At 44.5% G+C, this 235,177-nt stretch overlaps 1 protein-coding gene and 1 long non-coding RNA gene across 4 annotated transcripts; one reads left to right on the forward strand and one right to left on the reverse strand.

Annotated features, from left to right (window-relative positions):
• Window positions 1-16,605: 16,605 nt before the first annotated feature.
• LOC112868411 (uncharacterized) lies at window positions 16,606-160,381 on the reverse strand. Its single transcript, XR_015242546.1, has 10 exons — window positions 159,617-160,381; window positions 158,597-158,752; window positions 141,281-141,433; window positions 49,159-49,339; window positions 48,878-48,989; window positions 43,515-43,603; window positions 41,605-41,859; window positions 26,179-26,256; window positions 25,316-25,410; window positions 16,606-19,250 (listed from the first exon to the last, which is right to left on the reverse strand). It is a non-coding gene; the product is annotated as an uncharacterized LOC112868411 (long non-coding RNA).
• An 11,225-nt stretch (window positions 160,382-171,606) lies between these two features.
• SLC14A2 (solute carrier family 14 member 2) lies at window positions 171,607-225,727 on the forward strand. Of its 3 annotated transcripts, XM_025931042.2 has the most exons (19): window positions 171,607-171,782; window positions 177,445-177,625; window positions 178,606-178,795; window positions 183,189-183,317; window positions 186,949-187,141; window positions 191,081-191,228; window positions 192,290-192,424; window positions 194,128-194,177; window positions 194,670-194,844; window positions 210,716-210,838; window positions 212,496-212,578; window positions 213,295-213,454; window positions 214,183-214,372; window positions 214,726-214,854; window positions 215,938-216,130; window positions 219,134-219,281; window positions 220,138-220,272; window positions 221,376-221,425; window positions 224,648-225,727. In XM_025931042.2, exons 1-19 carry the CDS (start codon window positions 171,630-171,632, stop codon window positions 224,846-224,848), a joined length of 2,766 nt encoding a protein of 921 aa, XP_025786827.2. In that variant the 5' UTR covers window positions 171,607-171,629; the 3' UTR covers window positions 224,849-225,727. The 3 variants fall into 3 exon arrangements, with proteins under 3 accessions (XP_025786827.2, XP_086538995.1, XP_086538996.1); XM_086682869.1 differs by lacking the exons at window positions 171,607-171,782; window positions 177,445-177,625; window positions 178,606-178,795; ... (4 more) ...; window positions 194,128-194,177; window positions 194,670-194,844 and adding an exon at window positions 203,713-204,460; XM_086682870.1 differs by lacking the exons at window positions 171,607-171,782; window positions 177,445-177,625; window positions 178,606-178,795; ... (5 more) ...; window positions 194,670-194,844; window positions 210,716-210,838 and adding an exon at window positions 203,713-204,460.
• Window positions 225,728-235,177: the final 9,450 nt, after the last annotated feature.

The raw sequence follows: 235,177 nt of genomic DNA on the forward strand, positions 1-235,177 counted from the left end.
TATTAGCTAAGAGACTGCAGACAGGATCCTTAACCTACTCAAGCTTCAGTTTCCCCATGTGTTCAGTACCCCCTCACATGCTGATATATATGCGAGAGTTAATTGAAATAATGCTTGTAAAGAGCAGAATGTGATGCCTTTAACAGAAAGCATGCACTAGATATTGTTTTATAATTAATAAAATTGTATTGTCAATGCAGTTAGCCAAACAGAACTATTTGCTTTTCCTTGAATGTAATCTCAGCTTGCCTATGTCCATGCTTTGCCTCTCCTATGCTTTTATATTTCTAGGCCTTCTTCTTATGATGAATATAAAAGCCTCAGTCATTTCTAAAAGTCATCTCAAATGCATATAACTTGCTCTGATTTCTCCAAACAGGAAATGCCCTCTCAGAGTTCTCCCTGCTATTCTCATGGCCCTTACCTTATCTGTCACACTTCTGTGAGGTAGAAGGATGTGGAAGTCTGACAATGTGCAATGTCATCAATTGACATGAGATCAATAAATGCTTGTGGAGTTGCATTATCCTAGTTTCCTGATTCCTGTATTTGGGTTTGGGAAGGAATTTACCTTGATCTGATTCAAATCATGATGATGTGAGAATCATTTAAAGTCACAGGACATTCAAACCCTGGGGAATGATGAGACCCAGGCTGTGGAATGGGCATGAAAGTCCAGAGTGGGCACTGAGTATGACTGTGGTACAACAGAAAAGAAAATGTGGCTTTTCCTCCTCTGAGATGAGGTGGATGGAGGGGAAAGTGTCATTATGGCCAACTTCTCCCTGCCTTTGGTTCACCCCATGCTCATAATACTTATTCTTCAGCACCAGATGGTCCTCTCCACCTCACATAACCTCATCACCATCTCTGAGGGACCTTCCTAGGTATTGGGGACCACTCCTTCACCCCCTTATTTCTTCCATCTCTGAATCACAGGTGATCCCGTAGTCTGAACCTCCCCCCTTAACTTTGTAGATTGCTTCATATTATTCTCTCTCTAAAGCAGGAGCCCTCAGGGACCAACATAATATCTATGCTTACTTTACTTTCCAAACAAGGGTGGTTCCTTAAGAAGTATTTGCTCTAAGACTGATGGACTGAGAGCCCCTCTTACAAATGGAGGTTGTGCTCAATGATAGGGAAAGACTTTTCAATCCGACAAGACTCTGAGATGTCAACTGTTAACAAATAAAAGAAAAAGGTGTAAGACCTATTTTCTATTTCATGGACTAAAAGTCTGAGAGGTTAACTCAATTTAATCAGGATATTGTTTTTGTTGCTTGTACAAGTTTCCATAAGTTTAATCCATTAAACTGTTTTGTACATGTAGCAGCAATAATGGAAATCTGGGGTTTCTTGGACAGAACCAAGAGCAAGGAAAACCCATGAGCTAGGGCAGTCCTTGGAATCACTACATTGTTAGTGGGTTTACTAACTGACAGCCTGGAGGCAATCTATTTTATTAAGAGATTGAAAAATAGTTTAAAAAACCAGCATGTGAAGATTTCAATCAGAAATAGATGGGCACTTTTTAAACTGCAATTGGTTTCTAAAGAATGGGCAAGATAAGAATTGATAGAGGTGAATAGCTATCAAAACGTGGGGTGAAAAAAAAAGAAGCAAATTGCCACCTACTTGAAGTGAATAGCTCTTGTAATGTAATGGGTTTTAAACTTTAAAATTGTTTTGTACTGTGACATACGTAACAGTGGAAGTCTGGATTGAGAGTGTTTATTGGTTTTTTCCAATGGAAGATTGCCTGTTTGGTATTTGAATAATAATCTCCATATAAATATATGGTAATGTAATTATGCTAACTAGTATTTTCTATAATTCAAGACTCTGTTTATAATAATATATCATATTTTGCAGTCAGGTAAGAATCCATTTGTCCCCTCCACCTGGGCCCAGAGACAGGAAGAGGAACTTTAATATACAGTTCTCTGCAATCTGCTCCTCTCTGGAGTTAGCATTTCCTCGAAGGTGATACAATAAATCTCACCAGAAATACGTTCATTTACCACATGCTGCCAAGTGGAGATGAAGCTGATTCTTCAAAATTTTGCAGATAAACTTGCTTTGACCAAACTCACAGATGGAAACCTGCAAGTGTGAGGATATTAGCCAAACTCAAAGACAAAGGAAGTGAGAGAGTATTTTAAATTAATTTGGAGAAAACAAATAGAATGGGTCAATTACATTTGTTACCACACAGTATATTATTGAGAAATTTATACATAAAAAGTGAGTACAGCATCAGCTAGTGTTAGGATATCACCCACATGAGAAAACACAAATTGTGAAGTTGTGGATGGGTCTGGACCTGGTAGAGTCCTCTTTTAAGTTGGTGTCGTACTAAGACAGTTTTCACAAAGCTAGTCCATTATTCTTACTTTCATACTAAAAATATTAGTGCTGATGGAACACCAGGGACCTAACAGTGTAAGACTTTGCCTTTGATTGGGAAAGCTAACCCTGAGAATACTGATTAATGGAGCAATAGGGTAGTATCTAGTGGCCTGTCCCAGTGTTCTGTATCAACATTGTTCAGATTGACAGCCTTAATAACAAGGATGAGGATACAGAAAACTACAGTTTTAGTAAAAGTGGTAAATACATTGAAAGGTATGCTGCAATCTAAACTGGTCTTTATGGCTCATACAGTGGGCCACATTTAACCTATTAAAATGTAGAAGGCTAAGTATAAGTTTCTGTATGTAGGTTTCTCAAAAGCTCACAACCAAGGAAGCACATCATGGGGAACGTGGCTAAACAGCAGCATATGACATGCCAAAAAAAGCTTAAAAAGTTTTGAGGCTCTATTAATAGTAATACCATGCCCGGAGAGAGGGAGGTGATTGCCCTTCACTGCACATAACACCCTTGGAGTTTTATGTTAAATTTGAGGGTTACCACCCTTTAATAAAGAAGTTGATACATTGGGGTAAAATGCCTAGAATGACGAATGAGAAATGCTTGAAAGAAATAAGGCTGTTTATGTTTTAAAAAGTAGTCTGTTTTTAAGTATGTTCAGAGCAGTCTGATAAATGAAGAAATGGACTTACTCTGGGTAACTCCAGAGAGCAGATGAATTTCCTGTAACAGTGCAGATCTATAGACCACTCCTCTTTCCTCTGATAACTCCCAAGCTCTGTGTTTTTTGTTTTCATTCTTCAGCTTTATTAAGGTACAAGTGACAGATAAAAATTAACCCCCAAGTCCTCTGTATCTTTTCACATGGGTACTCAACAACATTGTTAATAGAGGAAATAGGGAGAAGCAGCAATCTGTGCCCCTCCTACAGAGAGAAGAGCAGGGAAGGAGGGATGTGGGGAAAATCAGGTAAGGAGTACAGGCCAATCCTCAGAGGAACAGAAACAAAACCCTTCCAGTCTTCATCCCCTTTCTGTGCACACTCTTTTGTCCTCTCCCCCCCACCCCTGTCAGAGCATCCCCTTCTACAATTTTTGTGTTTGCATATGGGAACCTTGAAAGTAATGACCAGGAGAAGTATGTTGATTCAAACCTCCTGCAGCATTCTGGTTACCTTTCTATTTTTGTTCAACCACAGTGACAAGTGATTTGAGGTGATGATAAATCCATGCATTTAAAGCCTTGATTGCCTGAATAAATAGGTTGGATAGCTTCAGTAATTGGATAATTAAAGCAAAATGGAGATGCCAGTGGGGCCAGAAGCTGAGAAAGTCAGAATGGCTAGAGATTTCATTTTGGAAAAGTCAAAACCCAAAACTGTTGCAGTAGAGCAGGTAAAACCAAAAGGCACGCATTCCCAACAAACAAAGAAACAAACCCAAAAAACAGGTTGCAAGGAAAGGGGGAGGGTGCTTGATTAAAATGAACTGAGATGCAAATAAAAAGGAAAGGCACACTTGAACTTCTCTGCATATTTTCTTCTAAAGCATACTGTCCTCTGCTCAGGATTTCAGCCAGATTGGGCCAAGGAATAGACAACAGAGGGTGGAGTGCTGTTCTGAATTAGTGCTTTCCATTCCAGACCTGCCCTCCCTCCTCTCCCCCCTCCCCCCCACACAGTCTGCTTTGCTCTGTCTTTTCATCTTCTTTCCATTTCCCTCCCATTTTTCTTGCCCTCTAAGCAAGGTCCTTGAGAGCTGTGGTTAGACTCTAAAATCTGGTAAAAAGCGACCAGAGAGTGCACCTTACTGAGACACAGCTAATACTGGCAGACCCTAAGGGGACATAAAAGAGATCAGGGCTATGGGGCTGGCACTTCCTTGTTTCTAGATGGTGGAACACACATTGAGGAGATATAGTTATTCATCCAGAACCCTACTGTCAGACAAGGTAGTTGTCTTCTGCTGATACCAGATGTGCTCCCACCAAAGAGCCAGCCATGCCCACCATCACGGTACACTGCAAGGGTCCCCACCTCATTTAAGCACCCCCATCAGAGAGCTGACCCATCTGCTCCAGCCCCCAGCCATCTCCATCTCACATGGCCCCTGTCTCTCTTTTTCCCACGCACAACTTACATTGGAGATTATTAAGTGTTCACTATGCAGAAATGTTCACCATCACCCCAGCAGCAGTATGGGAGTTGTACTTGTGTGTTGAACACTCACTATGGCACATCAACAGTGGGTTAACCCTCAAAATCACCTGTTGTTTCCACCATTTTATTGATGAGGAGATTGAGACTTGAAAAGGATAATTAACTTCTTAGTAGATAGTTCCTGCCAGAAGGAAAATCCACACTCATACTGAGAACAAAACCCATACTCTTATTGTATGTGATTCCCTGCTGCCTTCTGAGGGCCTGGTAAGCTTGAGTTATAAATACTCTTACACTCCTGACTTCCTGTTGTCCTTCTGTCTTCAGTCATACATTCAGCAAAACATTTATTGGGCACTTACTATATACTGTGCCAGGCACTGAAGCTGTAGAAATGAGCAGCAACATGGTGCCCTCAAGGATATGGAAAGACAAAAATAAAGACTCCTATTAAGTACAAAATGTGGTAAGTTCTTTGTTTATGGTAGGTGCTCAGTGCAGGTTGGTTAAATAAAATCGCTTGAATTAAACCTTCAAAATCATTCCTGTGATAGTAAGCAGCAAATCAGCATTTCTCTGCATGACTGGCTCAAGCAGGTCAAGGAGAACATATGCTAATGGGGGAAGGGGTCCCTTCTATTACTATTGAAACCACAACCCTGCCTGAAAAACACAAAGAAATATTTTTGACCCTACAGCCGAGAGGATTCACCTCCTGTTATCTGTATGTACACAAACTAGTTTGACAGAGGTCAGGTACAACTTTAAAGAAAGGCTCCATGTGTGTGCACACATGTATGTTCATGCATGTGTGTTTACAAAAGAAAGAGAGATTTTTATATAAGACTCTGATTAAGATGATATATATAATAGCCAAAGCAACTGTTTAAAGGAAACCCGTTCTGCTGAAGGCTAAACAATACCATTTCCACTCAAGCAAGCAATGAATAGCATCCCTCAGATTAGAAACCAAGAGTAAAAATGTAGTAATGATCTAAGAAGAAAGTTAAATTAAAGGTTCATGTCTGTACTATGCTACAGAAATAGACAAGAAGACCAGTTTGTAGTGCCTAGAGGTAATCCAGTGCCAACAAAGTTACCTGGCTAAGAACCCAGCACAGAGCTATGAGGGACACACACGGAGTTCATTATTGGCCATACTAGGCACTGGGCATTTTCTGTGCAGTATCTCCTTTAATTTTCCCAATGACCCTATGTAACCCCAATGTTATCTGAGACCTCTAGCATCTCAAGATCAGGGAAAGACATTGCAGAGTTGGCATTGAAATAGCAAAGGTATATGATTTGCTTTTCAGATTCCCACGTGTGGTTAACTTGGGTTAGAATAAGGGATTTGATGTTTAGCAGTATTCAGTAAAGAAACTACCGATTCTCATGCTGTCTGTATTTTCTGGGATATTCTCTTTTGGTTTTCCCTTTAAAAAAAAATGTCGGGGCGCCTGGGTGGCGCAGTCGGTTAAGCGTCCGACTTCAGCCAGGGCACGATCTCGCGGTCCGTGAGTTCGAGCCCCGCGTCAGGCTCTGGGCTGATGGCTCAGAGCCTGGAGCCTGTTTCCGATTCTGTGTCTCCCTCTCTCTCTGCCCTTCCCCCGTTCATGCTCTGTCTCTCTCTGTCCCAAAAATAAATAAACGTTGAAAAAAAAAAATTTAAAAAAAAAAAAAAATGTCAATGAGCAGCTATTCCTGGGGCATCTACAATGGGCTTTGCACACTGTGGTAGGTGCCGGGATCTGGGGATGAAAACAGCCAATCTAGTTCTTGCTCCTATGATGCTTAGAGGCTAGTGAGGAAGAGATGCCAAAGAAATCATTACATGTAATTAGCCACATCATTGTAGACTGGTCTCTGCTGTGCTAAGGAAAAACACAGAAGAGTTGTGTCTACACTTGGTGCAGAATTTTCAAGAAGATGGCACCATGTCTACACTAGCAAGTGTTGGGGGTGGGAGAGGCACAGGAGTCACAGTGTGGGGGAACTCAAAGAAAAGAGACCACACCACTCTCCAGGGAGAGAAGTGGTGCCAGCTCACACTTCCTACCTGGACAGTCTCCCCCAGGCTCTGCCCTATATGGAGCAGTCCTTGGAGACTCTGTGCTCTGTTTTCATAAGCAAGACCCTTGCCTTACAAGGGAGCAATTCACCTTTGGAAAGCTAGTTTCAGTGCCCAGTGACTGGTGTAACTGAATGTTTCCCTTCTCAATGAATCGCTTTGGCATTATTTAAGCCCAGTCATAATATTGTGGTTCACAGGAAGCTAAAAAGTGACCTTTGTAAGTTGATCAAATCATAAAACTAATGAAAATGGATGGCCAGGGCTTCCAAAGGGGCATGAATATAGGCCTTCTCCAGGCAGCTCAGACTGAGCTCCTCTCCATGCAAACACAGCTTTCAAGAATTTTTTTTCCAAGTCTTTCTTTTCTTTCTGTCAGCCATTAATTCATGACAGCCTGGACTAAATCCAGAAGTATTGCTCTATAGCTTTTGCTCTCACATACATGCTCTGAATCCTACGTGATTGCCTCCTAATGCTCCATCCACCCCAGCCCTGGCCAGGTCCACCTATGGGCACTCACTCCAGGACCATAACAGCAATTGGGTAGCCTGGGATTTCAGCATAAACTCTGGACCTGGTTTTCTTTTCCCTCCTCATGAGAAGAACTTCTCCAGCTTATTAGAAGTTAAAAGAGTTCTCTGGGCACCAGAATACTCATATCAGCAACTAAGGGGGAGGTGAACCTAGTAAGCCTAGTAAATGGGAGGTTAACCTACAAGAGGACAGGGTCTGAAGACTACAACCTTAAAAGTACTTTCCTATCTGATGGACAGAATTCTAAGAGTAAATTATCTGAGTGGCTGGCACTACTTCTTACTAGCTGTGTGACATTTGGCAAGTTATCCTCTGTACTTTGTCATCTGTAAATGAGGAGAGTAATAGAAGCTACCTCAAAGATAAAGTCTTTGAGTTGACCCAGGACACAGAGACATTGTGCAATAAAGGAAAACCATTGCTATTGTTACTTTGAGTCATAGATAAGAATCTTCCATAAGCTCAGAATGATGGACACTTTGAGTTCTTAGGTCTCAATCTGGTGTTGCCCTGGGACTTAGGTGTTGATTCCTACTCTGTCAAGGGAAATAAAGAGCTTCCTGTCTGAGGAGTAGCAAGGCTGCCTTGTTGGGGCTGCACAGTTTTGATCTAGTATTGACCTACTTTCTTGTTTCTGGTCTCCTGTTTTGCCTGGCCTCAAGGCTGCACTCTTGGTTTGTAACTGCCTGACCTGCTTCTGCCTGCTCCCAGACTGTCCCTTCTGATGGACAACCATGCCCCCTCTCCCTCCACTTTGGCAGATTGTCTGCATCCTTGTCACACCAACGTCCTAGGCCAATGGATTGGAAAACTAACAGTGTCCCCTTTAAAAAATATAGTTTTACATAATTTCTCAGCTTGGGAAATGCTGAGAAGTCCTTCCTTGCAGAAATTCCAAGGATAAGTCTCCCAGTACCCTCCTGCTGAGGGGCACTAGATTCAAATGATTTGGAAATGGAATCCAATCCAAGCTGGTGGCCATTTCTCTATCCTGGGGCTCTCCTTTTCTCCACCCAGTCAAAACCCTGAGAAAGGAATGCCATAGCTGCTAAGGCAAGGCCACCATGGTTCTTGGCTTCAGGAAAGATGGTGGGAAAAGCCATCTGAGGGTGGGCCCACTAGAGTTTAGTGCTGGATGGATGGTAAGATGAGGAGGCCCTGGAGGAAGCTGGTCTGTTTGGCTTTGGTAAAAGAGCCCAGTTCAACTTTCAGGTGTGTGTGTGTGTGTGTGTGTGTGTGTGTGTGTGTGTGTGTGTTTGAAGGCTGAATGGATGAATACCAGGGAGCAAGAGGGCCGTTTGACCACAGAGATCAGGAAATCAGGAATAAGGGAGCATTTAATTTTAAACTTGACCCTTCTCTCCACTCCTGGTGAATTTTGGTATTTACCACCTCAGAAACAGTATGAAAGTGTACACTGTATTTGAGGGCCTCAGATGTATTCCCAGGGCTAAACAAAAATTAAAATAAGATCAAATAAAATGAGAAGACTGGGGTGAGAAAATTTATTTTTCTTTTTATTTCTTTAATGTTTATTTTTGAGAGAGAAAGAGAGTGCACGCACCAGTGGGGAAGGGGCAGAGGGAAAGGGGGACAGAGGATCCCAAGCCAGCTCTGTGCTGACAGCAGTGAACCCGATGTGGAGCTCGAACACAAATGGCGAGATTATGACCTGAACTGAAGTCAGACACTCAACCGACTGAGCCACCCAGGCACCCCAGAAAATTTATTTTTCTAATGCTAGCCCAAGGCAATTGATTTGGGGTTCTGCTGTTGCTGGAAGGGGAAAAATGTGGGAGGAAATAGAAGATGTACCTCAGAGTTGGTGATGGGGTGTGGACTGGGAGACCCAGCTGCCCTGTGCCAGGCTGAGAAAGAAGATATATCACGTCCTGCTTGAAATACAGAGAAAATTGACCTTTTCTATTCCTTACCAGAACAGATTCCCACATAAAAGCAACAAAGCATGCAGTACTAAGTTTAAATTCTGGCTCTGCTCCTTACCAGCTGTGTGATCTAAGGCAAGTTATTTAACCTCTCTGAGCCTCTGCTTCCTTGTCTGCAAAATAAAGAAAATAGTGCATAGAGGCTTTATATTCATTTGTTAGGGCCACCATAACAAAGTTCCACAGACTGGGTGGCTTCAAGAGATACTTATTATCTCACAGTTCAGGAGTCCAGAAGTCTGAGATCAAAGGGTCAGCAGGATTGGTTCCTTCTGAGGCTGTGAAGAGCACTCTGTTCCATGCCTCTCTCCTTGTTCCTGGTCATGTGCTGGTGATCTGTGGCAGTCTTTTGATGTAGAAGCATCACCCAAATCTCTCTCTTCATCTTCACATCACATTCCATCCGTGTGTCTGTTTCTGTGGCCAAATTTCCCCTTTTTTTATAAGGATAACAGTCATATTGGACTAGAAGTCCACTCCATTTCAGTTTGAATTCATCTTAACAAATTGCATCTGCAGTAACTTTACTTCCAAATAAGTCACATGCTGAGGTATTACAGGTTAGACTTTAGCATATTGAATTGGGTGGAGGTGGAGGAGATACAGTTCAACTCCTAACACGATTGTTGTAAGAATTAAAAAGTATGACATATATGTATAAGGTTCTTAACAGAATCTCCATTACAAAATAAGCATTCGATAAAGGAAGCAATTTCATTGATACTTATTTATTTTTTTGCTAAACATTGATTTACAAAAGATTTATTTTTAGCTAGGCCAGATGACAGAGAAAAAAATCACCTCCCATATACATCAATCACATCATCTAAGTTACCCAGGATGTGTGTGTGCCTGGGAGGTGGGGAGGTGCTAGGCTATAGGAAGTTTTAGGCTACGTCCATACAATGTCAGTATATGAGCCAGTCGGGGCACCTGGGTGGCTCAGTTGGTTAAGCATCCGACTTTGTCTCAGGTCATGATCTCACAGCTTGTGAGTTCAAGCCCCACATCGAGCTCTGTGCTGACAGCTCAGATCCTGGAGCCTGCTTCAGATTCTGTGTCTTTCTCTCTCTGCCCCTCCCCTTCTCTCTCTCTCTCTCAAAAATAAATAAATGGTAAAAAAAAAAAATTTTTAAACAATATATAGGCCAGCCATACTGGCAAATGGACAGTTATATATGCACACCTTTTGCAAAATATATATAAAAAATCTTTTTTCTAAAATCTAAACCCCTTGAAATTTAACCTTGAGATTCATCCCAGATTAGTGGCTAGCCAGTAAGATCTCAATTCAAATGAGAGTGTAAAGCATTCCTCTTTACTTGAAGCCTAGGACTAAGGAAGGAGGAGGAAGGGGGTCTTTCCAGAGCCTGGGTTCTGTGGAGAAAACCTGGTTAGCAGTATGAAATTCTGGGGGAATGTGCCTAGAGAATGAGTCACCCAGAAATGGCAAAGGAACCCAGAGGGAGGATGTAGAAGCACAATAGAGTGAATATCACCAATTTTGCAAATTGGCCTCTATCATAAACAAAGAAGGTTTGGTTCCTGTGTGAAACCATCAGCAATTTACCTGAATGTAGGATTAGGGAAAGTGCTGAAGAACCCAAGCCCCTGTTTAGGGTTTCCTGTGGTATTAGCAATAGTCACGGTGATAAGACAGTTGAGGGCACTAGCTTGGGAATTGCCAATTTGGGAACTGGTGCCCCCTGCTCTGCAACAACCTTGCTGTGTGACCTTGGACAAGCTTCTTCCCCTCTCTGGCCTCATCTGTAACATGAGTGGCCAGAATGCCTTCTCTCTGTGGATGCTGCTAGCCCGACATTCTATGATATTCTGGTCCCTGCTCAGGCCCAGCCCCAAAGTCAGTTAGGAAGAAATCCTGCTGAATTATGAGTGTCATGAGGGATAATACAGTCCTCAGCTTAGATTTCTTCCTGGCTGGACTGCTGCTGTGCTGAGGCTGTGCCTCTCAATCAGGAATTGGAAGGGAGAAAAAAAGAAGGAAAGATCATCTGCTTGTATTTAAAAAGGAAGGAGAGCAAAATGGGAAGTACAGATCAGGCTTGCTCTTGCCCATCTTTGAAGTACGGAAAAGCACTTTCCCTGAATAGTGTGAGTGAATATGATGAATGAGGCTATTTGATTAAGCAGGATGAAACTGGTGAGCCAGCGTTCTCTGTGTTTTATTTTGCCTAATGGCTGTAATCAGAAATCACGCAGTCATCTTTTCAAAAGTGGGAGCCAGTGGTGAAGCTCACAGGTAGTTGTGCGTCTGCAGTTCTTTTGAAGACCCCGCATCTCTCCTGGAGCCTCTGGGAGATTGAGAATATGGAGGGGTCTCTAACGAAGTCTCCACCAACACCAAAGTAATTGGATCACTTTGTCAATTCAGTTAACAGCCCATTGGTTCAATTTCCTTTTGTAAATTTAGATTAGATAGCCAGTACCTAGGACAGTAGCTGGCACCAAGTAATGTGCTTCGAAAGTATTTATTAAATTAATTAATCAGTGAGTGACAGGAACAATGAAGGAATGCATGAATAATGGATGGGAACCTTGTAGGTAAGGGAAAAAATGTACAGATGAATTTTCGCTCTTTCTGTCAAATTGACATTGTTTTTGATAGGACACGAGAAACATTTGTGATGTACCATCCATCTGTTCATTGAGTTTTCATTGATAAAAACAGAGATTCCTACATTTGAGCCCTAGGTCTTTCCCTCATTTGCTGTGTAAACTTAGGGAAGTTGCTCAACCTGTCTGTGCTTTAGTTTTCTCATCTCTAAAATGAAAAATATTAATAATACCAATCTAGTGCCTGGGGATAGTGGGAAGACAGAAGGAGATAATAAGTGTGAACACTAATTACACTTTATGGCCCAAGGAGCTACAGATTAGGCTAGATGAGAATGAAGTTGGCCCTATGTGTGTACCACAGAAGGCACTTAGGCACTTGCCTTTAAGGCATGATTTCAGAAGGTCGATGAGGCCCTTCTCTCCCCAGGCATCATGCCACTGAGAAGTAGTATGCTTAAAACTCCTACTCTTAGAATTCCCTTTGGGAAAAAAAAAAAAAAAAAAAAAAGAATTCCCTTTGAGCTAAAAAAAAAATGCCCAGAGAAGTTCCATTGGTGATATAAATTATATGAGAAGGTAAACACATTCAGCCATTAACCACTAGTTATTTCCCAGACTTTAGTCTACCTTCAAAAGACAGAGCAGTATGCATACTCATCAATGCCTTGGCTTTGGAGTCACTCAGTTCAAATCTAGGGTATGCTACTTACCAGCTATGTGGCCTTAGGCAAGCTATTGAACTCTGAACCTTTGTGTTCTCAGCTGTAATTGGCTAATGATATTTACTTCTTAGTGTACTATGGGGATAATATGAGATAATGAACATGAAACTATTTGCATACATCACTCATACTCAGAGGAGAGTGATTATTATTAACATGACTTTTCTCCCATTGAAGATGTTCATAAAAACATTATTATGGATGGAATGTTTGTGCCCCCACCCCCATATTTATGTGCTGAAGCCCTAATCCCCAGTATGATGGTATCAGGAGGGAGAGCCATTAGGTGGTAGAGGCCCCTGATGGGATTAGTGTCATTATAAGAAGAGGAAGAGACTCAGAGTTCTCTCTCTGCCCTATGAGGACATAGCAATAAAGTGGCCATCTACAAGCCAACAAAAGAATCCTCACCAAGAACCCAACCATGCTGGTACCCTGATCTCAGACTTTAATCCTGTGGAACTATGGTAAATAATTGTCTGTTATCCAAGCCACCTAAGGTGTATGGTATTTTGTTATAGCAGTGCAAGCTGACTAAAACAAACATGAAGGGCAGTTCTCAAAGATTTTCAGCCATATTTGGAGCACAGCAACAGTATTGCAACGAATTTCAGTTCTTGGAATGACCACTTTAAAGGACACCCCTCAGGATGCTTGGATGGCTCAGTTGGTTAAATGTCCAATTCTTGATTTCTGTTCGAGTCATGATCTCATAGTTCATGAGATTGAGCCCCACATCAATCAGGCTCTGCCCTGACAGCACAGAGCCTGCTTGGAATTCTCCCTCTCTCCCTCCCTTTCTGCCCCTCCTCTCTCCATGCTTTCTCCCCCCTCTCTCTTTCTCTTTCTCTCTCTCTAAAAAAAAATAATAAATAAAAACTTTTTAAAAAATAAAGGACACCCCTCATCCTCATGTAGCCCCTTTCCCACCTCCCAGAAATCAGTGACTATTGACTGGCCCACACTGTAGGTGAATGCTGCTGGAATGCACAGAGAGTTAAGGAAGATCTCTTGAAAGAGATAGTCTCTGAATGGGGTTCAGAGAGATGAATAGGATGGGGTATGAAATGGGGAAAGAGGTCATCCCTGCCTCCTTGTGATTGTCGCCATTTTCATGAGTTCCTGGCGTCCTGTCTCCTCCTCCTCTCCCCTGCCCCTATCTCCTCCCCCATCCCCTCCCCCTATCCCCCAACCCTACTTGTGCCAAAGGGAGTCAAGGAGAGAGATTTCTCCTTCTTCAGAAACCTCTTTTTCAATCATTTCTCCACAGAATTTTATAGTTTAAATGCTAGGAGGCTGCTCCATGCATCTTGCTCCCCAGCCATCACATCTGGGGTCAGTCACTTCCTCTGGAAGAAGCCCAGGCTCAAGGAGAAAGTACCAAGTTAGAGAATGCAAGGGGCACATGAATTTTGGTCTTTTGCTTGTTTTATAGATCATCTTTCTCTTTTGACTGGAACCTTACCTTGCCTCTTTGCCCCAAGGTAGAATCAGGGATACCACAAGGCCTGCATATCCAGATATTCCCCCTTCACTTTATCAGGGGAAAGGTGGGAGTCTGGGAGGAGCAGAGAAAGAGACACACCAGACAGCTAAACGCAGCCCCATATTTGGATTGCAGCTAAGAAAAGGGTTAAAGAGAGATTTTCTTCTCATATCTTATTGAGATCATTTTATGGCTCCAATCTCAAGGGAAATGAGCAGTTTGCACATTTACCGTTTCCTATCAGTCGACCATCTGTAGGCACCACCTTTCACAAAGAGCTTATACATTAACTGGTCACTTTATCATTGTAATATATTTGGAAAATCAAAAACCAGCTGTTATAAAGCTATAAACTGGAGACTTTATTACATATTGTTTATCATTACTTTAGTATTTGGAGATTCATAATGCACGGACTTTGAGATCTATCTGTATTGCCAAGGAGGCCAAAGTTTATTTCCCTAATAATATGCAAATGGAGCCTTTATACCAGATAATGAATAATCACTTTAGATTAAAGGCTGAATTTTCTTTTAGTGGTACTGGCAGTGCAGCCTTTTGCATGCAGTTAATAATTAATTTAAAGAATTACCACTTCAGTGAGCCCTGCTTACATTATTTATTAAGTGTAATTAAAGTATTTATTAGTCAAGTAATAAATGAGGGACAACCCCCAGCACCTTCACAGTGTTGTAAAATAATCACAGACCATGTTTATCTGCAAAACAAGACTGAGTGTGGCTCGAGTGTGTTAATAGATTTTTCGTGATCATTCCATGCTCTATCAGTGTACCTCGACAATGGGTGTGTGTCTGGCGTGCCCACCTGCTTCCATTGCTTGGTTCATTCTACAGGAAAGGAATACCTTGGCTTTTTCTCATTGTTGATCTGTGTGTGTTCGTTTGGAGGCAACATAAAGAGGATTTCTTGGTTCAAGGGAACATCCCCAGTCTACTATGTTGGTATAGCTCAGATTGGCTGCTCCTGAAGGGCTGCTGAAAACATTACCTATAATGAAGATGACTGTATAATTCTTGTCCAAACCAGGACAACTTTGAGAATGAAAGAGGATGTTACTAATAATAATATGTAAATTGAGAGCGTTCTAGGCAAACCAAGACTGAACCTTCAAAAATTAGCATGGCCTTTACCTACCCTTCAAGCTGGGTTGCCTTTACCGTGTTGTGAATTTAAGAGTCACCTTTTACCTCTGACTGCTGCTTACCACATAGGGTTTTAGATAGAAAGCTGGACTGCTGCCTTCCCTCAACTTCAGGCAACTTTGGGCTGCCCATAGTCTTCCCCAGGAAACCTTTCCCGGTCCCTCCAACCAGAAATGACCACTACTTCTAACCCCCATCACATTGCTTACACCTCTGTTGGGGCCTATCTCAGAGGCTTGCTGCGCCTTGATTTATTTATTTTAACCACCCTGTAAAGAGATTGCAAACTCCTTACAGTAAGGGACAGACTATACTTGCAGACTTTTAACTCTTCCATCCATGCTTACATTGGTGCCTCGCTAAAAGTAGGTATATAGTAAACATTTACTAAACAGATTTTATAGTTGGGAAGCACAATCCTTCATCTTTCTAATCAGGCATGAAGACAGAATTTCAATCCAGATCACTAACCAGAATCTGTAACTGGACAGATAAGTTTGCAGAGTGGACATAGCAGGGGAAGGTGTGGCCAGCAGGCAGCATTCCAAGAGCCATTCAGGTCTGCCGTGGAAATCACTTGAGAATAGGATTACTCACAGATCAGTGAACAAAGTCTTAAGGCCCACTCCAGGCAGACTAGTGCCTCATTGGCCCTAGAGTATCATGCTTAGCCTTTGTTCTCTGAGTCCTCTCTCTGGAAAGTTCTCAATCCTATGCTCTCTGAAAAGCAAGGATAAAATCTATCGAAGCATATACAGGTTAAGAGGCTTTCCGAAGGTTACCCAGATGATTGCTGCATCTCTGCAAATCTGACTTCTTCATTTGTGTGAATCACACCTACCTCATGTTCCACTTCCTCTCTAAGGCTTTTTCTGACCACCTCGCCGACCATTTAAAAATTTGCATTATCCACATCACTCATTTCAGCCCTTTGCATCTTTGGGTTGCCCTGCTTTATACACATAAACCTTCACCATCCAGAAAAGGATGATGTGTCCTCCTCTCCCTGTACTTCTCCACAGTACTGAGCACCCAGTGCTCAGCAAATGAAGAAAGGAGAACCAGACCTCACCTCAGTTTTCCCTGAATGCATCCCTCTCCTGCCTGCCTGCCTCCAGCCTCACTCACTTCCCGGAATCCCACCTGGAAGGTATTATCACTTATCCAAAGATACTACTGTATTAAAAAGGAAAAGAAGTGATGTCCAGTCAAAGTTAAAGGGGCTGAGTGACATTTGAGAAAGCAAGCCCAAAGAATCAAACTTCATGTTTTAATAACAGCCAAGACTACTGGGCCCAAACTTGTGGGCTTATAAATTGATTTGTCTTTGGGCCCCTTTACAGAGCTGTTTCTAGGCGACCGACAGGTTGGCCGTATATCATGTGTGCTCTGGCCTCGTGCTGTGGCAGCCTGCTCCTGACCTCTTAATCAAGCCGAGTGCTGGGGCACAGAGAGGAGATATGTGATCACTTATGGAAACACCCAGCTGGCGTCAGGCCCACAAACCATCTGCCTGTCTCGCTTTGGTCAGACTGACTGTCTGCTAATGCCCTCTTCTCCTATGAGCCATTTATATATTTCCCCAGCCTTTTTTTTTTTTTTTTTAAGTGGAAAACAAATAGCATTATTGGACGTACTCTGCCTGGCTACAGCTGTGAAACACAAAGTTGGAAATCAGTCCAAGACGGAGTCGACAGCATATTCTCTGCTTGGTTGGGGAGAGATCCAAACTGCTGATCTAGCCTCATTTGATCTTTGATATTTTATTTATCTATAAATTTGACATGGCCCTGTTAGGAAACATCTTTCTGTTGTTCATTTTCTCATTCTTTTTTGTGTTTCCAAAGGGAAGGGGCCTTTGCTTAGTTGTAACCAAGGGTCAGCATTTCTTCCTGGCCTTGTCAGAAGGTAATCAATGTAAAGACAATAAAACATGAGAATTGCATGCAGCTGGTAGCAGCAGGGATGGGAGAGAGGGAATAGAGGTTTGACATAATTCCCCTGGGCTCTTTGCTACTTACCAAAGTCAGTAATAGATCACAAATACAGAGTAGTGAACAGAGCTAGATGAACCTGGGGTGGGAATCCTTGCCCTCATCATTGTTCCATTCAACTAGGAATGAATGAGTACCACTGGGCAGAAAAGCACCATGGCTTCCGAAAAAAAACGCACAATCCCTGTACCTGCAAGGAAAAACACTGACAGTCAGCTAATCATCCAACCAATAAGTCAATATTGACAATATCCTCTATACCTGTCTTGGTTTGAGTTCCCCAGAAGCAGATCCTGATGTGAGTGTAAACTATCTACTTGGGCACTGCAGGTAACACAAGGAGAAAATGCAATAAATAAAGGGTACATGACTTTTTTAGCCAGCTACTGCTATGGACCGCTGGAGCCTACCTCTCAAGAAAACTCTGGGAAATGGTGCAAAGCACATGATTCAGAACCACTTCAAGGAGTGAGGGAGCTGGGGTGTTTATATACCAACTTAAGAGCTTCATTAGTTTGAGGGCTATTGCTAGAGGGTGGTAACTCTTTGAAACTCTGGCCTGCCATATATACAAAGAGCAAGCTTTCCCCTACTGAGGGTGAAGGAAGGGGAGCCTTCAGGCACACAAAGGCAGATACTGACATTTTTAAGTTAGCTGGAGCCCACTGAAGGGTCCAAAGAGTAGGGCGGGGCCCTGAAAGCACCTGCTACAAAGTCAATCCCTAAGTGAGGGGCTTCTGGGGAAGCAAGAAACTGAATATACACTTTTTATGTCCTTCACTCAATCAGTTAGAATGATGAAACTATTAGAATGCAGTCTGAAAATCAAACACTAAGTGACATAAACAAGACTGAGACAAATGGAAGTCCAGAAGGAAAAATAGCTGTCCCACCATTGAGGAATTTCCATGAAAAAACTTACAATTAAATTAGGACTTGAAGAATGGACAGAATTTGGATTATGGAAAGGAGGGAGAGGAAGATTTGGATAAAATTATTTATTCCCAAAATTGGATATAAAAATACTTGAAAAATAAATAATCAGATTGAGTCCAGTGAACTCTTCCTTCCTATTCACATTCACATTATCATCTTAGAGATGATATCCATGATTATCCACAATTTCACTCCAATAGACTCTTTTAGTTTAAGTTTCATGGCATCTCAATTCAGTAGTCAAGGAAGTTTGCATCAGATGAACTTCTAAATTCCTTTCCTATCAGAGATTTTAAGAATCATGAGTCATCAATAAACTACTCAAAGGACTAATGATATTCTATTTTGAAAGATTATTTTGCTGGTTATATAAATAATTACCTCCTGGTTTATCTGTTTGCCCATTCAGTAACTCAAACCTCAGTTAAGCAGAACATTTTAGGACTGGGGGTGGGAGGTGCTCATACAAAGGGTAGGGACAGGTCTGGTCACATGCCCCTTTGACAGAAGACTGGACACATGTGTAAGAGATGTCCTTGGCTGCTGGTTTAACCCTCCATGGTAGGCAAAACAGTGCTTGGGTTTAGCTGAGAGCTTGAACTCAGAAAAGACTGGGTTTGAATCCCAGGTCCGCCATGTGCCAACTTTGTGACTTTGGCAACTTGACTCCTATAAGCCTTAATTTTCTGATCTCTAAAATGGAAGCAATAGCACCCGCTGTCAGAATTGCTGTATGTATTAAAGGTAAAAGGGACAGTGCCCGTAAAATATGTAGTCCAGGGTCTGAAAACTTAACAATCCAATATGCAATGATAATGAAAACAAGTACATTAAAAAAAAAAAAAAAAAAGAAATCAAAGGGCATTATTTGCAGTCATCAAAACAGTGCATGCCCTTCTGGTTTCAGAGCTTCTTAGTGCTTAATTTTACATACCACACACTAAATCATTGTATTAGTTCATACCATGCATAAGTGAGATGGGAATCTGCTATTTCTGGCGAGGTACCTTGCACATTAGTCCATACATGCATTTTAAGCTCAGGACAAACAATGCAAGTGAAAGGGAATCCAAGTGTAGGTTAATACCATAGAAATAAGGGCATTTAAAAAATTTGACATTAATTTTATGTATTGATTATTTTTCTTGTCAATTTCACTTTTTTCTTCTCTCCAACACCATGGACTAAAACAATGCCATGCTTCTTTGTGAGTGTTGCTCCCAGGACAGCTACTCTGTGGTGTTGGCAGCAGGTCACACGGCAAGGCCATGAGGGGCAAAGAGTCTGGCAAGATAAGGGCAAGGTCAGACACATGAAAAATGGCTACAGGGCAAAGGGTAAGCTATGAAGCATAGCTAAGGTCTGAGATGGGTCTGAGGAATTCTTCCAGCAGCACCAGACATCATCAGACACCGGGTCTCAGGTGGAGGGCAGTGTCTTTCTCCTTTGTAGGGGTTCAGAGAGGCCCACTACAGCACTGGCATGGACAGCAGCCGGACCCAGGATGACCATACATCCTGGGTGGCCCAGCCCTGGACACTTTAGAGAGCAAGAGGAGGAATTATTCATCACTGCTGAGACAGCTGGTGCACCAAAGACCGTCCCAAGCAAACCAGGACCTGCCATCCCAGCCCTGGGGTCTTTTTCCTTTTCACTTGGAATCAGACCATCTCCTCAGCCCCAGTCTGCCTGGGAAACCTAGCCCTCAAATTCTAAGATCCCACCCGCTGTCCAAAAGCTCCCCTCTCCTTAATCCCCATCATCTGTGTAACCCGTCCCTCACCCTGTTTCTCTTCCTCAGAGAGGGATGTCTGGAGCTTCTCTCTGCTTCTAGACAGTCCATTGCTCTCCAGCCAGGCGAAGAAGGTGAGGTGCTCACCCTCAGGCACAAAACTGAAGGAAGTGATGGAGATCTCAGTAATCAAGACAAATCATATTTCAATGCCATGTTTTTTAAAAATCAAAATTCATGCCAAAAAAATCCTTTATGAGAAATAGCTCAAAATTTCAAATAAAGACAGCATCAGTAGCAGCACTGTGCCAAGGCCTATGGGAACCTAAAGCAAAAGGAAACAGTCATACTGATCTTGTCTTTAGCTAAGATCTTGGTGTTTTCTTCTTTGTGGATTTTTGCATTAATTTTTATTTTTAAAAAATATTGGATTAAAATATTATCTGTCTAGATGGCAGAGCTTTTTGGTCACACCTTCAATTTTGTGCCTGAGGTTAGTGCCTCTCTTGCCTCACCCAATCCTGGCCCTGAATTCTTCAAGAATAACAACAGCTGCCATTCACCACGCATTTGGTGGGAAGCTGGCCTTGGGCTAAGTGCTCTGCTTATTTAATCCAGACACTATCCCCTCCAGGTAGGACTCCACCCCACGTGCTGTGCCTTTATACAGTGCTGCCTTACTGAAACCTGCCCTCTTGGGTCATCCAATACTCCCAGATTACTCTTTCTTGGAGAATAGAAAAAACTTTAAGCTGGAAAGACCCATTGAAACATTCTAATCCTTTGCTTTCTTTTTTTCACATGAGAATTTCAGTGCATATTACAGGAGCTAAGTGACTGGCCCAGGGTCACACAGCTGCTTGGGATTAGTGTCCATTTATTCATTAACTCAACAAATGTTGACTGAATATCTACTATATCCTCTGTTGTAGACACTGGGAACAGAGTAAGGAGCGAAAGGGGCAGCATCCCTGCTCTCACAGAGCTTACATTCTAGCGTGGAAAGGCAGTTACTATAAAAACATAGCCACACACATGCACATATCAGACAAGGAGAGGAGCCATGAAAAAATTGAATCATGGGGAGAGGGAAAGGAGTGGTGGAATGAGATCAGGGTTTCTCTTTTATATAAGATGGTCATGAATGGATTTTTGGTAGGTGGTTTGAGCAAACACCTAGATAAAGTAAAGGAAAGAGGAAGTTATGTGGCCAGGGTGGAGGTGGTGGGAGCTAGTTCTAGGGCAAGGTGCCTCCACTTTGACACTATTGATATTTGGGGCTGGATAATTCTTTATTGGATCAGGGTGGGGGGGGGGTGACCTACACATTGTAGGATGTTTAGGAGCATCCTTGGCCTCTACATACTTGGTACCAGTAGCACTTCCCTCCCAATCATGACAGGCAAAATGTCCCCAGATATTGCCACGTGCCCTTTAAGAAGCAAAATTATCCTCAGCTAGAACCAGAGTCAACGCACATGGTAAGAGGCAAGTGCAAAGGCCCCAAACAGGTCAGGCTTTTTCCATAGCTCAGAGCAGCACTCTCGGTCACAGGCAACCCCGTCAGCCCTGAGCACCCACCACCTGCAGACCCAGCACCAACAACACACTACTGGTCTCTGATTCATTTCACACAGGCTGGCTGTGGGCCTCCTTTCATCCTCCAGAGCAAAGGCTCCCTGAGGGTAGGCGTCCAGCCTACATTCCTTTATATCCTATGAAGGCTGGGCTCTGGCTGCATGCCTGTACACTCCCTTCTGCTCCTGCTCGGTAGGGACACTGTCCAAGGACTGGGAAGCTCAGAGCCAACTTTGGAGGCACCATGTCCCTACACAGCAGCCCAGCCCATGCCATCCTGTCAGTTGCCCTCTCCACATCTTTAAGGCTGTGCTTTCACAAAAGGACAACATGTGATGAAAGTTCACCTTCCACTCAATTAACCTTGAGAGAGAAGGTGGTTTTTTTCCCCCCTTTCTCCCCCAAGAGACTTTTTTTTTTTTTTTTTTTTTGATGACCTTTTTGAAGCATCTTATTTTCTGGGCAAAAAGCCAAATGATACACTCTCTTCCCAGCTGCAGGGCTGTTGTAGATTCTCAAAGCTGAGGTAAAGACAGCCTTTGGAATGAATGCAAGATGGGCAGTGGGGTGGAGGGAATGTGAAGAAATGCCTTATTATTCCAGGCGAGATGTGCCTGGAGGGATAGAGCCTACAGGACCCATGAGATGCAGGGACCTAGAGACCTCAGGGCTGCCAGACACTCCCCCCAATTAGGGAGCATGCATGAATATGAATTTTAAAAAATCAATTCCACTTTGGGTGAAAGTTGAATGTTAATAAGTTATAACAAAGCACATCTTGCACAGTATTTTGCGGTCTATGAAGAGGTGTTTTGTTTTTGTTTTTCTTTTTGTTTCTTACCTATTTCATCTCTTTGAGTCTCAGATTCAGTTATCAAGTAAGATTGGATTTTATTTAAGATTGGATCAGTAGGGCAGAATAAATGGTATAGCACATTTGCAACCTATTCCTTAACAGTGGTGCCCAAAAGCTCCCCTACCCCATCCCAGATGTTCAGCATCCCTGGTAGGGTTTAGAGAGGGCAGCACATGCTCCTCTCTCTCTCCCTGATGCAAGGCCTCCAAAATCAACTACATGTACATGCAGAAGGGAAAATGAAAAGAAGCACCCAGCCCAGGCCCACCTCTTCATTGGGGTTCTCACCAGCACCAGTTCTGGTGGCAAAGGGAGATTCATGAAGGTGGCCACATTTGCTTCAGGTCAGTTTTACCCCCTCTCTCTGAGGTCCACAGGCAGTTGGGAGACTTCTAGAATCTTAGAAGCATTGTTTGAAAGCAACAGTTTAGAAAGAGTCTCTGGGTGGTGGCTTTTTTCATAGGGACCAGGAAGTTGTGAGTGGGAGTCAGAAGACTGTGCTGGTAAAATAACAATAATAATAATAATAATAATAATAATAATAATAATAATAATAATAAAGAACCACAAGGTCAACAGCAATCTCAGGAGCTGGACTGCCTGGGTTCCAGTTCTGGCTTTGAAACTTGCCATCTTCATGACCTTGACCAAATCACTTTACCTCACTATGCCTCCATTTTCCCATCTGTAAAATGGAGAAAATAGGAGTAGCTACCTCTTAGAAGTGGGAGGAGAAGGGTATCCTCGATCCAGATGCACTCCAACAGGGCACTGAATATCAAGGATCAAAAGTGGCTGAGAAGGGTGGCAGGAAGCTGAGGAAAAGCACATGCAGGCTGTCCCAGGAAAATGATGTTGAGAGATGTGCCAAAGGGCAGATGCCATGCTGGGGCTTTGCTGTGGGTATGAGGGAACTGGGGGTTTCAGGCTACAGCATGAAGAGAGATAGATGTAGAAGAGATGCCTGCCCCAGGGGAGGCACTGCTGCCTAACATCTGCCATCCTGCAGCCTCCAGGGGGAGGCCCTCAGGCCAGAATCCAGGCAGCACAAAGGAGCTTTCTGGAACAAGTTTGCAGAAACAGACACTAATGTAAAGGCATCTCTTAAGTCCCAGTTCCTATCATTAGTCTCCATTTGCTGTCACAGGATGAAGGACCAGTGATTTGTGTTCCATGAAAACGTTCTTCCCGGAACATTAGGACAGGAGAATTGGCATCATTGCAAAACCCAGAGTGGCCCTGCAGCTTCTGGGCAGGAAACCCCCATTCGGGGTGACACTCAGGAAGAGGAGCCTTTCCCTTTGGGCCATGGGCTACCCACACCCCCCAAATCTGTTCACCCACTACCCCTTTGCTAAAGAGTCTTTTCTTCCTGACAGTGTCTTGAAATGATCAGCTAGCCATGCACTGATTTCAGCACCACCTCTACTGGCTCGTCAGCCACCCCCACCTCAGTGATCAGGTTAGAGCTAGAAGAAAGCTTTGAATATTTCTTTTCATAGAAGAGCAAGCTGGCACCCAGAAGGATTTTTAATTTTCCCAAAAGCACATTTACTAGCCATGATATGATGTCTGAGCCCCCATGTCCTCGTAGGTTTGTGGAGCTGTGACAGCAAGGTAGAGGTAGAATCATGTCACTTGAAATCTAGATGGTGAGTTGAGTTATCCTGCCTCATGACCTTTCACAGTTCTGGCAAAGTCAGAAAACTCACAGAATGTTTGGTGCAAGTGAGTATACTGATATACGGAAACTGTACCTTGGGGTACAAATGACAGTTAAAATAAGACAATTATAATGAGATGCTGTCTGTATAGCGGAGGAAGATTAGACATGGGAGGACCGTGCATGGCCATCAGTTCTGGGCTAGAGTGGATTTGTAGCGATCCCTCTGCTGAATGAGTGATTCCATGAAGGTGATTGTCAGATCCAAACTCCCTCCAGCAATGAAAAGAGTGCCAGCTCAAGTAGAAGACTCTAACCTGCCATCCATCTCCCAAAAGTGCCCTGCAAGTTGCAACCTTCTATTCCCAAGACCCCACCCAGTGCCCGGTACATAGAGCTGCTAAGAAAATAGTCAGGAATCAAGGGAGTATGTAGCCCTATCCAGTTCTGACATTTGGGGACCAGATTTGGAAGCTAGAAGCGTTCAAGCTATGACCTGTCTCACTTCAGTGGGTGGTTTTCATCATGGCTTTGAGGGAGGAACCCCTCTTTAGAAGAACCTATAACTGTGTGCTGCAGGCCTGGCCTGCAGGTCAGGCCTAGCCTGACCAAACCAGAAGACAAGAGTGAAAACTGAGTGTTCAGCCCCAGCATCTTCGCTCCCCTACCCCTTCACTGAGTCTCCTTCCTCCTACCCTCAGCCATTTCCCACCCAGCACCCAGTGCCCTCATGTGCCCCACCCCTGTCTACCCACTCTGGTCACTAGTTCACTCTATATTCTGGGCTCTTCCAACTTCCTTTAATACTCAAAACTTCTCTTGAAGACAGAGCCATTGGCTTCTGATGGATTGAGAGGCCATTTTCATGAAGCTGTGATCTATTACCTTCTCAAGCATATTCTCATCTGACAGGAAACAGTGCTGCCTTAAACCAGTGACGGCTCCAACATATACATCTCAGACAGCCACCAAAGGCAGGTAAAGGAAAGGAGGTAGAAAGGAGAGGAGGTAGAGGCTGAGACTCCTCACTGACAGCACTCCACAAATCACACTCTGACCCCTCACCTGTTTTCCCACCACCGCTTCTATGCGAAGTCTTCTACTGGTGTGCTGTCCCCACAGGTACACTCTGGGGTTGCCCAATCCACCTTGCAGTAGGGCCCGCCCAGAATTTGTGATTCAGGGCAACTTCCTGACTATTCCCAAAACTAGTCCACAATAAGAGAATCTTCCTTTGTGAATTCCAACTTAGGTAAAATAGGATTAGAGTCTAGGTGTAAAAACCCTAAAGAAGCTCTAACGAAATCTACTCCAACCAACAAGAGACTATGCACCAAATAAAGAAAATATCAGTAACATTTCACATATCTTAAATTAGTAATAATGGGTCCTAATGAGTTCTGTGCTATTAATTCCATTTACCATCCCTCCCTCTCTGGAAACTTCTCACGTTCTTCCTCCCCTGCAGCTTTAATGAGATACTTGTAAATTCATTTTGCTTTGTTGCAAAAAATAGTCACCCTAAGAAGCATTTGGAATGTGTGGGCCTGGTCCTTGGGTGTTTTTAAGATTTTATTGGCTCCTGCCTCCTGGGTCTCACTGTGTGACTTGGAAGCTGGAGAGAGAAAAGCTTTGGCTTGCCTTTATTTAACTTTTTTGGATGCCAAGTGGAGATTTCTCAAATCCTGTCTCAATACATAATGTCATAGGCCCTGGGCACCTGCCCCAATCCTTCCTACCAGATTTCACCTCTTACCTCCCTCTCAAAGGCCATTCAACATTGTTTTCCCCAACTCATCTTCACTGTCCCCCCAAAACTTTATCCCTACTTTCTATTTCCTACTGTACTCTTTCCAAGTCCTTCTGTTTCTTATTATTCCCAACACTGACAACCTGCTGGTCCTGGCAGCCGTGGTTGCTGAGCAGACATGCAGAAGTAAATCAGAGTTCGCTAATTTTTATTGCATTAGGGGAACTTGCACGGGGGAGAGAATTACTGTGGTCACTTCTCAGAGATGCTCCTTTGCGTTAGGGACATTGGAGAATGTGAGGATGAATCTGAGTGACACGGTCATCTCCAGGAGCTGCCTAGCTTGGGTGTAATTGAGCGATCTGTTAATGAGAATTGCGTTTCTCTTTCTTCCTCCTCTGCTAGGGGCAGCATTCTGAGCCATCCTTTGGTAGACCCAGACTAATCTCCTTTTTTAGGACCTACTCTAATTTAGTTTTGGCCCTGGGATCTATCACTCAACTGTGCTTGGAATCCTCATGCTGATATTTGAGATCAAAGTGTCTAGAATAATTTTGGCTCTCTAAAGAGCTACTTCTAAAGCAAAATCTATGTTTATAGCCAGAGCCAGTCTCCTGTTTAGTCAGAACCCACCTTTGCTTATATGATACAGCATGAAGGGCAGTGAAAAGATCTTCAGATTCCACTCAAACTTATTTCTCTCCCAAGTGCCTAAAATCATATCATTTGAGAGTGAGAATATATTTCAGTTAGCTATAATTACTCACCTTCAGCATTTTTTAAAAGACACAAATACAAAAGGAATTGTGAGCCATCCATTCTTCATAATTTCTATGAATTAATGCTAGATTATTTTCCTCCCTGGGAAAGTCTAGATTACAGGGAACACAGGATGGGAGGGACACAGAGGATGGGGAAGAAGGTGCAGGAGACAAATCTCACAATTTTCCCAGGTGCCAGGCTTACCTGAAAGAAATGTGGCCCTCTCAAAGCACCTGAAAACATCAAGCCATCATTCAGAAAAGTGACAAACCCCAAGCAAAACAAATCAATGTTTCTGTTTTCATAAATCTGTAGAAAACAACATTTCTTTTCCCCTCTTCAGCAGTTTCAAACACAGGGCAAATATTTTCCTACTACTCCATAAATCTTGAGTCTGTTGAACTGTAGGGAATTTCCTCTTCAACTGTCCCCCATAACAGCATCGAAAGGGAAAATAAAACCTCAGTACCAAAGGCATAGACTTTTAGAGCCCAGCTGACTGCTGGAACTGGGCCCTTGTTTCCACAGAGTCTTTGGCCAGCCGGCGTCCTGCATGCCGAGCAGGCGAGGGCCTTGTAGGCCGTCTAGCAGGGCCTGTAAATTCCCCAGTTTTTAGGGCCCCCTCATGAAGCTGCCAGGCAGGATGTGTATATTGTCCACTTGAGCCTGAGGGTTTCGAGATATATGATTTGAAAGAGAGTCGAGGAAGAGTATATAGACAGAGAGGCTGTTCTGCCTCGGTGACTGTTCCAGGTAATTGAAATGTATCCCTTTTAGGACTGGGACCATTCTGAAGTTTTAATTATTTAATAGAAAGCTTTTTAACTGGTAATGTGTACTTCCTTGAGAGCAGGATGGTGGAAAAGCATTGGAAGCAAGCAGTTTGACATTTGAATCCTAGTCCCACACTTAAAATGTGAATAAATCTGAAGAGGTTTGGGTGGGGGGATTATTTGCTTTTAATATCTTTGGACTTGAGTTTTTTTCACCTGCAAAATGGGATAATGCCTAATTCACAGATGTCTATGATATATAAGTGAGGCACATAGCAAACTGCTTATCACCTACTAAGTACTCAATATTCTCAATGTTTCTCTATATTATCATTCACATCATTAGGATTATTCCTTCCCTTTTAAAACAAAACATGCTAGGGGCACCTGGATGCCTCAGTCGGTTAAGCATCTGACCAGCTCAGGTCATGATCTGGTTCATGAGTTCAAGCCCCCTGTTGGGCTCTGTGCTGAGAGCTCACAGCCTGGAGCCTGCTTTGGGTTCTGTGTCTCCCTCTCTTTTTCTTCCCCTCCCCTGCTTGCACTTTGTCTCTCTGTCTCTTAAAATTAAATAAAAATGTTTTAAAAAATTCTTTTTTAAAAAATAAAACAAACATTCTGAGCATGCATTAACTTTTTGTTTCCCTTAGGGTAGATGATACTTGATAAGTATTCGCTCTGTGATACCCTACGATGCCCTTGGGAGCCTAGAAAGTAAACAGGAAGGTTCACCTCCCAAATAAGCAGGCCCATCTGCACTACCTGCAGTACTCTGCTGTCCCTTCTTTTCCAGGAGCCTTGGGTCTGGAGTCTGTGTAAATAGACAAACCAGGAGGCAGTTGGACAGAGGATAAAGAACAGGGATGGCCCTTGTGGCTAGAAATCCTCAATTCACACTCCACTCCCTCTCCCCACAGCCCTGTGGGCTTGGCCTCCCTGAGCCTCAGTTAGGGAACCAGACAGTGATGGTGGCCCCACCATCCTGGGTGGCAGTGAGGATTAAGGGAGATGATGCTGGAGGAGCCTCTGACACAGTGTCTGGTGCGCTGCAGATGCCCAATAAATGGCAGCTCTTGTTAACTGGTGGCCACAGGGGAGCAACCAAGGCCATTCAGTCTGCAACTTTACACTCGACCCAACAGTGAGCCGTGATCTGGTCACAGCCAGGTTCATAGCATATTCTAACCCTTCAGTCACCCTTTCTGCATGCCTCCATTTCCACTTGGGATTTTCCACATGTCAAGTGAGGCAGCACCACAGTGCACAGCACATATCATATAGCCTACCGTGAGGCTGGTGGCAGTGAGCCACTAACCCTGGACACAAAGGTCTCTGAGTGAGCACGTGGAATGTGGCTGCATGCACACAGCGGGTACAGGGTGCCCTACCATGAAATGAACCTATAACACATGGTGACCTTGGGGGAAAGACTCGTTGAACGTACGTAAGCACTTTCTGACGGTATTGATACCTTTGCTTCAGTATTGATGAAAAGAGTCTCCATGCTTGGAACCATCTGCAAAGGCCCAAATCAGCCCAAGGTAATTAGCCCAGCCTTTTCTCAATATCTCTGATTGCCACTATGCTTCATGAGTTGGTTGGCTGGTTTCAAGGACAAATAAATGAGATATCAGAAGATACTGGGACTCTAACACCTAATAACTGAGTAACCTGGGTAGAACTATTTGTCTTCCTGGAAGATCTGTTTCCTCCCTCATTAAAGGCAGTGGAGTACAGAGTGAGATGGGCATTTTACCAGGAGCCTGAAAACTGGACTCCCTGGCCTTTGCTACCAACTTGCCGGTTGACTCTGGGTACCTTTCTCAGCCACTCTGGTCTACAGATTTCCCAGTGTCTTGGCATAAACAGCCTCAAAAGTCTCTGTCAGCTCTGAAATCTCATCGACTTCTGAAAAAGAGAGTGCCAGGTCACAGCTGTGACTCAGCTTACAGAGCCACATAGGTTCCTATAAATAACAGGTCAGCTCCCAGCCTGGTGGTACCAGGTACACTAACTTCCAGTGATGTCATATGGATGAATTTGTATGAATATTTCAAATAAGGTAGATTCGAAAGCCACCCTTTAAAAAAATAAAGAAAGGGGCGCCTGGGTGGCGCAGTCGGTTGAGCGTCCGACTTCAGCCAGGTCACGATCTCGCGGTCCGTGAGTTCGAGCCCCGCGTCAGGCTCTGGGCTGATGACTCAGAGCCTGGAGCCTGTTTCCGATTCTGTGTCTCCCTCTCTCTCTGCCCCTCGCCCGTTCATGCTCTGTCTCTCTCTGTCCCAAAAATAAATAAATGTTGAAAAAAAAAATTTAAAAAATAAAAAAAAATAAAAATAAAAAATAAAAAAAATAAAGAAAGTAAAAATCTGGATGTATGGCAGTGTTAAAGTGTGTGTGTTAAGGGGAGGTAGGGGCACTGTGTGCAATTTATAGTTTCTATTTTTTGCACCTCATTCCTTGCCTCTGTGAAACACTAGCAAGTCTGGAGGGACATTTGCAAATCTGCCCAATGTCAATTCCACCCGTAGAGCAGTCCATCTTCTCTGGAGTGTGTGTGACCTTTGCAGGTTGTCACATCCTGGGCATGGCACCAAGCGGTCCTCCAAGGGGGCTGGGTTGGGGGAGCAGACCCTGAGCCGCGGGGTGGTGCAAGCGGCAGTTTCCGGGCCCTGTGCCAACCTCCAGATAATTGCCAGCAGCAGGAGAGAGGTGGTCGAGGTTGGCGGAGCCTGTCTCTGACAGATAGATGGTCCCCTTCTCACCACTGCAGCATTATGGCCATGAAAAGGAGAGCAAGGGAGCCAATCTGCAGGTGGAGGAGTGGGGAGCAGGGGGAGGGCAGGAGGGAGGGAGGAAGAGTCAGCCTAAGAGAGACAGAAACAATAAAGGGATAGCTGGAGAAATGACAGAAAAGCAAGAGATGGGAATTGCAGCGAGGTCAGCTAAAGAGAATAAAAAGCAGATCTGTAGAACAAGACAGATGGAGGAGAGCCAGAGCCAGAGAGAGTAATGCAGAAACAGAAAGAGAGGGAGAGAAGAAGAGAGCTCTGTCACAGCACTTCACCTCCCTGAAAGCCTCTGGAGCTATCTGAGCATCCAGCAAGAGAAGAGGAGTGTGCAGAGAGGCAAAGACAGAAAAGCACCCAGACCAGATCCATGTCCTTGTGGGGCCTCATTGTCAGCATCTCAGGTGACAGAGGGAGTTAGTTTAATGGAAGCAGCCAGCCTTGCTTCACATGTCAGTTTTGTCCTGTCTCTCCCAGGCCCAGGCCGGGGAGTCCCTGACTGGCCTGATCTTCCCTTTCCTTTCCTTTTCCTTTGGTCTAGCAGGTGAGACAGTTTGTGGTGAGGGGAGAAGCTGGCTGCTTGGCTACCTGGAAGGCAGCCACACAGGGAAGACTCTTGAATGGGGTAGATGTGTGGCAAGCCACATGGCTAGGTATGAAATGGAGAGAACTATCCGATTGTAAATGTCAGAGAACTGGCCTGGATGGAAAATGGAAAGAAAATGTCCTTTTGGCTTTCTGGGTACCTAAGACCTATCAATAACAACAATCAACACTTATTGAGCACCTAATAATGTGCCGGCATGGACTAAGCACTTTGCATAAGCTATGTATTTTATTAGCCAACCCCAGTAAAGTCTGTAGTTTTATTAACTCCACTGTATGGATAAGCCATGCACAGTGATTCCACGGGCTTGTCCCAGTCAGGCCAGAGTTTACTGTTTTGCATTGATGTGCACAGATTTCCTCATGCATAATAATATTCACTGGACATCACCTTGTGTGAGGCTGTGCTAGGATCTAGTTGGTAAGAAAATGTGGTGATGTGTGGTGAAGAGGAGGGCCAGAAGGAGAAGCTGATGGACAAAGAGAGAGAAACCGGAACACTGTGCCCAAGGAGCCTGGAGTCCACTGGGCAAGAGAATGAACGTGTCTCAGTATCTCTTATTATTGCAAATTCAGAAGACAAAGGATGAAAGAAGGTGCTATGAAGATTCAAAAAAGCATGAGATTCTTTCTGAATGGGAGGAACAGGGCCAGCACGTGGCATGAGCTTCTTCTGAGCCAGGCCTTGAGGCATGAGTTCAAAACATGAGATTTTGAAGTGCAGAGAAAAAGTGACTTCCAGATGATTGGAATTGCCCAAGCAAAGGCACAGAGGCTGCAGAGACAGGCTGCAATCTGGTGAGCTTAACTCCTACTTCATACTAGGAGGCTCTTTGAACACGTGGAGGAGCAGTGAGAGATGAAGCTAGACAGGTGGGTTGAAATTGAGCTGAGGGAGGGTTAAATTCAGAGTGCAGTAGGCAGTGACTGAAGACGTCTAATCAGAAGAAGAAAGGCATATGAATGAATGAATGGCCGCATTCAGTGCTTCTTTCGCTTAACAAATATCAATCATGGGGACACCTGGGTAGCTCAGTTGGTTAAGCATCCAACTCCTGATCTCAGCTCAGGTCTTGATCTCAAGGTTGTGAGTTCAAGCCCTGCACTGGGCTCCAGGCTGGACGTGGAGACTACTTAAAAAGAAGTATTTGAGGTGCCTGGGTGGCTCAATTGGTTAAGTGTCTGACTTCGGCTTAGGTCATGATCTCCACAGTTCATGAGTTTGAGCCCTGCTTTGGGCTCTGTGCTGACAGCTCAGAGGCTGGAGCCTGCTTCAGATTCAGTGTCTCCCTGTCTCTCTGCCCATCCTCCACTTGTGCTGTTCCTGTCTCTCTCTCTCTCTGTCTCTCTGTCTGTCTCTCTCTCTCTCAATAAATAAATATTTTAAAATTTTTTTAAAAAGAAATATTCACCATGTACCCACTGTGTGCCTAGCCCTGTCTGGATAGATGGGCACACCAGAGAAGAAAGCAGGCAAGTTTCCTTGTGTCCCTACCTCGTGGAGCTCTGATTCTTATAGGGACACATGCATTTTATGCCTTTTCTACCAATGATGGGACTGGGTCCATGAGGGCAGGACTTTTAGGGTTCATATGCAGGCAGGAATCAACCCCCCTAGGAGGCCCCAAGGATGCTGTGTAAGAACACCTCGTTTGGGGCAGCTAAGGACAATACAAGGGCATCTGGAGCCTCTGATGAGACAAGTCGGACAGGAAGGATTGTATAGCCAGGACTTTCTTGGTTGCAATTAACAAATTAAACTGGCTTCAGCAGTAAAAAGTGATTTATAGGCTCATGTAGCCAGACTCCTGAAAAAGCAGGGTTGGGAGCTAGCTTCATGAATAACTAGAATTGGAGATGTTAATGCCACCCATCCCTCAATCTCCATTTACGTTTCTCGGTGGGTGTTATGTCATTTCCTCAAATTGGCTGTTGTTTAGAATTTGGCATCAGCTCCTGCAGTTTCATATCCTGACAGCTCAATAGCCGGACGGCAAGATTGGCTTCCTCTGCCCAGCTCCACTTTGCGACTCCTAGGGAAGAACTCTGGCTGGCCTGGCTTGGGTCCCATATGCACCCCTTGGACCAGTCTGATAGCCAAAGCCTGTTCACCTTTATGACTAATAAAGACAGAAGGGGAAACAAAAATCATAGATCTCTGCTACTAGTACTGTGATAACTTGAAACCCATTTTACTTAATGGACAGTTATGCTGAGGGGTGCCCCCAGCATCTCTCCAAAATGCATAATACAAGGTCACTCCTACTCAATTAGTCTGAAACATAAATAGTACTCTCCCCACTCCACCTCCACAAATTATAGTAATAGCACTGGACAATTTAGAGAAAGAGAAAACACAATATGAACGAGCCTTCCTGGAGGAAAGTAAAGTGAATCACTTTAAAGATACAGTGTTGGGGTTGTGGGGGGTGTGAAGAGAGTGGGTCATTCAAAACAAAACCAGGTACCAGCAAGTTCCAAGGCTCACCAGACCTGCATTAGCAGAGACTCCTGCCTGTGATCGCAGAGTTATCAGTGCAGGACTGCAACCCGCTCTCCCGCCAGCCGCAACCCCCACCTCCCAGCAGGATTGGGAAACTTGGTCAGGAACAGTGCCTTCAGCTAGAGGCTCCTCATTAGCCAAGAAGGCCAGCCCTGCAGGAAATCCTGAGCTGAGGAACAAGAACAATTTGAAAGGATGCAGGAGGCATTAAGCCAGAATGGTTCTCCAGGGGGTGGCGGGGCTAAGTGGAAACTCAGGCAAAGAAAACCAAAGGGGGACCAAGTGGGGCCATCATTCAGGAAGGAAAAAGAATGCTTGCCGTCAGTGGGGGAGAGCAGTATCTTCACTAGGAAGGAGAAATCAAAAGCAAAATAAAGAGCCATTTGAGCAAAAATCAATGTTTTAAAAACACACATTCACACTTCCAGAGAGAAGTTCTAGAAACTTAGGGAAGAGACACAGCCTGCCCTGCCATAAAGGCTATTAGACTAGAAATAGAAGCCAGGGGTCTGGTCTCACTGGCACCAGATGCACTGACTTTATTTCCCCATAAATCTCCACCTTGCCTACAACACACTATTGTGTGCAGGTCCACTGAGATGATGGGTAGGGAAGCGGTTTTTAAAATATTAAGCAACTCTATCGTAATTAATTAGGCTAGGTAAATGATTAGAAAATGACAGTTGGAAATTGGGTCACTTACAACCCTGGAAGGGAGGAGGGCAGTGAAGGAGGCTGTTTAAGGCTCGGGACTCAGGTGACCTGCCATCCTGCTAAATGACACAGATGGAAGCAACGGATTCTCTGTTTTTAAAAAAGCATCTGTGATTGCTGAGCACCTACCATATTCTCAATCCCTTATAAGATGTCGAGAATAGTGTAGAAGAAGCATAAGATCTTATTGCTGAGGCTTACTGTCTATCAAATGAGATAAACATGTACAAATAAGCACAACTCCTAGCATGAGTTATGATAAAAGTCAAGCTAGGGTGTTGATAATAAATGTCCAAAGGGCTCAGAGTAGGAATCTATGGGCTGGGAACCTGGGTGGCTCAGTCAGTTAAGTGTCCAACTTCGGCTCAGGTCATGATCTCACGGTCTGTGGGTTCAAGCCCCACGTTGGGCTCTGTGCTGACAGCTCAGATCCTGGAGCCTGCCTTGGATTCTGTGTCTCCCCTTCTCTCTGCCCCTCCAATGCTCATGCTCTGTGTCTCTCTGTTTCTCAATAATAAACATTTAAAAAATTAAAAAAAAAAAAAAAGAAATCACTGGGCTGGTAGACCAGGAAGGGGTACCATGGAGTTGCTCTTGAAGCAAAATTTGGATCAGTAAGCGGAGAAAAGGAGAGAGAACATGAGGAACATAAGGAGCAGGTCAGGAAGCCTATGGTGATGGCATGGTTGGAGGGGTTGTCAGTATGAATGAAATAGTTGGGAGTGATGAACAATCATCACGAAGGGCATCATGACCAGTTGCAGAAAGCCTTGACATCATATGAAGGAGTTGATCGTAAAGGAAAAGGAACCCATCAGAGACTTTGGAGCAAAGGAGCTGGCTTGACCAAGGGGTGCTTTAGGCACATGGGTACAGGAGTAGAATGCTGAATAAACAGGGCGCAGGGTGAGGCTGGTGGCAAAATACTTACAGAAGAGGAGCTCAGGAGTGCAGGGGGCAACAGTCAGATGGGTACAGAGGGAATGAAGACTAATAAAGGAAGAAAAGGTAGGACTTAGTACCTGTTTGCATGTGGAGCATGAAGGATGTTCTGGAGTAAAGACATCATGATTGCCTTGATCCTAAAGAACAGGGTTAGTTATAGGGAGTCGCAAGCATGCCCTAACAGTCCTGTAGCTGGCAGGACTGGGGACAAAGAAGGCTTCCCAGAAAAGTGACATGTTCATGAAGTCTTAAAGGTTACATCTGCTTGCTCTCAGAGAGTAAAGAGCATCCAAAGAGAGGAAACAGCATGGACCAAGACAAAGGAAGGGAAGTGTGGAAAAGAGAACCCCCCATTGTGGGGATGTCTCTGAACACATGAAGAGTGGGAGAAGGCTGGAGAACTAGGCAGGGTCTAGATCACAGAGGAGCTTTAGGACTTCAGGCAGCAGGCACTGGGAGCTTGGAAGGCTTTAGCACAAGGGAGAGACACTGTAAGAATCTCTTGTAGCTGTTTGTACAAATACAGGGAGTTGAAAAATACAGATAATCTCAAAATGAATTGTTATGTGACTCTGAAAGCATCCTCAATTACTTGAATGGAGGGAATTGTATTAGTCTTTTACTACTCATGTGTCTCTGCCTTTATTTTTATATGTTCCACCTTTCAGCGTAGTAAATGTTACTGCTATAGGGGCACCTGGGTGGCTCAGTCGGTTAAGCATCTGACTTTGGCTCAGGTCATGATCTTGCGGTTTGTGGGTTCAACCCCCTGTCGGGCTCTGTGCTGACAGCTCAGAGCCTGGAGTCTGCTTCGGATTCTCTCTCTCTCTCTCTCTCTCTCTCTCTCTCTCTCTCTCTCTGTCCCACCCCTGCTCACACTCTGTGTCTCTCTCTTTCAAAAATAAATAAACATTAAAAAAAATCTAAATAGGGGCGCCTGGGTGGCGCAGTCGGTTAAGCGTCCGACTTCAGCCAGGTCACGATCTCGCGGTCCGCGAGTTCGAGCCCCGCGTCGGGCTCTGGCCTGATGGCTCAGAGCCTGGAGCCTGTTTCTGATTCTGTGTCTCCCTCTCTCTCTGCCCCTCCCCCGTTCATGCTCTGTCTCTCTCTGTCCCAAAAATAAATAAACGTTGAAAAAAAAAATTAAAAAAAAAAATCTAAATAAATATTACTGCTGTAAAAAAATGGGGGTACATAAATCCTCCTAATAATTATAGCATCAGTGAGATTGCAATAAAGTTCCCATTTTTGCATCATCTACTGTTTTGTGCCCTGAACTCAACCTTGTCTGAAACATGTCTAATATTAAAACTGGGATCTCTCCTTGTTTTGGTTTTGGTTTGGTTTGCTGGTTTGCCTTTGCCCACCTTTTATTTTCAACTTTCCAGTCACTTTGTCTTACTTGTTTCTCTTGTACACAGAATATGATTGTTTTTTTTTATTTGTAATTTAAACCGAGGATCTATTTCTTTTGCTTGATACATTTGACTTTTATTAATTTTAATTTGCTAGATATACTTAGAACCAGTCTTAATATCATATGCTTTCTGCTTTTATTTTACTATATGGTCTTTGTTTTGTTCTCTTTTAATTTAATAGATGCATGGGCTCATAGTGATACTTTAGAAAGTTTTAATATTTTTTCTTAATTTTTAAGTAAACTAAATGTAATGTACTTGATCCTCTATATCCTTAAATATAGCTCTGCAAGATGATGAAATTTTCATACTTACTCTTCTCCTGCCTCTCATTTTCCTATCATACCCAATTTTAGTTGATGATGATGATGATAATGACAATGATGGTAATATTTCTGTTAATCTTAATTTTATAATTTTTAATATATATTTCTTTCTATTCCTTGATTCATCAGCCCTACATGGTAATTTTGACTCTTGGCTCCCCCCAGCTTTTCTCTTTCCTCACCTTCTGAATTGTGTTAGTTTATTTTTTAATGATTATTTATTTATTTTGAGAGAGAGAGAGAGTGCACATGCAAGCAGGAGAAGGGCAGAGAGAGGGAGAGGGAGAATCCCAAGCAGGCTTGGCACTGTTAGCACAGAGCTGGAGGCAGAGCTCGATCCCATGAACCATTTGATCCCATGAGTCTAAATCCAGAGTCAGATACTCAACCAACTGAGCGACCCAGGCACCCCTGAATTGTGTTAGTTTTACTGTTTTTGATGTTGTTCTAGTTTGTTAGAAAGTACATCATTTTCTAGAACCATAATTGCCACAGGTCAGTGTTTGTTAAGGTTTTTTTTTTTTTCATCTTAATCCTAAACTAAATTGTTAAAAACCCAGTACTAGTCTTTCTGCCACACTGTCTCTATTCTCTACTGGTTGGTTAAAGTGCAATTTATTCCAGACAGGATCCTAGTGACCACATTTTCTGGGTTGTCAGATGTTTAGTAGCAGCATTTGTACTTGAACAAAAATTTAAATGTAACATTTTTTAATTTTTTTAAATTTAATTTTTTTTGAGAGAAACAGAGAGCATAAGCAGAGGAAAGAGTAGAGAGAGAGGGAGAGAGAATCCCAAGCAGGCTCCATGCTATCAAGCAAAGAGCCCAACACAGGGCTGGATCTCATGAAACATGAGATCATGACCTGAGCTGAAATCAAGACTTGGATGCTTAACTGACTGAGCCACCCAAGCACATCTCCCTTAAATTTAATTCTCACTGAGATTTTTGTAAGCACAGTTCCACTGTCTCCTAACATGAGATGTTACCATGGAAAAGTCTGAAAACAACCCAAAATTTTTCCCCTTAGAAAAGACATTTTAGTTTTGTTTTGTATTGTTCGTTTTGTTTTGTTTTGTTTCATTTGTTTTTATGGTAAAGAGTCTTTACCTTTTGGGTTGCTGGTTCTGTATTGACTTTCTCAGATAGTTTTGCTTGGTTTGGGCTTTGCTTTGTACGTAGACTTAAATATCTTATCTCTGTGATTATAATTCTCCAAATATAATTTCTATTCTTTTTTTTCAATATTCTTTATCAAGCACTGCTTGGTCTATTTATGCATACACATAGGTCTATTTGATCTGTTTCATCTTCCACAGCTACCATGTTCTCTTTCTAATCCTTGTTGACTAATCATTTCCATTTTGTTTTGCTCACCTTAGCATTCCAGTTCTTAAGCCCACTTTTTTGAGCATTATCTGTTTACCTTCTTGTTGCCTCTGATGGCTTCCTAATTTTTGTGAGGACATTATGTCTCTTCTACTTCTTTCCTGAGCTCTGCTAGCTCATTTTTTATCTCTTTCAGTGGTCTTGACATTTCTTCCTTGAGTTCTTATTTTATATAAGTGATATTTTCCATTAAAGTTTATTGTTTTGGTTGTCTGTGCTTATTTGCCCAACCAGAGATAGCACCCCTAGCTGTTTTCTTGTTTATACCATATTCCTTGTTTCTTGATGGAGCCAGAAAGGGTCCAGGGATTCTCTCACAGACAGCTGATTCACTGTAGACAAGTTGTTTCCCAAAAGATTGTGTTGGTTTTGTTCTCTTTGATGAACTCTGTGCTCTGCCAACCTTGATTGAGGTCTTTGGCCCAAGACATCCTTCAACATCTACCTGCTCCTTGTTGGAGTTTTATTGCATTTGACAGATTTTCCTCAACAAAGGTGAAATTTGTATTTCTGCTTTTTCATTTTCCTTATTGTTTGGGAATGAATTTAGAAAGAAGTGGGCAAGGCTTTCTTAACACTATCATCTTAAAAGTAGAAGTCCCCTTTAAAAGGCTGTAAATCCCTGTCTTGCTCCTTCTGAATCCCCAGCACGTAATATTATATCTGGGAAAGAGAAAATCCTCAATAAATACTTGTTAGATTAAATGAATAAATGAAAGAATGAACAAACAGTTCTCAAATGTAATAGTTGAGACATAACTGCATTTAAGACCTTTCTTCAAAAGACCTTCTGCAACTAATCTGGTTCCTCCTCACTACAGCATAAGAAGGCATATTTCCCAAGGCATTTCTCATGGTTTAAAGATCTTCTGCCCACATTCCTCCCATCTTTCACACCTTTTCTTAGCATCCTGATGTCACTTACTATTGAAGCTTGGAGTACCAGTACCCATGAAACAGTAAATTCTACAGAAACACTTTATACAGTGGGGTTTTCTTTCTAGCTTGGTATCTAGCCCGTTTTTATGGATGCATTTTATGATTGTTTCTCCTTGGCTTACTTCTGAAATTGGAAAAGCCCTGTATCTTCTTTACCATAAATCATCAGAAAATAAAAGCAGAATGTCATTCTGCACCATGTTTTTGGTAAGAAAGGATCCTTATATAAGGATCACATATAAAAAATAAGGAATTGTTCACATTTCCCCAGGTCCCCCCAGGGCCCCACAGTGGTCTGGACTCCATCCAGTTGCAGCCATAGAGGAAGGATCCTTTGAGAAATGGAACACTGTAAGATACAGACACTCTTTTCAGCCCTTGTGAATTCCATGGCGGTCTTTAGCATGTATGTGATCCAAGAAAAGATCAGCCCGGCTGTCAGAAGAGATACCAAGTCCAGGTTTCTCTCTGGTTTCCCTTCCAAAAGACAGGAGCCTTTAACTCAAAGAAATCTACTCCTTAAGTCCCTTGAGAATAAGATGTATGTCTCAGACTATTCTTATGCCTTCCATATAGGATATAATAGGCATCTGAGAAATATACATGTTAATTTCTGATTGTCCTTGGGTTTATAGGTAAAACCAAAAGCTGTCCTACTTGCTCAAAAAACTTCAGTGCCTAATCTCTGACAAGATTCCTCATTCCTTTAAGAGATCTTCAATGGATGATTTCCCTTCTTCCTTTGTCTTGGGTCACTCAAACTCCTCCAAATTGCTTATACTCTGCACCCTTCTCATTGCTGAGCTGACTGCAGTTGGTTGCCCATAACTGCCCTTGTTGTTGACAGACATGAAACCCAGAGTCATGTTGACTGACCATGGACTATCTATGCCAGCCTGCAAGACCAAGATGGGTAGGACAACAGGAAAGGGAGAGCCTGGGAAATGCATACCCAAAGTCCTTATTATAAATACTCCAAACAAAAGCACAATGACCAGCCTACAACCAGCACATAAGTGCTCTTCCTTCCAGACATACATGATATTACCCTTCCCGCCCACATCACCAAAGCAGAATACCTCCCTGCTTACCTGCCTGAAAACCTGTGTCCACACCAACCCTACCCCTATCCTGGGGACTTTGATGGATTTTCATTAGGGACACAAGCATCTGCTTCATCTAGAACAGTCCCAGGTTATGTCTGGTGTCCTCTCAAATTAAGCATGTGTCCCAATCAAAAGTGATTTTTGTATGACAAATTATATGCTGTCCCTAGTTTAATTTAATACGTGATTTTCAAAAGGCAGCATGAGTCAGAATGCCTCTGGTTATAAGAAAAGTCCTTCTCTTTTTCCCACCTTTGTAGAAGAATATTAGGACTCACCAAAAGAATGACACCAAGAAGAATGACACAGATACCTGAAGTCCCAGCACACAAGTGACCTGGAACAGGTGACTGGGGAAAATTTGACACTGTAGGGTGTCCAGACAGGCTCAGAAATTTTTACGTGAGGTTTGAAGGAAGAATCTATCCCAGAGAGTAGGAGGGAGGGGCAGGAGAGGCTCAGGGGAGATATTTGGGGATAACATAATCTCCAGGTCAGAAAGAAGGGCATTTATGGAGAACAGGCATTTTGTGTATCCTCTTTCCTCCCTCCTTGCGCCTGCACATTTTGACCAATAATGCACCAATAACAGTGATTTCTCTCTGTTATTTCATTTATGGCAATAACTTCAGGTCTTGTGTCTGGTCATAATGGTGATCTATGTGTGCCATCTACAGTGGGCATGGATAATGAATCCTATTTTATTTCTTAATTAAGAATTTGAAAGTACCGCAAATTACTGCAATTAACATGGATTTTCTTCCTCATTTATTTACTTATTTAGATGCCTGAAATTGCACCCTTAGCTTAAACCAACCACAGGGTTCAAAGCCTGTTAAAATGTATAGTCATTAAAATATTTATTCTTTCCCCAACAGTGAAGTTGCAATTTGGAAATGGTGGTGATATCCATGTATGCAAAACTAAAAAAATAAATTATATCTATCTATATCTATATCTATATGTAAAATATAGAATTCATCCAGCTAATTTAGAAAGTTGAATTTACTGACAGTCCTTTGGTTACTGACAGTGACTGAAATAAACTAAGATTTTCAGAATAGCTCATTATTATTTTGATCTCAACTACCACTGTGGTTTTCCCTCTCAAAGTTCTTGGGGACTTGAGCATCATCATCTTTTCAGAAGTTCAGTGTTCACTGAGAGATAAGAATAACAATTTGAGGGTGGTTGAATTCATCTGCCTGACTTCAAAACAATATACTTTGAAGAAACTGTTTAGCATCAGATTATCTAGTAATTTTGAAGAGTCAACCTTAGGCTTCATTCTTGGGTTTTTGGATTTGGTTTTGGTTTTGTTTCTAACTGGTTTGCAGAGAGACACAGCTCAAGAGAGAGTGGTTGAACTTAACCAAAAGTATGGCTCAGAAACGTAAGCCCTGGGGTGTGGGCAGCAGCCACTCCACAGTGCCGCCAGCAGAGGTGTAAAAGGGTACAGTTCTACCAGAAAGCAACTGGGAAATAGCATCTCAAAAGCCTTAAAAGATGAAAACCCTTTGAAATCCAGCTATTCCACTTCAAGGAATTTATCCTTAGGAAAGAATGAAGGATGTGTACTGAGATTTAGCTACAATGATATCCATTACTGCCCTGTTTATAATAGCAAAATAAATAAACTAAAATAAGCAACACACAACAGTAGAAGATTGAGTAAACCTTACACTGGAATACTAAACAACTATTACAAACTGTGTGGTTTATATTAGCTATCTATGGCTGCTTTACCCCACAGCTTAGCAGCTTAGAGCAACAAACATAGTATCTCACAGTGTGAGTCAGGAGTCTGTGGGCAGTGGCTGAACTGGATCCTCTGACTCAGGACTTCTCATAAGGCTGCAGTCAAGGTGTTTGAACCATCTCAAGGCTTAACTTGGAGAGAATCCACTTTCAAGGTCACTCCAGTGGGTGTTGGCAGGATTCAGGTCCTCTAAGCCTGCTGGTGGAGGTCTCCCTCAGTTCCATTGCCCTCCTTTCCTTGGGGCAGTTCACAACACAGCAGCTGTTTCATCACAGCAAACGAGCCTGAGAGCAGGAGAGGGTGAGCAAGACAGCAGCCAGAGCGATTTTGTAACCTAATCTCAAACTGACATCCCATCACTCTTGCCATATTCTATTGGTTAGAAGTAAGCCAGAGGTCCCGCCCATGCTCCAGGGGAATGGATTTCACAATGGTGAGGATGCAATATAGTGGGGATCCCTGGGAACCATCTTACAGGCTGTGTACCACACAGTTGACATTTATCTGGTGGCAAAAAATATTCATAACATTTTATTCAATGAAAGAAAAGCATGTCACCAAACATCATATGCAGTATGATCTCAATTCTATGAATGAAAAACAGTAGAAAAAAATATATATCCATATATACATAAATACTCATGAAACAATCTGTAAGTGTTCCATGGGTTAACTAGTGGTTATATCTGGATGGTGGGATGATAGATGAGTTTTATGTCTTGTTTCCTAATACTTATTTTCTATTTTTTTCTAAAATGAACATTTTTGCTTACAATTAAAACAAAAAAGAGCACATGTTATTTAATCAAAACCCAAAGCAATTTAAAGTTGACCTCCACTGTCTATCTTTACAGGACTTTTTATTGCTTACTACTTGAAGGCACCTAAGTAGGAGTTCACAGGACTCTTTGTAGAACCCATTGACCCCGCTGTCAAGAAATTGTGAGTATGTTCTAGAACTTTCTATATTTGTGTCTTCTGAAATAACTGTTACCACCAGTAATGCTGCCATGGAAAACTAAAAATAAATTTCCCCTCTGAGGTCACTAGGAGCACATGGGAAGTACCTGAGACAGCTAGGTCATACGAAGACCTTCTTCCCCTGGAGTCATTGTCTTCCCAGCTCAGTCATTCATGGCTGCTTTCAGACATAAGCTAGCATAATCACATAGTGTCTGTTTTCTCTGCAAAATTCCAATAGGATAGGTTCTATTTATATGTCAAAAATAGATGAACAGATCTGACACTACTGGACATATTTGTGAGTTTGTAAAAGGAAAGGGGATGGGTAAGTGAGAAGATAAAATCATTAATAATCCCCACACTTCATTAGTTTCCTTGCCATGTGCCACCAGGAGGGCCTGAGTTGGGATGCCCCTGGTTCAGGGTTAGAATGATTTCTCTAGCAATGTAAATGTTATCATAAGGTCACTTACTGATGAAAACTACTGTTTTGCTTAACATAGATTTATTGGTTGTTTGACAAGCAGACCAGCTTCTCTACACCTATACAGAACACAAAGAAATCTGCTTAGGATGGGTGAGCTGGTATCCATGGAGAAGGAATGCAGTAGTTTTTAAATGGCAGGGAATTAGGACCAGGTCTGAAACACTGGTGGATCTTTCAGTGGATGTATAGTACAATAGCTGGTGTAACGTATAACACTCAAATCTTGGTGGTTTAACACCATAGATCATTTTTCCCTTCTATAAGGCCCCATTGGGTGTTTATCAAAGTGGTGATTCAGAAACCCAGGTGTCTCCTGTCTTGTGGCTTCACCATCTTTTAGGGCCTTTGAGTTTTATGCTTTATATTCTTCATCTACCTGGTTGACAGGGAAGAAGAAAGTGAAGATGGTACACCCACTTCCTACCCACCTTGGCCTGTGATTGATACACATTATATCCCATCGATGAGCACTAGTCACATGGGCCTTACCTTGATAAAAAAGGCCTTGGGTTAGTCCATGACTGGCAGTCACTTCCTAACAAATCCACTATGTGGTAGGAGAACACACCTCATGGGCTCTGTGAGGAAAAATCATAGTGTAGAGAGTTCCTGCTGAGAAAATTCTTAATGGGCATCTGTACATCAGTCACAGAGCAGTTGACTCAGAGTCAGTTGACTCATCAATGACTTTGAATAGTGAATCATTCTGTTCCTATGACGGAACTTCTAATACCAACCATACCCCCTTCTTGTGATTAAGGCAACAAGCCCCTGGTAACAAGGCTCTAAAGATTGTTCTATATAAGAAGTGCTAGATATGCCTGCCAATGCTGGAGGTCTGCAGAAGCCACTAGGTTCTCATGATACCAGCTTTAAAATCACTTCTGTCTGTTTGCCTATCTCTCTCTCTCTCTCTCTCTCTCAGCCTTAGCTTCTTGTTGTGTCAAATGACAGTAACAAGTTCTAACTCTTAGAATTGTTGTAAAGCCCCAAGGAAATAATTCGAGAAAGGGCATGGTACACATTTTCTCAACACCAGTGACTTCTCCAGCCAATATCCACATATGATGAATAATCTCTGAAATGCCTTACCAGCACTACCACAGTTGTTGATTCTAATAAGATCCCTGTTACTATTAAACTACAATTATAATAATTAGCACTACCGCCAATAATAAACCCATAACATCTCTTCTATGCAAGATGTACATAGACGAGCCTTGATCAACAGTGCTTTACATTTGGATTTTTGACTCTCATGACAATGGTATAAAGTGGGAAGGAGACTCACTATTATCACACCCATTTCATAGGTGAAAGAACTGAGCCTCATGGAGGCTAAGTGATAATGACCAAGGTCACATTGTAGCCCACTCAGAGAGTTACCACTTGGCTCTCAAACCCAAGTCCAAATGATACTACTGCACCAGAAGTAAAATAGGAAATTGTTGGAACAAGTGGAATCATTGAGGATACCTAGTCTCACCCCCTCATTGTTCAGATGAAATGGGGATGCCTTTGAGGGCTACTCCGTTTTGTGCCACTGGCCTCAGGTTGTCTTATCTCCTTCCAGATTAGTCAGGCTAATTGGACCTGGGTTGTGGGATGGGGATAGAGACAAGTAGTGAGTGTTGATGTCATTTTACAGAGGCTATAACACATGGGGCTCTTGGAAACTGTACCAGGGAACATGAGCAGAATCCCAGGAAGGTGGAAAAGGGGGTACTTTTCCTCCACTCTGGCTCATACACAGACACACTGGCCAGCACCACAATCCTAGTGATATGGGTGACAGACTAAAAACCACTTCTAGGTTTCTTAGCGTTTTCTTTCTCTTCCATTCAATTCTTTGGACTTTTCCCAGCTGATGTTAATGACTAATTCTTTAGTGACTTTAGGGGCACCTGGGTGGCTCAGTCAGTTAAGCGTCCGACTTCAGTCAGGTCATGATTTTGCGGTTCATGAGTTAAGAGCCCCGTGTTGGGCTCTGTGCTGACAGCTCAGAGACTGGAGCATGCTTTGGATTCTGTGTCTCCCTCTCTCTCTCTGCCCCTCCCCTGCTCGCTCTCTCTCTCTCTCTCTCTCTCAAAAATAAATAAACATTAAAAAAATTTTTAATTCTTTAGTGACTTTGTTCTTTCTGTTGAGAGAAAAAAAATATTTCTACTAGCCTTAGGTTTGCAGTATAAATAATGTCTCTGGAGATAGTGTTTGACCCTGAGTTGGGTGACTCCAACTGCCAGGGGCAGTGAGCTATAACAAACGTGGATCTCCATGTACAGCGCAGCCCCCAGGCCCAGACCTGCTGCTCACAGCTGTGACGACATGAGGGTCATTTAGACACTGTAGGTCAGGATTCCCTCATCTGTCAAATCAGGTGGATGATGCTCTCCTCACCACCTCCCCCACTTTCTTATGGAAATACTGAGACCTAGGGGCTCAAACAAGTAAATAGACAGAAGTGCTTTGAGAAGCATAATGTGCTAAATAAATGTAGCAGGCGTCATCATTATCACTGTGCTATTGCCATTATTATTTTGTGGTCAGCTCAGCTTTTCTTAACGCAGAGCAGTTAATGAAGTGGCAACTGTATTGGTTTCCCACTAGGAGGGTGACGGGGCCAAATGAGGCTCTATTTTTATCCCATTTTAGTGTCCAGTTTTTTTTTTCCACAACAGCTATATCTAGTGGGTTTATCAGTATTTTAATTACAGTGCCACTTTATTATACTTATTCCTAACAAAAATCAGGCCAAGGACATTTTTTTAATTTTAAAAATGGTAGATTTCCCTAAAGAAATCCTAACTTTCACCAGCAACCATAACACTGCTACCTTACCTCTAAGCTTGGTACCTACAACTTTTAATGAATTATTTTCAGCATAACCAAAATTTTTAAATTGTACTTGAAGGTCTACCAGTAGAGAGAAAAATGACAGAATCTATTTGTTATCAGGCTTTGGTTTATAAATTTTTCACCAGCTGAGATGCATTTTTCCTATGGTCATGAGGATTTATGGGAATAGGAAATTTAGAAATCAACATAAAGACAGACTAGAAGGGCCAGACAGACAAAAAGAAAGAATACCCACTCCCGACCCTGGTGCATGGCCATTCTGTTGCTTCCTGCAGCATTTCAGATAGGCTTGCCCTCGTATCATCATCAAAAACAAGCAAACAACTGCCTCATTGGAAGGAAAAAATAAATGTTGCAAAGTAGGGAATCTAGCCCGTTAGGGCCATAAAATATCAAGTTATAAGGGGTTTTGTAAGCATATGGCCCCAAATAACCATTTTATAGATGAGAGAAGTAAGACTTACATAGGTGAAGTGTATATCCAAGATCATATAGATGCACAAATATTAAGTTGAGCCATATATTACTTTCCTATTGTTGTTGTAACAAATTACCACATACTTAGTGGCTTAAAGCAACACAAATTTATTATCTCACAGCTCCATAGGCCAGAGGTCTTACACAGGGCTCACTGGGCCAAAATCAAAGTGTTGGCAGTGCTACATTCTTTTCTGGAGACTCTGGGGAGAATCCATTTCTTAGCCCTGTCCAGCTTATAGAAGCTGCCTGCATTCCATGGCTTGTGGCCCCTTCCTCCACCTTCACAGCCAGAAATATTGGGTCTCTCTGATCTTTTTTCTGTAATCACATCCCTGACCACAGCCAGGAAGGGTTCTCTGCTTTTAAGGACTCATGTGATGAGACTGAGTCCACTTGAATAATCCAGGATAATCTCCCTATCTTTAGGTCAGTAACCTTATTCACATCTGCAGAGTCCATTTTTAGCATAGAAGATAACACATTCACAGGTTGTGGGGGATTAGGATGTGGACATCTTTGGGTGGGGATGGGCATTAGTCTGCCCACCACAGGGAGAATGAATTTATGGAGAAAGAAAATGGTGAGATAGAGCATTGATTGCTTGAGCAAGAAAATAACTGTGGACCCTTGTGGTAGGCTAGAGTCTCTAAGATTCTGACTCCACTTGGAGACTTGTTGGAAGTAAGAGTGCTTAGGATCAAGCCCTGCAGGGTAAGGGAAGGAGGGAGGAATGGGCAGAGAGAGGTGCTGGGCAGCAGGCTTTCCCAAAGCCTCAGCTCACCCCATGAGAATCCAAGAAGGGGATGGCCCTTCAGAGTTGTCATCAAGGTCTCAGCCTTTAAACTCTTTCCCTCTGATTGCTGTGACCACATCAAGCAGTCACAAGGTGTGGGCTGCCCCAACGAAAGTTTGTGATCTTGAACAAGTCTGCTTTCTTCAGAGAGGACAACTCCCAGTAGCTAGTGGAATTTGTCCTTCATTGATGAAAGAAGTTTATAAGCAGACAATCACAGCTTCTACCAGAGAACTTGTGCCTATGTTTCATGCCCACGTTTGAAAATATTAATAATAATAAAGTCAGCTGTGATCTGTTTTGAATGATACCTATTTGACAGATTTTGCAAAGTGATTCATCTATAGCAAGACAAGACAGGGTCTAGAAGGAGACTTGCATGAACATGGAAGCAAAAGCAGGAAGGAGTCACATGGGAAGAGGAGAACAAGACTGGGTCAGAAATGGTGTGGACCCCAAAGGAAAGGACAGACAGATTGCAAGTTCTGGCGACTAAGATCCAAACCCAGGTCAAAAGTCCAGGACTCTTCCCAAGCCACAGCAGAGAAGTGGACATTGGCAGAGGCTACAGGCAGGGGTGGTAATGCTGCTAATTGGTTTAGAAGGATTCCAGCAACTTCCATCAGAGACTGGTCAGGACGTTGCAGTCCATCATCAGCCATGGAGGTGACTAGGGAACAGGTAAGAAGTCCTGTTTCAGTAGAACTGAGGAAAGAACAGAAACCAAATTACCAAGGAAAAGGGTGTTCTGTATGAGATTAAGCAGGTGAGCTGTGGTCTCATGTCATCTAGCCCATGGATGTCATTTGGCACAAGGCACAGGATGCTCCAGTCATCTCAGTACCAAGGGTTAGACAGATGTGAAGGCATTGCTGTGTGCTCACTCCACAGGAAGTCTTTTCACAGAACATCAGGGCTAACCTTAATGTTAATTTTAACAAAATGGTATATGTGAGGAGGGTACAAAGACTGATATGTTCCCACCCTTGAATCTCTGTGACTCTCACTGTCTTTAGTCAGTGCTAAGCCCAATACCTGCACCAGGGTTAGCTTAGTCTTTTTTTCCACACAGACCTCATGGAATCTCAACCACCTCCTCTTCTTTGCACATCCAGACTGAAAATGTCTAAAGGAAATGGTATTTAAGAAAGGGACTTCTTGGGGCACCTGGGTGGCTCAGTTGGTTGAAGTCCGACTTCAGTTCAGGTCATGATCTCATGGTTCATGAGTTTGAGCCCTGTGTTGGGCTCTGTGCTGACAGCTCAGAGCCGGGAGCGTGCTTTGGATTCTGTGTCTCCCTCTGTCTCTGCCCCTCCCCCACTCACATTCTGTCTTTCTCTCTCAAAAATAAAATAAACATTAAAAAAATATTTTTAAATGATAGGGACTTCTTGCATCTTCTAGAAGTCTGTGTAGATACTGCACTGGGTCTACCATACTTACAAAGTAGATTTCTTTCTCCTACATGCATTGATTCAACTGGTGACAGCAAAGCACTTCAACACAGTAAACACCATTACCTTCCTGTAAGTCCTTTGTCACATGTAACTGTCAGCAAAAACACTAACAAAAACTTCTGTTTTTTATAAAGGCTTCACATTTTTACCAAGAACTTTCATGTCCATTATTTCATTTTAATTTGACAATACTACTTGGGGAAGGAACATTTTATGCCCCTTGTAAAGATGAATAAATTGAGATTCAAAGAGTTTAAGTGACTTACCTCAAGTCACAGGTTAGAGTCTGAACCTGGAGCCGGACCTTATTAACACAAGTTGCCTCCACCACCTTCTCATGGTATGTCCACCCCAGTGAAAGAGCTGTGTCTCATAACCCTGGAAGTTTGGGAGAAAGGAGTAGGAATAGTAGAGAAGGCAGAAAGCTGAGGAAAAAAATGTCCAACTTTCACCTTTTATCTTAGGCTAGTCCTGAGTTTATTGCTTTTGACTCTTTTTGACTTTAGCTCTATGTTTTTAATTCTCCAAAAAATTCTTACATCCTTACCTCATTTGTTCCACTCAGCAGTCCAGTCCCGTGAGGTAGGCAGACCACATCTAACAAGGGATGATGAAGCTGAAGCCCAGAGAGGTTAGACCACTGGCCTAAGAACAGTTGGCCATCTGGTGGCAGTGTTGGAGCTGGAACCCAGATCTTTGCGTGGGGATGGGATGGGGGGGAGCCCCTGCTGAGAGAGGTAGGAAGGAGGCATTGCCTTAAAAGACTCATCAATATTCATATACATTTCACAATATACGGAAGTCAAGCCATTATGCTGTACACCTTAAACTTACATGTCCATTGCCTGTCCATTGATGATATCTCAATGAAACTGGAAGAAATAAATTTAAAAATTCATACAAAAGTAAAAGGGGCCAAGAATACCCAAAGAGTTTTGAGAAAGAACATAAAGAAGAGGGGCTTACCTAACAGACATCAAAACTCATGATAAAACCTTGTGATGGAGGTGTAGGGATATAGAGATTAATGAAATAAACTAGAAAGTTCAGAAAGAGACCCATGCATTTTGGGAAGTTGGGTACAAGACAGCAGTTGATTACAAATAAATAGGTAAAGTATGGACTTTTGATATTAGTGTCACAACAATTGTCTCCCCATACTCGAAAATTAACATTAGAGTTCTATTTCATATACTAAATAACAGAATATTGCAGATAAACTCCAGGTGGATTTGAAGCTAAAAGTTCAAATAACAACAACAACTTTTAAACTATTAGGAGAATGGGGTGCCTGGGTGGCTCAGGTGGTTAGCTGTCCGACTTCGGCTCAGGTCATTATCTCATGGTTCATGAGTTCAAGCCCCACATTGGGCTCTGTGTTGACAACTCAGAGCCTGGAGTCTGCTTCTGGTTCTATGTCTCCCTCTCTCTGCCCTCCCCCACTCATGCTCTGTCTCTCTCCATCTCTCAAAAATGGATAAACGTTAAATTTTTTTTTAATTTAAACTATTAGAAGAAAGTTCAGAAAGATGTTTTTATATCAAACCAGGGAAATATTTCTTAAGATTCAAAAAAAGCACAAAAGAAAAAGATAAAGTGGATCACATTAAAACTTAAGATTTCTATAAGACAAAAGACACCATGAGCAAAGCCAAAATACAAGTGAGATATTTGTAAGAGGCAGTTGCAATGCATTTGACCAACAAAGGATTAATATCTAAAATATGTTGGTAAAACACTGCAACAAGGAAAAGACAAACAGCCCAACAGAAAAACAGGCAAAATATAAAAATAGAAATGTAAATCAAAATGGCCTATAAAAACATGAAAAGATGCCCTACCTCATTAATAATCAAGGAAATGCCAATTATAGCAAACAGATACCATTTCACACCTACCCAGTTGTCAAACATTAATAGTTCAACGGTGCTGAATTTTTGAGGGAAATAGGCACTGTCATTCTAGAGGGAGCACATTATTTAACCCCTTTAGAGAACAATTTGGAGAAATCTTGTAAAAATGAAGGTATGTGTCTCTATGACAACTAGTTTTATGTCTAGATATATACCCTAGCAAAACTCACTCCTATGTGTAATATGACTTGTAAAAGGATGTTTATTATTGTATGGTGTGCAATATTGAAAATTTGGAAACAATCTAAATGTTCATCAATAGGGCAATGGAAAAGCATTGTACATTTCATAGCAGTGAGCCTCCCTGAGCTAGACTCATGTATCAAGGATTACTTTAGAGAAAAAAAAGAGAAGGATTTTTTTGGAAATTCCAAGTTAAACAAAAGGAATCATATCATATCAGTGTACCACTTACATCCATGTTTAAAGCATACACAACAATACTATTACTTACAGATTCACGCATAGGTGTGGTAAAAACATAAAAACACAGAGAAAGATCCATGCAGTTCAGGAGAATCATTTTCAGAAGGAGGAGGCTAATAGGCTCAAGGATAGTACACAGAAGATTCAACTGAACCAATGTTTTATTTCATTAATTAAAAAAAAAAAAAAGCTAAAACAAATTCAGCAAGATGTGAACATTGTACCATTCTGTGCTGTGGATATTGAGTGTGTGACATAGTAAACAATTCAAGAAAGAAAAAGTTATTCACCAGCAGCCTCTCTTTCCTCCGGTGGAAATGAGAAGGCAGTGGGGAGCATGAGTCTGCAGGAAACAGAGCTGACAGCTTTGAAGATTATTTTGGCTTTGGATTTCTGCTCATGCACACACACCGAGACAGTTCCACACACGGGAGCAGCGGGGTCATGCACAAAGCGCTGCCAAGCAAAATAGTCAAGGCACACAGGGGGCTCCGCCAGCCCCAGCTCTGCCAGGGCATCAAGAACATTCTGTGGCTAGGAACAGGGCCCAGGAATGACAATGGCTTAAATACAATAGGACATTCTCTCTCTCAACATAAAAGAATTCAGAGGTTGGCAGTCCGGGACTGATAACAATGTCTGTGCGATCTCTCCAGGACTCAGGTTCTTTCCATCTTTCTGCTCTGCCATCCCTAGTTACATGAGTTCCATCTCCAGGGTCACTTCATGATCTGAGACAGCCCCACAACTAAAAGTCATCAAGGTCAGAAACAGGAAGAATCAGGGAAGGACAAAATGTTTCCTATGGGCCATCCTATACCCTCCAACAATTCTTTCCTGGAAGTCCGTAACTTGCCTGGACATTTTATTGGCCATTCCTAACCCCAAAGGAGGCTAGGAAATGTTTTGTTAAATGCAGTCAGCAGTGTGCCCAGCTAAAAAGCTGGGAGCTCTAATGCTAAGGCAGAAGGGGAGAGGCTAGTTGGTTAACAGCTAGTGGTGGCTCCCAGTCAGCAGTAATGCATTTTGTGCCCCTAGACAAGAGCTTGCCTCCTCTGGACACTGCTTTCCTGTCCATGCAAGAAAGAGCATTGACTAGGTGGCTTCCTCAGTGAAGCCAATCATCTTTGCTGTTAATCCTGTCACACTTTGGTCAAATTTCCACTTGGGTAATTATACCTGAAGCCCTTATATGCCCATTTGGCTTCTACCACTCAGGGATAGGTCTGAGTTGGGCTGCTAACCTTTTTCTCCCCCCATAGTTGTCCTTCTGCACTTATGCTTTATACCCCCCACTCTAGGAATTGCAGTTTTCTCTTCTAGGCTCATCAACTGCTAAAAACACCCAGATTCTAACCTTCCAACTCACCTCTTCAGCAAAGAGCCTTCCCTGGCTTGTGGTACCCGCACTGAGACCACTTCATCTCTCTGTCCATTGTCAATAGTTTCTTTCACATAGACAGTCAAGTACTTTTATTGAGGATGGGCCTTCAACTGTCTGGTGCAGTGCTCGTAACTTTTTTTTCCAGAACCCCTCTTCAACTGAACATTCTGTGAAACCTCAAGGAAATGGATAAAATGAATTAAAATGGTGGTGTGCAATGGGGTGGAGCCCAAAGTCTTCAGAACACGCTCTGAAAAGAGAACATCTTGCCCTTATTTTATGAATGAAGACATTGCTGCCCTAAGTCAGAATTGAATTGTCCCTGGTCATACAGCTCCTAACAACAGTGATGATAATGACAGCATTAGCTAACACTCACCCTCTGTGTCAAGCACCAGTCTGAGTGCTTTTCATAGATTAATTAAAGGCGCTAAAAGTAAAATAATAACAAGTCTCTGATTGCACCTTAGAAACAATATGAAAGTCTGTTTCTGTCCAAGACCCAGAAAAAACCTTTATACAGAAATTGCCAAATACATCATCTATTGTATAGCTATAAAGTGATAATGTATCTGTACTCTGTATGGCACAAGTTTTCTAAAAGGTTTAGCAATCAAATAAATCAACAACAAGGAAAACCATTGCCCAAATACATTCCTGTATTTTATTACTGAAATCAGCCCAGGAGAATTTTGTTTGCTGGGGGCTCAAGGAGCAGCCATAAGGGAGCAGCTGGAGAAGCCCCTGGACAGGGTCAGTGTCAGATGCCCAGAGATGGAGAGACTCAGAACAGGAAGGTCAGCAAGAGGCTGCCAGACACCCTGAGCCAGGAGGCCTTGTGCCTGGAGGTGACAGGAACAGCCCAGCTGGATGGGAGCGCGCTGCTTGCTGTAAGCGCCATAAGTAGTGCTGTAGACGAAATTGGCAGGAAAAGTGCGTGAAGCTCACACTTTCTCTGCATCTTCACCTCTCCCTCCCACCACCACGCCTGCTTCAGGAGAGTCTCAAATCTATTCTAAAGTGAACGCTCCATCTCAGCTCGGGATTCATCCCCTCCTGTCTCCTAATTAGGCTCCTGCGTTCTCACCTGGTCTCTCCCTTTCAGTTAGATTCTTCCTCCACAAACACATCATCTCCCATTTTTAAGGAGATTAAAAAAAAAAAGAGGGAGAGAATTTTCCTTGGTCCTGCTTTCCCCCCAGGCTAGCACCCCATCTCTCCACTTTCCTTAATTGCCAGATTTTAAAGAAGTACTTCTGTGTTCACTGTCTTCCCTTCCTCATCTCCACCTTCTTTAACACCTCACAGTCTGCTTTCTGGTCCCACAATTCCACAGAAATTCCTCTGCCAGATATGCCAACTTGTCCAAGCCTCAGTTTGGTCTCTACAGCATTTGTCACTGTGTAACCATTGCCTGGACCCAACATCTTAAAATAGTTGCCTCCTCTGGCCTACATGATGCCGTTCCCCTGTGCTCCTCTGAAGCCTTCTCATCTCCTTCCTGGTCCACTCTCCCCAGACCACCATCTTAGTCCATTGGTGGAAAAGAGACCAGAATAATTCAACACCCTGGATGTTTGGGGTTAACGTACTCTTTTGAAAATCTGATGGACGTTTTAAAGAATCTCCCTAGAATATGGTGTATATTTACATATACAGGCATATGGACATATAGAGATAGATAGATAGATAGATAGATAGATAGATAGATAGATAGATAGGATAGATAGATATGCGTTATTTCAGGAGAAGCTCATGGACTCCCTAAATTAAGGACCTCTCCCCAGAGAATAGCTTTTTGTACAAAATGCAGTTATAATGTCATGTGTCTACCCCATATTGCTGTTAAATCACACGTTTCTAGTAAGTTCTTGGCTTCCAGGGGTGCTATAATGGAGTCACACACTTTATCAGAAGGAGCCCATGATTCCCATCCCAGTTTTCATACCTTAAAAACTCAATCAAGTAACCTCTCTAAACAAGAGTTACCTCCTCTGTAAAATTGGGCATTATAATTTCTTCTCTGTGGCACAGGATTGTTGTAAAGGTCAAATGAGATCAGGAATTTGAAAACATTTTTGCAAACTTCAAAGCAGTACAGAAATGATTACCATTAAAATCACTGATCAATATCCTTAGGGGTGCACTAGCAGGGTGTAAACATGGGTTTTACTCCTCTGTTGGGCATCATCTTATGATCTGACCTGGGTCTGTTTCCCGGTTTGTAAACTGTAGATAACAGCTATTGTAGCTACCTCATAGAACCACTATGTGTATCAAATGAAATAATGAATGTGGAGGGGCTTTGCAACTCAGCAAGACCGAGGTGCCTGCCATTTCTCATCCTCTTCTTTGTCTCTCTCCATGTGCATTAATTGAGCTCCATAAGCCCAGCAGAGTGAGGCTGTGCTCACAAGAGTCCCACCGTGCCCAGTGATGGAGCATTCCTACAAAATAACTCTAGAGTCAAATTAGACTCCAGTGAGTTAATCATGGATAATGTAATTATAAGAAGCAGCAAATAAATTGATAATAATTGGCTACTTATTATTTTTATAAAGGGGACATGGAGAGAAAGAATATAGTGTGTGAGAAAGATTATCCATTGTAGAAATAATCACTCCTTCTAGCCACTTGGCCTATATTTGAATCCACCCCAAGGAGCACGCATGTCTCTTTGGTATACTGGGTTGCTATAAAATACTTCCTGACCTGAAATCCTGGCTTTACCTTGATGCATGAGCATTCCTAGCCTCTAGTAGGTGTGCACAGCTTTCCAGCTCTCCAAGAAAGAGCACAGCAGCTGGAACTGTTGTGCTTTCTCTGTTCCCAGTCCTTTCTTCTGTGTCCCGCTGTGCCCAGCTGAAGTTCAGAGCAGTAGGTCAGGGACAGGTGCAGACAAATTATCAAGCTTAAGATTGATCCATCTCTGCCTTTTCACCAGGTTCTCTTTGGTTTCAGAAAGAGGTGGGATTTCCATGGTGCTATGAGAAGGGAGGACTAGCTATTATCTGGTGAAGACAAATCAGGGATGCTGTCAGAGTCAAATAACAGAGCAAGAAGCATTTCTCAACAGTCTTTAGGACCTGAGAGGTGCAAAACTGGCCCTTCATTCCAGAAGTGAGGAGCAACAAAGTGTCTTGGGTTCCATGTAGAGAGGAAGAAGAATAAGGAAATGGAAGGGAAGCTAATATCTACTGAGCCAAGGACATTACCTACATTATTTCATTCAACAATACCCTCTGGCATGGGATTATTGTCCCATATTACCAGCAAAGAACCCGAGGGCCAAAAAGGCTAAAACTTGCCCTAGATCATATAGAGAGTAAGGAACAGAGGGACTCCAAATTCCAGACCATTTCCACTCTGCAGACTGGCTCACCATAGGTGTCAGAGATCTTTCCAAGTATTGGGCACACCCAGATAAAGAGTAACTCTCCAGTTATGTCCCGTCCACAGACATTCCCCTTGATAAAGAACCTTTGATTATTATGTGATAGACACAGACTATAGATGAATAAGAAGACTCCAGTCTGAAATGGAAGACGCAAGTCTTGTAAACTTAACTACGTCCTTCATGCTTACCTATAAAATAAACAGAACATTATCTCTCTAGGAAATGTGTAAGTTGTGTAACTCAAATGCTGTGATATTTGTGAAAATACTTTGTCATAGTCAGATAGAGAAGGTGGCATTGCCTCCATTCACAGAGCTGCAGCTGAAGACCACGTCCCTGGCATAGACACAAAAGAGCAAACGCTACAGAGGTCCTGGAGCACTGGATAAGAATGAAGCAGGAGCCTAGAATGCAGCTGAGGTCTGATAATGAATTACTAGGTCAGAGCAGCACTAGCAGTGGCAAGGGACCCCACACATGCTGCTTAAAACCTTCCTAGGATCGATGGGGTCCCAGAGCCTTGGACAGAGCTAAGTCTTCCTGTGTTAAGTCTAGTGGCTTCCAGCCTGGGAAAAGGAGAGTCGTGGGGAAAGAAGCTGACAGGTCATTGCAGCTGGCTAGAGCAAAAATACCAAGAGAGATGAGCTCCAACTTTGCTTTTCCCCCCTTATCCCTGGATATGGTTTCCTGTTTTTATGGCTCTAGACAAAAGTATAGGCTGTAAGATCCCAAAGGGAATGGACTCTGTCTCAGATGTTATTGGATTTCCCATAGAACCTAGAAGAGCACAGAGCTCAAATAAGTGGTCCATAAAGACAAGATGCTGTGCCATTGCCTTGTGAGTTCCCACAGCTAACTTTTCCCATAATGAATTTTTTGTTAGGCAGAAGATCCTAGAGGACTTATTAAACAGGGAGATTCCCAAGTTCTGCTCCTAGGGATTCAGATTCATGAGGCAGGGATGGAAAGAAATGTGCCTTTCACAAACTCCCTAGTTGTTTCCAATGCAGGTAAGCCCTGGGGCAAAAGATTTGAGAAACTCTGTGATAGTCTATTCTTCCACATACTATCTTGTATTGAAATGATCTATTTATGGGTCTGACTCCCCCCACCAGACTCCAGGACGGGGCCTGTGTCTCCTCATCCTTGTACCCCAGAGCCTGGCAGAGCACCTGGCACATGATAGGTGTTTGGTTGTGCTCAAGAATGAGCCAAAAAAATACACCCATTCCCATGGGAACAGTTTCAGATCTAGGGCTTGTGTTGTTGACAAGCATCACTGGTGATCCCCATATACCGTAAATATGGCAACAGTACTGAATGGTGGGATGCTAGAGCGATAGAACTGAAAAGTACCCAAATCCCTTCTTTAGCATCCCTAAAGCAAAGGCACAACTCTGGCTCTCTGCAATTATTTGAGTCTGTAGGATTATGCTCTGAGAAGCATTTTCTCAGAGATCATCTAGCCAACGTAATTACAGTCACTTTGAAGACAAGGGGATGGAAGCCTAATGAGGCTAACTGACAAATTAAAGATTGCACCCTGAATCAGTGTCATGCCCAAAACTTAGACCCAGTTCTCTGGATTTTCTGGGCAGAGCTTCCTTAAAGCCGTAAGATTCTAAGAACCTGTATTGGTTTTTGTGTTTTCTTTTTTCAAAGAAGGGTCAATAAAATCTTTTCTTTTTTTAATGCCTCTACTGCTTGCTACAGGGATATTTGTCACACGAAGAAGGCATCATTTTAAAGTTCCCTGGACAGCTCTTACCAAGAACCTGGGCCATGGAAAGTCTTCCCCAGAGCCCTTTGGAATTCTAAGAAGGAAACAAAATTAGAGCTAATTAAGTGTGTAATTACTGTTGATTGTAGCAAGCATGCTTCTTTTAGGTCAGATTTATGATGCAGTGGCCTATAGTGTTTGTGACATGTGATAGCATTGAGTATGTTTTCAGGAAATGGGGACCTTGTCTTGGCCTTGGGATTATTACTAGAGGCAGGTTTTTGTAGGATTGAGGAACAGACTGCAGTGGATTTCACAGAACAAGCTCTACAAAGGGCATCTCCATGTTATGCACATTAACCAAAATGGAACCATCCTGTGCTCTGCACTTGCCAATGGGGCTTCTCTTCTTCAGTGCTATGTCCCTGCCCATCCAAATGTTTAGTGAATCACATTAATGCAACTAACTCAATGTCTGGTTTTATGTGTCCTCCCTCCATTCTCTGTTCCTTCAATTTGGGTTGTCACTGTAACCCACCTATATTAATGTTTTCTGACTCTTCAGGTATTCTTGCTACTATGTCAGGCTCCCTGCGAGATGGGTTCCTTTTCTTCAGTCCTTGGGCACATCTTCACTTTTTTTCCTTATGCAAAATCTTGTACACTCTTTCTTGGCAACTCTAGTTAAAATACTTACTTACAGAGGTAGGCGGACCCCATCTGTAGTAGATCCAATGAGAGAGGCTGTGCCCCCTTCTTCCTTGCCCACCTGTGCTAATGATTTGAAAATAAATCCCTCTGATGGCTCAAGTGCTATCTGCTGCATTGTAATCAGCCTCGTGGATTCAGAGTAATTTTCCCCATCAAAGACTCTTCTCTCACAAGGCTTCCCACACCACTGGGAAATGGGTGAGACAGAAAGGATTGTAAAGGATTGTGTCCATTTTGCAGGTTTTGAAGCTAAGGATCAATGATCAAGCTGACTTACCTAAAGTTAGTTAGTAATAGGGCCCCTTCAAGAACCATGACTTCCTGTATGCTGGTCTAATTGTCTTTAGTCCTTTTTTCCCCCTCTGATCACGCTCTTGCATAGCTAAAGTGTACTCACAAGGTTGGCTGATGTGTCCTCGGTAGGATGGAAGGGAAGGAGGAGGAAATCTTTGTTTTCATCTCCTGGAATGTTCCAATGGTTCCAGCTGTGGCTACAGTTCATGACTGCAGGGATTTTTTGCTTGTTTATTTTCTTTTGAAAGATTCTATCTCAATTCCAGAAAACTTTCCAGCAAACAGTACTTTGAGGCAGCTGGGGAAGGGAAGGCTGTTCCTTCCCTGTCATATGTCCTTAAAATAACACAATGGGGGAGGCAAGCCCTCAGGGCCCCCTTGAGGTACCAAGGATAGCATAATGAATTGGCTAATCATAAACCATTCGCTCTTGAGTTCCAAGCGATATGGTAATGAATTGCCAACGAGCCATTCGCCAGACTGCAGCCATATGGTGAGGGATGGGACCCTGGCACATTGTAGCCATACTGTGGATTTGTCTGTGTAATTGTTCCCATCCAGGACCTCCCTATCTCTATGGCTGCTAATTAACGTCCTGTTTAAGCTTCTGTTGTCAAAACTAATTATTTGTTTGTTTTATGCAGACAGGTCTTTCTCTTATCTGGTTAGTAATAGTGACCATTAAGAAATTAAAATGTGTTTGAGTTCACATAAAAATATTTAAATTTTACATCTTGTATTGCCTAGTGGGTACTGAGGCCTACCAGCCCTGGCCTATGGTAGCAACTCAATCTAGGAGCTTATTAAAATCAACAAATTATCATCTTTCCCAATAGAAACTCAAATGAGGTTTCAGTTCATTAATTTTCCCCATTGCTCTTCCTGTCCATGGACATTACTGTAGTTGGTTCTTCAGCTATAAAATGTGGATTTTATGATAATAGTGACGATAATAAAAATAATCAGGAGAAGAAAGAGATTCATTTATTAGAATAAGGCACCATTTCAAATACATATTTCCTATTAGTCTGAGGAGATGGTGAAATTTTGGAAAGAACAATGTTGGTTTCCTTTTGCTCTTCTGCCATTTTGTTTCCTTGCCTCTTTAATTGCTTTCCTGAGTTATTACCCAACCGGGGCCAGAAAGAGTTTGGGGAAAACCGAAAGAAAACAGAGCAAGGCTACCCTGAAAGGAAAGGGGAATGAGGACCTACTACCAGGAAACAGCAAAGCCAATTGGAAAGAAACTATCTTATGAAGGATTTAGGAGACCAGCAGCGTCAGGGAGGCTATGAGCTGGTGTGCTATTTTCCTACACCAGCATGTGTCCATCATTCCCCGACCCTCACCACTAGGGAACAAGGGGTACTGACCCTTTATCCCCAACACACATCTTTCTGACAGCCTTTCCCCACTGACTGCCTATAACTCCTGTGCATTGATCTTCCTTTTATGATAATGTTAAAGAATATGAGGAAATGAAGGCAAAGAGGAAAGAGGATGAAGGTGTGAGGAAGCCCCCAGGGTAGTGTTTTCTGAGAACGCTCCTGGACTCCTCCTCGTCTACGGGACACAGTGGGAACAGTCTCTCTGTTTCACAACTTCCTGATTTTTCCCTGAGTCCGTGTCTGCACCCCAGAAACAGTCACTGTGTTAATTGCAAGGGTCAGGCCCGTGTCTCCCGTGGCATCTGGGACATGGTATAATGCACACAGATTTCCATATGCAGTCCCTCCCCGCAGTCCTCTGCCCCAGAGCACCCACACCACGTGAGAATGCGGCTTCTCGGGAGACGCTGACATTTTAATTGGAAGCATCTGTTGCCTTTTCTGTTATTTTTGGCCAGGTTTGGTTTATTTGTATGAGCCGATGTTTGTGTACAGACCCGCCTACGCGTTTCACAGGAGGCGGGACACAAAGCCTAGCATCACCGCCTCTCTCATTTTCTTCTCAAGTGGCTGACTGGGACATGTGACAGGGCCACCTGCATTCACCCCAGTCTGCTCTGTGCTGGGGTTCTCTCAGACGAACCGAGGGTGGGGAGGGCCAAATGGAGAGCAAAAAGTCACCTTCCTGGGAAAGGAGAGATTTGGGAGAGAGACGCCTGCCTCCCTCTTCCCACCCCTGGCCCCAGATTGTGGTGGGGCCTCTCCCACCACCCGCCCAGCAGATGTCCCTCCCCTGCTCTGACTCACACACTAGCCAGGGTTATCATCCTCAAGTCACCTTCAAGCCCTGTTCCCACCGGCCTCTGAGACCCTGCCCTTCACACGGAAAAACCTCCCTTCTTTTCTCTGTCAAAGCTAATCATCTCCACAGAACCTCCCTACAGCTGGCCAGTGGGCCGGGCCACACATTCAGCAGGACTGCTTCCAGTCAGTAATCAGGACATACTGTGCTGTTGCTGCATTTAGAGCCATAGTGGGTTGATTAGTGGTCCCCTCCAAAGTTGTCCCCTCCAGAACCTCAGGATGCAAACTTTAGGAGATGAAGGTCTTTGCAGACATCTTTAAGGTAAGGATCCTGAGATGAGATCATCTGCATGAGGGTGGGTCCTAAATCCACTGATGGAGGAAACAGAAAAGGAAATGAGAGAGGAGGATAGAGGCCAAGATTGGAGTGATGCAGCCACAAGCCAAGGAATGCCGGGAGCCACCAGATGCTGAAAGAGGCAAGAAAAGCTCCTTTCCTGGAGCCTTCAGAGCAAGCACGACCCTGCTAACACCTTGATTTTGGACTTCAAGCTTCTAGAACTGTGAAAGAATAAATTTGTTGTTTTAAGGCACCAAATTTGTGGTACTATGGTAAAGCAGCCCTAGGCGAGGGTGATGTGATGCACAAAATTCTAAAAATGGGAATTGGAATCAGCCCTAGATTTGCCACTAGGGGATCTAGTCTGCTGTGTCCCCTCAGAGAGGTCACATAAGCCACCTGGGCCTCAATATCCTGGCCTGCACATTGAAGGAGGTGGAGAAAATGATGTCTACGACCTCTTGCAGGTCTAGTATTATATGTGCTATACAAAAAAGAGAGGCTGTAACTACATAGGATGATGACATTATCAGCCCAAGTGCCCACTGTGAAAAGCAGACTAAAAAAGCCATCATGGATCAGAGGAGAACTTCACATGCGGCAATGTCAGTGAAGGCCCGGCAGAGGAGGCAGACTGATCTCAAGCACAGATTGGTAAAGGAGAGGAGCAGAGAGAGCATTAGACACAAGGGCCAAGGGGAGGTAACATGCAGAGGTTGGATGAGTGGGTCACAGTGAGGAAATGGGCCAGGGCAGAGCAAGAAAGACCATGAGAACACCACATTCCCACTCACCCAAAAGTCATCTTTTGGTAGTGTCTGCTCCACTGCCAGCATCCCTGCACCAAGGGATGTACTTTGCTCCATGGGAGAAATAAGACTCTTCCTCAGCTTGCACACATCCATGTATTAAACAAATACATATTGAACACTCACCATGTAGCCAGCAGTGGCCCATGCACTGAAGAGTCAGTGGTGAGCACAGCCTGTGCCCTCAGTGGGTTTGCAATTGGATGGTGGAGGCCGATCATTGAGCATGTAACTATGTTCAAGGTGGTGGGTATTTTAGTCAAGAACATAAACAGAGGGATACCTCAAGCTGAGTCCCACCTAGTTTGAGGGGCTTGGAAATCTTCCCAAAAGAAATGACTTTAAGCTACCTGAAAAATGAATAAAAGTTGGCTAGTTGACAGGAATGGTGAGGGCTTCCTTTAGTTCTCCCTCATTTGAGTATGTGTAAAATAAAAAAAGCAGAAACATACAACAGAAATAAATAGGAACAGTAAGAAAAGGCAAGAAGAATAATCAGTTAGAAAAACATGGCCATCTGGGGCCATCTGGCACAGGGACAAATATCCCTGCACAAACTAGGGCCTTCCAAGTACAACTCTGAACCTAAAATACAAGCTCAAAATAGATTCACTGTCCTTTGCTTTTCTCAAAGGTAAGAAAGACTAGAATAATTTTCAGAAATGCCATCATTCAATATCATCAACAAGGCACCTTAGCTCTCTGGAAGACTGATTGGGGTAGGTCTGTTCCCAGTACTGGCTGGCCTCCTGAATCTTCTTATGTTGACTGTTACAGACTGGTCTTCATGTATGTTCTTGGTGTGATTCTCTTCTCTCTCTCAGCCCTTGGAAGAGAGTCCTAAGTTCCTCAAAACCAGGTCCTTTATTGTTTCTTTGTTTGCCAACCCATTCATGGGTGCCTAGCCATCTACAAAGTTCTCCTATACAAATAACCAGTGTTGATTTAGTGAGTCCCCTCAAACCTTCCAGCATCCATTCATATGGATCATTGAAAGTGGTCTGAAGATGTGAGCCCAGTAACTCAACAAGACTTTGTTAAAGGCTCTTAGTTCAAGGCATCATGCACACACAAAAGCACCTGTCCTCAAGGAGTTTACAATCTGGTTGTGGAGACCAAACATACACATGTAAAAATGTAAATGGAATCACAAAATGTAGAGATATTTGGAAATCAAGGATGACCTCTGAGCTGATATCATGGGTAGCAATGCCAGCATCCTCCAAATCATTGCTTTCAGGTCGATCCAAGGGAAAATTCAGGGATGAAGGATCCTTGGCCCTAGCCTGGGGACTGCAGATGGTGCTGGTCTATCCTGGAGCTTCCAGTATAGCCAAAGGCCTTGAAATCTCTTTGAAAAGAACAAGGATGAAAATAAAGACTCCATATGCCCCCTCATGGAATACATTCCACACCTTACCCAACTCATCTGTGGACCTGGCAGTTTCTGTCCCATCCCTCTTTGTAGCCAGGGACACAAAGAGGAGATGGACCAATGTCCCTATCTCTGCCTATCCATCTGTGTCATCGCCTCCCTATCTTCCTCTCTTTGCCTTTCTGTCAAAACCTGTCTGTCTTAGGGGCACCTGGGTGGCTCAGTTGGTTAAGTGTCTGACTTTGGCTCTGGTCATGATCTCCTAGTTTGTGGGTTCAAGCCGCATGTTGGGCTCTGTGCTGATAGCTCAGAGCCTGGAGCCTGCTTTGGATTCTCTCTCTCTCTCTCTCTCTCTCTCTCTCTCTCAAAAATAAACGTTAAAAATTAAAAAAAAAAAAAAACCTGTCTCTCTCACAAATTCTCCAAAAGTTTCCTTTCTGTGTTTTTCTCTCTATCTCTTTCTGCCTCACAGTCTCTGTCTCTTTCTATTACATGCACACAGTTATATTTTGGGGAGAAACCCCCTATCCTTGTCACAGTGAGCCTCAGTTCTAATTTATTAGCATGAAGGAGATCAAGGTTTAAAAGAAGAAGAAAAGACACTTACAGGAAAGCCATGATAAGGTTGTGACTGCATTTCAGGTCACTGAGGGGACAGGGAAGGAAAAATAAATTGGACAGAATTGAAAAGTTAAGACTCAGAAAGGCTGGGTTATATTATGTCAGCAATCTGCTGCTATAATGGCCGTGATTCTGCATTCTGTGGGCCCTCACCCCCTGCCTCCCTTTGATTGTTTTTACAATAGGTGTTGGGGCCTTAGCCTTTGAGAAGTTCTGCTAAGATAAATTCTCTTTGTAGAGCTATCTCACTTGGAGCCCACATGGTTGCTTCTTCTGGAATACATAGGATTATGGGTCATAGGCCAGGCCTCTGCTGCACAGAGGAGTAAATAAGTCTCCTTCAGTGTCAGGACTGGAAGAGGCTTTGGAGAGTGTCTGATCCATCCTGTGCTTAACAGAGAGGGAACTTGAAGCCAGAGAGATGAGGTTGTCCAAAATTCCACAGCTAGTTTGGGGCAGAGCCAGCCCAGAGCATTTCTCCACCACCTTCTCACTGTGCTTCCCAGGTTCCTGCCTCATCACCATCTCTAATGGGCAATGTTGGGTGAGATGCTTGACCTCTCTGAGCCTCAGAGTTCTTACTACAGAATTAGGGAGCATGGGAAGAGAGCATTTCTGAGGGCTTCTTGTAGAGTAACAAGTGCTTACAACTATTTTCGTGTTTAAACCTGACATTTCTGCGTTTTTCAGTAGTCATAAAAATTCCCGTACTTAGGGGAGAAAAATTAGTCTTTGTGAGATTAAGCGAACTCCTTAAGATCATGAAACTTGTAGAGTCAGAATCTGAATCCTGATCCCAGCAGTTTATCCAGGACCCATCCCCTGCCCCCACCCCCCCCCACAGGCTTAGAGAAAATGAGATGTATTTGGACCAATGACCATGCCCTCCCACACTCCCCAGACTCTCCACGCTGCTCTGTCCCCCAACCCCGCCACCAGTGGGAGTGAAGAAGTAGGTCGCCAAGCTCACAGGGAAGCAACCTGGCCCACTCTTTCATGGAGTATCACAATGTCACATTCCCCTTGGCCTGCCTGTCAGGATCCTGCCTCCAGAAAGTGGCCCAACCAGCTGTGGAATAAAAAGGCATTCAGTCCTGCTCCCCACACACAGGTGTCTGCCTCACTGAAAGAGGCTTCGAGATGCCCAAAGCCCCACACCAAACAGCTAGATGATCCCCTGAACTCAGAGAGGAAACTTACTTGGAAAGGTGACAGCTCACTAGCTTGTTCTCATCCTGCTTGCACAGCACAGCAGCATTTCCAGCTGGCATTTGCAAAGGCCATTTTCCCCACTCTGGATTCAGGACACCTCCCCACCAGCCAGTGCTCAGAGCTAGTTGCACCATTAGACATTTCTTTGGACACACACTCATTCATACACATGCACATCAAGTCCTGTTATTTTTATTGTCTTTTTTTTTTTTTCTCCTTCTCTCCTGAAGATCCCATAGAGTCCTCTGCAGGGCACAGGCCAAAGAAGACAGCCACCCACATGATATGATTTTACAGATAGCAAAAAGGTCCCTGTTCCTAGCTCATGTAGTAACTCCCTTTTAATTGTGTACAGAGTCACCCCAAGCCAATAGCCTTGTTCTCTTCCCAGCCTTTACAGGGAGCATTACCTGGGCCAGACAGTTTGGCTCTTAACACATCCATGGTACTTGTCTGTATTCAAAGCAGCACTTTATTATGTATAGCCTTGCATCCTTAGTCAACTGTTTACCACGTGAGGAACTTTTTTCAACCAGGATATAGCTTCAGTGGGGCAGAAACTATATTTGAGGCAACAAGCTCTGAAATTCTAGGGTGTATATAGTAACTTAGAGCTTCTTTTTCAGACTCTCACATATTACTCATAACAGTGGACCCTTTCAGGGTAACTTTTCCTTGGAAGACCCTTGTCCTCCAAATCAACCCTCACCCCTCTTTTAAGGTCCATTTCCACTGTTTTCCTTGTGACATCCTTGGCTCCATTCCATATTCTAATGACATTAGTAACCCCTTCCCTGTGCTTGCTCCATGGCCCTTTATACATACCTTTATCTTTGCCTGATCACAATGGTTCATTTTTATCTGCAAAATATCTAGATGTCTTTCCATCCAGAAGGTGAGCACTAGGTGGGTAACTGCCATACCCAGGAACAGCTAGCAGGAGACAAGCGAGATCTCAGGGATGTAAGCTTGAGAGAGAACGCAGTTGGAACTGGGTGGGAAAGAAGGAGGACCTAATCCAAGTGTCCCAAATTCTCCCACAAGAATTCTCCCATTTGTGTTAAGTCCTGTCCCCAAAACAGATCTTGGAAAAAGCATTGCCTTGGAAGAAGGTCCAGAATCCAAGGGGTGGGATGATATCACACAGGGATCAGGCCACCATCTGTATATCAGAAGGTTTGCTACAGTAGGCAAAGCATTACTGCAGAAAATGCCCAGGGACACGTACTATTTGAAAACAGGTAGGCTGTGGCCTCAAGGCACTGACTCATCAGTCTGCTCATGGCAGGGCCCTCCTAGGAAGAGTGGGGCTAGAAAATTGGGCTCTCGGTTCTCAGGGAATAAGCCTAGCAAGAACCCAGCCTAACAGACTAAAGTTTGAGATGTGGTTTGAAGCCCACAGGGGAATTAGGAGGCTGGGAAGGGAAACTGAAGCAGGAACCCAGATGCACGTACAGGAGCACATTTGGGGGGAAAGATAAATGCTTGGAGACTATATACCAGTGCCCATGGAGCATCCCTGGGCAACAGACTACACACTCTCCATCAGATGGTGGAGGTGAGGCTCCCAAATGAGTTCTTGGCCTCACCAGGTATAGCTCGTGAATTGGGGTAAACAGGCCCAGCAAGGAAGGAGTGGGGAGCAGGAAGCACAAGCCAGATTAGGAGATTCCCAGGCCAGGAGGAAGGGTCCTTTTTCAATTTTACACCTCCCACACCCAGAAAACTGCCTGATCCCTATGAAGCAGTCAAGAGAGATTTGTTGGAGTGCATTTAGGAGAGAAGTTTCCAGATACCTTTCCATCATTTTGGCAGGTAACTCCCAGCTTTCCTGGTCAGGCCCTGCTTACTGGAACCCTCCGTCCAGTGCCACAGAGAAAGTGCAATTCCCCCTCTGCACTATTGCTCATTACCAAGAAAAATGACGGCTTGATAGTCTTCCAGCAAGAAAGAACGATCTATTTCATTTGGAAGTTTGGTAATTGATTAGAGCAATAGATTTTCTTCAGGGCAGCCTCGCTGGGAGAGTCTGGCTCGGGCACAGGATTTACATACATCAGGTTCACTATGCCTTCAGAGTTTGTCTGAGAGGATGAGATCACAAGGCCATTACTGGAGTGGGTGGTGGGCTGGAAGGATGGGGAAGGCAGAGAGGAATTCCCAGACATCATTTCTCAACAATGAGGGTCGTGTCTAGTTCAGAATACTTTCAAGTACTTGGTAAATCCATTACCAAGGGTCTGTCTACTCTGGGCTGTGATCAGAGAAAGGGCTTCTTTGAGGATCCCTGTTGACCAAGTTTCAGTATAGATGGTCTCCAGAAACTTACCACTAACCAGTGTGGTGCCCAGTCAGAGAGGTGCCCAATGATGGCTCACTATTCCATGGCAGCACCTCAGCCTCGGTGAAGGGATGCCCCGAAAGTTCATATCATGGAGCCACTGTAGAGGTCAGTGGAGCCAGCTAGTAGCAAACACAGGTCTCTATTACAAATACCATCTGAGGCATATCCTGATCTTATATACCCCAGCCTTTACTTCCCTCTCTGTGTGTCTCGGAGCCAAAACCTACTTTAAGAAAAACTCTCAAACTGGTCATTTACCCCCCAGTGTAAACATAAGTCATTATGTTCTCTTTCCCATAGTAACCTCCACTTTCAGCCTTATCACTAACTCTCTGGCAAAGAAATTTCCAGCATCATTACATTTATGAGATGGGGTGTGTGGAATACATAGGAGGGATACACACCACAGACAAAACACATTTTGTAATACCATTGTGTAATGATACTGCCTTTCTTTGAGTCACAACACTAGCTCCAAATTAGGGCCTGTAGGACTCAAATACAAAATTAATTGTGATACGTGTAATTATAATAATGACAGTTTGACCTTAGCCCCAAAGTAAAGAAGGAAGGGTAAAGGTGTTTAGATCTTACCTACACATATGCAAAGAATTGATAGTTGACTTGGGCCTATAGTGCCTGGCCCCAGATGTCTGATGGTGAAAAGAATGAGATACTTACCTGGTCTGTGCTATTCTCACTATACCTACTCAGACTCATGATGGAAGAAGTTTCTCCTTTGACCAGCTGAGAATGGACCCAATCTCCATGGGGATCCCAGACTAAGAGAACATCTCCACCTCCACAAAGTGTTCTGCCCTGGAGTGGTGAAAAACTGTAACCTTTCCTGTGCCTCCCTGGGTAGGCACCCTGCCCTTTCCATGCTGCAGCTCCTGGTTTAATCTCTAGAACCACAAGTCAGTCCTAATCAGACCAATAGCATCAGCCACAGATGGGGAAAAAAAGCTTCCCCCAAGGATGATACCGTGGAGGTAAACATCGACTCTGATAAAATGCAAATCTGGCCCTGTAGACGAACTTGCCTTGTTAGAAATTTCCCATAGATGCCTTAGGTGAGAGTTCTAAGGGGGACCTGGCCTATATTACTTGTTGTGTAAATGGTGATATTGGGAAGCATACCAGTCAATCAGCACATTTTATTGCACATCTATGATGGGCAAGGCTCAATTCTGTGAGGGATACAAAGATGAATAAAGATCGACCCATGCCCTCAAGATTTAGGTGGAAATCCACCCATGGCAAACTTCCTGTTGCTTACATGGCACTGAGATAGCTACTAATATAGCCATTAATACTCATTAAGATGTTAATTTATATATTAATAAATGCTTTTATTCCTACCCTTAAGGCTATCTTCTTTCCTCTGTTCCCCAATTTATCAAAAATTGAAATGCAAGCACCAGATTCAGTGATTCTCTTGAAACCTAATAAGAAAACAATAAGAACCGCATTAATCATAATGGCATTCTCCCAGGGCAGGTTGAGGGGGATGTGTTAGCTAAACAGGATGAGCGCTTCATTCACAGAACTGTTAAAATACCTGGTGGTGTATGCCCGGCACCATAACGGTGCCTGGCACTAAGTGATTTGTCAATAAATATTTGTTCAATGAATGAATGATCGATTGAAAATGGAAGAGTTCTCAAGTGCTCTTAATACAACTACAGATTCTGAAACTTATGATTTTAAAGTAACTGCCTTGTCATACTAACTTGTAGCATCACTGAGCTAAAATCCATTTTAAGGAGCAATCATGGAGACTGTGGACAGAGTGTAAATTTGTATCCAAACACCTGGGTACTGAGCTTGACTAATATCAAGTAGCCAGGTTGGCCTTGGGAAGGTCCTTTCATCTTTCTGAGCCTCTGTTTCCTAACAAAATAGTCTGGGAAATGCAGTATAAGCAGGAGGCACAGTCAGAAGGAGGCACAGAGGAGACAAAAGGAGCACCTCCCATCCAATGGGGGCACCCTCCACAGCTCACCCCCTATGGAATGTAGACACATGGGGCCTGTGAAAGCAGGGTGGGCAAAGTCACAAGGGGGTGACATTCCTGGGGCAGAGAAACTGTCCCTCACAGGAAACAGGACCTGGAGCAAGAAGAATTTAACACAGACCCTTAGTTCTTGGGAATTAATCAGGGTCTGATCTGCATTGCTCTCCTTTGTGTTCCCTAAGTGTGAGGCACCTTGCATACCCAAACTGCCCTGTTAAGTGGAAATTCCTCACTGTGAAAATTCAAAGTCTTGATAGGCGGTGTGAAATCTTAATATTAATAAGTAATTGAGTTAATCATTGATATGGTTTCCTAAACTCCCTTTCTGAAGATTCTCATTAAAAAAACATCACAGTTGGACTTTTGGGAGTGCAAGGGGTATGCTATACCAAGTATAAGGCTGTGTTGATGCTGGAATCAAAGAGAACATTAAATTAAACTTATCCAGAACATATTGAATTTTCATGTTTTTCTTTATTTCCCTTCCCTCTCCCCACTGTTTTCCTTCTTTCTTTCTTTCCTTCCATCCTCCCTTCCTCCCTTCCTCCCGTCCTTCCTTCCTCCCTTCCTCCCGTCCTTCCTTTCTTCCTTCCTTTCTTCCTTCCTTCCTCCCTTCCTTCTTTCTTTCCTGTCCTCCTTCCTTCCTTCCTAGCCTCCTTCCTTCCTTTCTCTTAGCCTAAAGTAAAGCAGTATCATAAATTGGAAAGGTCACCCAGGCAATACTTTGGAGACCTTAATTCTCCTCCCAAATTTGCCACTGAAATAAGTGTGAACCTAGTGGGGTCACTTTATTTCTCTGGCCCTCAGCATCCTCATGTATAAAGTGAAGGGTCTGAACAGACCAGTGGTTTTTCAGATGCTGCCTCAGGGAGCTGAGTGGGGGAGAGAAAGATCAGACATGGGGCTTGCAGCCCTCTGCCCTCTCCTCAATCAGGAAGCTGGTTTCTTATCTGCTTTCCACAGGGGAGGAGACTTCATAATAGTTTGTTTGAAAAGATTAAAGTGTTCTCTTTGCTTTTTAAAAACAAAATGTTAGAGACCCACTGGGCCACTTGATCTCCAAGGTCCTTTCACACACTAGGGGAGTGGGTTTCCAGTGTTTATTGAGTTTCTGTCATGTAAAAGACATGGTGCTGGCCCTGTAAAATGAAACCAGGAGGACTGTAAGGCAGGGACCCCGTGGCTCGAGGGGCTCCCTGGACTCTGGCACTCACCATGGGGTACTTGAGTGCAGGGGTCACTGACAGATCAGGGAGCAATGTCAGCAGCAGAGGAAGATGCACAGAGGGATGGAACTTGAATTAAGCCTTCAAAGATGGGTGGCATCTGAAAGGAAAGAAGGGAGAGCACACGGGAAACAGGGAGGGCCACCCCTTCCCCCCACAGTCCTGGCCGTGTGCTGTCTGTGCGTGGGCATGGGGACACAGAGGTGAACCAGACATCACCGTTTGGTGAGACGTGGACAGCCCACCAAAGAACCCAGTGGGCTCAGGGCCCAGCTCCATTTGGGTCCTCGGTGGTGACGACAGAGCTTTTCCCACGAATTCATCTGACTCTAGTTAGCTTGGAAAAGGCCGCCTGAGTCAGCAGCAGGGCAGACAAAATGACCTCCCGAAGTAACTTCTCATGAGACACGGCCCTGGCTGATTCGGTTTGGCTGGGATTCCGAGACATTCCAATATCTGCACAAAGGGCAGGCCCTCACCCCAGCCAGACTGACCTCAGCCTTGCCTCTCCCAATAGATAATTACCCCTTTACGTCTCCAAAGCAAGCCCTGTTGTGGGTAACCCTTGGAAGTGACATGCTGTTTTCTGAAGGGAATTAAAGGGTCTGGAGTAGCCAAAAGGCTCCTCAGCAGGAGGGTTTGTTATTCTTTTAATTGTGGCATTAAACCTCAGGCTAGCATTACATAAACATTCATGCTGCTATCCAACTGCCGAATTAGCTTCTTTTGACAGGCTTTATCATGGCCAAGGCCAGTCTCACCAGGAGGTGAAGGTGGCCACCAGTTCTTGGCTGGGAGTTGTAAATCCTGTACCTTGAGGAACCCCATACAGTGACCTTCCCTCCCAGAGCTTTCTCGCCTTTTGACTGATGCCTGGAATTCTACCTTTGGGATTTGGGGCATTCTCCCTTTTTTTCTGGGAGGGAATAGTAGGTTCATAGGGGCGCAAAAAAATAAAAGTACACTGGTAACAGAGAAGAGTTAGGAAAGAAGCAACTTCCTCAATGGGTGACTTCTATAGGGTAATGTGTTTTGTTGCATCTGTTTTAGAAGATCGTGGAACTGGAATGTTCAAACTAATACCATACCTTAGCTTTGACATCTTCGATTAGATATCCTAAATGCAAAATAATAACAATAATAATAATGATAATGATAAAGAACACAGATCTAGATTCAATCTGGTCTCTACTGCATCATATAGAAGAAGGAATAAGATGTATAATATGTTTTCCCAATTGCAACTCCATGCTTTATAAGAGCTGTTACCTGCTAAAGCATAGATCATAGCTCTGGATCACCACAGCATTTCCAAGACATCTTTGAGATGGTCCATTTCATTTCACAGTTGATACAGATCAGATCCCTATTCACCATGTGCTATGCACTTTAGCTTTCATACTGTATTGAATACTGTGATTTTAAAAAATAGATAATCATCTTGTTTAAAAGTCACATGTCCATTTTTTGCATGTAGCCAGTGTTAAACTTCAGTAAAACTCTTTTGTGACAGCATCTGTATTCAGCTGTTTGTCATTCATTCAGTTTAGCAGCTATCAAGTACACCAGGATTACTCAGGGAAAGAAGAGAACTCAGCCCACACGTGCAGTCTGGAGGTGATATAGACACGTTAGTGAGTAAAGCAGCCCTGTACACACTGGGATGGAGTAGTGACAGACAACCCAGAGCAAGGAATTCTAACATGCTAGGTCCCCAGGAAGAGCTTCATGGAGGAGTGGTTCAAGTTGTTGCTGTCAGAATTCAGCCACTGATGGTCAGACATTAAGACATGGTGACCAGGGCTCACTTTCCTTTGTGTTTTCACAAAATGATGGATAATCTAGGGACTGGAGTTGAAATCTCTTTCTCTTCCTTTTCTCATGAAAAAAGAACAGATGGATCTCAGCTTTTTGAACATCTCTTCAATAGTGTGCCACCTTAACTCCCTTTCCCTGGAGAGCAAAGCCAAGGACAGGCAAACTAGTTTGCACAGGTGTTAGGGAAAACAAGATGTGTCCACCGGTGATTTTGGTGAACTGAGAGCCCCAGCTGGCAGGGGGCCAGCCCAGTGGCATACAAGTAATATAATACACAATCTAAATGCAAGCATTTGGGGCCTGTTTGGGGAATCAATTAACAATAAGCATATACATCCATTTACAAAATAGCAGTGTGCTGGAGTATACCCACATTGTAATTGGAAACTAAAATAATACCGGGAGGAATAATCATTAAAAACTCTTCTCTGAAAAGCCAAGAATAATATTAAGAAAATAAAAAATGTCGTCCATCTGCAGAGTTATATCCTTAGGGAGGCACCGCAGAGCGCACTAACAAGCAACTGAATCCATGTATAAATGAACTGAAATCCACGAAGGCAGGAAAGGCAAGGTGGGGCTCGGAATGAAAAGAAAAAAAAAAAATCTCCCTTGCAGATTAGCTACCCCTGAACCAGGCATAGTTCCATTTGATGGCTTCTTGTAGGAGATGGAATGCTGACCCTCCAGGGAAATCATTTGCCCATTCACAGTCCCCGGTGTTAGTTCTGAACTTGGATCATCTTCTACTCCCACAGCCCCGTGCCCACACAGAAGCTCACATGCAAGCACACACACACCTCACTTGCTCACCCCCCCAGGGGGGATCCCAGACTCATAATTCACTGTTAGTTGCTAACTGGTGAAGGGGAACAGAATAGGACACCCCATAATATGACTTTTGGACATAAGGATTGTCTTCAGCTGATTTTTTAAAATTCATTTTTAATGTTCATTTTTGAGAGAGACAGACAGACAGGTAGGAGTGGGGGAGGAGCAGAGACAGAGGGGGAGACACAGCATCAGAAGCAAGCTCCAGGCTCCAAGCTGTTAGCACAGATACCGACGCAAGACTTGAACCCAGGAACCTCAAGATCACAACCTAAACTGAAGTGGAGCTTAACCCACTTAGCCACACACAGAGGCACCCCTTCAGCTGATTATTTTTAAGAAGCAAACAGAGGAGAAGCTCTGAAAACCCAGTAAACCCAGTTACCTTTTGCAAGAGACATTTACATTTGTAAGGGAAATCTCTATTTGTAAGAATGTCTCTCTTTGTATCAGGAAGAGATCATTCTAAATATCTAAAACTCTTTAGAAGTGGAGAAGGTGACTTAAATCTGCATAACAATCCTTACCCTTGTTTACTGTGCCCTTCCTGGTCAGCTCCCCATATGCATCTTTACCTCCCCAGGCCCCCACACCATCTTATCTTCAGCTGAAGATGATATTTAGGGTGATAGCTTGAACAATTCCAAAGAGTGACTTGATTGTCCTGGGTCTCTCCCATATATACAGGAGATATATTTGTTATTAAACTTCTGTTTGTTTTCCTCCTGTTACTCTGTCTTTTATTACTGAGGGCCTTTGGTCTGGAAGCCCTGTGGCTGTAAGAACACTTGGGCTCTACCCTGCAGTGAGGTCTCTGAGCTAAGCCAGAGTCAGGTGGAGTGAGTCCTGAACCAGGAACTAACAAGCTGGACAGGTACCAGGTACCTGGCAGTGGCATCAAGCTACTCGCCCAGCTTCTCTGGTCTTCAGCAGGGCTCTGCATACATGCATAGGAACTGGCAGCTGCTGTCACCTTCACTCACTGGAAACCACCCCTGTGCCGTGCTCAGAGCGCTTTGCGCCCGTGGGCATGCCTTGTACACATCAGTTGTGTCCCCCATAGTGCCAGGCACAATGTTTTTATAGTACTAAGGACTATATTGATACTTTTTAAATGATTGATTAAATGTGTTTAAAATCACTCTTCTTTCTGGGGTGCCTGGGTGGCTCAGTTGGTTGAGTGTCAGCTTTGGCTCAGGTCATGATCTCACAGCCCATGAGTTTGAGCCCGGCATCAGGCGCTGTGCTGACAGTTCAGAGTCTGCAGCCTGCTTTGGATTCTCTGGCTCCCTCTCTCTGTCCCTCTCCCACTCGCACTCTGTCTCTCTCTCTCTCTCTCTCTCTCTCTCTCTCTCTCTCATAAATAAATAAACATTAAAAAAATTTTAACTGCAGTTCCTTCTATTCTTTTTTATTACGATTTATGGAATAAACTCTGCATGTAAAATGAGTTAGATCTATATGGAAAAGTGTTTGGGAGTTTACATCCTGAAGAGGTGTGGCCTACAGGTGACAAGCTACATGGTGTCCTGGGAGAGCATGACATTTCAGCATCAGGAAAGTGGGGTTCTAACACATCTAGCTGTATGACCTGGGACAATTCATTTCACCTCTGGGAACATCCATTTCCCCCTCCCTAAACTTGGAAGTAGCAGTTTACCTAATATGTAGGTGATTATGAAAAGATCATTGAAAGGACTTAGTAAATGGCAAAGTTGGGAGCAAATATAAACAGTTATTATCATAGTTGTTACAATTGCAGAGGCCTGCATTCCATTCCTTTGAATGACAAAGGTGATTTTCTGTGCACTGCTTGAGTAGGACCTACGTATTTGTGTAGGACAGCGTGCACACCTTCTCCCCTGCCTCCTGGGAGATCCTCCAGGATCTGAACAGCTGGCCCAGGCAAGAGTGATGTCGACGACCAACCAACAGGCCCACCTGTGGGCTGGACCACCCTCTGCACCTTCCAACACAATTCTGTATCAGCCAATCCATCAACAGTCATGTTTTGTACATCCATATTTATGAGTCCCCACATTTTTGAAGGGGGGTTTTGAGATTTTAGGTTTTCACCTTGTAAGAACTCAGTGCCTATTTGATAATGGACTTGGCATCTGTAGCAAGCACACTTGATTGTCCAAATCGATGCAGGGAGTGGTGCTAGGCAGCATCCAACAGAGTTAAGAGGTTCATCCCAAGAATGTGCCGAAAGCATCTTTGCAGTTTCCAGTATTGTGCCAAGGACTCTTACAGAAGACTCACCCTCAGAGACTGTGCAGGATAGGGACCAAAAACCACAAGGCCGACCCACAGTGACTACATAGTCATGTAAGTATGATGCAGCTCAGGGAGCAGACACTAGCGCAGAGAGAGGGTCAGAAAAGCTTGGCAGGTTGGGAGTAAAAGGAAAGGGGGGCGGGGGTGTCAAGGCAAAAGTAGTAGTCTTGGAAAAGGCTGACAAAAAGGATGTTTCTTTTTTATCTTTTCTTTTTCTTCTTTTTCACTTACCTTTTTTTTTAATTTTTTTTTAATGTTTATTTATTTTTAAGACAGAGAGAGACACACAGCATGAGCACGGAAGGGGCAGAGAGAGAGGGAGACACAGGATGTGAAGCAGGCTCCAGGCTCTGAGCTGTCAGCACAGAGCCCAACGCGGGGCTCGAACTCACGAGCTGTGAGATCATGACCTGAGCTGAAGTCGGACGCTTAACCGACTGAGCCACCCAGGCGCCCCTTTTCACTTACCTTTCAAGGGAACAGATTTATATGTGAGATCATGTCTGGCTCAAGTGATCTTGAGAATGTACTGTATTCCCTAAACCAGCAAGTTGCAAAGTTTAACATGCATCAGAATCACTTAATGTGTGTGTCAAAAATGCATCTTGTTAAAGAATCAGAATATCTGGGGTTGGGCCCCTCATCTGTATTTGTACAAAACTGCCAGCTGATTCTGGGGACTCAAGCAGGAACAGGCTTGTGCTTATAATAAGTGGGAGGGAACATCACCAGAAAGCATTTACTCCAAGCTATATGGGAAAACTGGCTCAAGCATTGTGTGCACTCATTGAGAAGATGCTTCATTTGGGGGCAGCTTGTCAAGGAGGAAAGCACACTGGGCTGGGAGTCAGGAGATGTGGGTTCTAATCCTGCCTTGATTCTTTGCCTCCTGAGTCATGTTAAAGCAGTCAGCTTCCTCTTCTGGCCCTCAGCCTGCGAGTCTCATGACTGGAGATAACGTCTCCCTCACTGGGTTACTGTGGGTTTCAAATGGGAGTGTGAACACAAAAGCACCTTCAGAAATAAAGTGCCGTGGGCACGCTGGTGTCGTGTTATGGGTATGATGCTCTGTGAAAAGGAAGGATTTCTTTCATTAGCCTTGTTATCCAAGCAGCTAAGCCCTAGAAGCATAAACACTGTGAGCCCATGAGAAAATGTCTAGTTTGCAGTGATAAACTCGGGAAGGGAGCCCTCGCAGGCTTGCCCTTAACATTTCAGACCAAGGCGAGTTTTAACCCTGCCATATCTTAGGTGCAGCCGCTTCCTGGCAGCACCCGTCAGCGCCCGTCTCTCATTCTGCTCGGGGAGGGGACAGTCCTACATAATTCACTACCCGGAATGGAAATGCCACCAAGCACACTTAATTCTGCACTGACAGCTCCCGGGAAGCGGGCCTAGTTCTCCCTCGTGCTCTAAAAGAAGCTGATGGTTTTGGTAAGAGGACTTTTTTCAGGAAATTCCATTCATGTATTCATTCATTCATTCCGCACCACAACTATTTATCGATTCTTCTCAGGGTTCTTGTTGTCGCTGCTGTTGTTGTTCGCTGCATGAGGATTTTCATTTGCTCGCTTGCCTGCTTTCCTCAGGCTCTCATCTGATTCTCACTGACATGTGGGTCATTGGAAAATCATGTTACCCAACAGCTACACCCCATTGCCTTGGGCAATGGAAGTCAGAAGACATTTTAAAGGAGGCCTAGTTTAGACAATCTGGATTGCTTGAGGTTCCCAGCACCGCTAAATTCTAATACAGAACACACACGTCTTTGTACACATGCAGCCAAAAAACTGGTCCATTTAGGGTTCAAGTCAGGAGCAGCCCAAGGGTCTAAACAGAACCCCGTAGATGATCTGCAGCAGTCTGTAGTCTACACAGATCACTAAGATAATGGGAACTCAGAGGTCTTCACTTTCAAGCTGGTGAGGATTGTAGCTGATACTCAGTTGAGGAAGGGATTAAATAAATAATGGGGGGAAATGCCCAGAAATTCCCCCAAGCCTCTAATACTATACGAGGTCTGGGTAATCCAGCCCAGACACCCTACAGTGTAGGGAAGCGTCACGAAGACAGGACCCTCAGGGCAGCAGCAACCAGAGCTCTTTGGTGGCCACCATTCTCTAACCCCACCCAGTTCCTCCCTGTCTTTAAAGACTCAACTCAAATGATGCCTCCCACCTATGACCTGCCCCAATCCATGGCTAGCTTCACTGAGGTCTTCCCTCACAGATGTCTTACATTTCCTGGAGCATCTGGGCCTCTGGTCACATTTGTCAAGAACTTTGCCAACACTAGGTCTTTTGTGTGCATTTTAGCATTTAATCCTCACACCCTTCCTATGAAGGTTTTGTTGTCTTCATTTTGCAAATGAAAGATGCAGAGAAGTTAAGTAACTTGCCCAAAGACACATAATTTGTAGAGTGGAGATGGAATTTAGTCTTAGGACCAGTTGCAAAACTGGAGCTCTTTTGAAGGCACTGGGCTGCATCTAATACTTATCTTTTCTGGCCTTGGAAGGATTGGCAGTAACAAATATTAAGTGCCTGGGACGGAGTCCGGTAATTTGTGGGTGCTCAATAAATGATCTTTATTACTAGTACTCTCAGCCTTGAGCTGTGGGTCTTGATTGTTTACAGATATGTCTTCCCCTTGAGCCTTGAACAGAAAATGTGTTTTATTCACTTAGTGTCCTCAACACCTCCAGTAAATGTCTGGCTACACAATGCCTTGTATACATGAGGCCCTCAATAAATGTCGGTTGAATTGAATTACATTGCACTGAACACAGCTGGCCCTTGAAGACCTGGCATGTTTGAATAGGGTGGGAAAAAGAGAAGACAAAGACATTAAGAGGGATGTGCACTTGACCCAGTGTGGGACCAGCCCAACTGGACCCAAAGAGAGATGGAACGTTGGACAAGACCTTAAGGAAGCTTAGAGCAGCCTGATCATCCACAGCAGGCAAGGCACACTGACCTCAGTTCTTCATCCAGCCCATGGGACGGCGAGCAGATAGCAGGTGTGTGTGAAACTTCAGCATTTCATTCTTCTTCCTAGTTCAAGGCTCACTTAGAGAGGAGACGAGTGATGTCTTGGTGGCAAGAATATGGCCCAGAAATGAAAACACAACAAGTGTAGATGTAATTCTTCTAAGCACCTACATGACTCACCTGCCTTTTCTGGCCTCATTCTCTTTGTCTGTAAAATGAGGTATAGGCACCATCGCCCTGCCAGCTCCTGCATTCCATGATTCTGTGGCTCTAAGTGAAGCTTCAAACTCAGAGGGCTTCCCTTACAAATCTCCACAGCAGTTTGTTCTACAACAGCACCAATTAGCATTCCTTCAACTAACAAATAACACCTACTCCATGCCCAGATCGGGGTCAGTCACCATGAAAAATACAAAGCCTATGTCCTCAAAGAGTCTAATTCTAGTATGAAAAGCAGAAAAACGATCCTGAAGCCACTGGGGAAGAGCAAGGCAGGGAGGGCACTAAATGCTCATTTGCCAGCTCCAGGTTTAGCATTCGCTGACTGCAGCTGGACTCCCCAGCAACACCTCCCTCTGAGCCCTGTACAGTGTGTGAGGCTGGACAGAGACATGCAGGCTGGGGCCCCAGCCACGGTCTCACAGAGAGGCTTCCAGAGCTTGACCCAGGTTATGGCAGATGAGGGCAGCGTGGCTCATTGCCAAGGGAGGCAACCAATGCCACATGCTGTCTCTGAAGGCATTTGCCCTGTTCCCAGTCATTTGTAAATTGGAAGGAGCCCCTCCAACCGGCTTTCTAGCTGGTTCTTCAGGACACAAAGGTACTCTCTTCTCAGAGTCATCAAGAATGCCCATTTTCTTTGATGACCATTTCAAGCTGGGTGACCCATGGCTTCCACATCCATGGATTCTGTCTGTGTTCAATCTCACCTATTGAACCGTTCCTGGGAATGCTAGTTCCTGAAATTGAGTGGGAAATGCCTTTCTCCGACCATTTTGCCTGCTCTTGGACATCTTTTCACTCACTTCCTGACTCTCTGTCCTGGAAGCTCCCCCCTCCTCCCCCACCTTGCATTCCATGCTTCTTCTAGATACCAAGTCCCTCCATTTCTTCTGTTTTTCTTCTCTGAGTGCCCCTGTCACATATACTGTGATGGCCTGCTACTCCCCTGTGTCCCTGCTGCCACCCCAGTTTTAAGCATAGTGCCTGGCCATTGGTGAGGCTCAGTAGATACTTGTTTAAAAAACAAATGAGTGAATTAATCCAGGACATTCAACATAGGTAGAACAGATGACTGAAGAGGTGGGGGACTGTGTCCAGCTTTGCCATAATTATCAAGGAGCTCTGGGCCCCCTCTATCTCACCCTGGTCTCCTTCCAGCTTGCTCCAGACTTCAGATACTTGTTGAAACACCACCCAGTTCCTCTTACATTAGGATAACTTTGTATATATCTAAAGAACTATCACAGCCATTATCCCATCTAGGGTGCTAAGCACAGTAAAAATAGCACAAGACTTGCATTGGAATCCTAACATCTGCCACTTACCAAATCACATACCTTCAACAAGTTACTTAACCTCTCTGAGTTCCAGGCTGTCATATGACATATAAAATAGAGATAATATTGACTTCGAAGTGCTATTGTCAGGATCAAATGGGAGAAGTGCCTATCCCAGAAATGGGTGTCCACAGACCCCTACACCTTCCCTGAGAGTCACAGAGTAGGCATGATTGCTCCCACCCCATCACCATTACCAGTGAACAGATGGTGAATCCTGAGCTGAGAAAGCCAATGAGCGTCTTGTCTAAATATGTGACAGAACCAGGAAGAGAACCTGGTCTCAGATTCTGTCTGTTTACCCCATCTGGTTTCCCAGAAACTCTCAGAGCTGCAGCACCTGCCACAGGGTCATGCTGTCTGGCTTAGAGCAAAGCATGGCATCAAAGAAGCAGTTTCTGGTACAAGGGCTGCCTCCCATGAGATGTATTTGGACAAACAATCTGATTTATTCATCTGAATTTCAGAATTTTCTGTTTTCAAACTAAAAGCGATGAACCCCACCGTAGTGTACAGGATATTTTCAATGATCCAAGTAGAAGATATATGTAAAAATCTTTTAAATTGAAGTGTAGTTGACATGTAATATTATATTAGTTTCAGGTGTACAACATAGTGATTCAACATTTATGTACTTTACAAAGTGATCACCATAATAAATCTAGCTACCATCTGTCGCCATACTAAGTTGTTACATATTATTAATCATTTTCTCCATGCTGTACTGTTGCATCCCCAACTGGAAGTTTGTACTTTTTAGTCCTCTTCCCTACTGTGCCCATCCCCCTCTGTAAAATGCTTTAAATTGTATGAAATACTAGGGGTCTGGGCAGTGTGGTTAAAGTTATTTTCCCTCATCCTAAAGCTGAAAGGCTTTTCCCCACATTTTGCCTTGCTCTACCCCCTAGCCTAACCTTGACATGGGAGACCTCTGCCCTCCTGTCTTGACTCTGGCACGTGAAGGTAAAGGAATGTTTTCTTCAAAATTCAGTGAGATTTCTTTTAGAATGAATTCAGGAGACCTCCCAACCCATCTTCTCACCACATGTGGTCACCAAAGATGAAGTAATTTGGAAATCCCAAGGCAGATGATTGTGTGTGTGTGTGTGTGTGTGTGTGTGTGTGTGTGTGTGTGGCAGAGACAGAGGAAGAGATAGAGACAGAGAGAGGAGCTCCTTTATTACCAAGTGAAATGCCATAAAGTATCCTCTCTCCTGCCTCTGCCCATCCTTTAAAATTCTTGCTCCCACCTACCTGGCAATTCTTTAATGTGGTTTCTATTGGTAATGAAGCAAACAGAATTACTTGCAGTTAATCATAGAAATAAGCAAATGAAGCAAGGACTTCATGAGATCAGCCCTGGCCTTTTCTCCTGGGAACGGTCTGGTAGATTGGGCTTGCAGTGAATGATTGATTATGGTGACATGAGTGCAGTCCACCCTGCACGTCTCGAGGACTGTCCCTTCTGCCGCTTCCAAGATCCCTAGAGATATGCAGCTTAGATATTCCTTGGCTCAATTTCCCTTTATTACTGGTTATTAATCCTTTGACTTGCACTGAGCATGTGCCAAAGCCCTTGGCTCAAACGCAGAAATGGCTTTTATTAAACACTAGGAATAAAAATATGCTTATATCACCCATGATAATTTCAAAACGCTCACGAACTTAACTGACCTATTTGCTGTGCATTCCAATTAGCATTTTGTAAATCTGCTCAAGAATTATTTTCACACTTTAGATGAGACTCCTAAGACCAGGAATATATTCTCTGATGGTGTTCTAGATGAACTCCGGCCCATGAACGCACCTGATGCAACAGCAACTTCAAATTTCCAACTGTACAAATTTAAATTGATGGCAGGTGTACCATTTTTAATGCAGCTGATGGTGATCATTTTGTTTCTCACTGTCCTCTGAGACACCATGGAATTCAGGGCACACCTTGGGGCCCTTTAATATCCCAACAAGTCCCATCAAAATCAATTCACTAGTTCAAAGGAGATTTGTAAGCAAAAAGGAATTAAAAAAGCTAAGTGGTCAATAAAAGCATCATTTCATTTGGTTAAATGAAGAAAAAAGGCATAAGGCATAGAAATATTCTTTTTTGTATGAAAGATAGCTTCAGAGAAAATGAACTAATGTTGTGGCTGTAAATATTTGGGTTATGCAGGGAGGGTCGTTGTGGTAGCATAGCCTACCCTGCACAACCATTCTCTTCCCAACAGTGACCCCTCATGGACTATAGTCACTGGGATTCCTTGTCCAGCTAAAAGGAATAAAAAAGCTTCTTTGCTGGTGTAATCTAAGAGAACCGTGGGTGGCATGACCAGTAGTCATTGTCAGGATGCTTTGACACTGCAGTGAGATGTTAATTCCTAATTCCAGTGCCTAATTGGGAGACAAGCTCTTCTAACCAATAGACACCCTCACCTATCAATAGACCCACACTAACTGTGTTTGGCACTGTGGGGATGCGGAAGGAAGCATCACACAATATCTGAGTTAAATAGCTTGTAATTTACTTGGAAAGATTTTTTAAAAATCCAATAAATGGAAAGCAGTAAGTCCAAAGTAGTGCTTCAGAGAAGAAGTGATGGAGCGAATTTGATAGGTAGTAAAAAGTCACAGGGTATATAATATTAGAAAACCGAGCCATTAGGAAGGGGATGTGGGTAGAATATCTGACTTAGCTGCAACAGGAAGTTCCTGCAGAAGAGGAAGTAGAAATACACTGCAGACAAGCTGAGTGGAGCAAGACTGCAAAAGCCTTATTGGCCGGGCTAAGGGGGATGGATTTTAATTTTCTCAATCTTTTATGATAATCTGGAGCAGGGACTTTATAGGCCAGGAGGGAGCAGCTATGAAATTTACCATGACCTCACACAGAGCACAAATAGAGGAAATGTAATTAAAGAAGAAGGAATTGAACAGGAAGAAGATTCTTCAAAATCAGAATACTAGATGATGGGTAGACAAGATGGAAAGTTATAAACATAAAATAGCAGAGTTACAAGGATCTCAGAGATCATCTAACAAAGCCTTCATTTTATAGGTCAGGAAGCTAAGACCCAGAGAGGGGCATGTCTTGCCCAAGGTCACACAGCTGGTGAATGACAGAGCAGAGATCTTCCAGTGTCTTTTCCCAAGATTCCTCCAAGAAAACAAAGCTTGACTTGCTGTGTCCTGTGGTGACAAATTTCTCAAGGTTCTGTTCAGCAGTAGGATCCTAAGTCTTTAGATGGCACCTTTCAGCTAATGAGGCAATGCTAGTGGATCCAAAACATGAAATGATTAGGAGTAAAGTCACCTTCATGATCCCATTTTTCATCTCGAAAATCGTAACGGCACACCCCCTTACTTGTCTTATTTATTGTAGATGGTGTAGATGAAATCAAATGTAGATTTGAGGTATTTGATAAAGATGTTTGGTGATGTTATAGAAAACAGCTTACGAGAAAAGCAAGATAAGGTTGCCCCTAAAATTAGCAATAGCAATAGAATTACAGAAATTGCCCAATTCATACTTTAAGCTATTTTAAACTTTTTACAAGAAAAAAAAACATTTAGAGAAAAAACATAAATCTATGCCTTTTCTACCAGTAATATGGAAAGGCCATGGCAAAGCCCCAGGTTCAGTTCTAACTGTCACATCTAGCAGCTGTGGCCTCTTGAACAATCACTTACTCTCTGTGTTTTCAACTGTAAAATGGAAATAGCAATATCTGTATTACAGGATTGTGAGGATTGAGTGCAATAATATATTTGAAAGTGCTTTGAAAACATGCAAATTGGTGTACAAATGTGATTACAGTTCGTGACTCTTCTCTACCACCCACAACTTCTCTCCCAGAAAGCTATTCTTGGGGCCAAATCAACAACTCTTTCCAAGAAAAGAAGTTTACTTACCTCCAAGGAACACTGTCCTATAATTAAGGCAGGAAACTGGCTGCGTGTGTGTGTGTGTGTGTGTGTGTGTGTGTGTGTGTGTGTGTATTGCCCATAGAACCATCACCAGCTTAAAGGGACCTTAGGACATTCTTGTGGAAATTATTTTCCCCTACCTCCAGGCAGGTACAGCCCCACACTGACTATGGCACACAGGTTCGACTTCAGACCATACTTGCTCCCTTCACCAGGTGCACAACTATTCACAATAGTTGTGTGTGCGTGTGCACACACACACGCACTTCCTCAGTCTCTCTATGTCTACATATGAAGACATTCTGATTTCAAAACCATCTCAGGAATTCCTCCAAAAAAGTATCTGAAAGGAACGGGATTGTTCTAGATTTAAGCAAAGAGGCAGACATTGGAAGCTGCCAGTAAGCTTTCAGTATCATTCCTGTAGTTTTAAATTAGACTTCAAAATCAATGTTGTTGAAGAAGGCCCACTGACATTCTGACATCTTAGGATTACACCAGTTTCCTCACCTGGGCTGAGAACCTGTAGCATCAGGAGTGTTTACCACCCTGGTCATAAATCACATACAGTTGTGTTCTGTTTCAGATCGCTTCGGTAATGAGTTAATCATACAGCCAATAGGAACTCCATTCCTCTACTCCCAGTTAAAACACACACAGTCCAATTTGATTCCATCAAAGCCTGACTGACTCATTCTAAACCAGAACCATGGAAATATTCAAGATACACAAAAGAGCAATCCCTGGTCCTGGCACTCAAGTTACTAGACCCTAAAATCTATTCAATTAATTGGAAAACAAAGATTCAAACAAAAAGCCTATGCTAGAAAGCATCCAAGGATGGCTGCCATCTATTCTGCCTTTCCCTGTATGCTTTTTCCATCAAGAAGGGGAGGCTAGGGGCGCCTGGGTGGCGCAGTCGGTTGAGCGTCCGACTTCAGCCAGGTCACGATCTCGCGGTCCGTGAGTTCGAGCCCCGCGTCAGGCTCTGGGCTGATGGCTCAGAGCCTGGAGCCTGTTTCCAATTCTGTGTCTCCCTCTCTCTCTGCCCCTCCCCCGTTCATGCTCTGTCTCTCTCTGTCCCAAAAATAAATAAATGTTGAAAAAAAAAAAGAAGGGGAGGCTATTTCACCTCCTCTGGGGGCTGGCCTAGTGAGTTTCTTTGACCACTAAACTGAGGTGAGCATGACTTTGTGTCAATGCCAGACCTAGACTAGAAGCTTCCACTTTTCTGCTTTCTGGGGAAGCCAGCTGTATAGAACCTTAGGCTAGACTTCTGAATGATTAGATACCACTAACCACTTGTTACTCTTTCTCTCCTAGAGAGAAAGAGACTACATGAGGGAAAACCAAGGCACCAGACATGAGAGTAAAGCCTTCTTGCACCTTCCTCTCTGGCAAACAGCTAAATGAGTGACTCCAGCTCACATGAGGGCACAAAAGAGCTGAAATTTTTGACCCACAGAATCATGAGAAATAATAAATTTTTGTGCTGTTAGGCAGCAATTTATAACAAACAAAATCAGCAGTGGGAAGATGAACATAACCAAAACAGCTGTTTAGCCTGGTGCAGTAAAAGATTTCTTTAAAAAACAACTATCTCTGGAAATGCAAGCTGGTGCAGCCACTCTGGAAAACAGTATGGAGGTTCCTCAAAAAACTAAAAATAGAACTACCCTATGACCCAGCAATTGCACTACGAGGCATTTATCCATGGGATACAGGTGTGCTGTTTCAAAGGGACACATGCACCCCCATGTTTATAGCAGCACTATCAACAATCGCCAAAGTATGGAAAGAGCCCAAATGTCCATCGATCGATGAATGGACAAAAAGATGTGGGGTGTGTGTGTGTGTGTGTGTGTGTGTGTGTGTGTATACACACATATAATGGAGTATTACTCGGCAATCAAAAAGAATGAAATCTTGCCATTTGCAACTACATGGATAGAACTAGAGGGTATTATGCTAAGTGAAATTAGTCAGAGAAAGACAAAAATCATATGACTTCACTCATATGAGGACTTTAAGAGACAAAACAGATGAACATAAGGGAAGGGAAACAAAAATAATATAAAAACAGGGAAGGGGACAAAACAGAAGAGACTCAAAAATATGGAGAACAAACTGAGGGTTGCTGGAGGGGTTGTGGGAGGGTGGATGGGCTAAATGGGTAAGGGGCATTAAGGAATCTACTCCTGAAATCATTGTTGCACTATATGCTAACTAATTTGGATGTAAATGTTAAAAAATTAAATTAAAAAAAAAAAAACTATCTCACTATGATCCACTAACCATTGGTTATTTGGCCATATACCCACATAGGTGTTAAGTATATAATCCTATGTGAGGAACCCTGGGGGTTGGGGTAAATCCAAGAGGCAGAAGTTGTACCTCCTACAACCCAAGCTGGTTGTATCTTAGCCCTTAGATGGTTTTCTATAAGAAAAGGTCTAGGTCTCCTATTTCTTTGTCCCTTTCTAGTAAAGATCTTGACATAGTTTGCTGGGCATATAAGTCACCAGTAATAGATTGATTTCAATAGTTTGACCCATATGTCAATCTCTAGCTTATTACCCTCTCTCTCTCTGAAATCTTTAGCCTTGTCGTATTGAGGCCCAAGACTTAAGGTTGAGTTGTAGTTAATCAGCCAGCAAGAGAAAAGTAGCTTTGATTTAACAAAAGAGCCCAAGGTACAGGAAGGTGGAGTGAAATAACACCTCATGTGTGTTCTTCAGCATGCCAATCATATGTGGGATTCCCTTCCTGAAGCTCTTTGGTGGAGGACTATCTTGTGTCTAAGGGTTTAAAATAAACGAGTGTCTGGAATGGACTCCCCTACGGCCTCTAATTTCTCCAAATAGGCACAAAACTGCCAGGGTCCCAAAGTATGCCCAATCTTCAGAACCAGGCATCAGGATGGTTCACACTTACTGTTGCAAGGGGCTGTCATTGATCCAGCACCATTCCCTAAGAAGGAAGGCCCTGCCTCCCTAGTTTGTAGGTTTTCCACAAAGATTTTTATTCAGTGAATCATTGGAAAGCATGATATCGTACATAAGTGAATTTTCCAGAAATTAAAAAATACAACCCTTCAAAACATGCCTTCTTTTCATTCATCAAGTGTTGAGCACCTGCTGTGTACTAGGCAGTGTGCTAGGTACTGGGGACACAGAGGTACAAATCAGAGTTCCTGAGCTCAGATGAATCTCATCAATAATAACCGTGATGGGGGTGGGGAGGACAATTTTTGTTGGCAATTTCCCTGACAAGATTATTTCCTCCCTACTATTATATAAAGGAAACGCTGAAATTGAATGTAGCTTCTTCTCCATAACCCATTATTAAACAGTGCAGGGGCGCCTGGGTGGCTCAGTCTGTTGAGCGACTGACTTCGGCTCAGGTCATGATCTCATGGTCCGTGAGTTCAAGCCCCGCGTTGGGCTCTGTGCTGACAGCTCAGAGCCTGGAGCCTGCTTCAGATTCTGTGTCTCCCTCTCTCTCTTCCCCTCTCCCACTCATGCTCTGTCTCTCTCTGTCTCAGAAATAAATAAACATTAAACAGTGCAAAAGTCTCATGGGTTACTGAATTATATGAGGCTACCTGCCCTAATATAAAAATGTCCTTGTATTGCTGTGTTTTCATGTTAAGTCTAAAAAGTTTTTTCTTTTGATCCTATACTGTCAATCTTATTTCTTCCTAATGCCAGTGCCTCTCATAACCCACTTTCAGTTCTGATTCTCCATATCAAGTCTTCTGTAAGCTTTGACAACCATCTATGACTGTGTTGAAGCCGTGTATTGAATAAGAGTCAATAAAGTGCTGCATGATAGCCTAAGGCGAGAGAAGGTACATGGACTTCACATACTGCAAAATATTCCGTGGGAAGCTATTTCAGTTGTCCAGAAGGGTCTTGTCCTTGCCCATAGGGTCCAAGGTCCAAGCTGCTACTAGCCTGGCCTCTGAATAAATGTGGTACTGAAATAGCATTGGGGTATTATTCTTGGTAAGATAAAGCATTCAGGGCAACTGCAGCCAAAGGAACTTCAGGTATTCTGCTACATAGAAGTTTCTATGAACCTGGAGCCATTTCAGATTTATATGTGTCCTTTGAAAAGTGGTGGCTCCACTCATTTTATGTGATCAATTTCAAAGTCTATGTTAATTAATGTGTTTACTATAGCATCACTTCTGGTGGGGGAAGTCTTATTAGAAATCACCTTCCTTTTGTTTAGAGTCCAGAGGCCAAGGTCAAAGACTGCTTTCAGGAGAGATCAAATGATGCCAACTGGCAAGCTGAAGTGATTAACTAATCTCACCCAGGGGTTTGCATTTGAGCCCCACTTTTTCTAATGACTGAATCTGTCTCAGCAGTTTTATAAAGCCAAACATGCCAGGCTCAAGAACTGAAATGAGGAAGAAGGTGGAAAAAGAATAAACACCTTTGTTTAGGATCTCAAGCTGTCTTGGGCTTTGGGGCTTCACATCCAGGTGTGGTGAAATTGCGACTCTGTCAGGGAGGTACTTTAAGTCTGAGGAACTAAAGCTGCAACTTTTGAGCTGGAAGAGACCTTACGAGTTCACTTTGCATGTATTCCTTCTACAAATTCCACTCTACTCCTCACTGTAAATTATTCCCTTATGAGATGTTGCTGAAGTTGGAGAGATAATTCTACAGTGCTATGGCAAGTCTCAGAAAGAGAGAGCTGGAAGAGGCCCAAAGACTAACTAGTTCAAGCATCCAAATTTATAGATAGAAAAAAAAAAAGTACAGAAAGGTGTGTTGACTTAGGATAGCAAAGCTGGTTAGCAGCTGGTCAGAACTCAAACTCAAGCCCAGCGTTTTCCCCATCATACATGTGCCTTAGCCAGTTCAGGCTGCTGTAACAGAATACTGTAGACTGGGGGGTTGGAGGGTGGTTAACCAACAAACATTTATTTCTTAAAATTCTGGAGGCCAGAAGTCCAACATTAGGGTGCCAGCATGTTTGGGTTCTTGATGAAAGGCCTCTTCCTGGTTTATAGAAAGTTTGTGGCAGAAAGACCATCTCTCTTGTGTCTCTTCTTGTAGTACTCATCCCGTTCATGAAGACTCCACCCTTATGATCTATTTACCTCCCAAAGACCACACCTCCTAACACCATCATACTGGGGGTTGGAATTTCAACATAGGAATTTTGGGAGAGACACAGACATTCAGTCTATAACACCTTGTGAGGCAGCTTTATGAGGTTTTTCATTTTCTTTCACCATAAACACTTGAGATGAAGGCCTTGTAAACTTAATCCTTTAATTAATTAACTAATTAATTAATAATAGTAAAGAAGTTCACTTTCTTCCAGATACTTACAAGTGTCTGTAAAATGTGAGATTGGATCACATAAACTCTAAAGTTCCTTGGATATCATACTGCCTTAAACAATAACATGTGAAGTGTCAAAGGAACTTTGGAGATTATCTGGTCCAACTTTTACATTTTACAGTTATCTATTCAAGGTCAAGCAGGGGACAAATTGGGCCTTTATGGAGGATGTGTAACCTGGACAAAGGGTTGAACATGGAGCGGCAGTATATAAAATTATAAATTTAGGAACCTCAGAGAGCGTTAGTCCTACCTTGCATTAGCTGAAGGGTGACCCTGAGATTAGACGAGTGCACTGGCTGGTCTATAGTCGATTAATGGTAGAGCTGGTTCTTAAATCCTGGCACTACTATTATCAGCCCTATAGGCTGTTCAGTGCACCACACAGGACATCTTTGCAGCCATTGATGGGAAGAAAAAATATATCCTCCAAATATTACTATATTGTAAAATCTCAGTTCACTGAAATTCTCAGAAAATGAGGCATTCTGGTTAAGTGAATTAGCTAGTTAATGAGACCCAAGGTCTGTTCCATGTCTGTAATTCTCGCCCACTTTCCCATATGCAATGATATCTGATCCTTCACCATGGGGCAACCAGAAAGCTCCTCCTGTTTCTGCTCTGGTGTTTGGAAATCTTTCCAAAATGTCAGGTTCCCATTTCCTTTTTATACTCAGTCAAGTTTAGTGAACATCACTGGGCCTTTGTTTGCTGATGAAGGATCTTGCTAGCACTATATAACACTTGCTATTAGTGACAAGGCTGGGATAGATTATTTTACACACTTCCATTATTTCTGACAACTTTTCCAACTTAAGCTAAATGTGACAAATAGACCAAGATTTTGTTGAAAATGTAATTTGTTTCTACCTTTTTCTAGTTTGGAGTTTATGTGATGGGAATAAAAGTTAAGAAATGAACGTTTGTTGCATTCCCACAGTACACAGGCTCAGTTCCTCGATGACATTCTCATTGCATCCCCCTCCCACCCTGCAAGGTTGGTATTTCCACCCTCATTTTTCAGATGAGGACCCTGAGGCTTGGGGAGGTTAAATAACTTGCCCCAGATTGTACAAGCAAAGAATGATGGGGCTGGGATTTGAATATAGCTCTTGGTCTATGGTTAGCAATGACTATACAAGGGCTTATATTTGTAACTGTTTGACTTTGAGCAAAAGCCCCAGTGTTAGAGATCCTATATGGAGATAAAATGGAAACATTTGGTGGTTCTTCATCCCTCGGGGTCACTTTTCCTGCCTGGGCCTCAGTTTCCTCATTTGTAAAATAGAAAGGGAATAGGTAAACCAGACAACCAGACCCTTACTCACCAAACAGTCCTTATCAGTCAGCATGAGTGCCTTTTCTTTACCACAGTTGGACTTATAACTATGGGCAATGAAGGAGACACATCTGTTTCTTTTTTTTTTTTTTTTAATTTTTTTTTCAACGTTTATTTATTTTTGGGACAGAGAGAGACAGAGCATGAACGGAGGAGGGGCAGAGTGAGAGGGAGACACAGAATCGGAAACAGGCTCCAGGCTCTGAGCCATCAACCCAGAGCCTGACGCGGGGCTCGAACTCACAGACCGCGAGATCGTGACCTGGCTGAAGTCGGACGCTTAACCGACTGCGCCACCCAGGCGCCCCGACACATCTGTTTCTTATCATTTGATGACATTTAATCAGAGTGACAAAATGGTAATGAATGAGCAAGTCAAGAAAATAGATAAGATGGACTATCTACATTTTCTCAAGCCAGTAGAATGCACATTAAATGTGAAAGAAACCATATATTCTAGAGTTTAACCTTTAAATACTAGAATGCTAAGAGTTTTGGCCTCCTTCTTCTCAAGCTGTCCAAGAGGGCTTCTTTTCTTGGAGGATATGAGATTCATTCTATTGTACATGAGAGAAAAAACACTCTGTGGCAAATCAAAGGTGCTGTGTTCTTTTTTTTTTTTCCTTGTGTTTATTTATTCTTGAGAAAGAGAGACAGAGCATGAGCAGGGGAGGGGCAGAGAGAGAGGAAGACCCAGAATCCGAAGCAGGCTCCAGTATCCAAGTTCTGACCTGTCAGCACAGAGCCCAACACGGTGCTCAAACTCAGCTCAAACTGAAGTCGGACGCTTAACCAACTGAGCCACCCAGGGGCTGCCAAAACTGGTGTGTTCTAATAGTCTGTTAATGCTGAGAGAAGGCAGGACTGGGATAGTCTTGGAGAAGGCATGGAGATATGTGTAAGTGTCATAGCGCTGCTATAACAAAGGACTACAAACTAGGTAGCTTAAAAGCACGGAAAGTTATTCTCTAACAGTTTTGGAAACTGAGCATCTGAAATCAAGGTGTTGGCACAGTGGGTTCCTTCCGGGACTCTGAGAGAGAATCCATTCCATGCCTCACTCCTAGATTCTGGTGATGGCCAGCAATCCTTGGCACTCCTAGACATGTAGATACATCACTTCAATCTCTGCCTCTGTCTTCACATGTGATTTTCCCTGTGTGTCTCTTCTTCTAAGAAGACAATTAATCACGTGCGCCTGGGTGGCGCAGTCGGTTAAGCGTCCGACTTCAGCCAGGTCATGATCTCGCGGTCCGTGGGTTCGAGCCCCGCGTCGGGCTCTGGGCTGATGGCTCAGAGCCTGGAGCCTGTTTCCGATTCTGTGTCTCCCTCTCTCTCTGCCCCTCCCCCGTTCATGCTCTGTCTCTCTCTGTCCCAAAAATAAATAAAAAACGTTGAAAAAAATTAAAAAAAAAAAAGAAGACAATTAATCATATTGGATTAAGGTCATACTTTTCCAATGTAACCATATCTTAACTTAGTTAATTATATTTGCCACAATCTTATTTCCAAATAAGGTCACATTCTAAGGTACTGAGAGGCTGAGACTTCAACATATCTTTTAGGGGGACACAAGTCAACCCATGACAAAGCCAGAAAAGCATAGAGGTGGATGTGAAAAGCAGCAAAACACCAGAGAAGTGAAAATATCCAGGTTTTCTGGATGGGGAGAACAGCAAAACTGAGGGATTCCTGGGTGGCCCAAGCAGATCATTCATACGCATTCCCTGACTCCTGGTCTCAGCAAGCCTGCCACCAGATGTTGGGGTAGGATAGCCTCTCCCACCTTCAAACATCTTACAAGGAGAGGAACAATTCAGATTAAAATGAAGCATTCTCATAGAGTTGTCCTTCCTCCCTCCTTCACCATCCTGACCCCCTACCATCTATTCCTCCCTGCCTTCCATCCTTCAACAAATATTTATTGCCTACCACTATGTCCCAGGCTCATAGTTCTGGGTCTTCTGTTCTAGGAGATGCCACAATAAACAAAATAGAAAACATCAACAAAAACCCCTCTTCTCGTGGAGCTTACAAACCAGCAGAGATAGGCAATAAGCAGTAAGCATCATAAACTAATTGTATAATATTCTTGAAGGTTCTAAGTGTTGTATAAAAAGGTGATGGTGAGAAGAGCAGAGTAATGAGGCCTGGGAATTCAGGCGGTTGAGTGGCAAGTTTTGGTTCAGAGTATCATAGTCTGACTTACATGTGATTGGGATCTCCAACTGTGGGGTAGAAAACAGACTGCAGTGGCCAAGGGAGGAGGCAGGTAGCAGAGAGGAGGCTGTAGCTAGCCTCCGGGTAGGAGTTGACACCAACTCTCATGGGAAAACTGAGGAGGAAGCAGGTTAAGAGAATGATCAGGAGTTCAGTTTGGAATGTAGGGCAGAGAGGTAAAGGAGGCAGTTGGGTATACAATTCTGCAGTTGAGCAGAGAGGTCTGAGTAGGAAACAAAAATTTGGTGTCATCAACATACGGATGGTGTTTGTATGTAGTTATCTATCACTGTGCAATACATTGTTCCAGAACTGAGAAGCCTAAAGAATCTTCATTTAGTCACGTGACTTCTGAGGTCAGGAACCTGGGAGCAGCTTAGTGGGATTGCAGTCAGGTTGCTGGCCAGAAGCTTCAGTTTCCAGACACACGGGCCTACCCATACAGCTGCTCGTACAACATGGCAGCTTGCTTCCCCAGAATAAGAAATTCAAGAGAGAAGGAGAGGGGAAAAGAAGAAGCTGCAGTCTTTTGTATAACCTGATCTCCTAAGTGACGTACCACACTTCTGCCACATGCCATTAGTCACAAACACTAACCTGGTGCATTGGGTGGGGAGGGACACAAGGATGTGCTAGCAGGAGGTGGAGGCCATTGGGGGCATCTTGGAGTCTGGTTAGCTTATTATTTAAAACCAGGAGATGGAGAGATCACCAAAGATCCCTCTCTGCTTTCTCCCTTTCTCCTTTCTTTCTTTTTGTCCTTTCTTCTCCTCCATGTCTTCCTTCCTGCCCCATCCCTGTGACCACCTACCACGCAGCAGGTTTGTGTAAAAGCCACTGGGCTAACAACTTTAAGACAACTTAAATGCAGCCCTTGTTGCTGAGGAGCTGTCAGGGATGATGAGGCAGCCAGGCAAATGAACACCCGCTTCCAGCCCCATAGTGTCTCACAGCTGGGCAGACAAGGTGCCCCAGGGGCTCACAGGAAGAGGTAGGGGACTCTAGGTGGATGTGGACAGTCAAGGAAACTTCACTGCCAAACTTGGAGCTGTACACAGGTGACCTTGTCTAGAACAGCTGGAAACAGCTTCAGGGAGACAGATGGGGACCAAGAATGAGAGGACAGTTGTACTTGTGGGGAAGGTGGAACCAAGCCCTTGCCACCCATCCTAGGCTGGCTCTCTGTCTGTGAAGCGGGGTTACCTCCTGACTTCTAGAAACACTCCTGCTAGGATGCTCTCTGCCACCAGAGGTGGCACCTTGGCAGGCCAGGCTGAAGGAGTTTGTGAAGCCAAGAGCCAGGTGCGCCTCCATGCAGGTGGGAGCTGGAAAGATCTCCGAGTTGAGGGTGAGATCAAATCCAGACTGTTCCTCTATCCCTCCTGCAGCCAGCCTTGCTGGAGGCCAGCCAGGCGGCCCCATCGATCCCAGAACACGCAGGAGAGCCTTTGAAATACGGCTGCCTCTTCCTGGGCCTGCTCCCCGCGCCCCTATGGTGTCATTTCCAAATCCATTACATTCCAATGGCTTTGGGATCTTTTAATTACATGTGACGAAGCCCTGCCGTTGCTGGAATTAGACGGCCTGTGTTGACGATTTATAGGCCTCAGCTTTCACGCAAGCAGGGTAATAAATAACATGAAATGGGCCCTTCAGTATTAAAAACTTCAGAGCTACCCACTAAGCCATGACAGAAAGAAAAAAAAAATGAAAGGGTAAAAAAAAATAAAAAAAACAGTAATGTCTGTGTCTCATGTATTTAAAATACTGTATGTGAAACAGGGAATGTCAAAAATATGGGGTGCTGAGCAATAGGCAACTCATAAAATTTTATCTCTGGTATGAGGATTTCCAACCACATAATGAGGCCTTTCCTTCTTCTTCTTCTTTTTTTTTAATCCCGGGTAATTCATGCCTGATGAGGTGATTGAGAGGGCAGGTTGGCCAGCTCACCATTTTACCCCCCCAGATTTAATGGCAGGGTAAGGACTGCAGAGTGAAGCCATCTCCAGCCCCCTTCTCCTCTCCCCATTTGGACCTTCCTCCTGGCCCCGTCGACCAGCTTCATTCCCTTCCTCAGACATTTGCTCATGTTGGTCTCTGTAACTGGGATGATCTCCCCAATCCTTTCCTTCCAGCCACATTTTCTCACCTCCCCCAGTGCCCAGAGGCCTCCTCTGACTTCACAGACACCCAAATACACTGCATTCAGGGATAGTCAGACCCTGGCTTGGCGAGTTACCAAGCTTGGTGGTGCTCACAGGCCTTCCCTGTCTTGCCGGAATAGAGGCTCCCTGTGGGCTGGAGCTGAACATCTTACTTCCTTTCTTATCCCTTTTGGCACCTGGCATAGGACTGAGCACTTTGCAAAAACTTCACAAGTTATTGGGATTAAGAAGCTAAGTATCAGGAATTCTGTAAGGCTCTGGTCCAGAGAGGCAAGAGAGAAAGCATGTGAGGGAAGATGACAAGAGGGAGGGGATGGGGCTGGAGGAGAAGAAACATCTCACCTCAGCCCTTTGATTTAGAAGGAACAGGAGCTCAGAATACCTCAAGCACAGTGGGGCCTCTTCACAGGACAATAATATAAATGGGAATCAAAGACCATTGAGATCTAAGGCCATTCTGGCGGTGCCCCTTGACAGCAGGAGTCTACCGTCTTCTTGCCAGAGTTCCGCCTCTCCCATGATGCAGCTGTATGTGTGTGTGTGTGTCCCTTCCTCTTATCTGCTTCCTCTGTCAACAGCCCTGCAAGCCCAATTCAGAGGCCAGACTGGCCCACTGAAGTCACACTGCTCCTTTAAGCAAATCTCTCAAACGAAGACCTGCTCAGAGGCACCTGGCCAGCCTAGAGATAGATGGGCTGCCCCAGGATCAGGTGCCCACCGTAGTCCAGTCACCTATCTGTAAGAGACAGGCTCACAGGCACCAGCTTGACTGCTCAGGTAAAAGAATGGAGCAGACCTGTGCCTATGGGAGAACTGAGTAAAGACAGGTTTTCTTAGAGTTTCTAATACAGAATAGTTCACAGAAGAGGTTTAACTTTATTTGAGCCTTAAATGTTGGTTCATATGTAAGTGGATAGAGGTGTAATTCCAGACCTAAGAGAGTGCCTGACTTAAGCGCTTGATCTAACACTGTCTAGTGGCCATTAGACATCCAAACCTTACCTATAAAATAAGATCTAGATTTTCACATCTGAAAGACAGGGACAGAATTGGGAGTGGGCACAGAGGCCGATGGGACTGTGTAAAGTCATCAGGCTGTCTGCTTTGCCTGTGGCTAAGGCTTCTTGAAATGTAATCTCCATATGGACAGAAATCAAGGGCACCACACTCACTGCGTGTCCCCAATGCTCAGAACAGGGTCTTACACAAAACAGGTACTTTTTTTGTTAAGTGAATTAATAATGTTGAAAGGCAGAGACCTCTTCCTGACAGCAAGCTAAGTTCTTTGACAGACATTATAAGGTGCATCTATCCTAGGGGCTTGTTAGATGAAAGAGAAGAGGGGCTCTTGCTTCTGGGTCCCCGAGGCATCAACAATCAAAAAGCCTCACTTAGGTTTTCAGCTCACTTGCCTGAAATAGCCTCCAGGACTATCACAAAGGTATATTTCTCTGCTTAATAATAACTTCCTAGTCTCTGTGGGCTCAGAAATCTCAGAGGGCATGGCCGAGAACTGCAGTGAGTGGTTTTAGAAGTCCCGCTGGAACCCAGAGTGGATAGTCAGAGCCAAAATATTGTCACCAAGGACTGCCTTTCCTGAAGGATGGGCAAGGGAAACAGAATCAGGCCAAGTCGGCAATGCCAGTCAGTGTCTCATGCGTGAAAGGTATTAGAGTGGAATTTGGTGAAAGAACAGAGAGATGAGGAAGTTGGATTTAAGATGCAGAAAGTAATGTACAACAGGAAGCTTCTGGGTGATTTGTGTGTTTTCGTTTTTCAATGAACTTCCTGCAGTGGATAAACAATGATAGTATCCATAAAGAAGTATCTTGAGTTATACAAGAAAAAAAAAAAGAATTCTTAAAATAATAAGTAAAAATTGAATTCCATTTTCCCACTGACTTACACTACGAGGTCTCATAGAATCAGGGAAGTGTTGTCTAGTAGATCTGGAAGGTACCCTAGAAGTTTAGCAAAAAGCTCTTCCTTTACACAGGTAGCATATGACACTACATAACCAAAGTAAAAACGTGATAGTGAGGTTTCCGTGGTGGGAGGGAGGCTGGGCTGATCAGCATCAGCCATTTGCTCACTGTACTGTCCTCAGGGGTTGGATGTGGCCTCAGCCCCCTGAGGCTGTTGTTTATTTAATCTTTGATATTATTTGAGATTTAAGATTTAATTATTCTATATTTATTAATTACTTAATATTATTTAATATTTGTCTTTCAATTAACACTTTTTTTTTTAAATTAACCTTTTTACTCACATGTGGATCTTGAGAAACTGAATAGAAGACCATGGGGAAGGGAAGGGGGAAAAATAGATACAAACAGAGAGGGTGGGAGGCAAACCACAAGAGACTATTTAATCCAGAGAACAAACCAAGGATGCGTAGGGGGTGGGGGAGAGGGAAAGTGGGTGATGGGCATTGAGGAGGGCACTTGTTGGGATGAGCACTGGGTGTTGTATGTAAGCCAATTTGACAATAAGTTATATTCATTAAAAAAAATTAGCCTAATCCTAGATAGTACCTACAGTATCAGGTTTTTATACAGATAACAGATAGATATGTAGAAATATACACATATATACATAATGTCTGTGATATATTATAAAATATTATTATTAACTTTACATTATATATGTATAGGCATACCTCAGAGATATTGTGGGTTTCATTACTGACCACTGCAATAAAGCAAACATCACAATACAGTAATTCAAATAAATGTTTTGGTTTCCCAGTGGATATGAAAGCTATGTTTACACTATACTTAGCATTATGTATAAAAATGTACATACTTTAATTGAAAAATACTTTATTGCCAAAAAATGCTAACCATCATCTCAACTTTCAGAGAGTTGCAATCACTGATCATAGATCCCCCTAACAAATGTCATAAATATCTATACATAGCTTTTATAAAAATGGTATCATGATCTTTGTTACCTGTTTTTACTTAATAGATCATGAACATGTGTCCATGTGATTACAGCATAACAAGTATAAAAATGAATAATATAATAATAATGTGAAATACTGTGAGAATTACCAAAATGTGACATAGAGACACAAAGTGAGAAAATGCAGTTGGAAAGTTGGCACCAATAGACATGCTTAACACAGGGCTGCCACAAGCCTCCAATTTGTGAAAAACACTGAGAATATCTGAGAAGCACAACAAAGCAAAGCACAATAAAATGAGGTATGCCTGTAACTGTGCATCAATATGAATATATGAACATTAATATATACAAATTAAAACAATTCAACATTCATCCATGGATAGTCTAAAATGGACTTGCATACTGCTGATGGTATATGCTTGCCCTCTGGAAGTACTAGACTAGATGACTTTTATGACCCCTTCCAATTTTAGGATTCTCTGATCTCTGAAAAGAGGTTTAGTTTTGAGTATTGGCCACACCTGGAACACTTTCCCTTCTTCTCTCCATCTCCCTAAATCATGGCCCTGCTCAAATCTCATCTCCCCTGTGAAGGCTTCTGTGCAGAGGAGAGATAAAACAGAAGGCCTGAGATTGCTATCCTTAGAAAAGTGTGCTGCAGGCAAGGTTGTCTTTGGCTGGTATTGGGAACTTGGATTTTAGGAAAGTTCCGACTATTCCCTAATAGGCAAGCATGGCTCACTGTGCCTACACTATACAAACTATGTGCTTTATGCTGAAACCCGCTTTCCTCTGGGAGTCTAAAATTTTGGTACATGCTAGGTAGGCGGTGTCTGTGTGACCAGCCCCAGTAAAACCCTGAGCACTTCATGTCTGATAAGCTTCCCTGATAGACAGTACTTCCCATGTGTTGTCACAATTCAGCACAAGAGTTAAGCTTGTCCTATGTGATTCCACTGAGAGAAAACTCTTGGAAGACTATGCCTGGTTCCCTCTGGACTTCACCCCATGTGCCTTTTCCCTTTGCTGCTTATGCTTCGTGTCCTTCCACTTCTGTAAATCTTAGCTGTGAATGCAACCCTAAGCTGAGTCCCGAACCACTGACCTGGGGATGGTTTCTGGGACCCCACATATAGCTGCCTTCCATGGCCATGCCCCCTCCAGTTGCATGCCACCCTCCAGTTGCTTCCCTATCTTGAACCCCTTCAACAACTTAGATATAATCATGTAACTCTCCCACTTGTTTCATCAATTAATATATCACTAGCAAATGTGATGTCTCTCCCATTCATTAATAAGCTTCTGTATGACTCATGCAACTTTGATTTGTATTTGTGTTTGTGCCTAATAGTGTCTTATTCATGGTAATTGCTCTAAGCTTCTTTTTTAAAACGAACACAAACAAAACAAATTGTGGATGCAATATATGATTATTGTAAAAATAACTTAGAAAATACAGAACAGCAATGATTCCCTTCCCAGCAAAAACAAGTTTATCCAATTGGTTTTATATCCTTTTAGTCATCTTACTATCCATAAATAGCCCTTATAAAAATGGTATGATCTTTGTTACCTTTTTCTACTTGCCATGAACATGTGTTAGTGTGATTATATGTTTATCAATAATGTCATTTTTAATGGTGACATAATAACTTATTATGTGTCACAAACCCAATGACTCACAAGTGAAATACCACCACCTAAAGGCATGTCTTTTCTGTGTAGGATAGTACTGACTCACCCAATAGTTATAAAAAGAATATGTTAGAATTAGTTGCCAGTATCTGGATATTGGGAGACTTTACATAAAAGTCCATAATTTCTGCTTCCCTCTAAAAAAAAATGGTAATAATCACATTCTCATCAAACTACATGGGGGAAGCTGAGTAGAAGCTTATTTCTTTAGATGGAACTTGTGTTCACTCTTTGCCTCAGTCCCCACCATGACCAATGGCCTCCTTGAAACTAAACTAAAGTTAAGGGTCAGTTGCTATTTATAAGAGTCTTGGACTGATTTTCTTTTCTACAGTCAATAGAAAAGTAAAATATTTCTTGTATTCTTATGTCTATCAAAAGCTAAACCAAAAGGGAAAATAAAGAAGGCAGTTTGTTTCAACAAAATGGAATTGAACATATTTCTGCAGTTCCCAAACTTTGTTCCAAGGAACTCCAGGGTGCCACAGGGAACCCATAAGGGTAGTACAAGATATCTTTAATTATCAAAGGACGCACCATTGTACTTAATACTGTCAGATACTACACAAATTACCAGCCTGAGGGAGTTCAGAGATTATATCATGCTACATATATATGATATCATCATATCTTTGCAACTCTGGGTTTTCATTGGTTGATGTATTAAAAAGAAAGTACCATACAAAAATCATTGTAGAACAGGAAATTAAGGTGGATCTGTCCAATCTGATTCCAAGGTTTGACTAATTGTACAATGGCCAACAGGTGCACATATTCCATTGGTAAATGATTATGATTATTTAAGACTGAATTATAAATATTTTTTTTCTTTCAACTTACGTGAAATATTTTTTCAAACAGCTACTAAGCTGTTAGGAAATAAATACTTATCAGCTTATTTGGCCCTACATCCTTAATAAACTTAACCATGTGTCACCTATTTTGGTTTATGGGTGCTATAAAAATACTACTGAGACAAAGTTTGGGAACCTTTGGCACATTCCTTGTGCATCTAAAGATACTGCACTAACTGGTTTTCCTCCTGCCTGACTGGTTTCAACCTGCCTGACTATGTCATTAGAGCTTGTAAGGCCTGTATTAAATACATCTAATGCTTGTCTCCTATCCCTGAGAAATTTGTATTGCTTTTTAAACAAAGAGGAACGTCTTCATAGCTAATATTCCCATACATTCAAGATTATCTTCTTAGTTTAAGCTCCTAGAAAAAGAATTGCTGAGTCAGATTAGCCTAACTTTTAAGACTTTTGAAATTATTTCTGGATTGACTCGGCTTCATTTGAGAATCCCCAAGACTGAGAAAACTTCCTGACACACAAATAGTGCTGAATATGTGGGAACGGAGTTGAATTGAATCGAATCCCATTGAAGCAAACCAAATCAAATTGAATCTCTGAAAGCATTGGACAATGCTTTTACTTTTCTTGGCCTGAAGTCACCTCCACCTCTGTTGGAGCCTGGGGCAGAGGGTGCTGGGACATGTGAAATGGGCATTGTAGAGGTCCCAAGGGCCTAAAAGAAGGAACCCCAGAGAGTGAAGTGGGTGCTCTTCATCAGTCCCACCATCCTGCCTCTCTCCCATCTGTCTTCCTGTACTGATTATTTCCCCTGCTTCCCATTCAGGATTTGGGGTATGTGTTGCTGCTTGAATGGAAGTAAAATGGACCAGGGGCTGGAAATGTGGCCACAAGGGGCTCCTTCACCATTCACTAGATGGGAGCAGGTAAAGAAGTAGGAACTTAGCTTCCTTCCTGTCCCTTGATGCCCTGCCCCCAGTGGGTATGTGGAGCCAGTAACCTTCGGTGCCCCAGACGAAGGTCTGCAGTGTTTGGGGCTAACATTTTATGCGAACGGCTGATGTTCAGATGTGCTGCAAGCATGGCAGGGCCAGAGCCAGCCAAGCTGTGGGACGCACTGGGGAAGAGGGCTGGAGCAGCTGCATTCTCAAATCTCTCACACCACCTCTGCGCGGCCTGGGCTCTGCCTTCCCCAGACAGGAGACAGCTTGTCCCGGAGACACTTGTGAACATGAAAAGGGAGAGGGAGGGAAGCAGAGGGGAAGAAATCTATTCTACCTCGCAGCTTTCCATCTATACCCCAATGGAACGTGGGTAATTTGTTCTGCCTAATGAGCAAGTGCTGCCTTCTGTGGAGGCAAAAACGCCAGTGGGTTGATGAGGCAAGTTGCCATGGGAGACCAAGGGACCCCCACTGACGTTTGTACCGCCTGGCAAGGGAGTCTTCTCGGGAGGAAGGAGCGGCTGTCTCCTTCCGTCAGGGTAATAAGCCCTTGCATTTGTGCAGAGTAGTACGTGTTTTGAGGCTCTTTTACACCGATTGTTATATTACAGTTGAGCAATGAAGTAGGTGGGCCTGATGTTATTTTCTGTTTTTCAAGTGAAAAGACTGAGGCTCAGAGGAGTTAAAGAAATTGTCCAAAGTCGTGAAGGTAATAATAGATGGGTCTATCTCCAGACACCTAGTTTCCAAATACTTGTCTCTATGTGTCTTGTTTTTTATAAAGGACACGTCACTGGACTGAAAAGAATAGGAGGAACTTGAGGGACACCAACCCCCAGGGCCCCAACCCACAATTTAAGGTGAATCAAAGGAGGTCCCACTTCACCTAGAGGAGGACAAACCCATAAACCTCATTACCAAAGAGTTTAGATAAATGCACGCATTGAGATTGGAATAAATGACCAGGGAGAGCGGGGATGGGCGTGTCTAACAGAGCAGGATGGGGCCCCCTGCCCGACCCTCCTACCTTCCAAGGCTGACCTCTCAGCACCACCTATGCCTCCTATACCCCAGCCACTCAGAACCACAGCTGCTCCCAGAATCCAGCAGACTCTTCCTACTTCTGTGCCTTTGCGCATCCTCTTCCTGAAACTTCAAGTTCAAATGTTAGACATTTTTAAATTTCATGATGAGTTCATTGCTTTCTCCTTTTAAAATCACATGGAGGTGCCCACATATCCCTCCCCGGCCCCACCATCTATCTCTCTCCTCTAATAGACTGTGAGCCCTTTGAAGGTAGGAACAATGATTGAGTGTTTCCATCATCATCGCCATCGTAATTTAAATCAAAATTATTCACTGAGCATCGCTTTGGTCTGGTCATTATGTAGGCAATGGGATGTGAGATACCTTCCCCACAATCCAGAGCTCACAGAGTGCTTTGGCAAAGCAGGAGGAATGTAGGTACTATATTGAATTCAGATTATTTAGATGGCACTCTACGAGTCCAAACATGGTGAAAACCTGAGCTGTTCAAAAAGGATCTGAGGAGCCTTGAAGGAAAAGAAGGATTTAGAGGGCATTCCAAGACTTCATAAGGGCCCTTCTGGACTGGGCTCTGTGGCAGTTGCAAGATCAACGTGAAGTATAGTCTCAGTTGTCACAGAGCTGACAAGTACAAGGCCAACACAGCTGAGGAAAACAGAAGAAAAGTAAGGACACTGTTCTAAGGAGCTACCCATTTCTACCATGATGATGTCAGAGAAGGGAAGGCTAGAGTAATCATGAAGGCTTTGTGGAGGAGGTAACATGAGCTGGGCTTTGAATTATATTTAGGTACAGGAAGATAAACATCCCTAGAACAAGGAACAACCATGCACCTAGAAACAATAATTAATCCATATAGCTTGAAACAAGCAATGAGTGGCCCTAAATCTATCCCTCTGTTCTAGGACAGGTTCTGCCACAGGCAGAAAAGATATGAAAACAAGGCACCTTCTTTTGCACCAAGACACTGATTTTTTTTTTAATATGGATAATTAAAAAAAAAAAAAAAAAAGAACTCCAGATGGATTTTAAACACAGTGGGGAATTGGGCGGTGTGATGGCAGATGGCTATTTCAGCTGCACATGGGTAAAAATAATTTCAACTCCCCAATACCCAGGACTGCTCTGAACTTGTGAAAACCTCTTAAGGAGAAGCTGCACTGCAATGCTCAAAGCACAGAGCTGCAGCAGATGGGGTCCGGCGGCCTGGAGCTCACCGACAGGAAAATATCTATTGCCGTTGGATTCAGCAGGAGACACCCCAAACAAAGGTTCTGTTCTTAAGGAGCTGATATTCTGGTGGGAAGACACAGACAAAAGTAAATATGAAGTCAGGTGGTGTTGGAGGCTGTGGGAGAAAATAAAGCAAGGAAGAAGGATTGGGAGTAGTGGGGCAGGTGGTGGCTGTGTTAGATGAGGTGAGGAGCAAGTGTGAAACATGAGCAGTGACCTGGAAAGGGGAGGAGACCAACCATCAGAACATCTGAGACAGGTGTATTGTGGGCAGAGAGAAACAGCAAGGGCAAAAGATGTGAGGTGGTAGCTTGACCAGCTTGTTTGAGGAGCATCAGGGGCTGCGGTGATATGAGCAAAGGGGAGAGTAATAGCAGATGAGGGCAGAGCGGGAGGCCATGACAAGGCTTTGGCTAGGACCCAGAGTGGGATGGCAGCCATGGGAGGGTTTAGGCTTAGGAGACCTGGCATCTGGGAAAACCACCCTGGCCACAGTGTTAGGGGTAGGATGTGAGGGAGAAACATGCTCGGGCTGTATTAGCAATCAAGGTAAGAGGGGATGGTGACCTGGATCACTGATAGAGTAGACCAAGGCCTCCTAAACTTCCCAGCTCAGATCCCTTTTTTTGCATTAAATAACCTCCCAGCACAACAGTTACCATTTTTGTATCTGTTGATTAGGCCAACACTTAATGTTCACATCTCGACAGCATTTACATACATTTGGAAAAGAGTTGCATGTGGATATGTGCATGTTGCATTGTTTATTAGGTCTGCAGACTGCAAGTTTAATGAGTAGATGATTTTCAGACCTCCCCTTGCATTGTGGCCCAAAAGCAGGCCACTGAAATTTTGCTTCTCTCATTTTTCCCATTACCTTGGCCAGCCTAAGACCTGTTCCCTGAGGTCTCCCTGCTAGAAGGGGTCTAATAAGTCCATGTGAGCTAGACTGTCAGTGGGCAAGGATGATAACTAAGCAGGGATTCATAACCTGGAGTTGATCCATAGCAGGGATTTGGAAGATCCAAGAACAGCCCTACGTTGTAGGCAAAACATGTGTGTGTGCAATATGAGGTCAGCTTTCATTAGATTCTCAAGGGTCCCTGATGAAGAAAAAGAAGAAGGAAGGGAGTAAGAACCACAAATTTGATGCATTATTTCTCCCAGATACCATACATGTTTGAACAAGGACTTCCAATGCTTAACCCCAACAGTGAGCACCAGGTGGGGAGGACAGACATTTTGAAGCCATAAGGCTTCAATTCACCCTGCGCAGAAAGATCAGCACAAAGTATAGATAAAAACGTAACATCTCAGATTCCCAGAAACACAACTTTTGTTCCCTCCTAAGGTCAGTCTTGAACCCTGCCACTACTATATGCTCAATAAGAATGTGTGGAGTGAAAAAAAAAAAATTATACAAATGTTCCCATTTAAGAAAGACAAGATCATCCCAAAGGAACTCATGTATTTGGAGCAATAAATAAATAAATAAATAATCGTGAGCCTGTATGCTACCTTTGGATAAATCACGCTTGATTTGAAGGTCAGGAGCATTACAATGCACTGCTTGCTTCACCGAGGTGTGTGAAGGCTGAAGCTTGTGGCATGGTAGAAGAATTCACAGGGTTTAATTATGCTCCCCTTCAACATCCCCACCACCTTCCACGTGAGGTGACGTGAAACAATGTGTCACAGTCCCACACAGTCAAAGCAGTAATTTACAAGAGTCAGCAATTCTGCAAGGCAGGTAGGCCGTATTTCAAAATGGGAGAGAGAGTTGAGGGGACGCAGGGGGAACCAGCCGATCAATTTACAAAGATCCTGTTTCTTTGCCACTCTGTTGACCTTTCAGGCAAGACCTAATGCCAATTAGCTCAGTTATAAAGTCCATAATTCTTGCGGAGAAGGCCGTGTGTAGCACACGATCATTTTACAACGTTTGCCCTAATTTGCAGCCCCCAAACATGGACTCCTGGGGCTGCAAGGTGGGGGTGGGGAGGGGGTTGTTGGCAAGCGATGGGAGCAGCTGGAAGGGATCACAGAGCATAATTACTGTCTGCGCATGGCCACATCTGGAAAACAGCTCCATGCTGGCTTTAAAACAGCATTAATGAAGAATGGAACCTTGTGCTGGGAAGAAACCGGGTTGGGGGGGATGGGAAGAAATAAAGGGGGAGGCGCCCTTCTGCCCAATTTAGTAAGAACACAGCAGGCAGGGTATAAGGCCAAATCCAAGGAGAAGAGGGTGTTGACAAGAGAGGGGCAGCAGGGAGATGCTATTACTTTAGGGAGAGGTCTAATCTTTCTCATTTTTGCCATCTTCAAAGCTGGTACCCATGCAGGACTGGCCCTTTTTGCACTGATTGAGCAGATTTGTCCACAGTGTGAGATTTTAGTGGTATCCAAAGATTCCCAACTAAGAGAATGTACCCTACTTGTACCTAAATTCTACCAGTGAAAATATCCAGTCCTTTGGTCAAAGGGCCCCCTCCAAGATAGATTTGAAAATGCACGTGCACCTGTTAGCTTTAAGATCCAAGGCACATAGTAGTTGCTCAATAAATCTTTGTTCAGTAGAACTGAAATGAATGAGCCGAATAAGCCATTTTGTGACTATGGCCAAATTAACTCATATCTCTGGCTTCTCAGCTACAACCATTACACAAGACCGGTGATTCTCAATTGTAAGGACAGCAGAGAGGGTGGCATGTCTTTCCAAAAGCGTATATCACACTCCATGGGGAGGGAGAAGGCATTCATAGTTTAAGAAAGAATATTCAGGGGGCGCCTGGGTGGCTCAGTCGGTTAAGCGTCCGACTTCAGCTCAGGTCACGATCTCGCGGTCCGTGAGTTCGAGCCCCGTGTCGGGCTCTGGGCTGATGGCTCAGAGCCTGGAGCCTGCTTCCGATTCTGTGTCTCCCTCTCTCTCTGCCCCTCCCCCGTTCATGCTCTGTCTCTCTCTGTCCCCAAAATAAATAAACATTTAAAAAAATTTAAAAAAGAAAGAATATTCAGTAGTATAATACAGTGTTGTATTTGGAAAACCAAAGAGTCTGCTTCTAAGACAAGAGACTTTCCTAATACAGTCTATAGAAAGAAATGCTCAACAGAACCTTCCTGGCTGGTGAGGATTCATAAACTAACTTTAGTATTCAAGATAGTCACTTTCCAGCCCACCAAAAATGAGAGCATCTCTGGATCTCCCTGAGATGAAGAGGATTTATTTTATCATGGGTCCATGGATTGGAGTAGATGGACTTGAGGCCTCCCACCCCAACTTCTCCATTGGGCTGTTTAATATTCCTTCATTAAGACAGATCAGCTGCTCAGGCCCCAGGGGCCAGGTACCCTTAAAGGGGCAGCAAGAACAATTGCAAAGAGAACAGGGACTCAGGAATGTACAAAGAGACTTCACCTAGCCTTGCCTTTGTGGCTGTTTCTCTGCCTCCCCAGTATCACATTCTTTGAATTACTTAGGGTTGTGGATGCTGTGCCCAACTTGGCATATGTTTGTGTTTGCCTGAAAACCGTAGAGGCCAGACCATAGACCTGTAGAGGTGGAAGGAACCTTATCCACCCCAGCCCTGAGGCAGCAACTCCCCATCGGTGTCTCTGGCAAGGCACCCTTCTTCCTGTGTTTACATCCCTCCCATAGAACATAGAAACTAAGACCTTAGCTCTGGGTTCAAGTCCTGCCTCAGCCACCTATCAACTAAGTGACGTTGGCCAATTTGCTTCATGTTTCCATGTCTTGGTTTCCTCTTTTGTAAAATGAAGATAATAGCACCCACCACATGGGATGATCATGAGTGTTAAATGAGATATGTTGCTGTGATTTCTATGCTGCTGCTTGGAATTCTAAATTTCTATTTATGTGATACAATGTATTTATATTTACATACGACCTTCTTTGCAATCTTTGTGTAGCCCGATTCAGGATGAGTTGAGTGTGCATGCCAAAAATGATGCCGGCTGGCCGTCGTTTCTGTAAAGAGTCGTTTCCTCACATGGATCACCCACAGAGGGGGACGTGTATGTCACTTTCCCACTCCTGAGAGCACACTGCTCTATTCATTATGAAACATTTATTCATATCTTCAGAATACTCCTACCAAGCAAAGCATTCCCCTACATGTTCCAAAAAGGCCAAAATGTGGTCTCTGTGAGCCTGAGTATGGCCAGCTTTCTACTGTGCTGGGACACAGCATCAGGCCCCGCACATGAGAGGTGCTCAGAAAGACCAGGCGACCCCGGTGCAGGCAGTTCCCGTGCTTGCACAATAGACCTAGGGTATTAGGACGCCAGTATCCTCTAAGTCTTAGTCTTGCCCTCATGGGAGCACTGTCCACAGAGCTGAAGGCCTCAACCCAGTGACAACTGCTGTTCTGTGCCCTCTGTCATCGTTCCCCATGCACCTCATCCTCCTCTCAGAGTTCCTAGAGGAGGTTTCCTCTAGTCCCTGCCATGCTGGTCTGGGTGTTCTCCATGCCAGTGTCTTTCTTAAAGGGGTTGCATGCTCAGGCCAGGCTACTGAGCCCCCGTGATGTGTCTGAGTTTGCATTTCATTTTCAGCCCCCTCACCCAGTGGGCTTGAGTGCCAAGGCTCTGCATTCCTGCGCTTCCTAAGGAAAAGGCATTTGGAAATAGCCTGGAGCAGCTGGATTTGACACACTCCTCTGTTGCCTCAAAAATGTCCTCGACAGTGCCTCTCTCAGGGTCCCACTTTTCTGCACTTGAATTATGGCCAGGAGAAGTTCTTGCCTTCATAAGACATGTCAGAGTCCCCACGTTTAGGCCTGGGGTCTGTGTGTAAGCATCCTCCTCATGTGGCTTCCTCTCTTATTTTGCCTGTTCTCTCGGTGAGCCTTCTCTCTCTGAAGCACACGCAGCCTTGCCCACTTGATTGATCTTGCCTAGTGACTGTCACACTCCCAAAGCAGATAAGGCACTTAAGAGAGACCATCCTTAAATCCCACATAAGTGTGGACCAAGAAGGATGCCCTCCCCCCAACTCCCATTTGGCTAGAAAAGAGTGAATTCACCCCATGCCTGAGGATTTGGGTATTTCCAAGAGTGGCACAGGCACGAGCCAATCTGGTTGTCTCTAGTCCAGCACAAGGTGGGCACTCACAGATGCTCAGAAAGATGTCAGGTACGAATACTGTATCGTTTTGGATAATTCCCCGTCCTGGGCCATCATCTAACTTCTGCCCCATGTCCTATAATTCCTCTTTCCCAGCCACTGTCTGAATTCACTTTTCCCAGGCACTCTTTGCCCTGTTGCTCCTGCAGCTTTCTCCTTGGCCAGTCCAGATCCTGCCCATCCTCACTGCTCAGTTCCAGCGCCGCCTCCTATATCCTTGAGGACCCACCCACCCATCCCCAGTCTGGAACTGAGCTCACCCTCTCTGAACAGCCTCGTCACGCATCTGACCCTGCACAGGTGGCAGTAATCTGAGAATCTGGTTTCTCCCACCCCACCCCGAGGGGACCGCACAATGCAAAGAAGGTGGGAATGAAAAGGGAGAGACACTGAGGAGGATGTCCCATCCTCTGGGAGATCACCCTGGGCTGTGAGTTTGTTTCTCAGGAGCACAAGGGGAGTGGTTAGGCATTGAAATGTAGTGTTGAGAGAAAAACAGCAAATGCAGCATCACCAAGGCAGGATTACACAGGTGCTGCATGTTATGTAGGGTCTAGTAATGAGTCCAGCCTCACACACGGGGTGGGAAGGGGAGTATTTGGAGGTGGGAGCTGAAGCCAGGTGTCGCCTGCTGATGCTTGCACCTTGGCAAGCATGAAAAGTTGTGACTGCCCGTAACTGTCCATTTAGCCACAGATACAAGGGACAAGGTGTTACTGGGTCATGAAGAATGCTATCTTCCCAACAAGTCATCAAATATTTGGGGGTTCCCTATATGCCCAGCACTGTGCTAGGGGGATTAAAGGGCACAGAAATTGTAAACTAAACTTCAGAGAGCTCACAGTGTGAAAGAAAAGGTGAGGTACAAACAGGTGCAATGCTAGGCAGAGAATGGTGAGTCCAGTGGAGGGTAGGGGCAGCTGAGCATGTGGAGGATACAAATGGGAGAGTGTGAAAACAAAAGGACATAGTTTGAGGGGAAGGTCTGAATCCACTGGGAAGAAGGTGAGCTTTGAGAAGTGCCCTGGTGATGGGACCCATGGACTGGAAGGAGTTTGTGCAAGGCAGCCAAAGTGGGAGAACACACCAGAAGGACCAGCTGGCCCGTTTGTGGAAAGCTCCAGTGTCCAAAGACAATGCTCAGATTATATTTCTCAGGGAAGTAGGAAGATAAGCGTCTCAGAGAGACAAAACTCTGTAGTATAAAACATGTGTGGTCCTTACACCCTCCTCCAAAGTATTTCCATCCTGAGTTTGCATCAGGGTCTCCCCTAATTACATTTGTGATTGTCTGTTCCTTTTCTAAACATGCAGTAATGGTGCTCTGCATGCCATTTGTCCAGATTACTAACATCTGAGGAACGGCTTTGTTTCCCATGTCCTCCTTGGAGTGGACGCAGTTTGGGGCTCTGGTTGGTGCTAGAGCCCTGGGAACCCTCCATTAGCTGCAGGCACCAGGTATTTGCTCTCCCCTGGGGAAGAGGATGCTTGACCAAGCCCTCCAGTCTTTAGTAGGAGACAAGGGATCAACCACATCAAGGTCATGCTTCCTGGGTGTAGTCCCAAGTCCCTACTCAGTGTCTGTCTAGATACTGCCTCTGCCCACGTGACCATGCCCTGGTCCTCTGGACCACCTTGTGAGCATATGCCCCCTCCCTAGCTCATTCCCTCATCCCTTCATTCACTCATTCAGTAGCCTTTTCATTCTGACAGGCCTATCTCTATCTGGCATCTATTTTGTTATCCACATCTGTTAAAGACACATAGATCCCGACTATTTGCATAGCACTCACAGGTTGATAAACCCTTTCATGGATTTTATTCACTTCGGCCTCAGCAGCCCAGCAAAGTTGTATTATCTCTTTTCTAAAAATAAGGAACCTGAGTCTCAGGGAGGCTCTGTAACTGGCCATTGCTACGCCCCAGATGAGGACCCCATCCCTGGCCCCAGGATCTTCTCTCCATCCTAGGCTCCCGCACGGCCACCTCCTTTCTACAGATAAACCTCAGGAATAGGATGCTGCTTCCTGATGTCTTCCCCACCTTCCCCGCTGCCTCTGAAATAGACACCATTGCCTTCTATGGGATCTTATCTGGAGTCCCTACAGAGGAACCAGAAGTGAAACAAGCAATGTTAAGAAACCCGGCTGGAGTTAAACTTGATATTCTCTGCAATGAGAATGAATCTAAGCTGCGGGTTCAGAACCCTCTTCCCCAACAGCTCCTCATAAGGGGGCTTCCCTGCTGTGCTCTCACTGGGGCACATGCCCCCCTCACCCCTCTCCAGTAAGGATCTCTTTTACCTCAATTCTGAAAACTCCAAACAATGTGTTCTAAACCCATCAGACTCGCAGAGGGCACCAGACTAGACTTTGTTATTCTCCCCCCACCCCCCACCACCACCCCACCCTGCATAGCACAGAAAAAGTCAACTTAGGTCCTTCCCTGACAGACAATGCAAAGATAAGGCATTGTCCCTGTCACGAAGATACAAGCAGCCGCAAGGACAGTGTGTGGTTAAAGCCAAAACAAGCAGTACAGATAGAGTTCTGGGAATAGGTTGGGACGAGGGGATGTGGCGTCACCAGGACAGTAGCTTGAGCCAGGCAGAAGGGTTTGATGGTTGAGTATGTGCTGAAAAAGCAATGTAGGGGTATATCCCTAGTGGCGAGCAGATCAGAAATGAGCAAAGTGTGGTCTGGGGACAGTGAGGAGGCTGGCTAACATGAATCAAAGGGCAAAGTGCCTGTTGCAGGGCACAGGCTGGCAACTGGAGGCTTCACCTGCATCCTGCAGGCAGCAAAAGTCCCCTGGACTTGGCTCTTCCTGTTCCCTGCAGTCTGGCTTAATCCGGGGAAGCTCCCTGGGGAGGGTGACAGCAGAATGAATGGCTGGTTTGCTTGCTTCTAGGGCTGCTGACCCAGGCCAGGTATTCAGCAGCCAGACCTGGAGCCACTGTCTTATCATTCCCACCCACCTGCCCGCTTCCCCAGCCAGACTGAAGTCACATGGCTGCCACAGAGGAGGCCAGGAAAGGGGGTCCAGGGTGAACTAGAGGAGGGGGAGCCCATGAGGTGGGCGTTCTGCCACTCTCTCCCCCACAGACACCCATGTACTCATCAAGCAGAATTAGCAAATGTTAACATTCTCTTGTTTGCTTCAGAGTTTTATAATGAGAAGAAAAAGATATCCAAGATGAAGAATCTTGGGTCCCATTCCCCATTCCTTTCCCTCCCTCTCCAGAGGCAACCCCTGGCAAGAATTGTGTGTATTTCTTTCTCATCCATGTGTTCACACATGGATATGTTCATATGGACCCATAAAATGCTACATAGTATTCGTTTATGTGGCATTGAATCATCATAAATTATATCTTAACAAACATATTATTCTGCACTTTGCCTTTTGCAGTCAATGTTTCTGTTTTGGGAATCTATACATATTGATAATTCAACTCCATTTCCTTTATTTTAACTGCTCCAGAGCATGTTACTATATCCCATATTCTCTTTATCCATTCCCCACCGTTGGACACTTAGCTCAGGTCTTTTTTATCGCTTGTAATTTATTTATTTTTTAATTTTTTTATGCAAACAATGCTGCATTGAAATCCTTGTACCATTTCCTGAGGCACAAAACTCAAAAATTCTCCTGTTAGAGAGAAAATATTGACACTCTCCATTCCAGTCTACATGCAAGTTTTAAGCCTCCATCACAGGCAGAGCACCCAACTAAAGGCAACGGATAATGCAAATGATACATCCAGAGGAGTTCCTGCCTTGGAGGAGCTTACAGTCTGGAAGTAGGGAGAAGCCAGTTACCAGCCTGCAGGTTAAAAGTTCTGGGCTAGGACAGTGCCCAGACAGCCCTTATGAGTTAAGAGATAATGTGCAATCAACTCAGTGAAGAGAAGTTGAAGGCAATGAGATTACATAGGAAATCTACATGGATATGGATTTTATCAGGAAAGCTTTCTTAAAAGAACTTGATCTTGATAGGGGCCTCAAACAAAATATAATATTTAAGTGTTCTGTGGTAAGAGTCAGTGAACAGGAGAGAGGGCATTCCTGGCAGGGTGAACAGCAGGAGCAAGTGCCCTGAGGCAGGACTAAGTGTGGAATGTGAGATGTCTAGTCTGGCTGGAGCGCCTGGCTGAGATGAGCCAGAGGGGAGCCATTCTTCCATTTTCAAAGCTGAGCTCAGCCCCACAGTCCGGATAATGTCCACGTGGCCTGTTGCCCTGGGCAGCCAGCCCGGGTGGTATTTTTCCATTACCCTGAACAGAGAAGAAGTTCAGTCACTTGTTGATAGCAATGTGACCATTCAAGGAGAAAACAATTAGGGATGCTGACCTCTGGCCCCTAGAGAGGAGGGAGGGAAGGAAAAAATTCTCCCCGGGGGGAAGGGGCCGGGTGGGAAACATCCAAGAGGGTAATTGGTAAATATTATTGTTCATTCCATGTTTGCCTGCTTTGCTCGGGTCTCTCTGCAAGCGGTGCGTTTAAATCACACTGTCTGACTTTGGCAGGTTTAATTGAGTCGCCACTGAAAAAGAAATTATCCCTGTGCTATTAATTTTTATAGTTCCTCGGGGCTTTTAAAAAGTGTTTGGATTTTCTAGGTCTTTGAAAATGAAAACATTAAATTTTATTAAAAGGAAACGCAAGGAGGGGGAAGAGCTGGCGGGGCCCAGCCAGGCCCCGACGAGACTGTTGGTAGAAAGGTTTGTTGCCCTTCATAGGCGGTGTGACAGAACTTTTGCCCCTTTTAGAGTAAGAGTCAGGTGGTCTCTAAGGATGTGTGATGTCACCCAGTGGCTAATGTGGCCACTGTTGTCAGTGCCACCCACACCTGTCCCCACATCCAGAACCTCTGCTGGCAGCCACAGGCCAAGGCAGCTCTTGGTAGGGACCTAGGACTACACAGAGCAGACCCACCTTGGTGCGGGGGTGGGCAGAAACTTTCACAATTTAGGGGACCCTGCTGAAGGGAAAAAATTCAAAATTCCAAGTACAAAATTATGCTTGAAAGTGAAGTTGTATTTACAAAAACAAAAGAAATCACAACAAATTACAAACCGTAAAACACTGACAAATTCCACAGGCACCACATAATCTAGAATAAGTGTCTGATACGCATCCATAATACTCTTCTTCCTACTTTTTTTTTTTTTTTTGGCTGCAAACTCTTTGATCATCTCTTTAAATGACTATCATTTTTCAATATCATTTTTGTAGAGAGAATACAAAGATAATTCAGTCTCTCCTCTAACAAGTTGATCCAATTTTTGTATTTTATTATTCACGGTTTGGAAAGGTTTCTTTGAGTCTCTCAATTTGTCACTGGTAATGCCATGTGAATTTTCAGGATTGTTATCAACTTTGGGAAAACCTCTGTCAAGTATCTTTCATATATGAGGTATGAGATTTCAGGGCATTTCAACTTCTCATTTACAGTGACAAATCTAAAATACTCTTTGAATTTATGAAACTTATAACCAGATTGTCATCGATGTCCTCATTGTGGTGGCATATAATGAGTTTTCTGTTATCTCTGTCAGTGTCAGTATTTCCTGTCAAATCAGCAAGACATTTAAACATGGGGGTTCTGATAAATTCTGTGTCGGTAACTCCCATCAAAAAAGAAACAAAATGAATAGTGCATTTGTAATTGTATTACTTTGCATGATAGAGTATATTCCTGACAAGAGAGAACTTTCATTTTGACTAGGCAGTGATGAGAATAGAATCTTCTGCTTACAATTTCACCTGCCTGATGATTGGAGGAATCCCCCACCAGCTAGATTCTGGGGTCTGTACACGTTAGTCCTTGTTTTTCTTCCATTCTCCATGTACCTCCAGTGCTGGACACTGTAGGACACATTCACTCAGGTCTCCACACAACTTCGGGTGGCTCTTTGTGGCATGACACAGAATACCTCTGCACAGTGGGCAGCAGTCTGTCCCTGGAAGCCTTTGCTCCACGGTGACAGCTAGCAACAGTGAATTGCTTCTATAGAAGGGACTAAGTACCACATTAAATACATCCCGCTCAACACAAACCCAACACCCCCAACTCAGCTGCTCCTTAGCTAGTTTCCAAACTGGCATTCTGATGCCACCAAACAGAGAAGCGTGACAGGGGGTAAATCAGAGGTGAGAGAAACGCAGGTGTTAACAGATCATAGCTAAAATATCTTGCATTCACCAACTGTGTGCAAACATGTGACCACGTAAGCACGGTGTTGAGGAAGGCCGTGAAGCTTATACATCATTAGTGGCACAGAAAATTCACTTCTGTGCACCATGGAAGTTGTTGGGGGGGAGGACCTAGAACCTGGGGCTGTCAGGGGCTTACTATGCATGTGGAGGAAAAAATAGTGCAGAACTACACACACCCCGAAGTTGACAAGGAAACTGAAGGGAGACTTCGTGCGGGCCACCATGAAAGTTCAGAAGAGCAGGAGATCAGGGTGGAATGGGGAGACCAGGGAGGCAGGAGGTGGAACTTGAACTGGGTGTGAGTCAAACGGTTGAGGAGGAGCACACTTATGTTCACATGTGTGTGTACACACGTGCACCCGCACCTATAGTGCACTCTGTGCACGTATGTGTGCCTCTGTATGGGCGTGCATGAGTGTGTGTGTGCACATGTGCCTGTGTGAGTGTGCAAAGAGAGGGAATTAAGGGATCTGTGTGAAGGATGCAGGAGAGAGGGCCTGGCATAACAGCGGACATCAGTCTGACATGTGAGGAGGACACTGAGGCCCAGAAAGGTGAGGCAGCTTGTCCCGGGTTCTGCAGTCAGTCGGTAGCAGAATACTGAGCCACTCCCAGGCCACTCGTCACCACATGCACCACACACAGCCCCGGCCTCCTCTGGGGCACTGTATCAGTGTACCCTGACAGGCCTATCCATGGGCAGAGCGCTTTCCAGGCACGAGGGGCGGCAGGAGGGACGCTGTGTCTGAAGGCCACCTGCCTCCTCCTTGGGTCACTCTGTTACTATCCACCCCCCACCCAGCCCTGACTCAGAAGAGAAGAAAGCTGCCTTGTCCTTTTACCCTGCCTCCTCCACTCCAGCTTCATCCCTATTTAAAGCCACAGGCACTGGGTGTCAGGTGGGAAGGTGGGCTCGGGGGAGGTGTGCCTTTTGCTTCAGTGGCAGAGTAGACGTGGGTTTGTGCACTGCTTTCTTGAGGAAGCAAGTAGGGACAGGCCATTTCTGCCATAGAAGAAGTTCTCAATGGTCTCGGCATTGCTGCAGGTGAGGAAATCAGGGAGAATATCAAAAAATAGTAATAGTAACTGCGGATTTCTGGCCCTGTGCTAGGCACTCAGCAATCTCAACTCTACAATGTCAGTTTCTTAGCCATGCCCATTTTATAGACAAGAAGACTGAGGCTTAGAAGAAGTGCAGGAGTTTGCCCAAGTCACACAGGTAGAAGTAGCAGGACCAGGATATTTCAACTCAGATAGTCTGATTTCAGAGACTGTGTCTTAACCTCTATGGCCTACTGCCTTCAACAGAAGAAAATGGGATAATTCTTCCATGAGCACAGACCCAACCAGAACCCCTCTACATGCAACCACTTAAAAATCCTCTAAATAGGAAGCTGATGTCAGCCCTCTCCATGCTGTCACCCCCAACACATGTGCGCACACACACGCACACATCACTGCCTCCCTCATCTGGCCAGACTTCCTTCCCTGTCACTGTCCCTCCACTGATAATTAAGGCTTCAGCCGGTTAGCTACTGATCTTTGACTCCCATTTAAGCTCCACATACAACTTTGGCCCCTTAATACTTCCGTGTATTAAAGGAAGAATCTTGGGGGCAGGAGATGCTATCTCCACTAACAGATAACTGCAAGGCAGTGCAGGCTGAGAAAACTTCCAGCTTTGCTCAGAGGTCAGGTTTGTGAGAGGTGCTGGTGCGCACAACTCACAAGAAGACAGAGGACTAGAGAGTTAGCCTGACACAGGCTGAGGGCTACCAGTTCCAAATGTTCTTCATAAGTGTTTACCATTGTTCGTGCCGAGAAGTAAAGGCCAACGCCCCCTCCCAGACTGAAGTCATAAATCTCAGGCCTGTGGGAACAGGGCCCACCCTTCCCCAGCAGAGATAGACAGAGACTCTGGCCCAGACACATAGAGTGTGGAAACTTCCACTGGCCTGTGTCTGACCTCCCTACCTCCGAGTTCTCGCGTCTTAAAGGGACCCCAGCTGAGAGAGAGCAAACTGGCTGGACAGTCCAGATCTGTCTGCTTCTTTTGAGCTGTTGTCCTTGAACAGAGGGAAGCTTCTTTATCTTATTCAATGTCTAGAACACCTTAAAATTTGGGAAGGAGTCAGAGTATCCATTAATTCACAAGCCTGAGGTTCTTTTCACTCTATTTCTGAAGAAACTAACCTTTGTCTGGGTTTAGCCTAGTGACCATGTGGCACAAGGAGGAAAGTGAGAGAGGTGGGACTCCCAATCATTAGCCTCCCTGCTTGCAGTAAGCCTCTGTCTCTCTGGGCCTCCACCTTGGCTGACCACTTCACTGGGGAGTTGTTGGGTTCAAAGGCAAAATGGTCAGTTACCTCAAGAGGAGACCAATAAAAAAAGATTTTTTTAAAAAAACACCAGGCAAATTCAGATCATTTCATGAATAACAGATCCACCTGAGGATGTTCAGGAGAAGGCTGTGAAGACGTGGAGAAGGGTGGCCATGGTCTCTTCCAGCCTGCCCCTCAATATCATAGGGCTTGATCCAGCCTACTCTTTCTAATGTTCTTACTTTCAACTCACTGCAATCAAACCAGCATAGCTGTTGGGCTATTCTCCTACCCTCTTTCAGACACTCCTGTACGTGCCCAGCACTGTGGGGGCTGAACCACCCAAGATGGCAACATCAGTGCCCCTGTCATTGTGAGCAGACTCCTTTATGTTTCTTACTACTTGCTCCTTATCTCCTTGTGACCTTCACTTCCACTGCTACCCCCAGCAGGTCTTGCCTCCCCCCTCCCTCCCTGGCCTGCTTCATGAGATTTGTAGCCTGTGGCCTCAGGACTGGGCTAATTGGTGAGCTGGGTGGGTGCAGCTAGAACATCCCTGCCTTGTGACTGGTGCTGGGGCTGCCAAATTCGGCACCTCCGCTAGAGAAGCAGGAGGCCCAGAATGGCTGGCCTTCCTTTCAGAGAGCATGTGGTCTGACTGGAGGAGTATAGTAGTGTTAGTTCTGTTGGCTAAAGATCTACCACCCTTCCCCATCCAAGGCACATAATAGGATTACGTTTACTGCTCCTTGTGCGGGGTAGTAGAAGAACGGTTCTGGCCAATCGGCTGTGAGCAAAAGCGTCACGTTACTTCTAAGCCAGAACATCTAATTGCTGAGGCAAGACCTCACAAAACATTATTTTATATTTGGCATGAGGACCAACTACTTCAAGAAGGCAGCTCCATTGTCAGCCTGAGTCCCTGCAGGACAGTGTTGTGCAGAGCCCAACCCCCACCCTCATACCCCAAGTGAGACATTTAGTACGCGCAAGAAATAAACCTAGATTGTTTTAATCCTCAGAGATGTGGGAGGCTATTACTGTAGCACAACCTAACCTAACCCTGACTGATACAGGGACACAAGGTGTGTAGGTCTTGGACAAAATGATCATAATACAGGACTATGGATAGTCATATTCTGGATGTTATGGATTTGGGGGTAAACCCTGGATGCAGTAAAAGAAGAGGAATTTACTGTAAGCTGGCGTAGCCTGAGATCACTTGCACCTGCAGAAGTCTGAGTAGGATTGAAGTTAGGTTGATGAGGGTGAGATGAAATCCCCACTCTCTCATTTCTCCCTGAACATTGGGCACCTATTCCAGCCTAAGTTTATTCAACATTTCTTCCAACTAACTTCCAACATTTCTTTAACTAAGAGGGCAATAGGCTTCAGTTGCACCCCTCATGACCCCCTCCCTTCATCCCAACTGCCTCCCATCACACACCTTCAATCTTCTGTTGATTTCCATCTTCGCTTATCCTTAACCTCCAGTCTGAGAAAATATAGTGCCTTGCTCTTGTCCAAATCCAGTCACCCTACCAGTTCAGGAACTTTACTCCCTCAGTGATCTACCCTTGCCCTTTCTTGAGTTTGTACCTCCCTCTCCACTGGTTCCTTATCAACAGCCTATAAATGTTCCCAGATGCCTCCCTACTTGAAATAAAAATCATCTCTTAACCTTGAACGAACCCCTTTAGTCTAAATGCTTCATTAATATACCAATTCTATACTTCCTTATTCCTATAGAATCTACTATGAGCTTCTTCCTTACAAAATAAAATTCAAGATTTAGGGATCAGAGGCTATAAAAAGCACATCAAGGTATATTTATCCAGACTTCATATCTCATCCTAGCCAATGTTAGCCATCTCACAATGTATCTGGGAAATCAATATTCTATGAAATAGCGATTTCAAGAGGAAAGTTCACCCTTGCTGACTACATGTGGGTAATTAGTGATGCTATAGTGACAATGGACCTGATTTACTATGAAATGTTCACGCCATTATGGTAAAATAATTTGGCTCATTAAATAATCCGTCTGCCAAGAGTGCTGGTCCACACCAATATCCGTTCTCAATGACAGTGGGAGACAGAGCCCTGGCATGGAAGTCAGGAGTCCTGAGTTCCTTTCCCAGCTATCAACTAACCAGACATGTGACCTTGAGCCAGTACCATTCCTTCTTCAGGCTGCAGTTTGTAGCCCACCCACCTCCACCCCTAATCAAGAGAGTTTGACTAAAAGCCCTGCAATGGTGTTTCAAACTACAACATTACTGATTCCTTCTCATCATTCTTTCCTGTGCTCAAGTATAGTGTTGTCAGGAATGAAGAGCTGGAGTTGTATCAATCTGTTCCAGATAAACAGGAAACATTTATCTTTCAACCTATAGCAAGTGTGTGCCTTTGAGGGGGACCAGCTGGTGACAGAGTGATATGGACTGGTGTGCAGTCAACACTTCTTAACAGAAAAGAAGTACAGACAAACGGCTGTCTTTTCTCATTCCAGCTATACCCGTTATTAGCTGTGTGATCCTGAACTTGCCACTTAACCACTCTGGACTACGCTTTGGCTCTAAAACTCCATGATATTGTACATGTTCTTGAACGCCTAGTCTGCAGTCTCCCCAATCCCTCACCCAACCCTTACCCTGAAATGAAGTTCTTCATGGATTATAGTGGTTGGCACTTAACCAAAATGGTAGATATCAAAGCACCATGGCACAGGTTCTTCCTCACATCTCCCAAAGCAGACTGAGTGGCCAACATCAACTCTGATATCACCCCATGCCCTCATGTACCCAACTACTGTGGCCTGAGGGGCACATGAGAGTAAGACAGCAGTTTAGAGTATTCACAGCTCACAGGCTTGAGTGAGTCCACCATATTCTGGCACAGAGTGCATTCGTAACTTGGAATCATAAAAATCGTATTCATCCTTTAAGTTTACACAGTATATTGAAGTCTCCCGACTGAGTGACTTCCATCTCTTACTTGATCCTCACAATATTCTTTCTCAGCTTTCCCACATGGGACCATGTGCTTTAGGCAGTATACCACCATGGCCAGGGGCCCAGACCTTATACCTCCTCTTGGAGCCTCATATGACACCAAGATGAAGCAAGGGTAGAGGGGGTTTTAAGGAATTTGAACATGTAAATAATGTTTCCTTGTTTTTATATTAAACAAACAGATAAATTATAATTTATTGTGTTTCCTTCCACTAGAAGAGAAACAACATGAGACTAGGGTCTTTTTTATTTTAGTGATTCCTTGCTGAGTCTGAAGTTCTTAGGGTAATGCCATGCTTATCATAGACTCTCAGTAAAATGTTGATGAATGGAGGTGCCCAGGTGGCTCAGTTGGTTAAGTTTCCAACTCTACATTTTGGCTCAGGTCATGATCTCATGGTAGTGGGTCAAGCCCCACATCAGGCTCTGTGTTGAGTGTGGGACCTGCTTGGGATTCTCTCTCTCCCTCACTCTCTGCCTCTCTCTCTCATTCTCAAAATAAATAAATAAACATTTAAAATTACAATGAATGAATGAACGCACATCATATATAAATTTCTAAGCTAAAACTTCAGGCTTGGGAAAATGATGTCATCAAAAGCATGTCACTTTAACCTCTACACCTAGACTCCTTCAAATTTATCAGTCCATTTGCCCATGCCTTTGGGGCACTTCCTAAAGACTGGAAATTAGATTATGATTTACCCCACTTGGAAGAAGTACACTAGATGAATAAAGAAGATATTCTAGGATACACAACCCAGAAGGAGTAGAGGCCAGGACTAGAACACATGTCAATTAGACAAATATGTATTTAATTAATGCTGTGTGCTGGGTAATGGGTTAGTTGTACTTTTAAACACAGTGAAGTTACAAGAGACTTCTGGCTGTCCTCCCGGAAGCCATGTTCTCTTTTCTCTTGAAAACTGTCCCTACCCAGGCCTGGCCTGAGAGTTCCTTCCCTCCAAGACACTGTGCCACAAAGCCCTCCAGTTTTCCTTTCAGGCCCTGACAACAAGCCTTCCATCCTTTTTCAATTCCAGAGATTTACTGGTAGTTTCTGTGGAGCTACAGAAGGAAGTATAAAAAATAAACATGTGATGGTTATAAAGTCTAGGAAATCGGACAATGTTTTTATAATTGCGCTTTTGATCTGCAGTTCCTGACTTCTTACTGGTGTTGTATAGAAGTCTTCAGATGTCCTACCCAGAGTCCTTTCCACTGCTCCACCTCACCTTATGTTTTCTTTTCTGGGTTCATATTTTTTAACACTCCAGCCAAGATCACTTGTGTCTGCCAGACTCCCCAGCCTGCCAAGACCATGGCAATCTGCCACATTATTTGAAGAGCCACCAAAAATCAGAGACAACCAATGTCTGAGACAACAGAAACACTTCCTTACTGAGAATATGTTACAAGTCATTGGGGTTGATCAAATTTTATCTGAGTCCTACAATTATATCTTCTGAACTCTGCAGGGACCATGGTTCAGAGCACTAGCTGAACCTCAGAATCACCTGGGGAGCTTTTAAAATATAACAGTACACAGACCCCACCCCAGGCCAATTAAATCAAAATCTCTGGGGCAGAGTTCCTGATATGGACTTTTTAAGCTCTCCAGTGATCCTGTGTAGCCAAGGTTGAGAACCACTGATATGATGAACTTGCTTCTTCTCCCCTGGGGTGTCTTAAACTCTGTGGTTGGGCTAGTCTTTAAAGATATTAGGAGTTAATTAACACATACACATTTAGACTGGCTCCATTGAGCCAGCCATGGAGTTCCCAAGATAGGTTTCAAGTGTTCAGGCCTTAGACTTCTGTCCTCTTTCCTGAAAGTATGTGATCAGATGCCCCCAACACATCACCAGGTGAATAGCCCACTGACCCTAGAGGAATCTAAATCATGACTAGTGATGATTTTTGTCACTACGAGTTTCCAGATCACTTTGCTTACCATCAAGACCCTCCACAACTGGCTTCAACATCCCCTTCAAATTTTCCTCCACTATATCTCTCTGTACACACCCAACTGCTGGTAGTTGGTAAACTCACTGTCCTCCTATGCACCCCCATTTTAGTCTACATATTTAATCCTGGCATTTACCTACTAGGGCTGATTATAAGTGTCCTTCCCCCACCCACCCATCTCTCTGTAGCCTATTTTTATGTCTCAACTCAACAAGTATCTTTGATATGCAGCCTTCTCTGTGTGACCACCATAGCTCTCAGAAGCTGCTTCCTCTTCTGAGTTTATTGTTCATTATAAGTACCATTTATTCAGACATTTTAAATACACACACAACCATGTATGTGCTCATTCCCCAAGAGGCTGTAACACTTACATATGGTAGAAACCAAGATTTCTTACTATGTGATCCAGTGTAAAATAATGAGAACTTGGGCTCCCTTGGGAATTCTGAGAGTTGAAAGAAAATCCTGTAAGGATGTGTATGCAGTGAATTATTTTATTTTATTATTTTTTCATAAAATAAAAAACTATTTCATCTTTAGAACAACTTTGTGAAGTAAGTATTGTTACTATTTTCACCATGTCACCAGTAAAAAAAAATGAAAACAAAAGCAAACAAAAAAACCTAAAAGGAGAATAGTTCATCTTTGTCCCCAAAGACACCAAGACAAAGAATTGGCATGAGGAAACTAACATTCAGAATGGGTCATACAGCCTTTTAATAATAGAGCCAGAGCCAATATTCAGGGTCTACCCTGCCAGCTCAGTGTTCTTTCAACTAATAGAGTGATTCTCAAACTTTAGCTAATGCATCAGAATCACCTAGAAGTCTTGTTCAAATAATAGATCTGGGCCAGGTCCTGATAATTGCATTTCTAGCAAGTTTCCAGGTGGTGCTGATGGTACTGGCCCAGGTACCACATCTTTGAGGACCACTGTTCTAATACAAACTATTTCCTAAAAGAAAACAGATAGAAACAGAGACTTCAGGCCTAAGAGAAGAGATGTTAGAAAAGCAAACCAAAATCATATGGAAATAATAAGAAATAATAAATGACTTAACCTATTTATTTCAACACATGCTTGTCTATAAGAGTAATTTGGTGTAAATTACAAATAAAAACTCAAATTTGTAGTAAAGAAATCACTCTTATTAAGACTTCAAGCCAAAATATCAATATGTTCAAAGGGGTTGAAATAAATTCAGGCATGATAGATACAAAATGCATTAGAAATAATCCAGCAGAATGATAAAAAATGGCAAGGAGAGAATATAAGCCAGACCACCCGAGCTCTTTGCAAATTCCTTTGCAAGGAAGGAAGTTTGGCAACAAATCAGTTGGTCCCTCCATCAATCTGCCTATCACTCAGTCAATGGGTCTTTGCTGCATATCAACTTTATACTATTAAACTATGCCTGCCAATGAGTGGGATATGAAAATAGTTCAACAGAGCACTCCTGCTCATAAGAAATCTGTCATCCAATTTAGGTATAAAATCTATAAGAAAATTTAAGAAAGCAGTGTTGAAATTTTGTTAAAATTTTGTAGTAATGATGTCATATGAAGTAGAAATTAGGAAAAATCAAGATCAAGATCAAGATGAGTTAGAGTAGGAAAAAAATTTCCAGATCACTATAATCCAGGCAATGGTACGTGGCTGAGTTTCACTGATTAGTCCATTTAATAAATTAATTAATAAATAAACACAGTGTAAGTAATCAAATTGAACTAGATCTTTAAAAATAGGTAGAATTTGGATAGGTGGAGAAGACGAGGAAAGCCATTTGAGGCAGAATAAATGTCATGAGTAAATTGAGAGGAGGGAAACTGTGTGTGTGTGTGTGTGTGTGTGTGTGTGTGTGTGTGTGAGAGAGAGAGAGAGAGAGAGAGAGAGAGAGAGAGGCAGGCAGAGGGGAGTAGGGAGTAGGGAAGAGGTTGATACTATCACATAGAAGGTTCATGGAGGGGAAGAAGAGTGATGGGAAGTAGGGTTAGGACAGTAGATTGGGCCCAGAATGTTCCGTAAGCCTTCAGGACTCTTCCTGTAGATGAGAACAATCATTGTTGACTCTTGAGCTGGGGTGCAGGGGAGGGGTTTGTGAGAGAAGTCAAAGTTGAAAACAATACCATCCAACCGTCAGGGATAAGGCTGGAGAAAGTCTGAGTTCCCTGTAGCTGACACAGCAGACCAACAGCACACTCTGCCTCTGTCCTTTGCACAGACCTCTCCTAATATTTGTAGGACCAGGGCAAGAGTACATATGGAGGCCCACATGTGCCATATGGCTACATATGTAAGAGTTATAAATAAAGATAACAACTGTCAAATACAATATGTTCCCTCCTCCTCTATTGATAGATGTACTTTTATATCAACCTAGAAAGCCAAGTTTCAATTTAAAATTCTCAGAATTCTCAGTTTTCTGTACCAAACCTGCAGGCCTGGGGATGTGTAGGTTCCAGCCTCTGCCATATACCTCTCTTCTCTTTTTTCACCCTTGGCTCCACCCACATAGTAAAGGCCTTATGCTCATGCATGTGAACATCCCAGACAATGTGTCCAAGTGCCTCCACAGGCTCCCGTAAATAGCTACCACCTAGCCACCCCTCAAGTCTTGAGATATAGTCTGTCCTCAGAAGAATGGACCAAGGAGGAGGTTCATGCAGCCCCTAGAAGTGAGCTTGGAGCCATTATGTCAGGGAATTACAGATCCCAGGAACTAATGGTAAAATCTAGAAGAGGACACACTCCAGGTGAGCACATCTTCTTACTCGCATGGCTTTCCTGCCCATGTGGAAAGCATGGCTGGAAGACACTCAAGAGTAGAGAGATGGATCAGGAGCTCACGTCTCCTGGTCTAACAGTGATTCAGCCCCTGAGCCATGGTAAGCTAGGATTCTACTGTCACAACCCACTGTGAGCCAGTCCCCTCCCTCCATACCCCTACCATTCTCTCCATATTAGAAGCTTCTCACTTCCAGCTGGTGATGGAAGAGTCACTGAATCAAAATGCCAGCCTGGGCTCTCAGATCCACCCTTTGATGGAGAGCTCAGTCTATGGCGAGCCAAACCAAACAAAGCATCCTGCAGGGGTCTCACATGCTGAGATTGTAGCCCATCTTTCATAGGCTCCCCTCCCTACACTGCCAGGCATCTACAGATCTTGGGTTTCAGAAACTCATCTCATCACTTCCCTTTTAATCTCCACGTTAGCACTTGTGCCCTCCTTCAAGTGCTCCAAGGTAATTTTAAAGAATACCTCATTTTGCTTTCATTTTGCTCAGGCCTGGCTTTCCCATAAATCAGGGCTAAGGCAGAACTTGAGAGGACTGGGCTAATCAAGACTTCAATCTCAAGAAATGTTTAAATATAAATCAAAATAGTTGAAGGCTCTCCAGATCCTCAATTTTCTTTGAAAGCCTACTTTGTCTTGTTTTCTCCCCCCGCCCCACCACCTTCTCTTTTTTTTTTTCTTTTTTCTGATTGACCATGCTGAGCTCCAAATTTCATCCTATTGCCCCTAGAATTATTTCTAAATTGTTTTAGATGTTTTCTTTGAGGCACTGCATAAAGCGATACAAGCGGGCTATTACTGGTACTGTGGGGTGATGGGGGGAGGGGCGGGGGAAGTCTGTGGCATCTTGCTAGAACTGGAGGAATTTCAAATTTCAGGAATTAAATGGTACTAAAAAGGCATGAGCAGGAATTTGGCTGTCAAAGGGAATATGAATGTAATCAGCAGAACCACTCTTTTTGATCACCCCTTCTATTTCAGATACCTGTGTTTCTCTAACAAACCATCCAAACTGTGTTATGAAACAATAGTCATTTAATATGATTATCTCTCATAGTTCTGGAGTGGCTGATAGTTCTTGATTGGGATCTTCCATGAGGTTGCAGTCAGAAGTTGGCTGGAGCAGGGGTCTTCTTGAAGGCTCCCTTCTATATTCGGCATCTGGGCTGGGAAGGCTACAACAGCTGGGGCTCCTCAGGCATTCCTTCCTGTCTATGTCATCTCTCCACATTGTCCCTCCAGCATGGTGGCTTCAAGGTACTCAGACTTCTTACATGGTGTTTCAAAACATAGGTTGTATTATTATTTAGTATGGTGAGGCCAGTGGATCAAGAGACACTTGCCATTTAAAAGGTAGTTTGTTATACTGACAGATCTTAAGAAGAAGGGGCATGCCTTGCTATGGGGAACCACATGGAGAAGCACTAGGGGTGGGAGAGGGGTGGAATGTAGGTACAAGCCTATATTGTATCTCTGTGGGAAAGAACAGATGAGGCAAAGTATGCAGCCTTAGGATCGACTAATTTGACTAATTTCAGTAGGCTCTGGAGCATAGGATCTGTCCCCTAGTTGTCTGGTACCTGGCCTAGGTTGATGAGAGCGGGTGGATAGTGGCCCACAATGTGAGAGCCTGATAAAGGAGGCAATTGGGGGTATGGGCCCTTTATTGGTTAGTTTACAAATGAAAGATGCACTCCCAGGTGAGTTGTTAGCCATCTCTAGGAATTCACTAATCCTAAGGAGGGCAGTTCCTCCAGAGTCAGCAAAGTTTCAGATGTCAAAGCATCAAAATATAGAAAATGAAAAGTATGGTTAGTACACATGGTAGCTCAGGGCTCCAAAAGCACATGTCCAAGGTAGACATTATCATTGCCTTTTATGAGCTAACTGAAAAGTCTTGCAGTATCATTTGTCACTTTCTATTTGTAAGAAGCAAGTCATTAAGGCATCCCATAATTAAGAGGAGGAGAATTTGACTCCACCTTTTGATGGAAGGGTAGCAAAGAATTTGTGAGCATGTTTTAAAACCAGCAAAGCTTCCATAATAGAGGCTATACAACTTATCATAAAGACTAATGGGCCCCTTCCTCATCCCTTACAACTCAGAAGCCTTAGACTTGAAAGTTAACAAATCCAGTTGCCCCTCTGTTAATACCACATTTCCCAGCTGAAATTCTAGATTCAGTGTTGGAGTCAGAATAACCTTCAGAACTCCATTAAATGGCAGGCATTGAGAGGAGGAAGTGTGATCCTAGTGCTGTGAGTAATAGGAATCTGCCACCATGCAGTTCATCATTTAGTGAATGTACACATGTCAGATTCTCCCAGTAGATGTCCAACTCCAAGAATGAAGGAGGACAGGCGATATTATTCCCATCTTATAGACAAAGCACTTGAGATTGCCAAAGAGGTGAAATATTGTGCCCATTGTCTCACAGTCCTTTCTTGGGTGGGCAGCAGTCTCACCCTGCTCCTCCACCTATGGGATCCCTGCACTCCCAGACTTACTGCCTGTTTTGGAAGACAACGTACAGACAGGAGGGACCAAAAGAGGACCCACAGCAAGCATTTGTAGATGCTTAGGGGTGTGCAGGCTGGAGACTAAGGGAAACGAAGAAATGAGAACTTTCAGGGTCTTAAAAAACTGAGGTGGCAGAAAGGAAACTGGAGGTGTCTCTGGATCTGTGGTGACCAAATTCATCAGGGTGAGGAAAAGGAAGGGTGTTGGGGGACAGCTCATAGGATGATATCAAGGGAGTAGTGAAGCTGCAGAAGCAAAGCTGAAGCCTCACTCACCCAGGGGAAGTATGTGCTCTGTCTGCCCCAAGAAGCCACTGATGGCTCTAGGGCATAAGAGGGGAAAAAAGCAAGACAAAAGATGTCATTTAAAAGCACTTTCTGATAGGTGGGCAGAGTAAACCAAAGAGGGAGCTCTAGATGAAAAGGTAAACAGTCCAGTACAATATGCAAGATACCATCCAGTTCAGAAAATTTGTGCTCTTGACCCACCAATTTGGGAAGCAGGAAGAACCCCTGGCCATGGGGAGATGATGAAAGGAAGGGCTCACCATGGGCAACCATGGGCCCGGCAACCTAGTCTCTACCTCTGGCACCAAATAAGACAATTGCTGATCTCAGAATGGACTAAGACTAATTAGAAAGAAATTATATAGGGCCAGAGATGCCAGGAAAATGTGCAAATCCCTTTGCTCCAGGGTTAGAAATTCCACACGTTAGGTCTTAGTATTGCCAGTCATAACAGAACAGAGGTATAAAGTAGAGATGAAAACAATTTTGGGGGTTTTTTTGAACATTTATTTGAACATTTATTTTTTGAGATACAGACAGAGACAGAGCACAAGAGAGGCAGGAGCAGAGAGAGGGGGAGACACAGAATCTGAAGCAGGTTCCAGGATCTGAGCTGTCAGCACAGAGCCCAATGTGGGGTTCAAACCCACAAACCATGAGATCATGACAGAGTCGAAGTTGGACACTCAACCAACTAAGCCACCCAGGCTTAGCTCCCAAAGGTTTTTATTTTCCATTATGTACTACTAACCATTTGTGATACTGACCAAAGCCACATCAGTACAAAATAAATTCATTTAGCCTTGATTTTATAAGAAATAGAAAATGCTCTAGTCACGTGTTTAAAATTTAAGAGAAAAGATAAAGTAATCAACAAATATAATAAACATTAAAATTCACAAGGTTTAGTATGACTTTCTCATCTTAGACATGAGGAACTGAGGTCCAGAGAGGAGATGATTTTCCCATGTCACATACATAGCAAGCTGCTGGCCATGTGCTCTTTCTATACCCTTTGCTATTCCCTATGCCACCTCCACCCTGCCACTGGCAGCAACAAGCAGAGATTTTATTTCGTCTTCACTCTGCATCTCCAATGCATACATCCCTGGAAATTCTGAAGCCATCCACATCCTTAGGTACATTTCAGATGACTAAACAGAGACTTCTAGTCTCCACACATGGAGTCTCTGAATCTACCTCACTCCTGGTCCTTGGGGGTGGGAGTGCCAGTCTGATCTCCTCACCACCCACCAGTGCCTTGTCTCTTTCATGGAATCTCTGGCCCCTGGGAGATGAGGCTTGAAAAATGAAATGCTTTCCATTCCAACTCTCCATTGCTGGAAAGAGATATTGGGGAATCGGAGGAAAAGAGAAAATATGTGTGAGGCTTGTTAGCATGTAATACAAAGCCTCCCTTGTGTTCCAAAATCATATTCCGGTCCCATCTAACATTGCTCCTCTTTCCTGTCCCCCATGAGGTGCCAACTCCATCCCACCTGGAATGATCTTTCCCAGAATCTCTCCTGACAAACTCCTATTTATCCTTAAAGACCCAACTCGAATAGTCCTTCCTCTCTCAAGCCTTTCTTGCTTCTCACCCCTGTGCAGGCACTGCAGACTGCCCTATTCACTGGGTCCTACCTGCACCACTGCCATGGTGGTTTGCTCCAACTTCTATCACTGCTGCCCCTCCCACCAGATCCTGAGTGCTCCAAGAGCCGGAATGTGATTTATTCATTGTAAATCTCTGTGGTCTAAGCCAGTACTTTATACATAGTACTTATTCAGTGTTTGTGGATGAATGAAATAATACAGGCACTAGGGAAAAGAGATAAGAAAGCACACAAACTCCCATATTCAACCTGCACACCCAGAAAATAAATCTTAGGAAAACAAAACATCTAGAATAGAACTGAGAAATATAATATGAGGAGTGGCATGTTGATAAACCAGCTCTCAAAAAAAAAAAAAAAGCCATAATTTGCAATACTTTCCAGTTTCCATGGTGTAAAAACCCCCTCCATGACTGATTGTAAGCTACTAACGTGAACTCACTAGACACAGAGTCAGTACACAATTGGCTCTCATGAGCCATATGGTTCTAGCCCACCACTGAAAGCAAGCCACATATGTAATTTTAAGTTTTCTAGTAGTCCAACTAAAATTGTAAGAAGAAACAGCCAAAATTAATCTTAATGCTTTAACTCAGTATACCCAGAATTTTCCTTTAACATCGAATCCTTACAAAAGATTACTAATGAGCTGTTTTATATTGTTGGTTTCATATTTAATCTTTGAAATGCCAGTGTGTATTTTACAAGTAGGGCATCTCCTCTGGGACTAGCTGCATGTGGCTAGTGGCTGCCAGTATGGGACAGATAGCACAAGTCTAGAATCGGAGTCAGAGCCACACAGAGACAGAGTGACATGGACAGCTGTCATTTTTAGGATACTGTCAGTGATTTTTTAAATGCTGTTGCTTTTTAAAACTTTAGGCAGAAACAGTGCTTGTCCCATGGGCTAGATTAAGAGAAGAATCTGTTGCACTTCAGCAGGACATCATGTCCCTCTGACCCATATGGCTGCTCCATTAGGATCCTGAGCACTTATTAATTACTACACCTTCTTTCCAGCTTTCAAAGTGTAAGATTGAAGGCAGCCAATGAACACCCAAATGTACTTTTCCCTCTGCTCCACATGCCAATTTAGCATCAGAAATTGCCTGCCCCCTCCCCCCCACAACCCCTAGGACTTTTCCTCCCATCACATGATTGCTAGAGACTGTGGGTACACAGATAATGAGGCTGAACTTTTCAGAAGTTAAATGTGAATGGGAAGTGGACAGAAATGCACCTGTTGAGAGGCACCTGAGTGGCTCAGTTGGTTGAGCATCCGACTTCGGCTCAGGTCATGATTTCAGGGCTTGTGGGTTCGAGCTCCATGTTGGGCTCTGTACTCAGAGCCTGGAACCTGCTTCAGATTCTATGTCACCCTCTCTTTCTGCCCCTCCCCTACTCGTGCTCTGTCTCTCTCTCCCTCTCTCTCTCTCAAAAATAAACAATTAAAAAATTTTCTTAAAATGCACCTGTTGACTAGTGGAGGAGGTAAGCTGCCACATAGGAGCCTCAGGGAGGAGAATACAAGGCCTTCATTTTGGAAAGGAGAGTCTGCAACTCCCAAAGCAGTGGCCTGGGCATCAGAAGTCATGGGTTCCAGCTCAGCTCTGTGGGACTTTCAGAAAATCCCATAATCTCTGTAGTTTGCTTTATCCTTCTGTAATCTGACATTGAGAGGCAGCAGGTTTCTGATCGAACAAAACAATGTTTATGAAAATGCTCTGGAAAAATGTTAAATGCTGGGATATCGAGGTTAAAAGCAGCAGACCTTAGTGAGAGATGCAAAGACTGGAAACTGGAAAACCTGGATTCTTTTCTTGGATCTGTCAGAAATAAGCTGTGCAAAGCATAAAGCCTTTTCCTTATCACTAGAATGAAAGGGCCCATCTAAGCGACCAGCGTAAGTTAGATCATGCCATCCTGTATTAGCAAACTCCATGGCTTCCTACCTCCCCCCAGGGTCAGACTGCCCCCACCCCACCTCTCTGGCACCATCTCCTCCCCCTCTTCCCCTTTCTCTAGCCTTCAGCCACTCTGACCTTCTTACGGTCCCCATGTCCCCAACCTGACACCTTTCGGTGATGTCCCTGTTTAAGTTGAAACCCCCTCCCCTATTTTATTTCCTTCATAGTAATTATCACCTCCTAGCATAATTGTATTTATGTATTTGATCTTTATCTCCCTTCTCTAGAATATAAGCTCCATAAAGAGATGGGATTTGTGTCTGTTTTCATAACCAGATATATTTCCCATGCCTAAAACAGTACATAGCAGGTAATCAACAAATATTGGTTAAATGAATGAATGAATGGACACCATTACAGCTCTGACATTCTAAAATTACAACTTCCTGGGGCGCCTGGGTGGCTCAGTTGGTTGGGCGTCTGACTTCGGCTCAGGTAACGATCTCACTTTCCGTGGGTTCGAGCCCCGCGTCGGGCTCTGTGCTGACTGCTCAGAGCCTGGAGCCTGTTTCAGATTCTGTGTCTCCCTCTCTCTCTGACCCTCCCCCATTCATGCTCTCTCTCTGTCTCAAAAATAAATAAATGTTAAAAAAAATTTTTTTTAATAAAAAAAAATTTTAAAAAGTAAAATTACAACTTCCTATAATATTTGAAACAAAAAGATTAATAGCCAAGATTCTAGAAAACTTCTGTTCACAGGAATACTCAAATTACCTTTTTCCCCTTTAAAGGTACAGCCAGCTTAGTTCACCTGTAGCACTGAGCTCAGGGAATAAAAGTGAAATAGCCAAGGTGCTCTGCTCCATCTGGTGAGCCCCAGCCTCCCATTCCTGGTGCCTGCTCCAGTCCTGACACCACTCCCACCCCACTGGAGATGCCCCCAGGCCCTTCCTGTCCTTTCTCCCTCCTCTCGAGCCATTTTCAGGAGATGCTCTGATGACCCATCCAATATATGGGTGGCTCCTTGTGAATGTGAGTCGCTGGACTGCCTCATCCTGAGCAGGAACCAGTGACACCCTATCTCACACTTGAAGCAGGTTCAAGGCTCTCCCTCTGACAACATCTCTCACTGGGAAAGGGAAGGCTTTATTCATTCACTCAGTTATTCATTCAACATGTATTTATTGAGCATGTTGGAAATATGGAGGTAGATAAGACATAGTTCCCTGTTCACCTACGACAGAGACAAGTAATAAACAAATATGCTAATAAATATATATAATATACTATCAGGTGGTAATAAATACTATGAAAAAGTGAAGTAGGCTAGAGGAGAGAATGGCAGGGAGTGCTGCTCTAGGCACTGAGACAGCCTCAGCATAAGGGAATGAGTCACATATCTGGGACCAACCAGTACAAAAGCCCTGAGGCAAGAGTGTCCCTGGCTTGTCCAAGAAACATAGAGAATGGTAGTGTGGCTAAGAAGCAGAGCGTGTAAGGAGAAGGGGTGGAAAGTCAGGTAGTGGAGATAGCTAGAAGCTAAGTCTCATTAACTGTGGAGGCCTTGGTAGATGGGGATTGTATTCCCAGTCTGATGGGAAAGGATTGAAAGATCCAGAGCAGAGAAGCAACTTGATCTAACTTGTTTTTAAACTATCCTTCTGGCTGCTGGGTGGAGAATACTCTGTAAACAAATAAGAGTGAAGGCAGAATGGCAGCCGTTGCAACAGTCCAGGTGATGCTCAATGGGGGCTCCAACCAGGTCCTGACTGGTTTGCCCTCCCCCATGCCCCAGTGGACTGCACCATTTGAGGCCCTGGTCTTCCGTTAGAGCTCACAGATTCTGTCTTCCATCCTTCAATCTAGTCATGTGTGTCAGGGGTTTGCAGCCTTTGGCTACTTCCACCTGCAAGCTGAATGGGGCTCCCAAGGAAGGATGGGCATGCAGGGATTTGGAGGGAGATAAAATGCCAGCTATCACTTTGCCCCTTTATCTACCATTTTTAAGAACCTATAATAGAACGTGCATGGGTGGGAATGACCTTATAGGAAAACAGCTCCATTCTGTTTTATCTTTTTAGTTCTGCACTCACAAACTCAGTACCGTAACTGTTACTGATAATGCTTGGCTTGCCACATACTGCCACACACCCAGTGTGTCAACGCTAGGAATGAGAACCTTCTTCCAGGATACCCTTTGGGGCACATGGTTATGCATCCTCTGATTCTGTCCTCTGTGTATGTCTTGTCTCATGAGTCAGGAGGTAGGTTCCCAGCAGGCAAGAGCCACACCTTCTTTTCCTTGGTCTAGTGCACTGCTGGCACCAGTTGATAGATGAGCAGAGGACAGTAGGATCTGAGATACAGAAGCTTCCAGGTCTTTGGCTCCAGTTGGCATGAGCACTCATCTTTGTGAGTCTATTGAACTAGAAGGGATCTTGGAAGTTGTTTAATCCAGCTCTGATTTCCCAGAGGAAGAAACCAACCCCCAGACAAGTGAAGTGGGTGGCCCAGGGCCCACACAGCTTGAAAAGGCAGGTGCAGATAGTGAAGATGAGAGGCCACCAGAGGCTCCCCACCCTCACCAACCAATGCTGGTGTCAGTGCTGAAGAAAAAACGCTGAGGGGATAAAACTGCACTTCACTCCAATCTTTGCAGCCATTCTAGACAGTAGGAATTAATGGCAAAATTATCCTCATTTCATAGGTAGAACAAGCAAAACTAAGACTCCGCTGAGTGGTCTAGACCATATATTGAAATGAGGGGGGTGAATGAAAAGCTGGGTTTTTTTTAATCCATGGAAGGGGGAAATTTGGGATGAATATGACAATGATATATGGATATAATGATATGATAGGAACATAATAATGATAGCACATAAATATTACAATGATATATGATAATAAATCATGACTGTCATTCAGAAGAATTCCAGTTCTTCCATGTAGCTCCTGAGAACAGAATGAGGACCTCCAAAAGTGAGAAATGGAATGTAGATCTGGGCTCAGGAGGAGAGACAGCTTCCTGATCACTGGGGCTCTCTGAAAAAAGAGAGAATGGACTGGGGAGATGGTGGGCTCCTGGAAGGACCTGGGTCCAAGCTGGAAGTCAGCCAGTCAGAGGCACTGTTCAGGGATCCCCAACTCACAGGGGCAGTTGAACTGGATGGCCTCTGAAGTGCCTTTTAAGCCTGGCATTCAGCAATTCTGTACATAGGGAACTTGGCATTGGATTCCTTCCTTTTGAAACCAGACTTTCTCCCACCTACTTGACTGGAGGTGTTCTCTCCAATAAAGTCATCCTAAAGTCTGACATCTAAAAGTCTGCCATCCCCCAGGATGGAATAAGGAGAAATGGCCTTAAATCATGTGATTTCCATAGGACTTGTGAAAGCCTTTCCATCTTGTAACGTTGGAGGTGGGGTTCACGTGCCAGAGAATGTTAGAGGAACACCTCTCTGGGTGATGTCTAAGGAGAAGGTGGGTACCCATCGACCTCAGTACTACAGATAAAGCAGTGTGGAGGCAGGGAGATGGAATTCATGACCTCTCCAAGTTCCTGCCAGCCCATTCCAGCTATAATTCTATGATAAAACCATTAGAGGGCCCAGAGGTGGTTTAGCCTCATTTCTCCCATTCTGGTGATAGAACACATTTTTTTTAAACCCTATAAACCCTAAACCATAATTCTTTTACAGCAGAGGGAAAGACAGGACAGTCATGCATGGTTTGAAGCATAGGAGCTGCGGGGAGAGGTTAAAGGAAGAAGAAGGTTTGTTTAGATTGTGGTTGTCCTTTTCATTCAGGTGGGAGTTGTGGGGGTGTTAAATGTGAAGTTTGATGCGAACAAAAGCAAAGCAAAAGAGAAAAAGGAATGTGAAAAAACTTAAACCTGCAGTTTTCTGATACACAGAAGGGAAACCCAAACTCGGCTCATTATGGCACACATTTATGGCAGATCATAACATTAAATTACAACTCAGCGGCCTCGGCCAGGACTGTGCAGCTCTTCCCATGTGCTTCCAATTTAGCGCGTTTGAAGTTGCCCTGGATATTTATTTGTAGGGGATTTACTGTGCAGAACGATTAAAGTTTGTTCTTGTTAGGAGTTTGGGGCTAGTTTGGGGGGTGGGGAAGACAGAAAGGGAGAGAGTCAGCTAGAGAGAGGAAGGGGGCTGCCAGGATACCCCGAATGAATGCATGTATATGTTTTAAAGCACACACAAACACACACACAAGAGCCCTTTGTTTTCGACATGGTGAGGGTCCAACATCTCTGACTGTGATTTTGTTTATAGGAAATCCTTCATAATGCACGTTTAGTGTTTCCATATGGAATTCTCATAGGACATTTCCCCACACCACCCTCCCCCCTCCCCTTCTTTTATTTGGATAAGGCAAGAGAAAAAGGGACTGTACATTCCAAAGATTCATAGTCATTCCGGATCAAATTCAATGGATTTTGGCAAGAGTTGAAAAACCCAGATGCAGGGCTTCAGCCTCCTGCTGAGCCGCCTCCAGCTGTGAGTGTCTGGTGGAGGCACTTTGTAAAATCATGAAAACCCTATTAAATTCGTGAAATATGATATACTGTCGTTTCAGACTAACTTTCCATTGAACTGTCCATGAAGAGAGAATTTGGTTAACTTGCCGAAGAAGGGGGAAGTGGCGAGGCTGGGGCAGGGTTGGGAGACAGGAGGCCCTATTGAGGGAAACAGAGAAGCGCCAGGAATTCTGAAGAGGTTGCAGATTTCTGTGTCTGGGTATGAGCGCTCCCTCAGACCCCAGCAGCACAAGGCTTTCTCAAGGTTTGACTCTTCCCAGGAAAGCGGGTGGTCACCATGATCCCTCTCCCTCTCAAGTTGCTGAGCTGTTTCAAGTGCCGGGTGTTGTGACAGTTTCTCTGCTGGGATGATTGTTTCAGAGCACAGGAGACTCCAGCAATCCCTGGTGGATATTTAGACTCCACCCCTTTTTTCATAGCTGAGGGGCCAAGGGCAGCAGGAGGGAAGAGAGTGACTCCCCGCAAGGTCCAGCAAATTGAAAGAAAACCCACAGCTCCTCAATCCCAGTGTAGTTCTTTCTACCGAAGCACACCTCAGACACCTTCACTGCCTGCCCCAGATCAGAGCTGCTGACGACATGGTTTTTTTTGCATGAACTCATAGGCCTAGACTACCCCCCCAACCCCAGCTATGAAACAGTCTATCCTAAAGAAGTTGGACACTCTAAGTTCATTTCCTATTGGACTATAATTCACATCATAAAACTGTTGCATGTTTATTTTCAAACAGATCAGGGTGAGGGCTCCCTGGAGGTGAATTGGTTTTGTTTTCTGGAAACCTCCACAGGACATGGCAATTTCAGGAGCTCACATGTACATGCAGAGTTCACCTTGCAGGAAGCCAAGTGGGGCCCTTCTTCCCCAAACGTCTTGGCACCCTAGGGATCCAAAGTCCGGACTCTTGGAATGGAAGGGCACACAGAACATCGTGACTCACCTGTCATCCATGTAGTGGTCCCTGAAATAGGAACGTCACATGGTACAAGCAGCTGCATCTCTTGCCCAGTGTCATGTGTGGAAAGAGATCAGAATAAAAGCTGACTTTGATTGAGGGCTTACAGTATGCTAAGGTGCTGTCCCGAAAGCTTGGCATGAGTTAAATCATTCCATCATAACAACAACCTTATGATATAGTGGCACCATTATCCCCATTTTGCAGATGAGAAAATTGAGACAAATTTCCCAAAGTCTTGTAGCCAACTAAAATCACATAATGGACATAAGCGACTGAGCCAGTAACTGAATCTCAACAATCAGGTTCTAGAGCCTGAGCTCTCAAACTGCCTGCCACCCTCCCCAACCCCACACCCAAACACACAGACCTAAATATCAATGTCAGAGGAGAAGGTCTTAACTCTCCTTCTTCTCACTCCCATTGGAAATATACTTTTTGAAATAAACAGCTCAGGCTTTCTCTTTACCCTTTTGAAATATAAATAGCCCCTGAGTGTGGGTGGCATTAAGTCACTAATACTCTAAGCCAAGGCTTCTCAAACTAAAATGGACATACAAATTGCCTAGCCATCTCGTCAAAATGCAGATTCTCATTTAGTAGGTCTGTGAAGGAGCCTGAGATTCCACATTTCTAACAAGCTTGCAGGTACTGCAGTGGTCCAAGGAGCACACTCTGAGTGACAAGGCTCTAGGCTATTTACCTGAGTGCTTTCCTCCACCAAAAGAGGCACCCATAAGAAGGCAGCCAGAGGGTCAAAGATGGCTCATCAATTTCACAGCTGTGATGGGGCTAGCCCTCCTCCCCCCACCATCAGTAGAGCCACTAGATTTCCAAGCTTCAAGTCTCAGGCATTGGGAGACATGGGGAAGGTCTTTGGGGTCACAAGAAACCGTGGGATTGATATCTTTGCAGCAGCAAAGAGCAAAGCTCTTTGGACCAGAGAGTCCAGTATCAATACATCCCTGGCGGGGGCAGAAATAAGTGTATGGTGACCCCGGGGTCAGGAACAGTCAACACCAACATCTCTCTTACATCCTGCCGACCAAGAGGAACTGGCCCAGTGTGGCAGTTTCCACCTTCTTGCTGGGGAGTTTGGACAGACATTTCACCTTCCAGTTCCATTTGTTTGACATATAAAATGAGAGGATTGCACTAGATAATCTTTGAATCTTTCCCCTCCTTCCTATCCCAATCTATGAGTCTACAAATGCCTATACAATAAATAAAAATTCAGCCACTGTTCTGCACATCTAAATATTCTGATGTCCTTGTTGCCAACACCACATAGCAGGATATCAGACAGAACCATTAACTTTCCAGTGGAGGCTGAACACCACAAACACAGCTCTCACAGGAACCTGGCTGCCCCATTCCTGGTCCCCCCTTGGGAAGCAGATGGAGGAGGCTGATTCCCCCGAGTAGCCAAGCATGCTGCCTGAGCCCGGAGACTGGAAGGCAGAGCCTAGTCCCCAGGGCTCTGTTTCACAGCCAAAACACACCGTGTTGTGTTCCTACCAGCTCTGAAGACCTCACACAGCCAAGAGAAACAGGCATTTAAGAGCAGAAAGGGGCAGCACTTGACCCCTGGCCTCTTTGGTCTGGCTCCCTCTGACAAGAGGATGCAAAGCACTGTGGCCTAGTGAGGGGCATGGTGGCCCAGTATAGCCAGCCCCACAGAGCTGGGCTCAAACCCCCAGGTCCCTGGATCTGAGCTGCAGACTCTCTAGCCTTTAATGTTACAAGTGTCTTTCCTTATAAGGGCTAGGCACAGAGTAACTGGGACATAAAGTGAGACCATTCCTTTGAGTGACTGTTGATAATAAATCAGATACTCTCCAGATCTGTTCTCCAATCTGACAGAGTCCAAGAGACACTTGGAACCTGTATTGTGGAACAACTAAAGATCCAGGTTTAGAAATGCTTACAAGCCATCAATGTGTATCTATGTAATTCTAAATTTTTAGTAGGGGTGCCTGGGTGGCTCAGCCCATTTAATGTCTGACTCTTCATTTCAGCTCAGGTCATGATCTCACGGTTCATGGGTTTGAGCCCCACATCGGGCTCTGTGTTGTCAACACAGCAACATTAACACCACCCCATTCCCACCAACTTGCGCCTATACTCCTTCAGTAAATACTTTTGGAACTCTGACTGACCAGTGGAGAAGGCATTGGTCGGTGCAAAAAAGCACCTGCGGGGGAAATTTCTCAACAAATGAAGTATTCAGTATTGTTTCTTTTTGAAAATGTGATTTAAGTGAGGACCTTGAACAGCAGAGCTCAGCATGCATGGGTGCAGGGTTAGAACAGAGTCAGGGCATTAGGGGGTGGAGGGAAGGGTGAATGCATTTGGATGGATTATTTGCCGGTAGAGGAGAGGTTTGAGAAGTACTGTGGTACAGACGAGTCAAGTACAGGGTACCAGGCTGGAGAACACAAGGACGCCAAGTATTAGGATCTGGCTGGGACAGTGTGAGTGTGAGTTTTAAAAATAAGACACATCAGAGAATATTGGACATTAGATACAAGGTTCAAGGGAACCAGGGCATGGCAGCAGGTGGAGCAGAGTGAACAGCCCTCCTCCAGTCAGAAAATGGCACTGAGGTTTTTTCTACTAACTCCATGGCTTGCTCACCAAGCTTTTTTTGGTCTTTATTTTGTCATGAGGACAAGGTTTCGCTTGTCTCTTCCTTCTTTCCTCCCTGACACCCTCCTCTCCTCTCTCTCCTGGATCAATTGTTACCTCTGCCAACAGAAGGTGGTGGGACAGAGGGGAGGACCAAGGGGAGCGGGGTCGGTGATACAGACCCATACAACTCGGCACCACCTCCTCCATTCCTTGTAAAAATTGGGATAATATTACTAGCCTGATAGCCTGGAAGCTGAACCAGATGTCTTCTAGTGTTCAATTCTAGAACTCTAGGAAACAAGCCAAGAACTCTCCAGCCTAAGTCTTGCTACCAAAATGAGACTCCCACACATGGACCTCATGGCATACCACTACTCTGACTCCACCCTGGGCAGCGGTCACACCCCACCAGAACAGGCTCCTTCCAGGTAACTGCCCAACACACACACACACACACACACACACACACACACACACACCTAGATGTACACACAAATACACAGCCATGCACATACACACACACACACACACGTACATGTACACACACACAGAGGCACAAGCACACACATGCACACACAGGCACAGACAGACACACAAATAGACACACATATCCAGATGTGCACACAGACACACACATGCACACACACAGAGACACATTTACCTACATGTGCACACACACACATATGCACAAACACACACCCAGGTGCAGACAAACACACACATGCATGCACACAAACCCACAATTTCCTCCCCGTTCTGTGAGATTTTATCCCCTCTCCAGAAATGAACACTTCTTTCTCCAAAACATAGCCCTTTCCTCTTTCCAAACCCTGCCCAGACTTTCAGTCTTCTGTGAAACCTTTCTGTATTAATCCTTAAAATCTGACCACCTTATTTATTCAACTGTCTACTCAACAATTTTATCTACTTGTGCAACCAGCTTTTTAAACTATTTCCTTTCATATGAAAATAATAGTATGCTCACAACCTTTCAGTGTGTTTGCATACCTATTATAGTACCAAACATAATGTTATGCAAAAAGCAGAAGCTCATTAAAAATGAGCTGAAAAAAAATGATCTCCACAGTGTCTCTATGAGGAATTAATGATAGTTAACATTTATTTTGCATTTAACAACATGACCACCAGCACTGTGCTAAGCACTTTATATACAATATCCCATTTCATCAATAACCCTATAAGATAGGCATTACAGATTTTTTATTTTTATTTTTTAAGTGTATTTATTTATTTTAAAATAGAGAGAGAGAGCACAAGCAGGGAAGGGGCACAGAGAGAGAGGGAGAGAGAATCCCAAATAGGCTCCACACTGCTAGCACAGAGCCCCATGTGAGGTTCGAACTCATGAACCGTGAGATCATGACCTGAGCCAAAGCCGGATGCTTAACTGACTAAGCCACCCAGGCATGCCTGGATTTTTTATTTAAAAAAAAAAAAAAAAAAAAAAAAAAAAAAAAGCTGTGGCATAGAAGATTCTAGAATATAAGGCAGTCTGATTTCAAATGCCACACTTTTGCCACTGCACAAAACAACTGTCTTTCCATTTAACCATTAACTACACTGAGACACACAGACATTAAGTGAATTACCTGAAGTCACGTGGTTGGGGCTAGAAACCAGGCACTCTCCACTGAGCATCACCACCTCTTTCCAGTTTGGCAATTGAACTCTTCCTTCCATGTGAGAGAAGTGTATACATGAAACAGCAAGGACTTTAAAGCCAGGCAGAGACTCAGTTTCACCTTTTGTAAAAAGAAAATAGCAATAATTACCTAGCCAGGTTGCTGTGGGGGTTAGGACCAAAGAAGACCACGCATTTCCTGGCACAGAACTAGAGCTAGCTTTCAGCCTCTTCTCTCCTCCGGTCTCCACCCGCCCCCCTTCCCACACACTGCAGCCTGTGGGCAGTGTCCTTGTTCCGTCTGCCTGACCTCGTCCTTGAGAGCCAGTATCAGACCAAGCAGGCTGCCCTAAGCATACTCATTAAGAAGGTTTTGTCCCCTGACAATCATGAAGACACTGCAGAAATGGGATCACAGAACTTGTGTTGCTCATGCTTCATGGAGGCTCTCCTGCTGAGTAGTACAGATTCCATCCAAGAAAAAGACAACCACCCATTGTGGATGGGAGGAAAGCATCTGCTCCGGAAGGTCCCCCTTCCCCTGTTCATAGGGAACCTCTCCCCATCAGCCCTTCCATAAATTCTACCTGTGCACTCCAGTTGCCCTCTCCTGTCTTGCTATGGTGGCATGAGGCTAAATTAATTAATGTGTGTAAACCATGTGGAAATGTTTGGCTTGCCAAGTGCTCTTGATAGGTTTGAAATACTATTGGAAGCAGTGGAAATTGGCACGGCTATCTGGAGCAAAATTGATCTCACCCCCAGGACTCCTGAGATTGACTTTGGTTAATGGAGGCATATGCAGATAGAGCAGGATAGTCATTAAAAAACACTATGGATATATTTCAAGCCCTTACTGGGGAGCAAGGAGACAGAATTAAAAGGGAAAGAAAGACACCAGCATAGGGATTCTCCTGTGATGCATCAGACCCAAAGGGAATTGCCCAAGGTTAGGACAAGAGAAAGAGGATACCTACTAAAGTGAGGCACATGGGGCTGGGTGGGTTTGGGTCTCTCTGAGAGGCAAAAATCCAGTCCTAAAATTATGGGTGCTTGTATTTGTGAGCACTCAGAGGATGGGCAGGTACATAATGCCCTTCCCTAAACAGACTCCTCTTTGCTTCTGCGACTCCATCAGCTCCTGAAAAAGGAGGAAGGGGAAGAAGTACCCTAGCCTGGGGCAGGACTTACTGGAGGGAACCAAGAGACCTGCCTCAGGCAAGGGGCTGGGCTTGGTTCTCTCCTAAGGGTTGTATCATCAGAGGTCAACCAGAAAAGCAGAACCAGTAGAAGATAATACATAGTACATAAAGAGATTTATTGCAAGAAACTGGCTTATATGATTGTGGAGGCTAACTTGGCAGGTCCGAAATCCACAGGGTGAGCTGGAATTCTCAGGCATGGGGTGAAGCTGTTGTCCACAGGCAGAATTACTTCTTTTCTCAGAAAAGCTTCAGTTCTGCTCATAAGGAATTTCAACTGATTGAATCAGGCCCACCCAGATCATCCAGGATCATCTTCTTACTTAAAATCAGCCAATCATGGACTATAATCACATCTACAAAATACCTATGTACCAACACCTACATCGGTACTTGAGTAACTAGGGACATAGCCCAGCCACACTGACACGCTAAACTGCCCATCACAACTGCTCTGTCCTCCCGCCACTCAGCCCCCACCTCCTCTACTGTCAGACCCACCCACCTCCTACTGAAGCCTCCCCATCTCACATGGTTCTCCAGTGTCCCAGTCCTCCAGGAATGGCCCTGTGAGCTGTCTGCCAGCCAACCCTATCAAAACCAGGTCTCCAAGATAGAGTGTTTGCATGGCTTCTCCCTGTCATCACTTTTCCAGCAGCTGCCTGAAATAGCCTCCCACCTGCTATCCCTGCCTCCAAATCCTCATTGTCAGGAGAGTGTATTTCTAATCTCTACACCTGGTCCATCTCTTTGGGGACTAAGACTCCTTCAGCAACCACCCACAGGGTTCCTATTGAATCATGCTTTCCTCAGAGTGGTGTCTAGCCCACCTTCTCATCTGCCCACACTCCCCTCTGTGCTTCTGCGTTTCCTGGAACTGACCACACTGCTCACCTCCATGCCAAGGTCCATGTTCTCCTCTGACCTTCACCCATGTCTTTGGCTCCCCACCTCTGCCTCCTCATTGAGGACTAGCTCCCGTGGTGAGAGAAGCTCCCTCTCTGGGCCAGAACTACCTGTCTATCATCTGCCCCCACTGCAAACTGACCATCGCACCTCTGCCCCACTAGCTCCCATCCCGACATCCATAGGGCTGACTATGTGTGTCCTGCAAATGCTGGCTCAGTTCATGGACAAAATACACCAGCAGGGTTTCCTCAGCACCTTGTGTTAGCTTGGCTCCTCATGTTATTCCTCTGCCTGTAGTTCCTTTGGAAATTTATTGGGGGTAGGGAGTGGTTTTTTCTTATCCCTCTCCCTTCTCTGTCTTCCAATTTGAGAACTGTTTTGAGCAATGATACTGTCCTGATAGTTTATGGTATACAGAAGTTACGGCTTGAGGTATTGAGGCCCATTTCAGGAACTGAAAAAAAAAAAAAACATAGGGTAGTGCAGCCAAGAGGGTAAGGCAGGCAGGGCAAAAAGCAGGGCTGGACACTGGTCTAAGGAGTGGCCATTGACCCTGAAGACTGCAGGGAGCCTTCCAAGTGTCCTCAGCAGGGCAGGGACAGGCTAAAGTCCATCTTAGGAGTACCCTCCTTTGGCAACAGGAGGAGGGGCTAGGAGACCAGCCACCTGGCTGTTTCTAGAATGCGCTTCAGAGGAGATGAGGGATAGAACTAGGCAGAGGCCAGAAGAGGAATCACCAAGATTTCAGGATCCAAATCTAGGGTGAAAATAGGAAACCTGCTCATACAGACAGATGTTCAGACATTTTTAAAGGACAAATTACTTTACAGCCCCAGACTTTAATTCGTTCATTCAGTAAATATTATTTGAACATGTAATTTGTTAGAAGCCTAGAGATTTGACAGTAAAACAAGGTTCCTGCTTTCAAGGAGCTTCATCCCAGTGGGAGGGAAGGACAGGAAACAAATGGGGATGTGCCAGAGTGTCAGATGGTGGTAGCGTGCTGTGGAAAGTGACAGATAAGAGAGATGGAAAGTCAGTGGGGGATGGGGTGCTACAGTAGAGGGGTGTCTGGAGAATACCTTTCTGAGGAACCATGACTAATCAGGAGAGGGTGGTCTACGCAGAGGAAGTGGCACATGCAAAGATCCTGGAGCAGGGGTGGATTTAACATGCTCTAGGCAGAGGAGAAGATGATGTCAGAGATGTAGCCAGAAGTTAGGTGTGGAGCCCAAGCAGGAGGCAGAAGGACTTCAGCTTGTGTCTACACAAGCTGGGCAGTCTCTGGAGAGGTCTTCAGCAGGGAAGGGACTCGCACTACGTATTCAAAGGACCACTCAGGTTGCTCCGGCTGGACTGAGGCAGGCACAGGAGGAAGCTGAGACACATAAACAAGGAGAAGGATGATGATGCCTTAGGCGCCACCACTAGCAATGAAGGCAATGAGAAAAGCCAATTCCAGATGTAATTTAGAGGTGGAACTAATAGGAATTGCTGCTACATTGCAGTGTGGGGTGTGAGAGAGAGTCTAGAGCACTTGGGTGGGGGTGTCTTAGTCCATTCCAACTGCTGCAACACAAACCATTGACTGGGGTGGGGGGCTCATAAACAACAAACATTTATTTCTCACAGTTCTGGAGCCTGGGAAGTCCAAAATCAAGGCGCCCCAGATTTGGTGTTCGTTCTTTGTTCATAGACAGCTATCTTTGCTGTGTCCTCACATGTCTCTTTTACACGTGCACTAATCCCATTCGTGAGGGCTGCACTCTCTTGACCTAATCACCTCCCAAAGACTCCACCTCTTAATACCATCACATTGGGGTGTAGGTTTCAACATATGAATTTGGGGGACACATTCAGTCCATAGCAGTGAGTGACAGTCTCTCTTACTGAGACTGGGGACCTCAGGCTGATCAGGTTTGTGGAGGTGCAGGCTAATCAGTATGTACCCAAGCAGAGGTACCTGACACATCTCACATCTTTACTTTTTTACTAAATAGGCCACCCCCACATTCACACAGCATTTGTGGCTCACATATACCATGGAGACCCTGAGACTCAGAGCATCCTCAAGTGCCTTCTGAACTCAGCAGGGGTTTGCAATTCAGTGTGCATTTACCCACATGGGTTATCTCTGTCACTCTTTACCCATCATAAGGTATTATACTCAGAGCCTCCTCTTTCCTGTTTGAAATGATCTCCCTGCAGAGAGATAGACAGAAAAACATCTGAGATATGGTGGCTTAAAAGAGGTGGGGATGGGGAGGAAGCAGAACCTCATTGCTGTGGGGGTGGGGTGGGGAGGATTCAATGGACTGCTCCTCACCTCCCTCATTTCTCCCACAGTCCTCTTGGGTGGTGGGTATTGGCAGGGCCATGTTATGACTTGTGGGGACCCTAGGCACTCAGCTTTCATAGGTCTCTTTCTCCATAAAAAAATATTAAAAATTATATTTTATGACCACATTGGTATTGAGATGAATATAATGCAGGCCGGATTATATGTGTTTTTTCTTTCTGATTTTAAAGAAATTAAAGCAATGTTGTGGTCCTGAAGACTATCATGGGCTCCGGGCACAGTGCCTGTTGTGCTCAATAGAGAAGTGTCCCTGGGTATAGGAACGGAAGAGGGTGGGTCTGGAGCGACAGCGGCCATCAGGAGACCTGGGCCCCTGTCCTAACTCCCGAACAATAAGCTATGAGATCTCTGATCAGTGTCTCCACCTCACAAGGCCTCCTAATCTCTCCAAGGAGGGGTGGAACTTGACCATCTCCTGGCGGCCTTCTAAGCAACAACTCCCAAGGTTCTAACTAAAGCATGCAGACCTCGAGCTTCATTTTTTAGCCTTCTGACCCCAAGGGAAGGCTCTTCCTCCCCCCTCCCGCCCCACCCCACTAACTACAATATTAAACTTGTTTTCCTTTCTGGATCTCCTTCTCTCATCAAATCATTTGCTGGTGTGTGCAGCCACTGATTTCCAAAAAGCGGCCATAAAACCATAATGAGTATGGAGATACCAACGTGAAATGACAGAGAGAAGGCCATAAACATTCAAATAAATATATAAATATAAACAAGTCTATAAACCAAACCCGGGAGGTATTTTAAACGCATAATGTAGCATTTATATCTCTTACTTTGCGCAGCAGAACTTTCAAAGGAAATTCATTTAATTCTATTGCTCACACCCCTAACCCCCATCCAGGAGTAATCGCTAATAACCAGCACAATTACCGCCTCCCTCCTGATGGAGAGTTCATTTCAGAAGCTCGTTCTTGAATTCATTATCATGCTGGAAATGAGTTGAATCACAGCGGATGTGACCACATGACGATCCCCCTGCTTCCTTCCAGTTGGGTTCAGCGTGATGCCTGCTGCAGCCCTGGCCCCTGCCAGCCCTATTGCAAAGGGAGCTGCCTCTCTGTGCCTGGCCCGATTTAAAGAAGCTTGTCAGGAGTTAGGAAGAGGGCACATGACTCTGCCTTATTATGGGCTTGATGGGTGGAGGGACACCGCCCACCTTGCTTAGAGCATGGCTGTGGCCCTCCCTCTCCAAAGGAAAGGAACCTAACCATGGCTCACGTGTCCTGCCAGGAAATGGCCAAGAGTGAACTGAGCAGCACCACGCATACACTGGCCGTTTCCACTGCTTCCAGGTCCTCATTCGTCCAGTCCTCAACAAGCCCTGGGGTAGTTCAGGGCCAGATACAGATTTAATGGAGCCTTTGTTTAAAAAGCAGGGGAGGGGTGTCTGGGCGGCTCAGTCGATTAAGCGTCCAGCTCTTGACCTCAGCTCAGGTCTTGATCTGAGGGTTGTGAGTTCAAGCCCTACATTGAGCTCTGCCCTGGAGCGTGAAGCCTACTTTAAAAAAAAAAAAAAAAAAAGCTGGGGAAACATGCAGTTAAGGGTACTAAAATATAAAACTTTTTTCATTCTTCCTTGGGTGGTTTCCTCTGCACCCCCACCACCACTCCCTCCCTCTCTCTTCTTGACCTGTCATAACCTATCATGATGTTTTTATCTGCTATTTAATGATGCGGTCCCAGAAGCTCAGGGATTCTTGCTAGGTGAGCACAGACTCTCACTGCACAGGGCCCCACCCAGTGACTAAGTGTACACACAAAAGATCCACTCTCTGCAGGTTTCCCTCCCACCAGCCATCAGATTGCCACACTGAGCCCCAATCAAAGTTGGAGAGTTGAGCCAGGGGTCTCCCCTTCCCACAAGCCCTCCAGCCCAGCCCACTGTGAATGCATGACCCCCAAGGGACTGCCATCTATGTGCCAGGTTCTGCTCAGTACCAGGAATGGGCCAAAGTGCTGCAGGGTGCATCACCTAACTCCAACCCTCCCCACACCTGTGCGCACCTGAGCACAGAGGGTAGCAGCAGTCCCAGGGTGAGGGGCCAGGAGGGAGAGGCCCTGGGCACCTAAAGGCAGTTGAGAACAGGAGAGGCAGCAGGAGGCAGGACTGAGTATAAGCCAAGGATCCAAGTCACCCCCATTCATGGTCCACTGACCTATCAAACTTCACATATAAAACACAATGTTAGGATTTTGAACAATTGAATAAGTTTGAATTATTAAGAATTTCAAGATGGTGCTTGTGGAGCATCAAACCCCAAGCCTGGGGCCCTTTTAAGCACAAGACTATATACAATTGCACTGGTCACATGCCCTTGAAGCCAACTCTGGGTAGATATTACCACAGTCCTAATTTTGCATATTGGGGGGGGGGTCTCAGGCCCTATAATTAGCCCAAGGCCATGATGCTGGGAAGTGGGGGACACTAAGACTCAAACTGCATAATCTGGCTCCAGAACCTCATTCTTTGCCATTTCCCCATGCTGTGCCTCATTCCAGTAAACCTGGCTGCCTCCCCTCAGGGTGATCAGCACAATACCACATGGTCTGGTGGAAAAGGCAAAAGAGAGTACGCACCCCAACCTGTACCATATGCTGACTCAACCAGCCACTGGCTGTGTGTCTTTGGGCAAGTCATGTAGCCTCTCTGAACTTCAGCCCAATCTGCCACCTGAGGGGCACTGTGAAGAAAAAATCTGAAGTAATAAAAGTACACTTATGGGGAAGCACCTGTCTTACCTAATACATATAAGACAAGTAGGAAAGCCTGACCAGAACTGGACCTCTCAACCATCTCCTTCTTTCCCAGGCTTTTCCCCACCCCTCTGTAGGCAACGGACTCTGACCCTGAATGTAGAGAGGACAATGCACATGCTTTGTAATATAACTACTCTGTAGCCACACAGTAAGAAAGGGACAGGCTGGGCCAGTTCCACCATTCAGGTTTCTAAAGGATGTAATATTTTATGGGTCTATGTACACCTGCTTTGAGTTCATCATCTTAATTGCAATGGAGATTTTTTTTTCTTATATGCATATAGTCCACCGGGCTAGCTCTCTCCATTGATGATCCAGGACTTCCCCTGCCCAGCCAACATTTGCGCCACTGCATAGATGTTTGCTGAATGAAGTCATCAAAAGTCTACATGACGTTTTTCCTCAAATGAACTCATCAGATTGACCCAGTAGTAAGCATTGAAAGTAAGACTGAACTATTAGTAAGCATTGACTTAAGGGACCCAAAACTGTAGTAAGGCGAGAAAAAGCCTTAGGGACCCTCAACCTTTATGTCTTTTCTGCTGAACTAGAGTGACATGTGCTCCTCAGACAAGCTTGGGAGCTTTCCTTTGGCCTCATCATAGAAGCTTCTGCTTTGGCAAGACTGGCTGAAAGATCTAAACAGTCAGAGCCTTTGCGTTGTAATTTATGTAATTTATGCCAGTAATTTATGCCAGCTGAGGGCGTGCATGGCCGTGTGTGATGCCCAAGGGCCCCCCATCTCTCCGGGATCCAGGGCCTGCTCGAGGAGTGCTAGTTCACTGCCCAGACCGAGCCAAACATATTTGACAGAATTTCAGCTCTCAACTTCAGCCAAGAGAGTTATTTCATTAACTAATGGCCATAGACAAGGGGCGCTTGGGTGGCTTGGTTGGTTAAGCGTCTGACTTCAGCTCAGGTCATGATCTCACAGCTCATGAGGTCGAGCCCCACATCAGGCTCTGTGCTGACAGCTCAAAGCCTGGAGTCTGTTTCTGACTCTGTCTCTCTCTCTCTCTCTCTCTCTCTCTCTGCCCTTTTCCTGCTCATGCTCTCTCTCTCAAAAATAAATAAACATTAAAAAAAAATTTTAAGGCCATAGATGAGACATACGATGGTCAGTGGTTGTTAGGAACATGTGTACATTGCTCAGTATAGCGCCTGGTTCATAGTAAGTGTTTGACCAAAATGTCAGTCCCTGACAAATGTAATCTCTCTTGGGGAGGCTTAGGGAGCAGCATGATTTGTCACTCCTTCCGTGGGGGGATTGGAGGCTATTTGCCCTAGAAAGGGACAGTATGAGAGTTGGACACCCTGATAAAGGGAGGACAGAGGTGGACAAAGGAGTGTGAGGCATGGCGGGAGCAGGGATTATGGAAAACTGAAAACCTCTTTTACCTCCTGCTCTGCTTTCCCATGGTCTGGCTCTAGAAACCTCAGGAAGAGAGTTAGTATGAGGTCTCTGGTGTAATGTGAAAAACATCTCTACTCAGAATCACTTCCACTGCTTTTACTTGCCCCCAGAGACCATGTAATTGTAATGGGCACATGAGTTGGTCTTTCCTGAACAAACTCAGGTTCTTACAAGAGATCAGAAGACACAAAATATCACTCAGGTCCTTTCAAAAAAATCTCCTCTTGGATCACTTATTTCTTGAGGCCAAACAGCTTGTACTTCCTCATTGTAAAATGCAGACATTTGAGTGCTTTCTCCAGAGCAAAAATTGGTTGACACTCCCCAGTGATGAATTCAAACATTTTGACCTGAACTTATTCAAATTCCCATCAGTGTAGTCAATGGATGTCACATCAAATATCTGTCAGCACAACCAGCCAAGTCGATTAGACACCTGGTCTTTTTAGTCAGCTAAACTTGTTATTTCTGAAAACAAAAATAAAAAAAAAATCAAGATAAAAGTAACCTATCAATTTAGTTAGCAACTGACTAATAACTTCTATCAAAAAGTACATTTTTGTCGAACTACTTTGATTTTTTTTCCCACTGAATCTACTAAATCAATCAGTTGTGTGTGGGGTGGGGAGGATATTGACCAGATGTGCAGCTTGCTGAACAAGCAGGGAAGTGAACATCAGAAATGAAATCATCAAAGAGATTCCATCAGAACGGCCACTGCTCAATCATCCACAATAACAATGAGGAATGGGATCCTGCAAGATGTATGACAGGTAGTCCCTAATCAGGACAATTTGCTGCACTGAAGAGCATTTTTCTATTCTTTCTAGAAATTCACCTTCCTGTCTCGTTTGTCCATAATTGATAAGAAAATGGGTGTGATTGCCCAGGGAGTGCTGATTTGTGTCCCCAATTGCCTGTCAACCATCAACAAGCTCATGGCAGGTTCACTGAAAACTGAAAGTTGATTGTATTTATTTGGGGTCCCTTGAGTGTTATATTATACTGAATTAATTCTGAAAGATATGATGCCTTCCCAAGTCCAGAGGATTACGATGAATTCAGTGTTTGACACAGTCTATTTTAGACCTGAACTAAAGAATTAAAATCAGTTTCTTTGTTTAAACTGAAACCCTTCAACCTGGCCTTTGGCACCCTCCTTCTCTACCTTTACTCTTTTCTCAAGCCTCACCTCACCCTTTCCCAGCTCCCCACCTCCTCACACACCCTCCCCAGGATGCCTGGAGCCTTGATACTTACTGTTCCAGAGCTCTCCCTGCAGGGGCAGCCATTTAGTAGACCAAGTTATACCAAGGGATCTTTTACTTACTGTGCTAAATCTTTCCAAGGGTGCTTGTTTTTCAAAAGAGGATACCTGAAGAGGTCTATGTTTAGTTCAAAGGAGTAAATCACTAATGATATAATTTCAGATGCCAGGTAACTGGAGAGAATCCAAATGTCAGCAGACAGGATTTTAACAAAGCCAAGTATTGTGAAGAGCAGTCTTGCTTAGAGAATCCAAACATATTCACTCTTGAATGTATTCATGGAGAATTAAGTGGCCCACTTTTGTCCAATTCAAAATTTTCACTGGTCAGATTTTCTCCTGGTCATAGACATTTCTGCAACTGGAATAAGCTGATTATTTATTGCTAACCACTCACCACCTACAATTCACTTTTCCAATTTTCCGTGTTGCCTGTACAGTGCCACTTTGTCAATCCCTGCAGTTTATTGACTGTGTTCTGATGGCTGGGGTAAACAAATTACTTCAAGAATAACTGGAGCAAAAAGGGCATTGCTTTCTGGCTTCTAATGATGGAGCTGGTGTGCGACCCAATTGGTCCTAATGTCAGCAGGCAATTCACCGTCATGAGGGTGCAAGTCACATAACCCATACTATCAGTGACAAAATTTTGTATGGTACATAACATTGACCTTGTTTTATTCTGAGTAAATATCAGATAATATCAGATCAAATGATTTTGCAGATAAAATACTCCCAAATTTTGAAGTCTACTCTTTTAAAATCCATTGAAAATACACTGCACAGTAACAACTCTGCTTTATGAATGCATTAAAAGCATCAATAACCAAGAAGTTCACACTCTTACATTAGGGCCAGAGGACGTTTATTGGATCTGGGGTGTCTTGTACCGTTTAGACCCAAATCTGTCCTTAGCTCAGTGGTTTCCAAATTTCTTTACTGTGCAGTTCTACCAGAAAAATATTTTTGATCAGGCACCCCAATACGTTTGTTTAATTACAAATTATATTTATGTATCTACATCAGCCAATATGTCAAGGCACAATACACAGGTCAGGGTCATCTATAATGATAGTCAATGTAAACCCTTTTTATTTTTTTTAATATAATTTATTGTCAAATTGGCTTCCATACAACACCCAGTGCTCATCCTAACAAGTGCCCTCCTCAATGCCCATCACCCACTTTCCCCTCTCCCCCACCCCCATCAACCTTCAGTTTGTTCTCTGTATTTAAGAGTCTCTTATGGTTTGCCTCCCTCCCTCTCTGTTTGTAACTTTTTTTCCCTTCCCTTCCCCCATGGTCTTCTGTTAAGCTTCTCAAGATCCATATATGAGTGAAAACATATGATATCTGTCTTTCTCTGACTGACTTATTTCACTTAGCATAATACCCTCCAGTTCTATCCACATTGCTGCAAATGGCCTGATTTTATTCTTTCTCATTGCCAAGTAGTATTTGATTGTATATATAAACCACATCTTCTTTATCCATTCATCAGTTGATGGACATTTAGGCTCTTAACATAATTTGACTATTGTTGAAACTGCTGTTATAAACATTGGGGTACATGTGCCCCTATGCATCAGCACTCCTGTATCCCTTGGGTAAATTCCTAGCAGTGCTATTGCTGTGTCATAGGGTAGATCTATTTTTAGTTTTTTGAGGAACCTCCACACTGTTTTCCAGAGCGGCTGCACCAGTTTGCATTCCCACCAACAGTGCAAGAGGGTTCCAGTTTCTCCACATCCTCTCCAGCATCAATAGTCTCCTGATTTGTTCATTTTAGCCACTCTGACTGGTGTGAGGTGGTATCTGAGGGTGGTTTTGATTTGTATTTCCCTGATGAGGAGCAACGTTGAACATCTTTTCATGTGCCTGTTGGCCATGTGGATGTCTTCTTTAGAGAAGTGTCTATTCATGTCTTCTGCCCATTTCTTCACTGGATTATTTGTTTTTCAGGTGTGGAGTTTGGTGAGTTCTTTATAGATTTTGGATACTAACCCTTTATCTGATATGTCATTTGCAAATATCTTTTCCCATTCCATTGGTTGCCTTTTAGTTTCGTTGATTATTTGCTTTGCAGTGCAGAAGCATTTTTATCTTGATGAGGTCCCAATAGTTCATTTTTGCTTTTAATTCCCTTGCCTTTGGAGATGTGTCAAGTAAGAAATTGCTGCAGCTGAGGTCAAAAAGGTTGTTGCCTGCTTTCTTCTCTAGGGTTTTGATGGTTTCCTGTCTCACATTCAGGTCTTTCATCCAATTTGAGTTTATTTTGGTGTACGGTATAAGAAAGTGTTCTAGTTTTCATTCTTTGGCTTGTTGCTGTCCAATTCTCCCAGAACCATTTGGTAAAGAGACTGTCTTTGTTTCCATTGGATACTCTTTCCTGCTTTGTCAAAGATTAGCTGGCCATACATTTGTGGGTCCAATTCTGGGTTCTTTGTTCCATTCCATTGGTCTATGTGTCTGTTCTTGTGCCAATACCATACTGTATTGATGATTACAGCTTTGTAGTAGAATGTAAGCCCTTTTTAAAGTAGACTTCATAATTTTGACATTTTGGGGGCCTAATTCTTATTGTGGCTAATTAGGTTGTCATTGCCTTTACTTTCTAATGTGGCTGGAATCATCAGAACATAATCAGAACTGAAGAAGCAATGGCACCACTTTCCTGTGATTTATTTGGACTTATATTAGTCATTTTTTATGTTCTGAAATTTCTTTGTAGGACTCTTTCTAATCCATTTGTCCATTTTGTGTCAATCCTTTTGTACCATGGAAATTCCACTCTATTCCAGAATGATAATAATAATATTAATAACCAATAAGAAGCACTTATTCAGAAAGTTTTCCTCCAGAGCCTAAATAGATAGCCACTAACCTCCTAATCTTGCAACACTAAAGGTGTGGTACATAAGATCCATAAATGACATATGACAACTTGAAAAAGGATCTGAACCAGGATACCTTAAGTTTATCTCAATTTTTAGATAAAAATATACATAGAAGTTCTAATATGTATCCACACCCCAATTGACTGAGTGTCTTACAATACCCCTCAGGATGAATGTCCCACTTTGGGGACCCCTGGTTCTAGTTCACCTTAAAATGAAGCCTCTTCTGGAGAGGAGAGAGGAGAGGAAATTGGAGAGGTACACTGAGACCAAGTTGGACTTAATGTCCTGCCTGGGAGTTCGGGCATCCTGGGTTCACTGGGAAGCATTAAAGAGTCTTAAAGAAGGGGTGATATGACATGATTTGCATTCTTGCAAATTATTCTGAATGCACCAAGGAGAACGGATTGTGGAGCATACACAGATACCAGGAGTTATAACAGGAGGTATGATAATGGTCTGACTTAAGGCTGCAGCCTGGAGAAAAGTGGGAAGATTCACACGATAGTAAAAATTTGGTTATCCATTAAACTTGCCCAAGGTTAAACAGCTGGTAGGCAGCAGCTAAATTTAGACCCCAGGTCTCCTCACTCCCAATACAGTGATTTTTCTTCTGATTTGCCATGTCAGAGAACACCTGGTCCCTCTGTTTTATCCTCCCCCAGGGAGATAGGTGATCAGGAGGTAAGCCCAGATAGCAGCGTGCAGTTTCCAGCAGGGTGATGAAGGAAGGCAACAGGAAAGGAAAAGCACTGCCTTCTCCAGATGTATTTATCTTTGCAGGATCCATGAGGGGGCTCCATGAGAATCTGTTTTCTGGGTATTGAATCCCGTACTGAAATAACACACTTTCCAGTGACAACAAACTGAAACTCCAAGTGACTATTCATTCAAGTCCAGGCCTTAACAAAAGCCATAACCCATCCTTCTGAAGGGTGGAAGGTGATAGGGAGGTACCAACTTGGGGGAAAGAGAAATAGACTCTTGTAATCACTCCCACTAAGGGGCTTTCATCTCTTCTGTTGGGCTGTTTACAGTCCTTCTTCCTTTAAGCTAAAAAGTTAGCTCCTCCAAAAATTCCTTCCCAATTACCCCTTCCCTCTTGTCCCCTGCCTCCTGCCCCAGTCTCCTTTCTTATGGCATCTATTGGTCAAGGCTTAGTACATAAAACAGAAACCACTACAGGTATTTTAAGCAGAAAGGGATTTAATACAGGAATTTAGGGGCTCACAAAATTGGGGACACAGTTGTAGGAGTGAGCTTTGGGCCAGTAATTACTCCTGAAACACTACAGAACTGACCTACCATAGGAGCTACTACCTCTGAGGCCACCACTGAAACTACTGAGTTCAAAAACCCACCATTATATTCCAGGAATCAGGAAGCCAGAATCATGACATCACTATAGCTCCTGCCCCTCAAACCCACAAAGCTAGTGGCTGAGCAGTGAGCAGCAAAAAACATCATCTGTCCGTGACCTTTCTTTCAGGAGAAAACAGCTAAAAAGGCAAGACTTCTGCTTCACTTCTACCTTCTAAATTTTGCCTAATGCCTCAAATTGACAAAGCCTGATTTTATTCTAAAACCTCAGCTGCAAGAGAAGCTGAGAAATTTGATTTTTTTATTTTTTAATGTTTATTTATTTTTGAGAGAGAGGGAGACAAAGCGGGAGCAGGGGAGGGGCAGAGAGAGACAGAGACAGAATCTGAAGCAGGTTCCAGGCTCCGAACTGTCAGCGCAGAGCCAGATGCAGACTTGAACTTACAAACCATGAGATCATGACCTGGGCCAAAATCAGATGCTTAACCGACTGAGCCACCCAGGCGCCCCTGAGAAATTTGACTTTTAACTTTCTAGCCTCTTGGATATAGTAAGGTACCCTAGAAGGATTGAGCAAGCCACCCTACAGGCTCCAGCATGGGATATCCTAAATTACATTCTGTTTTTTTAATGTGTCTAACCACCCCTCAGCTCCTGAAGGACAGAGCTCCTGGAGGTCATGTCTGTCACATCCTTCAAGGCTGCAAGACTTGCAGATGAGAGGTCCTTGCTAAGGACAGCCAAATAATCAAATGATGAAACACAATCACTGTTTCAGTACTTTCTTACTTTGCTTTCTGATTCTGTTCCTGCCTTTAAATGTTATTTCTGAAGTAAACCCCCTTGAAGATAATGCTGGTTGGTACTTCTCAGGTGTGTCCCCACAGAGTGAGCCACAGGGCTGGCCATATACATTCCTCCTAAATTAGTGTGTTGATTGTGTTTCACAACTGATTCTCACCCAGAAGTGGTTTTTTTTTCCCCCAAAAGACATTTTTGCCCTATGAAGTTCGACCAACAGGAAACTAATTTCCTGCAAAAGTGTGAGGCCAACAGATCCTTCTTATATGCACTATTGTCTCATTTTGGCAGCAGACTACCTCCAAATTCTAAAAAAAGGTGCCCTCTACACTATTCTACAAGGTTGCTATGAGGATTAGATAACACAGAGAGCATTACCTACCACATAGTAGATGTCAGTAAGTATCAATTCCTTCCTTTTTCCTTCATAAAAAAGTATACCTTTCTGGGCTTCTGCTAAGAGACTGGCTAATTAGATCTTTGAAGAGGTATTAATGGCTAATGTATTAGTTATCTACTGATGTGTAACAAATTGCCCAAAACTTAGCAACTTAAAACAAGAAAAATGTCTTTGGCCAGGAATCTGGGAGCAACATAGCTGGGTGGTTCTGGCTTAGAGTCTCTAATGAGATGGCTGTCACGATGATGGCTTTACTAAAGGCTTTACTGGAGCTGGAGGATCCACTCTTAAGATGACTCTCTTGTGCATCTAGCCAGCTGATGCTGGTTGTTGCCAAGAGGTCTCAGTTCCTCTCCACGACAGACTCCTAAGGCTGCAGTTCCCCCAGAGCAAGTGACCCAAAAATGCAAGGCTGAAGTGGCAGTGTCTTTTAAACCTAGCCCCAGAAGGGACAGAACCTCCTTTCTATGATGTCCTGTTGGTTACACAGGTCAGCTCTGTGAGTACCGGGAAGCAAGGGTCACCAAGGGCCACTGTGGAGGTTGGCTGCCACACTTCATAATGGCCTAATAGGGTAGGTGAACTCTTCCATTTACTGTCATTGTGATTTGGAAGGGATTTTGAATGTCTCAATGCAAGTTTGTAAGATATTCTTAGAGATACTTTAATCTTTGTCAAGATTTTAGCTCTGGAGCACACTCATTAGACACTCAGAAAATATGTGAAGAAAGAATAAATTTGTCCCTTAAGCAACATATAAACATTCTCCAAAATGGAGCAACTCAAGAGATAAAGCATCTATGGGGCTTTCTTGTGAATATATATGTATATAAATTATGCATTGTGTGTGTGTGATAAAATGTCACCCACATGGTGAAATAAAATAAAGTACTTGGGAACATATAAACTATAAAAAATTAGTGATAATTGCTGAATTCCTTTTTATGTATACCTATATATATATATATATATATATATATATATATATATATATATATATCTTTATTCAATAGATAGGAACAGAAATGTATGAAATTATGAATTACAATTAAGGAATGGAATGAAATGGTATAAACCTTGACAATGCAATAATAATAATAATAAAATTAGTAAAAATTGATAAAAGCATATGAAAACAGTTTTCCTATTTTTCTTAGTTAGGAGGCAATCAGTACTACCTAAATATGAAACCTGGATTTTTTTTTTAAAGATACTGAGTTCTTAGTTTTTTAAATGCTTTTTCTGTTTTCTTAACCTTAAAAGGTTACAAAAACTAAAAATATTTCCCATGGTGAATAAACATTTATCTGAAGTTTAGCAGTTTCTCTAGTTTCACTTTAATTCATTTTTCTTTTGTTCAAGTCACACAAAATTAAATATGATACTTTCCGTTAAAAAACAATAGGTCAAAAAAACAAAAACAAAACAAAAATAATAGCTCATAAGACATTACCCTATTTCTAGGAAATAATTTTGTCTTTCCATTTTTTCTTTTGCTGCTCAGGAATATGAGCACAAAGGTATCTGGAAGGACAGCTCCCCAATGTTTATGATGGCCATTTCTGCATTTGGGAAGTGGCAGTAAGTTTCTGCATTCTTCCTGTGCTCTTCAGTATTTGAAATTTTCATAGTGACTACATATGACTTTTTTAAACATGACAAGGAGAGGCTTAAACTAAAAAGATTATGATTATTGGGTGGGTGATACTATCATCTCATTTGAAGGCATATTCCCCAAAATGTTTATGTCTTAGAACCTCAGAAGCCCTTGAAGATGTTATAGATGGGCCATCAGTTTTGAGAGGTGTACTTTACCTGCCTTTTGCCCTAGTGGGTTGGTGTGTAGAATTAATGCAACCAAGACAATGGGTTTGGTTCTCCAAATGAGCCATTTGTCTTCTCCCTGATCTGTGATCCCCATCTGTACCCCCAACCAGAACTGGACCACTTACAGAGGCAAAGCACTGATCAAGGGGCCTGCAAGTTGGAGTCTTGGTTGAATCCTACTTCCTAGTTCACAGTTGTATCAGCCGGGTCATGAAGGAATTAGGAGCACCACCAAAAAGGCAATGGAATCACAGACCCTTAGAAGGATGGCTCTGTAAACTCTGAAAAACAGAAAGAAACAGGACACAGGACTCCTTCACATCCAATTAAAATATCTTTTCAAAGTTGATCTTGGAGAAATGATGGTATTAAAAACCTTTCTACCAACAGGGAAGTTTTTGACTTTCATGACTTTTTGCATCCCTGGCTTACCAGGTTTTCTCACTGAGCATTTTGTGGGGGACCATTCCTTGTCATATAGGCTTGTCCTGCATATTGCAGGATATGTGGCCTCCCTGGCCTTTACCACTAAATAGTAGTGGTACCCCTCCTTCATTGAGTCAACCAAAAGATGCTCCCCTCATTTCCACCTTCATTCTCTACCCACCCCCACAGTGGGAAGCAGGGCAGTCCCATCCCTGGACACTCACAGTGTACCTTCTGGTTTCCATGAGGACAAGAAGAACTTTGTCTTGCTCACTGATGAATCTCTAGTGACTGACACATAGTAAGTACTCAACAAACATTTGAATTAATAAGCAATATCCAATGTAGGATCTGCTATGGAGAAATTAGTGTTTTAGGAAGATGAACATTTCTAAATATTTACATCAGCAAATCTACTCTCATTAAATTCCTGGTAGTTGGAGCCTTTAGAGCTTATGAACAGCCCCAGAAAAGCCAGGAGGACGTAGGCAGAAACTGACATTTGGTGACACCTACGGTTCGTGGAGTAGTGTGCTGCTCAGCCCTCTACATGTTGCCTTATGAGGCAGCAATCACTATTCTGCTTCCCAGATGAGGAGGAATCCCCACGTGGCACATGGTAGATGGCAGAGCTAGAATTTGGCTGGACTCCCAAGGCCATGTTCTTTTGGTTCCACCCACTGTGACCATCCCGGTGGAGTTTGCTCATCAACACTCACCCTCCTTTCAGATGCTCTCGAGAAAACACATCTTCAGAGGTTTCACAACAAAATTTGTTTTCCAGTGATGTCCAGATAAATTCCATCTCTTCGGAAGCTTGACTGCATAAATATAGCCAACATATCTCTCCCATTACATCAGTCAAGCTGCAGGGGGTCAGAGGACAAGCATCTCAGCAAATGTCTTCGGCCACTTGCTAAATGCATACTTTCTTTAACACTCAACTGTTGTAACCCCAAGTGGCTTCTTTGGAGATCTGAGGAAAGCTCATTTGGTAAATCTGGTTAGGGCTGAAGGAGAAGAAAGAGTGGGATAAAGTTAGATTAAGTCCCCATCTCCACACCAGGATCCCTCTGCTTTTCCTTCTTCGGTAGCTGGTCCGGAGCTGGCTGTCTCTGGAACCACATGATGTGCCAGGGCCACATACAGGGCAGTGTGACAGAACAGCTCACTTCCTCTCCCCAGGAAGACTGTTGCTCCATCCTTCACAGGACTCATGCAAGAGAGGAGGAGGAGGGAGAAGCCTTGCCAAGGAGTCTGGCAGCCTGGAGGCTGTGGCCCCTTCAGAGCAGAGACAGAGGGCTCAGGAGTGCCCATCTGTCTCCCCAGCCCATCTCCTCACCTGCTCCATCTCCTTCTCAGCACATCCTCTCCCACCAGCACTTCAATCCTCCTACTGTGCTGTGACTCTGAGGTTTCTCTCCTCTCTTCTCTTTCTCCTTCCTCCTATTCTCCTCCCTCCCCTGCCACTTCCCTTACGTCTCCCTGTAATGCCCCAGTCCTCCCACTTTTTCCTTCCTGCCTGCCAATTCCAACTGTATTCCTCTTCTCACTACCCCCACGTAATGTCCCCTTCCACTCTGGGCAGGGCTTCCTCTATTCTGTCTTCTCCAATATGGCACGAACTTATTGTTTGATTACTGATGTTCTTACTAGTGCCCTTCATTCCTGCATACCCCCACCCCCACCCCAGCATCCCACTGATGTTCATAGCATGAGGCTGTCATGACTAAAGCCTCCTAACCTTGACTCACCCCAACATGAATCCATGTTTATGCCCTCTTGGGGCCATTCACAGCAAGGACCCAACCTCATCTTCTCTTTACGGTGTTGTCTGAGCTTACAAAGCAAAGGTGAGTTTTCGATTTAGGTATTTTCAACAATGGGAGGAGCCTCCATTTCCATAGGTGCTACATTTTTATTTCTGAAACTGTGCACCCCTTACAAACTGGCTTTCTCGGGAGCGTGCCATGGTTAGGGCCCTGCACAGGTTGCGTGGGAAGCTGGGATTTAACTGCCACAGGCCAAGACACATGATGGAAAGGACTGGGGTGTTTGCCATCTCCTTTCATCTGGAGGTAGAGGATGTAAATGGTATTTAATGAAAATAATAAATCTAGCTTTGGTTTCGTTTTGGTTTTGCTGTTGGTAAATCTAATCTGGTTTCACTTGTTTACCGAATGCTTTCACCACTCAGCCAAAGTTCTGAAAAGAATGGAGATTGTGCCCAGGCCCTCTCCTCCTGCTCCCTTCTTGTAGCTCCCCACACCCAGTGCCTTCTCCCTACAAGAGCACTGCCCAGCTAGACCCCTGCCCCTGTGCTTCCCAGAGCTTATGAGTAAAGGAACCACCTGAAGGTCTTATTCAAATGCAAAGTCCGCTTCTGAGAAAGGGCCTAGAACCTGCACTTAGAAATACAGTGAGGGTCTGTCTGGGTGGCTCAGTCAGTTGAGCGTCCAACTCATAATTTCAGCTCAGATCATGCTCTCATGGTTGTGGGATCAAGCCCAGCATTGGGCTCCACGTTGAGTATGGAGCCTGCTTAAGATTCTCTCTCTCTCCCTCTCCCTCTGCCCCTCCCCTGCTCACATGTGCATCCATTCGCATCCTCTGCCCTCCCTTCTCAAAAAAAAAAAAAAAAAAGAAAAGAAAAGAAAAAAGAAATGTAGCTGATCCTCAGCCTGCACCATGAGTAACAGGGCAATAAAATGTGTTCTGCAAGGTCAGACACCCAAAGGTCCAGGTCATTGCTTCTCAGTCTGGGCTGCACATCAACATCAGCATCACCTGGAGAGCTCTTAACATTCTCAGTGCCCATGCTGCACCCCAGACCACTCACTGAAGCCACAATCTCTGGAGGAGGAGCCCAGGATCAGCATTTTTTTAAAGCTCCCAAAAGAAAGATGGTTGTGTGCTGTCAGGGATGAGAATCTACTCTCAGGGTTGAAAGGAAGAAGCATTCACATCTGGCTGAAGGGAAAGGGAAGGTGCCCTGAAAACAGCATTGCCCCCTACTCGCCCAGTTGTTTTTCCATCATGTGCAGAAAGTGAGGTCATGTTTGAAGACGGAGGGTGACTTGGGGAAGCCAGTGCCTGTAATGGCTCCCAAGCACATTACAGAATGCTCAGAAGTCTATCCAAAAGCATGGAGGATGGGGCAGTGGGGTGCTGCACTAGGAGAACCCCGCCCTGGGGCCCCTTTGGCTGCTGCTTAAGACCTGAGACTTAACACCATCCCCTTAACTGCCCTTCTTTACCTGTACCCAACACCACCCCCTCCCCCTTCAGAACACCTCCACTTTGTCTCCAGAAGGCCTTCAGTGTCACCTGACTCTGAGTTGTGCCCAGATTAGAGGCTCCAGGGACAGCGCCTGATGGGATCTGTCCCAATTTCTTCACCCTCCCAGGGACAGCCCTGCCTCCCCACTCTCATCCCTGTCACTTCTAGAAAATAAACATCTGTGCAGGGAAAACATTATCAAGGTTTTACTGAAAAGAAGAGGAGTAGCCCAGGGGCCTAAAGAATATGCCAAACTAAGTCCTTGGAGAGGTTAATTTCGGAAGAACTGTATCCCTGCCAAATGGAAGAACGGGGTTGCATACTGCCCCAAGTTGCACATAGGAAGTTCCAGTTTGAGGCCATGGTTCAGTTCCCAGAAGGAGGCATGTATTTGTACACATGAAACCTAAACTACATAAAGCCAGGCCCCAGGGAGAATGGAGGATGCACTAGCCTCTGAGCTCTGCATGAGGGGAGAGAGACATCCTGGGGGCAGAGCCCATGGGGTCAGTGATGGTGTTGTGGAAAGAGCCCAGGCCTGAGCATTAGGAGGCAGGGTCAGCCCCAGCCACTGTGTCAATGCCCTGTGTGACTCAGGTGAGAACCCTCACTTCTCTGGGCCAGTGAAATAAGAATAACACCACCCTGTCCCTCTCCCCATCATGGGATCATTCAGAGAAACAAATGCAGTTCTGGATAGGAGAGTACTTTGTAGAGTATGAAGTATTATGCGCACAGAGAGAGCAGTGTGGAATTTGCAGAGTTCGGAGTGCATATGTGCATGTGAGTGCACATGTATGAGTATGTGTGCACATACATGAGGATTGTGCATATGTATGAGTACAAGTGTGTGTGTGTGACTGTTGCACTGGGAAACAGATCCTAACCACTGCACGGGCCAAAGGAGAGGTCAGAGTGTCCCTGGGTCAGGAAAGCACTATAGCAATAATTGGGCTGGGACATGTGGGCAGGATTCAGGGAAGTAATGGAGAACAACACTCGAAGAAACAGAATGGAGCCTGAGGCAGCCGTGGGCCCAGAGGAGATCTCCTGCCCAGAACAGGAGTACGTGCTACAGAGAAGCTGGAGATTGGTTCAAGCACAGATGAAGCCCTGCCCCCTACCCCCTGCACCAAAGCAGAACCATGGGAGAGTGAGAACACGGCTGCCTTCACCTTTGGTGACACTCACCTCTTCCCCCAAGTAGCCCCCACCTGTGTGGAGACTGGACATGTTGCCCCCCGGGCAGTCTGGGAACACACCTGAAGTAGCCATCTGCAGACTCAGAATGTCTTCCTAGCAATTCTGTTTTAAAATAAAAAAGGTAAAAGCGGTAAGCTCCCAGTCCCAGCAGCAAGGCCCTTAGACTTGGAGCACCTCAGAAGCTTTCTGAGTAGTGGCAGGACCAAGCCATGTCTTAAGGTATTTCATCCATCACCAGGGGCAAGGTGGAGAGAAGCTGGAGAGCTGCAGTCAGGGAGACTGGCTGAGAGCTGACCTGGACAGAAGCGGACCAGCCCAAAGGGAGAAAACAGACTTACACAGCCAAGGCCCTTGAAGTGAAATTTGATGGCTTAGTAATTGCTGGTTTAGGGATGTGGTGAAGCAGGGGCTCAATACACAGCACATCAGAGGGTCATCCCACTTAAAGAATGTCAGCTGAGAAGGGTACAGTGACCCCCTCAGAATGTCCTTCCAAATGCAAGGAGATCCAGTATCTAAGGAGGAGATCCATGCAGGTCTAGCCTCCTCTCCCAATCCCACTCCGGGCCCTGGTTAGGTCCCCAGCTGCAGGCACCAGCCCTGGCCCCTGCGAAAGAACCCAGAAAATAGAGCCCCCAATGTGCTGACCACCAGCCATCTCTAACCCCAACAGTTTGCAGATGGGCCAGGGGAGGCTGTGCTCCCTCTTGACTCCCATCCCTCCCAGCCCGACCCCTGGCCCCGTGAGTCAGGCTCCTCTCAGCCCACATCAGACTCGCTGGGCTGGAGCTGCCAAGAAAAAATCTGAGCCCCCTAATAAAAAGGAGCATTCAGCCAACATCTTACACAAGCCAGCCCTGAGAAAGGCACCTCTCACCGTAGCCCAGCTGCCGGCCAGCCCCTTCTGTTCCCTGCCCTATCTGTCAAGGGACGAGGCCTCTCCTGGCTTGATCCCCTCCTTGGCCTCACTGAGGTATGATCCATGGATCTGTCCTGTCCCCATTCCAGCATCAACTTGGCCCCAGACAGCTGATTTCTCCCTTTCAACAGCTGTCCATGGGGCTCAGAAATCAGCAGAGCCCTGGCCCAGGGACCCAGCCTGACTCAGCAAGGTCCTTTTGGAGTCATGTCTCTGCCTTTGATCCTGCTGTCACTGAGATACACAAGCAAGATGGCAGAGAGTCTGGGGGCTTTGTTGGGTGAACCAAATTAAAGGAAATCCAGAGGTCCGCCCCAGAGAAAGGAAGATGAAGATCAATCTTTGAAGTGCTCTCATGTAGGGAAGGGAGGACATATATCCTGTGCAGATATGAAGGCAGCACTAGAACTAGCACTGGGTGAAACCGCAGGGACTTGACATCAGCTCCATAGACCTAATGGCTTCTAGTATGCAGACATGTTCACAAGGAGAGCAGCCTGCTTCATGGGATCGTGGGACACCAGCCAACTGTCAGAAGCACTAAAAAGTAGTTTCCTTCATTGATTGAGAGAGGTGAAGAATATCCTTTTTGATCCTGAGGTTGTAGATATACACGAAACTGTTTTCCATAATTGCATCAACTACAAACTCTTGGGAAAAATTAATTCAACAAATGTTTTGGAAAACCTGCTAATCACTTTTTCTTCTCTAGAGCTGCTGTGACCTCCAAAACTCAGCTTGGGTAGATGATGAATAAACGAGGCCATTTTAGATTCACCCTGGGATGACAACTTCACTGGCATACTTAATCCCAATAGGCCATGGGAAAGAGAGAGAGCCTTGGCTCTGCACTAATTCACACCAACAACTCAAGAAACCCCTCCAGTCATAAGCCCCCATTCTCCCTTGACACCCAGAATGTGCTAGAGAGGATACAGCCCCTCCCCATTGAGCATGGGCATGCTTTGGCATTGCTACCAGGGACAGATAGTCCTTTAGAGAAAAAAGTCAGGTCAAGAATTAAAGTTAGGGGCACCTGGGTGGCCCAGTCGGCCCAGTGTCTGACTTCGGCTCAGGTCATGATCTCACGTTTGTGAGTTCAAGCCCCGCATCAGGCTCTGTGCTGACAGCTCAGAGCCTGGAGCCTGCTTCAGATTCTGTATCTCTCTCTCTCTCCCCCTCCCCTGCTCATGCTCTGCCTCTCTCTGTCTCTCAAATATAAATAAATGTTTAAAAAAATGTTTAATTAAAAAATAAAGAATTTCAAAGTTAGTACAATAGAGTCAGACACGTTTTCTAAATATTGCAAGAATTGGGGTCCAAATATAGGGACTGAGAACTCTTCCCAGTCTGGCTTCTGACTCCCTACCTTCCTCTTTCTATTGTCTGCTGACACCCTTCCCCATATTCCAGCAAGGTGTACAACTGGGATTTCCTGGCACAAACCATGGATGTATTTTCTTAGGCATGTCCTTGGCCTTGAGTGTTCTCCTCCCTCTGTCTTGCTCAGCCAAGTCCCCACGTGAAAGCCTGGGCCCCAGTCTTTTCGTGCCCAGGAGCTGCCCTGTGCTCCTACAGCTGGCCCCGCATCCCCTCTGCTATTGCCTTTCCTCTGTTCTGAAAGTCTGTTCACTTCTCTCTCCCTGCCTTCCGAAGCCCAAGCCCAAACATGAGCACTGTGCAGGCAGCTCTGATACTTCTGGGGGAGTCCAAGGACACACAGTAGGTGCGCAACAGAGAGCATTCTTACAAGGAGGATGGAGGAGCTAGTGTTTCGGGAGCCCCCTTGTGGGAACATTCAAGGCCTGGGTTTTGGAGAGACATGAGGCTGATCCAACAGCCCTTTCCGTCCATATTTCTGAGGGAGAAGAGGTGCGGGCAGCCAAGGGGAGCATTTGCACGCCAAGCAGATAATTATGTGTTCTTGGAAGCTGGTTTAATGGACTGGCTCAGAGCTGAGTTGGGAATGGGCTCTGAGGCCTGCCGCCTTCAGACGGGACGTGGCTCAGGCAAGGATTTCACCGTCCAGTTTTAACAAGTGGCCAACGCCTTATGGAAACTTTTGAAAGGCGTTCTGTTTCAGGCCAGCCAGCTTGTACTTCATCTGGTTACTTTACCCATCTTTCCTTCAATTTGAGAGCACAAGAAGAAAGGAAACTAAAAATCACTGAGTGCCTACTACGTGCCAAGAACCAAGTCAGCAATTTCACTGTCCTAAGAGTCCCACATTGCCCTTTGAAGAGGGAGAAACAGAGGCCCATGTAGCCCCTCGCGGCAGAGAAAAGAGTGAAGCTGGGCATCTCAGCTTCTGCAGCCTGTGCTCTTTCCAGACACAGCGACCTTCTCTTTACAAGGCCATTCTTGCTGCACGTCTCAATCCTACCCCAAAGCCAAAATTCCCCCAGTTGAACAGGATAAACATTCCCATGGCAAAGGAACGCTGTGTTCCCCAGAGGAGATGCAATCACGTTGTTCCTGCTTAGGCTATGTGTGCTTATGAAATAGAACTGGGCTGAGGGCCTGGACACGGGCTGAGGGCAGCCACCCCTCCCCTGAATCCCCCAGCTGTGCCCTGCAAGGCAGTTAGAGTAACAGAAGGGTAGGGAGCCCAGGGTGGAGAGCTGGGTCTAATCTTGACTTTGCAGCAAGCTGCTGGTTTTCCTGGGTCTCTGCTTCCTCTTGCCATCACAAGGCAGTAGCTTGCTTCGAAAAGTGCAGAGTTGGGGCGCCTGGGTGGCGCAGTCGGTTAAGCGTCCGACTTCAGCCAGGTCACGATCTCGCGGTCCGTGAGTTCGAGCCCCGCGTCGGGCTCTGGGCTGATGGCTCGGAGCCTGGAGCCTGTTTCCGATTCTGTGTCTCCCTCTCTCTCTGCCCCTCCCCCGTTCATGCTCTGTCTCTCTCTGTCCCAAAAATAAATAAAAAAAAGTTGAAAAAAATTTAAAAAAAAAAAAAAAAAAAGAAAAGTGCAGAGTTAAATCCATGTGAGAAATAATTCTTATTTTGCTTTCCTGGGCATTGATTTCTCTATCTGTAGTTGCAAATGTTGTCCACATACAGGAGAGACTCAGAGGTAGAGAAGAAAGTACCTTTTTGGAGATGACTCTGGAGAGAGTACTTCCCTCGTACAATCACTCATTCTTTCCAAAATCATTAGACACATATTGAGGGCTTACTATGTGTCAAGCTCTCTGCCAGGCAGAACAAATACAGAAATCAACAAGATAAAGCCCCTGTTCTTAAAGGACTCCTAATGTATAAGCCATTTTTTCATCAAAAAAAAATATGTATGTATATACATATAAGTGTTTGAATTGTCATGGTTAGAAAATAATCCTGAATATACCCATTCTCCACTCCTGTATACTTAAGCCCTATCACTAAAAAATATTTCCTTGACTATATAATATACATTGTTCTCATATTTCAAAATTTATTAAATCAGCACACATCTTACAATTTTGATTGGCAGCATTTTCTTCTTGGCGATACACCAAATAATGATCATCTTACAGATGATCACATCTTAGATTTAATGAAATATATTTCATTTCACTTTTCAATTGGGCTTTTAAAGGAATTAACAGCCACTGAATTTAACATAAGGTTTTTCCAGCACATTTCTAGTTCGTCCAGATGTATGGTGTCACACACATCATGTGTCTAGATAACCTGATTGCCCCTCATTTTTTCTTCTGGATGGCTTGGAAGCAATCTCATACCAATGGGCCAGGATGCTGTATCACCTCTTGGCCACCAGAGGGAGAGAGCACCTTGGTTCTCAGGCTTGCTGGTTTTCCCTCTCTCTTAAACCATTCCAGCATGCCCCCTCCAGGGCAATCTGAAACACACTCAAACTCCACCTGCAAGGTCAGAATAGAGGAAAGGGCTCTCTTTCAGAGCAATGGCAGTCAGAAAGAGGAATTAGTTCTGAATGATGTTTGCAAACCTACAATAAAAATCAGCTATGGTTTAAATGAGCAACTCTGGGGAATGAGGACACGTGTTAGACATGGCAGAGTTCTTGCCACAAAAAATGAAGAGCTGATGAGTGTGGCCCCATGCCCTTCTTAAACCATTCAAGACTCAGGATACTTGTAAAGTTGTGCAAGGAAGTTTTCCCACTCCAGCAATCACCTGTAGCCTTCTATTCTTCCTCCTTTTCTTCCTCCCTTTCTTCCTTCCCTCATTTAACTATTTATTGAACATCTGCTATGTGCCAGGCACTTAGCTAGGAGCTAAGAATAGAATACAGCAGTAAACAGAACAAAAAAGGTCACTGTCCTCATGTATCTTAAGTTCTGGTGGGGAGACATACACTATAAAAATAAATCTATCATCACTTGGTACAAAAAAAAATGCTATAAGGAAAGACATTAGGTCCCATGAGAGTATGATAGGAGAACATGGTCAGGAGCTGATCTGGGCAGTCTTCTCTGATGAGTGGTAATGGAGACAATGCTTGAGGGAAGAAGAGGAGTTTCTAGGTAACTAGCAAGGGAGAGCCCATCTGGGCACACAGACCAGCATTTGCAGAGGCCCTGAGGTGGAAAGTGTTCAACACTTAGGTACTGAAAGGAGGCAAGTGTGGAACTTAGAGACAAGGGGCAGGAGAAACCCAGGGTGGGCTAACACATAATAGGAACATGGTGGTACAGAGTTCTGTGTGCATGTTTAAGATGCATTTTTCCATCAGTAGCCATTGATGGGATTGAAGCAGGGAACAGACATGAGCAAAGTTGAGTACTGATATGACAGCACTGGTGGCCATGTGGAGCATGGCGTGAAGGAGAAATCTGAGAAGTGAGGTGTCCGATTGGGAGTTACTGGAGCAGTGGCAAGAGGTGATGGCAGCCAAATGGTGACAGTGGGCATCCAGGTGTATTTTAGAGGTAGTATTACTGGATTGGGGGAGGTTAGAGGGGGTATTATAAGGAGTAGCTTGGAATGGAGAGAGGACTTTTCCTGGGACAGGCACCTTTCAGAGAGGACAGGATCTGAGAAGAAAACATTATGAGCTGTTTCAGTGCATTAACTTTATGCTATTTCTGGAACATCCATATGCAAGTGTAAAGTAGACAATTAAATCTGTGAATCCAATGCTCAAAACTGGGCTGGAAATATTAGATTTGGGAGTCATAGGTACACAGATGGAGGATAAAGCCACAGTGAGAGCTGACGTCACCTGGGTAGGAGCATCAGTAAAGAGAAAATGGTCCAGAACAGAGCTCAACAGAATGCTTATATTTACAGGAGGAGCCAGCCAAGGACAGTGTGAAAGAGCAGCTAGAGAGAGGATCAATGTAAATGCCAAAAAGAGGAGAGTGTGTCAAGGAGGGATGGTCAGCTGTGTGGATGCCCTGAGCTGTCTGATGAGATGAAGACCAAAGCATGTTTCAGATTTGCCAACATGGAGGTCTTACAGCAGGGGCAGTAGCAGCAGAAACCAGCCTGGGCTGGCCAAAGACGGAAAGGGGAGTGCCAGGAGTCCGCCCAAGAGGATGGCAAGCATAAATCTAAAGTGACAGCAGCCTACCCAGTTATGCAGTTTTTCTCAGGCAATGTTCAGTTGCTTGATGAAAGCCTAGAAGAGATGGAGTGTTGGGTTTAGCCTGGCCAGGATTTCACCACGCAAGCATGAGAGAGGGATTGGGGAGGGCAGAGCAAGGGTGTTGAAAGAAGTAAAGTGACTGCTCCAAAGTCTAAGTTGGTTAAGGAGGGCAGGGGAGATAGGGAGCTGGTGGAGCTAAGGGACTGGAGGTCTCCCAGAAGTGAAAGTGCTGTCAGTGGACGCACTTGAGCAGGTGAGCCTGAAGTCCAAAGGAGAGCATCAGACTCTGGAGATTTCATAGTTTGTGTAAGACCAAGTCCACGTGGTGACTGTGGAAATTAGTGGCTGAAAAGAAGAGGTAGAGAGGGTCACTAGAAATGAGGAACACAAGGGTCTGTGAAGTCAGAGAATGCAGTGATGACTTAATGTCAAAGAGATCAATCTCAATCAATGTACAGACATTGAAGTTACTGAAAATTATTGGAGTAGAGATGAAGATAACTAGAAAGGAGCCCCTCAAGTCTTCACTGAAGGAGTGAATGACCAGGAAGTCAGTAACACAGCAGTGAGCAGTGAGAGGGATAACGTAAGCCTCAAAAAAGAGGGCTTTCTGCACCAGCGAAGTGAGCAGTGGTCTGGAAGCAACAGGGAAGAACAAGAAATCCTTTCATTGGGAGTAGGAAATAGCCCAGGGAAATGGCACTAATGCAAGTAGAGGAAGGGGTCTGGCTCCCCTTTGGAAGAGAACTCTGCATCATTTATCTGGGTCTGCAGTGCTAAGTGTGAGGAACACCAGCACCCATGCTAGGGATCTGCAGACCCCGTCCTAAGATACACTGTCTTGCAACTCAGGGGAGGCAGGGTGGAGCCATGGGGAGAAGTCTAGATCATACTGAGAGGGGACTGTGCAGGTCCAAAGCCACCTGTCATAGGAACAGTAAAGTAAGTGAAGACATAACTGAGCCAGGGGAAGACAAAGAAGAACAGAACGGCTAAGGTGGCTTAAAGAGGAAGGAGAGAAGCACGCACTACCAGCGGGCAGCCACAGTAAGCCAGGAAACTGAGGACCGCAGGCAGAAGTTACTCCACCAGCTAGTCCTGGCATAAACCCTGGCCCCGGTAGTGAAGGGAAAAGGAGTCCCACGTGGAGGGGGAAGGACCTCCAGCCTGGTGCACACAGCTTCTAGTAGATGTTACCAGAACTGCTGCTGCTTCTTTGAACTGTTCCTGGGGAAGGAAAAGGAGGAAGAAGCTGGAAAGGGCACTGACAGCAGAGGGAAGAGAGGAGGGACTAGAGGTCAACCATAATCAACATAAGCTCCATAGCAAGTAAGAAAAGGAGTCGCCCTTAGATCCCCACTCAGTTAGAAGCCCCAGATCTATGTGCGCATATCAAAGAGAAAGTATTTTTACAACTACAGCAGTGAGATAGTACTATGGATAATATAAAAGGTAGAGAAAACATATTTCAGTGATCAGGAAAAAAAAGAGAGGCATCTATTCTAACTGGGTGGTCAGGGAAATCTTCACGGCAGAAATGGACTTTCCTCTGGACTTGGAAGAATGGGGGGATTTTGAAAGATAAGACCACAATGGTGGAGGAGTGGCCCCAGGGCTCTCTGGCAGCACTCTACTGCAAGAGTCATGTATCAGGACCAACTGCATGCCTCCTGCGGCCTCCCTGCAGCCTCAGCCAAGTCCCCCTGGGCCCCATCCTGACTCACTGTTCTCCCCCTTTCCTTTCCGCTTGCAGGACCTAGGAGCGACTGCCCCCTGAAGGAAATGTCTGACACTCATCACAGCAGCCCTCTCCTGACAGAGCCTCTTTCCAGCAGATACAAACTGTATGAGTCAGAGTTTACCAGCCCTAGCTGGCCCTCAAGCCCCCAGGATACACACCCAGCCCTGCCCCTCCTGGAAATGCCTGAAGAAAAGGTGAGGAGTGTCCCTCCCAGGATATTTCACAGGTGGAGGGAAGGGGAGGAAGGGTGATGAAAGAAGCTGCTCTCCCAGCTGCCCAGTGCACGGGTTGCATAATGCCATGGAAGGGTCACTGGCCGGGGAGGCTCTGCCCCAGTCAATGCAGGGTTCCACCCCCTGGTTGGTCCCAGTGGGTCTAAGATAGAAAACGTGTTTCTGTGTGCAACATGATTTTAGAAGCAGGCAGGGAATGCACAGTCACACGCCGGTCTTCCAACCAGTCCCCAAAATCTTTCCCCTTAGACCTGCTTCCTTGAATTACCTTATTGTCTCCCAAAGTAAGGCCTGTGTTCAAATGCTAGCTTTCAACACTCCTTGAACTGATAGAGTGGAGAGGGATCCAGGACCACTAACGTTTGAGTTTTTTTTTAATGAGATATAATTTACATGCCACAAAATTCACCCCTTTAAAGTATACATTTCACTGATTTTTAGCATAATTACAAAGTTTGCCAACATCACCACCACTGAACTCCAGAATATTTTCATCACCTTGAAAAGAAACCCAATACTCATTAGCAGTCACTCCGCATTCCACCGGGCACCACCAATCTACCTTGTGTCCCTGTGGACTTGCCCATTCCGTATGTGTGATGTAAATGGAATCATATAACATATGGCCTTTTGTGAAATGCTTGTGTCATTTAGCATAATGCTTTCAGGTGCATCCTTATTGTAGCATGACTCGGTACATCATTTCTTTTTATGACCCAACAATATTTCATGGTATGAGTGTACCATAGCCTACTTACCCATTCATCCATTGATTGACACTGGGTTGTTTCTTTTTGCCTGTTATAAAAAAAAAAAAAAAAAAAAAAACAATGCTACTGTGAACATTTGTGTCGAAGTTTTCGTGCAGACATATGTTTTTCTTCTTCTTGGGTATATATCCAGAAGTGGAATTTCTGGGTCATATGGTAAATCTATGTTTAACATTTTAAGGAGCTGCCAAACTGTTTTCCTAAGTAGCTGCATCAGGTGTACATTCTCTCCAGCCAGGTATACATTGTTCCAGTCTACCTCCTTGTCAAAACTCATTACAGTCTGTCTTTTTTATTAGAGCCTGGGTGGATGTGAACTGACATCTCACTGTGATTTTGATTAGTATTTCCCTAATGTCAAATTGATGTTGAACATCTTTTCATGTGCTTAATGACCACTTATATACCGTCTTAAGAAAAATGTCTTTTCAAATCCTTTGCCCATCTTTCAATTGGGTTATTTGTCTTTTTATTGTGGAGTTGTAATAGTTCTTTATATATTCTGGATATTAGGCCCTTGCCAATTGTATGATTCACAAATAATTTCTCCCACTTTATAGGTCTTTTCACTATCTTGATAGTGTCCTTAGAAGCACAAAATTTGTGATTTTAAGTCCAATTTATCTCTCTTGTCTTTGATTGCTTATGTATTTGGTGTCATATCTAAGAAACCATTTTCTTATCCAGGTCACAAAGATTTACTCCTATGTTTTTATCTAACAGTTTTATAATTTTAGCACTTACAGATAAGTCTTTTCTCCATTTTGAGTTAATTTTTGTATAAGGCATTAAGTAGGGGTCCAATTATCCAGTTGTCCCAACACCATTTATTGAAAAGGCTATTCTTTCTCCATTGAACTGTTTTGACACTCATCAAAAATCAACGGACCGTAGGTGTATGTGTTTATCTCTAGACTCTCAATTTTATTTAACTGATTTATATACCTATCCTTATGCGAGTACCACGCTATCTTGATTACGGTAGCTTTGTAGTAAGTTTTGAAATCAAGCAAGATTGTTTTGTCTGTGCTCAGACCCCTGAATTTCTATATTAATTTTAGGATCTGACTTTGAATTTCTGAAAAAAAAAATGAAACTCGGATTTTGGTAGAGATTGTATTAAATCTATAGATCAATTTAAGGAGTATTGCCATTTTTAACAAGAGTAAGTCTTCCAATCCATGGACACAGGATATATTTCCATTTACTTAAGTCTTTAATTCCTTTTGATTTTTTGTAGTTTTTAGTATTGAAAAACTTGTATAAAACCTTTAGTTTTAGGATATAAAGCCTTTCTTGTTAAATTTATTCCAAAATATTTTATTCTTTTTCATACTGTCATAAATAGAATTTTCTTCACAATATTCTTGGATTGTTCCTTGCTCATATATAACAATAAAGTTGATTTTTGTATATTGATCTTCTATCCAGCAAATTTGCTGAACTTGTCCATTAACTTTAATAGGTTTGGTGGGGGGCGGGGAGGTGGTTGAAGATTTTTTAAGGAGTTTCTATACAGCAGAATGTCCCATCTGCAAATGGAGAGATTTTAAATCCTTTCTTTCTAATCTGGGTCCCTTTTGGTCTGTTTTTTTCTTATCTAATTGATCTGGCCAAAACTTGCAGTACATTATTAAATCGAAGTGACAAGAGAACCAACATCATTGTCTCATTCCTGATCTTAAAGGGAAAGCATCCCATCTTTCACCATTATATATAATATTAACTGTGGGTTTTTAGTAGATATCCTTTATTAAGTTGAGAAATTTCCTTTCTATTCCTGGTTTTTTGAATGTTTTTATCAGGAAAGGTTGTTGAATTTTTCAAGTGGTTTTTCTGTGTCTATTGAAACAATCATGTGGGTTTTTTTCTTTTATACTTTCAATAGTAATAATTGCTTGATTTTTTTATACATTGAAACAGTCTTGAATTCTGAGAATAAATCCCACTTGGCCATCATTCTTTTTATATGTTACTGAATCTGGCTTGGTAGTGTTTTGTTAAGGATTTTTGCATCTATATTTATAAAGCAGATTGATCTGTAATTTTCTTTTTTGTGATGTCTTTGTCTGGCTTTGGTGTTAGGGTAATACTAATACTAGCTTCACAGAATGTGATAAGAAGTATTGCCTTCTCTTCTGTTTTTTGAAAAATACTGTTATTAATTCTTTAAAGATTTGGTAGAATGTACAGCCATCTGCACTTGGGCTTTTCTTTGTGGGAAGTGTTTTGTTTGTTGTTTTTGGTTTTGCTTTACTAATATAATTTACTTTGTTATAAGTCAGCTCAGATTTTTCTGTTTCTTCTTGAGTCAGTTTGGTAGTTTTTGCCTTTCTAGGAATGTATCCAGTTCACCTAGGTTATCTGATTTGTTAGCACACAATTATTCATTTCTTTAGAATCCATTTCTTTATAACATTTTTAATTTTTTTAATGTTTATTTATTATGAAAGAGGGAGAGAGTGTGTGAGAGGGGGAGGGGCAGAGACAGCGGGAGACACAGAGAATCTCAAGCAGGCTCCTCACTGTCAGCGCAGAGCCTGATGTGAGGCTCAATCCCATGAATCATGAGATCATGACCTGAGCTGAAATCAAGAGTCAAACAACTGCCTGAGCCACCCATGCACCCCAACCCATTTTATTTCTTGAAGGTTGGTAGTCATGTCTCGTCTTTCATTTCTGATTCTAGTAATTTCAATCTTCTTTTCTCGTCTTGGTCAATCTAGCTAAAAGTTTGTCAATTTTGACCTTTACAAAGAACCATCTTTTAGTTTCAATGATTTTTCTGTATTTTTCATTCTCTATTTCATTTATTTTCTTGATAATCTTTGTTATATCCTTCACTCTACTTGCTTTTGGTTTAGTTCACTGTTATTCTAGTTTCTTAAAGTGGAAGTTTAAGTTGTTGATACAGAATATTTCTCTTTTTAGCACAGGTCTTTATACCTACAATTTCCCTCTAACACTGATTTAGCTGCATCCCATAAGTTTTGTTTTCATTCATCTCAGAGTAGCTCTTAATTTCTTTTCTGATTTCCTCTTTGATCCATTGATTATTTAGGAGCGTGTTGTTTAATTGCCACATCATTTCCCAAATTTCCTTCTGCTTTTGATTTCTAAATTCACTCCATTATGGTCAGAAACATGATTTCAATCCCTTTAAATTTAGTGATACCTTTTTATCGGTAAAAATGTTTTACTTATCCAACTTCGAGCTGTATTACAAAGCTGTAATCATCAAGACAGTATGGTACTGGTACAAGAACAGACACTCAGATCAATGGAACAGAATAGAGAACCCAGAAATGGACCCACAAATGTATGGCCAACTAATCTTTGACAAAGCAGGAAAGAATATCCAATGGAATAAAGACAGTCTCTTCAGCAAGTGGTGCTGGGAAAACTGGACAGCGACATGCAGAAGAATGAACCTGGACCACTTTCTTACACCATACACAAAAATAAACTCAAATTGGATGAAAGACCTCAATGCAAGACAGGAAGCCATCAAAATCCTCGAGGAGAAAGCAGGCAAAAACCTCTTTGACCTTGGCCGCAGCAGCTTCTTACTCAACATGTCTCTGGAGGCAAGGGAAAAAGGTTTTACTTATCTTATGGCCTAACATATGGTCTATACTGGAGAAGGTTCCATGTGTGCTGTAAAAGAATGTGTATTGCCTTTATAGAAGAGAGAATTTTTGAAGATCCTTACTCCACCGTTTTCATTGATATCCTCAAGACATTTAAGTTTTAATGTAGGAAGGAAGTTGGGGAAATCTATAGACCATCAGCATACAATAGAAGTATAATATGAGCCACACATGTTTGTTCAAATGTCTATTAGCCACATTTTTTAGAAGTAAAAAAAAGCAGTTATTTGATTATATAGTCAGTATAAAGTATCGTTGAGATATTTTACACATTATTTTTTCATAGTAAGTCTTCAGAATATACTTAGAGCACATCTCAATTCAGATTAGCCACATTTTAAGTGTTCAATAGCCACAGCTATTGGCTGTGATATTGGACAGTGCAGTTTAAGAGCAAGCAGTCCTGAACTAGGAGGCCACAGATAGAACCAAGGGCAGATAAACTTGGATGGGGAAGATAATTTACCTTTATTTCACTAACCTCCAATGAACTTTAGTACTTATTTCAATTATAAATATAAATAATGAACTATAACCATATCAGTAGCACCTGAGATTGTTGTCATTGTCACAGATTGGGCTCCCCTAGAAAGCTGACTTTGAGATGGTGATTTTCATGTAAGAAGTTAACTGGGATGTGCCTTTGCAGTCAATAGTTGTAGAAGAGGAAGGGCAACAGGATTAGGCGAAGAAGTTGGGCAATAAGGGCCCCAGGTGACCCTATGGTCAGCTCTAGATCTCAAGCAGCCCTTTAAAGTTGTCCTGAGTTGGGGTGAAGAGGCCCCACTTATTCACTCACTGCTACTTTGAAATTATAATAGATATTGGACTGGCTGTACCTATATGTAGATCATAGGATTTTTTTTAATATTGTAATAACTGCTTCAGTATAACTGGTTTTCTTTGCTATACTATTTATTTTATCCATTTCCAAACATTATTCTGGAAAGAAGTCCACAGCCTTGCCCAGCTGCCACCAGGGATCCATGGCACAAAAGTCTATGAAACCCAACTGTGAAGAATGTGTAGTGGTCCTAGGAAGAGCTGGCCTGTGTGCAGCACTCTGGACCACAATAGAGAATGGACACATGTCTTATGATCATTTGTCTTTATCAGGACACCTGCCAACCTTCCCTATCCCCAAATGCCCTTGCTCTCAAAAAGCTGTATTATTTGATAGTTTGTCATGACTTCTCTTAAAAGGATCTCTGGTCATCCAATGAAGACAGCCATATTGTGAAAATGGAAAAACTCAATGAAAGGAGTAAAAGGAGAGAAAGCGGGGCAGCTCATCGGGGCTCTACAGGCTTGGGGGGCATCAGCCTCTTCCAAGCAGTGGGATACCTCACAGGGGACATGAAGGAGTGCAGGAGCTGGCTGAAAGGTAGGCAAAGTCCCAGGAAAGAAGCAGCCGGGCTGGGCCAGGGAGACAGCCCTCCCTCAGGTGTGAGTGGAGGAAGCTGCTCCCTCACTCACCCGTTGAGAGGACTCCCACAGTTGGAGTACTCACACCCTGAGTTGACTCTGGATGGGTCCAATGTACCCTGCTAACTTGGAATTCCCATGGAGTTTCAGAATTAAATACACTTCACTAATTTTAGTGCTTTGCAAATTCTTTGCCCCTATGTGGAATAGATACAGGACAACCACTTAGTGGTATATAAGTCATTTCCCAAACAAGCTGTCATTCCTTCCCTTGTTCCATGGCCATTTATTATGTGCCAAGAAAATATTGACATCACCCTCCACCATGTTCCAAGGCTCTTTCTTTCCTTTCAACGTCCTTCTTCTCCTAGTTTACCTCAACTAAATACTGCAACAAACAGCCCTTCCCTCCCCAATCACACCCTCATAGGCTGTCCTGGAAACCAAACCAGAATGTATGTTCCCTCTTCTTGACCTGGCTTCCCCCAGGTCCTAACTCAATACTGATTCCATAGCTGAGCTAAAGCCATTTCCTTTCCAGCTCCTTTTCTCCAGATGACTTTCTTTGCTGCTCAGATACCAGTTCTCAACTGAGTCATACGGCACAACACAAAAAGAGGGTTTCCCTGCCTCCTCACCCCTTCCCTTGGACCAATAAATTTCCCTTGGAATGCTCCTGAGGCTTCCTTGCCAACCAAGTCGAGGGCTGGAACGGCGTTAAATTGGTCTCAGCACGATGCCTCAGTCTGTACGGCAAAAACTAACACCCACTGTGGACTGATTGCCTAGCCACTCAGAGACTTGGGCTAGGTGCCAGACCAAACGAGAGGAAATGTCCTGGCTCGTGCATCCTTGTTTGCCTTGGTTGCCACGCCAACCAGTGGTCCAGCAGGGAAGCACAACTGGGACTCTGCTGATGGCTCTGCCTGTCTCTTTCAGATAAGCCACTGGCCCTCCAGGTTACAGACTGGGTCCTGAGGGGCACTGCTCAGGTAATGTTTGTCAACAACCCTCTCAGCGGACTCATCATCTTCATAGGGCTTCTGATCCAGAATCCCTGGTGGACGATTGCTGGGGTGTTGGGGGCAGTGGTCTCAACCTTAACTGCCCTCGCCTTGAACCAGGACAGGTGGGTGCCTGTCTGCAGTGGTCGTGGGGTCTTGGTTAGACAGATAGAGAAGTGTGTCCCTGAGTGATCAGCCAACGTTATCCTACCAACCAGCCCAAGTCTCCTAAAGATTAACCTTGAACAGGTCACTGGAGGTCTCTACAGAATTAAACCACTCCTGTGCTCAAAGCAAGTGACAGCACTAAGCTCCTTTTGACGGTAGATCCTTCTGGAAACATTCCCTATGAGGCGGATGCAGAGGAACTCTTAAACTGTTCTTCCCTTATGGAACCTACAGTCTGGTTGACTAACAGGCAAGAAATGTCCCAGAATAATATGAGACGGTATATACCGGAGAGCTCAGAGAAGACAGATGTTTCAGAGTGTTTTGGGGCTGGGGGTATGAGAGAGGGTGGCCTTTGAGCTGGAAACATGGGATCTGAGAGAGAGAAGGAAGGTAGAGTGGGGAGGGCAGCGTGGAGGTGGGAGACAGCTAGAGGAGGGCCCCTCCAACCCAGTGCAGAGCTGGGAGACAGCTAGAGGAGGGCCCCCCCCCCAACCCCGCACTGGTAGCCGCAAAGTCCAGGAACAATAACGAGTAGCATTTTCTGGAACTGGACCATTTTCTCAGACTTTGCCCCATGCTGTTCCAACAGTTCCCAAATTTTCCTGATGGCTAGAGTCACCAGGGCTGGCTGTTAAGAAATGTGACTTCTCCACCCCAACCACTTCTGTTCCCTCAGATAGTCCCATTCAGTGGGTCTGGGAGGGGATGTTTTTAACAAGATCCTCCTGGATGCTTCTGATCATCAGAGAAGTTTGGGAATGCTCATGTTTTTAGTGTTTTTCAGTTTGGGGTCACCAATCCGTTTGTGGATCATGAATCAATTGGCAACAGCATTTTTAAAAATTAAAATAATAAAATAAAATAGATTAGAGTAATTCACGTGTAGGATATTTTGTGACATTTTTGTTTCATTAATGTTGGGATGTGTTGTATATGTGGGGGGTGGGTGAGGTTAGGGAGACTGAGAGAGAGAACTGAGTCATGCTCCTTACCGCGGTATTCCCTCCTTACCGCGGGTTACTGTCAAAAAGATTGAAAAGCACTGTCATGCCTTGTTACATGTGAGTCTTGCCATCACATCACCAGGCAGACAGTGAAAGTAGGAGAAAGACTGGGAGGAGCAGGTATTCACCTAAGGTGCCACAGTCAGTGAGTAGCAGGGCTCGGGCTGCAACACAAAGCCTGCATCTTCTAGGCTGAAGGTCAGTACTGTCCTTGTCATACAGACAGAGTGTGGACAGCAAGGCCAAAGGGCCCCTGGTGAACCCAGGGGATGGGGAGTCATCAGAGTTGGTTGTGTTGTGACCAGCATCACACTTCACCCAGGCCTACCTCACATTCCAGATGCCACCAAGGCAAATTTGTGAGTCAGTTTGTCTCCCCTGAGAAGCCATTCATGCACCTCTGAGGTGGCATTAGGGGAGCACTCTGATTCTAGCAAGCCAGGAGGCCATGACAAATTGGATGAAGGAGAGGCTGAATTATTTTGTGTGCAGGTCTGGTGAGTGACATAAAAAATAGGCTCCAGCCAGGACTTTCTGTCTCTCTTTAACCCAGTAGGTTCCCTATTCCTTGTTTCCAGTTACTTGTCATCTCATGGGCGGCTGGCACAGAACTGGCCCCTGACAAGATTAACTCTTGTCTCACTGCTTCATCACTGTTGGGTAAAACACCAGGGGTGAACTCTGTCCAGCCCACCAGCTCCTTAGCTATGTGACCTTGGGCAAGTACTTCCCCTCCTGGCTCCATTGTCCTCATCTGTGAGATCTGCTGCTTACTGGCTCACCTTCAAGGAGCCAAAGCCCCTTCATGCTCTGACTTCCCTCTTGACCATAATCTACTGGTAAATTTGCCAAGCCATTCAGAGAGTTGCTTCATGGACTTCAGTACTATGGAGGAGACACACACCTAATCCTCCCAAACATTTTAGTAAGACTAGTGTGTGCCAGTTTGGCTTCCAGAGATTTCTCTGCTGGGGCCCACCACATCTACCACTCAGCATCACACTGTTCCCACCTAAGCATTTTTGCTTCTGCCTGTCTAATCCTACCATTCCTTCAAATCCTCCTCCTACAGGGAGCCACCCCTAATTATCCCAGTGCTCTCTGAACCCTCCCTTCTCACTGGACAACCACAGAACATACCCTGGTACTATATGGGTTGGCTCTCTAATTATTTTCTGAGTCTTCTCTCCCTGGCTGTGTTCTAAGCATGTTCAGGACAGGAAGTCCATTTTGAATGTTTCATATTCTACTACTATGTCAAGAAAAGATTCATTGCTGGTAGGTCAGTACCATGTTCTATACCATAGGTTCAAAACTCTAGACACCCTACACAATATCCACACATAAATCCTTCTGAGGAGCCCTGACTTCACCACTGTCCCCAGCAAATCACTGACACAGCTACATGATCTAAATATAACCCCCACCATCCCTCTCTACCCCCCACCCCTGTTCCCCTGACCACCGCTACTTCCTGTCCACCAGTCCTACTCCCCTCCTCCTCCTCCATCAGCCCATGTCCCCCCTTATCCCTGTTACCCTAACCCCGCTACCCCAGAGACTGTAGCTCACAGAGAGTAACTCAAGGTCAACAGCACTAATGCTGCAGTCCTGAAGGAATGTGGTCCTAATGAAGATCTTTTTGGCATTGGGGTTAAACCAAGTTTTACATATTTGATAGTCAGAGCAGATATAAGGTAATGGGTTTCATTCTGACAACCAAACCCGGAAGCCACCAAAGTTTTGGTAGAGAAGTGTTCTGGGAGGGGACTTCCACAGAGAGGGGTTCTAATTTTGTCTCCCCTGGGCTCCCTTGTTTGATTCCTGCTATGCCCACTGCACCCTGCCACTGGGACTACAGGACAGCCCCCAGTATGGGTCAGCCATTTTTTTTCTCAGCTTGCCTGAAGCAACTAGTATTAAAACCAAAAAAGTACTAAATCCTAACACTGAACAGAAATGGGAAAATACAGATAAAATGCACACACACACACACACACAGACTTAAAACTAATTATTTTCCCAAAACATGGGTTTCTGCTTTTTAGGTAGATTTTCTAGTCCCAAGGAGATAGATTCCAAACCCCAGCATTCTTCCCTCCCAGCCACTCTTCCACCCACCTCATCCTCCCCACCCCCTACCCCAACCCCCGTCTCCAACTGCCCCATATGTTTATGGCCTCAGGAGCAGCCAGCCCTCTAACCAGTGTCCCATACAAGTGTCCCCACACAGTGCCATGTGTTCAGCTTTTCTTGTTGGAAACTGTCTAGAGATACCTCCTCCCACCCTCCAGCTCTTCCCACTCTCCTCAGTCTAGCTGAGCTAATCTCCTGGCCACTCCAGAGCTGAAAGCTCCCCTCATTCCAGACCCAAGCCATGGCCTCTGCCAGGCAGGAGCCATCCTCTAGCCAGAATGCCCTTCTTCCCTCCTTATGCTTCTGGATGCCCTTGCTGGGCAAAGACAATCAGTCTGTGAAAAACTTTAGCATGTACACACACCCATTCAACAACCAAGCAAGGCCTAGAGCCCTCTGTGCACCAGACGCTGTTTTCTGTTACACTGATGTCAGACAGACAAGTTCCAGCCTGGACAACTTACAGTCAAGGGCAGGACAGAGCACAGTACACAAACCTCATGCTCTGGCAGGGGTCTTGCAGTGATTTGCCCAGTCCCTCCTTCACCCTGTTCCCCATCCCCCAGCCAGCTGAGCCATGGGAAGGGTCAAGGGCAGGGTTTATTAGCATCAGGGAGAGAAGTTTAGGAGCACATAGCCTTCCCTGATGAAACAAAAAGAAAGGATAGACTCAAGCTTGGATTCTCCCCACCGCTGGGCCCCTCCCTATCCTGCTGTGGGGAGAGGCTTTTGTGCATCCCCAGCGGGTTCAGCTTGTCCACTCTGGGACACAGGCCAACTGCAACAATTACAGCTTCACACGATGCAGTCAGATGCACTCTGTCCTCCCCCTTCTCTCCCACCCCTCCTCCCTGTCTCCTACACACACACACACACACACACACACACACACACACACACACTTTCCCTGGTGTCATACCTCAGGTTTCTATTAGATCTCTCACTAAACTTAGCAGTCTGAGACCCCCTGAGAAGCCAAGAGGGAGCTTAGACACAGTGAGAAGACAAAGTGCATACTTTAATTCTAGAACGGCAAGGTAATCAGGGCCGTGTGTGTGTGCATGTGTGTGTGTGTCAGATCTAGGAAGGCACTAGCAGCTGTGTGACTGCCCAACACTCAGGAGTAAGCTGACTTTCTTCTGGGAGTACCAGGGAGGGCCCTACAAGCCCCACCAAATTCAAATGCAATGTAACTGCCCCCACCCAGGTCTGCCATTGCCTCAGGCCTCCACGGGTACAATGGAATGCTGGTCGGACTACTGATCGCTGTGTTCTCTGAGAAGTTAGACTATTACTGGTGGCTTCTGTTTCCTGTGACCTTCACAGCCATGACCTGGTGAGATGCCTCCTTCTTTCTGCTCACAGACCCGCAGGGCCCCGTGGTGCTTGCATCTTACACTGGATGGGGACATGTGCCCTCCTGGAGCCTAGTGTCTTCAGAGTCAGGCTGGCTCTGACACGTGGCCACAAGACATGGTGGCGTGGCCACAAGACATGGTGAAAATCCATCAGTTTGATTGCAACACAGCAGATCATTTTTTTTTATTTTGGAATAACAGGGATCCTTTAGAGCAGCAGTGACCACAGGTGTTTTATTGTGCTAATAATCTTCCTTGAATCTTAGGTTTAATAACAAAAGGTAACCTTTATTGAATATTTCCTGCAAGACAAGCCCTGTGCTCAGCCAGGTAGGGTTATTTTTGTCCCCAGTTTACAGAAGAAAAGAACAAGTCATGAAGAGGTTAAGTAACTTGCCCCAGGCCATACTTTTACAAAATTTTTGATGATGAACCCAGAGTCTGCAACTGTTAAACTCCAGGCTACATGGGAATTATCTAAACTGTGGCCTGACCAAGATGGAAAAGCTAAAAACTCACTTGTGATAGAATCAGAACTCTCTTGGAGAAGAATGTCTATAGTGAAAGCATAGGATCTTTGAACAAGAAACATCAGTTGAGATCTTGCTGTACAATCACTTCATTCTGCAAAGGAATAAAAAAGTCAAGAGAAAGGGTCTTGGGAACAAATATTTGTTGAGATGAGGGGTGTGCTGTGGCTCAGCTCACCTGGATCTTGGGCAGGTCTTTGCTACCTGATGCTATCATTCTTATGCATGCCGTCACCAAAGAGCAGGAGCCCAAGGTGACCCATGTCCTCCAGTCTGTGCCCCACAGCTGTGAGACATGCTAACTCATTTTCAACACCTCTAAGAAGTACATATCTTTCTTAGATTTCTGGAGTCACTAAAACAGTTAGTTTAAGTACTAATTTATTAAGTTTCAGTTTATTACTTTTTAGCAGTGCTTGTAAATAAATTACTACATTAAGCATTTTGGGAAATTTATGTTTCTTCTCAGGGTTTCTGTGTTTCTGAATCCATTGGGACAAAAACTATAGCAGTCATTTCTATGGGGATTTCCTCAATGCCCCGCACCTGCCCCCATGTAAGGCACAGGAGACCCTGTCTTCATTTGCATACATTTGGTTTATAACAAAAGAGTAAGCCTCTCATGTCAAGATTTGATCATTGCTTTGAAGAAAGCAAAACAGAGCAAGTGAGACAGAGAGGGATTCCAGACGTGAGTGGTCAGGGAAGGCCACTTTCAGGAAGGAGCATTCATGCTTTCCCCTAAATGATAAAAGGCACTTGCCATCTGAAGATCTAGTGAAGGACGTTGCAGACAGCGGTGGTGGCATGTGCAGACCCCAGCTGGAGGAGTGCCCCATGTTCAGGAAACAAGACCAGCGGGGGCTTATGCCCAGTGAATGAAGGAGGAATGGAGGAGGTGAAGGCAGAAGTAAATGAGGGCTAGACCCCGTTTGCTTTGAGGATCCAGTAGGCTTTTGTATTTTTATTACAACTGTGATGGGAAGCAGTTAAAGGGTTTTAAGCAGAGATGTGATAGGATATGGTTTAAATTTAAACAAATCGCTCTGCTTGCCTTGTGGAGAATGGATTTTAACTGGAGCAAGAGCAGATGCTGGAAGCAGAATCAGGAACTCACAGAGAGATGAGAGTGGTCTGGACAAGGGTGATACACAGGAAGGTGGTTGGGTTTAGGATGTATTTTAAGGAAGGTAAAGGCAACAAGACTCTCTGGGAGGCTGTGGAGTTTGGGGGGTGGGAAAGAAAAGAGGATTCAGTACACTCCTATAGTTTGCCTGAGCACCTGGATTGATGGACAAGACTAAGAGAAAAACAGGTTGGTGGTAGGAGACAAGGTGTAAATCAAGAGTTCTGACAGACATATTAGGCTATAGACTTCCAAGTAGACATGTTGACAAGGTAACTGGATGTACAAATCCAGAACTTTGATATGGTCAAGATTTGGAGGGCAGAAGTATACAGAAGACATTTTGTCCATGGGACTAAAAGATATCACCCAGAAAAAGAAGATGAAGAGAAGACCCAAGGCCGAGCCATAGGATATTCCAGTATCTAGATGACTGGGAGAAGAGAGAAAGAACCACAAAGAAGTGACAAGGAGCAGCTGGAGAAGTAGGAAGAAAGCTAAGAAAGGGCAGTATCATGGTAGCCCTGACAGAAAATATTTCAATCCAGTTGGAGCATCCGATTATCAAATGAAGGGAGCAGGGAATGGCCATAGATTTGGTAGGATAGATGTCATTAGTGAACTGGACAAGAGCCACTTGCATGGCATGGAAAGAACACCCACCTGATTGGAGTGGATTTAGGAAAGAAAGGGAGTGGAAAGATTGACCATAGCAATCTGTTGAGGAATATTTGTTATGAACAAGGGCAGGGAAGTGGGGCAAAATAGCCAGAGGGGACATCGGATTAGAGGAGGAGGGTGTTAATAGGAAGAAGATACTAAAGCATTTTGTAAACTTATGAGAGTGTTCCAGAGATAAAGGAGAGACTGCACCTGCAGGAGAGAGAGGAGAGAATTGCAAGAGTGAAGTCTTTGAGACAGATTGGATCTTGAAGCACAAGAGTAAGAATTGGCCCAATAAAGAAAGAGGAATACTTTCATTATGTGACAAAGGCAGAGAGGAAAACTATGTAGGAGCTGGGCAATTGGAGTGTAGAGCTTATGGTTGGGAAAATGAAGCATTTCTCATCTTGTCATTTCTATTCTTTTATTCTCAACAAGTTGGAGAGTTAATTTGTATGGACTGTGTAGTAGGGTTTTCAGGCAGTCATAAATGCCCATTGGAGACTCAAGGTCATGAATTAAAGGTAGACCAGTCAGCCAGATCATGTGATTTCATGTTTTGTCCCAACAGCTCTTTGAGTGTGAAGACGTAGGGTGTTAAGTGTCTACGGTGGCTTGTCCTTTCGAGGAAACTAAAGTTCAGGGAGATCATTACCTAATGCTGCTCACTCAGCCTATAAATGTAGGAGTTAGGATTTGCACCCAGCTACATCTGCTTCCAACATGCCTGCTTCTCCCAAGGAAGAGGCCGAGAAAAGAGAGGACACAAACAACTGAAGGTTTCATCTTCATATGGTGGCTTCCAGAGTAGCTCAAAGCACTTCAGCTGAATCAAGCCCACACATTACCTTTGTGCCATAGCAGCTGCCTCCTCCAAGACCAGGCTTCTAAAATGTTATCACAGTGCAGGAGAGTAGCTGTTGTACATCCTGATGATTCAAGGGCAATACACATTATTTTCTAAGGATTACGTTTTGTTTAATTTTCTTAGTTTAAGAAACAAGCAAATATTTAAATTATAAAGGTTTATATTCAAGTATTATATTTGCTATTCAAGTATAATTTATAATATATTCAAGTATATTTATACTTTAAAAATGCATCTCTCAAAGATTCACCTTAAATGGAACACCTTATCCCCAGTCCCAGATAAATGGACCACTAGAGTCTCAAAGGAGCCAGGAATGGCTGGGCCAAGGACAGGGGGGCACCATGGACAGAGCTGATGGGACAAGATGGTGTAGACCTAAGGATGAGCACAGATTAACCCTTTGTCTTGCTCATCTTCAGCCCAGTTCTTTCCAGTGCCTTGAATTCCATCTTCAGCAAGTGGGACCTTCCTGTCTTCACGCTGCCCTTCAACATTGCTATGACCCTGTACCTGGCAGCCACCGGCCACTACAACCTCTTCTTCCCCACAACACTGGTGGAGCCTGTGTCTTCAGTGCCCAATATCACCTGGACAGAGATGGAGATGCCCTTGGTAAGTTACCCAATGGCAGATGAGTGGGGACCCCTGCTTATACCACACACCTTCTTGATAACTGGTTTGTGGATTATCCAGGCTCTCAGCTTCTCCAGATGCATCTCCACCAGATGATGGTCATAGTAGAGAACAGGACAGAGAAAAAGGCTGCTGTACTTTCAACAAACCCTCATTGAAGGTCTGATATGTACCAGGCACTTTATCAGACACTAGGAATACACGGGGAATAAAAGGACAACAACTTCTCTGCCCTTGTGAAGTGTACTCTCTGTACAGGGAAACAGACAGTAAATAAGTGCATAGGTCAGTACCAAGTTAATTATACAGAATGGTAGGGTTCAGGGAAAAATACTCAAGAAGGTGGATGGTTGGGTGAAGGGGCCAGATACTAAAACAAATGTTTAAAATTAGGGTTTTAAAGGTCTTATCAAGAGAAGATAGGGATGAATTTTCATGTACTTTCCGTATCAGTGACTTTCAAGCAGGGGTGACTTTGCCCTCCTGGAGGGAGGAGGCAAAATTTAGACTGGGGGGAGGGGTGCTACTGGTATCAAAAAGTCAGGGATGCCACCAAACATGCTACTATTCACAAGACAGCCCTCCCCATAACCAAGAATTATCTAGCCCCAAATGTCAATAAATATCGAAGTTGAGAAACCCTGCTTCACATCCAACTATCACAAATGTACATATTCATTTATTCTACCAATCTCTAGACACTTGGGATAAAGGGATATAATAAAAGCCTAACACAAGATTAAATAGACAGAATTGTAAAATTTGGCCTTGTTCATGAACAATAGAGAGAGCTAACAGCTAAGGCTACGGCAAGCTTATTACGTATCAGACACTGTTCCAAGCCCTTGACTTCTGGACTTAATTTAACCCTCCTAATAGCCCAATGCTGTAAGTACTATCATCATTCCCATTCACAGATGAGAAAACTAAGGCACAGAGAAGGTTAGCTGCCCAAGCTCAAACTGCTGCTAGTGCCTGAATATAAAACCCAGGCAGCCTGATGTAGAGCCCAGGCTTTGACCCATCACCCACTTAGTCCCAGGTGAGACAGACACCCTCATCTGGAACAACCACAGTGAGGTGAAACCTGCTTCTCAATGCAGTTCACCCCTCATTAGGTACCGTGAAATATTAGAGAGCTCTTTACCTTCCTCAGAAATCTGTCCCCCTCCATCTTTCACCCATTGGTTCTAACTCGGCTGTTTAGAGTAATTCAGAATATTATTTCTATGATTGCCTTTTGAATACTTGCACATAGAACGACATCCTCAGTATTGTTTATGTAGTCTGCTTTCCCAGCCCTCACCACCCAGCTGAGCCCATCATCAAGATGGGCTGCTGGAGGCTCAGCTCCAGGGCCACCACTTGTGGGTGGGGAGGACAGTTCAGGGGTTTCAGGGTCAGCCACACTCGGACCTGAAGCTATCAGAAAAGGAAAGTCTTCCCTGCCCCTAGTGCAAATGCTAACTATGCAAAACCTTTTTGAATATTTTGTCTTTTCAAAGTTTTGTCTGGGGCAGGGGCTGGAGGGGCATCAGAGTCAGGGTTAGGATCTAAATCCAAGAGAATGGAAAAGACAGAACCCTGCATTGGAGGGAAAGCCCACTGTCTCAAGTAGAAAATGGCAGGGGCAGGAGCAGGGACAAAGCTCTAACTCTGAGGGGACTGTCAGTGATCATCAGCTGGCAGTTAGGCACATTGCCATAAGGGCACAGACCTGCAGTCCCTGAGCCCTACCCATGAGGCAGAGTCCCAGTAACAGCCTCGGGGGCATGGGTGTTGCCCATGGAGCCTCCCACCCTCCTCACTGAGGGGCACAGGATGGAGACGGCCACCTGCGAGAGATGCCTCTCATTCATCTTCAAAGTGAACAGAAAGTGGCAGCATGCAAATCCATATACCCTGAGGCACCAGCTCACCCACCACACCACTACTTTCACAGTGGGCTCCTTCTCTTCCACACCATCCAGGTCCCAACTCCCCTTCCCTCCTTGTCTTTTAAACAATGATGAGAATGACTTCCTTTTTGTTTAACTGGCCTTTCTTGTTACTAGAGGATTGTCGAGAGTAGGCAGTAGGAAGGATGCAGGGGCTCAGTAAATTTCCATGCACACCCGACTGCCCTTCACACCTTCACCCCAGGGTGTTGGAGAGCAGGTGGAAGGGAGGGGTGCCACCCCAGGGCCACAGTTCACCAAGCTAAAATATGGATCCCGGCAGAGGAAGGTGCTTTCTGAGCCCAGACTCTGTTCTGAGGCTACTTGTCCCTCATTCTTCTCATTCTTGACTGCTTGGGCTTCAAATCTGTGTTCCCAGACAGCAAGGGGGAAGTTGGAACCCTCTTTGCATCCTGCATGCCTCAGACTTTGGGAAGTCATGGAATATTTATTGAGTACATTTTCAGCCAGTACCCCACACTTAAGCTGAGTTCCCTGAACTGGCAGAAAGCATTCTCAGGGTTCCTTTAAATAAGATGCACACCCCCATCATTCCTGGCATGAGGCTCTAGGCTCTGGCCCAGACAGTGCTTGGTAATTGAAAGGCCACCCATCCAGAGACCAGGATGGGCAAAGCTTAAAAAGCTCTGTGGGACTCCTCAAACACTGTTCTCTAAAGAAATCAGACTGACTCCAGAATTAAATCAGGTTGTTAAAAAGTACAAAATTTCACCCAAAGGGAGATGTGCAATTAATTTCCAACATCTACAGCAGGTCATGTATAACTAACTCAGTGGTCCCCAAACTCAGTTGCACTTGGGAATCTCCTGAGGACCTGGTCATGCCCCATACCAGTTAAATCACAATGTCTAAGGAGGAGCCAGTCATCAAATTTTTTTTCTAGCATTTCCAATTTAGAGCAAAGTTTGGAAACTGCTGAGCTAATCAATACATATTTATTAAGCACCTATTATGTACCCCGCCATCAAGGAGCCTGGCCCTCAAAGAGGTCACATGACATAGTAATAGAGCAAAGACAGCAGAATTTTAAAGGTGGGAGATTATCTGCTATGGCAGCCTTCTCATGTTACAGAGAAGGGCACCAGAGCCCAGCATGAGGAAGTGACATACCCACCATCATTCCATGAGCTTGTGCAAAACTCCCCTGAAAGCTGGAGCCCTCAGCTCCCAGGCCAATACTCTTCCCTAGCCTGCCAATCTCCCTTCTCTCCTTCAGGCCCTCCTCTGTCAGATGTAGATGGTTCAGCTTGGGCAGAAAAAGGGCCATCTGACTCCCAAATTAGCCATCTACAATTACAACACCCTCAAATGACTCTCAAACTCGGGGATGTTTGGCTTTATTCTGTTTTTCAATGGTATACATATTATCTTTCTACAAATGCTAAGTGATCCTCGAGCAGGAGAAATGCCACCTCCTTCCCAGAGCCCCATAATACCCTAGGTAGCTCTGAATGTGCAGCAACCACCTCTAGACTAGGGGTCAAGCTCAGAGGCTCTAGCCTGGCCTTAGGCACCAATGATCTGGGTGACCTTTGATGAAATCAATCATCAAAATGGCCTAGAATATTTCCAATATTCCTGGAATACCTGTAGGATGTCAGAAGGTCTGGTGGAAATCCTCTAGTGCCCTGAAACTTCCAATGGCATTCTCAGGAGAGGGTGCCCTCTGGTTCTCTCAAAGCTCCTCCTCTCAAAGCAGAAGCCATGTGTCTTTCAGAAGCACCTGTGTTGGGAGGGTTTTGCATGGGGGATGCCAGATGCCTGCTAGGTGGTGGAGTGAGGAGCTATTTGTTCCAGCTCATGTCCTTCCTCCCAAGTTCTCTTCCACGCTAGAGGGCACCGCCATCATCCCGTTCCAACCCATTACCCCCACCAGGAATGGCTTTGTCCTGACCCTAAGGCCTGCTCTTTTCATTATGTGCCCACACTCCAGTGACCCCAGATTCTGTTGACTTTGCAGCTGCTACAAGCCATCCCCATCGGGGTTGGCCAGGTGTATGGCTGTGACAATCCCTGGACAGGCGGCGTGTTCCTGGTGGCTCTGTTCATCTCCTCGCCACTCATCTGCTTGCATGCAGCCATTGGCTCAATTGTGGGGATGCTAGCAGGTAGGACAGGGTCCCCTCTCTGCAGGGAGGACCTTGGGATAATTTTCCTGAGGTCATTCCATCCCTGCACAGGGCAAATAATCTAGACTTGTTATCTTCACTGGTGTTTTTGAACATTGTCAGGGGAGAGACTTATTTTTCCCTTTCTTGATTTTCCAAAGTGAGCAGACTGCCGCAGCAGGATATGTGGGGACACATGCAAGGGGCTGAAGACCTCATTGGCTACCTGAGCCCCTGGGAGCTGAGGGGTGGAAGGAAAGGGAGGGTCACTCAGAGGCCTGGAGAGCAGTAACAGACGGAGGAGTATAAATGACCCAGTGCTTTGAAATTTGGAGTAAACTAAAAGAAAACAATTTCTCAAAAACTGTATTCCTATTTGACAAATGTGATTTAATATTTCTGCGTGTAGGCATATGTATGTACATGCATTTATATATGTAAATATGCACAGTAGAGCCAGAAATTGGAGTCGGGCACATAGGACTAGGATCCTGTTGACTCATTCCAATGTTTTTCAGAAACATCTTGGAAGCAGAACTTTAAAAAAATCATTTGAAAATAATTTTGAATTTATCAAAAAATTATAAAAGTAAAAATGGTACATGAAGCACCCATAAATTCTTTGCCTGATTCACCTGTTGTTCACATCCTGTACTTCTATTTGTCTATCTCTATACATCTGTATGTGTATATACATACTTTTCCTCAACCATTTGAAGCAGACCTTTTTCACTTGAAAAGTTTCTTGCTAAAAATGCAGCTACTCAGACCAAAGGTGTGGAGAATACCTAGAATCCCAACGCCTTGACCTCCTCTCACCCTGAAAGTAGTCACACCTCTGTGTGAAATCTTCAAGCCACAGTTTGGGAACCACTGCTGTCCTCTTGTTGCTGGTTCCTGAAGACCAGATGCCATTTCTAGAGGCTCTTTTGATGGGATGGGGGAGGAGTGTGGGGAGGGGATAGCAGGAGTGAGGCCATCCTGAGAGCTGGCACCAGCCACGAGGTGGCCTTTGTGTGGGGACCCAGAACTGACCAGAAACGTCACACCTTGTTCCACAGCCCTGACGGTGGCCACGCCCTTCGAGACCATCTACATGGGCCTCTGGAGCTACAACTGTGTCCTCTCCTGCATCGCCATAGGGGGCATGTTCTACGCCCTCACCTGGCAGACGCACCTGCTGGCCCTCGTCTGTGGTGGGTATTTGGGGAAGCTGACCACCAGGTCACTCTGCAATTCCTTCCTTCCCTCCCTACTTGATTATGCAAAACCCATGAGGAACATCAATCGGAACTTGGTAGCAGTTCTAGAAGGACCTGTGGCTTGGGTCCCAATGGGGGACTTGAGGTTCCTCTTCTGTGAAATGGAGTCACAACCATGCTTACTGTTTTTTATTGACACAGTGTTGTAAGTTTCCAAGGAGATCACACATGCATTTCCTCAGGTGCTAGTGGCAGTGTTCCGGTATAATAACTTCATCCCACAACCTTTTAGAGAACACCATGTAGTGCCACGCCCTAGGCTATGCATGGAAGATACAGTGGTGACCACATTGTCATGAAGCCACATCTAGAGGAAGAGCAGTTATCACACAATCATTAAGGCTGTGATGTCTGAAACGATTATTACAAAGACCCAGTGAGATGACATACCTGGGAGCACTGAGGTGTCAGAAGATCACAACATGGGAGCTTGATTTCCATGGAGTAAGTAGTGCACTGTCCCAAGGGAAATGGGCGCGGGCGCTCTCAAAGCTGCACCCCAGCGCCACATACAAACTCAGTCCTCCCAGATCACTACCAGGCATAGATTGTCAGCCCATTGTACACCCTGGTACCCAGAAGGTTTAATGAACTTAATCTAAAACACAGCTACTGAGGGCAGAAGCAAGATTCAAACCCCAGCCTCATCTTTCCCCCAGTTTTCCTGCCCTGGAGTTACTTACGTTTTCTGGAAACAGCAGGACTTTCATAAGCAAAACTGGAGACAAGTAAAGGGCAGAATAACATTCAGAAGAACTTTTTCCCCGTTCATATGTGGAGACTGTAAATGACTTCCATGTATGTCTATTGTATTCCCCTCAGCAGCCAGCAAGGAGACAGTAGGCTCGGTAAATATCTGTCAAGTCAGAAGTGCCAGATATTTTGAAGCTAAGACTGTAACTGCCTTTGGTCTTTGGAGAAGTGGCACATTCCTGTGGCTAGAACCATCTGGGAAAGCTTTGCAGGGAGGACGGGGTTTATCTCAACGCTTCCAGGATGGGAATTGGGTAGGTAGAGACAGGGGAAGAAGGTGTTCTGGACAGAGGAACAGAAAGAGCAAAAATGCAGGGGCATAAGAAGCTTGTCCAGAAGCACAAGGGCGTGGTTGAGCTCCCCTACCTGTCCTGGGGGCCACACCCTACAGTGAACCCCGAAGCCTGGATCCTAGGGACAAGTTCACAGACCAGTAAGGTCCAGTTCTGGTAAGGCTTGGTGCGGGTCCAACAAGTTCTATCAGGGCCGCTCAGAATCTTGGATGGGAGGAGCCTTGTTGGGGGTTCATATAGTCTGACCACTCATTCCTAAGACAGATAATAATCCAGCCACACATCCCCAAGGTCAGCATGGACAAGCAAAAAATACTTACTGACCCCTGAGTGTATGCAAGACCACCATAGAAGTGCGGAGGAGAAAGAAGGCTTTAATCTCTGCCCTCAGAACACAGTCTGATGGGAGATTGGTCACACCTACCTGCAAAAAAAAAAAAAAAGCTACCATAATAATGTCAGGCAAATATGCCAGATGTCAGGATGTGGTGAGACACCAAGGCTGCTGGAGACAGTATAGGACCCCTGCCCTGGGGAAGAGGTGGGGGCAAACCCTGGGAAGCTGACTCCATGGTCCTTGTTTTTCCACAGCCCTGTTCTGTGCATACATGGGAGCAGCCCTGTCCAACATAATGTCGGTGGTAAGTCTGGATTCTCCTGAACATGCCTGTCCCAGCCAGGGCTTTAGGACATTTACAGTTTGTGAAAGAATCCTGAATGCATTCTGGTAGCTTGTATCCACACAATGCCTTTGTCAAGGTTTATCCAGGACAAATGTCCAGAGAAGGACTGGAAATTGCATATATGTGCCTGTGAGGTGTGTTGGAGGTGGCTGTGTGTGTGCACAAAAGAGTGGTATAACCAGCAGTGGAGAACCTAGATGGACAGATGGAGGTACTTGTGTGTGGCTGGATGTGGGAAGTCGTACCTAGGCTGATTTTCAACTCCATCATTAAAAGATTCTGATTGTGCCCAAAGGTACCAATATCTCAGATTCCTAGACCAAACTAACCTTATCTTATGAACCTAAAAACCAATGTCATCAATAGGGTCCTCAGCTGCTACCACAGCCTTCTCCCCCAGGGTCCCTGGAGCCTAGGACCATTTTCAGACCCCAATGCTTTTGCTTCCAGATTGGTGTGCCGTCAGGCACCTGGGCCTTCTGCCTCTCCACCCTCATCTTCCTGCTCCTGACAACCAACAACCCTGCCATCTATAAGCTCCCACTCAGCAAAGTCACCTACCCAGAGGCCAACCGCATCTACTACCTGACAGTGAAGAACATTGAAGAAGAGAAGTCCCCCAGCGGTGACTAGCCCATTTCTAGACTGAAATGCTCTTTGCCTGGACCTGGTGTCTGCTCCCTGTGGTCTCAACTCTGGGTCAATCAGCAACAGCACTCACCTTCTGTGCCTCTCCTTGCACCTGTGTAACCAAACACACCTGTACCTCCCTTATCCTGATGGCTGATTTTTCTCTCTCTGCACAGATCACCATAACTATCCATGTGTGACATTAGAGAATGTTGGTATGAGCTTGCTGGAGTTAGAAGTAAGACATGTGCTTTAAATGTCATTGTCTTAAAGCAAAAATGTTTCTATTTAGTCTTTTGGGAAGATGATTACAAGATGATCTTCTTGGCATGTTTAACTAAATAATAGATGCTGTAAAATTGAACTTGCTGAGTGGTTCCTAGGCAGATACAGAAACAGAGTGTGTGGAAATTCAGGGGATATGCACAAAGAGTTGAAGGTGCCTTAGTGCGCTTAGCTAGTGGTTGATGGGCACACCCAGCTTTACAAAAAAGAGGAATTTCACACTGATAGACTGTTAAAGTCAAAAGAGATAATTAGGGAATTGGGAGTGTCTAAATAGGATATTTCAAACATTCATTGGTCAGAGGAAAGGGCAAGATGATATCTAATAGCAGGAAGCAATTAATAAAGATTAGAATCCCATATATGAGTTTTATTATGGAGGATAAAATTATGAAGGATAAGCATTTCTTAGTATAAGTCAAACCAGCAACTTTGAGTAGAGATCTCAATTGAGAAAAGTATCTGATTTCAATGTGTGAAAATCTGGGGAAATTTATTTCATTTTCCTATTTGCTTATGGGTGTTGGAAGCTTTATCAAGTCTGTGATACTTAAAACAAATGGTTAGGGGCGCCTGGGTGGCGCAGTCGGTTAAGCGTCCGACTTCAGCCAGGTCACGCTCTCGCGTTCCGGGAGTTCAAGCCCCGCGTCAGGCTCTGGGCTGATGGCTCAGAGCCTGGAGCCTGTTTCCGATTCTGTGTCTCCCTCTCTCTCTGCCCCTCCCCCGTTCATGCTCTGTCTCTCTCTGTCCCAAAAATAAATAAACGTTGAAAAAAAAAATTAAAAAAAAAAATGGTTAGCCTGAGTAGGACCAACAATTATCCATGAATTTCATACTTTAACTTCCCAATTACAGCCATTAGCTTACATTCAGTCTTTATATGTAGATCAGGGCTCAGCAAACTTTTTCTGGAAAGGGTCAAATAGTAAATATTTTTTATTCTGTCTATAGAAAGACTCACTTGTGTCATTATAGCATGAAACAGTCTTGGACAACATATAAATGAATGAACATGGTTGTATTCCAAGAAGACTCTATTAAACAAACAAACTAGTTTGGACCCAAAAGCTGAACTTAGCCAGTGCCTGACATGGATGTTCAAATAATAATGGTTAGGAGCTTGTGGGCAGCAGGCCCATAGGACATCACCAAATTCTTTACAACAGACAGCCACATAACCATTTATATGCTGGGTGATACTGGAAGCTTTTTAGGAAAGTGAGATTACTATGGCCAGAATCTGGAAAATCTGAGGCTCTTTGATAGACCCCAGGCACTAGGGGCTACAGTTTTAAACAGGCTCTCCTCCCACGGAAATGTCTGGGAGCCACCCCTAAGCTTCCCCCTCCTCCATTCCCTCACTCTGTTTCCACCTCTGCCAACAGGCATACCACCATGAGAGCGGGGGAGAAACCTGACCTTTAGTACAGAAGTTTCCAGCAGGAAGAGCAGGGAGGCTCCTAGAATCCCAAGCTTGGAGGGGAGTAGTGGTGAGGGCCAGAGGGTCCTGCCATTCTGAGATGCATGAACCCCTCTATACAAAGGATGGGGGCTTCAGTTCCCTGCCAGGCTTCCAGGCAGGACTAAATTACCCAAAAGGGAGGGGAGAGCCACCCCCAAAACATTCTAACAAGAGATAACAGAACCAGTTGACCTGTTCATTCTTTATGGACAATTGCACCTGGAAACCTACTTAAGCCCAGGAGACTCTCCACCCCAAGAACTGGATCTGATGGGAGCTGTGTTTAAACTGTGCTTTGTATTGGATTTCCAGGACAGGAAAACTATTTGGGGGTGTATGTATGTATGTGTGTGTGTACTTGGACAAGAGTGTCTCTTGTCCGTTTCTTTCTCACCCCACGTCTCTGTCATTAACAAGGTCCACTTCAGTTACAGGTATTGGGTTTTTTTTTTTCTCCCAAGTTCCCACTTTCACCCCTATAGAAATTAAATGTTAACTGCATTGCCAGCTGTCAAACTCAATGAAGAAACATGGATAAAAGCTAAGTGGTTCAGAAAAAGGAAAAAGTATGTTCAGCAAAAACCATAGGGCCTCAGAAATTCTATAATACACTATAATAAAGATGGCCAGATATGTAGGTAGAAATAGGAAAACACCTACTAATTTAGAATAAGAAAGAACTGTCTGGATGAAGTATTGGGAATCACTGAATTCTTGCCAAGAGATGTTGTCCAGGAGTGATGAAATGTTTTCAAAAGACATCTTTTGGGATTAAGAGGCAGAAAATCGATGGTATTTCCCCAATGTGGTCAAACAGGCTCCTCCTAGAGCAGAACAAATCTTATTAAGCCAGCCTGGTGGGCAGATGCTTTGTGTCTCTCATGAGCATGGAGAAGGGTGGGGCAGAAATGAGAATTTCCCATCCCTCTAAGAAAAGTCAGCCCTATGCAGGTCCTGCGCGTGGGCCATAAACAGATGCCCAGATGTCCTCTGAAGTAGCCCAAATAGTGATCGGGGGGTTGGAGAACTCCCTGCAGTGACCTTGTCCTGACTTCACCAGCTCCTTCCCATCCCACTGCCCCCCTGGATGAGTAGGGGCAGGAGCTTTAACAGCAGAGACACTACCACCAACATGAGGTTGCACAGGAGCGAGCCACCAGGAGAGAAGGAGAAGAGATTTGGGGTACACATGCCAGCTGCTTTGCTGCTATCATCCTAAACTCTAGGCAGCAGCTCTTGGGTGCACAAATGGTAGTTGGACGTAAATATGGCTGAACATAAATAGGCATTAAAAAGAGAAGGAATGTATGTTGGGCATCAGGGGACAGTAGAGGAGGTGCTGTCCTAACCTGTCCCAATCACACCCCCCTCCCTGTCTCCACTATTCCCTCCTCAGACCTTCTCATTTCCTCCCTCTGACCTCATCATCCCCACCCCCTTTCCAGTCTCCTCTACTCCTCACGGAAGAGCTCCACTGTCTGCCATGAAACAGTGTCATTCTGCTGTATTTTTAAATGATCAATCTCAGCTCATCTTTCAGTCTTGTCTATGATAACTGACATAGCCAAGTTCCATAGTCAAGTTCTCTACGTCTTCTTGGTCAAAACTTCAGTTTGTTTGCTAAGAAATAATGCATCTTCTTTAGATTTAAACCAATGTTGCCATAGTGTTACTCATAATGTTCTCATACAGTAATTTCAATCCGTCCTGTATCTATGGCTCTCCTTTCTCTTTCCAGTCTTATGGAATTTTGCTCTCTCTTCCCTAATCAAGTATGTGAGGGGTTCATCCATTTTATTGTCTTTTTCAAAGAAGCAGTTTGAGATTCATTTGTCCTTTCTACAGTTTGGTTTGTTTTCTATTTTATTGATTTCTTTTTCCTGTTTTCCCATGATTTATTTAAATGTTCATTTTCTCCTAATGTTTTAAAATTGATGTGAAGTTTCTTCATTTTACATCTTTCTCCTTAACAACAAAGGCATTTTAAGGCTATTAATTTCCCCCTGAGTACAACTATAGCTGTGTGGTATAGGTTTTGGAATAAAGTATTCTACTTTAATCAGTTTTTAAATAGTTTGTAATTTTAGTTTTGATTTCTCTTTGGTCCAAAAATTATTTAATGTATTGCTTAATTTCTAGCACTTGGGATCTTTTGATATATTTTAATTTTGTATATCTAGTTTTATTAGATTATGAGCAGAAAGGATGGCCTGTAAAATCTCTATTTTAAAATTATATGAATCTCTCTTTGTAGCCAAGTATTTGATTGATTTTGGAGATAAAAAATGCAAATTTTTGATTTGAAGGAAATACATATTAAATTTATTTATTAATTGCATCATTCAGTTCTTCTATGTGCTTGTTTATTTTTTGTCTATAGGATCTTAATTCTGGAAAGAGTTTATTAAAATTCAACCATAATTGTATAGTTTCATGAAACTCTCTGCATTTTTATGACATTTGTCTCAAATATTTAGCAACTACCTTGTTTGGTGCCCATTGACTATAACTGTCATTGATTTTTCATAAATGTTATCTTTTACTATTACACGCTACCTATTTCTATCCTCATTCATGCTTTTAACTTTATTCCAACCTGACATTAATGTTGCCATACCTGTTTTTCTTTCTAGTGTTTTCTTATCCCTTTGTTTCAACCTTCATCATTTTCTTTTAACTGTATTTCTTAAAAATAGCATTTAACAAAGTTTTTGTATTTAACCTAATCTTAGTGTTTCTATAATTTAATAGGATAATTTAATCTCTTCCTATTTAGTGTAACCATCAATATGCTGGTTTTACTTCTTCCACCTTACTTTATTTTGTACCATTTATTTGTGATTACTGCTTTTGCTTTTTCAGTTTCCTCATTTGGCAAGTTTGATCACATTATCATCTTTTTCTTTCTTTCCTTTGTTCATTTGGAAGATCTACCATTCTTTTCCATTTCACTAGTCATTCCTGCTTCTTTTCCAACACTCATGATCAAAAGTATATTTCTCTATTATTATATAAAAACAAGATGCCAAATAGTTTACCCTGACAAGATTTCCCATTTCTCCTTCCCCACTCTGAGGAACTAAAGCCCATATGCCACTTTCACTATTCTCCTACCCTAAGCCCCCATTCTTACAATCTTTTACTTCTCCAGCATCACCCACCCCTGGATCTATGCTGAGATTATCATTTTCAGTTTTTTTCCCTTACCTCTCATTTTTGCAAGAATCCTTCCTTGGCCTCTATGCCCCCACATTCCCAGTAATTCTATCATTGTCCATTTGGAGTTTACTACGTATAGTGGACATGTTACTTTCTATCACTGTTTCCTCTATTCTGCACCTTCCCCTTTTGTTGTGATTCATTTGTTACTTGTTTAGAACCCTTGCTTGAATATTGAGTATTTTGTTCAAATAATATGAGAGAATATGGGTGACGTGTTCTCAGACTCTGCACATCCACAAAGTTTCTTTGCCCTGCGTGTGAATGGCATTTTGGCTGGGGGTCCCTGGGCCCCAGCCTTTCCTTCAGCTGCCTGTAACCATTGCTCTTTATTTTTTGGCTTTCAAGTGTTACAAATAAAAACTCTGATGTCAATTTCATTATTTTTTTCCTTTGTAAATAACCTGTTCTTTCTTTCTAGAAGATTGTAAGATCTTCTCCGTATCAGTGGATTTCAGGAATTTTATTAAGTAAAGTATAAGTGTGTGTCTTGTCTCATCAGTCCTGCCTTTAAATCTGCAACACTTAAATCTTTCTTCAGCTCAGCAGCTTTTCTTCCAACATTTGTCTGATTATTGCTCTTTCTCCATCCTTTCCTTCTTCTATATCCAGAATGCCTATTATCCACGTGTTCAGTCTCCTTGACCTCTGTTCCAAGTTGCTTTACCTCCTTCGCAGTTTTTACCATTTGTATTTTTGCTTTGCTTTGAGATATTTCTTCCATTTGATCTTGCAGGTCACTGATTCAAATCCCAACAGTAGCCTTTCTTTCCTTCAATTCAAGAGATAAGTTGAATTTTTTAGCTGAAAAATTGTATGTTTCATTTCAGAAAATCTTAGGGATGGGGACCAAACTTCAATATCCATGTATGTTTATATTGTTTTGTTGTTGCGCCCAAGGCTACTTGCCAATTTTCATGAGCCAAGGCCCTAGAAATTCTGCCTTATGGTCTGACCTCATTCACTCATTCATCCAGAAGACATGTATGAGGAACTATTAATATGTTACTCAGGTCTCTACTTGACAACAAACCAGGAAAGAATCAACCCAGCTCCTGCCTTCAAGGAATTCATTTTATGGGAATTTGCCTGGCCAGGTGAATAGTCTCACCTGAGGTGATGATGAGGATAACACCACAGATTGCCTAAGTCATGTAAGTTCACAGCACCAGTTTCATTATTTTGAGTGAATTATCTGGTTAGATTGGTCTTCTGTCCAGGAAAAGTATCAAGAAAGAAGGTAAGGGTCCCAAGAAGATTTCTGTGCCTTGTCTCTTGTCCTCTATCTTGCCATTAGCTGATGCCCAAACATTCCTAGCCATCCCCTCAGGTCAGGACTTTGAACCTGTTAAAATATAAACAATCCCGGGAAGGTAACATAATAAGCATGATCAATCATTTGCATCTTAAGTTGAAGGAGTCACTTCTGAGAATAGGTTGGATGAAAAAGGAGGGGAAAGTAGGAAAAAAGTGGGTAGCATACTTTGAGAGAGTCTTTGGCAATGGAGGACATGCTAGGTGAGGCCAAGCTGGGTGAATGAGGTCTGAAGCCCCCTTATTTCATCAGAAATGATGATGACACTGTTATATTTAGCTTGGAGAAGAAAAGAAATGGTTAGGGCCATGGCTATCTGCAGTATGAGGTAATGCACATGGAAGAAGTCAGCTTACTCAGCATTACTTTAGAGGGTAGAACAAGGACAACTAAGTGGGAATGACAAGCAGGCAGACTTTGAATCAATGGATAAGGGTGCTTTTTCTCAATGCAAGTTGTCTGAGAAATAGTCCTGTGAGACCCTGAGTTCCCTGCTTTGGCAATACAAGAACAAAGGCAGTACTAGACGCCTGTTGGGAATGCTTGCTTTGGGTGGGGGTAGACCAGATGACAATGTAGCCTCTCTTTTCCAACAATAGTTTCTGTGATATTCTGGCCCTGGATTCCTATAGAGGAATGAGAAAGAAGCATCACTGAGATGACAAAAAGTTAAGAATATGGAGATCAAATGTACCAAAAGCATACCATTGTTGCCTTTACAGATTTTCCTATAGCTTGACCTTTAGCCACTTGGTTAGTTTACCAAAATGCTCAACATGGTTGCTTGTGCAGATGCAAGTTGAGGGGCCAACATCAGCCAACTATGCCTCGTCCTTGAATTACTGTCCCCTCACTCTCCCCTCTTGGGGAGTTCTTCTTTGGGTCAGTCTTCTAAGATCTGCCCATTTGGAAACTCAAATCTTCATGGCCTGCATTTGTAGTTACATCAAACCCATGTGCCCCAGTTTGTTTATGCTTCCTATATGAGTCTGAGCTTTGTTTCCTTGGGTCATAAAGGTTGTGAGAGTCTGGGGATAGCTATAATCCAAACTAGTTAGGAGTTGGCAGTTTCAGTGTGGGTATGCTTTCTACTCAATAAACCACAGTTTCATTTGGCAACTTGAAAGGCATTCACTTTTTATGTGAAACTGTTTTACTTGCCTGGCTTTCCCCACCTCTTGCCATTCAAAGAAGATAGAAGAATCCATAGGGAACACTTCTGTCCCTAGTGAAACCAGAATTGCAAGACTCCAAGGAGAGAGATGAGGAATTGCTAAAAAAAAAAAAAGTCTTTCTTACTCTCTGTAAATAGATAAGTAGGAGCCCCCAGCCCCCTCCTACAGCTGAATGGGCTGCTGGAACAGAATTAAGTAAAGGAAGTCGCTCTTTGGAGACCATCTAACTCAGCATGCATTTATTCCACCTAAACTCTGGCCTATTCCGGAAAAATCTGACCTCCCCAAGTTTAGCCCCTAGTATTCAGTGCATCCCTCCTCCCTCTACAAGATTGGAAATGTGGAGTTGAAGGGACCCATGAGATCTGTGAAGAAAACTTCGTTCTGATGTGAATTCTGATTGAGGCTTTAAGGAAATAATCTGTAGAGATAGACAGATGTCTTGGGGAGCCGTGGTATCTGAGCTGCAGCCTTCAGTAAGATCTATCTGGGACAAGACTCCATCTTGATCTTCTGTCTCACAGGACAGCACTTGATTGCCCCACCCTTAGTGTGTATGACATATACTCTACATGTCTAAGTTGCCCGTGGGCTGCATGTGAGCTTGTGAATGGCTCCTCAGAATTACTTCCTGTCTTTTCACACCAGTTACATGTTGTGCTCAGATGGCATATATCCTGTCACTTCTAGGGCGTCTAGGGCGGATGGATGCTTAGGAGTCTGGAGGGACTACACCACAAGAAGTTCAGGAACCCTCAGGAAAGACCAGAGCAAGAGGATAACAGATACGGCATGCAGGGCTGAGCCAAGGACTGCCAGCTGGGGAACAAGGAAAAGTGTCATTGGCAGACATCCATGGGCCCTGAGCTAGCAACACCAAAGTAGGGACCCTACGCAGGGGACTGATCTCTAGTCAGCTCCACACCTGTCCCTGGAATGTTGGGCCCTCCAGCTCCTCCCCCCTTTGTTTGCTTTCCTTCTTCAGAAGGATCTCCGTGATCAGGACCCCTCTTTGGCAGTTCTAAAACACCTGGCATGGTGGGAAGGGGGCCTTTGACGTCAGTGGGGAGATTGTCTACTCAGGTGTAGCTAATTTCCTCAGTGTGAGGTTTTATTTCTAAACCTGGGTAGGCCGCCTCACACCCCATCACTGACAGAGTATGTGTGTGTGTGCATGGTAGGGGTGCAGCAGGGGGAGATACACAAACCTGGGGCTGGCTGGGGAGAGGGTGGGGGGAGTGATGCTTGACCCATCATACCACAAAGCCAAACAAAACATGTTTAGATTGGGCCCCCCTCCTCAAACTCCAGCCCACCAGACCCCACAGCCCTATGGGATGTGGGAGGGCCATCTTCCCTAATATATAGACCTCAAGTCCTTTCTGGAGGCAGGAGTTAGGTCATGCCCTTCTTGCTCTGAGAGGGTCTCATGGTGAGTCCCTGGGAGCCCCATCAGGAAAAGTCAGAAGGAGGACAGGTCTGAAATTTTCCACAGAACCAGAAGGACAGCATCTATTATTGGACTATGCAGAAATTTCCATCAAGATGCTGATGGCAATACTGTTCCCCAGCCTGTGCCCTGCCTATATGGGGAATTAAGGGAGTTTATTGAAGTTGGAAGGCAAATTGGCCCCCTGAGGAGACAAAACTTAGATGATTACTTTAAAGGCAAGTGCTAGAGCAAATTTCTAATGAAAGGAGTAATTTAGGAAGGACAGGGAAGCTCCTACTACACAACCCCTCGCTCTGCCCCTTTAAAGGAAACCTGCCTGATCAAAGCAGGTGGGAGAACCATGGTAGCCAGAGCCAGTCCTCCTCAGGGTGTGTAGAAGGTAATCTTTTGTCAGGAAGGCCAGTGTGAGAGCAAGCTGCAAAAAGAAGATTTGTCTTTCCTCTCCCTCCTCCTCCATGATACCCTTTCTCAACTGGAAGACGTGTGCCAGGCATAGGATCAGGGAATGTAAAGTGAACTTACAGAGGACCAGCAAGAGGATGGGCAGAAGGGATCCAGGCAGCGAAGGGCTTTGGGTTTAGGGGAAAGTCCAGCATCCGGAGTTGAGGACCAGAAACGCCACTCAGTCTGAAAGAAGCTTCTTGCCACATCCCAATGGTCTAGATTCCTCCAACCCTGTGCAGAACATCAAAAGGAGCCCAGGTAAGAGGTCTTGTGGGAGAGAACTGAACCGTAGTTCCCCCCACCCCCACCCCAGCCAACAAGACCATCTGACTTTTCAAAGGAAGAGACAAAAAAAGAAAGGCTGATCTTTTTATCCCTTTCTTCTGTTGAGCTGTGGTGTCTGGGGAAGCTAGTCCTGAGATGGGGAATGTTACTAAGTATTCTAAAGAGAGTTTAGATTCTGGAAGCTTCTAGCTGAAAGAGCTATTAAATAGGTATAGTTCAAAGCCCTTACTTTATAGATAAGGAAACCATGGTTTGTCCAAGGACCTGTCCAGATGATAAAAGAGCCTGGAAAAAAGTCCAGGGGTCCCAACTCACACCTCATGTGGTGATGGAACCTGGTTAATCCATCCACCTTCAATCCCCTTACTGAACTAGCTGCCCACTGGGTGAGACTTCATACTATTTGTTATCCTTCCCACAATTTTGTGACCCATGGCTCTGACATCAGTGTGGTTCCTGGGGCAGCACCATGTGGACTTGAACTGTGGGAAGCTAATGCAGTAAATTTGAAAACTTCCTTCCTAGGCATCACTACCTGCTGTTTCCAGGGTGGAGGTACCTGGTCCAGGCATCTTGGCCCCTCTCCTCAGTAACCCTTCCTCAGACATGCCAATAGAACTAGACAATCTCAGTATATATAAACATCGTAACATCCCAACTGAACAACCTGTACCTCTGGTGCTCCTCTCTTACACAGCCATCTTAGATTACTGTAGACATATTATGTGTAGTACAGAGAGTGAGTGTTTCTGGAAGACAGATAGCCACCCTATAAGGAAGATTCCAGGATATTGAAGTTATCTTATCAGAGAATGGACAACCTTGTAAGGCATGCAATCTCCTCCAAAACTGGCACCAAAGGATGTGAGCTTTTGTGACCTTGCTGAGGGAAGGCTATCCTGTGAGGCTTGAAGATGCCTGTGGCCAGGACTCTCTGCTAGCTGTCAACACCATAGCCTTGATATACCCCTTCTCTCAAACTTGTACAGCATCGACACCTCCCTTTAAGGCTAGAGGGAGAAAATTAGTTTACTCTCAAGTGCCAACTCTAAATAATTAGTATTGGTTGTCTGAGAATTGTGTTAAAAAGGAGTCTGAGGCTGTTTGGGGAACATATTGAAAGAGACTGCTATGACTAATTAGCTATGTCTGCCATAGATAATGGAGAGAAGGGAGGCAGAGGAAAGAGGATGTGGGGCAAGGGGTATGGAAACACCGCTACCAGAGAAGAAGCTGGTGTACAATGGCCCAGAACTTTCCCTGGCCTTTTATTTGGTGTCACAGATGGAATGATACACAGGTGGGTTTGTAGTGGGGGGGGGGGGTTGGGGGGTAACTCTTGTTTTGGGAGGAGTAACAAATGGATCTTGATGGTAGGTTCCAGATGTTCCATATGTTGGACATTGTAAGTGATGTGTGGATGGCATCGATCCACCTGCAGGAGACAGTAACACCTGTTCAAAATCTGAGGAAGACAACTTGTAGAAATAATTTCGGCGTGGGCCTGCTTGATTAAAGATTGACTTTCAGTAAGATGGACTAGATCAGTTTTCATCCTCTGAACGATGTCATACATGGTTTGGGTTTGCTCAGTTCCTCTCAAAGAAATTCCAATAGGCTTCAAAATTGTATTTGACAGCCTCCTCTACAAATTCTTTTTTAACCCTGGTATTTGAATGGTTGACATTTTCTGTACATTCGACGTCAGTAGAGGCATAAGTACTATGGGACACTGCTCTCCAGAAAGTGTTTCTGAACAAATACTGTGGCTCATAACTGTTCTTTCCTTGTGTGAGTCAACGGGAGGAAAGCATTGCTGGACTCTTGCCCATAAAAACACAGGATGGTGGCAATCCTCGAGGGCGGACACAGTGCCCCTGAAATGGCAGTGTGAAGCTACATGCATTGGGATGCTTAATAAAGCTTGTCAGAGCAGGAGAGCCGCGGCTCCTACATAAGGCAGGCAGGCCAAGGAGTTAGTGAGCCGCTAAGGTTTACCCACGGGCTATGAGGGACAGAGCTTTCCAACCGTGTACAGCAGAGCACACAGAGCTGAGCTGGCAGAGCAACCACTGGCCTTCCGAGGGGCCAGGTGGGCCTGGTGGGGCCGGAGTCCGAGGGCCTACGCCCTCTGGCCATAAACAACATTACCTATTTACTGCACCATGCCACACACTATTTTCTATGTGTGCCATGATGTTAGGGGCAGAAAAAGTGAGTTATGAACAAAATTGCTCTTGGGCTATAGAACACCCAGCCCCACCTCTGAACCACTTAGGGCTTTGTGGCCACCCAGAAGGAACCTGTGGAACATGCCGGTTATTGAAAACAAATCCTATCAAGCATGATCTCTGTCTTCAGTGACCTGTTTCTTTCTCTGTAATTAACTGGGTTCTTCCAGCCACTCTCACAGTATTCCTGGGTTTCTGGTTGGTTGGTCATAGATGGCCAAGCATTGTATCACCATTTATAAGCTTCCCTTCTTGTATCCAAGTACCACAGAAAATAATCAGCTCTTACCCTGTAACCTGCAAAGCCCTACACAACTCAGCTATTACCTCTGTCAACCAATGAAAGACTCTCACCTTTATTTCAATATTTATCAAGCATTTAACAATTATGACGAGATGTATTATTCTTAAAAATAGTTCACACCCTGAAATATCCAATGATTGTTTGTTATACCATTCAGAGACTAAAATGTGTAGTATAATTACCCCTCATCAATTTATTCAGCAAATGCTTCTGAGTGCCTACAGAATACCAGGCTTACGGTAGGTGCTGGGGGAGCCGAGACAATCAGGTATAACCCAGGCTTCCAAGGACCTCACCATCCTGTGAAGGTGACAGACAAGAGCACAGAATTGACACTTGACAAGGTAAGAGTCAGTGCAGGCAGGTATAAAATGCCAGGTGTGCACTGGGACCAGGAGCCCTTCTGACTGAAGGAGGCAGAGGGTCATGTGCCATCCGAGGGACATGGCCTCACTGAAAAGGTATCTGATATGTGAGCCCTGCAAAATATTTCCCAGAGCCTTTTATATTATCTTCATAACAATATGAGATCGAAATGGAGGGTACCCCTCCAAAATATCTGCCATAGTTATATAGATTGAGTTTGCAAGGGCTGCCTATGGCATCTACACATTTCTTTCTGAGAGCCATGCCTGCACTGGAGAAACTGTCAATGAAAAACGCCATGCAGAGATGAGTGAGTCTGGTTCCTGGCCAGTGTTACTGTTGTTTTCTTTGTATTCCCCACCACATCAATGGAACATTTATTTTTGGAACATTTGATAGATGTGTTCATGATATTCTTGAAATCGCCTTTATCCATTATGAAAGTCCTGGGAATCTGACCCAAAAGCAGCAGTAAACTGCTATCCCCTTATCTTTAAGTATTTTCACAGCCGCGGGAAATGTGTTACTTTATCTCCAGTCTTCTTGGTGGCAATGTTCCGGCTTTTCTTTCTCAACTGTTATCCAGCACAGCCAGAGGGGCCACTGCCCTCCACCTGGAGGTGGAGCCCAGCACCCCAGTAATACCCGTGTGAGACCCAGAGCCAACCGTGTGTCGGGCCATATGTGATGCCTCCTCCCCAGCTCACCCTAAATAAAGACCAAAATAAGTTGCCAAGGGAAGGAAAGATACTTCTTGTTTTTGCTTTTTGTGGCTGGGACATCAACGCTAGGAACACATAGTAATATGGGCCCTGCCCCACTTTCCTGGGACCTAAGCAGGTAACAGAATCTGGGAGGCTAAAAATGAAGGGCCAGGGCATGAAAGGTGAGCCAGACCTTCTGCAGCCATTTATAAAGCCTCAAATCGGGTGTCAGGAGAGCTGGGAGCAACTGCTGGCTGTACTATGATTAATGAATGGTGTGACTTTGGTAAGTTGATATTTCTGGACACAGGAGGTAGAGTGTGATCTTGAAACTCCATGCAATTCTCAGTCTAGGAGGCTAAGGTAAAATATTCCTCCGCCCAGGAGTGGCTGGGGCAGCTGACACTCCATATATAAGGAACGAGAAGCAATGGGCCAGCAGAAGGGCCCTTCTAGCCTGGCAGATGCACACTTGGGATGGGTGCTCTGGGAGAATGCCCCACTTCATCAGGTGATGTATGATACCCCCTTGTCCCTTGGTGCAAAACCTGTCTGCACAGGTGTCCTATAGCAGGCTTATGTTCCAGGTGTATCTCAAGCATGGGATCGGGGTTGGGGGTGGGGGGGCTTCTCCAGCATGGGGAGTTATGGCCCGATGCTGACCCACAGACAGGATGCTGAAATAGTTTCTTCCCCACCTTGAGCCTAGAGGAAATGGACATGGTTGCATGTTTTACCTCTGAATCTGAGAAGATAGACAAAACCCCTCTCCTTGCTCATATGTGTCCCACATACTCTCTGATTGTTGGTCTTGCTATATTCTAAGCTTTGCTAAAGCCATTTTTATCTGAGAAGTGTGATCTAGACCAGTTTTTCAACTTCAGTGTGCACGCAAGTTAGCTGGGGATCTGGTTTAAAAAAGATTCCAAGTCGGTCAGTCTGAGATGGGACCCAAGAGTCTGCATTTGATGTCCGTGAAACTGGCCCACAATCCAGACTCTGAGCAACAAAATGCAGAGGAAAGGGTTGGGGGCTGAGAGTCACATGGCTCACTGTTTGTAGGTAAGCTTCAGAAACCATGCTGAGCCTCAGTTTTCCAGTTTGTGCAGATAACAATGCCCAGGTGCTATTCCAAACCACTAAATCATCTGACTCTAGAGTCTACTGGAGCTCCAAGCAGAAAGTGTTAAGGGGTGCCTAGGTGGCTTAGTTGGCTAAGCGTGACTTTGGCCTGGGTCCAGATCTTGTGGTTCGTGGGTTTGAGCCCCATGTTAGGCTCTGTGCTGACAGCTCAGAGCCTAGAGCCATTTCAGATTCTGTGTCTCCCTCTATCTCTGCCCCTTCCCTGTTAGCACTCTGTCTCTCTCTCTCTCTCTCTCTCTCTCAAAAATAAGTAAACATTGGGGCGCCTGGGTGGCGCAGTCGGTTAAGCGTCCGACTTCAGCCAGGTCACGATCTCGCGGTCCGTGAGTTCGAGCCCCGCGTCAGGCTCTGGGCTGATGGCTCAGAGCCTGGAGCCTGTTTCCGATTCTGTGTCTCCCTCTCTCTCTGCCCCTCCCCCGTTCATGCTCTGTCTCTCTCTGTCCCAAAAATAAATAAACGTTGAAAAAAAATTAAAAAAAAAATAAGTAAACATTAAAAAAAAATGTTAAAGAATGTGTTAAAGCTGCATACTTGGGGACCACCAAATACTCCAGCTGATCAATGTGGGGTGGGCACAGGAATGAGCATCCCAGCAAGCCGCCAGGGTGACTTGATGGTGTCGATTCTCAGACCCAGCTTTGAGAAACCCTGTCCCAAGTGAGGAGCGTGCTGTGTTCCCCCATGTGTGGAAATCTGAAATAATAAAGTTCAGCAGAGGGTTTATTGTAGCTGGTCATAGCCCCAGACCCTTACCTCCCCATAGACTCATGCTTGTCAAACTTTAATGTACACAGAAACAGCTGGGGAATCTTGTTGAAGTAGACTCTGATTCTGACAGTCCAGTGGAACCTGAGATTCTGCATTTATAACATGCTCCCAGATGAGTTTGATGATGCTGATCCCAGGACCACATTTTGAGTAAGAAGAACCCACATTAGTGATTCTCAACCCAAGCTACTCACTGGAGCTATCTTTTAAATAAAATGAGCATTTAAAAACTTTAATTTTTAAAATTGGTCCGGGATAGGGTTCCTGCATCTTTTAAAGCAGCTGGTGGTTCCAAAGGGCCGCCAAGATTGAGGAGCTCCCACACACACCCCCTGCCACAGATGTCTGACAAGGCACTGGCTGAAGGGCAGAAACGGCAGCCAGCTCAGGTCCACCATCCACGCTGGCCAAGGCCCAGTTAAGTAGGTCTTAGGGTAGTTTCTTGCTGGAGTAATAAGGCAGACTGGCTCTTGACATGTCTATGGTCTGTGATATGGTTTCTGCGGGGAAAGGAAGTGGATGTTTTAGCGGGAGGAAGGGGGGAAGATGCTGCTTGCATCCAATGCACCAATGTGATTACTACTGAAGCTTCAGAGCACACCGCGCCTGCCTTTCCAGCTTCTGCACGTGATTTTCCCTGCGCTGCCTGCCTGGCTCTTACAGGGTACAGGCCAGGGCAGACACCAACCTGTCTTATTTTGCCCCTGGCCAGGTGTTGGTGGGGAGCAGCCAGCCACAACCAGCCCAAGGGCCGATGAGGGCTCAGAAGCCGTGCCCCCCAAGCCCAGGAGCGTGTTCCACATCGAGTGGTCATCCATTCGGAGAAGGAGCAAAGGTGTGCACTGCCTCCTCCTTGCTTTCGGGTCCTCAATTTACTCATCTCTAGAATGGGGACCATGGCAGTACCTAGTTCATAGGGTAGTAGGGAGAGACATGAGGACCAGGCTCATTCTTATCACACCCAACCTCTGACCACAGCCATGACCCCAGTGTCTATACCCTCCCAGGAACAGGGGGATGCTGGAACTGGGACAGGCAGCCGACTCTATAGGCCTTGACTACATATTGGAATCACCTGCATCCCATCCCTGGAGACACCAATCTAATTTGTCTGGGGATTAGCCAGGGTGGGCATAAGGATCTCTCAAATCTCCCCATGAGATCCTAATTTCTGCCCAGCCACAAACTACTGATGACCTACAAGACTAGAGGTGAAAAGTTTTTATCTACAGCAGCGGTCAAGATATCAAGGCCAAGGAAACAGATGGAGAGCCACAGAGGGAAGGGGGCTCCCAAAGGCCAAGAGGGGAAGGTCCAGAGGGCAGCCAAAAATGAGCAGGTGGGGAAGCCAGGGAGGAGTCGGGGGAAGCGGGGGTACAAGGAGTCCTCCCCAATCAGACTCAAAGGCAGCCACGTGAAGAGCCAAGGCAGAGGGCCAATCTAATTTTGCCCCTTAAATCTCAGGGAGGGGAACCAACTTGCCCAGAGTCACACAGCTGGCAAGGAACAAAGTGGGGGAAGACCTGTTAGTGTCCTTTTTACAAACCGCGTGCTTCCCAGAAGATGCATTAGTGATATTCTTGCATTTGCACTTGCGCATCTAGGCCTCGTTGTTTCTCACCAAAAGTGGCCATCCCAGAGACACAGGCCTGGGGTGGTGTGGGAAAACATCACACAAGATGGAGAGGGCATTGAGCTAGCTCAAGGACCCTGTAGCCCGGGGGGTTGTATTTGACAGGTGCCACTAGCATGTCAAGGAAGACTGTGTGGCTTTCTTCTAACAATCCCCCTCCAAACATCCTCTATCACTGTGGTTGGGGGCCGAGGGGGTGGGGAGCACTAGCAGAGCGTGCAAAGGAAACTGAGATACAGGTTTCGTGGGAATTGCTCAATGGAAGACAGAGGTGGGGCTTCACACACAAGCAGCAGGTCCATCAGGGTGCCGTGCACCTGGCCTCAACGTCTAGAGGAGTTTTCTTTGCTCCCACCCTTTCTTTCAAAGATTCCAAAATTAGTTTATTTCTTCTGCATAGTGTAACTTCCCAAAAACACTGCTATTTGGAGCCCCTGACCTTTCAAAAGTGGGCACATGGTGCCATTGATGCATCCTTCTAGTGCTTAGGTTCCCTGAAAGCTCATGAATTCAGTGGGAATGGTGCCTTCAGTCTGAAAATACAGGGTGTTCAGAGCCCAGCCTGCCATCCTCACACTTGACCACAAGAGGGAACCAAAGCACCAAGGCCGAAACACTCAAGTCTCGGAACTCCCTGAATTCCTGTATAAAGTGTCCTGCTTACATGGGGATGTACATTTTTTACCCAAAGTGAGAACCCAAATGGGTTCTTGACCAGTAAAATGAAAGGGGGTCTTCCAGCTGCAAGATACAACAGTTCTGGGCTTCCTCAAGTGGAATAGGAAAACTGTAAGAATTTGCTGCTAATACGCCAGGGTAGAGGTGTCCTAATTGATGATGTGCTTTCTTTCAACTCCAGTGTTTGGAAAAGGCGAACACCAGGAGAGGCAAACCAAAGACCCTTTTCCCTATCAGTACCGGAAGCCCACGGTTGAATTGCTGGTGAGTAAAGAGTGGCCTGAATCAGGCAGGGTCCTACAGACACAGAACCTGCAGCAGATTAGGGAGAGAGGGCCAGAAAAGGTGTCTCTTGAATTCATATTTCCAGAAACATAATTACCTGGGATAAAAATGTCTATTTTTCATAGTCTACTTTATAAAATTTCATATCCCTTTTATTTGAATTAGTTATCTGTCTTCTCTAAATCTGGCATTCAAGCATTTGGGAAACAAGCTGGTACCAATTTTCAAAAACAGAATCTTTATATGTTTAATTTTATGGACAGTTAAATTTTAAAGACTAGACATGTTGGGGGGTGTGGAATAAGGAATAAGTTCACCTGGAAAGAGTGTGGTATAGTAGAAGTAATGGTTTAAATAAAGAGTCTAAAGATCTGTGATTAAATATCAATTCTGCTGTTTGACCTTGACCTTTGCCAATGAGAACCTTCCATCCATGCCCTAGCCCTCACCCATAGAATGAGGATAAATACAGTATCCTGTTGTACTGCAAGGTTGTTGGCCATATTAAGTGAGGTAACATGTCAAACAAGACAAAAGGTGTTCTAGTCTACAGAAACACGGAGATGATTAAATAGCAATTTCTCTAAATAGCAAATGAAAATATTAGCTTGGCTCCAGAGCCAGCACAAGTGTCGCTTCTCAGGGTGAGAAACACAGGATGTGGGAATGTCTTTCTGTCTCTTGTCCCCGGGCAGGATCTAGACACCATGGAGGAGAACACTGAGATAAAGGTGGAAGCGAACGTTTCCAAGACTTCCTGGATTCAGAGTCACATGGCTGCCAGTGGGAAGAGGGTCAGCAGAGCCCTCAGCTACATCACAGGGGAGATGAAGGAGTGTGGTGAGGGTCTTAAAGGTAAAGGTCCTGGGAGCAAAGCCCTTGACCCTACCCCTAAAGTGTCACTTCCAGCCATCCCCAGAAGGCACAGTGCCTTCTTGATAGACTAGACTGAGTGCCATTTCGGTCTTTTAGAAGGGACAGGGATTTTGCTGGTAGGACACAAATGCAGTCTCTTGGGGTAGAAATACAATACATTTCAGTGTGTGAGCTCTCATTTCTGAATGTTAGCAGTTGTGCTCAACAAATATCCCATCAGGAGATGGGCATTTAGGCATGGGATTCTAGAGTCAGCGTTCTAAAAAAGTGCCCACCCTACAGATGACTCTTGGAAGAATTGTATCTACTATTCAGATAAGTTCTTTCTAGGAATCTTCCCAGGGCTCAGGCCATGGGTTTGACACCCTCTAGGCAGCAAAAGAATTATCTTTTTGGATATGTCTTCTTGAAAATTCATGCCCCTATCACAGAGACATAGATAGCTCAGGGTACCTTATCCCCACTGCTTGAAAAACAACCTAAAGACCACAACCAGCTGGTGATGGGTCTGAAGAGTTTTCTGGGCAGTCAAACACCCTCTTGGGTTCTTGGTTTACCCTCTTCTGGGGCAGGTGACAGCAGAGGCTGGTGCCCTGTGAACCCACATTGGATATGGAGCTTCCCCGACCCTCCATCCGCCCACTGAAGTCTCCCCGAGGGCCAGCACACCTGAGCATTGACTGACTCCCTGCCCTGGTTCATTTTAGACAAATCCCCAGTGTTCCAGTTCCTTGACTGGGTCCTCCGGGGCACGTCACAGGTGATGTTTGTGAACAACCCCCTCAGTGGCATCCTCATCGTCCTTGGCCTCTTCGTCCAGAACCCCTGGTGGGCCATCTCCGGCTGCTTGGGAACTGTTGTGTCCACTTTGACAGCTCTCATCCTGAGCCAGGACAGGTAAGTTCCAGGAGACCCAGGGTCCAAGCATGAAGCCAGAGGTCGCTTCCCATGGGGACCATTTCCCATCTCCTCACTGCTGGCCTCCAAGCTCAGAAACTCCTCAGATTAAGGACACTAATAACTAAACACAACCATTCCCTGATCATTTGGTAACATCTACACACTGTCCAGGGAAATGCAAAGGGTTGATGTCTTCCCTTCCCATTCCCAGAGGAGCCATCTGCTTGAAGGTGTATATGCAGTCAGGCCCCAGCTGAGGAAAATGTGAGTCAGAAGGAAAACCAAGAAGGCAGTGGCCCTCCTTAGCCCTGGGGAGTCCCCCCTTCACCAGCCCTCCTCCATCCCCCCAGGTCCGCCATCGCAGCAGGACTTCATGGCTACAACGGGGTGCTGGTGGGGCTGCTGATGGCTGTGTTCTCAGACAAGGGCAACTACTACTGGTGGCTTCTGTTCCCTGTCATCATTATGTCCATGTCTTGGTAAGTTTGCTCCTAAGGCTGTGGGTGCAGTCAAGGGCTGCCAACCTTTTCATCCCAGCTCCCCAGCTGTCTGTCTAAACTCAATTTTAAGGTGGCATTGACTTAGCTTTTACAGAAACATCCACTGGAAATAACTGCTAATGTCATACAGCAACAGCACTGTGCCAGGTGATCTGCGGGCACTCTCATTACCTACAATTCTTGACTCTTTTTTTTCTTTTAATTTATTTTTGAGAGAGAGAGAATGAGCTGGGGAGGAGCAGAGAGAGAGGGAGAGAAAGAGAATCCCAAGCAGGCCCCATGATGTCAGCACAGAGCCTGATGTGGGGCTCGAACTCACAAACTGTAAGATCATGACCTGAGCCAAAACTAAGAGTCAGATGCTTAACTGACTTAGCTGCCCAGGAGCCCTTCTTTACTCTTTTTTTTAAGACTTAACAGGGTTTCTGGTCCTACTCAACCAGAGGACAGAGAAATGTGAAGAGCCACCCTACAGCTTCCTGTCAGTTTCTGGAAACCTTCTCATTCCTCCTGCCCCCTCCCTGCCACACCCAGCTTTTTCCTGTCCTTAGAACCCCCTGGACCAGACTGAGACAACCTCCCAGGGTGGGCTAAAGGACCAGCCACCAGACAGAGCCCTCAGAGGATCAGGGCTTAGCTCCCCTTCCCTCCAGAAATCATAGGACACTCTGGATGGAGGCTTGGTACTCTTAGCTGCTCAACAAACATTTGTTGAATGAACGGATGAATGGACGAATGAATGAGATCCCCCTCCCTGGTCACTCCCCCAGCTTGTCCTCTCTCCTCATGCCTGAGCGTGGAGCTATATGACTTATCAAGGAAGTTCTATGACCCCTTGCCTTAGGTCTTCCCGCTTTCTGAAATGGAGCCTGGGCATCTGCCCCATCACCGTGCCAGGCCCACGGAGGGGGCCAGAGGGAGACCTGCTCAGGGCCAGTCGGGCTCAGAGATCATACCCAGCGGGCTGCTTTTCCTCAGGAAAGTCCAGGGACCCCTCTACTCCTGCTCAGTCTAGTGTCAGGGCCGGAGCTTCTTGAACAGTCTCTTGTGTTTCTGTTGCAGCCCCATCCTCTCCAGTGCCCTGGGCACCATCTTCAGCAAGTGGGACCTCCCCGTCTTCACACTGCCCTTCAACATCGCTGTGACCCTGTACCTGGCAGCCACCGGCCACTACAACCTCTTCTTCCCCACGATGCTGCTGCAGCCTCCATCCTCCGTGCCCAACATCACCTGGTCAGAGGTCCAAGTGCCCTTGGTAGGTAACACGGAAGCCAAGAAGGCAGCGTCTGTCCAAATGCAATGTTACAGTGGCATTTACTGACTCTGCACATCAGAAGCATCCACAAGTGATGACTATTAACAATCATACCATACAAGGCAGTGGATGTGCAGTATCTCATTAGCCACCATCCTTTTCCTTTCTCTTTCCAGAAGCTAACAAGACTGTTTCTGGTGCCACACTGTCATAGCACAGAGGAAAAAACTGAGGCCTGAGGTCACACAGCTAACTAGTGAAGAGCAAAGTCAAGATTAGCACTCTAGGGGCACCTGGGTGGTTCAGTCGGTTGTGTGTCCGGCTTCGGCTCAGGTCATGATCTCACGGTTTGTGAGTTCGAGTCCCGAGTCAGGCTCTATGCTGACAGCTCAGAGCCTGGAGCCTGCTTCGGATTCTGTGTCTCCCTCTCTCTCTGCTCCTCCCCCGCTTGTTCTCTCTCTCTCTCTCTCTCTCTCTCTCTCTCAAAAATAAATAAACATTAAGAAATTTTTTTTAAAGATTAGCACTCTGGCCTCCTGACTGTTAGAACTGGTTTCTTTCCTTTTTCCTTTTGGAAAAAGTCTTTCTGATGCTTTCTTCCAGTTTTCATTCAACTTACATTGTCTATTTCCTTCCATCAATCTCACTGAACCGTTAAAGGCATACATGTCACACAGCCACCTGTGGGCTAAAGTCTCTGTTCCAACCTCCAGAGTTGATTCCATTGGCTTTCCAAGGTCACACCATAAAGTGCAGGTGTTCCTTCATTAAGAAACATCTATATATCAGAACTTTTAATGTTTTTTACAAGTATTTTGTATATAATGCTGGCCTCTGGAAGTCTTCCAAGATAATTAAGAAGACATTTTGTCTGAAGTTCTCCTACATTGCATTACACTAAACTACCCCATGGTCTGGGCCCACTCTACAACTTTGTTATTGGCAATTCATCATCTAACCACAAAGCCACTTGGGCTTGTTGAGGACCTTTCAGAAATAATGATGCCTAGTTTCATTTAGCATTTCATAGTACACAACAGCACAGCATGGTAGAAAGGACTGTGCATTTACACTAAGGCACACTATTTAGTAAAAGAAATATTTGTGTTAGTGTTAGCTTCATCCTTATTGATTCATGTGTGTGTGTAAGAGGACCCTCATGAGCCAGAGGTGAGAAAATGTTGGCAATTCACTCCGTAGGCTTCCTTTTCATGGTATTTACCCCAGCAACATCTCTTGAAGGCATAATCGCTCTAAACCGTTGGCTCTGAGGAGCTGATGTTAGGAAAGGTAAGGTTAAGACATTTTGCATTCTCTGTGCCACATGTTCAATGGAAAGATATCTAGGCATTTTGTAGAATTGAAAAACAGCTAGGGAATCCCGTACAACTATTTTAGAACCCCCAAGTTCCAAGAAAGAAAAATTCAATTTTTGGTGGTTGCCATTTTAAGAAGTAACTTTCTAGGGGCGCGTGGGTGGCTCAGTCGGTTAAGCATCTGACTTCAGCTCAGCTCATGATCTCACAGTTTGTGAGTTCGAGCCTCGTGTCAGGCAATGTGCTGACAGCTCAGAGCCTGGAGCCTGCTTTGGATTCCGTGTCTCCCTCTCTCTCTGCCCCTCCCCCACTCAAGCTCTGTCTCTGTCTCTCTAAAAAATAAACATTAAAAATTTTTTTAACTTTTTGTAGAAGTAACTTTCTAGCCAATTAAATGGATTATAATAAGGACTAATATGTTTCGTCTTTTTAACCATTCATAAGAGCCTTGAGTGTTGGGGAAACAAGTAAATGTCAGAGAGAGGGTCTAAAACTCCCAACAATGTTGAAACCCCATGAGTTCCTCAGCTCCTTGGCCACTGCAGGGCCCCCTGGAGGGTGTCACCAGCTCAGGACTAGACTGCCCAGCACCACTGCCTCTGTATGAAGCTCTCCCACCTGCCCACCCTGACCCACGTGGTAATGCCAGAGCCCCCACCCTGTTCTCTGTTCCTGGGATAACAGAAGACAGAGTCTGGAGGGTTAGCCCACTAGGCCAACCCACAGCCCCTTAGTGTCCTCCTATCTCCGCACACCCCCAGAGGGCATGGGCTGAGAGAAGAGCTGCCCCCTCCTAATATACGTACACCCTCGCCCCAGAACTCTGTTTCTCCTCAGCTCACTGTCTGAGGGGTAAGACATACCCCAGTGTCCCCTGCGTGGCCCAGAGCCCCCTCCCTTGTGCACTTTCCTAGCTCAAGGGCCTTTGGCCAACCTTCCAAACCATAGGACCCCAATCCCAGTTGCTGGGGAAGGCTGCATGCCCAGGATCCTTTTCTGGAACTGCATAACACATGTGCAAGTGCCCACAAGGCAGTGGACCCTGGCCTCATCAAACCCTTCACGTTTGCAGACAGGCCCCGCACCCCCTGAGATACACGGAGGCCTGATGCAAGCAGGGACTCGTCTATCAGTCACCGTTTACTTGGCTTCTCAATCAAAAACGCGCATACCATGATACTGCCTTCTCAGGGATTCTTCTCTGGATACGAGTCCAGGTGTTCACCCAGATTGAGCTAACGTGACCACAGCCCAGACACCTTATTCTTGGAAACACAAAGGACTACTCTTTCACATAATATTCAGCTTTTTGGTCATAATTTTAGGGGTTTTTTTAGTGTTACAGGAGAGCTTTTAAACCCCAACTTTGATCAGACATCTCCTGCTTTACTGATGAATAATACCCTCATTTGAAAAGTTTTTAGTGTCTCTTCACTGGGGGTTGAGTGCCTTACACTCATGTTTCTAAAGAAAGGCAACTTAACACCCTAAAATCCTATTGTTCTAAGAACGCAAGATTAAAACAATAAGGCTTGTGTTCCTTTTAGAGTTAACCTATTTGGATAAAAATGTCTCAGAAACCTGTTGCGAACTGTTGGTGTACAAGGCTTGGCACGAATCTTTTCCAGCCGAGGTTCAAGTTGTCTCTTCTGCCTCCTTAACTGCATGTGACCCTTTGCACCTGCAGCTCTTGAGAGCCATCCCTGTTGGAGTCGGCCAGGTGTATGGCTGTGACAACCCCTGGACTGGAGGCATTTTCCTCATAGCTCTGTTCATATCTTCACCTCTCATTTGCCTACACGCTGCGATCGGCTCCACCATGGGGATGTTGGCAGGTTAGTGTCATCACTTCTGACGTGTTAATGGGCCATACGGATGTTAGTGTCTCGAGTCAGCTCCGAAGAAAATGGTGACAGGTGTTTTCGATACCCACCTCCCCACCCCCGCTTACTCCTACAAACTTTCCCCCCTTCCATTGTACCCTGGTTCCCTACTTTGGGTGCCAGTGCCCTCATGCATGTCTGAGCAAAAGCTGCCTTCCCGAAAGGATTTGGTGTTAGTCAGTTACACCTTAGTATAAATTTAAAGTTTGGAGAGGTTAATTCCAGTCATGTTTGTATTTTAAGTCTTGTCTCAAGGGATGATATTCCACTAGAGAGCACGGAGATATCAGTGAACGAGCGCCTGGGTGGCTCAATCGGTTAGCGTCCAACTCTTGATTTGGCTAAGGTCATGATCCCAGGGTCATGGGATGGAGCCCCACGTTTGGCTCCATGCTCAGCATGGATTAAGATTCTCTCTCTCTCTCTCTCTCTCTCTCTCCCCACCTCCCGCACCACTCGTGTGCTTTCTCTCTCTCTCTCTTAAAAAAATATCAGTGAAGAAGGAAAAGTCCTCTTTCTTGGCAGGGAAAGGAACTTCTCTGCTTTAAAAGGCTGCAGAGTCTATACTCAAAAGGCTCTCTTCTACCTATAACGGCATCACCACTAATACTCATGTGACTCTATGGCCATTTGTTTCCTTTAGATATTTTTTCACTGAATAAAATCAGAAGTTCTTTTTTATAAATGCCTAAGAGGATGATTGGTCTGGGCTTTGGGAACTATGGTGGTTTTCAGGAGGGGCAGGCGAGCCCCACGAGACCCACCCCCACCCCCTGAACTCAACACTGATGCCTGCCTTCTCTCGCAGCCCTCACTATTGCAACGCCCTTGGACTCCATCTACTTCGGCCTGTGTGGCTTCAACAGCACGCTGGCCTGCATTGCCATCGGAGGCATGTTCTACGTCATCACCTGGCAGACCCACTTCCTGGCCATCGCCTGTGGTAGGGACCACCACTAGCTCCCTTTGCACCTTCGGCACCACCTGTGACTGTCCCTGCGGGGACAACCACCCTGAAGATTCTGTGGATCCCCCAAAGATAAACGGGAGGATCGTTTGCTTCACAAAAGCGTTTGTATCTAAAACGGTTTTGAGTGGTTGTTCACAGTAAAAACTGTTTTCACGGAACACAGAGTGTTCAGCCCCACGAAGACAGAACTTTTAGACGGTGGCTATTGGGTTGTTGTTCATGGGTTGTCTCTGTGATGGCTACTCTCCTGGCTGGTGATTGGAGCCAACCGACAGAGCAACCCTTACTCAAGTTAATCTTTATGTATAGAATTGGGTGATTTACCTCAGATACGGAGATTAACTTTAAGCACCCAAATACTCATCATTAGGACCTTCCAATAATGCTTACGCCAGAGGAATGCTGAAGGATGTGGTCACATGGCTACCAGCCAGGTGCTCAGTGACTCTCTAATAAAGATTTGCTGTTGTTAATATCCTGAGGACAATTGAGATGCTTTCGGTTGAGAAATTGAGAGTTCGGAAGCAAAGCCCAATTACACTTGCTCGTTTTCACAGAGCATCACCTCTTACCGGCACGTGGCTCTTCCCAGTGGCCAGCCTGGCCGCACCCTCTGCAGGCAGAGCCGGGAAGACAAGGCAGTGGGCGTATTTGGTCTTCCTCAGGCTTACAGAATGCTGTTCCTCCCTGGAAACCCGTATTACATTAATAACTCGCGGTGAAATATTCCAGCGGGGAGCTCTGGGATCCACTTGCCTTGGCTGTATAGTAAAATTTTCATGTACGGTTTATGCTGCTAAATGTTCCTTTGCTAGAATGCAAGGTGGTGGGACCCAAGAGAACCATAATCACTCCATTCTGGCCCTTTTTTAACAAAGTTCATCTGCTGTCTTAGCTGTACCGGCATTTGCCTGGAATTTAACACATTTCAGGGCTGTCAACTAATAGAAACATAATTCAAGTTTTATTTTAATCTGAGAGATAGCATTTGTGGCATAAAATGTCTGGGGAGATAATATGTAGACTAAGCTTGAGGCACCGTCAGTCACTGGACTGTTTCTTGGTTCTTTTCCCAGCACTGTTTGCGGCCTACCTGGGTGCTGCGCTGGCTAACGTGCTGTCCGTGGTGAGTCAGTGTCGGCTAAGAACGTGCCACAACACCCTTCCCCTGTTCTTTCAGCTCCCCACAGCCAACGCAAGCCTGTCCTCCGGGGACCCTTCCCCAACTCATCCTTCTCATCTCAAATCACACTGCTTGCCTCAGCACCTGCTAGACAGAAGGAGCTGGGTCTCTAAAGGTTCAATGTCAACCACCGGTCAAACAGACCCCATTGTCAGAGGGTCAGTGGAGCTTGTTATAGAAGGACAATTTGAAGAACACTATCTTGTAACTCAAATTCTTTCAGCTGCATCATCTCCTAGAACTAGTTTTAAATCTTTATTATTTAATTTTTTTGTATGTTTATAGATCAACTGCCCAACTAACTTATGGGCCAGGGTACATCTCCATTCATCCGTTGGCAACTAGGAGTTGAGGGGGTCATGAGGGAAGTCTCCAGGGAAGACAGGGAACCAAGCCCCAGCAATACCTGAGAGAAGCCAGCGCTGGTGGCTATGTGCACATGCACCAGTCCAAGAATCCCTTCCTTGTCTGAGCCCTAGTGTGAGGTGGTGTCTGAGACAGGAGAAGCCTCATGGCCAGCCCCAGCCCCCACGTACACTGGGTAGGGCCCCTGGTCTGGCACAGAGTGTTCAGGGCTCAGCCCGCAGTTGATGCCTCCCCCTTTTATATAAGGGTTCAAGGGCACATTTGATAAAAGCAACCAGGAAAAGTCCCAGTGGTCCTGAAGGTAGGGATGACGGTGGGCATTTTACTCACACCTGCACAAATCCCTTCCTCACCCTTAGGGAAATTGGGCAGGTTGAACTTAGCATAGGAAGGAATTTTCTAGGCAATAGAACCCGCCTTCCCTGATACCATCCTATGTCTCCCAGTGGGCTAAATCCTCCTCTGGGCTCTGGTGAATCTTGTACACGCCTCTGCTATGACACTTGACGTACAGTATGGTGACGAGCCTTATACATATTCTTCCTTTTCCAACTTCAGCCCATGTGCTCCTTCAGAACAGGGGCCTGGCTGTATTCTAGTCTTTATCCATAGTACCTATTACAATACCCAGCCCATAATAGGTGCTCAAGAAATGATGAATGAATAAAACCCTAAGATAGCAAGCCTGCACCATGGGGAATCTAAGAGCTGGGGCTGATTGGTCAGCCATCAGAAGAATGGGCGGGTAACTAGAGCATGGAGTATGGTCTCTGCGGCTCCTTTGCACTCCAGGCTTTCCCATCATTCTTGTACCCATCCTTCCACCTGTCTGTCCAGCTAGTGAATATGTGTCACGTGCCTTCCCTGGGCAAGGTACTGGAAGGGATGCAAACAGGAGGCTTTTGTTTCTGATCACAGGCATTTAGAGGATGACTGGCCCTTTTCCTCTGCGGGCAGAGAAGTTAGAGGCAATACCATTCCATTTAGACTTTTTTTGAACTCGAGTTTACTTTCTGTGTGCCTACTATGTTTAGGACACTATGCTGAACACTCTCAGGGAGACAAAAAAGGGCAGGCTATTTACTCCCGTGGAAGGAATGTCCAATCTGCTTGAAGAACAATATAAAAATGTCAAGTGACATTTACGAGCCCCTTCACACCCTCCACAGACAGAGCACTTGGGAGCTGCACTCCTCTGCTTCCTCACTGGCACTCATACACGCAGCCCTGTCTTCCACGTGCCCCCCCCCCCCACTTGACAATCATGACCGCTGTTTACTGAGTGCTGAGGGCTGTTTACTGAGTCCTTAATATGCACTAGGCATTAACTGTCTGAGTGGACACTGTTATCCCTACTTTACTATTGAGGAAATAGGTTTCAGACGGATGAAATAACTTTAACAAGGTGGTTGGAGCTGAGATGTGGGTCTGAGATGTGAACTCCAGACCTACTTCCTTTCCCACTGTGGGGTTCCAGAGGGTTCTTCCCAAAACACACTGTGTAGTGTGAGCAGGACTTTGGAGAGACTTGTTGGGTGGAATTCATTACTCGTGGGTATTTTTACGGCCATGGTTCTGGCTGCTGTAGTCCTTCTCCAAGTTTCACCCAGCAGTGCCATCTTTGAGCAGCACATTACTGGCATTGTTATCCCCGTGGTGTTTTCTGAGGTCTTTACTGCTTATAAGGAAATGAGGTTGGGTGTGGGGGAACATGATTTGGTCAGCCTTATAGTTGAGTCTGCAGACTTCTTATCACCAAGCTCTCCACTCAAGTGATCTCAAGGAAGAGTGAGAGGTGTATTAAAAAGCCGCAGGGCATGGGCCGCCTGGGTGGCTCCGTCGGATAAGTGTCCAACTTTGGCTCAGGTCATGATCTCACAGTTTGGTTCACAAGTTCGAGCCCCACACAGAGCCCACCTTGGATCATCCTCCGTCTCCCACTCTCTCTCTCTCTCTGCCCCTCACTGGTCTGTCTCTGCCCCTTGCCACTCTCTCTCTCTGCCCCTCACTGCTCTCTCTCTCTCTCTCTCAAAAATAAATAAACATTTTGTTTTGAAAAGCCTCAGGGCATCTTAAGGAAGAAAAAATAGGTCAACACCATGAGAAGGAGAGCTGGGAATGGAGGAGCCCTTGAGAATAGAGGCAGCTACCCTCCACCTCCAACCCCTAGGACTAGGACATTACATCTCTGCCTCCCTCCAGATGTCTGTTCTATCTCCCTGTGTCTGTGGTGGGTTTCTTCTGCTGCACACAGCCCCCTAGCGGCCACCCAGCACTGGTTGGCTCTCCAGTCCTTTCAGACCAAGAGCGCAGTCTCTCTTAGTTCAAATTCTCAAAAGAGGGATTCAACTCCCAGGCCATCTGCCTGTGGAAGTCGCATTGCTGGAGTCCAATCAGCTGTGACCAAAGAGATAAAGATCGTGAGCTACAAAATGGCTGCCAATGCCACTCCTTCAACAGGGGCTATGGGAGAGGCAGGCAATGGTCAGTTCCTAGAGTTGAAGGTATAACCTAGCCAGACAGCCCAAGGCAAAACATGACTTCTACATAAAGCCATATTGTAATAGGGTTCCAATGGCTGCATTTTGGAGAATGTGCATCCACCTGTTACAATTCAGGCAGACAGCACTGACATGCTTTTATTTATATTGGTCAAGAAGTATTATTCCTCTCAATACCCACAAAGCATCCCGTCCTCTACCCAGGGCTATAGGGGAGTGTTAAGGGCTGATGAAACAGGCCAAAGCATCTGATATAATCAAGGCTTCTCTTGTGTGTCTCTTTTCTGCCCCTGCCCAGTTTGGACTGCCACCATGCACCTGGCCCTTTTGCCTCTCAGCACTCACCTTCCTGCTCCTGACGACCAACAACCCTGCCATCTACAAGCTTCCACTCAGCAAAGTTACCTACCCAGAGGCCAATCGCATCTACTACCTATCCCAGGAGAAAAACAGAAGAGCATCAACCATAACAAAGTACCAGGCCTATGATGTCTCCTAGGCTGCCTTTTCCAAAACATGTCACTGTGTACTCAGCCTTCATCAGGTCATCCAGGTCCCCAGGCTGAAGGCCACGCAAACTCCCTTTCTGTCTGTTCTGTGATTCTTTCCCCAAGCAAGCCTACACCCTAGTTTTTCCCCACATAGGGAAATACGTGTCTAGTCACCATTTAGGAACCTCTCTGTTCTAAGATGTACAACATTTATCAAAGATACCATTAGTTTAGACTTCATACTCACAAATCATACCGTAAGAGCTCCCTTTGAAGGGAATTTGCCCTCTTCTGCAAAATAAGCCACATCCCTAAAGAGAACTCATCAAGAAGGGGACAGGGATTGGTGGCATGAGCCTCCAACTCAGTCATTTTATGGAGCCATGCACAGTTCCAGGAAACATGCATCAGCCTGGAAGGGGATAGGATGGTTTGGCCCTAGCTCTGCCCCTAGGGAGCCCCTGCCATCTGGAGTGAACGCATCCCTCCTCTCAGCCTTGAATTCTTACTGGTTTCATGACAGGGAGGGATTCAGTCCCTCCCACCTCGGAAGTGTTGATTCTTCTCTCTCTCCCGTAAACTGATGAAATCAGTGTGACCATCAAGTAATTACTTTGAGTCAAGTAATAGATGGAGGGCTTACCTGGAGAAGAGGCAGGGAATTTTTAATGTTCTGAGATTTGTTCTTGAGTCACGAGAAGATGTTCTCCAGATTTGGGGTTAGGAACTTAAATTCACTGGAAATGCCAATGTGCCTTCTTTTACATAACAGAAATATTTCTGGAAATGTCATAAGATGAAAACTGATCTTTTTCAACATTCAAATCATGTTTTAAACAAATGTTTTTTCTTTAGTAGTATTCATAAACATGCTGTCATTAAACGGTTAAGTTCACAAGATGGTATCGGGATTTTCTTAAAATGGGGCGCACTTACGCTGTTCACACATTGCCCATCTGAGGGGTTTTCCATGGTCAAGCATGTGTCTGACAAGGGATGGGATGGGTAACAAATCATCAAAAGAGGGTTTGATTTACATACAAAGGGAATTATACAGAAATGACTGTGGTCTTCTATTTCTGTTTGAGTAGAAATACAGGCTGTTAGCAACACATCTCACTTTCAAGTGAATGGTGTTTTAGTCTTGCACCCCTAAATTACAAACCCAGCCCCTCTTGCATGGTCAGTAACTCTTGTTATTTAATCTTTTTACGGCATTGAGCCCCTAACCCCCAGGAGCCCTTTGTGAGAAGGCACATGGCTCAGCACCCCCCACCCCTCCCCTGCAGGACAGGGATAAATCATCAGAGCACTTGGTAGGACACCCTTCCCCCATCTTACACATTCTAGTTTAGCATGATGGGGTGAGGATACAAGATGGAGGGAAGAAGGCAAGGGGGAGGGGACAGATCCTCTATAAACGCAGCTTTAAGAAAGACTTACATTTGGCCAAAATCCATTATTTGGGAAAAGCCGGTGTCTGCATTTATCTTTTCTTTTCTCTTTCTGCCCTGAGATCCCAGCCATTTTCTGCCACCCCAACAGCACTGGTCTGCCTATTTCTCTACCAGATCATATCTAGTCATTATGACTTCTCCAGGAAAATGGAACACTTCCCACTGGAAGCAAATCCCACACATGGGAAAGGGGAATGAGTCACATTCCAGAGGCTACCTCTGAGTTTGGGATCACACCTTGCGGCCAAGAAGGTCTCAAGCTATATTTTAATGACCATGGAGTTGTGGCTCTCTGAAGATCAGGCATCCAGGAATTTCCCCAGACAGTTGTTTCTGCTCACAGCTCACTCAGCTACCCCAAAACCTCTACGTGATGACATCGAACCATTAAAATAGCACTTTTCGTGTATTTTCCACCAAAGTGTTATAATCTGGGTTTATTAGAACAGGAAACCCTCCATGTGCATACCATTCCGCTTAGTGACCACTAACAAATCCCCTCAGTTGTTCTAAGTATTTCAATATCCTCATCTATAAAGTAAATTGAGTTGGCCCAGGATACCAAGCAAGGTGGAAATGGATGGGATAAAAGAATTCAATGTATGAAAATATATGATGGCCACAGGATTTCAGCATCTCAATTAGGCATCAACAAAGAGAGGGAGTCAGGTCCCACCAGTTCCAACACAACCAGCCAGTTGTGCAAATCAGTGCATCAATCCCATCACACCAATGGCTTGAAGTCAGCTTCAAGGGGAGGGGAGTATTTCCTGCAGCAAACTATAAATCTGGACCTTTTTTCCCCAGACAGACAGCTTACCAGCACACCACCACCAGGCCAGTTTGGTGGGAAGAAAGAGGACAGTGGTAGGGCTCCAGACCCGAGGCTCAGAGACTAAGCCAATGTATTCGATTCTGTGATGCCACATAGATGCCATTCCACATACAGGAGGCATCTGCAAGGATAACAATCATGTTCCCAGGCATTAACAAAAGCTCAGAAGATTTACCCACAGAGTCCGACACTGAAAACACACCAGGTGGAAGTATCCAACTAGGAACAAATCCAGGAAATGTTGCAAGGGACACAGGAAGTGCAAGGTGATCAAATACCTTGGTAGTGTTTGTTGTTCATTGGGACTGAAGGGGGAAAATAGAACAAATGTAACTGTAACGACCAAAAGTGGAATATTAAATGATTGGCAAGGGGAGAGGTAGACAAAAGAGATAGGAGAGCCTGTTAGAGTACTTGGCATGTACAGAAATTGGTATGTTTAAAAATTCCACAAAGAATAAAATGAGTGATAAGAGCAACCACCATGAGAACAAAATTAGAATTAGAATTTTTGAACTAAAAGAAAATTCTCTTTCCAATGGAAAGCAGCAAAGAAAGAAAAAATTCCTCCCCCCAAAAAGACAATCAGAACAGCAACAACAAAAAAAAAAACCCGGAAAGTAGAAATCAGTCATAATATGACAGCAATTGAGCAAAATAAAAAAAAATGTTAACTATTAAATTTACCACTGAAAGACAGAGACCCTTCAGTTGCACTTTTGAGAAGAGACTTCACCATTTGCTTTTCTCAAGAAAAACATTTAAAACAGAAAGACATAAGGGCGCCTGGGTGTCTCAGTCGGTATTCTCTCTCTCCTTGTCTCTCTCTGCCCATCCCCTGCTCATGTGCGCGAGCACTCTCTCTCTCTCTCAAAATAAATAAATAAACTTAAAAAATTAAAACAGGGGCGCCTGGGTGGCGCAGTCGGTTAAGCATCCGACTTCAGCCAGGTCACGATCTCGCGGTCCATGAGTTCGAGCCCCGTGTCAGGCTCTGGGCTGATGGCTCGGAGCCTGGAGCCTGTTTCCGATTCTGTGTCTCCCTCTCTCTCTGCCCCTCCCCCGTTCATGCTCTGTCTCTCTCTGTCCCAAAAATAAATAAAAACGTTGAAAAAAAATTAAAAAAAAAATTAAAACAAAAGACATGAATGTTTAAATACAAAAAAATTCAAATAAATAAATAAATAAATAAACGTGGACCAAAAGAAAAGTTTAGGGCATCAACCATAATACTTTGAAAAAGTGAAATTGAAGGCAAAAAAGTTAAAAAACAGAGAATGATCTGCATCATGAATCATCGGGAAAATGCAAACCAAAACCACAATGAGATATCAGTTCACCTGTCAGAATGTCTAGTATCAAAAAGACAGGAAACAATAAGTGCTGGTAAGGAGGTGGGGAAAAGGGAACCCTCATGCCCTGTTGGTGGGAATGCAAACTGGTGCAGCCTCTGTGGGAGACAGTATGGAGGCTCCTCAAAAAAATGAAAAATAAAACTATCCTATGATCCAGCAATCCCACTTCTGGGTATCTACCTAAAGAATACAAAAAAACTAACTCGAAAAGATATCTGCACCCCTATGTTCATTTCACCATTATTTACAAAGCTGAGACATAGCAACAACCTAAGTGTCCATCGATAAATGAATGAATAAAGAAAATGGGGAATGGATATACAGTGAAATATTATTCAGCTATAAAAAACAATGAGATCAGGGTGCCTGGGTGGCTCAGTCAGTTAAGCATCTGATTCTTGATGTTGGCTCACGTTATGATCTCACGGTTGGTAAGATCAAGCCCCGTGCTGAGCTGTGCTCTGACAGTGCAGAGCCTGCTTGGGATTCTCTCTCTCTCCCTCTCCCTCTCTGCCCCTCCCCTGCTTGTGCGCATATGTGAGCTTGCTTTCTCTCTCTCTCTCAAAATAAATAAACATTAAAAAAAAAAAAGAATGATGTCTTGTCATTTGTGACAACATGGATGGATGCTGAGGGTGTTATGCTAAGTGAAATAAGTCAGATAGAGAAAGACAAATACCATATGATCTCATATGTGGAATCTAAAACTAAATAATTTTTTTTTAAAGTAAGTTCAGGGGCACCTGGGTGGCTCAGTCAGTTAAGCGTCCAACTTTGGCTCAGGTCATGATCTCATGGTCCATGAGTTCGAGCCCCACTGTCTGTGCTGACAGCTCAGATCCTGGAGCCTGTTTCAGATTCTGTGTCTTCCTCTCTCTCTGCCCCTCTCCTGCTCATGCTCTGTCTCTCTTTCTCAAAAATAAACATTTAAAAAAAAGCAAGCTCATAGAGACAGAACAAATTGGTGATGGCCAGAGGTGAAAGGTGGGAAGTGGGAGAAATGAGTAAATTGTTTTTGTTTTTGTTTAGTTTAAATAAATTAAAAAAAAACAAACAAAGAATGATGTAAAAAGGAATAGGAGAAGAGTGAAGAGTACATAATTATCATAAACAAATTATCATAAACACATATGTGCATAAACAATCAACCTTAAATACATCAAGCAGCAATTGACTGCACTTCAGGGAGAAATAAATAAATCAATAATTGTAGCTTTTACCAAAACCTCAGAAACTGATATATCAAAAGAACAAAAGTTGAACAGAGTTTACAGACATATAACAAGAGGATTGATAAGTGTGAGCTATTATTTACATGTAGGATTATCAACCCTCCCAGTCAACATCCCCCCTCCAAAAATCCAAACAGAGGACACACATTTTCCTTAAGCACCCATAGAACATCTGCAACACAGACCATGTATTTATTGCACCATAAAACAAGCATGGGATCCTCATAAAACACTGGTAGGAAGTGGCTGGTGCAGCACTTGGAGAGCAGGTCCTCAGTATTTAGTGGCATTAGATGAATGGATAAAGAAGAAGTGAGATATATATATACACACACACACACACACACACACACACACACACACAATGGAATACTACTCAGCAATGAAAAAGAATGAAATCTTGCCATTTGCAACAACGTAGATGCAACTGGAGGGTATTACACTAAGTAAAATAAGTCAGTAAAGAAAGACAGATATCATATGATTTCACTTGTATGTGGAATTTGAGAAACTTCACAGAAGACCATGGGGGAAGGGAAGGGGCAAAAAGCATTACAGAGAGGGAGACAAACCATAAGAGACACTTAAATACAGAGAACAAATTGAGAGTTGTTGAGGGGGGAGGAGGGAAAATGGGTGATGGGCACTGAGGAGGGCACTTGTTGGGATGAGCACTGGATGTTGTGTTTAAGCGATGAATCACTGGAATCTACTCCCTAAGCCAAAAGCACACTGTTTGCACTGTGTGTTAGCCAACTTGACAATACATTATACTCAATTAAAAAAAGTCTATCCACCCTCTGTGACCTAGAAACTCCCCTCCAGAGTGTGTTCTCAGGGAAAAGTTCTCAGGGAAAGTACCCCCGCTCCCACATGGGCCACGAGGCAGGCTCTTCATCACGGCATTGCCTGGGGTAGGAGAGCTGGAGAAGGCAGAGGCTAAGCAGAGTGGGGCGTGTGTTCAGTCCCCACAGCAGGTAGATGCCCAGGACCACAGACAGAGCAATGTCGACAGATCTTAAAAACCCGGTGCTGGGCTAAAACTAAATATGTGACATTTCAGGTCACCTGGGTGGCTCAGTCGGTTGAGTGCAGACTCTTGATTTTGGCTCAGATCATGAGCTGGGTGTTGTGGGAATGAGCCCTACATCAGGCTCCACACTGGGCATGGAGCTCCCTTGAGATTCTCTCTCTCCCCCACTCTGCCTCTCCCCCTCTCTCCCCCATCACTCACCCTCTCTCTCTAAAATAAAATAAACAAAAAAAACAAATATGGCATTTATTATCAATATCATTTGCATAAATAAAAATGCATGTGCACCAAACAACAATAGACCATTTGTAAGCACTCACACAAGCAAAAAAGAGAAACGATAGTGGAGTATACAAATGAAAAAAACATATACACCTTCATACACTCAAGAAGAATGAAGATAGGCACCTCTCCTGGGCCAATGAAGATAACATGCAGGAACTAAGCCACATGGGTAACTCAGCTCTGCTAGAAAAAATCTGAACTGGGGCTTAGCATGTGCTCTGCTCAGCCTGTCAGAACCTCTGACAGTTTCCCAGTGACCCGAGAATTGGGGCAGGGTCGGTCTGCAAAGCCCCAAGGTGCTCCATTCTGTCTGCACCAACACTTGAAAGCGTTTATACATATTTTATAACTTAAAATATGTATTTTTAATATATTAAATATAATTTTTATATATTAAAATAATGCTGTGCTTTGCCTCCAAATTACAGGAACATTGTAATCCCGAGCGTAACAACAGTAATGAACACATTATGCATTTCTGCTTTGGAATGTTTTAGGATCTCAGATAAAATGTGGAAAGAAAGGGAAATTTTGTTGTTACAGAGATTGCAAAAAGGTGGGACAGAAAAGACATTCCTGAGAATGAAAGCGGTGGCGTGGAGGCTATCAGCTGGGCTCACAAAGAGTGGGGATCCCCAAGATGATAAACTCACAAAACCTCCCACAGTCATCAAACCTAATTGGTGAGTCAACCAGGAGGTTAGGTGTGGAAAGTTCCCAGCTCTGAAGTCAAATGGACCTGGTTTTGAATCCAGCCCTTCTCTGTTCCTAGCTGGCTGGGACTAACCTACACAATGAGAATGGTTCCTGTCTAAGAGCAGTGTTGGTGTAGAGGCTAAATAAGAACTCCTGGAATGTAACTAGTCCATGCCAGAATCCATCAGTGCGGGATGCAGATAGAGGAGCTCACACTCTTACCTTCCATTCTTATCCCGATTCCTTGAGTCCCAGTGACCAGAAATGCCCAGGAAAGTCTGGACATCTTCTTGTTGGTTTTCTTTAAAATGCGGTGTTCAGGGGGCGCCTGGGTGGCTCAGTCGGTTGAGCGTCCAACTTCAGCTCAGGTCACGATCTCGCGGTCCGTGAGTTTGAGCCCTGCGTCGGGCTCTGGGCTGATGGCTCAGAGCCTGGAGCCTGCTTCCCATTCTGTGTCTCCCCCTCTCTCTGCCCCTCCCCCGTTCATGCTCTGTCTCTCTCTGTCTCAAAAATAAATAAAACGTTAAAAAAAATTTTTTTTTTAAATGTGGTGTTCAGGCCAGAGGGGCCAGATCAGAACCTTTTCTTAGCTTCAAGGTGCTAAGGAAAGGACTGGCTGGACACTGGACATAGCTCAGGTGTGACCCAAGTGGGGTACTTTAAGATTGTTCCCTCATTTCACCATTTGGACTGTCCTCCTTCCTTCCTCTCCTACCTTACTTGTTTTAGGAAAACTTTCTCAAAATGAACTCCCCGAGACGCCCTATTTCCTTAATCCCTCAAGGTCACTACCGTGGAGGGTACTGCACAGTTGTTCTTTGTTTCAATTATGTGGGTCTTTTCTCCAAATAGACTGTAAGTCCTATGAGGATAGTGGTTCTAATATAAACACCCACACATATAACACACACACACACACACACACACACTTATTCATATGCACACATACATGCACACGTGTTCACACATAGATACATAATACCACACACTACCACAGGAGTACGTACATACACATGTGCATGAGCAAAGAGACACAACTGCCTACGTATACACATGCATTTATGCATTCAGACATATATCCCACATACTAATATACTCACAAATGTAAGTACATCTATATATACACACATGCAATTGGTTTTGGGTTTCGTGTCTTTTCTTCAGAGAACTAGCCACTGATAGGCACATATTGGCCCTGGGAAATGATTGATTAATAGAAACACCTCCTCTCCCCGCTCTGTCTCCCTCTACAGAGCCCACTCGCTCATTCCGGCTGGATCTTGTGATCTGTTTCACACATAGAACCACATACACATAATGGACACACAGAATCTCAGGCGGGCCAGCTACCTGAATCTTGCCTCCGAAACTCCTTCCCAACATCTACTCCCTGCATAGTCCTCAGAGAAGGAACTCTGCAGAATGGTACACACCATCTGACCAGAAGTATATCATCATTTGATGGGTAATAACTTCAAGCCTCTACAAATGTTTTTTCTACCATCCTTTCCTTATAGAGTCTCCAGGGTTTAGACCCAAATCATGTAATGGTCTTGGGTGAGGCAGGTAGATGGTAGACCAGTAGCTCTCAAGCTTGAACATACATCAGGTTCACCTATAGTACTTGTTAAACAGTGCTGGGTCCAACCCCCAGAGTGTCTGATACAACAGGTCTGGGGCCAGACCTGAGAATGTGCATTTCTAACAAGCTCCCATGTGATGCTGTTGTTGATCCAGGGACCACACTTTGAAAACCACTGGTGTAGACTCAGAAATAGGATGCTGCCTCTGGTCATCCCTTTCCCTTGCTTTGCAGGTTATAATGCCCTGGTTTGCAAACTCTTGTGCATAGAAGAATCATCTACAGTAGTCATTAAAACACAGATCCCTGGCTCTCAACCCTGAAGATTTTGATTTAGTGGATTTGGGTGGTAGCAAAAATCTGAACTTCTAGCAACTCTCAGATCATACAGATGCTGCTGGGTCAAGGTCTAGATTTTGAGATCCTTGCGTAATGGTGCTTAGCCCCGACTGGATGAGAATCACCTGATTCTGAGGCCCAGGTCCCACCCCAGACCACTTAAGTCAGCAGGGGCCTGGGAACAGGTATTTTTTAAAGCTCCTGGTGCAATTCCACTGTGCATCCAGGGTTGAAAACAACTACAATGTCTGTGTCCAACCTGTCTCCAATCAGAAGCATTTCTAGAGGCTGTTAAGCCCTCACCATCCTCAGTTCCCAGAGGGTTTTGGTAAGAAGCAGTAGGTCCAGCAAGGGTGCAGCGAGAAGCCCCGGGTGCCTGGAGGTAGGAGGGGTATGTGCGAGAGGCACAGAGAATCCTCGGAAGTGATGTGTGCCTCTTCCTCAGTGTTGTTGGGGCCCAGCCCTGCACCCCAAAAGAGACTAGATTTTTTTAAAAAATGAAACCACTAAACAGGAAACATCTGGCCCAGGAGGCTGAGCAGACAAGCAAGGTTTTGCATTGGCCCCGGAAACCTGCAAAGCACGCAGCCTAGGCCCTAGAAAGGAAGCAGCGGGGTCAGCAGCACCTCTGCTCACAATGCTGCTCTAGGCAGGGGGGTCTCCCTGGTGCTGCCACACGGGCAGCGGCTGGTCGGGGCGGAGAGGCGTGCTAAGTGTGCTGTGTGAGCGTGCAGGTGTGCTGTGTGAGCAGGTATGGGCATGGGGTCCAGGGCTTCCCCCCCACCCACCCAGGGCGGGGATAGAAAGTGGGAGGGGTTGGAAGGTAGGGCCCAGCAGCTGCTGCTGCAGGTGGACAAACAGGTGAGGAGGTGGCAGGATAGAAAAGGTGCTCCCTGGAGACCTGCATGCAGAAAGCCGAAGCCAGGGAGACATTTGAAGCAAGAGATAAAGAAGATGGAGAAAAAGCAGAACACAAAGAAATATGGGAGAGCAGGTGCTGGGCGGCCAGGTGGTCCCACAACAGGAAGCCAGCAAACAACAGGCAGGTTTGGGTGGAGGTCTGAGGCTCCTCCCCTCGGCAGGTGGGGCCAGGACCGGACAGAGGCAGAGGTAGTTCCCACTCCTTTCCCCAGCACTTGCTTCTCAAGGAGTTAGTCTGAGTCAGGAGGATCCACCGCTGGAGAGCAAGTGTCACCTGTAGTGTGGCCTGAGCAGCTGCGGCGACGAGGGTCATGCGGGTGGAGCTGAACAAACCGGGCAGCAGAGAATTTAAAAATCCTGGTGGCCAGACCGGCTCCAACAGGATGTTGGGGTGGAGGGACAGGCAGGAGTAGTTTTCAAAGCTCCCCAAAGGGTGCAGCCAAGGACAGACGCCCCTGCAGTGGAGGTAGAGAGGGACGCTCGGGGCCACCAGTGCTGGGCGGCAAGCCAGCGCCCTTGAGGATAGTAAGTACAGGGAAGCTGCAGCGGGAAGATTCTCTGAAGACTTATTAGATGGGAGGAACCCCAGGCAGCATTGTTTT

Source organism: Puma concolor, chromosome D3, assembly GCF_028749965.1.
Source record: "Puma concolor isolate L17-30 chromosome D3, mPumCon1.1.hap2, whole genome shotgun sequence".
In the NCBI taxonomy this organism is placed as follows: Eukaryota; Metazoa; Chordata; class Mammalia; order Carnivora; family Felidae; genus Puma; species Puma concolor.

Excerpts from the sequence above, each read along its gene's own strand:
- SLC14A2 (XM_025931042.2), top strand. The coding sequence starts at position 171,630 with ATGTCTGACACTCATCACAGCAGCCCTCTCCTGACAGAGCCTCTTTCC. Across the intron at positions 212,579-213,294 it reads AGCCCACGGTTGAATTGCTG|GATCTAGACACCATGGAGGA; the intron begins GTGAGTAAAGAG and ends GTCCCCGGGCAG. Across the intron at positions 219,282-220,137 it reads CACCATGGGGATGTTGGCAG|CCCTCACTATTGCAACGCCC; the intron begins GTTAGTGTCATC and ends CTTCTCTCGCAG.